At 35.5% G+C, this 208606-nt stretch overlaps 2 protein-coding genes across 3 annotated transcripts; both read right to left on the reverse strand.

Annotated features, from left to right (window-relative positions):
* Positions 1-477: 477 nt before the first annotated feature.
* On the reverse strand, positions 478-127839 carry LOC101958024 (uncharacterized). Of its 2 annotated transcripts, XM_078014883.1 has the most exons (154): positions 127735-127839; positions 127055-127141; positions 126774-126824; positions 125868-125942; positions 125425-125523; positions 123288-123386; positions 122315-122395; positions 121998-122084; positions 121182-121253; positions 120745-120843; positions 118303-118395; positions 117789-117854; positions 117171-117263; positions 116875-116952; positions 115701-115799; positions 113344-113442; positions 113078-113143; positions 112400-112486; positions 112091-112177; positions 109331-109426; positions 109074-109172; positions 108806-108871; positions 108190-108276; positions 107881-107967; positions 105125-105220; positions 104868-104966; positions 104605-104670; positions 103996-104082; positions 103682-103768; positions 100975-101070; positions 100718-100816; positions 100452-100517; positions 99867-99929; positions 99555-99641; positions 96835-96930; positions 96587-96676; positions 96324-96389; positions 95716-95802; positions 95407-95493; positions 92699-92794; positions 92442-92540; positions 92176-92241; positions 91559-91645; positions 91250-91336; positions 88522-88617; positions 88265-88363; positions 88001-88066; positions 87407-87493; positions 87092-87178; positions 84178-84273; positions 83921-84019; positions 83658-83723; positions 83023-83109; positions 80722-80814; positions 80450-80548; positions 80174-80239; positions 79519-79599; positions 78771-78845; positions 78326-78424; positions 76919-77011; positions 76647-76745; positions 76396-76461; positions 75747-75833; positions 75436-75525; positions 75104-75202; positions 74851-74895; positions 74195-74281; positions 73888-73974; positions 73126-73200; positions 72685-72783; positions 68163-68258; positions 67892-67990; positions 67621-67686; positions 66911-66997; positions 65693-65767; positions 62954-63049; positions 62687-62785; positions 62416-62481; positions 61707-61793; positions 60493-60567; positions 60075-60173; positions 57766-57861; positions 57496-57594; positions 57225-57290; positions 56377-56463; positions 55128-55202; positions 52855-52950; positions 52584-52682; positions 52319-52384; positions 51622-51684; positions 50356-50436; positions 49942-50040; positions 47574-47669; positions 47303-47401; positions 47038-47103; positions 46314-46400; positions 45098-45172; positions 44684-44782; positions 42150-42224; positions 41714-41812; positions 41413-41487; positions 39027-39122; positions 38361-38426; positions 37230-37316; positions 35150-35212; positions 31173-31409; positions 30562-30636; positions 29024-29089; positions 28862-28915; positions 27524-27556; positions 27308-27331; positions 25602-25643; positions 23808-23852; positions 23548-23601; positions 22875-22928; positions 22099-22152; positions 21902-21955; positions 21382-21435; positions 21210-21263; positions 20166-20210; positions 19699-19752; positions 19182-19235; positions 18998-19051; positions 18474-18527; positions 18325-18375; positions 17391-17435; positions 16067-16099; positions 15771-15824; positions 15593-15637; positions 15123-15176; positions 14066-14119; positions 13583-13636; positions 13395-13439; positions 13115-13168; positions 12923-12973; positions 12293-12346; positions 11771-11803; positions 11524-11577; positions 11005-11058; positions 10806-10859; positions 10530-10583; positions 10364-10411; positions 8843-8893; positions 8674-8727; positions 8369-8422; positions 8145-8192; positions 6531-6560; positions 4948-4979; positions 4703-4859; positions 4491-4528; positions 3081-3191; positions 1922-1961; positions 1274-1382; positions 478-766 (listed from the first exon to the last, which is right to left on the reverse strand). In XM_078014883.1, exons 3-154 carry the CDS (start codon positions 126811-126813, stop codon positions 571-573), a joined length of 11712 nt encoding a protein of 3903 aa, XP_077871009.1. In that variant the 5' UTR covers positions 126814-126824; positions 127055-127141; positions 127735-127839; the 3' UTR covers positions 478-570. The 2 variants fall into 2 exon arrangements, with proteins under 2 accessions (XP_077871009.1, XP_077871010.1); XM_078014884.1 differs by lacking the exon at positions 68163-68258.
* On the reverse strand, positions 126875-194074 carry LOC120888561 (mucin-19). Its single transcript, XM_078015850.1, has 50 exons — positions 194017-194074; positions 178583-178747; positions 177299-177454; positions 175576-175758; positions 175364-175483; positions 175131-175247; positions 174921-175040; positions 174202-174384; positions 174003-174113; positions 171100-171159; positions 170289-170517; positions 169412-169526; positions 168921-168981; positions 168600-168697; positions 165753-165963; positions 165021-165143; positions 164457-164580; positions 162131-162266; positions 160876-160968; positions 160142-160226; positions 159849-159986; positions 158272-158421; positions 156272-156366; positions 155726-155852; positions 154153-154399; positions 152809-152861; positions 152622-152722; positions 152227-152378; positions 151773-151911; positions 150646-150750; positions 150364-150558; positions 148937-149176; positions 148708-148864; positions 147602-147727; positions 146503-146644; positions 145810-145841; positions 144194-144235; positions 143659-143691; positions 143241-143285; positions 136612-136650; positions 135373-135465; positions 135071-135145; positions 133061-133156; positions 132526-132591; positions 131316-131390; positions 130519-130626; positions 128234-128329; positions 127735-127800; positions 126981-127141; positions 126875-126892 (listed from the first exon to the last, which is right to left on the reverse strand). The coding sequence occupies exons 1-50, from the start codon at positions 194072-194074 to the stop codon at positions 126875-126877; spliced, it is 5760 nt and encodes a 1919-aa protein (XP_077871976.1).
* Between the last annotated feature and the right edge of the window lie 14532 nt (positions 194075-208606).

Here is a 208606-nt window from a genome sequence, read left to right on the forward strand (position 1 = left end):
GTTGTTTAGTTTTGGTTTCCAGCAAGAGATGTTAAATTCAAAGTGGTATGATATGTGTACTGTTGGTGATATAGACTAGAAATCCTCAGTGTATAAACACCTGTATTTTTATTGATGCAATCTGCCAGAGCCTGAGTAAAATAAGAAGAGGAATGGAATACAATTGGAGAAGCAAAGCTATCCGCACAAGGGGATTGCTAATTTAAAATGTCATAAGAAAAGCTAGAGAAACCTTTCAAAAAAGGAAGTATAGAAATTTCAAACCATACAGAGAGAACTTTAAAGAGGTATGGTATCCTAGGGGAGGGAGCCAGGGGAGAAGAAGTGGAAAAAGACACCAAAAACTACATTTTCAGTAGAGAGGAGGCAATCAAGGAGAATGGCCTAAAGAGATAATAGAAGAATCATGGTAAGACTCAGTTTCCACTTGACTCACAGAATTCTTATTGCCACAAAACAAATACACATGCTCACTAATTGCTTGCAAAGTTATATTTATTCTTCAGACCCAGTCAATAAGAAAAAGATGAGAGTTCTTAGAAAATAAATAGCCTCTTACAACTGTCATAATTATCTGGCCATTGATTGAGCTGAAGCAGTCTTAGCCTGTTCACACATATCTAAACAAGAGCAGGTAGTGGTGTGCCTGTATCTGTAAGATAGTGTGCTTCCATCAGGACAGTCGAGAGCAACGTCTCTGAACTCATAGTTGTCTTCTCGGCAGCAGTGGCATGAATTTTCCAACTGAAAAAGGTTATAATTGTACCTAAAAGAAAATAAAATTCAATAATAAATACATTTAAAATGTCATGACAGAAATTCAACATCAATGCTTAAATTGTAATTAATTGGTTGGAAGGCTTATTAAGTCACTTAAAGTACTCTCAGACCTTGCATTCCTTATTGCTGTAACTTCTGATAATTGGTACTTAAGAACAAAAAAAAGAACTCAAAGAGAAGATTTGTAATCATAATATTAAGGTATAAAAAGCAAACAGATTTTAAATAACCTATTTAGGACCACATTAATCTATATATAAAACTTCACATAAAGGAATGCACTTTATTGCTTAAGGTACTGACTGCAATCACTGCAGGAAGATAAATATATTTGCACAAATGTGTTGAGCCTGTTTAGAAAACTTGAGAATTACTTATTACTATTTAAAAATGTTTGTTTGCTCTCGTGTGGAAAAAAAAATCTCCACGTTAATGTTTTAAAATCTCGATTTCCTCCACAAAGTCAATGCACAGTACACAAAGGAAAACTCACTTGAGAGTCCTTTTGCATTCACCCATACATTTTGCCATCTGGATTCTTTTCCTGCAACCATTGTACTTAACAGTCACGTTCACAGGAGAAGTTCTGCAATTATCCTTACCTAAAACAAAGAAGATTACAGGCAGGTGTAACATTTAATATTTTAACAATTGCTTATATCTCTATGGTTAAGAAAATGGAGGCTAATTCCATTAGTAATAGTTATTTTGAGGCCATTAACTAGCTCAGTAAAATGCAACTGGTTAGTACTAAGATAAATATTACCTCATTATTGCTCTTATCACAGATGAAAGAGAAAGGGACCAGTGGGGGAAAATAGGGAAATGGATTATTAGCAGTGAAACAATAGTTGTCAAAAATAATCCATCTGTGTGCTCTAATTCACCAATTTACAACACAGCTTGCTGATGTTAAGAGCTAATCTTCTATTTAAAATCTTTCACTGTAAACATAACTGGTGTTCACAGGGAAGAATGTTACAGCCAAGAAGAATGAGTAAATACATTAAGTATAAATAGTAATGGATAGTTTAGGTTGCATTATATGTTATTAAAATACAGGTAACTTTCTATTAATGATTTTTCATTGTATTTTGAAAATCCTATCAACAGCTTATACTTTGTGTTGATGTTAACTTACATGTATAGCAACATTTTCTTGAGTCATAGATTCTGTCTTCCTGTAGGGGTGAGAGAAAAGAAAACAGATTGGAAAACTTTTTTCTCTAAATAATATACAATTTCTAATTAAGGGGGAACAGAAAAGATGAACATGCTGATGGCAGGTCTGGAGCAGGGGCAAGGAAGGAGGTGAGCTTGGGAATAAAAATCAGGCAGTATTTAGACAGAATTCAAACTTCAAATTATTTTTAAAGATAACAGCATGTAAAAACTTATTTCTTATTTCACATGAAAAATACTTCATCCCCAGACATTAAGCTTCTCAGTCAGGATCTATACCTGATCTTTGTTGTAATTACTATCCTATCGATGTGTCTCCAAATAAACTCTCAGTTGAAAACCAGTATTGTAGTTTAATAAGTTTAAAATTTTGTAACTCCAGAAAGAAAAATGATTAAGAATCTATTCATACAATACCTTCATTTTTAGATCATAGAAATGAAGATATTATGGCACAAGGGTATAAAAATACACATATATAATTATGGAAAATATTTCTATTTAATAACTGACATATTTTCTGTTGTGGCAGAGGGAAGTGATCCTGGAAATTGAACCCAGGGGCACTCTACCACTGTGCTTCATCCTCAGTCCTATTTTTTACTTTTTGAGATAGGGTCTTGCTGAGACTGACATCCAAATCACTATCCTCCTGTCTCCGCCTCCAAGTCACTGGGATTACAGGCATGCACTACCATACCCAGTTTATGATCTACTTTTTCTAAGATACAACTAAATTAAGTTTTATAATGCCTGTAAAACATAAGGACCTTCCTTGATACATCCACCTTTTTTAAGGACTTTTTATATCAGTAATCATCTGACTCTTAATTCAGTACATTTGTTTAAAGATCTATGCAATTGGGGTTGTGGCTCAGCGGTAGAGGGCTCTCCTAGCACATGCAAGGTGCTGGGTTCAATCCTAAGTACCACATAAAAATAAATATATTGTGTCCATATTTTAAAAAATCTTTTTAAAAAAGAGCTATGCAATTGATGAGATACATGTCTATTGTCCAGATGCAAATTTTTTTCCAAATTTATGATAAACACAAACGACCTGTCTTCTTTAACATGAGAAGTCACAGTGCTGCCCACTAATTAAGAACAAGACTTACTTCTGCACACCAGCTCTGCTTGGGGCAGTCTTGGACCACCGCAACAAAGCCAGTACTGTTGCAGGAGTAGGAGACACAGGGGTTGCTGGGGTCATCAAATGAGGTACCGATCTGGAAGGAAAGGAGGGGGAGAATTATTATTTGTTTCAAGTTCTTTCTGGAGTCGACAGCTAAGCCAATAAGAACAAAAACAAAAAATTCACTATTTAGTGACTGTCTAGAGGCACTTTTAGCCATTAGGTTAATAGCGAATAAAGAATGTCTTCTACTTTTGTGAATAAATCAAAATTCTTCATTGAGAACATAAAGTGTCTCAATTTTTAAGAGAAAATTCACCGAATTTTCAAGAATTTTTCAAGAAAGCTTATTGTACAGTGAGCAAGCAGTTCACCACAATTGTTATATTCTAAGTTTGAGGGGAAATAAAATAAGATATCCAAGTAAGGGGAAAATGTCACAAAATCAATTTATTAGATTAGAACAGATGATAGATCTCTTCTCTCTTGACTATATTCCTATATGTTTAAAACCCACTAGATTGTTCTAAAGAGTTTGTTAAACATTCTAACTACAGCATGAGAAACTTTATTTTAGGGCTTCAGACCATAAGAATTTTGATAAACTGAAATTTTATTATTTTGACTGTTATGCATATACATGACTAGAAATGTTTCTTAAGTGTCATCATCTTTTGTTTAAAAACCATTATGGGTTCTAAAGTCATATCAATGCTGAAAACTAAAAGTTTGAATATGGTAAGTAGGTTGTGAAAGTAAGACTCTCACAAGCTGTTTTATGTATTTCCTACTTTTTTATTTAGGAACTTACTTGTGGCAGAGGGGAGTGATCCTGGGAATTGAACCTTTGTTTTTAGATTTTTAAAATATTTGATACCACCAGGTCTAGTATATAATTATCAATTTGAGAATCATCCAATTTTTATGTCTTTTTGACACTAATTTTCAAAAGTTAAATACTCTCCAAAGTATCAAATTAGTTGTCAAAACCAACCAGCCCTGAATATAGTGTGTCACTAAGCCCACAGGTTCTAGTCCTCTGGGTTTTCTTGTTTGATCTCTGACAGTTTGGCCATCTGATCTTTCTGGTTATAATTACAGTTTAACTCTGCTCATTGATTTGAATGTTACAAAGTGTGTCTTCTCCATCTGGCAAGACCCATGGGAAATTTTGTTCAGAAGCTCTACTGCTGAGTACTTAATGATGAAGTATATTTTCCCCCTTTGATAAGAACCATGGGGAGTGTTACATTTGATGTTCTTCTGAAAATTAATACAGGGACAAAAGAACTCATTCCACTCCATAATTACCATTTTTTCATATTATAAACTGAAAGATCATTGGTGTAGTTTAGCACTGCATTTAGTTATTTTAGAGAAGAAAAGGCCTTACCTCATAATCCGTATTGTTAAATAAACACGTTTGGGGTTCTGAAAAAGATACAAGTTATTTCATTCCACAACAAATAATAGATTCTTTATCAACCAATTAATACCAAAATATTCATATAACCAGTAGATGAATTGACAACTGTTAATTTTGGGTTTCCATAAGTTTTACCTATCACACAAATTCAATTCATTAAATGCATTATGTATACACACCACAGTGTCCAATTTCACAGCAGGTATCATTAAACGTTACAAGCTTCTCTCCGGTTCTGCATACAGGTGGAGAAGGGCACTCCTGAGGTTTACAGTCTACAGTCTTTGCATCAGTACAGGTACATTTGTGGCAATTAGAAGTCCATGTGTCTCCAGGCTGCAGGTATAAACCAAGTTTAGACGTCTATTCAAATGCAGGAATGAAAGCCAATTTGGATAAAAGTAGAGCAAAACTGTACACTTACAGATTTCTCTTCTCCCAGTGGACCATGACACACTGTTAACACAAAATGATAAATGCTAATTAAATTTGGCAAAATACAACCATCTGTTATTTATAGATAACCAGCAGGTGGCCAATACTGTAATTGGCACTAGGATTTTAGAGTCACAGGATTATGTAGTGCCTTGAGGTAGATAAATCATATCTACCTACTTTAAGCAAACATTCCTTAAAAAAGCATATATATCCTATTTTTATAATCCTCAGTAAAAAAATAATAATCTCAATTTTTATTTTTCTGGCAGTAGTCAATAAATCTCATGGCTACCATCTGGTTTCCTGTTTTATAATCTGACACCTGCCTCCACAATCCTATAAGTCAGCAAGACCTCATAAGGTCACACACAAAGACCCTTTCTCAGCTAAAGTTCCTGATAGAGTTGACCTTAACAACTTTCACATTCATAAAAATGTCCTCCTTTCCTCAAATTTAACACTTGTAAATTCCTGTCTGTCTTTACTAGAAGTTCTTATTCTTATCTCTATTCTGTCCCCTGGAACTTTGTCTCCACCAGGTCCTCTATAACATCAAGGGGATGCCTGGTCCTCCATTATCCATTTGAAGTTCAGGCTTCTCCTGACTGTGACTCCAGTTTTCATTCCACCTAACAGCATCCCAATGCACCTACAGGAACCTCAAACTTGATGTGCACACAGATCATATCATCTTGTTCCTAAAAATCAGCTTTCTGGACTGTCTTTTTCCTATTAAGGACCAAACTATTCTTTCAATCATTCAAGCTTAAAACTTATGAACAATTTTGATTCCTTCTTTTCTGTCTGTCATCCAAGCTACTGAAAGTCCTATATCTCCTACCCTGCCTTGTCATACTGGCTGCCAATCTACCCCAAGACTTTACCCCAATACCTTACTATTTTGAATATCCTCCTGATCCAATCAGTTTTCTATATCATAGTTAAAACAATTGCCTTGGGAAAATTCTCCATGTTTCTTTGAAGAGCTTTCTTCCAATTTTACCTTATGGTAAAGAATGATTCTTTTGTCTGTGTTTTGGAATTTTTCCTACTTGCCACAAAGCATACTTTATTATCTCAAGAATAGTGGGAACTTGGGCTGGGGTTGTGTAAAATTTTAGTAGAATGCTTGCCTAGCACACATGATGCATGGGGTTAATCCTCAAAACCACATTAAAAAAAATTAAACTAAAAAGAATAGTGAGAACTCAATGAAGTCCTTTAAAATTATTGAATCATTTCTTAAGATAAACCCTAAGAAAGTTAACCACTTGATACTGGGCATTTAAAATGCCCACTAAGTTCAAAATATATTTCAATCAAAATACATACAAAGTTTGCCTACTAGTTATTTCAGGTAATGATGTCATGTTTGTTTTGTTTGGCTGCACTAGTAGTGAGGATAAAACCCATTATTTGTGATTTATTTGGTGATTGGAAGCTACATTCATCCACTTCAAGTTTGCTAATAACATTTCCATGGCTAGGGACTTTTGTTGGCCCTTGTGAATCACGTTTCAAAGCTATTGCCATTACTGCAGAATGATTCTGCAATGGAGCTGTTCTTACCTGGAGCTGGTGGAAGTGTTGCTGGGCATCCTATGCAAACATAGAAAACTCATTAGTACCTGAAGTTCAGGAATAGTGTTTGGGATAGTTACTTAATTCATTATTCTATTGCTGGGGGTAAATGGCTAGGTAGCCAGACTTACAGCTGTATTCTCATCTATTCTAACATTACTTTCTGCTCCTCATGGTATTTGAGAGCCCACCATTACAAAGTGTTTCCTTTGCACTCCAAATTTTAATGGGACAGAAAGGAGAAAACATGAAGATAAAATTTGCTTCAAAATTTTCTTGGAAAACAGTTCCAATAAATAAGATGATAAAATAAGAAAAATTCATGTATAGAAAAATCTAATTACTATCTAATTTTAATTCTCTAGGAACTTTTCTCTTCTGGATCCTCTCCCCCTACCAAATGCTTTAAACTGGTCATATTTCTTTATCCTCTGGACCCTTCACATATCACTTATCTATATTAACCCAACAATCCACTCAAATCTTAAATTATATTTCAAAATCACCAAAACATAATTGGTAGGTACAATAAAAAATAAGGCTGACAGAAACAACAGAATACTTTAGAAGAACTTAAAAATGCTACATTTTTAGGTCAAGCAATTCCAACAACTAATAGCTACCAAAAATAGAGATATGAGTAAAAGATGTGGACGTTTCAGGTAGTAAATGTCTCTAGCTCCTTGACAAGGTAGACTACAGTAACTCCTAATCATAAATGCTTAGAAGAATAATAGAAACCAGTAATAGGAGAGAGATCAACAATCAGGCATAAGTACAGAAGAAAAGAACAATCTTCTAAACTGGGCATGGTGGCACAGGCCCGTAATCCCAGCAGCTTGGGAGGCTGAGGCAGAAGAATGGCGAGTTCAAAGCCATCCTCAGAAATTTAGTGATGCTCTAAGCAACTCAGTGAGACCATGTCTCTAAATAAACTATAAAAAGGGATAGGAATGGGGCTCAGTGGTTAAGGGCCCCTGGGTTCGATCTTTAGAACCCCCCACCAAAAAAAAAATCTTCTAATCTCCACATTGCTCTTAGAGTAATTTCTCTAAAACCATCTGATCATATCATTCTCTTGATAAAATTTGGAAAAGGATCTCATTACTTAAAAGGATAGAATCTTATTTAAGATTGAAAATAAAATCTTTCTACTTTCTAATCTCATTTCTTCCTTAGGCCTCCTTCCATCATTGCCAATAACTCCTTGATTTCTGAACTCACCTTTGTGGTGTTATGCCTGTTTTCATAGGCAATTGACAGGAATTCTCTCCCTGACCACTCAGTAAACAATCATCTCCTTTCTGAAGCCTTCATTCACAACTATAAGTAGACATGAACTCTCTACTCTCACCCTGCTTTTCTGAAACCATGTTTTATTTAATGGTAACCTATTTTAGGTTACCATTAAATAGACTATAAAGTCTATGCCCATAATAATCTCCCTCTTCCTTGACACACAAAAGATCATAAAACGGCAAGTACTATAATCTTCCTGATGGTTTTGCTCTTAAGTCTGCTACAGAGTCTAGCACATAGGAGGTAATGAATAAATATTAGCTGGATTAGTAGCACAGTAATTAGGTCTTCTCCCATTCTGACCTGTTTTATTTTCGATTTCTTGATTCTCTGTTGCTACTACAGTGGTTTCTGAAGCGAGATAAAAGGATGGTATTATGATTTTTTAAAATTAGAATAATAAGCATACATATCAAATCTCGGTGTGTGTGCATGCCCAAACAATGGCACAAATTCATAACACAAGGCACAGTGCTTCATATGGAATAGATAATTCCTTCTAGTTCATTCGGGTCAGTCCATTTTACCTGGCTGAGATACTTGTGGGCCTGTTGTGACTCCAGCTGTAACTGAAGTGGAACCTGCCAGAGGAAATAAATAGAAAGTTTCAGAACTAACACCCTTCGTAATCCCTTTCTCAGAAATCTCAAGCTTCATGAATGTCTTTAGGACAGGAGCCCTGAGAACAAAGGCCACCCTAGCTGGACTTCAACATTATGTTCTAATAGGAAGTTTAACTTCATCTTTCTGGCTCCTCTATCCCCACATTCACCTCCTAAAGTGTCATCAAAGCCATCCCAGTTAAGGAAGAGGTTGTGTAGCCAACATTCACCTGTTTGCACTGCAGTGCTTGAAGTTTCCTTGACTCCCGTGGAAGCAGTGGCTGCTAATAGAGGAACAAGAGTGAGTGCCGAGGATTGAAGAAATGGGTTCACTTCAGATAATCTCTCCTGTCATCAAGACGCCTCCAAGAAAAGTCCATGTGGGTGCATTTTACTTACCTGTGGTAGTAATTTCAGCAGTAGTTGTTTCAGATGATTCCTTGGGGGTACCTAAAATGAGCAAGGGAAGAACATACAGGTTTTCTGATCTCCAAAGACCAAGTCTTTTAAGACACCTCCACATGCAGGAAGAGTCTCCAAGCTGACGGACTGCACTAATGCATCTCATGCGAGTTCAAGCCTGGGCCACAGAAACAATAAGAGGTCTCCCTCTTAGTTGCTCACAGAGGTGGATCCAATGTTACTTTGATCCCAATAAGTTTTTTACTTGTAGGTCTCTCTAAGTGGCAAGAGCTTTTCTCTCACTTAACTCTTCTCTTTCCCTCACCCCAAACTACTATAAGAGAACCAGGAAACAAAGTTACATGAAATAAAAGAGTGAGAGAAAATGAAAAAAAAAAAAAGCATCTTGGTAGACCAAGATGACCTCATGTTCCTCTCGGCTTGATTAAACTTTAGGCATGTTTCTTCCTAGCAGCAGGCTCCAGACTTGGAAGAGGAGGGGACAATGCGTGGAATGTCTTTTTTCCCCACCTTCAACAGTGACTGTAGTGTAGGACAGATCCATGTGTTTTTGTGAAACAAAGTATTCCTTCTCCAGGATTCCTTGTACCAAGCAGTGAAATGATGTGTTTTCCCTGTTTAGTTCTCTGGGATCCTTCTCTGAGTTCTTCCCCTGGAAATGGGAATCTTACCCCCGTCTCCCAGCCTCACCTTTTTCAATTCCCCTTGTTGACTCCATTCACTTCTGAACCTTGGAATCATATTGGTGACACATGAAAACTAAATACTGGGAAGGACTAAGAATCTTGATATTTTAATACTTTCAAGATGGTTTCTCCCTTCTTTCAATTTTACTGCCATGAGACTAAGTACTTTAAAAAATGAATCTTATTTAAAAATGGGTCCTCAGAAAATTTTTATTGATCTTGTTTAATCAGATTCTGAAGCTCCAAATTAGAGGCAGCATGGTCTCCTAGTACAGTATGTACATGCCAGCACTCCAACACTGGCAACTGTGAAGCAGAAACATGCCTGCTCCCCTGGCACCTTTGCCATGCTTTAGGTACTAGTAAACCCAAGAAACTGTTTTAAATAATCACATAGAATGAGGAAACAAAGTCATCAGCACCCATGGTTTCAAATATCATTTGATTCTGGTCCTGCATTGAGTATTTACTTCTGGGAAGCTAAGTCCTAACAAAGATGTGGTTAATGTAATCTTTAGTTCAGGAAATTCCACAGAATTATTATGACCAATTATGTCCTATCAGATAGGACATGAGATTGAGAAAGTGAAATGGAAGGAAAGAAAGAGATCACAATAGTTACAGTAGTGATTGTTTTGCCTTGAATAGTGTGGATTTAGACTAATACAAATTGTTTCTTATAAGCAGTCTCTTAATGCAAGAGAAACAAACACCATGCTTTTTTTTAATCCTTCAAACCAATAGATGGCAAAATTCTCAGCCATTTGCTATAGTTTAATACTTTGGGAATAAGTGCTTTATCTCTGCTCACCTGTGTTACTTCCTGTGACTTGCTTCTCTGGTGCTTCTGTAGAAACTCCTTGGATTTGGGGGAGGTAAAAATTTTTTAATTAAATTTGTTAGGACCTTAGTATTGAGGACAACTCCATAGGAATGGCTTTTATACTTAAGAGAAGGCTAAATGGGTGACTACTAACCAGGACTGGAATTTTCTGGGTGCCTAGAAACTGTAGTTGAACCTGAAGTAGTACCTACAAAAGCAAGATGGATTAAGAGTAACAAGTTATATTTAGCTTCATATAATCACATTTAAAAGGCTGGTGAAAATCAGTGTAGAGAGCAAAAGAACCAAGCCTGATTCACCTGACAGATCATCTTCAAGTGAAATACAAAACCCTTCTCCAGCCCCTCTCACTCATCCATCATCTACCCTAATCTTAGAACCTAAAAGGCTGAAAGAACAAACCACTCACCAGTTTCCAATTTTACTCCAGTGGTAGGGATGACTTCTGTAGAAGTGGTAGTCCCTGAGAAGAAATAGGAGAGAGTGGTATAGAATATGGACATTTTGAGAAATCTGTAACTGTTACTTTACATAATATGCCTTTGATGAGCTATTCAGTCCTCTGAAGTTCACAGAGACAAACTTCTCCCAATTCTTTCATGACTCACGTGTGTTGGAACTCCTGGGAGCAATGGTTGTACCAGTAGTTATCCCAGTGGTAACTGAAATCACAAAAGGAGAAGATCACCTTGTTAATTCCCTTTTACCTAAAATTAGGATTTGTTTCAGAATAAATTTGTTTTAGTTCACTTGAAAAACTCAAACTTTCTTGCCTTACGTGGTATATCACATGTGGTCTCAATTATGCCACTTCAATTCAAACAGAAAGGGCAATTCACCTGGGATAATGTCTTAACATTCTGATAATTTGTACTAAAAGACATCTTGAATATAATATCTGCTGTATTCATTATAGCCAACATAATTCAAGATGAGGAAAATATTACCCATGCTAACTTTAGCTTCTGTGGTTTTGTCATGTCCTAAAGTTGTGGCCTCTAAGAATTGAAAGGAAAATCACAGAACTCAGAAAAGTTTGGTGTCTTCAACTAGGAATGTGGATGTTTTAGGGGAGGGATATCTTGTTATTGAAGCTCCTTATATTCCTTGTTAGGTTATGGATTTACCTGTGTTGGAACTTTCAGATGGAATTGTTGTGCCAGAGACCACTTCGGTGGTACCTAAAGTAGAAGAAAGGGAGAGAAGGAAAATCAATTTGGTTTACCTTACCATTCCAAGAATGTGACCAACAATGACTGACTCAAAAGCAATAGAAGGCCTTTTTTGGGCTCACAAATTCAAAGTTACAATGAACACATTAAAATGTGGTCTAGTCATAAAGTTTTACTTCCCTGGGGTCTTCCCTACCTTTACCTGTTTCACTTTCAGAGCTGCCAGTGGTAGCTCCTAATGACAAAAATATTTGTGTCAATGCATTCAGCAGTATTCAATGAATAAACGTATAACACCAAGAGTTATTCCCATCACCTCTGCTCCTCTATTAGAACTCAATGAATATGGATTGCCGCCATTTGGGACTTGGGTGATAGCTTGAATGTCAAAAGGGAAAATCTTTTTGGACTCTGAACCTCTTCAAAATTATAGTTTATGATCTGCCCCCAAAAGAAATGATATAATTTTCACAAGCTTCATCTAACAAATGTATCCATGAAAAGGCTAAGGCCAAATATAAATCGGTGGGATCTCGAGAGTTGCCAATTCCATTTTCATTGGTTATGCTTCCTTCTACAGGAGTTGTGCCTTTGTGAGAGTCAACAGGAAGAAAGTAGGGAGGGCTAATGGAAAGTGATAAAAAGCTATAGTGCAATACTTGTTCCAGAGCCAGCCCCACAAAATAAATATGGCACCTGTTCTTCATTAACATTCCTGACTAACCTGTGTTGGAATTTCCAGGTGAGGTGTTGCTGCCAGGAACCGCTCCAGTAGTATCTAAATGTAAAATGGAAGGGTATCATTATGCCAATTTCATTCCTATCAGAAGGATGTATGCTAGAATAGGAGGGAAAAATTATAGAAGCTTTTATTGTAGGGAAAGACCATTCTCAGGGAATGTTTGTTCCAAAGTTGTTTTGAGTTTCTGCCTAAAGCTTCATTATCAAAATGAACTTGGTTGGTGGAGGATGGAGTAGGGGTGGTCTCTGTGTTAGGGAAATAAAGTAATCTTTCTTTCCTCTTCTGGCTGAATACCAATTCCTTGGCTACCAAAACTACTTTCAGTAGAAGCAGCAGCAAAGCAGGAATTGATTACTTACTGAGTTTGGGTATATTTGGGTAATATACTGCTGTTATAGAAATTTTAGCATTCTAGAAAAGTTGAGACAAGAAATATTAATGAGCAAGTTAGTTAATATCTCTGAGCCATAGGTTTTCTCATCTGTAAACTCTGACAAGAATCATATTCACCTCACAGTCAAATAACAATGGTGTAGAATAGTTGCAACTTGCGAATAATTTTGTTGTGCCTCACTGTTGAAAGTGGAGAGGTTAAGAAGCTTTTATAATCACCTGTATTCTTTCCAATTCCTGTGGTTTTACTGACTCCTGAGGATGTTGTAACTTATAAGAGAGAAGAAAGGTAGAAAAATATAAGGTGACAAGGCTTTAGTATTTAGAGTAAAGAATATACTTTTCTTGAGAGCTATACTATGAGAGACACAGGTCATCCTGTGGGAGATTCTTGCTAATTTGTTGGCTCACCTGTATTTGAACTCCCTGGTGCCAGTGTGGTGCCAGAAGCTGTCTTCATGGGTTCTGCAACGAAAGAAAATGGCAAGTTTTTCTCAAGTTGGGGAGGGACAAATGTGGGAGGAAACTGGTTAATCTGGTAAGGTTTTTCAACTGGGAGTGAGTTAGTTGTTTGCTCATGCATAGCTTTTTAACAAGTCAAAGAAATATACAAATTTCTTAACACTGGGACCCACCTTTTCTGGAATTTAATGGCAGTAAAACAAGTGGCCCCTTTTCCTGCCATATTTACCTACTGTGCTTCCAGTTCCTTGGTTTACTGTCTCTTTGGTAGCTCCTGAAAAGATGAATGTGGGAAAACTTTTCAATATAATGGTAGACTTGAGTTATAACCTCCACATATCTTAGTCACTATGTGCTTAGTGAAGAATCTCCCATAATGAGATAAATTTTTTGTGTTCAACTTGGGTTTCTATTTACCTGAAATAGTACTCTTTGAGACTGTAGTTCCTTCAGGTGATACTGTGGTGACAGCTGAGAGTACAAATGGAAAAGAAAAATTTCCACATAATTATTTCCACTCACATTTTCGGAGATCTACTTATGTCAGGCTGGGCCATTTCTGCAAAGACTTCAGAAAATCTGCCCAAATTGACTCAAAATCAAGTGACAAAAGAAAGCATCGCTGATGTTAGATGAGAGTTCCTAAACATGAAATTATTTCACCAAAAAGTAAAGAATAATTCTAATTTATCACGGAAAAATCACATACACACACACATACATCATTAATTCTCATCTGTTTTCCATCCTAACAAAGTGGTTCTACTGACTCCTGTGGAAGCTGTGGCTTCTGGAAGATAGGAAACTGTATTGTTATGCTCTTACGAGAAAGCAATGCAAAAGATATTTTTGTGACCTTACTTCCAAAAAGGGAAGTTTCTTCTTGCCTTGTTAACCTACCTGTACTAGAACTTCCAGGTGCAACAGATGTGCGTAGGGTCACACCAGTAGTGCCTGAAACAAAGGCCATAAAATCAACATAAGAATCATCCACATTCAGGTAACCTTTTAATAAACGTTTCTTGGGCTGCATCATCCCGCAGTCCTGCACTGGACAGCTCTGGGAGACACCAGTGTTCTCTTAGAACACTTTGTCTATGTGGCAGTTCTAGGGGCATGTCCTTTCACTGATCTTTCTGCTCCTGGATTCAATCATGTATTTTGCCTGCATATCAATTATTCAATTTTTCCAGTAAATATTTACTGAGTCCTGTTTAGTAGTAGGCATCAGTGAACAAAATAAAAAAAATAATTTTCTCAGGAACACCATCTTAGAGTAGGCTTGCTTAACATACATAAAGTACAATCCTCAAATGGGAGACAGAAGAATTTGTTTAACAAATTTACCTCTGACTTTCAGTGACGTGGTTTCTGATGATTGAAAGAAAATGATTCAAGCATGTTTTGACCTTTAATCAGTGAACCGACCCTTAAGCAACATATTTATAGTTTAAGAAGTCAAATTGGAGGCAATCAATTTTTTATTTCACTTTAAGTATCCTGTTTATCTGAGTCTGGACCTTCTAGACTAGCATTCACTCTTGCTAATACTGCAAAATAATACTTATAATTTCCAATGGGTTAACTGTCCAGCAAATCACTTCTGCTACCCTCTTCAGAAACCTATACCAAAAGGCCAGGCACTGAAAATGACTAGTACAGAAACTCTTAGTGGTGTGTGTGTCAGCAGCATGGTTGGCCTGAGTATGGGCTGGGGCACCTGCCCTTCCTGTAAAATAATCTTTTACATCCAGAAGCAAATTCCTGAATGTTTTCGAGGATAGTGCTAACATCTGGGACCTCTAGTTCTCACTGATTTCATCACAGTAGCAATGATGGTTTCTAAGTAAGCTTTGGCCTCTGGAGGAGGAAATGATGAAGGCAGAAAGCACATTTGGGGATGCATATTTCTCCTTGAGGTTAAATAATTGTTACTAGTTTGAAAATATTTGTTTACCTGTAATGGAAGTCTCAGGTGCAACAGTTGTGTCAGAGACTACACCACTGGTACCTGGAATCACAAGGAAGAAGAGATAGTTATTTCCTTTATATTTAATATATACTTTTAAGGCCTATTCTAGGATTTCTCATACAATTTCCAAAAAGTGCATTTATTTTTCCACAAATGTAGGAGAGGTGCAAAAATCTAAGCTCTCACAAGAGATGTCTCCTTATTCTGAAGTTTGGGAAATATTTGTAATTTTTCACGCTTTCATGTTTGATTATCGGAAACTTGATCCCCACATACAGAGTTCTTGACTATTGAAGAAAAGATAATATGTTGAATGTTAATGTAAGGATTTGGGAACAGCACTGATATTCCGAAATTTGGAGACTCGAACAAAAGTTCCCTTAGGTTGAAATAAATACAGAATGATTTCTACCTTTAAAATTGTTAGAAGGAATTTTCTAACTGCTTATTTTTACCTGGGACTGTTATTGCTTCACTAATTCCTAAGATAGTTGTGGCCTCTGAAAAAGGGAGGAAATAGTAGTGAGGACAAAGATTTGAAGTATCTGAGAAAAGTATGATAGGATCAACTGGTGAGACAACTTACTGAGAAGCCCTACCCAAACAGTGGTCCTTCCCAGCTTGTTGACTTACCTGAGTTGGAGCTCTCATGAGCAACTGTTGTAGCAGAGGTTACTACAGCAGTGCCTAAACAGGGAAAAGAGAACAAGGTGACATGCTCCTAACTCTGAGGCATATTGTTGAGACATTCTTCTGTGCCTTGGAAGAGCAAAAGATACTTCCTGTACTCATAACTGACATGAGGAGACATCTTCCATGTCCACAAGCTGCTTTTTCAAGACCAAGGGTAATGTAGTGTCTAACATCCCTACTGATTATTTCTTTTTCCCAAGCTTGAGGGTTATAGCAAAGGCATTTCCCATGTTTACCTGTCTTACTTCCTGGTGCTTTGGTGGTGGCTCCTAATTTAAAAAGAAAAAAAAATGGTAAGAAAATGTATTTTGAATTTTAATTTTGTCTTTTTCTTTATAAACAATAGTATAAATGTCATTTCTGGATTTTTTTCCAGTGCTGAGGATCAAATCATTGGCTTTACATGACTGAGCTATACCCCTAGCTGAATTTTAATGATAACCGAATGATCTCTATGCTGAATAGAAGTCAGTAATGTTATATAGATAAAGCTCTTTTTAAAGGGGAAACCATTTCAGAGCCAGGACTATTGTAAATATTTTCTCCAGTGATCTAGAACCCTGATGAGGTTAGTCTCCAAGAAGGTAAAGACTTTTAGTTATCTGTGCCCAAGTAGGTCCAAATTAAAAAAGAAATCCTGGAAATATAACAGCCTTAAAAAACTCTTCTCCATGTTAAAGAAATTTTCTGTCCTGTGTCTGTACATTTTCTGTAATTTAAAATTATTAAAAAGATTTTTAAAATATTAATACCAGCTTTCTCTAACAAATCTATCAACCTGGCATCACACTACAGCAAAATTAATGAAAACCCCATGATTTAACCTGACTTTATTTCTACTCCAGTGATGTCACTTCTTCCAGAGAAAGTTGTGATCTCTTAAAAAAGTAGAGAATGCCAAATAAACTTGGTACTGAGGAAGAGGAATGAGCTAAGGTGATGTTACCAAAAGTGATGAGCACAATTGAAAATTCCTTGTCATAGGTGAAGTCAGAAAATGAAGCCCTTTTTATTGTAAAAGTGATGTCAAAAGTCAATGCACAAGTTTAATTGTCTAAAATTGAGGATTAAATATTTTTGACTTAAAAATGTCTTTCAACAAATCATAACCAAAAGCAAATTGATATTTTTTCCAACTTGAGGTATTTCTGCATAGGATTTGATAGAAGGAATACTAAATGCTTTTCTTTAATGTTTCCCCAATTGGTGCAATGATCCTTACTGTACAATAGATAAGTTTAATAAGTGAGCTGAAAACTTTGAATATCAGAGCAAGTAAATTTTTATATATACACATGCATGTGTACTGGTTCCATGGGGTGTCTCCCCCTCTCTCACACTGAATTCTACAGTTTTCAGCTAAATACTGCTGATTGAGAGTTGTAACACCTGCAGAGAAACTATCATTAGATTTGGAGCAGTCAAGCTTAATGCTTAGATTTTTCAAATTTATTTTGATTCACTTGAAGCAGCTCTAAATATAATACAAACTCTCTCAAGGATTAAATTTAGAGAGTCCTAATGCCAATGATCTCAAATCACGGGCCATTGTATTCTCACCGGTTTTGAAACTAGTTCCAGTCTCTTCTGTAGATGTTGTAGACTCTGAGGGAAGAAGTAAGAGAATGATAAATCTGGGACTGTGGAACACTAGGAGGAGCTAGTGCCATTTTATCATAGCAGCCCTAAAGGAAGTATCATGGCATCTGAGGTTCAATAAAAGGCATTTTCTTCTTGTTAACCTGTGTTAAAATTGCAGGTATAATCTTTTTGTTGTTGTTTTCAGAAAATTTTCCAGTGATACTTAAAACGCAAAAAAAAAAAAAAAAAAAAAAGTAAACCATAAGGCATCACTTCTCCAATTAATCTTGGGAGCATCTGTGTGGCCTTAAAGCACCGGATGCCCCTTCCGCAGAACAGTTTCTCTCAAAAATTAATGGAAAATAGACAACTGCCTAGTGTTCCATTCCCCAGGCCACCTGAGGGTAGATATACTGCTACTGGGTTTCCCTTTTACTATGCAGCAGGGGGAAGGATAGGACTTTAGATCACTGTTTCACATCCAGAGATATATACCCTTAAAATACCAGAGCGAGAAAATAAAGTATGATTTTAATATTTGTAAGGGGATTCTAATAGTTCCTTTATGAAGCATTCTAGTAAGAAAGAATAGAAAACAAACATAGAATAAATGAAAAATATGATAATGTGAAAAACTATGGAAGAAAAGTTAGACGAGAACTGGAAATCAAAAGAATATATACAACATGCTCTCATTTTTTTCAAAAGAAAAAGTCTCTAAGCCAGGATCCTGAGGATAGCCTGGCAGACACTCTCCAGGCCATGGAATTCCCGAGCAGAATAACTGCTCAGATTGTTAGGGCACAATGTGGCCCCAGAGAGAATGCTGGTCCCTCCGGCATACTATTCATTCACTACAACAACCCAAATATAGATATGAGGAGAGCCCTAGACCTCAACCTGGAAAGCTTACCAGACAGACCTGCTCGAGTGGTCCTGTGGTCTCCTGCGAAAGTTGTGGCCTCTGAGAGAGAAAACAATGGAAGTTATAAAGACTGCACAGAATGTAAGGGGGGTCTAATGGAATACATTGACCAAAAGGTTATGTTCAGGATTCCTGACCTGTGTTGGCACTTCCAGGTTCCAGAGTTTTGCCAGAGATTCCTTTTGTAGTGACTAAAATAAGAATAGAATTTGTGGTTATTTGGTCTATTCATGATCCTTCATAAAATGGGTAGAAATTCTTGAAACAAAACTTTGTTTCTTCAAATATAGCAATACATTTTTATATTTGAGCTTTATAGATTTAAGATGTAATTATACTTTTATACACTATTCCCTTCCAAGTTTAGAGAGAAAGTCCTCCGCTACCAGTTCCTTTTATACAGTTTAGTTATAGGGAGGTGAATTTAGACCCAAATCACATTCATACATGTCAGGAAATGAGCCCTATAATCTCCTTATGAACGGTCCTGAACAAAAGACATGAGAAGGAAATGTTAAACATTTCTGAGCTGTATTTATTGATATCAAATGTTGGGCTGATATTTTTAATATGGCAAATGGAAATTTAAGGATATCTATGTTTCAGGCAAGACTATTGGAACATCTTTAGAAAGTATAGTTTGTGCCTCAACAGAGCTCACCTGTGATTAGTTCCTCTCTTGGTGTTTCACCTTCTCCTACAGAAGTTGTAGCTTCTAAGAAGGGGTAAAACAAGAGATAGATAATTGGGAAGCCATGGTAGTTCTCCCACAGAGGGGAACATGGAAGGAAAAATCTCATTGAAGAGGGACTTGTGGAAGATTCTCTGGCACCTTAATGACTTACCTGTGTTGGAACTGCTAGGGGCTACAGTTGTAACAGGGGTTATCCCAGTGGTGGCTGTAAAACAAAGGGTCTGAAATCATCACAGTGGTTCACTGTGTTTGTCTCCTTAAGACCAGTTTCTAGAAAGAAGCTTGGTGTAGCATTTTCAAAGAGCTCTTTCCTTGCTTCCCAGTCAGATGAGAACTCTGCATCTCCTATGACCCATATCATTAAAGCAATCAAAATAGATAAATCTTCCTCCAAGGAATAGAGTATGCTTTAGCTCCCCTAATACCTTTGTGATATATATATTATGGAAGACACCCTTCATTCCAACTACACAACCAGCCAAGCTTGAGAAAGATACAGGTTTGAGGCTAGATGCTGGTAATAAGACCTTTTCCAGAATATGTTCTGTATAAGAAAATACCTAATGTAACTGAGAACCATTCTGCAGAAAAGTTTATCTCCAAACAAGTGAGCCTATAGAGAGTCATAATTTATACTAATCCCCCTATGGTAGTCTGTTCAGCTTCACCTGCTCTGGATCCATTTTCAGAAGTACTGCTGCTTTCTGTTGAAGTTATTGCCTCTAAGGGAGGAAATGATAAAATGATAAAGTTTGGGAATTTGGGATCCTGAGATAATAATTATACTAATATATCATCTGAGCAGGTCTACTAACTATGTTATAAAGTTAAATAAATATGATAGCCTCTCATTAACCAACTTGTGTGGAAACTTACAAATATAAGGATTGGCCTAGAGAACTCCCCTATATTACCCAACACACACACAAAAATAAATGGATAACCATAGCACTAAATTCTTGATGAGTAGCTACATGAGCTGATACCATGGGACAGAGAAGGTCTGCCTCTGAGAAGGGACACACAAATAACTACGATTTTATTTCCTAGTCCACACATCAATCACTGTTACTCTTCCAGGCTCTCTTTGTACAGCCCACTAAACATGGAAGAGTATCTCATCTCCCCCCCTTACCTGTTTCACTTCCAGTCCCAGGTTTCCCTGATGTGACTGAGGTGCCTTAAAATAAGAAAAAAGGTAGATGATGGATTCATCTTTCTTATTTTTACTTTCCTACTACTTGAAGTATTCTGGTATTTCAAAGAGAACTTCTGAACTCTAAAACTTTCAAATGATGATTTTATTTATTCTATCCTGGTCTAGCTTGGAACTCTGTGTACTACTGATGACTCCAGGTAAAATCACAGTGGCATCCATTAAATAGATGGAAAATCTTTAAAACTATACATTTTTAACCATATCTTCTCTGCACTATTGATGTATCATTAAGCTAAATATTCAAATATCTCTTTCCTAATGTAGTTCACATTTTGCCAACTGGAGACAGCAGAGAACAATCATGCATTAGATGTTAGTAAATTCTGTGGGGGGAAAAGGCAAGTTGCATAAAGATGAAGGTCCTGATAGCTAAGGGATGACTAGCAGGTTGCTCTCCTCCCTGCTTTCCAGCAGATAGCTCTGGTTCCTGGAAATCCAGATAGAAAAGGACACTGCTGCTAACCCCAAGTGAAACTATGACAGTACCCATTGAAGTGAACAGTGTCACACTCAAACTAAAATTTTTAAGCATTTCCTTAGTGTCTTCTTTCATGGGGAAGAACAAAGATCTGTGTTTCATGTGATTTGTATTTGCAGAGGAAGGAACACAGAAAATAAACAAGCATAATATGATAGATGGTAGCACATGATAAGTACACTATTCTGAGGAATCATAATGAGCAGAGTGGAGATAATGGGAAGTAGTGAGCAGCTTCTATAGGTTGGTGAGCCTCATCCAGGCATCCAAAAAACTAGCTCAAATAGAACACAGAGGAAATACTGACTTAGATAACCATGTTTCTCAAGTTCCTTAGAAGAACTACCTGAGGTTGTCAGATGAAGATATCATGCTTCCTGACCAGATGTAACCATCTTTTTTTAACCCACCTCCATATTTATTTAAGGACACAAAATAGGGAAATGATAAGCTTTGTTAGTATGACACCTAAGAGTTCTTACCTCTTGGTTCTTCAGATTGGCTGGTCTCACCTCCTCCTGTGGAACTTGTGGCCTCTGGAAAAAAAAAGCATTATAAAGTCTGGAATATGGGGAAGTACATGGTTATATTACCTTAGGAACACATTACCTGATAAAGCACTTGGGGAACCTCTCACAATTGCTTTTGACTCACCTGTGTTGTGATTCCCAGGTTCCAGAGTCTTTCCAGAAACTACACTAGTAGTAGCTGTTACAGAAAAGTAGACATGGGTCATTTCCTTCTCATCATAAGGTAGCAAGCAAATATATGAATAAAAATCTATGTAATTGTTTACTATTTCAATAAACTTGGCTTTAAATGACAGAAGATGATCTGTATATTCTTCATATAATATTGTTCCCACCAAAAATCTACCAAAGGAATTTTTAATTATTGTATCCACTTCTGTAGAATTCAGTAACAGAGAGAGACTCTCTCTAGATCATCTGTGTAACTGTCAAATAGTTGCATGATTTCATTCAGGGGGAGCGGGGAGGAGAATCTGCTAAAACATCAGAAATAATGAAACTTTTAGTTCATAAACTTTAGTCAATGAACAGTGGTGATTTTTTTTTATAATACGGTTGAATAGGGGAGAAGTGAGTGATCTGGATACATTTCACCAGCTTTTGAGTATTATTAGAAATGAATGCACTGGCCTACCAGTACTCACCTATGGCTGTTCCCCCGCTTGTTGCTCCGGTTCTTCCTAGAGAAGTTGTGGCTTCTAAAAGGCAGAAAACAGGGTAAACATTTGGAAAATATTCCAAGCCCATGAAAAAACATATTATTCCTATAAAGAATAACACCAGAGGAGAAATCTCATTATGGGAGGATCACTGAAGAGCTCCCTGACAACCTGAGACTCACCTGTCCTGGAACTGCCAGGGGCAACAGTTGTGCCAGGCACCACCCCAGTTGTGGCTGAAACACAAAGAGGACCATGGTTACCATGGCACTCAGTGTTTTGTTCCTAAAGCTCTGCCTCTAGAAAGAGGTTAAGCTTGTCTTCATCATGGCTAGTTGGTTTATTCCTGGGTTCTTGCCTGATATATTTTCTCATTAATCATTATAGTAAGAAAAACAATGAGAGTGACAATTTTCTCAACCTTCCAGGCATTCTGAGTCAGGGAGACAAGGAGGGCTTCTCCCACACACCCGTTTTACTCCTAGTGACTTGACACTCTGATGCCACAGTGGTACTTGCTGTGGTGGGGACACAATGGAGGGTTTCAATGTGCCGAGAACTCCGGACATTGTGAACATATCTGGCTCTTCATTTATGAAAATCAAACATTTGTACAGTGTAGTTGTGTTTCTTGGGTTCTTGTAGCTCCTCTATATTTCTCAGGAATAGGAAATTTCATCACCCTTTCCCTCTCAAAAGGTTGTGATATTTGTGATTCCACAACATAAATCACTCAGAACAATTAGTGTGACCATCATATCTGATCATAAGAATTATAACTGTTATTCTGGACTCATATTGCAAGCTTTTCAGGAAATTTTTCAAAATTGAAAAGGGAATTAGTTGACCAAAATCTTCAGTAATTAGTAAATATATCTCCAGAAACTTCTCTTTGCATGCTCTCCTAGGATTGCTGTGATTCACGATAACCACGAAGACATGAGTTTATGCCCCTCACCTGTTTTGAATCCAGCTCTGGTGGTGCCAATACTTTCTGTGGAGGTTGTGGCCTCTGGAGGAGGAAGTGGGACAACACTAAGTTCTGGGGATTTGGGATAATATGACAAGTTATTTTGTACTATTTTTATTAGAGTAGCCCTACAAAAATACATAATTTCCTGTGAATGTCTGTAGAGATGATTTTCTTGTTATTTCAACTCTGTTAGACATTTCTAATTGAACAGATGTCTCAGAGCCTACTCCAGTGATATTTAAAAACAAGACAAAATAAATACAGCAATCTGTCCCAATCCATCATGGAAGCATAATGGTCTCACATGCAAGATCCTCCATGAAGATTTAATGCTCCAAATGACAAATCAAGAATGTCACATTCTCATGTCATCTCAGCTGAAAATTCATAGCTGCCTTTAAAATGAACATCTCTAGACTCTAAAATGTTCTGTATTTTTTTACTTCTTGTTTCATGTTTCTCTGGAGTATCCAGAGTGACTATAGAAGGAGGAAAATCAGAGATGAATATTTTTTCTAAATATCACTTGTGATACTTTGAATATTTAACATGAAATATACATCTTGGGTTCTTGTAACATGCACACATAACACACGACATGCCCAAAACATTCATTTAAGAGTAAAATCCAGATTGGACTTCACTTATGTAACATTACCTGTGTTGGAAGCTTCCGAAGTACTTTTGACTTCAGGAAACACAATGGTGGTATCTGTGAAAAGAAATTTCATGAACTAGGCATAGTGAGAAATTCAACTCTGGCTACCAGGATTGGGACTCAGGAATACTGGGCTGAAGCACCTGAATGCAGGCAGATCCAGAGGGATTAACACTTGAGTTTGGCCTAGCATGGGGTGTCCTTGAGAAAACGTCATCAGTTCCAAATGATGGAACCCACAGTCTCAGAACAATGCTTACCTCCTGGCAGTTCTGTTCTAGTGGTCCCTATGCCAGTTGTGGCTCCTAAGAAATAAAGGAAGGAAAGAAGTTAAGAACTAACATAACTGAGCTACTATATCATCTAAATGACCGCCTCCTGGATTGCTCAGTATGTGGTGATTTACTTGTGATGTAATGTCCAGGTTCCCGAGTTTTACCTGAAACACTACCAGAAGTTACTAAAATAATGAAGAAATGGTACTCATGCCAAGCTTGAGCATTGCTATTTAAAATTCTATATTTCCTACCTGTATTAAGGAGTTCCTTTGAGCTTTTATAAAATTTTATGTGATAGCAGAATGCAATACAATTCATATTACACATATAGAACAATTTTTCATATCTCTGATGATATACAAAGTAGAATCACACCATTCATGTCTTTGTACATGTACTTAGGATAATGATGTCCATCTCATTCCACTGTCTTTTCTACCCCCATGCTCCCTCCATGACCCTCCCTTCGCTTTGCCCTATCAAGAGTTCATCTATCTTCCCCTCCTAATCACATTATGAATCAACATCCTTATATAAGAGAAAACATTTGGCATTTGGTTTTTGGGGATTGGCTAACTTTACTTAGCATCATATTCTGCAACTCCATCCATTTACCTGCAAATGCCATAATTTTATTCTCTTAATGCTGAATAACATTCCATTGTGTATATATGCCACATTTTCTTTATCCATTCATCTATTGAAGAGCATCTAGGTTGGTTCCACACTTTAGATATTGTGAATTGTGCTACTAAAAACATTGATGTAACTGTGTCCCTGTAGTAATGCTGTTTTTAAGACCTTTGGGTATAGACCAAGGAGTGGAATACCTGGGTCCAATGGTGGTTCCATTTCCAATTTTACAAGGAAACTCCATACTGCTTTCTATATTGGCTGCACCAGTTTTCAGAATTAATGCATATGTTTCCTATTTAGCATTTCTTTCCCATAGCAAATTTTCTGATGAAGTTCTAGACTCTTGATCTCTTTCTTTAAGCTTTAGTTTCAGGAAATAAGTTTCTCAGTGTTGTTAAATAATATTTTGTAGGAGGCCTTGGCTTCTAACTGAGCACTTTTATTGGGCCCAACAGAGTAAACCAACGAAGAGTTTAATCACAGTAACCAGTAATGAAATTCTGGTTGGTTGCAGAAGCTTGGTAGTCATAAACAGTTGACTGGTTAAAACAGTAACAAATAAAGTTATTTACTATTTCTTTCATTTTTCCATAAATCTTTCTGATTATGTTGTTAGAGTTCTTAGAGTCTGCTCTGGATCAGGGAGCTGATTGATTCACTAATCATGTCTTTTGTTTTGCTCAAATAAATTTTACTAAGTATATTTGGTCAAGGAACTTTTCCTTTCCACAGTACCCCTGTATCTATCTGCCTGCTAGAGACATCATTGCCTGGTACCTTTATGGATTCTCTGGGGTAGAACAAAATTTCAGGGTCCTAATTCTTGTTAACTATTATACAGTAGCTGTTTGTCATTTACAAAAGTACTTAAGATGGAGGAATAAGATGGTGTGGCTACATTCTAGAAAATAATATTTACTGGGGAAAAGTGCAGTTAATGACTTTACAGCCTCAGTTGGGACTATTCCATTTCCTTGGAGGGATGTGGTAGCCTCTGAGACAGGAAAAGAAAGACATGGTTGGAAAAATGTCAAGTATTCTGGATTAGTATAGGTATGATCTGGTCTAGAAATAAAACCTAAGGAAGTATCTCCTTCAGAGAAGTCCCCAAAGAAAAAAATCCACCCAGCTTTTCCTCACCTGTGATCAAACTTCCAGGGGCAAGAGTTGTGCCAGTAATACCTGAAACAAGAGCCCAGTGGTCACTTCAGTGAATCATTCTGCCAGGAGAAGAACCCCATGTACATTCCATGTATGTTTTCCTTTGTTACAACAGATAGCCTTTTGGAGGCACTTTGCAGATACATAATCCTCTGAGTTTTTCCCTCCCCCAAACATATAGAGTGACTTTGTCAGGAGATACAGAATAGGACATCTAGAAAAAAGATTAAAGATGATTCTCTCTCACATTTACCTGGTGTATTATCAGGCTTATTCTTAGTTCCTTAGCTCTCTGCTTCAAAAGGGATTTTGCATGTGCTGACTACCAGAGAAAGTGGGAAGCCATTGAGTATTACTCCTGGTTAGTGGAATCTAGGAATCTGATCAAGATCTTTACCATTGGTTGGGATTTGTCTGTTAGAAATCTAGGAAAAGTCACATCAAGGAGAAGCAAGATATGGGTAAATACAGAAAAATGTTGCATAAATATAGAATAAAAAATAGCTGTAAAGTTAGCTTGAGTTACAAGCTAAATTCGAGAAAATAAATTTCAAATGACTAGTTGGTAAAATAAATTCTTAGAAACTTTATAACACTATCAACAAATAATTCTGTGATGCCAAATATTGGTATGAATATGTGAAAGAACATAATGAGAAATAAGTTGGGGAAGTAGATTAGTACTCAAATGATGGTCTAAGGGATTTAGAATTTATTTGAAGGACAGTGGGTAGCTACTAAAATATACTGATGTCGGGAATGACATTAGCAGAGATAATAATATAGAAACACTGAACACTACTGCACCTGACAATAGAGAAAACTTGCCTCAATACTCCAGACTAAAGGTTAGTGTGGGTATGGATGCAGTAACTCCTTCAACTATGGAAACAGCAAATAGAAAGAATTCAGATCTTGAAATCAAGAAGACTTCACTGGTTTAAAGCAGGTTGAAATCTCTGAACCTCAATTTCTTCACCACAAATTAGGAAAGATAATGCCCACATGATTCACACAAGATATTGAAACAAGACACCCAAATGAAATTCAGATATAATGTGTGCTTCTGATCTACAACGTTCACTTGATTGATACATAATAGATGACGCATGGTCTTTCAACAAAGGCAGAATCCAATAGATCAAGTGGACAAGTATGACAGCTGAATACCTCATCAGATAAGGTTCATAATTGTAAAAAAAAAAAAAACTGCTTTCAAGGAGCTTATATTCTAATGTAAATGCTAAAAGAACTAGGAAGGCATAATAATTAAGAAAAAGTGAGATGTTCTGAAGAATGAACTTCTATTGCTTATCTTTTAAAACTATTACGTTTAATAAGAGACATTAGAATGCAGTAAACGTAAATAATTTTCATGATACTAAAGTGTCAAGGTCTCTAGTAGTGCTGCTCTTAAGTTAGGGGGACATTCTTGTTATTTTTGTTTGAACTTGTATACTTATGTACAATAAGTATAGAATTTAATAATTATGTAAGGGAACCAATACACATTATGTTTTAAGACAGAGGAACAGAAAAAACAAAAGCCCTATGCTACCAAAACCTAAGTTGGTATTCTTGTTTAGTTAATATGATAAATTCAGATTTCTGTTACCATGTTTTCTATTCTAGTTAATGTAACCATTTTCCCCCAAATATACATTTATAATCTCATATTATCTCACCTTCTGTAGTCTGATTCGATGGCTCTAAAATTTAAAAACAAAAATATATTTATAAATGTCCATTTTTATCTATTTAAATTCAAAATGATCAATTTATGTATGAGGGAAATACAGAAAAATTTATTATAATCTGTTAAGAATGTCATATTCCCTTACATACTTTCAACATTTCAGTTGGAAGAAACTTATTTTTATGTGACTTTCATTTCAGTTTACCTTGAATGTATATACCGGGAATATCAGGAACACCTAATTGAAAGATTAGATTCACGTTTCCATTAGAAAATATACTTAAATTTTATTTTTAAAATTCACTTCAGTGCTTTAAATGTTATGTAAATTTTATATTAAAAAACATATACATTACTTCTCTAGTAGACTATCTTTTAGAAATTTAAGTAGGAATGAGACATCTTTGGGGGAGATAAACTACAAAGTGTTTTAAAGAATCCTCTATGATTGGAAATTATCAAACTGAAAACAAATAATTGCTTTTTTGCCCAGGTAAAATGCTTGCACACATTTAAATTTTGTTTCAATTCAGCTAAAAGTGATGAAATACATACTGTTCCCCAATAGACACTCACTTGTAGCTATGGCATTGTATTAAGATGACCAATATACAATAAATATCATGCCAATTCATTTACATTGATATAAATATGGCTTGAATAAGGAATCGTTATTAATCTAGTTTGAAGTAAATGATCAAATTAACTATTTTCTAGAGATCAGTGAGCAATAAGATCAAATTACCTAAGTGGACTTAATAAGAGTAGTTATAATAAATACAGAATAACTCTTGGCTAGGAAAATGTGTGAGCAATCTATTCCTTAAACTAATAATGAAAAATTTAGTCCCTAAAGCCTACCTTCTATTTGATACAAATTGAGAAATGACTATGATACTGAGTATAGTATTATTCTACAAGTTTAGATAATTACTGAAGACTTGCAAAAATAATTTAGTCCACTTATTTAGTGTTAGGAGAAACAAACTGCCCTCTAAGTGTCTGCAATTTTTATGTGAGGTTGAAGTAATGTAAAAAGCTATTTTTGATTTATAAAACAATAGTATTACAGTTTTTTCAAATAAAATGATCCAAATCTTGTTTGAGAATAACAAATGTCAGTTTGTCAGCATATTTTAAAACTTAAATTTCTTTTTATTGCCGGCTTCTGAAGTTCTAGTAGTTAGAAATGGGAAACATTTATGCCTTGCTATTTTAAAAGCTAGATTTCTTAATGGATTATTAAAGATAATTGTGCATTTTGCTTTAGAGGATGATGGTATCACACTGAAAAGCCCAGTCTTTGGAGTTAGTACAGAAGTGAAACTATTGTTCCACCATTTTACTTGCTGTAGAACCTAAACCAAATTAGGTGATGTCTTTGGTAAGTTCCTCATGAGAAAAATTAGGTAACAATTTATATTCAAAGAATTAAATGAGGTAATGTCATCAAGGCCATAGGTTATTTAACTAATTTGAATTAGCCAATGAGCATGAAAACAAGTAAAAAAAAAATTACATCTGACATCCCCTACTGACTTACCAATAGTGGTACTTCCTAGTGCAATTGTTGAGTGAGGGAAATTTCCTGTGGAACCTGAGATTCAGAGTGGGAAGTGGTTAGCAGCACTCTTATTTTACTACAACACCACCCAGATGTTTAGAAACAGAACAACCCTGAATGGAGGTGCTGTGGTTCTAGTACCTGATGTGAAAGGAGTGCTTCTGCCCCTCACACCTGTAGAAGCTGTAGCCAACACTCCAGTTGTACCTGAAATTAAAACAAATTAAAAAGGATTTTAGTAGCACAGATAATTTTTCATTTAGACCTCTCCTTGATATCTCAAATTGAATTAATTCAAACCTGAACTTGGGACTGTCCTACCATAAACTGCTATTCCTTTAACACTCCCTGTTTCAATAATGATATTATCATCCTAAAAACTGAATGGGTCAGCTTGAAAATTACTGCTAACCAAATCCCCATTTCAAATCATTACCAAATCCTTTTGAAGGTACCCCCAAATTGTGAGGGTCTTTCCATTTCCTTGCACCAGCCACCTTAGTTTATTTGAAACTAGGGTCTCTATGGTGACTCAGCAGTACCCTCCTAACAAATCACTGCTTCCGTTCTCACCTTAAGCCATCCTTCTTCACACTGTATTCTGATTTAAAAAAAAAAAAAAAATGTGTTCCTGGAGTCACTCTTCAATCTCAGACCTTTTGATGGCTTCCCTTAGCTCTTAGGAACAAGTCTAAGATCCTTCACTAGGCCTGCAAGGATCTCATGATCAGGTTCCTTCTTTCTTCCATCATGGCCACATGAGGCACCAACCATCCTGGCTGCCTTCTGCCATCAACTCTCCAACAGCCTGTGGTTTCCACCTAGAACTTCATTTCCATTTCCCTCTCTGCTTAACCTCTTTATCAGACTGAGGCCTACTCATTCTTTGGGACACCAGGTGGAATGTCAATTTTTAACACACTCACCGTATTCTCAGCAATCTACATAATTCTAATCCTACTGCTGATGTACTTTTCTTATTGCTAATCTTAAGAGAAGGAACCTTATCAAACTCATTCACCTCAGTATCCACCCACCTATGATGGTACCTGGCACACAGCTGGCAAATAAAATAATTAAATGAAAAAATATGATAAATGGGATTATTTGATAGAATCCTATTATTATGAATAGTTCTGGTATGGTAGCCTTTTTAAATCACCAAATTTTCTTTGAGAGTTTGAATTTGGGGAACACCTTTCTCTTCTGCACTAGTTAGCATCCATTACCACAAGAGGGAGTATGGTGCAGTAGGTAAGGAAGAGGTCTGGTGCCAGACCTCATAGTTTCACTTCTTCCTAATTTGCACCTGCTAAACTACTCCTTGACTTCCTCATTTGAAATGTTAACAAAAGCACTTATCTCACTGGTTGGTGTGAAAATTAATTACATGTTGTATAACTTAGAATAGTGCCAGGCTGTCCAATAGTATGCAATATTGTTTTCCTAACTTAGTTTTAAAGTTCATTTAAGATTTGTCTCCTGATGGAATCAACACTGTGAACACAATTCCTATTCTTCTGTTATAGTCCTAAACCACATAAAAAGATAAGTCTAGGAACTAGATGATTTTGGTCTAATTTTCTGATTTCCTTACTTACAGAACACTCATTACCATAATTATCAGAAAACCTCATGTTGCACTACAGTCTAGGCCAATAGTGTCCCTTCTTGCTTGCCTGATTTTCCAGGTGTGGTTCCTGTGGTTCTGCTTTCTGCTCCAGTGGTGGATCCATATGGCTCTTTAGTTGTGCCTGGTTAAAGAAGTAATTGATTATGATTTTTACATGGTTAACTTTTATAAAAATAATAAAACTTTCTGGTATTTAATTGTAAATTTAAAAGTTGATGAATCTAGATCAATTTAAGGCAAAATGATCAAGAGATGAAGTCCTTGGTTAAAATTCTTATTATCACAGTTTGGGTCTCAGCCACGCTTCTGTTGGGCCACCACCAGAGCACCAAGCAAGCCATGTATGCTTTGTTCCTGAAGTAGTAGCCCCAGAGCTTGGTGCTCCAACTGTGCTTCTTGGGGCTGGACCTGTGGTAACACTACCCTGCCCCACAACTTCTGGTTATACCTTTTATTTTAAAGGAGCAGGATGAAAACAAACTTCAAGAAGTCTGAGAAATCCATTTAAGATCATAATGTTCTGAAAAGCTCCCATCAATATTCATCAATTTCAGTTCTCAATACCTTTTTTTAATGGTTGTCAATATTTATACAGATTCAAGTACTGGGACTCTGACCAAATACTAAGTTATCCAATCTAATCAAACAAAGCCTTACTTTCTGGTTCTCTTGTAGTTCTTCCTGCCTCATAGGTGGTACCAGCTGATGATGCAGTTGTCCCTGTTCCTTCAGATGATGCACCAGTTAGCTCTGTCACTCCAGGTGAGAGCGTGATCCTTTCTGTAACTCCAGCAGATGGTGAAATTGTCCCTGATGGACCAGATGTCTCTGTCACTCCAACAGACTGTACTGTTTGCCTAGATGCTGTGACTGATGGGCTACTTCTGACCGATCCTGTAAATGAAGGTACTATCAGTAGAATGGGTATAGTAATTCCGTTCATTCCAATGTTCTTAAGTGGGTATTTTTTTATGCAAATAGTTTCTGAATGTTTTCCTAGTGCCATTTTAGCTTCTGTTTAGATTTTTTTTTAATTTTTTTGTTTCTCTTAGATATATTAATATGAACTACATTAATGAATTTCCTAATTTTAAAAAATCTTCACTAATATTATTAGAAATTACTATTAAACATTATTTTCCTCCTGTTTGCTCATTTTTTTCTTGTTTATCTAGTTATTCATTCACTGATGTGTCAATATTATTTTTGTTCTAGCTTTAGAGCTACAGTGAAAAATAGTCAGTGCTATAATCTTTTTGTTAAATGTTTTTGAAACATCTTTTGTTTAACACACATCCTCCAGTGAATTTTTATTAGGAGGGCCTCATGGGTACACAATTCTCCAAATTCCTTCATGTTTTAAATTATGTCTCAATACAAACATAATGTTTGCACATCTTCACGAGGTGTACAATGGTAGCTTATATACAATGTGTAATAATCACATCAGGGTACTCCAAATTTCCATCTCTTCAAACATTAATCACTTTTATGTACTAGGAATTTATATCCTTTTTTCATTCATTTTATATCGTGAATTGTTCTAACCTATAGCGCTCTCAGTATGCTAAAGAACCAGAAGTGATTCCTCACTCTGTTTCAGGGACCCTTATTGAGTTTCTTTCCCACCTCTCTCCCCAATGCCCTTCCCAATCTTTAGTGGCCACTACTTCATTCAATTATTTTATAAGGTTGACCTATTAGTTTCCACAAATTGGAGAATGAATATGTAGTATTTCTTTCCATGCCTAGTTTATTCCACCTTACATAGTGAACCCCAGTTATATCCATGTTGCTGCAAATCACAGGATGTAATTCTTGCTCTGGCTGAATAGAATTCCATTTGTGTATGTGTGGTGGCACCTTTTCTTTATCCATTCATCTACTGATGGACATCTGGGTTTATTTCATATTTAACTATTGTGAATAGTGCTACAATAATCACGGGAGTGCAAATATCTTTTAGGTACAATGATTTCATCTCCTTTAAGTGTATAGCAAATAATGAAATTGATGGATCATAAAGTAATTCTATTTCTAGTTTTTGAGGACTCCCTTACTCTTTTCCATGAAGGTTGAACTAATTTACATTCCCACCAACAGTGTGAAGTAGTCACCCCATTTTTCCATATCCTTGCTAGAATTTGGTGTTTTAAGGGAATACTAACATCCTTGGCCCACATTTTCTTTCCTCCAGTATTGTAAAGATGCCATTCTTCTTTTGACAGATCTGATACTAATCTGATTTTACTTCTTTGTTAATGATGCTCCTTTTGCCTTGAGGTACAGATAGCTTATTTCTTTATCTTTTGAGTTACAGAAGTGATGAAGTGACTATTTAGGATTAACTCATCCAGAAACAGGGAAGTGACCTTCAAATATGTAGAGGTGGTTGTTTTTTATTTCTGAAACTTTTTCCTAATTTGCAAGTTTGAACATTATATTTAATTGATATTTTCTCTAGAAATGCAATAATACATATGTTGGATTTTTTTGTCTATTGTAATTTCCTTCTATAGTCCACTTTCTTTGTTTAAAGTACAGTATCTAACATTTTGGAGGTAGGTGGCCTCTTTTCAATTCTACCTTCTAAGCCTCTTGCTGCACTTCTTGCTTTATTTATTCTTTGTTGGGCAGCTTGAGAGTTGGTCTTTACTTTTGACATAGCTTTTATATTTCCTTCAATTTCTCTCCTCAGTTTTCAATTCCCATTTAACTTATTCCCGTTTTTATCTATTTTCACTCCAAATTCTCTAATTTATATTTTTGATCTCTCTTGTCTGCATTTCCTTTGTTATTTTAAATTCATGTTAATGTTATATTCTAGTATTCTTGTGTTTCATGACTAGATATTTAGAATTTTTCTAAGTTTTCAACAATAGCAAAGATATAGCTATTGATCAACAGCATAAATATCAGAATTTTTTTCTTCTTTTTCACACTGGTTTTTCCTGGTCCTGCAATAGCTAAAGTTCTATGCAGTGAGTGGCAGTGGGCCCTTAGTAGGCTCCCCATATTTCTCAGATCAGGGGCTTCCTCTTATAAAAGAAACTTCACCTCACTCTAAGAGCATAACTGGTACCTTTTCTTTGTCGTATTCATTATTATCCTATTTTATTACAACCCTTGTCTTTACAGCCTTCATTTTTTTCCTTTGACACCAAAAATTCTTCTTTCTTGCAAAACACCTCCCTCTCTATAAGTGGTTGGTGCCTTCCAAAGACCTTTAGTTCTCATTCCATGCACCCTCCAGCACTTTTTCAGCTACACATTCATGAGTGCTCTGACCTGCCAAGTTTTGGGTCTTTTCTTGGTATTTTCCACTCAAGATGGGACCTTTCCTTCTGGAACCGAATCCTAGCTGTATGTTCTATAGCCTTATGACCTCTCTACAATTCCCTCTCTTCTAAAAGATCCTTGCCTGAATCTTAACTCCACTCTGGGCTACAGTTCTACCTTTCCTAGCCTTTGGAATCCTAGTTTTCTGTCCACTCTAAACCCTCCAGGTGGGGACTCTAATGTTGATCTTTAGGGTTTTGTAGGAAGACAGTATCTGTACATTCTAAATTATGCAGCCACCATTTTCCTGCCTTTTTTAAAAACATTTTTTTTTCTAGTGCTTCTTTGTGCTTAAATGAAGTTCTATGAGTATCTGTACAAATTAAGGATCAAATTGATACCATGAGTAACTAAATTACATTGTATTTGAGGGAATTTTGGTGTATTTGAATATTTAATGAGCTTATCAAATAATTACAACAGAGATATAATATTTAAGAGCTTGGATCAAGAAAACTTCTCCACAAATACAGCTGTGAACCCTTTACCCTACTGCATCATTCCCACAGGTGAATATAGTATGTGCTTCAAGTTGTACTTCGAAGTCCTGTTACTTAAGAGCTAGTATTAGTTGCACTGAAAACATGAATGAAAGGGGCTATATCAGCTTGCCTCTCCAAGAGTGAGATTCTGTTTTTTCTATCCCTTAGCAGGCTGTGATAGCACTTCCTGGTTTATGCTTACCCAATAATAAGCCCATTTTTTATTCTCTTCTTTGTGGAGAGAGTTTCTGGGTTTGGAGATTTTTTTTAAAAAATTCTAATCCCTAACAACTAAAATATTGACAGTCTTTTATTCCACAGAAATTGACTATATCCCTAAAAATTTACCCGGCTTTCCTGGATTGTGAGTTTTACTCAAAGTTAAGGCATTTTTGGCTCATTGCACAAAGCATAATAGGTACTTTTCAAAATACAATTATTCTATTGTTTAAACCCCACCTAATCAGCTCCCTTATTAGAACTGATCTCAGTTGCTGTTTCAACACTTGTCATCGAATGATTCCTCGAGTTTGAGTATCTTCTGCTTTGCCTGGTTTCTGTCTTTGGTATATTATAAATATCAATTCCTCCTACTCAGAAATAAAGTTCTGTGAGATTTAGTGTCTTTGTCTATTCCTTTCTGGAGCACCTAGTACCTACACAACAAATATTTCTTGATGTACGTCTGATATTCTACAGTTTGACATTGTGCAAATTACAATGACTAAACTCCCCAGAAATTTGTCTTGGACAAAATATTAAGAAACCACATTTCCTCTGTCTGAATTTACGCTGATATTGCTTTTTGCCTACCTGATGTTCCAGAAGTGTTGTCACCAGCAGTAGTGGAGATTATATTTTTTCCTCCTGTTGTTACTATTAGAAAAAAAAAATGGTACTTAGAAAAGTCCACATGGGCTTCCCAGAATTAGCAAATAAAAATATAGACCACTCAGTTAAAAGCAAACCTCAGATAAACAAACCACCATGTTCCAAATATTGCATGGAACATATTTATGATGAAAAATTATTTCTTATTAGGTGAAATTCAAATTTAACTGATATCCAGTTTTGTTTTAACACTGGGAATCAAAACTAGGGCATCCAGCTTGCTAAGCACATAATTTACTACTGAACCACATGCTCACCCTATATTTTTTTCTGCCAACCCTAATCTATATAGATGTTTTTGATAAATTGCTCTTGGAAGAAACTTCTGACGTTTTCATTTTAAGGGGGACTCCAGGATTTAACTCTCTATGGTCATCTATTCTAAATTATAGACATGTTTAAATTTGCTTCAATATATGAGAAGTTGGGGTCCCAATTAAACTCACAATATACCGTGACTAAACTGACAAGAGGGCCTAGGTGTGCCCTGCTGCGTTCCAAGATGAGCTAGAGCTAGATGCTCTGCAGTGAGGCCACTGCAGGTTCCAGTGGCATTTCCAAAAGACTCATGTATGACACCTGATAATAACACTGTTGGAACAACACACACATTATTGAGATAACTCAGCACTGTAGCGTATGTGAAGGGGAGATGTGGAGGAATCAGAAAATCTTAATAACATTAGTCACTTATATACCATTCTACATCTTTTATTGGATCTCATCTGAGAATAAATATCAAGTGAAATCAGCAGGTTTCTGTTGAAAGTATCTTTTTCTGCAAAAGCTATGGCCTCTGAGTGGCATCCACTACTCCCCTGAGTGCAGGTAGCCTCTCTTCATTACTTGAGGCTCTCTGGTTGTTTTAATAACTAATGCTCCAGTGCTCTCTTTCAAAGTGAAAAATGAATGTATCATGCTCTTTGATTAAGGGGAATAAATTATACTATTTTCTGCTTTCAAAATATCTTAACATATTTGTTTAGAATTTGTCATTTCAGGTTCAGTCTTTATAAATGCTGATCTTAAGAATCCTATATGATTCTTAGAATCTCTGAGTATTTATTTACTTTTGTTCATTAATAGGATTATTTATCATCTACTTGTGTAATATTCACATATTTGAAGCTAGGCTAACCCAGCTAAGAGTAAAGCAACATTCACACCAAACTGCATGTGCAAGACCAATGGTGAGGCTTAAAAAATTATGTATGCTTAGGAGCTTCTTCCAGGGGACAGATTTGATGGATCTGTGAAGGACTCTTCAACAGTTATATTTAAAAATTCTCTCACTTCTCCTTTGCAGCTAGGATTGAAAACCAAAACCCCATGTTACACTCACACCCTCAGAAGTTAAAGGACCGAAGTTCTGGAACCAGTCTAGTTGTCCAGTAACAGATTAATAAAGAAAATGTAATCTGAATGAAGTTTTATTCAGCTATAAAGAAGAATGAAATGTCATTTTCAGGGAAATGAATGGATCTTGAGAGCATTATGTCAAGTGAAATAAGACTCAGAAATTCAAGGGTTTTGTTTCCTCTCATATGTAAAAGCTAGAAAGGAAAAAGGAGGGGGAAAGGTTGTGAAGTCAGAAAGGAGACCAGTCGAGTAGACGGGAGGCGGGAGGAGGGGATGGGAAGAAACTGAGGAGTGAAATTAACCAAATTATATTGTGTGCATGTACAAGTATGTCATAATTTATCCCACTATCATGTGTAATTACAATGAAATAACAATTGGAAAAAAAGAGGTTTAAAGGGATTGCTGAAATCATTATAGCCATAAACATACTCAGAGGGCTAGTATGAATTATACATGATTATAGATACACCTTCTAATCAAGCTTTCCCATTGCTATCTGTAAATAGTCAGGAATGGATTCTCCTATTCTAATCTTAAACTAGTCCAACATTTCTTTACCACATTCCAAATAAATGGAAAGAGGATAGACAAAATATTCCATTTGCCCTCTCACACTCATGGATTTCTCCCTTTACCTTACCTAATTTGCTGCTAGCAGTTGTTGTGACTGGTCCAACTGAGGTCCCATGGCCAGAAGTAATGGAGCCTGTAGATACTCTTGTTGTCCCTAATAACAAGAATAGGTTTGGAGGGTATATTGAATATGCCTATTACTCTTGAGATTTCCAAACAAAGAAAGTGAAGGACACTCTCCTTCCAACTTTTCTTAGGCCAACAATATAATTTCTTTTTCTTTTTGGTATCAGGATTGAAACCCAAGGGCACTCAACCACTGAGTCACATCCCTAGACCTTTTTATTTTTTATTTGGAGACAGGGTCTCACTAGGTTGCTTATAGCCTCCCTAAATAGCTAAGGCTGGCTTTGAACCTGCAATCTTCCTACCTCAGCCTCCTGAGCTGCTGGGATTACAGGTATATACCACCAGGTCTGGTTTCTAATTGCATTTGAGTCTAATATTTTAAACCAGCATGTTCTGTGATTGTAGGGCAGGCAAATATGGGAGCTGCTGAGGCATCATGTCCAGTCTGGTTTAGCTTATCAGAAGCTGGAGCTCCAGTGCCTGTTTCTCCAGGGGTACTGTCAGGGGTTGCTTCAGATGATACCCTAGCTATACCTGATATTTATCAGGGATAAAAAGCTATCAGACTAAAAAAATATAAAGCCAGAATGTTCTTTTGAAAATGTCCCAACTTCCATTTGTCATTTTCCTTAAAAAAAAAAAAAAGTGGATGTACCTATGCTTTAAACTTCACTGACATGTTAAATCCTTGGTCATGGTAAGTTAGTTAAATCAGGAAACTATGTATACTGATGCCATTTTTTTAATAAGATGCAATAATCATGTACCATACACTTATGATCCAATTCGCATATTTCCCCTACTTTATCTTGTCTTGATGATTGTTTAATTTTTTTTCAAAACGAAATTGAGGGTGAAAATGTATATTGCCTTGTTCTTGTCCTGAATTCTACAGAGCAGGAAAGAAAATAATGGGTATATTCAAATGTTTGTTTGGCATATTACTGATCCTATGAATATTTAGCATCACATAACAAGGTTTAGGTTCCCCCAGAAAACCCTGTCTCTGATTAGCAAACAGCTCTCATAACTACTGCCTGGATTTCATCTGCTTAAGTTCCATCAGTACCTGTCCTCCCAGATGTGTTTTCACCAGCAGAGACAGTGGTGGCTGTGTCAGTTCCTCCTCTTGTTGCTAAGAAGAAGAATGGTACTTCAGACATATGGATAGTTATGAAGAAAACATTCCTTCAGGACATTTTGTGGTTTAATTCATGTCATTAGGTCCTACGACATTGTATTACCATTCCTTAATCTCACTCAGTATTATGCCCTGAAGCTGCTGAAGTTGGTATTGGACCCTAGCACAACCAGTAAGGAGGCTCTGTCTTACTTGCGGGGCTTCCAGCACTGGTGGCCCCTGTGCCTGATGGTCCAGGTGTGCTGCCTCTGACTGCTTCTGAGGTTGCTCCCAGGGACAGTCCTATTGTACCTGACAAACACAGTAGCAGTGCTTGCAACATATGCTAGTTCCTCTGAAGGAGGAGATTGCTTCCAGTCAAGATAAAATTTTATATGGCAATATGTAAATCAATGGAAGTGTAACTGATTCGATTCTGCAATCTGTATATGGGGTAAAAATGGGAGTTCATAACCCACTTGAATCAAAGTGTGAAATATGATATATCAAGAACTATGTAATGTTTTGAACAACCAACAATAAAAAAAGATAAAATTTTAATCTTGTGCATTTTCTAAGCCTACTGTTTTGATATTTGTGCACATCCTGACTTACTTGAACTTCCTGGGCTCGTTGATCCAGTGCTGGGTTCTCTGGATGTGCTGCCCTCCTCTTTGCTAGGTGTTGGTGCAGTAGGGCCTCCTGTTCCAACTGATAAAAAATTAACTTTTTTTTTCAAATTGCCCTGGAAAAATCAACTTATTTAACTTTACAAAAGCCCTCTGAGATGGGTAATATTATTCTTCCCATTTATCAGACAAGGTTTAATGATTTCTCCAGCTCCATGACAGCAATCCTGGTGCCAAACTCAGTCTAGTGCCAGAAAATATTCTCTGCTTCTCAAATAACCTGTGACAAAGATGGATTTGTAAAATTTCCAGTCTGTCCTAGTGCATGCTTTGAAAAATGCCATTAAATTGAGTTATAAAATTTTCAAAAATACGACCATATAAAACACAAACCTTTATTCAACGGACGTAAGATCACTGTGCCAAATTGTTGTTTATAAATGCTTGATCTCTATTTCACTTCTTTCACAAAGGGTACCAAGGATTGAACCCAGCAGCACTTTCCCACTGAGCAACATCTTTAGTCTCTTATTTTGAGAGGAGGGCTTACAAAATTGCTGAGACTAACTTGCAATCCTCCTTCCTCAGCCTCCTGAGGCTGGGATTACAAGCATGTGCCACCATGCCTGGCTATTCTATTTCACTTTGGTGATTGAAAATCAAAAGACAGCTGATTTACTTATCTCCCAAGTACTTCTGATTTGGTAATCAATTCATACTAGATTATCACCCTAACATTTGTATCAGTTTAGTGGTCTAATTAAAATTAAGCAGTTTCTTAATTTTGCTGCTTCATGTAGATTTTCTTTCCACATGTTAATTTTAATGTAAACAATCTTATTCCAAAAAATATGTTGTAAATGTTAAATTTAGAAAATTGCTAGGTTTGAAGGTGTATCTCAATGGTAGATATGTGCTTAACATGAGCACATATTAGCACAAACATAACATGAGCATTCAATCCCCAGAATTCAAAAAAAAAAGAAAATTACTAAACAAAAATAAGTATAGGAAAAAAAATCAATCAGTCCACGTAATACTTAATAAATGTATGAAGATAAGTTGATGCTTATATTAAAGAAATGGCTTTAATGGCATATAAAGGAATCTCTACCTATATTAAGCAATCAAACTACAGAAAACTTAAGTAGAGACAGGATGACTGTTATTTGTTTGTTGTTGTTCTGGCATGGTATTAACTAAAGTATAATGGAGGGAAGTTGGGAAAGAGAAGAAATAGTACTCATTAAAGTAGAGAATCACTTCTGTACTAATTGCCTAAAAAATTTGATAGCACACTAACTGCTGGGCTTCACTCCACCAACTTCCACCACTAGGAAGGTATGGGTCTAAAAATGTGTAGTTCTAACAAGTTCCCAGGAAATGCAGATGCTGCAGGACCAGGAACCACACTTTGAGCATGACTGTATCAATATTAGTGAGCTAAGAAGAGGACTATAGAGAATGGGTAGAAAATGAAAACACTTGAACCAAAACCAAAGGAGACAAGTTTGAGAAGACAGTTCAGAGGTCATTAAAATTATTGTTTGCCGAATTGGCAGATTTGAAATAAGGTATGTTTGTTTTCAATCCAATTATCTATGCTTAAGAATGTCAATATTTTTTTCATAAACTAACTAATAATTTAGTCAATGATGGATGCATTTGGAGAATATCATGTTAAGCAAAATAATCTAGACTCAAAGATGAGTTCATATGTTTTCTCTTATATGTACAAGCTACAGCAGGGGAAAGAAAAAAAAAGGATGTCATGAAAGTACAAGTGTAGAGGAAGGAGACAAGCAGAAGAAAGGAAGGGAAACTGACCAAATTAGTTTATATGCATGTAAGACTATGCCACAATAAAATGCAACATTGTATAATATTAACCAGTATGTTTTTAAAAATAAAATAGAAAAAAATTTAGTCAATCATGTGTAAGGACAAGCATAATCACCTTGACTTTTGTTGGACATGAGTTCTTATACACCCATCACTACTACAAAAGCCAGAGATTGCCCATGAGGTTTAGGAGTTGGAGTTCTACTCCTGCTTTTTACAGTGTGGAGACTTTATGTATCATTCCCACAAGATGAGGAAATTATATTAATCGCCACAGTATTAATGTTGACTAAATTAAAACATACATATTTGAACATGATTTAGAAATGTTAGTGTGCCAGATAAATAATATTTTAATTGAAAAAAAATTTCAAGATTAATATATTAAACTCATCCAGTTGGCTTAGATAACTGACATTCTGTTCTCTCAGGTTATAGTCAGGGTAAATGTACTGCAGAGCTGAAACAGAAGATTGCTTGTGGAAATATTCTGAGGAAGAGAGAAACTCAGACTGCATGCTTTGCCTTACCATCTCGGAAGGCTGCCTCACTTGTATTCCCATTGTTAGTTGTGGCAGTCCCACCTGGTGACACTCCAGCTGTCTCTGATAAAGGTTAAAAAAAAGAAAAGAGGACCCAGTAAAAACCATGCATGTATACTAACAATTATGAAGGAAGTGGGAACATATAATTATAACAAGATTCATTAAGAAAGTAACTTGTAAGAAGGCTAAAGATTTTACATTTTAATTACATACAAGAAATAAGCAGCATTGCCTGAAAGAATATTGCTCTGCTAGAGCAGTATTCTTGGCTCTGAACTGGGCTTACCTGATGTGTCCCCAGGACTGGTGAAGCTGGGGCTTGATTGGGCTGTGGTTCCTGCACTTCCAGCTGTGGAGGTGATGGGAACTGAAGTTCCAGTAGAGCCTGAGAAAAAACAAAGGAACTTCTCACCTACAGTCTACCTGGACTTTATTATCAATGAGAAATCTAACTGTCCACTCACTCCTGCTATCGGGAATAGAATAGAGGAATTCATGACTTTCTGCCCAGACGTCACTAACATTTGTTCTAATATTATTTTCTTAAAGATCTTGGTTTAGTCATTAGATAATTGCTCTACAAATACATCTTTCTTCACCTTGTGCCACAGCAGGTCTTCATACATTTGTATCAACTACTTTGCTTTAAAATAAGTGCAGTTCTGATAAATGGCTCACCCTCTGACAGAAGCTGGGACCCTTGAACATCACCCTATCCTCACCTGAGTGCCCTTCAGGTGATGTCACTTCACTGCTGGGGGTTCTGGTTGTTTTATCCACTGAAGGTCCAGTAGTACCTGTCAAAGGAAATGGTAAATATATGTTATGATCTGTGGTAAAGTAGAATAAGTCAGCTATTCTCTTCTTTAAAAATATCTTGGGGTTGGGAATGTGGCTCAAGTGATAACGTGCTCGCCTGGCATGCGAGGGGCACTGGGTTTCATCCTCAGCACCACATAAAATAAAGATGTTATGTCCAACGAAAACTGAAAAATATTTAAAAATTCTCTTTCTTCTCTTAAACAAACAAAAAAACCCCACTATGTTCCAAGTGCTTACTCTCTTGTTTCACTTCTTATCACATCACACACAATAATAAACAATCTGGGAGCCACACATCTGGGCACCAAAATCTATTTCAAACACCTTATTTACTTTTTGATAGCAAAAAAAAGATCACTGAATGAGATGTCCTTATTACCCAAGTAATTTTGAGTCAGATTTTCTGAATATAAACAAAATGGCCAACACTTTAAATTTCAATAAGTTTACTGACCCAATGGGAATTACCAAGTTTCTTTCTGTTCCTGCTATGTGTAAACGATATGATTTAGCCTAGTAATTTCCATGTAAACAACAGCTTATTCAAAACAATGTGTCATGAATTTTAAATAAAAACAATGCTTATCAAGAATATTGTAGAAGAAACAATCATGCAGTACATTCATTAATACATTCAGAAGAAGTCCTACGCACACATGAAACAAATGTCTCAATGCTATATGAAGTTTTTATCTAAGACACTAATTTAAAAAATAACTAAGTAAACAGGAGAAAGATCAGTAGAGTAGAGCGAAGGGAACAGGGCAGGGATGGTAAGAAGGGAGAGTAAGGGGAAATACTGGAGACTGGATTAGAACAAATTATATTCCATGCTTTTATAATTATGTCAAAATAAATTATTTTTATTTGTTCTTACATATGATAGTAGAATGTATTGACATCTTATACATATATGGAGTACAACTTCCCATTCTTCTGATTGTTGTGGAATTACATTGGTTATGTATTCATACACGCATATAAGAAGTAACATCTGATTCATTCTATTAGCTTTCCTGTTTCCAATCCCCCTTCCTTCTCTTTATTCCCCTTTGTCTAATTCAAAGTACTTCTATTGTAATATATAACTAAAAAGGACCCCCCCAAATTAAAATTTTAAATTAAAAGAAAGCAATGGTCAGTATGTAATTACTTTAAATAATACAGACACAGGATGAGAGTTGAACTTTGGGAAAGTCATTCTGACTTGACATTGTTGAAATGTAAACTGAGTAGGTGATAGAAAATGAGTAGGAATTGTGGAGAAGTGCTTTTCCACCTTGAGCATCGATTCCCTAAAAAGCTTGCTAACATAGTCTACTGGGCTTCACCCCAGCACTTGCTGATGATAGTCAGGTAGACCCAGAAATGTGCCCTTCTAACAAGATCTCACAGGATTTCGATTCTGCTGGTCCAGGAACCACACTGTGAGCACCATGGTGTTAGAGGAGGAAGGTAAGCAAGGCAGAGGAATGCAGGGACTGGGGGAAAAGGTTTAACAGCTGAATGCAAGAGGACACTTCAGAGGTCTTTAAAATTTGTAACTGATGGTATGTGGGACCGTTGTAAATTTTTAGTCATGCTTATTTCCAGTGTAAATCATCAGTATTTAATATTATCAATGATATTGTATTCCTGGTCCTAACACTGACTGAATTTAATGAACAATGCACAAGCACAAGCTTATCTCTTGAGTTTTTGTTGGATATGAGCTCTTATGCAGAGGTTATAGAACTGAGGGGCTAGCCAATGCAAAATGAGGCTTTTCAGTACAGGTTCTAAACCAGAATTTCCAGCTTGGAATTTTTTATTATTTTCTTATCTCATGGGAATACTGACATATAATGGTGTAAAGGTTGACTATATTACAAACAATACACTTGAGCATAAGTCAGACAATTTAATGGGCCATAGAACAATGTCATTAATGTTTTATATAACTGCAAATACTAACTGTTAAATTTTTCCCAAAGTCATAGAATTGAGAGGAATAATTCTTAATTGGGCAATTTATCTAAGGCTCTACTCAGAGGAGCGTTATTGCTGAGGCAAAACATCAGTTGTATAAATATCAGATTTTCCTTATATCTTTGTTTCACCTGCTCAGAAGCTCTGTCACTTGTACATCCCCTACGGGGTCTTAAATTTATATCTGGTAGCACTCTGCCTGTCCTTGATGAAGGTTTATAAAATTGAAACATCTAGCTAAAAAACTGCATGGGGGTTGCCAACTATCAGAGAGTGGGAACATGTAACTGTAATATGATATCATTTAAGGAAGCAACATGTTGAAAGGCTAATATTAAATTTTAATTATACATGAAGAACAATCACCTAAGTCTGGTATTCGATTTGGAAAAATATTGTCTGAGCAGCATTGCCTGAAACCAGTTTCTTTGGCTGAGGCCAACATAATTGCTCAAAATGGGTTTACCTGAGGTGACCCCAAGACTGGTGAAACTGGAGCTCAGTCCTGGTGTGGTGCCTGTAATTCTAGCTGTGGAGGTGATGGAAACTGAAGTACCAGTAGAAGCTGAGAAAAACAACAAAGGAATTTCTCATCTACAGTCTACTTGGACTTTATTCCCAATAGGTAATTAACTGGCCATTCATACCTAAGAGTTAAAATTTCAATAAAGGCATCCAGCAACATAGTACCCAGAAGTCCTTATGATTTTGTGCTTTAATGTTTTATTAAATGTTTTAAATTAGTAATTGCATTTTTTTTTTTACAAAGACTTCTTTCTTTGTCTTGAGTTGGGTCAACTAGTTCTTTTTAGATTCATCTCAATTATTTTGTTTCAAAGTAGGACAAAAGTCAGAACCTCTGAAATCATTCTCTACTTACCTGAATGCCCTTCAGGTGATGTCGCTTCATTCTTTGAGGCTCTGGTTGTTGTGTCAACTGATGGTTCAATGGTACCTTTCAAAACAATGAAAAATATAAAGATTTTTGATTAAGTAGATTATGCTGATCTGTTTTTAAAATACCTTTCACTTTTTTTCTATATACTTCTCTATTTCTGTTCCAATAACTACAAATTTGAACATAAAACCTGTATTAGAGACTTCTTTAGGGAGATTAATAAGGTATCTTAATTGCAAGTTAATATTATTATCTTTTTTTTTGATACCCGAGATTAAGCTCAGGGTACTCAACCACATCCCCAGCCCTATTGTGTATTTTATTTAGAGAAAGGGTCTCACTGAGTTGCTTAGTGCTTCACTTTTGCTGTGGCTGGCTTTGGACTTGCAATCCTTCTGTCTCAGCTTCTGGAGATAATGGGATTACACTCATGGACAACAGCACCAGCTACCTACTTTTTTACATTCACTTGTTTGAGTAATGGTTCTCACCAAATGCTGAACATTAGAAGCAACTGAGGCTTTAAAAAAAAGGTTTTTCCAAGATTTCATGTTAAATGGGTCTATGATAAAAAATTTTCTCAACTCAAATATGATTTTTAAACACCACAGGAAACTATGTCTTCACTACAGACTCATAGCATCCGAAGCTCCAGGTCAAGTATACCACAAACACTATAGACTATAGGCACATACAGGGACAATTGTGTGATACTATAGAAAGACCATCTAATCCAGCTGACCCACTGTTACCTGAGAAATTCTTGGTGAAGTGTTTTGACCTCACATGCTTCATTCCCTACTACCTCTTTGTACTCTTTACTACACTCCATAGAAAACGACGGGCACACACACTCCATCTTACTCTGAAAAAAGCATGGACTGTACCCTCTACCTACCTGATTTGCTGCTAGCAGAAGTTGTGACTTTTCTAGCTGAGTGTCCATGGCTAGTACTAGTGGGGCCTTCAGAAACTCCTATGGATTTTAGAGCCAAGAACAGTATATGGGGTTTGGAGAATACGTATTATTCCTGCAAACCCTATGAGTAATTGAGAGTCTCTAGATTTAGAAAATGGAGAAAAGGATCCTAATAATTTTCTTGCTCCTCCAATGAAATCCAAGTTAGGGCCTGATTTTACAAAAGGAGGGCATGGATGATAAATGCATATGCATGACAACCAGAACAGTGGACCTCACCTGAACCAGTGGTTGCAGTCCCTGCCTCTCTAGGTGTGCTACCACCTTGAGCTTCAGGGGTTGCTCCAGATGATGCTCCAGGGGTGCCTGAGATTTATCAAGGGAAAAAAAATAAGTCAGCTTAAGAAACCTAAAGGAGGGACTTCTTATCAACAATGATCTGGAATATATTTTAAAATAACAGATGGATATACCCTACAAAATTCACTGGCATCGGATATTCTTTCTCAGGGTAAATAAGGTAAATCAGTTAATTCTGAGAATGTACTCTTTGAATTAAGTTATTATTGTTAAAAATAGCATAATTGTATCAATAAATCATGATTAAAGCTTGATATCCTTTTCCTTGTACACTAGAACTATCTTATGATCCAGTTTTCATCTTTTCCACTCTTGATTGTTATCTAACTTGTTGTCTTCATTGCTATCTTAACTATCCTCTTAAAGGTATTACTTATTGCACCTAGATGGTTCTTAATTTCTGTTTCCCACTTGGCACAGGGTGACATCAGTTAGATTTCCCTAATCTTTCACCATAATCCACAGTGACTCTAAGATGTATTAAGAACAAAACTCATAGATATATTCATGATTTTCTGGAGAATTGGCTACACCTCGACCATAATGGTCAGATGCCCCAGGTAACATTGTCTCTGAATAGGTTTGGGGCAAAAAGCTCTCACATCTACTGCCTGGATTTCACCTGCTTATGCTCCTTCAGTACCTGTGGTTCCAGATGTGTTCTCACCAGCAGAGACAGTGGTGGTTGCATCAGCTCCTCCTCTTGTTGCTATTGGGAAGAAGAATGGTGCTTAGTCTACACAGAGAGCTAGGAAGAAAACACTCTTTGAAGGACAATGCACACTTTCAATTTTGTCATAATTTCCTATTCTCCATTGCTACCTTAACTGTATCTATTCTCACATTTGGAGATCTTACATAACTTGTATTAGATCCCAGCACAAGCCCCTTGGAAGTGTCTCTCATACCTGTTGGGCTTCCAGGGCTGGTGGCCCCAGTGCTGGATTGTCCAGTTGGGTTGCCCCTGCCTGCTCCTGAGGTTGTTACCAGAGACTCTCCTGTTGTACCTGACAAACACAGTAACAGTGCTTGCAATGTATGCTACTTCCTCTGAAGGAGGAGATGAGAAGATCCAGCAAAAATTTTGATCTTTTTGTACATTTTCATGGTTTACCCAACAGCCTACATGCTTTGTTACTGTATGCACTTCATAGACACTAAGCACACATCCCAACTTACCTGAAGTTCCTGGGCTTGTAGCTCCAGTGCTGGGTTTGCTGGCTGTGGTGCCCTCCTCCCTAATAGGTGGTGTTGTACTAGGGCTTGTGGTTCCTCCTGATTTTTTTAAAAAAGCATTTCATATTGCCTTATGCATAAATCAAACTTTTAAATCTCATAAACATCCTCTCAAAGCAGCTACATTATTCTTCTCACTTATCAAAAATGGCTAAGTGATGTGCTCTCGTCATCCAGTTGGAAGCTACAATTTCAGACAGCCAAGCTTCAATCACCTATCCCTAATTTCATGCTGTTACCAGTGCTGCTCAAAAGATCTGACAACAGAACAAGTTTTATTATTCTAATCTCTGCCAAAAGCATGGTTTTCATGGTGTTATAAAATGAATGCTAATATAAAATCTAAGTAAATAAGATCATATAACATACAAATTTTTATTCAACAATAAAATACTATTATGTTAAAATTCTCTGTTTGCAAATGCTTGCTCTGTGTTTCACTTCTGATCACATCATGGGCTGTTAACAAACACAATAAACCACACATTCATGGACCAATGTTCAGTAGCCTTGTTCAAATATCTTACTGTCTGATAATTGTGAAATATCTCTGAATGAGACAACCTTATTAACCAAGTAAGTCTGAGTCAGACTTTTGGAATATAAACAAAATGATCAACACTTTAAATTTCAATAAATTTACTGATCCAGTGGAAATTGCTAAGTTTCTTTTTTATTATTTTTATGCATAAGCTATATCATTTAAATCAGTAATTTCAAAAACTACAGCTTATGCAAAAGTCAATTCATCATGAATTTTAAATCAAAACAATAGCTACCCAAAAATGAGTGTGTGAGAAACACAACAGGCCCATAGATTCTTAAATAAATTTATAAGACCTAATACGCATACATGAGACAAAGGCTTCCTCCTAATGCTATGTAAATTTCTGAATTATCTTAAGAAATCAGAACTATTTAAGTACTAAATAATACAGACACAGGGTGAGAGGTGAGCTTTGGAAGTCATTCGGACATGACATTTATGGAGTATAAACTGGGAGTGAAGTTGGGAAAGAGTGGGAACTGTGGAGATGTGTTCTACCTTGAGCATCAATTTCCTAAAAAAATTGAGTGGCTCCACCCACCCAGTAGACTTTCCAATTCTCTGCTAGTGAACTAGGAAATGTGCACCTTTAATAAGATCCCACAGGATTCCAATGCTGCTGGTACAGGAACCACACTGTGAGCACCATGGTGTTAGAGGAGGAACATAAACAAGGCAGAGGACTGCAGGGACTTGGGGAAGGGGCTTAACATGTGAATAAAACACAGAAAAAAATAGGCTACAAGGGAAGACACTTTAGAGGCCCTGAAAATTTGGAATGGATGGCATCAGAGAGTTTGAAATTGAGTCATGTTTGTTTTCAATCTAAATTATCTATGTCCAGTATTGTCAATTGTATTGTATTCCTGGTCCTAAACCGACCTAATTTAATCAATGCACATCCACAGCATATTCTGCTTAGCTTTTGTTGGAAATGAGCTCTATTACATTGGTCACACCATTGAGAAAGCAGCTATTGCCCATCAGGTTCAGAGTTCATGTTCTAACCAGACTTTGTAAGCTTAGAAACTTTTATTTTCTCATCTCATGACAATAAACACATATAATGTGTTAAGTCTGACTGTGTTAAAGAATATACTTGAAAGCAATAAACACATATAATGTGTTAAGTCTGACTGTTAAAGAATATACTTAAAAGCAAATCAGATATTTTAAAGGACAAAAATGTGTATCATTAATATTTCATATGCAAGTGCAAATACTTACATGTATTTGTACAAAGTCACGGAATTGACTTGTGCAAATGTTAAATTGGCCCCTTTGTTTTAGACTGTACTCAAGAGTGGTGATTGCTATGGTTAAACAGGTGTTGTTTGGAATATTGTGTTTGACTTATATCTTTGTTTCACCTGATTGACAGCTGTGTCACTTAGACATTCCTATGGGTTCTTAAAGTCACACCTGGTGACAGTCTAATTCTCCCTGATGAAGCTTGAAAATAAATGATACAACGACAAATGGCAAAAAAAGCAAACAAACCTGTATAAGGACTGCAACAATCCATGGGAGCATGTACTTGTAAAATAATATGGTAAAAGGAAGCAACATGTTGAATGTTTAATGATATTAATTTTTAATTATATATTAAAGCTAATGATATCAAAATGCTAATGATATTAAATTTTAATTATATGAGGAAAATCACCTAAGTAAGGTATTCGATTTGGAAAAATATTGTCTGAGCAGCATTGCCTGACCATTTGCTTGGCTGAGGCCAATATACTTGCTCTGAACTGGGCTTACCTGATGTACCACCAGGACTGGTAATGCTGGGGCTCAGTCCTCCTGTGGTGCCTGCACTTACAGCTGTGGAGGTGATGGGACCTGAAGTTCCAGTAGAGCCTGGGAAGAATACCAAATGAACTTCTCACCTACAGTCTACTTGGACTTTATTACCAATGGCTAATCTAACTGTCCATTCACAACAAAGAATTAAAATTCCAATAAATGCATCCAGTGACTTAGTACCCAGAGTTGCTTATGACTTAGTGCTTTAATGTTTTCTTAAATGTTTTAAATCAGCCTATTGCATTTTTTTAAACAAATATATCTTTCTTTGTCTTGAGATGAATGAACTAGTTCTCCTTAGATTCATCTCAACTACTTTGATTCAAAACAGGACAAAAATCAGGACCACTGAAATCATTCTCTACTAACCTGTGTTCCCTTGAGATTGAGATGATGTCAGTTCATTGTTTAAGGCTCTGGATGTTGTGCCAACTGATGTTCCAGTAGTACCTTTGAAATAAAAAATGAATAATATTAAGGTTTTTGATTAAGTAGATCATGCTGTTCTGTTTTTAAAATACATTTCACTCTTCTATATAATTCTCTTTTTCTGTTCCCAAAATTCCAAATTTGAACATATAATCTGTATGTCAGACTCCTTTAGTGAAATTATATTATCCTACAATTAGGATACCTTATTAGCTATGTTTTTTTTTTTCTTGATACTGGGGATTGAACTCAGGGGCACTCTGTCTCATCCCCAATCCTACTGTGAATTTTATTTAGAGACAGGGTCTCACCGAGTTGCTTAGTGCATAAATTTTGCTGAGGCTGACTTTGAACTCGTAATCTTTTTACCTCAGCCTCCCAAGCTTCTAGGATTACAGGAATGGACCACAGCACCAGCTATCTATATTATTACTATTCACTTATTTGAGTAGTGGTTCTCACCAAATGCTGAACATTAGAAGCAACTGAAGCTTTAAAATATATGATTATATGAACTTTTTGCCAAAGTTTCATGTTCAATGGGTCTATGATGGAAAATTTTCTCTATTCAATTATTATTTTTAACCACCACAGCAAACTATGTTGTTGCTACATGCTCACAGCATCTGAAGCTCCAGGTCAAGGATCCCATGAACATTAGGGACCATAGGCACACACAGGGACAATTGTGGGATACTATAGAAAGACCATCTAATCCAGCTGACACACTGCTACCTCAGAAATTCTTGGTAAAGTGTTTTGGCCCCCTCATGCTTCATTCCCTACTACCTCCTTTTACTCTTCACTACACTCCATAGAAAACAACTGGGACACACTTACACACTCCATCTGACTCTGATGAAACCATGGACTACACCGTCTATGTTACCTGATTTGCTGTTAGCAGAAGTTGTTGCTATTCTAGCCGAGTCTCCATGGGTACTAGTGGTGGGGCCTTGAGAAACTTCTATGGTTTTTAGAGCCAAGACCAGTATATAGGGAGGGTTTGGAGAATCATATTATTCCTGCAAACCCCATAAATAATTGAGAGTCTCCAGATTTAGAAAATGGAGAAAAAGATCCTCATAAATTTTCTGGGTCCAACAATGAAATCCAAGTTAGGGCCTGATTTTACAAATCAGCATCTGCTGCAGGAGGGCATGGATGATAAATGCTTATGCATCAAACCAGAACAGTGGACCTCACCTGAACCAGTGGATGCAGTCTCTGCCTCTCCAGGTGTGCTTCCACCTTGAGCTCCAGGGGTGCCTGAGATTTATCAGGGAAAAATAAAAAAGAAGTCAGCTTAAGAAACCTAAAGGAGGGACTTCTGGTCAATATGATCTGGAATATGCTTTAAGGTAACAGATGGATTTACCCTATAAAATTTACTGGCATATGACATTGTTTCTCAGGGTAAATAAGGTAAGTCAAGTAATTCTGATAATGTATTGTTTCAATTAAGTTATTATTGTTAAAAATAGCATAAGCATATCAATAAATGATTAAATTTTGATGATTTTCCTGGCATGCTAGAACCTTCTTATGATCTAGTTTGCATCTTTCTCCTCTTGATTCCTATCTTACTTATTGTCTTCATTGCTATCTTATCCTGTTAATCTTATTAAGTTGTGCACCTAGATGTTTGTTAATTTTTCTGTTTCCCACTTGGCACTAGGTAAAATCAGTTAGATTTCCCTGGTCTTTCACCATATTCCACAGTGACTCTAAAATGTGTTAACAACAAAACACAGACTTGATATATTCATGATTTTCTGGAGAATTGGCTACACCTCGACCATAATGGTCAGATGCCCCAGGTAACACTGTCTCTGAATAGGTTTGGGGCAAAAAGCCCTCACATCTACTGCCTGGATTTCACTTGCTTAAGCTCCTTCAGTACCTGTGGTTCCAGATGTGTTCTCACCAGCAGAGACAGTGGTAGTTGCATCAGCTCCTCCTCTTGTTGCTATTGAGAAGAAGAATGGTGCTTAGTCTACACAGAGAGCTAGGAAGAAAACACTCTTTGAAGGACACTGCATACTTTCAATTTTGTCATAATTTCCTATTCTCCATTGCTACTTTAACTGTATCTATTCTCACATTTGGAGATCTTATATAACTTGTATTAGATCCCAGCACAAGCCCCTTGGAAGTGTCTCTCATACCTGTTGGGCTTCCAGGGCTGGTGGCCCCAGTGCTGGATTGTCCAGTTGGGTTGCCCCTGCCTGCTTTTGAGGTTGTTACCAGAGACTCTCCTGTTGTACCTGACAAACACAGTAACAGTGCTTGCAATGTATGCTACTTCCTCTGAAGGAGGAGATGAGAAGATCCAGCAAAAATTTTGATCTTTTTGTACATTTTCATGGTTTACCCAACAGCCTACATGCTTTGTTACTGTATGCACTTCATAGACACTAAGCACACATCCCAACTTACCTGAAGTTCCTGGGCTTGTAGCTCCAGTGCTGGGTTTGCTGGCTGTGGTGCCCTCCTCCCCAATAGGTGGTGTTGTACTAGGGCTTGTGGTTCCTCCTGATTTTTTTAAAAAAGCATTTCATATTGCCTTATACATAAATCAAACTTTTAAATCTCATAAACATCCTCTCAAAGCAGCTACATTATTCTTCTCACTTATCAAAAATGGTTAAGTGATGTGCTCTCGTCATCCAGTTGGAAGCTACAATTTCAGACAGCCAAGCTTCAATCGCCAATCCCTAATTTCATGCTGTAACCAGTGCTGCTCAAAAGGTCTTTGACAACAGGACAAGTTTTATTATTCTAATCTCTGCCAAAAGCATGGTTTTCATGGTGTTATAAAATGAATGCTAATATAAAATCTAAGTAAATACGACCTTATAACATACAAATTTTTATTCAACAATAAAATATTGTTATACTAAATTTCTCTGTTTGCAAATGCTTTCACTTCTTATCACATCACGGGCTGTTAACAAACACAATAAGCCACACATTCATGGACCAATGTTGAGTAGCCTTGTTCAAATACTTTACTAGCTGATAACTGTGAAAGATCTCTGAATGAGACAACCTTATTAACCAAGTAATTCTGAGTCAGACAGACTTTTGGAATATAAACAAATGGTCACTTTAAATTTCAATAAATTTACTGATCCAGTGGGAATTGCCAAGTTTCCCTTTTTCCTATTATTCATAAACTAGATCATTTAAATCAGTAATTTCAAAAACTACAGCTTATGGAAAAGACTATTCATCATGAATTTTAAATCAAAACAATAGCTACCCAAAAAATGAGTATGTGAGAAACACAACAGGCCCATAGATTCTTGAATAAATTTATAAGACCTAATATGCATACATGAGACAAAGGCTTCCTCCTAATGGTATATAAATTTCTGAATTATCTTAAAAGAAATCAGAACTATTTAAGTACTAAATAATACAGACACAGGGTGAGAGGTGAGCTTTGGAAGTCATTCGGACATGACATTTATGGAGTGTAAACTGGGAATGAAGTTGGGAGATGTGTTTCTCTACCTTGAGCATCAATTCTCTAAAAAATTTGACTCAATAGACTTTCCAATTCTCTGCTGGTGGACTAGGAAATGTGTACTTTTAATAAGATCCCACAGGATTCCAATGCTGCTGGTACAGGAACCACACTGTAACCATGGAATTAGAGAAGGAAGGTAAACAAAGCAGAGGACTGCAGGGACATGGGAAAAGAGCTTAACATGTGAATAAAACACAGGAAAATGGGCAACAAGGGAAGACACTTTAGAGGCCCTGAAAATTGGAATGGTTGGCATCAGAGTTAGTTTAAAATTGAGTCATTTTTGTTTTCAATCTAAATTATCTATGTCCAATATTGTCAATAGTATTGTATTCCTGGTCCTAAACTGACCTAATTTAATCAATGCACATCCACAGCATATTCTGCTTGGATTTTGTTGGAAATGAGCTCTGTTACACTGGTCACACCATTGAGAAAGCAGCTATTGCCCATCAGGTTCAGAGTTCCTGTTCTAACCAGACTTTGTAAGCTGAGGAACTTTTATTTTCTCATCTCATGACAATAAACACATATAACGTGTTAAGCCTGACTATGTTAACAAAGAATATACTTGAAAGCAAATCAGATATTTTAAAGGACAAAAATGTGTATCATTAATGTTTCATATGCAAGAGCAAATACTTACATGATTTGTACAAAATCATGGAATTGACTTGTGTAACTATAAATTGGCCTCTTTGTTTTAGACTGTATTCAGAGTGGTGATTGCTATGGTTAAAGGGGTGTTGTTTGGAATATTGTGTTTGACTCATATCTTTGTTCCACCTGATTGGAAGCTGTATCACTTAGACATTCCTATGGGTTCCTAAAGTTACAACTGGTGACTTGCTAGTTGTTCCTTAGGAAGTTTGAAAAAAATTGATACAACTGTACAAATGGCAAAACACAAACAAACCTGCATGAGGCCTGCAACAATCAGTGGGAGCAGGTACTTGTAAGATGATATGATAAAAGGAAGCAATGTTGAAAGTTTAATTTTTTAGATTTTAATTATATATTAAAGCTAATTATATCAAATTAGTTATTGCAATTTTTTTAAACAAAGACATCTTTCTTTGTCTTAAGTTGAGTCAACTAGGTCTCCTTAGATTCATCTCAACTACTTTGATTCAAACGAGGACCAAAATGAGGACCACTGAAGTCATTCTCTACTAACCTGAATTCCCTTCAGGTGATGTCACTTCATTATTTGAGGCTCTGGTTGTTGTGTCAACTGATGGTTCAGTGGTACCTTTCAAAGCAAAAAAGAATAATATCAAGGTTTTTGATTAAGTAGATCATGCTCATCTTTTTTTAAAATACATTACATTCTTTTCTATAAAAATTCTGTTTTTCTGTTCCAATAATTCCAAATTAGATCATAAAAACTGTATGAGAGAATCCTTTAGTAAGATTAAATATACTGGCTTACAATTAGGATACATTTTTATCTGACTTTGTTTTTTCATACCTGGGATTGCACTCAGGGGCACTCAATCTCTGAGCCACATCCCCCACTTGATTGTGTATTTTATTTAGGAACAGGGTCTCACTGAGTTGCATGGTGCCTCACTTTTGTTAAGCCTGGCTTTGAATTCCCAATTCTTTTGCCTCAGCCTCCCAAGCTGCTAAAATTACAGGCATGGACTATAGCACCAGCTATCTACATTTTTACTGTTCTCTTATTTGAGTAGTGATTCTGACTGAATGCTGAATATTAGAAGCAACTGCGATTTTAAAATATATTTATATATGAAGGTTTTCCATGGTTTCATGTTTAGTGAGTCTCTGATGGACAATTTTCTCAACTCAAATATGATTTTTAACCACCACTGCAAACTATGTCCTTGCTACACACAGCATCAAAAAATCAAGATCAAGGATTCCACAAACATTATGGAGCATAGGCACATACAGGGACAATTGTATGATACTGTAGAAAGACCATCTAATCCAGCTGACACACTGTTACCTGAGAAATTCTTGGTGAATTATTTTGGCCTCTCATGCTTCAATTCCTACTACCTCTTTCTACTCTTCTCCACAAAGAACTGGGATACACTTACCCACTCCATCTTACTCTGATGAAACAATGGACTACACTCTCTACCTACCTGATTTGCTGCTAGGCAAAGCTGTGGCTATTCTAGCTGAGTGTCCATGGCTAGTATTGGTGGGGCCTTCACAAACTCCTATGGTTCTTAGCACCAAGACCAGTATATGGGTTTTGGAGAATACATATTATTCCTGCAAGCCCTACAAATAACAGAGTCTCCAGATTTAGAAAATGAAGAAAAATATCCACATAACTTTACTTGGTCCAAAAATGTAATCCAACTTAGGGCCTGATTTTACAAGTCTGCATCTCCTTCAGGAGGGCATGGATCATAAATGCTTATGCAACAAACAAGAATGGTGGACCTCACCTGAAGTAGCGGCTCTAGTCCCTGCCTCTCCAGGTGTGCTGCCACTTTGAGCTTCAGGGGTTGCTCGAGATGATGCTCCAGGGGTGCCTGACATTTATCAAGAACAAAAAGGAAAAAAAAATCAGGGGCTGGGATTGTGGCTCAGCAGTAGAGCTCCTGCCTAGCACATGCAGGGCCCTGGGTTTGATCCTCAGCACCACATAAAATAAATAAGGAAAATAAAGATTGTGTCCAACTACAACTAAAAAATAAATATTAAAAAAAAAGAAATCAGCTTAAGAAACCTAAAGGAGGGACATCCTATCAACATGATCTGAAACATGCATTAAAATAACAGATTTACCCTATAAAATTCACTGGCATTTGACATTCTTTCTCAGGGTAAATATGGTAAATCAGGTAATTCTAATAATGTATTGTTTCAAGTAAGTTATTGCTGTTAAAAATAGGGTAATCATGTCAAAAAACCATGATTAAACTTTGATATGTTTTTTCTTGTACACTAGAGCTGTCTTATGATCCAGTTTGCATCATTCCCCTCTTGATTGCAATCTTACCATTCTCTTAAAGTTATTACTTATTGCACCTAGATGGTTGTTAATTTCTCTGCTTCCCTGTTGGCACTAGGTAAAAATCAGATTTCCCTAATCTTTCACCATATTCCACAGAGATTCTAAAATGTATTAAGAACAAATCTTAGACTTGACATATTCACACTTTTTTGGAGCATTGGCTACACCTCGACCATAATGTTCAGATTCCCAGATAACACTGTCTCTGAATAGGTTTGGGGCAAAAAGCTCTCACATCTACTGCCTGGATTTCACCTGCTTATGCTCCTTCAGTACCTGTGGTTCCAGATGTGTTCTCACCAGCAGAGACAGTGGTGGTTGTATCAGCTCCTCCTTTTGTTGCTATTGGGAAGAAGAATGGTGCTTAGTCTACACAGAAAGCTAGGAAGAAAACACTCTTTGAAGGACATTGTATACTTTCGATTTTGTCACAATTTTCTTCAATATTCTCCATTGTTACCTTTCCTGTATCTCATTCTCACATTTGGGGATCTAATACAACTTGTATTAAATGCCACCACAAGCCTCTAAGAAGTGTCTCTCATACCTGTTGGGCTTCCAGTGCTGGTGGCCCCAGTGCTGGATTGTCCAGTTGGGTTGCCCCTGCCTGCTTTTGAGGTTGTTACCAGAGACTCTCCGGTTGTACCTGACAAACACAATAACAGTGCTTGCAATATATGCTACTTCCTCTGAAGGAGGACATGAGAAGATCCAGGCAAAATTTTCATCTTTTTTACATTTTTGCGGTTTACCCAACAACCTACATGCTTTGATATTGTATGCATTTCATAGACACCAAGCATACATCCTGACTTACCTGAAGTTCCTGTGCTTGTAGCTCCAGTGCTGGGTTTGCTAGCTGTGGTGCCCTCCTCCCCAATAGGTGTTGGTGTACTTGGGCTTCTCGTGCCTCCTGATTTTTTTTTAAAAAAAAGCATTTCATATTGTCTTATGCATAAAACAAAACTTTAAATCTCATAAACATCCTCTCAAAGCAGCTACATTATTCATCTCACTTGTCAAAAATGGTTAAATGATGTGCTCTGGTCATCCAGTTGGAAGCTAGAAAACCACACAGCCAAACTTCAATCACCTATTTCTAATTTTATGCTGTACACAGTGCTGCTCAAAAGATCTCTGACAACAGGCCAAATTTTATTATCCTCATCTCTGCTAGAGGTATGGTTTTCAAAATGTTATAAAATAAATACTAATAAAAAATCTAAGTAAATAAGACCATATAACATACTAATTTTTCTTCAACAGTAAAATACTATTATGTTAAAATTCTTTGTTTGCAAATGCTTGCTCTGTTTCACTTCTGATCACATCATAGGCTTTTAACAAACACAATGAGCCACACATTCCTGGACCAATATTGAGTTGCCCTGTTCAAATACCTTAGTGTCTGATAATTGCGGAAGATCTCTGAATGAAACAACCTTATTAACCAAGTAATTCTGTATCAGACTTTTGGAATATAAACAGAATGGTCAACACTTTAAATTTCAATAAATTTACTGATCCAATGGGAATTACCTAGTTTCATTTTTAATCCTTTAATGCATAAGCTATACTGTTTAAGTCAGTAATTTCAAAAACTAGAGCTTATTCAAAAGACTATTCATCATAAATATTAAATCAAAACAATAGATAACCAAAATTGAGTGTGTGGGAAACACAACCAGCCTATAGATTCTTAAATTCTTAAGACCTCATATGCATACATGACACAAAGGCCTCCGAATGATATATAAATTTTTGAATTATCTTAAAAGATATCAGAACTCTTTAAGTACTCTAAGTAATACAGACACAGTATGAGAGGTGAGCTTAAAAAAGCCCTCTGACATGACATTTATAGAGTGTAAACTGGGATTGAAGTTGGGAAAAAGTGGGAACTTTGGAGATATGTTTCTCAACCATGAGCATCAATTCCCTAAATAATTGGTGGACTCCACCCACCCAATAGAATTTCCAATTCTCTGCCAGTGGACTACAAAATATGCACTTTTAATAAAATCCCACAGGATTCCAATGTTGCTGTTCCAGGAACCACACTGAGCACCATGGAGTTAGAGGAGGAAGATAAGCAAGGCAGAGGAATGCAGGGACTGTGTAAAAGGGCTTACCATGTGAATAAAACACAGAAAATGGGCTACAAGGGAAGACAGTTCAGAGATCCTTAAACTTTGTAACTGATGGCATCAGAGAGTTTAAAATTGAGTCATTTTTGTTTTCAATCTAAATTATGTATGTCCAGTATTGTCAATAGTATTGTATTCCTGGTCCTACACTGGCTGAATTTAATCATGCATATCCACAAGCATATTCTGCTTGGCTTTTGTTGGAAATGAGCTCTATTACACTGGTCATACCATTGAGAAAGCAGCTATTGCCCATCAGGTTCAGAGTTTATGTTCTAACTAGGCTTTGTAAGCTGAGGAACTTTTATTTTCTATCTTATGACAATAAACATTTATAATGTGTTAAGCCTTACTATTTTTTACAAAGAATATACTTGAAAGTAAATCAGATATTTTAAAGAACAAAAATGTGTATCATTAATATTTCAAATGCAAATGCAAGTACTTACATGAATTGCACAAAGTCATGGAATTCACTTGTGTAACTATTAAATTGGCCTCTTTGTTTTAGGCTATACTCAGAGTGGTGATTGCTATAGTTAAATGTGTTGGTTGGAATGTTGTGTTTGATTCATAACTTTGTTTCACCTGACTGAAAGCTGAGTCATTCCTATGGGTTCTTAAAGTTACACCTGGTGACATTGTAGTTGTTCCCTAGGTAGCTTGAAAAAAAAATGATACAACTGTACAAATGGCAAAAAAGCAAACAAACCTGCATGAAGCCTTCAACAATCAACGGGTGCATGTACTTGTAAAGTAATATTGCATAAGGAAGCAACATGCTGAAAGTTTAATGATATTAGATTTTAATATATTTTAAATCTAATGATATCAAAAGGCTAATGATATTAAATTTTAATTATACATGAGAAAAACCACCTAAGTCAGGTACTTTATTAAGAAAAATATTGTCCAAGAAGCATTGCCTGAAACCATTTGCTTGGCTGAGGCCAATGTACTTGCTCTGAACTGGGCTTACCTGATGTACCACCAGGACTAGTAATGCTGGGGCTCAGTCCTCCTGTGGTGCCTGCACTTTTAGCTGTGGACGTGATGGGACCTGAAGTTCCAGTAGAGCCTGAGAAGTACATCAAAGGAACTTTGCACCTACAGTCTACTTGGACTTTATTACCAATGGCTAATCTAACTGTCCATTCACACCTAAGAGATGAAAATTTTAATAAATGCATCCAGTGACATAGTATCTAGAGATGCTTATGACTTTGTGCTTTCAAGTTTTCTTAAACCTTTCAAATTAGTTACTGCACTTTTTTTTTTAAACAAAGACATCTTTATTTGTCTTGAGTTAAGTCAAATAGGTCTCCTTAGATTCATCTCGACTACTTTGATTCAAACCAGGACCAAAATCAGGACCACTGAAATCATTCTCTACTAACCTGAATTCCCTTCAGGTGATGTCACTTCATTGTTTGAAGCTCTGGTTGTTGTGTCAACTGGTGGTTCAGTGGTACCTTTTAAAACAAACAGTCATATGAAGATTTTTAATTAAGTAGATGATGCTGATCAGTTTTTTAAAGTTCTTTCACTCTGTCTATATACTTCTCTTTTTCTGTTCCAATAATTCTAAATTTGAACATAAAACTTGCATGACAGACTTCTTTAGTGAGATTAGTTATATTAGCTTACAATTAGGATACATTTTTATCTACTTTTTTTTTTTATACCAGGGATTGAACTCAAGGGCACTCAGCCACATCCCCAGCCCTATTGTGTATTTTATTTAGAGACAGGGTCTCAATGAGTTCCCTAGTGCCTCACTTTTGCTGAGGCTGACTTTGAACTCCCCATGCCCCTGCCTCAAATTCCAAGCTGATGGGATTACAGGCATGGACCATAGCACCATCTATCTACATTTCTACTATTCACTTATTTGAGTAGTGGTTCTGACCTAATTTTGAACATAGAAGCAACAGTGGCTTTAAAATATATGTACATATATGGTCTTTTGTCCAAGGTTTCATGTTCAATGAGTCTGTGATGAAAAATTTTCTCTACTCAAATATGATTTTGAACCACAACAGCACACTATGTTTTGCTACAGACTCACAGCATCAGAAGCTTCAAGTCAAGGATCCCACAAACATTATGGACCATAGGCACATACAGGGACAATTGTGTGATACTTTAGAAAGATCATCTAATCCAGCTGACACACTGCTACCTCAGAAATTCTTGGTGAGGTGTTTTGGCCTTGCATGCTTTACTCTTCACCACAAAGAACTGGGACACACTTACACACTCCATCTGACTCTGGTGAAAGCATGGACTACACCCTCTAGGTTACCTGATTTGCTGTTAGCAGAATCTGTGGCTAATTCTCCATGGCTAGTATTGGTGAGGCCTTCAGAAACTCCTATGGTTTTTAGGGCCAAGAATAGAATATGGGGTTTGCAGAAGACATATTATTTCTGCAAAACCTAAACATCATTGAGAGGCTCCAGATTTAGAAAATGAAGGAAAAGATCCTCATAACTTTTCTTGGTACAACAATCTAATCCAAGTTAGGGCCTGAGTTTACAAATCTGCATCTGCTATAGAAGGGCATGGATGATAAATGCATATGCATCACAACCAGAACAGTGGACCTCACCTGAACCAGTGGTTGCAGTCCCTGCCTCTCCACGTGTGCTGACACCTTGAGCTTCAGGGGTTTCTCCAGATGATGCTCCAGGAGTGCCTGAGATTTATCAGGGGAAAAAAATAAATCAGCTTAAGAAATCTAAAGGAGGGGCTTCTTATCAATAATGATCTGGAATATGCTTTAAAATAACAGATGGATTTACCCTATAAAATTCACTGGCATCAGATACTCTTTCTCAAGGTAAATAAGGTAAATCAGTTAATTCTGAGAATGCACTCTTTCAATTAAGTTATTGTTGTTAAAAATAGGGTAATCATGTCAAAAATCACGATTAAAGGTTGATATCCTTTTCCTTGTACACTAGAACTATCTAGTTTTCATCTTTTTCCCTCTTGATTGCTATCTTACTTACTATCTTCATTGCTATCTTAACTATCCTCTTAAACATATTGCTTATTGTACCTAGATGGTAGTTAATTTAGGTTTCCCACTTGGCACCGGGTGACAGATTTTTCTAGTCTTTCACAGTAATCTACAGTGACTCTAAAATGTATTAAGAACAAAACACAGACTTGATATATTCATGCTTTTCTGGAGAATCGGCTACACCTCGACCATAATGGTCAGATGCCCCAGGTAACATTGTCTCTGATAGGTTTGGGGCAAATAGCTCTCACATCTACTGCCTGGATTTCACCTGCTTATGCTCCTTCAGTACCTGTGGTTCCAGATGTGTTCTCACCAGCAGAGACAGTGGTGGTTGCATCAGCTCCTCCTCTTGTTGCTAATGGGAAGAAGAATGGTGCTTAGTCTATACAGAGAGCTAGGAAGAAAACACTCTTTGAAGGACACTGCATACTTTCAATTTTGTCATAATTTCCTTCAATATTCTCCATGGTTACCCTTCCTATATCTCATTCTCACATTTGGGGATCTCATACAACTTGTATTTGACTCCACCATAAGCCCCTTGGAAGTGTGTCTCATACCTGTTGGGCTTCCAGGGCTGGTGGCCCCAGTGCCCGATTGTCCAGTTGTGTTGCCCCTGCCTGCTCCTGAGGTTGTACCCAGCAACTCTCCTGTTGTACCTGACAAACACAGTAACAGTGCATGCAATGTATGATAGGTCTTCTGAAGGAGGAGATGAGAAGATCTAGGCAAAATTTTGATCTTTTTGTACATTTTCATGATTTACACATCCTACATGCTTTGATATTGTATTCATTTCATAGACACTAAGCACACATCCTACCCACCTGAAGTTCCTGTGCTTGTAGCTCCAGTGCTGGGTTTGCTAGCTGTGCTGGCCTCCTCCCCAATAGGTGGTGTTGTACTAGGGCTTGTGGTTCCTCCTAAGTTTTTTTTTTTTTTTTTAAGAAAAAAGCATTTCATATTGTCTTATGCATAAATCAAACATTTAAATCTCATAAACATCCTCTCAAAGGAGCTACATTATTCCTCTCACTTATCACAAATGGTTAATTGATGTGCTATCGTCATCCAGTTGGAAGCTAGAAAACCAGAGAGCCAAACTTGAATAACATATCCCTAATTTTATGCTGTAACCAGTGCTGCTTCAAAGATCTCTGACATCAGGCCAAGTTACTATTCTCATCTCTGCTAGAGGTATGGTTTTCAAAATGTTGTAAAATAAATACTAATATAAAATTTAAGTAAATAAGACCATATTCCATACAAGATTTTTATTCAACAATAAAATACTATCACGTTAAAATTCTCTGTTTCCAAATGCTTGCTCTCTGCTTCACTTCTTATCACATCATGGGCTGTTAACAAACACAATGAGCCACACATTCAAGGACCATTGTTGAGTTGCCCTGTTCCAAATACCTTAGGTCTGATAATTGCAGAAGTTCTCTGAATGAGACAACCTTATTAATCAACTAATTCTGTAACAGACTTTTGGAATACAAACAAAATGGTCAACACTTTAAATTTCAATAAACTTATTGATCCAATGGCAATTGCCTAGTTTCATTTTTATCCTTTAATGCATAAGCTATATCATTTAAGTCAGTAATTTCAAAAACTACAGCTTATTCAAAAGACTATTTATCATGAATTTTAAATCAAAACAATAGCTTACCAAAAATGAGTGTATGAGAAACACAACAGGCCCATAGATTCTTTAATAAATTTATAAGACCTTTAATAAAGGTCTTTAATAAATTTATAATATGCATGTATGAGACAAAGGCCTCTGAATACTAAATAAATTTCTAAATTATCTTAAAAGAAATAAGAACTATTTAAGCACTCTAAGTAATATAGACACAGGATGAGAGTTGAGCTTTCAAAAAGCCATTCTGACATGATGTTTATGGAGTGTAAACTGGGAGTCAAGTTGGAAAAGAGTGGGAACTAGGGAGATATGTTTCTTTACCTTGAGCATCAATTCCCTAAAAAAATTGGTAGACTCCACCCCCCCCCAATAGCATTTCTAGTTCTCTGCTGGTGGACTCTTTAATAAGATCCCACAGGATTCCAGGAACCACACTGGGAGCACCATGGAGTTGGAGGAGGAAGGTAAGCAAGGCAGAGGAATGCAGGGACTGGGTAAAAGGGCTTATCATGTGAATAAAGCACAGAAAATGGGCTACAAGGGAAGACAGTTCAGAGGTCCTTAACATTTGTAACTGATGGCATCAGAGAGTTTGAAATTGAGTCATGTTTGTTTTCAACCTAAATTTTCTATGTCGGATATTGTCAATAGTATTGTATTCCTGGTCCTACACTGGCTGAATTTAATCATGCACATCCACAAGCATATTCTGCTTGGCTTTTGTTGGAAATGAGTTCTATTACACTGGTCACATCATTGAAAAGGGAGCTACTGCACAGTAGGATTCAGAGTTCATATTCTAACCAGATTTTGTAAGCTTAGGAACTTTTATTTTCTCATCTCATAACAATAGATACAGATAATGTTAAGCCTGACTATGTTAATAAAGAATATACTTGAAAGTAAATCAGATATTTTAAAGGACAAAAATGTGTATCATTAATGTTTCATATGCAAATGCAAATCCTTACATGAATTGCACAATGTCATGGAATTCACTTGTGTAACTATTAAATTGGCCTCTTTGTTTTAGACTGTACTCAGAGTTGTGATTGCTATAGTTAAACAGGTGTTGTTTGGAATATTGTGTTTGACTCATATCTTTGTTTCACCTGATTGGAAACTGTGTCACTTAGACATTCCTATGGGTTCTTAAAGTCACACCTGGTGACAGTCTAGTTTTCCCTGATGAAGCTTGAAAATATTTGATACAACTGTACAAATGGCAAAAAACAAACCAACCTGCATGAGGCCCGCAATAATCAGTGGAAGCATGTATTTGTAAGGTAATACAGTATAAGGAAGCAACATGTTGAAAATTTAATGATATTAGAATTAATATATAATTAGAATATAATATCAAAACGCTAATGATATTAAATTTTAATTATATATGACAAAAATCACCTAAATCGGGTATTTGTTTAGGAAACATATTGTCTGAGCAGGACTGCCTGAAACCATTTGCTTGGCTGAGGCCAATATACTTGCTCTGAACTGGGCTTACCTGATGTACCACCAGGACTGGTAATGCTGGGGCTCAGTCCTAGTGTGATGCCTGCACTTCCACCTGTGGAGGTGATGGGAACTGAAGTTCCAGTAGAGTATGGGAAGAATACCAAAGGAACTTTGCACCTACAGTCTACTTGGACTTTATTACCAATGGGTAATCTAACTGTCCATTCACAACAAAGAGTTAAAATTCCAATAAATGCATCCAGTGACATAGTACCCAGAGATGCTTATGACTTTAATGTTTTCTTAAACCTTTCAAATTAGTTACTGCACTTTTTTAACAAAGATTTGTTTCTTTGTCTTGAGTTGAGTCAACTAGGTCTCCTTAGTTTCATTTCAACTACTTTGATTCAAACCAGGACCAAAATCAGGACCACTGAAACCATTCTCTACTAACCTGAATTCCTTTCAGGTGATGTCACTTCATTGTTTGAAGCTCTGGTTGTTTTGTCAACTCTTGGTTCAGATGTACCTTTCAAAACAAACAATGAATAATATGAAGATTTTTAATTAAGTAGATGATGCTGATCAGTTTTTTAAAGTTCTTTCACTCTGTCTATATACTTCTCTTTTTCTGTTCCAATAATTCTAAATTTGAACATAAAACTTGCATGACAGACTTCTTTAGTGAGATTAGTTATATTAGCTTACAATTAGGATACATTTTTATCTACTTTTTTTTTTTATACCAGGGATTGAACTCAAGGGCACTCAGCCACATCCCCAGCCCTATTGTGTATTTTATTTAGAGACAGGGTCTCAATGAGTTCCCTAGTGCCTCACTTTTGCTGAGGCTGACTTTGAACTCCCCATGCCCCTGCCTCAAATTCCAAGCTGATGGGATTACAGGCATGGACCATAGCACCATCTATCTACATTTCTACTATTCACTTATTTGAGTAGTGGTTCTGACCTAATTTTGAACATAGAAGCAACAGTGGCTTTAAAATATATGTACATATATGGTCTTTTGTCCAAGGTTTCATGTTCAATGAGTCTGTGATGAAAAATTTTCTCTACTCAAATATGATTTTGAACCACAACAGCACACTATGTTTTGCTACAGACTCACAGCATCAGAAGCTTCAAGTCAAGGATCCCACAAACATTATGGACCATAGGCACATACAGGGACAATTGTGTGATACTTTAGAAAGATCATCTAATCCAGCTGACACACTGCTACCTCAGAAATTCTTGGTGAGGTGTTTTGGCCTTGCATGCTTTACTCTTCACCACAAAGAACTGGGACACACTTACACACTCCATCTGACTCTGGTGAAAGCATGGACTACACCCTCTAGGTTACCCGATTTGCTGTTAGCAGAATTTTGGGCTAATTCTCCATGGCTAGTATTGGTGAGGCCTTCAGAAACTCCTATGGTTTTTAGGGCCAAGAATAGAATATGGGGTTTGCAGAAGACATATTATTTCTGCAAAACTTAAACATCATTGAGAGGCTCCAGATTTAGAAAATGAAGGAAAAGATCCTCATAACTTTTCTTGGTACAACAATCTAATCCAAGTTAGGGCCTGAGTTTACAAATCTGCATCTGCTACAGAAGGGCATGGATGATAAATGCATATGCATCAAAACCAGAACAGTGGACCTCACCTGAACCAGTGGTTGCAGTCCCTGCCTCTCCACGTGTGCTATCACCTTGAGCTTCAGGGGTTTCTCCAGATGATGCTCCAGGAGTGCCTGAGATTTATCAGGGGAAAAAAATAAATCAGCTTAAGAAATCTAAAGGAGGGGCTTCTTATCAATAATGATCTGGAATATGCTTTAAAATAACAGATGGATTTACCCTATAAAATTCACTGGCATCAGATACTCTTTCTCAAGGTAAATAAGGTAAATCAGTTAATTTTGAGAATGCACTCTTTCAATTAAGTTATTGCTGTTAAAAATAGGGTAATCATGTCAAAAATCACGATTAAAGGTTGATATCCTTTTCCTTGTACACTAGAACTATCTAGTTTTCATCTTTTTCCCTCTTGATTGCTATCTTACTTACTGTCTTCATTGCTATCTTAACTATCCTCTTAAACATATTGCTTATTGTACCTAGATGGTAGTTAATTTAGGTTTCCCACTTGGCACCGGGTGACAGATTTTTCTAGTCTTTCACAATAATCTACAGTGACTTTAAAATGTATTAAGAACAAAACACAGACTTGATATATTCATGCTTTTCTGGAGAATTGGCTACACCTCGACCAGAATGGTCAGATGCCCCAGGTAACATTGTCTCTGAATAGGTTTGGGGCAAAAAGTTCTCACATCTACTGCCTGGATTTCACCTGCTTATGCTCCTTCAGTACCTGTGGTTCCAGATGTGTTCTCACCAGCAGAGACAGTGGTGGTTGCATCAGCTCCTCCTCTTGTTGCTAATGGGAAGAAGAATGGTGCTTAGTCTATACAGAGAGCTAGGAAGAAAACACTCTTTGAAGGACACTGCATACTTTCAATTTTGTCATAATTTCCTTCAATATTCTCCATGGTTACCTTTCCTATATCTCATTCTCACATTTGGGGATCTCATACAACTTGTATTTGACTCCACCATAAGCCCCTTGGAAGTGTGTCTCATACCTGTTGGGCTTCCATTGCTGGTGGCCCCAGTGCCCGATTGTCCAGTTGTGTTGCCCCTGCCTGCTCCTGAGGTTGTTCCCAGCAATTCTCCTGTTGTACCTGACAAACACAGTAACAGTGCATGCAATGTATGATAGCTCTTCTGAAGGAGGAGATGAGAAGATCCAGGCAAAATTTTGATCTTTTTGTACATTTTCATGATTTACACAACATCCTACATGCTTTGATATTGTATTCATTTCATAGACACTAAGCACACATCCTGACTTACCTGAAGTTCCTGTGCTTGTAGCTCCAGTGCTGGGTTTGCTAGCTGTGCTGGCCTCCTCCCCAATAGGTGGTGTTGTACTAGGGCTTATGGTTCCTCCTAAGTTTTTTTTTTTTTTTTTTTTTTTTTTAGAGAAAAGCACTTCATATTGTCTTATGCATAAATCAAACCCTTAAATCTCATAAACATCCTCTCAAAGCAGCTACATTATTCCTCTCACTTATCAAAAATGGTTAAATGATGTGCTCTCATCATCCAGTTGGATGCTAGAAAACCAGAGAGCCAAACTTGAGTCACCTATCCCTAATTTTATGCTGTAACCAGTGCTACTCCAAGGATCTCCGACATCAGGCCAAGTTACTATTCTCATCTGTGCTAGAGGTATGGTTTTCAAAATGTTATAAAATAAATACTAACATAAAATTTAATAAGACCATATTCCATACAAGATTTTTATTCAACAATAAAATACTATCACGTTAAAATTCTGTTTCCAAATGCTTGCTCTCTGTTTCACTTCTTATCACATCATGGGGGCTGTTAACAAACACAATGAATCACACATTCAAGGACCGTTGTTGAGTTGCCCTGTTCCAAATACCTTAGGTCTGATAATTGCAGAAGTTCTCTGAATGAGACAACCTTATTAATCAACTAATTCTGTAACAGACTTTTGGAATACAAACAAAATGGTCAACACTTTAAATTTCAATAAACTTATTGATCCAATGGCAATTGTCTAGTTTCATTTTTATCCTTTAATGCATAAGCTATATCGTTTAAGTCAGTAATTTCAAAAACTACAGCTTATTCAAAAGACTATTCATCATGAATTTTAAATCAAAACAATAGCTAACCAAAAATGAGTGTATGAGAAACACAACAGGCCCATAGATTCTTTAATAAATTTATAAGTTCTAATATGCATGTATGAGACAAAGGCCTCTGAATACTAAATAAATTTCTAAGTTATCTTAAAAGAAATAAGAACTATTTAAGCACTCTAAGTAATACAGACACAGGATGAGAGTTGAGCTTTCAAAAAGCCATTCTGACATGACATTTATGGACTCTAAACTGAGAGTCAAGTTGGGAAAGAGTGGGAACTATGGAGATATGTTTCTTTACCTTGAGCATCAATTTCCTAAAAAAAAAAAAATGGTAGACTCCACCCCCCCAATAGCATTTCTAGTTCTCTGCTGGTGGACTTTTTAATAAGATCCCACAGAATTCCAGGAACCACACTGGGAGCACCATGGAGTTGGAGGAGGAAGGTAAGCAAGGCAGAGGAATGTAGGGACTGGGTAAAAAGGCTTATCATGTGAATAAAACAAAGAAAATGGGCTACAAGGGAAGACAGTTCAGAGGTCCTTAAAATTTGTAACTGATGGCATCAGAGAGTTTGAAATTGAGTCATGTTTGTTTTCAACCTAAATTTTCTATGTCGGATATTGTCAATAGTATTGTATTCCTGGTCCTACACTGGCTGAATTTAATCAATGCACATCCACAAGCATATTCTGCTTGGCTTTTGTTGGAAATGAGTTCTATTACACTGGTCACATCATTGAAAAGGGAGCTACTGCACAACAGGATTCAGACTTGATATTCTAACCAGACTTTGTAAGCTTAGGCCTTCTGTTCCTACTGAAGGAAGACAGCATTTCAAATTGCCTTATGCATAAATCAAATCTTTAACCTCATAAACATACTCTAAAAGAGACAACATTATTCTTCTCATTCATGTAAAATGTTTAAGTGATATATTCTAGTATTCCAGGTTGCAGATAGAAAAATCAAAGAATCAACCTCCAGCCCTCAACCTCTGATTTATAGTCAAATCAGTGCTTTTATCCAATCTATGGCAATCAACCAACTTGTAATATTTCAATATATGCTAGAGACATTCTTTTTTTTAAGAGAGAGAAATTTTATATATATATATATTTATTTTAGTTTTCGGTAGTCACAACATCTTTTTATTTTTTTATTTTTATGTGATGCCAAGGATCAAACCCAGTGCCCCATGCATGCCAGGCGAGCATACTACCACTTGAGCCACATCCCCAGCCCATAGAGACATTCTTATAAAAAAAAATCCCATAGTATCAATATAGAATTAAAATTTAAATAAACAAGGTCATATATTATCCAAGCTTTTATTCTACAGTTAAATGATTTTTGTGACAAGATGCTATATTTTCAAATGTTTGCCCTCAGTTTCACTTCTCATCACATCACAAAATTTGAGCACCCACTCTGCAGCCACACATTTGTGCACCAAACTTTGAGTAGCCCTTTTGCAAATCATTGTACTTACTGTATGATGACCAGGAGATTACTCATTGAGACCTCATTATTACCCAAGTATATTTGATTCAGATTTTTGTGAATATAATCTAATTGGTTGAATGTTTTCTCTGATATAAGGAGGCTGACTCATAGTGGGGTAAGGAGGGGAAGCATGGCGGGAATAGATGAATTCTAGATAGGGAAGAGGGGAGGGAGAAAAAGGGAGGGGGCAGGGGATTAGCAAGTGTGGTGGAATGTTATGGACATCATTATCCAAAGTAGATGTATGAAGACTCGAATTGGGTGTCAACATACTTTATATATAAACAGAAATATAAAAAAATTGTGGTTTATATGTGTAATAAGAATTGTAATGCAAAAAAATAAAAAAACAAAGTACATGTGAACATACTCTATAAAAGATATGAAAAATTGTACTCTATATGTGTAATAAGAGTTGTAATCATTCCACTCTCATGTATTTAAAAAATAAAAATCAATGAAACAAAAAATCTTTTCAAATTAAAAAAAAACTAATTGTAATGGGGTGTTATTGGTGGGATTCTAGAATAAAAAAGATCTTATGTAAAAATCTAAGGAAATATGAAGAAACTGTATTTTAGTCAATATAAAAAATTTTAAAAATAAACTAACTGGTCCATTCTGAATTTCAATAATTTTACTAATTGGGATTAACCTATTTTTAAAATACCTCTGTAATATATAAATTATATATTTTAATCCAGTAAGTATAATTGAAAATGCAGTATATTTAAAACATAATTTAATTCATAAAATTTAAATCAAAACAATAGCTTGGCAAAAATAGAGGAACTATAGAACAATGGTGTGCTCAAGTTAATAATTACATAAAGGGAACACCAGTGTAATCATGAAAAAAATGCCTCTTGACACTAACAACATTTTTATTTACCTTGAAAGCAATCAGAACTATTGAAGCATTTTAAATAGATTAGAGAGAAGCTGATTCTTGAGATTTTGGAATGTCATTCTGAGATGACATTGATGGGCATAGAAACTGGAAAGGAAGTTGGAAAAGAGGGGAAAATGTGGAGAAGTGCTTCTGCAACTGAGCATCGATCCCCAGATCCCCAAAATACATGTTAACAAAGTCTGCTGGGCTCCACCCCGATACTTTCTGATTCTAGGTTGGTGAACCCAGAAATGTGTACTTTTAACATGTTTCCACAGGATTCTGATGCTGCTGGACCAGAAACCATTCTGTGAACACCATAGTATTAGAGGAAGAAGGAAAGCTAGGCAGAGGACTGCAAGGACTGGTGAAAAGGGTTTAACAGTTGAAAACACCGGAAAATGGAACGCAAGGAAATGGTACATTGAAGTCTAAATGAGTTTAACTAATGGCATGAAAGACATTTGTAAAATTTAGTTGTTTCAATTTTCAATCTGAATTATCTACTTAAATACTGTTAATAATATTGTATTCCTGGACCCAACAATGATTGAATTTAATCAAGGATGCACAGGCATATTCCTTGTTTATTGTTGGGAGTGAGCTCTTTCGTATAGGTCACAGAACTGGGGAGCCAGCTAATGCCCAATCCACATTTGAACTAGGCTTTGGAAGCTTGAGAACTTTCATTATTTTTTCCTTTCATGGAAATAACAACAAATAAAATCAATAGTGTTAAATTTGACTAAATTACAAAGAAAATATTTGAGAGTCAATCAAACAATTTTAATGGGCCACAAAACTAGATCATTGATGTTTCACGTAACTGCAAATACTAACTACTGAATATTTCCAAAATCATAGAATTGACCAATGTATCTAAGGCTGGACTTAGAGAAGAGTTATTGCTGAGGTGAAATGTAAGTGCCTACATGGAATATAGGCTCTGCCTCACATCTTTGTTTCACCTGCTTGGAAGCTGTGTCACTTCTAAGTCTCTTGTTGGTTCCCAAAGTTATACCTGGTGGCATTCTAGTTATCCCTGATGAAGTTCAAAAAAATTAAAATACTTATCTAAAAAAGCTTTACTGTGGCTTCTAGCTATCAGATAGTGGGAACATGTAACTGCAACATGATATCATTTAAGAAAACAACTTGTTAAAAAGCTAATGGTATTAAATTTTAAATAAAAAGATCACCTAAGTCTGGTAATCAATTTGGCAAAACATTATCTGAACAGCATTGTCTGAAACCAGTTTTTTAGCTGGGGTCAGTATAATTGCTCTGAACTGAGCTTACCTGATGTATCCCCAGGACTGGTAAAGCTGGTGCTCAGCTGGGGTGTGGTTTTTGTACTTCCAACTGTGGAGGTGATGGGAACTGAAGTTCCAGTAGTACCTGAGAAAAACCAAAGGAATTTCTCACCTAAAGTCTACTTGAACCTTATAATAATTGGGTAATCCAACAGTTCTTTTACTTCTAATATATAAAAACTGAATAAATGAATCCTATAACTTATTGCCCATAGTTGCATATGATTTTGTTCTATGATTATTTTCTTGAACATTTGGTTTTCTTATTGCATTTTTTAAACAAAAATATCTTCCTACATCTAGAATTAGGTCAAATAGGTTTTCATATTTTTATCTCAACTACTTTGCATTAAAATAAGCAGGATTCCCACAAATGACTCTTCATTTTGACCAAAGCCAGGACCTCTGAACACCATCCTTTGCTCACCTGAGTGTACTTCAGGTGAAGTCTCTTCATTGCTTCGGGCTCTGGTTGTTGTACCAACTGATGGTCCAGTAGTGCCTTTCAAAATAAACAATAAATAATATCATTATCTTTGATGAAGTGGTACAGAACATGCTGCTTCCTACTTTTAAAATATCTTTCACTTATTTGTACATGTTTCTCCATTTATGTTTCAATCTTTTTAAAAGTTATCGTAAACCTTTTATGACTAGAATCGTTAGGTGAGGTAAATCACTTTAGTTGCAAATGATATTCCTTATTATCTACTTCTTCAATGCTCACATATTTGAGCCCAGTTATTCTGATCTAGTCTGTATATTAGCACCAATAGAGGCTTTCCAATATATGTATGCTTGGGCCCTTTCTCTGTGATTCTACATTCAATGAGTCTGAGAAGGAAAAGTGTTAAAAATTTCTGTATTCAATTCTAATTTGTAGCCAGTAGAGTAAACCTTGGCCCCACTCAAAAATCACAGCCTCAGAGGCTCCAGATCAGAGCTCCTACAATTATTATGAAACGTAAGCACAATCAGGGATTCTTACAATTATACTTCAGTATAGAAAGATCATCTAATCCACTCTGTACACTGCAACCTGATAAACTGTTGGTCAAGAATTGCCCTCCCATTCTTCATTCCCTTCCTACCTCTTTCTACTCAATCACATTCCTTAGAAAATAACTGGGATACATAAACACATTCCATTTTATACCTGCACACTCATGGACTTCTCCCTCTAACTCACCTGATTTGCTGCTAGCAGAGGTTGAGAAAGGTCTAGCCGAGTCCTCATGACTGGCAGTGGTGGAGCCTGCAGACACTCCCGTGGTCCCTGGAAACAAGACTAGGTGCATGAGGGGGAAGTATATTATTCTTGTAAACTTGAATGATTGAGTCTCCAGAATTAAAAAAAAAATGAAGAAAATATCCTCATAACCTTTCTAGGCCAGAAACATAATTCCAATTCAAGCCTGATTTACAGACCTGCATCTGCTACAGGAGGGCATGGATCATATCTGCTGATATATCATATCCAATCTGGTGGATCTCACCTGAACCTGTGGCTCCAGTGCCTGCTTGATTAGGGGTACTGCCACCTTGAGCTTCTGGGGTTGCTCCAGATGATGCTCCAGGGGTGCCTGATATTTAATGAGAGGGAAAAGGGTGAAAAATTAAAAGAGGGTCTTACAAATATGTCTTGAAATATGCTTTCTTGTTAAGTGTATTCATCTATCCTATAATCTTCACTAATCTCAAATTCTTTATCAAGATAAATCAGGTAACTCCAATAATGTACTGTCCCATTAACATATTTGTCATTAACCAATACAATAATCATATAGAAAAATTATGGGTAAACATTGGTGTTCTTGTCTCTATTTCCTACCATTTTCTTATGATTCAGTGTGCATCTTTTCTCATTAATTGCTGTCCTACTTATTTCTTGTCTTCTATATCTGCACGGTTGTTAATTTCACCCTTCACAGATTGACTTGTGTAGGATCAGTTATAGTCTACATTTCATTAATTTCACAGTGACTCTAAAAATATATTGAACACTACAGACCTGCTTATCAATATATTTCTGAGATTTGGCATCATCTAAATGATAATTGATTCCCCTAGAAACCTTGTCTCTGACTAAATTTGAGCACAAAGCTCACATGTCTACTGTCTGTATTTCACACTGGTTATGCTCCTTCAGTACCTGTTCTTCCAGAAGTGTTCTCAACAGCAGAGGCAGTGGTCGTTGCTAATGGGAAGGAGAATGGTGCTTATTAATGTATGAAGAGTCTAGGAAGAAAACACTCTTTGAAGGACACTTTGTAGTTTTATTCTAGTCATTAGTTCCTTCAATGTTCTCCATAGTTACCTTTCCTTCATCTCAATCTGACATTAAGGAATCTAAACAAAACTTGCATTAGATCCCACCATAACACCTTAAGTAGGCCCTTTCTTACCTGCTGGACTTCCAGCTCTGGTGGCCGCAGTACCTGATGGTCCAGGTGTGCTCACACTGCCTGCTCCTGATGTCACTCCCAAGGATTCTCCTGTTGTACCTGATAAACACAGTAGCAATGCTTGCAACATATGCTAGTTCCTCTGAAGGGAAAATTGGGGATATCCTAGATAAAATTTCAATCTTTCTGAACATTTCCATCATTTATCCAGCAGTTTCATGCCCTAACATTTGTACTTTCTGTTTGTTAACCCAATCCAGAGAATAAAAATTGGGACATACTTACACTCTCCATTTTACATTTTACTTACAGACTTTGCTTTCATATCTTACCTGATTTGCTGCTAGTAGAGGTTGATAAAGGTGTAGCTGAGTCTCCAGGGCTGGCAGTAGTGGATGAAGCTGAAGACACCCCTGTGGTTCCTGAAAACAAGAACCAGTGTATTGGGAGCAGGGGTCCACATTATTTCTGCCCTTTGCATGGATATTTGGGTCTTCCCAGGAAAAAGAAAATGAATGATATGATGTTTTCATCTTTCAGCTATATAATCCCAGTTGGGACCTGATACTAGCGATCTGTATGTACTGCAGGAGAGCATGGATAGGAGCTCCTGAGGCATTACATCCAAACTGGTGGGCCTCACCTGAACCTGTGGCTCTAGTGCTTGATTCTTCAGGGGTGCTACCTCCTTGGGCTTCCGGGGTTGTTCCAGATGATGCTCCAGGTGTGCCTGGTATTTATCAGGGGGAAAAAAGTCAGATTAAGAAAATAAAAAGAAGGGTCTTTATGAATAGGGACTGAAGTATACTTATTGCTTTTAAAAGAATGGGTATGTATACCCTATTAATTTCATAGACATCTTAAATCTTTCTCCAGGTAAATAAGGTAGATCAGCTAACTGATAATGCACTAATTTGGTTAAGATACTCATTATTAATAAAATGCAACATTTATGTAGAAAATTCAAGGTTAAACATTCAAGTCCTTATCTCTCATTATTAGAATTGTCCAATAATAAGATCACATTTGCAACTTTCCCCTCTTCATTGCTGTGCTACTTATTCTTTGAACACATATGCTTCCCAATAATATCCTATTTTCCACAAACTTTCTAATACAATGGTAATTACAAAACAAATATCTAATAGCCTATTTCTGATCTTCTGGATACTTGGCATCATATAAATAATGAAGATCAGATCCCTAAGAAACCCTGTCTCTGACTAGGTTTTGATCAAATAGCTCTTATAATCTACTGCCTGGCTTTCACGATGCTCATGCTCTTTCATTACCTGTGCCTGTAGATGTGTTCTCACCAGCAGAGACGGTGGCAGATGTTTCTGTTCTTCTACTTGTTGCTAATGGAAAGAATGGTGCTTAGTATACAGAAAGTCTAAGAAGGAAACACACTTTGAAGTACACTTCATTAGTTCCTTCACCATTCTCTATTTTTAAACTTTCCTTCACCTCATTCTCTCACTCAGGGATCCTGACAAAGCACGCAACAGACCCACCATAAAACCCTAAGTAGTTTCTGTCTTACCTGCTGGGCTTCCAGCACTGGTGGCCCCAGTGCCTGGTGGTCCAGATGTGCTGGCCCTCACTACTCCCGAGGTCACTTCCAGGGCCTCTCCTGTTGTACCTGATGAACACAGTAGCATTGCTTGCAACATATGTTAGTTCCTCCAAAGAAGGAGATTGGGAGATCAGGGCAAAATTTTGATCTTTTTGTACATTTTCATGATTTAGCCAACAGTCTAGATGCTTTCAAATTTGTACCCATTTCATAGGCATTAAGAGCACATCCTGGCTTACCTGAACTTCCTGTGCTTGTAGCTCCAGTGCTGGGTTCCCTGGGTGTGCTGACCTCCTCCCTACTGGGTGTTGTTCTTGGGCCTCCTGTTTCTACTGATAAAAAAAAAAATAGCATTTCAAATTGCCTTATGCATCAATCAAATCTTTTAAATCATAAATTTTCTTATACTCTAACTGATGCTTCTCAACAGATGTGGCAAGACACCCATCTGTATTGTTTTCCATCTATGCTAGAGGCTTTCTTTTAAAAATGCCCAATATTATATATAATTACAATGTATTAATAAATACATAGAAGTACTATGAAATAAATCCAGGTGTAAAATTTTTTTAAAAATCATAAAATATAAAAGCCTTGTTGAGCTATTAAAAGACTATGATGTTTAAATGCTACATTTCTATATAACTGATCTCTATTTCACTTGGTCTTGGAATTTCAGACATTGAATAAGCTGTTCCAAATCACCAGACTTACTGTCTGATAACAAAATAGATTGTTGAGATGTCATTGTTAGCATGTAATTCTGATTCAGATTTTTGTGAATGTAAACTAAATGGTAAACATTCTAAAATTAAAATAAGTTTTTTTGATCCAATGAGAATTTATTGGAGTTTATATTCCTGCTATGACTAAACTATATCCTTTAATTCAGTATTTTTAATTTAAAATGCTTATTCAACAACTATTTCAGTCATGCATTTTAAATTAAAACAATAGCTAAGCAAATAAGTGTAGGAAAAACACAATGAGGCGATGAATTTGTTAATAATAGCATGAAGAACAAAAGTCCTGTGCATATAAAGTTTTGATTTATCTTTAAAACAATCAGAAATACTTTAGTAGTGTATAGTGCAGAAAACATTTGAAAACTTGAGTTTGGGGAAAGTCATTCTGACATGACATTGATGAAGTATAAAATGGGAAGGTTGGAAAAGAGTGGGAATTGTGAAGAAGTGCTTCTCTTCACAATTATGAGTATTGATTCCATAAAACACTGTTAACTCAATCTGCTGAGCTCCACCCCAGCACATTCTGATTATAGACAGATGGACCCAAAATGTGCCCTTCTAACAGGATCACACAGGATTTGAATGATATTGGTCATTGAAATCACACTGTGAAGACCATGGTGTTAGAGGAGGAAGGTAAGCTAGAGAGAGGACTGCAGAGACTGGGGAAAGGATTTCACACTTTTATATAAATTGTATAAAGATTATAGAAAGACCATGATGATCCAGTAATGAATAAAACACAGGCAACTTGCTAAAAGGCTAAAAATATTAAATGGTAATTGCATATGAAGAACTATCTCCTGAGTCTGATATTTGATTTGGAAAAATCCTGAGCAACATTGCTGAAATAGTTCCTTGGTCTGGCCAGTGAAATTAGCTCTGAATTGGGCCTACCTGATGTGTCCCCAGGACTGGTGAAGCTGGGGTTCAGTTGGACTGTGGTACCTGCACTTCCAGCTGTGGAGGTGAGGAGAACTGACGTTCCAGTAGCACCTTGAGAAAAAGGTCAAAGGAACCTCACCTAAAGTCTACTTGAACTTTGCTACTAATGGGTGATCTAACTATCCAATTCCTTCTAATTAGTGATTGGATAGTTAGATCACCCATTGGTAAAAATTGATTAAAAGAATTCAGCCACTTAGTATACAGAGTTGCCCATGATACTTGTTTTAATGTTAATTTCCTAAAGTTTTTTTTTTTTTTAAAGACATCTTTCTATTGGTTGAACTGGGTCTCCATACATTCATCTCAACTACTTTACTTTAAAATAAGCAGGATTCCTACAAATGACTTTTCATATTGACCAAAGCCAGTACCTCTGAACTCATCCTCCACTCACCTGAGTTGCCTTCAGGTGATGTCACTGCATTACTTCGGGCTCTGGTTGTTGTGACAACTGATGATCCAGTAATGCCTGTCAAATAAACAACAAATAATATGATCTTTGATTAAATGATACAGATAATACTGAACTCTGCTTTAAATTTATCTCAACCTTTCATACAACCTTCTCAATCTCTGATTCAATCACTAGAAAAATTTAACAAATCTTGCATGACAGATTCCATATTGATTCTTAAAACTAACACTGCTTATAATCTATTTCTTTAATATTCACAATGTTGAACCTCAGAGTTATAAATGAAGCTGCATATTGAAATGAATTGTGGCTTTAAAATATCTGAGTGCACAGGCCTTTTTTTTCCATAGTTACACCCTCCATGGGACTGGGAAGGAAAAATCCCAAAGGTTTCTGTAGTTGATTTTAATTTCTAGCCAGAATTGCAAACTATGGTCTCACTCCAGACCACAGCCTCAGAAAGTTCAAAACAGTGGTCTTGCAACTATTAAGGCCCATAAACACATGCAGGCATTCTCAAAATTGTATTAGATTATAGAAAGACCATCTAAATCCAGTGGGTACACAGCTACCTGATAAACCGTGTATTGGTCAGGGAATTGGGCTCACTTCCTCAAATCACTTACTAGATTTTCTTGTTCTTTACAACACTCCAGAAAATAGAAATTGGGATGTGCTTACACTCTACATTTGATATTTTACCCATGGACTTCTCCCTTAAACTTACCTGATGTGCTGCTAGCAGAGGTTGAGAAAGGTCTAGCTGAGTCCCCAGGGCTGGCAGTGGTGGATGCAGCTGCAGACACACCTGTTGTCCCGGGAAACAAAAATGAGTGCATTGTGGGGGACGATACACATTATCCCTTCCCTTCATATGGGTATTTGGGTTTCTCAGAATAAAGAAAATAAAGGATATTATCTTTTCATCTTTTCTTAGTTCAATAATGTAATCCCAGTCAGTGCCTGATTTTATAGACCTACATCTGCTGCAGAAGGGCATGGATGGGAGCTCCAGATGCATCACATCCAACCTGGTGGACCTCACCTGAGACTGTGGCTCAGGTTTCTGCTCTTAATTGTTGTCATTCTTTACTTCTCTTTCTACATGGTTGTTAATTTTACACTTTCTTAATTGACATTGGGTGATATCATTTATAAGCCCCCATTCTTTCACTATAGTAAAATATACTTCACTATATTTTGTGTTCCAAAAATACATTAAAAACATTACATATACTTTTTGATATATTCATGCTCTTCTGGCTATTTGGCATTACATAAATCATATGATCAGATTCTCCTAGGAAAACCTTTCTTTGACTAGGTTTTGAGCAAAAAGCTCCCACATTACTGCCTGAATGCTGCTTATGCTCTTTCAATACCTGTTCTTCCAGATGTATTTTCACCAGAAGAGACAGTGGTAGCTGCATCAGTTGCTCCTCTTGTTGCTGATGGGGAAAAAATTGTGCTTAGTGCACATAGAGCTGGTAAAAAAAAAAGCCCTCTTCCCAAGACATTCATTCCATAGTTTTATTCTAGTCATCAGTTCCTTTATTGTTCTCCATTGTTCCTTTCCTTGATCTCATTTTCACACTTGGGATTCTTGAAAAAAAAATGCATTGGACCCTATCACCATCCTCTATGGATGTCTGTCCTACCTGCTGGGCTTCCAGCGCCTGTGACCCCAGTGCCAGATGGTTGACTTGTGGTACTGCTGACCCCTCCTGAGGTCACACCCAGGGACTCTCCTGTTGTACCTGATAAACACAGTAGCAGTGCTTACAATATATGCTAGGTTTTTTTGAAGGAAGAGATTGAGAGATCAAGACAAAATTTCAATCTTTTGCACATTTTCATGATTTATCCAGCATCCTAAATGCTTTCTTCTTTGTGCCCACTTAACAAGCACTCAGTGCACATCCTGACTTACCTGAACTTCCTGTGCTTGTAGCTCCAGTGCTGGGTTCCCCAGATGGGCTACCCTCTTTCCTCCCAGGTGTTGTTGCACTAGGGCTTCGTGTTCCTGGTGAAAAAATAATCATTTTAAAAATGACTTTTAAAAAAATCAAGTCTTTTAACCTCATAAACATCCTCTTTTAACAGGTAACACTATTCTTTACAATTAACAAATATGGTTAAATGATGTGCTCTGAGTCACTCAATTTGTAGACAGAAAACGAAGACACCAAAATCTAGCCATCTAGCCCTGATTTTATACTGTAACTGCTGCTTCACAAGTGATTTGTGGTAAAAGAATCAATTTGTAATGTTTCCAATCTCTGCTAGAGGCATTCTTTTAAAAATGCCACAACATAAGTACAAATGTAAGGTTCAAATAAATAAGATCATAATAATGTAAAATACTATATTTAGCAGTTTATGAATTATGATGTTAAAATTCTGTATTTCCAAATGCTTATTTTATGTTTTACTTGTTATCACATCACTGGCCTTTAACAAATAGTCTGGTGATTCATATTCATGCACCAAGTTTTTAGTAGTCTTTTCAACAAATCATTGCACTTACTGTCTCAAAAGAGATTACTCCTTGAGATCTCATTATTACTCAAGTATTTCTACTTCAGATTTTTGTAATGATAAACTAGTTATTATTTTAAGGGTTTCATTTCAATAAATTATTCTGTAATTGGAATTAATATTTTTTTAAATTTTTCTGCAATATGTAAATCTTATCTCCTAACTCAGTAATATTAATATAAAGAATAGCACATATATAACACTATGTTATAAAATTAATCACAACAATTGCTAAGCCAAACCAAGTGTAGGAAAAACAAAAACAGGCCATGGATTCATTAATTCATCCATAAACAGAATCCAGTGCATTCATGAGCAAAAATATTCTTGATGATAACGAAGTTTTCATGTATCTTCAAAGCAATCCATAGTGTTAAAAGTATTTTAAAAGGAGCATAGACAGGATCATAGCTGAGCTTTGGAAATGTCCTACTGACATGGCATTGACTCCTGTGTAAAGAGGGAGTGAAGCTGGAAAAGACTGGAAGTTGTAAAGAAATTGTTCTCTAACTTGAGCATTGATTTGCTAAAACACTTGTTATGTTAACAAGTTAACAGTCTGCTGGCTTCCCCTTCAACACTTTCTGATTCTAGGCTGCTGGACCCCGAAGTCACCAACTGTAACAAGTTCCCACAGGGTTCAGATGCTACTGGCCAGAAGCCATACTGTGAGCACCATGGTGTTGGAGGAAGGAGGCAAGCTAAGCAAAGGACTGCAGGGACTGGGGGAAGGACTTAACACTTGAATAAAACACAGGACAATGGACCACAAGGAGAAGACCCTTCAGAGATCCTTATGATTGTAACTGATGGTTTGAAGGACAGTTGTAAACTTTGTCTTGCTTCTTTTCAGTCTAATTTATCTGTGCTTAAGTGTGTCAATAATATTTTAATCCTGAATCTAACACTGACCTGAGTAAATGATGAACAGGTCAAGCATATTCTCCTTGGCTTTTGTTGGTTGTGAGCTCTAGACACAGGTCACAGACCCTTGGGAATTAGCTACTGCCCATGAGGCTCAGCACTCTGTGCTCTATGCCTGCCTTGCCAGCTTGGAAACTGTCTTATCTCATGGGAACAATGCCACATTAACACAATAGTAGTAAGATTCATTGCCTTAAAATGAAAATATTTGAGAGTAAATCAGACATTTTTAATTATCATAAAATACATCACTAATGTTTTCTATACCACAATATTAATTGTTAAGTGTATCCCAAAGTCATTCAACAGATCTATGTAACCTATAAATTGACCTTTTTTCCTAAGGCTCTCTTCTGGAGGGTTATTACCAAGGTGAAACACAAGACTGACTGAATATAGGATTTTTCTCATTTTTTTTTTTTGTTTCACCTGACTGGAAGCTGTGCCATTTGTAATTCCGTTACTGTAATTCCCTTATTTTCAAAACTATTTCAGTATCTACATTTAGTATTATCAAAACCAGAGCTGGCAGTGGTATAGTCTGCACATAACCAATGTGGTCCCTGGAAACAAGAACCAGTGCATTGTGGAGTTATACGTTACTCCTGCACCTTGATATGAGAATGGGTGTCTCCGGAATAAAGAAAAAAAGGATATGATTCTTTGCTCTTTCCTTAGTCTGGCAATATAATCCCAGTGAAGACCTCATTTTATAGACCTGCTGCAGGAGGACACAGATGACCATCACACCCAAACTGGTGGACCTCACCTGAACCTGTGGCTCCAGTGCCTGCTTCCCCAGGGGTGCTGTCTCCTCTAGCTTCAGGGGTAGTTCCAGATGATGCTGCATTCGTGCCTGATATTTATTGGAGGAAAATTTCAGTTTAAGAAAATCAAAAAAGTGTGCTTCGAAATATTTAATGGAATAAACTTTTTTTTTTAATTTCTTTTAAAGAATGGATGGATCTACGTTGTGAAATACAGAGATCTTAATTTCTCACTCCAGGTAAATAAGGCAAATCAGATAACCCTAATAATGTGTTCACTTTATTAAAATATTCATTATGAATAAATTGTAATAATTTGTGATTTAACATCCCAGTCCTTGTCTCTTGTAATTAGAATTATCTTGTGGTGCTGTTTGCAACTTTTCCCTTGTTCATTGCTCTGTTACATATCCTTGGAAAATGTATACTTCCCAAAATTTTCCTAATTTCCACAAATTTATAACCCAATGGTAGGTACACAATAAATATCTAATAATCTATTTTCTGATCCTCTTTATACTCGGTATCATATTAACCACAAAGTTAAGATTCTCAGAAAACAAAATCTGACTAAATTTGAGCACAGGGCTCACATGTCTACTGCCTGGATTTCATGCTGCTTAAGCTCCACCAGTACCTGTCCTTCCAGATGTGTTGTCACCAGCAGAGACAGTGGTGGCTGTGTCAGTTGCTCCTCTTGTTGCTAAGGGGAGAAAAAATAGTGCTTAGTGTACAGAGAGGAAGGAAGAAAAGCTCATGCCCATTCCATGGTTTTATTCTAGTCATCAGTTCCTTCCATATTCTCCATCGTTTCCTTCCTTGTGCTCCTTTTCACACTCAGGGATCTGGACAAAACTTGCATTAGACCCCACCACAGTCCCTAAGGAGGCTCTGTCTTACCTGCTGGGCTTCCAGTGCTGGTGGCCCCAGTGCCTGAAGGTGCAGGTGTACTTGCACTGCCTGCTCCTGAGGTTGATCTCAAGGACTCTCCTGTTGTACCTGATAAACACAGTAGCAGGGCTTGCAACTTATGCTAGTTCCTCGGAAGGAGGAGATTGGGAGATTAGGACAAACTTCAATCTTCATATACATTTTCATGCCTAGATGCTTTTATATTTGTACCCAATAATATTCACCGAGTGTACATCTTAACTTACCCGAGTTCCCTGGGCTGGTAGCTCCAGTGCTGGGTCCCCTGGGTGTGCTGCCCTCCTTCCCACTGGGTGTGGTTGTACTTGGGCCTCCTGTTCCTACTGAGGAGAATCAGCATTTCAAATTGCCTTATGCATCGATCCAATCTTTTAATTTCATAAACTTCCTTACACTCTAACTGATGCAAGAAAAGTCCAATGTCTTATTTGGTAAATCAACTATTTGTACGGTTTCCCATCTATGGTAAAGGCTTTCTTTTACAATTACCCAATATTAAGTATAATAACAATGCAGTCATAAAAAAAGAAACATGAAATAAGCAAGAGGAAAAATTTAAATAGTGAAGATCATATAATCTGTACATCTTTATTTAGTCATTAAAATATGATAGTATTAAAGTGATATATTTACAAATGTTTATTTTGTTTCATTCAGTCTGGGAACACATTCGTGAGCACCAATCTTTCAGTAACCTCTTCCAAATCTATGGGACTTACTGTCTGATAAAAACAAGAGATCACCTGTTGATATATCACTGTTAGCATGTAAGTCTGAATCTGATTTTTGTGAATGTAAACTAAATGCTCACTCTAAAATTTTAGTAAGTTTACTGATCCAATGAGAATTACCCAGTTAATTTTCCTGCTATATAAAAACGACATCATTGAACTCTGTAGATTTAATGTTAAATAAAATTTATTCAAATTGTTCATTGTCATAAATTACAAACCAAAGATTCGCCTAATTAAAAAAACTGTAGAATAAAACCAAAATAGGCCCAAGTATTTATTAATAAAAATATGGAAAGACACCTATCTGTATATGAAAAAAACCTCTTACTAGCAAAAATGTGTGAAGTATTTAAAAAACAATCACAAATATTTAAGTATTATAAATACTGCACAACTGTCTTAAAAGTGATCTATGAGAAAGTCATTCAGATATGACGTTGATGGAGTGCAACCTGGGAGGGAAGTTGGGGAAAAGTGTGAATTGTTAAAAGGTACTTCTCCAACTGGATCACTGATTCCCTAAAAACCTAGTTAAGAAGTCTACTGGGCTCCATTCCAACACTTTTGATACTAGGGTGCTGAACCCAGGAACGTGGCCATCTAACAGGATCCCACAGGATTCCAGTACATTACATGCTACTTATGCACCATCAGACCCAAAAACCCTACTTCAAGCAGAGCACCATGGTGTTATAGGAAGAAGGTGATCTAGGCAGAGGACTGCAGGGACAGGGGCAAAGGGTATAACACCTGAGTAAAGCACAGGCTAAGGGAATGCAAAGAGAAGACATTTCAGAGGTCCCTGTAGTTTTTACCTGGTGACGTGAGGACCATTTGAAATTTAGTCTTGCTCGTTTTTAATCAAAATTATCTATGTTTCATATTGTCAAAAACATTTCATTCCTGTATCTAACTGTGATGATATTAAGCAAAAAAATGAACAAACACAGGCATATTATCCTTGGCTATTGTGGAATCCGAGCTCCCAATGCAGGTCCCAGAACTGGGGACAGCTAGTGCCCATGAGGCTCAGTAGTCTGTACTCTACCCCCTGCCTTGCCAGCTTGAGGCCATTCATTTTTTCTCATCTGATAGAAATAATGATATGTAACTTCAAGGGGTTTAAGTGTGACTTAATCACAAACAATATATTAAAAACTATAATATGCCATAAAAATACATCATTAACTTTTAAAAATAACTATTTATTTATTTATATGTTATGCAGAGGATCGAACCCAGGGCCTTGCACATGCGAGGCGAGCGCTCTACTGCTGAACCATAAGCTCAGCCCCAATTAACTTTTTACTTAACTACAAATATTAAATACTGATTATGTCCCAAAGTCATCCCACTGGCCTGTGTTACTCCGAGACTTGGCCCCTGTAGCTAAGGCTCTACTCAGAGTTGAGGTACTGTGGAGGGGAACTCAGGACTGCCTGTATACTATATAGGATGTGCCTCATATCTTTGATCCACCTGTTTAAAAACTGTGTCTCTTGTAATTCCATTGTTGGTTCCAGCTGTTGTATCTGCTGACTTTCTAGTTTTCAGAGATGAAGGATAAAAAAAAAATATTTCAAAACCTGGCTAGAAATAACATCTTTGGAGCTACAAACTACCAGGTATTAGGGACATACAGTTAAAACATGGTATGTTTTACAAAAGTAACTTCATAAAAGGTTATTACATTTAATTATGTAAGAAAAACTACCCTTTGAGTCTGATTATTGATTTGGAAAAATATTGTGGTGAGTAGCACTGCTTGAAATCAGATCCTTGTTTGTAGCCAGTACAATTGCTCTGAACTGTATACCAAATGTGTCCCCAAAACTGGTCAAGATGGGATATCCAACAGGTTGGTTTCAATATATCCAAAAATCAATCATAATACCATGTAAGACTTAGAATCCTTTAGTGAAGTACATTCACTGTGCTTGCAAATAAGACTGCTATTATCAACCTCTATCTTGCTGACATATTTGAACCTAGTGTATCTGACCCAGGCTGCCTATTGCAATCAACTGAGGCATTAAAATACTTGCACACATTCAATGATTCTCTCAAGAAACAATCTAAAATTTGGGATAGTTGGTTAAAATTTATAGCCAGCTTAGAAAACCATGGGCCCATTCCAGACTCACTGCTTCAGAAGTTCCAGGAAAAGAGTTCTGACACTATTGTGGCTCACAGAAAATCTGACAACTTCATGAGATTATAGAAAGAAAATCTACTTCACTCAGCACACTGCTACTTGCTAAACTATTGGTTGAAAGTTGGGCTCACTCTCTCAAGTCTCTGAGTAGTGCTTTCTGTTCTTCACCACATTCTATAGTATAGAAATTGAGACATGCAATCATTCACCATTTTATACCTGCACACTCATGGAATTCTCCCTTGTACATACCTGATTTACTGCTAGCAGAGGTGGAGGAAGGTCTAGCAGAGTCTCCAGAGCTGTCAGTGGTGGAACCTGCAGACACTCCTGTGGTCCCTGGAAACAAGAGGCAGTGCCTTAATTGGGGGGGGGGGTGCATGTCGTTCCTGCTCTCTATGTGAATATTTGGGTGTTTCCCAAAAAATGAAACATGTGATCCCTTCATCTTTCCTTAGTTCCATTATATAATCCCAGTCAGTGCCTGATATTGTAGACCTGCCTCTACTATAGGAGAACACAGATGGGAAGGTCCTGATGCATCACATCCAACCTTGAAAACCTCACCTGAAACACTGGTTCCAGTGGCTGCTCCTCCAGGGGTGCTGCCATCTCTAGCTTCAGGGGTAGCTTCTGATGATGCCTCAGGTGTGCCTGATTATTTATTGGGGGAAAATAACAGCTTAGGAAAATCAAAAAAAGTGTCCTTCTTAATATGAACTGGAATGGATGTATCTATATTGTGAATTTCATAGACATCTTAATTTCTCTAAATGAGATAACATAGGAACTTTATTAAAATATTCATTATGAATAAAATGTAACAATCACATAGACCATTTATGATTTACCATCTAAGTCTTTTGTCTTTTGTTATTACAATTATATTATTATACAGTTTGCAAATTTCCACTTCTTCATTGCTGTGCTGCTTATCCTTTGAAAATGAATGCTTCCCAAACTGTCTACATTCCACAAAGCTTATAACACCACAGTAGGTACATAACAAATATCTAGCTTCTACTTCTGAACCTCTGTATACTTGGCCTCATGTAAATAACAATTATCAGACTCCCAGGAAAGGCTATCTCTGACTAAATTTGAGCACAGGGCTCACATGTCTACTGCCTGGATTTCACGCTCCTTAAGCTCCATCAGTACCTGTCCTTCCAGGTGTGTTTTCACCAGCAGAGACAGTGGTGGCTGTGTCAGTTGATCCTCTTGTTACTAATGGGAGAAAAAAATAGTACTTAGTATACAGAGAGGAAGAAAAGCTCATGCCCGCACATTCCATGGTTTTATTCTAGTCATCAGTTCCTTCCATATTCTCCATTGTTTCGTTCCTCGTGCTCCTTTTCACACACAGGGATCTGGACAAAACTTGCATTAGACCCCACCACAGTCCCTAAGGAGGCTCTGTCTTACTTGCTGGGCTTCCAGTGCTGGTGGCCCCAGTGCCTGAAGGTGCAGGTGTACTTGCGCTGCCTGCTCCTGAGGTTGATCTCAAGGACTCTCCTGTTGTACCTGACAAACACAGTAGCAGGGCTTGCAACTTATGCTAGTTCCTCGGAAGGAGGAGATTGGGAGATTAAGACAAACTTCAATCTTCATATACATTTTCTTGCCTAGATTCTTGCATATTTGAGCCCAATAATATTCACTTAGTGTACCTCCTAACTTACCTGAGTTCTCTTGGCTGGTAGCTCCAGTGCTGGGTTCCCTGGGTGTGCTGCCCTTCTCCACACTGGGGGTTGTTCCACTTGGGCCTCCTGTTCCTACTGATGTAAAACACCATTTCATGTTGCCTTATGCATCAATCAAATCTTTTAATGTCATAAACTTCCATACACTCTAATTGATTCAGGGAAAGACCAACCTCTAACTTAATTGGCAAATCAACTGTATGGTTTCCCATCTATGGTAGAGGCTTTCTTTGACAATTACCCAATATTATGTACAACTACAATATAGTCATAAACAAAAAACACATGAAAAAAGCCACAGGTAAAATAATAGTGAAGATCATATAATCCGTACATCTTTATTTAGAAGTTAAAAGATGATAGTGTTAAAATGCTATATTTACAAATGTTTGTTTCATTCAGTCTTCGAGCACACAATTGGAAACCAAACTTTCAATAACCTTTTCCAGATCTAAGAGGCTTACTGTCTGATAACAACAAGAGATCACCTATTGAGATATCATTGTTAGCATGTCATTCTGAATCAGATTTTTGTGAATATAAACTAAATGATCACTCTAAACTTTTAATAAGTTTCCTGATCCAATAAATATTACCCAGTTTATTTTCCCCTATGTATGAACTATATCGTTGAACCCTCTTATTTTAATGTTAAATAAAATTTATTCTAATGACTCTTTGTCATATATTACAAATAAAAGCATCCCCTAATCAGAAAACTGTAGATTAAAACTTAAATAAGCCCATGCATTTGTTAATAAAAACATGGAAAGACACCTACTGTACATAAGAAAAAACCCTCTTAATAGCAAAAATGTGTGATTTAACTTTAAAAAATCAGAAGTATTTAAGTATTTTAAATACTGCAGAAACTGGCTAAAACCTGATCAAAGAGAAAGGCATTCACATATGACATTGATGGAGTGCAACCTGGGAGGAAAGTTAGGAAAAAAATGTGAATTGTGGAAAGGTAATTCTCCAACTGGATCACCGATTCCCTAAAAACCTTGTTAAGAAGTCTGCTGGGCTGTACACCAATGCTGTTGATTCCACGCTGGTAGACCTAGAAATGTGGCCATCTAATAGGAATCTACAGGATTCCTGTGCTGCTGATCCAGAAAGCCCACTTCGAGCAGAGCACCATGGTATTAGAAGAAGGAGGTGATCTAGGCAGAGGACTGCAGGGACTGGGGCAAAGGGTAGAACACCTGAATAAAGCGCAGGCTAAGGGAATGCAAGGAGAAACATTTAGAGGTCCCCATAATTTTTAACTGATAACATGAGGACCATTGCAAATTTAGTCTTGCTTGGTTTTAATCAAAATTATCTATGTTTCATATTGTCAAATCATTTCATTCCTGTATCTTACTGTGATAATACTGAACCAGCAATGAAAAACACATTCTCTTTGGCTTTGTTGGATAGGAGCTCCCAACACAAGTCCCAGAACTGGGGCCAGCTAGTGCCCATAAGACTCAGCAGTCTGTACTCTACCCCTGTCTTGCCAGCTCTAGGCCATTCATATTTTCCCATCTGATAGAAATAATGACATGTAACTTCAGGGATTTAAGTGTGACTTAATCACAAATTACATATTAAAAATATTTAATATGCCATAAAAATATATCATTAACTCTTTACTGAACTACAAATATTAAATACTGAATATTTCCCAAAGTCATCCCACTGGCCTGTGTGACTCCTAGACTTGGCCCCTGTAGCTAAGGCTCTACTCAGAGTGGAGGTATTGTGGAGGGGAACCCAGGACACCCTGTGTACAGTTTAGGACGTGCCTCATGTCTTTGATCCACCTGTTTGTAAGCTGTGTCTCTTAAAATTCCATTGTTGGTTCCCGATATTCTATCTGCTGACCTTGTTGTTCTCAGTGATGAAGGATAAAAAAAAATATTTTAAAACCTGGCTAAAAATAACTGCAAGGGAGCTACCAACTACATGCTAGTAGGGACATATAATTCTAACATGCTATGTTCTACAAAAGTGACTTGATAAAAGGCTATTACATTTTAATTACAAAAGATTGATTTGGAAAAATATTGTGATGAGCAGCATACTTTGATATCAGATCCTTGTTTGTAACCAGTGTAATCTGCTCTGAACTAAATACCCAACATGTCCCCAAAATTGGTCAAGCAGGAACTTCTAACATTTTGGTTTCAGTATTTCCAAAAAGAGATCATAATATCGTATAAGACTTAGTATCTTTATTGAAGTACATTCATTTTGCTTGCAAGTAAGAATGCTTATTACCAACTTCTTTATGGTTCACATATTTGAACCTAGTGTATCTGACCCAGGTTGGCTATTGAAATCGACTGAGGCTTGAAAATACATGCACACATTCAATGATTCTCACAACAATCTAAAACTTTTGGTAGTTGGTTAAAATTTATAGCCAGCTTAGAAAACTAAGGGCCCATTCCAGACTCACTGCTTCAGAAGTTGCAGGAAAAGAGTTCCGATACTATTGTGGCTCACAGAAAATCTGACAACTTCATAAGTTTATAGAAAGAACATCTACTTCACTCGGCACACTCCTACTTGCTAAACTGTTGGCTGAAAGTTGGGCTCACTCTCTCAAGTCTCTGAGTAGTGCTTTCTGTTCTTCACCACACTCTACAGTACACAAATTGAGACATGCACTCACCATTTTATTCTTTCAAACTCATGAATTCTCCCTTGTACATACCTGGTTTACTGCTAGCAGAGGTGGAGGAAGGTCTAGCAGAGTCTCCAGAGCTGGCAGTAGTGGAGCCTGCAGACACTCCTGTGGTCCCTGGAAACGAGCACCAGTGCTTAGGTGGGGGGTGCATGTCATTCCTGCTCTCCATATGAGTATTTGGGTTTTTCCCAAAAAATGAAACCAGTGATCCCTTCATCTTTCCTTAGTCCTACTATATAATCCCAGTCAGTGCCCAATATTGTAGACCTGTCTCTGCTACAGGAGAACACAGATAGGGAGGTCCTAATGTATCACATCCAACCTGGTAAACCTCACCTGAAACACTGGTTCCAGGGGCTGCTCCTTCAGGGGTGCTGCCATCTCTAGCTTCAGGGGTAGTTCCCGATGATGTCGCAGGTGTGCCTGATTATTTATTGGGGGACAATGTCAGCTTAGGAAAATCAAAAAAAGTGTCTTTCTTTATATGAACTAGAATGGATGTAACTACATTGTGAATTTCACAAACATTTTAATTTCTCTCTCCAGGTAAATAAGTAACTTATCTGAGATAATAATGAATATTTTAATAAAGTTTCTATATTAATAAAATGTAACAATCATATAGACCATTTATGATTTACAATCTAAGTCCTTATCTCTTGTTCTCACAATTATATTATGATCCAGTTTGCATATTTCCACTTCTTCATTGCTGTGCTGCTTATCCTTTGAAAATGAATGCTTCCCAAACTTTGCCTAGATTCAACAAAGTTTATAACACCACAGTAAGTACATAACAAATACCTAGCAATCTACTTCTGATCATCTGTATATTTGGCATCATATAAATAACAATGGTCAGACTCCTAGGAAACCCCACCTCTGACTAAATTTGAGCACAGGGCTCACATGTCTACTGCCTGGATTTCATGCTCCTTAAGCTCCATCAGTACCTGTCCTTCCAGATGTGTTGTCACCAGCAGAGACAGTGGTGGCTGTGTCAGTTGCTCCTCTTGTTGCTAATGGGAGAAAAAAATAATGCTTAGTGTACAGAGAGGAAGGAAGAAAAGCTCATGCCCGCACATTCCATGGTTTTATTCTAGTCATCATTTCCTTCCATATTCTCCATTGTTTCATTCCTCGTGCTCATTTTCACTCAGGGATCTGGACAAAACTTGCATTAGACCCCACCACAGTCCCTAAGGAGGCTCTGTCTTACCTGCTGGGCTTCCAGTGCTGGTGGCCCCAGTGCCTGAAGGTGCAGGTGTACTTGCACTGCCTGCTCCTGAGGTTGATCTCAAGGACTCTCCTGTTGTACCTGATAAACACAGTAGCAGGGCTTGCAACTTATGCTAGTTCCTCGGAAGGAGGAGATTGGGAGATTAAGACAAACTTCAATCTTCATATACATTTTCTTGCCTAGATGCTTTCATATTTGTACCCAATAATATTCACTTTGTGTACCTCCTAACTTACCTGAGTTCTCTTGGCTGGTAGCTCCAGTGCTGGGTTCCCTGGGTGTGCTGCCCTTCTCCACACTGGGGGTTGTTGCACTTGGGCCTCCTGTTCCTACTGATGGAAAACACCATTTCATGTTGCCTTATGCATCAATCAAATCTTTTAATATTATAAACTTCCTTTCAGTCTAACTAATGCTGGAAAAAACCAAACTCTACTTATTTGGCAAATCAACTGTATGGTTTCCCATCTATGGTAGAGGCTTTCTTTGACAGTTACCCAATATTATGTATAACTACAATATAGTCATAAACAATAAACATGAAAAAAGCCACAGATAAAATATAGCGAAGGTCATATAATCTGTACATCTTTACTTAGCAGTTAAACGATGATAATGTTAAAATGCTATATTTACAAATGTTTGTTTCATTCAGTCTTCGAGCACACAATTGGAAACCAAGCTTTCAATAACCTGTTCCAGATCTAAGGGGCTTACTGTCTGCTAGCAACAAGAGATCACCTATTGAGATATCATTGTTAGCATGTAATATTCTGAATCTTATTTTTGTGAATAGAAACTAAATGCTCATTCTAAATTTAAATAAGTTTACTGATCCAATAAGTATTACGCAGTTTATTTTCCCCTATGTATAAACTACTTCATTGCACCCTGTTGTTTTAATGTTAAATAAAGTTTATTCTAATGACTCTTTGTCATATATTACAAATCAAAGCATCACTCAATCAAAAACCTGTAAAATAAAACTAAAATAAGCCCATGCATTTGTTAACAAACACATTGTACATGAGAAAAACCCTCTTAATAGCAAAAATGTGTGATTTATCTTTAAAAAATCAGAAGTATTTACGTATTTTAAATACTGCAGAAACTGGCTGAAAACTTATCAATAATAAAGGCATTCACATATGACATTGATGGAGTGCAACCTGGGAGGAAAGTTGGGAAAAAGTGTGAATTGTAAAAAGGTACTTCTCCAACTGGATCACCGATTCCCTAAAAACCTTGTTAAGAAGTCTGCTGGGCTCCACACCAACGCTATTGATTCTACCCTGATAGAATCAGAAATGCAGCCATCTAATAGGATCCTACAAGATACCAGCACTGCTTATCAAGAAACCAAACTTTGAGCAGAGCACCATGTGTTAGATGAAAGAGGAGAACTAGGCAGAGGACTGCAGGGACTGGGGCAAAGGGTAGAACACCTGAATAAAGGACAGGCTAAGGTAATGCAAGGAGAAGACATTCAGAGGTCCCTATAACTTAACTGATGACATGAGGACCATTGCAAATTTAGTCTTGCTTGGTTTTAATCAAAATCATCTATGTTTCATATTGTCAAAAACATTTCATTCTTGGATCTAACTGTGATAATACTGAGCCAACAATGAAAAACACATTCTCTTTGGATTTGTTGGATAGGAGCTCCCAACCCAGGTCCCAGAAGTGGGGCCAGCTAGTGCCCATGAGGCTCAGCAGTCTGTACTCTACTCGTCTCTTGCCAGCTCGAGGCCATTCATATTTTCCCATCTGATAGAATAATGACATGTAACTTCAGGGATTTAAGTGTGACTAAATCACAAATGACATATTAAAATAGTTAATATGCCATAAAATATATCATTAACTTTTTACTGAACTACAAATATTAAATACTGATTATGTCCCAAAGTCATTTCACTGGCCTGTGTAACTCCTAGACTTGGCCCCTGTAGCTAAGGCTATACTCAGAGTGGAGGTATTGTGAATGGGAACCCAGGACTGCCTGTGTACATTTTAGGATGTGCCTCATGTCTTTGATCCACCTGTTTAAAAACTATCTCTTGTAATTCCATTGATGGTTCCTGCTGTTGTATCTGCTGACCTTCTTGTTCTCAGTGATGAAGGATAAAAAAAAAATATTTTAAAACCTGGCTAAAAATAACTGCATGGGAGCTACCAACTACATGCTAGTAGGGACATAGTTATAACATACTATGTTTTACAAAAATGACTTAATAAAAGGCTATTACAAATTAATTATAAAAGATTGATTTGGAAAAATATTGTGATGAGCAGCATACTTTGATATCAGATCCTTGTTTGTAGCCAGTGTAATCTTCTCTGAACTAAATACCCAATGTGTCCCCAAAATTGGTCAAGCAGGGACTTCTAACAATTAGGTTTCAGTATTTCCAAAAAGAGATCATAATATCGTATAAGACTTAGAATCTTTATTGAAGTACATTCATTTTGCTTGCAAATAAGAATGCTTATTACCAACTTCTTTATGGTTCACATATTTGAACCTAGTGTATCTGACCCATGCTGCCTCCTGCATCAACTGAGGCTTGAAAATACATGCACACATTCAATGATTCTCACATAAGTAATACGAATTTTTCAATAGTTGGCTAAAATTTATAGCCAGCTTAGAAAACCATGGGCCCATTCCAGACTCACTGCTTCAGAAGTTGCAGGAAAAGAGTTCTGACACTATTGTGGCCCACAGAAAACCTGACAACTTCATAAGATTTTAGAAAGATCATCTACTTCACTCAGCACACTCCTACTTGCTAAACTGTTGGTCAAAAGTTGGGCTCACTCTCTCAAGTCTCTGACTAGTTCTTTCTGTTCTTCACCACACTCTACAGTACACAAATTGAGACATGCATTCACTCACCATTTTATTCCTTCAAACTCATGAATTTTTCCGCGTACATACCTGGTTTACTGCTAGCAGAGGTGGAGGAAGGTCTGGCAGAGTCTCCAGAGCTGGTAGTAGTGGAGCCTGCAGACACTCCTGTGGTCCCTGGAAACGAGCACCAGTGCTTAGGTGGGGGGTGCATGTCATTCCTGCTCTCCATATGAGTATTTGGGTTTTTCCCAAAAAATGAAACCAGTGATCCCTTCATCTTTCCTTAGTCCTACTATATAATCCCAGTCAGTGCCCAATATTGTAGACCTTCAGCTGCTACAGGAGAACACAGATAGGGAGGTCCTAATGTATCACATCCAACCTGGTAAACCTCACCTGAAACACTGGTTCCAGTGGCTGCTCCTTCAGGGGTGCTGCCATCTCTAGCTTCAGGGGTAGTTCCCGATGATGTCACAGGCGTGCCTGATTTTTTATTGAGGGACAATGTCAGCTTAGGAAAATCAAAAAAATTGTCCTTTATATGAACTAGAATGAATGTATCTACATTGTGAATTTCATAGACATCTTAATTTCTCTCTCCAGGTAAATAAGGGAACTCATCTAACTCTGATAACATAGGAACTTTATTAAAACATTCATTATGAATAAAATGTAACAATCACATAGACCATTTATGATTTACCATCTAAGTCCTTGTCTCATTATTACAATTATATTATGATCCAGTTTGCCAATTTTTCCTTCTTAGTTGCTCCACTGCTTTCCCTTTGAAACTGGATGCTTCCCAACTTTGCTACTTTCCACTAGGTTTCTAACACCAGTAGGAACAAGTATCAAACAGTCTACTTCAGAACCTCTGTATACTTGGCCTCATATAAATAACAATGGTCAGACTCCCAGGAAACCTCATCTCTGACTCAATTTGAGCCCAGGGCTCAGATGTCTACTGCCTGGATTTCATGCTGCTTAAGCTCCATCAGTACCTGTCCTTCCAGATGTGTTGTCACCAGCAGAGACAGTGGTGGCTGTGTCAGTTGCTCCTCTTGTTGCTAATGGGAGAAACAATAGTGCTTAGTGTACAGAGAGGAAGAAAAGCTCCTACCAGAACATTCCATGGTTTTATTCTAGTCATCAGTTCCTTCCATATTCTCCATTGTTTCAATCCCTGAGCTTATTTTCACTCTCAGGAATCTTGACAAAACTTGGATTAGACCCCACCACAGTCCCTAAGGAGGCTCTGTCTTACTTGCTGGGCTTCCAGTGCTGGTGGCCCCAGTGCCTGAAGGTGCAGGTGTACTTGCTCCTGAGGTTGATCTCAAGGACTCTCCTGTTGTACCTGATAAACACAGTAGCAATGCTTGCAATTTATGCTAGATCCTCAGAAGCAGGAGATTGAGAGATTAAGACAAATTTCAATCTCCATGTACATTTCCATGCCTACATGCTTCCATATTTCTACCCAATAATATTCAGTAAGTGCACATCCTAACTTACCTGAGTTGCCTGGACTGGTATTTTCAGTGCTGGGTTCCCTGGGTGTGTTGCCCTCCTTCCCACTGGGTGTGGTTGCACTTGGGCCTTCTGTCCCTACTGATGGAAAATAGCATTTCAAATTGCCTTGTGCATCAATCAAATCTTTTAACATCTTAAATTTCCTTACACTCTGATGCAAGAAAAGTACAAAATGTAACTTATTTGGCAAACCAACTATTTGTATGCTTTCCCATCTATGATAGAGGCTTTCTTTTACAATTACCCAATATTAAGTCTAACTATAATACAGTCATAAACCAAAAAAAAACATGAAAAGCCACAGATGACATATAAATAGTGAAGATCATATAATCTCTACATCTTTATTTATCGGTTTAAAATAATAGTGTTAAAATGCTAGATTTACAAATGTTTGTTTGTTTCTTTCCACCTGCAAGCACACAATTGGCAGCCAAAATTTTAATAATCTGTTCTAGATCTATGGGGCTTACAACAAGAGATCACCTATTGAGATATCATTGTTAACATGTAATTCTGAATCAGAGTTTTGTGAATAACAACTATATGCTCACTCTAAAATTTTAATAAGTTTACTGATCCAATACCTATTACCAGTTTATTTCCCCCTAAGTATAAACTACATCATTGCACCCTGTAGTTTTAATGTTAAATAAAGTTTATTCAAATGACTGTCATGTATTACTAATCAAAGCATCATCTAATGAAAAAACTGTAGAATAAAACTAAAATAAGCCCATGCTTTTGTTAATAAAAGCCATCAAAAGACACCCATTCTACATAAAAAAACCCTCTTGATAGCAAAAATGTGTGATTTATCTTTTAAAAAAATCAGAAATATTTAAGTATTTTAAATACTGCAGAAAGTGGCTGAAAACTGATCAATGAGAAAGGCATTCACATATGACATTGATGGAGTGCAACCTGGGAGGAAAGTTGGGAGAAAGTGTGAATTGGGGAAAGGTACTTCTCCAACTGAATCACTGATTCCTTAAAATCCTTGTTAAGAAGTCTGCTGGGCTCCACACCAACACTGTTGATTCTACGCTGGTGGACCCAGATATGCAGCCATCTAATAGGATCCTACAGGATACCAGCACTGCTTATCAAGAAACCAAACTTTGAGCAGAGCACCATGTGTTAGATGAAAGAGGAGATCTAGGAAGAGGACTGCAGAGACTGGGGCAAAGGGTAGAACACCTGAATAAAGTACAGGCTAAGGTAATGCAAGGAGAAGACATTCAGAGGTTTCTATGGATTTTTAACTGATGACATGAGGACCATTGCAAATTTAATCTTGCTTGGTTTTAATAAAAATTATCTATGTTTCATATTGTCAAATCATTTCATTCCTGTATCTTACTGTGATAATACTGAGCCAACAATAAACAAACACATTCTCTTTGTCTTTGTTGTCTAGGAGCTCCCAACCCAGGTCCCAGAAGTGGGGCCAGCTAGTGCCCATGAGGCTCAGCAGTCTGAACTCTACCCCTGTCTTGCCAGCTTGAGGCCATTTGTATTTTCTCATCTGATAGAAATAATGACATGTAATTTCAAGTGGTTTAAGTGTGACTTAATCACAAATGACATTAAAAAATTAATATGCCATAAAAATATTTCATTAACTTTTTACTTAATTATAAATATTAAATACTAAATATTTCCCAAAGTCATCCCACTGGTTTGTGTTACTCCTAGACATGGCCCCTGTAGCTAAGGCTCTACTCAGAGTGGAGGTATTGTGGAGGAAACACCAGTCTGCCTGTGTACATTATAGGATCTACCTCATATCTTTGATCCACCTGTTTGCAAACTGTGTCTCTTGTAATTCCATTGATGGTTCCTGCTGTTGTATCTGCTGACCTTCTAGTTCTCAGTGATGAAGGATAAAAAAAAAAATAAATCTTGGCTAAAAATAACTGCATGGGAGCTACCAACTACCAAGTAGTTGGGGTATATAATTATAACATGGTATGTTTTATAAAAGTAGCTTGATAAAAGGCTATTACATTTTAATTACATAAGACTGATTTGGAAAAATATTGTGTTGAGCAGCATTACTTGAAATCAGATCCTTGTTTATAGCCAGTAGGATTTGCTTTGAACTAGTACCAAGGGTGTCCCCAAAATTGGTCAAGCTGGAACTTTCAACCTGTTGTTTTCAATATTTCCAAGAATTGATCATAATATCATGTAAGACTTACACTCCTTTAGTGAAGTACATACATTTTGCTTGCAAAATAAGACTGCTTATCACCAACTTCTTTATGGTTCACATATTTGAACCTAGTGTATCTGACCCAGGCTGCCTCTTGCATCTACTGAGGCTTGAAAATACATGCACACATTCAATGATTCTCACATAAGTAATACGAATTTTTCAATAGTTGGCTAAAATTTATAGCCAGCTTAGAAAACCATGGGCCCATTCCAGACTCACTGCTTCAGAAGTTGCAGGAAAAGAGTTCTGACACTCTTGTGGCCCACAGAAAACCTGACAACTTCATAAGATTTTAGAAAGATCATCTACTTCACTCAGCACGCTCCTACTTGCTAAACTGTTGGTCCAAAGTTGGGCTCATTCTCTCAAGTCTCTGACTAGTTCTTTCTGTTCTTCACCACACTCTACAGTACACAAATTGAGACATGCATTCACTCACCATTTTATTCCTTCAAACTCATGAATTTTTCCGCGTACATACCTGGTTTACTGCTAGCAGAGGTGGAGGAAGGTCTAGCAGAGTCTCCAGAGCTGGAAGTGGTGGAGCCTGCAGACACTCCTGTGGTCCCTAGAAACAAGCATCAGTGCTTAGGTGGGGGATGTGTGTCATTCCTGCTCTCCATGTGAGTATTTGGGTGTTTCCCCCCAAAAAATGAAACAAGTGATCCCTTCACCTTTCCTTAGACCTGCTATATAATCCCAGTTAGTGCCCAATATTTTAGACCTGCAGCTGCTACAGAAGAACACAGATGGGGAGCTTCTCATATATCGTATCCAATACCTCACACCTCACCTGAAACAATGGTTCCAGTGGCTGCTCCTCCAGGGGTAGCTCCCGATGATGCCGCAGGTGTGCCTGATTATTTATTGGGGGAAAATATCAGCTTGAGAAAAATCAAAAAATGTCCTTCTTTTTAGGAACCGGAATGGATGTATCTACATTGTGAATTTCACAGATAGCTTAATTTCTCTCTCCAGGTAAATAAGGGAACTAATCTAGCTCTGATAACATAGGAACTTTATTAAAATATTAATTATTAATAAAATGTAACAATCATATAGACAATTTATGATTTATGTCTAAGTCCTTGTGTCTTGTAATTATAATTATATTATTATCTGGTTTGCAAATTTCCCTCTTCTTCATTCCTGTGCTGCTTAACCTTTGCAAATGGATTCTTCCCAAACTTTTCCTAGTTGCCACAAAGTTTCTAACACCAGAGTAGTTAAATAACAAGTATCTAGCATTCCTGATCCCCTGCATACTTGGCATCATATAAATAACAATGGTCATATTCGCACGTACTATGACTAAATTTGAGCACAGGGCTCTCATGTCTACTGCCTGGATTTCATGCTGCTTAAGCTCCATCAGTACCTGTCCTTCCAGGTGTGTTTTCACCAGCAGAGACAGTGGTGGCTGTGTCAGTTGCTCCTCTTGTTGCTAATGGGAGAAAAAATAGTGTTTAGTGTACAGAGAGGAAGAAAGAAAAACACATGTCAGTGTATCCCGTGGTTTTATTCTAGTCATCAGTTCCTTCCATATTCTCCATTATTTCATTCCTCATTCGCATTTTCATACTCAGGGATCTTGACAAAATTGCATTAGACCTCACCACAGTCCCTAAGGAGGCTCTGTCTTACTTGCTGGACTTCCAGTGCTGGTGGCCCCAGTGCCTGAAGGTGCAGGTGTACTTGCACTGCCTGCTCCTGAGGTTGATCTCAAGGACTCTCCTGTTGTACCTGATAAACACAGTAGCAGGGCTTGCAACTTATGCTAGTTCCTCGGAAGGAGGAGATTGGGAGATTAAGACAAACTTCAATCTTCATATACATTTTCTTGCCTAGATGCTTTCATATTTGTACCCAATAATATTCACTTTGTGTACCTCCTAACTTACCTGAGTTCTCTTGGCTGGTAGCTCCAGTGCTGGGTTCCCTGGGTGTGCTACCCTCCTCCCCACTGGGGGTTGTTGCACTTGGGCCTCCTGTTCCTACTGATGGAAAATAGCATTCAAAATTGCCTTGCACATCAATCAAATCTTTTAACATCATAAACTACTTTACACTGTTAATTGATTCTGGTAATCAGGTAATTTGACAAATCAACTGAGTATTCAGTTTCCCATCTATAGTAGAGGCTTTCTTTTACTATTACTCAATATTAAGTATAACTACAATGCAATTATTTAAAATGAAAAAATTGAAATAAAGCCAGAGGAAAAACTTAATTAGTGAGGATTATATAATCTTCACATTTTTATTTAGCAATTAAAAGATGATAGTGTTAAAATGGTATATTTACAAGTGTTTGCTTTCTTTCATTCAGTCTTTGAGCACACACTGGGAACCAAACTTTCAATTACCTGTTCCAGATCTATGGAATTACTATATGATAATAACAAGTTATCACCTATTGAGATATCATTGTTAGTATGTAACTCTAAATCAGATTATTGTGAATGTAATATAATGCTAGTCACTCTAAGATTTTAATGAATTTACTGATCCAATGAGAATTACCCAGTTTATTTCCCCCTATCTATAAACTACATTATTAAACCTTGTACTTTTAATGTTAAATAAAGTTTATTCAAATGACTGTCATAAATTTTAAATCAAAGCATCATCTAATAAAAAAATGTAGAATAAAACCAAAATAGACCCAAGGATTTGTTAATAAAAACATGGAAACATACTTATCTGTACATGAGAAAAACCCTCTTCATAGCAAAAATGTGTAATTTAACTTTAAAAAAATCAGAAATATTTAAAGTACTTTAAATACTGCACAAAAGACTGAAAACTCATCTATGAGAAAGTCATTCACATATGACGTTCATAGAGTGCAACCTCTGAGGGATGCTGGGAAAAAGTGTGAATCGTGCAAAGGTACTTTTCCAACTGGATCACTGATTCCCTATAAACCTTGTTAAGAAGTCCACTGGGCTCCACTCCAACACTTTTGATGCTAGGCTGATGGATCCAGAAATGTGGCCATCTAACAGAATCCAACAGGATTCCTGTGCTGTTGATCCAGAAACCCCACTTTGAGTAGAGCACCATGGTGTTAGAGGAAGGAGGTAACCAAGGCAGAGGACTGAAGGGACTGGGGCAAAGGGTACAACACCTGAATAAAATACAGGCTGAGGGAATTCAGGAGAAGACACTTCAGAGGTCCCTGTAGTTTTTAACTGATGACATAAGGACCATTGCAAATTTAGTTTTGCTTATTTTTAATGAAAATTATCTACGTTTAATATCGTAAAACATTTCATTCTTGTATATAACTGTGATGATACCGAGCCAACAATGAACAAACACAGGCATGTTCTCCTTGGCTTTTGTTGGATAGGAGCTCCCAATGCAGGTCCCAGAACTAGGGCCAGCTAGTGCCCATGAGACTCAGCAGGCTGTACTCTACCCCTGCCTTGCCAGCTTGGCCATTCATATTTTCCCATCTGATAGAAATAATGACATGTAATTTCAAGGGATTTAAGCACAAACAACATTAAAAATAGTTAATATGCCATTAAAATATATCATTAACTTTTTACTTAACTACAAATATTAAATACTGAATATTTCCCAAAGTCATCCCACTGGCCTGTGTGACTCCTAGACTTGGCCCCTGTAGCTAAGGCTCTACTCAGAGTGGAGGTATTGTGGAGGGGAACCCAGGACTGCCTGTGTACAGTATAGGATGTGCCTCATATCTTTGATCCGCTTGTTTGTAAGCTGTGTCTCTTGTAATTTCATTGTTGATTCCTGCTGTTGTATCTGCTGACCTTCTAGTTCTCAGTGATGAAGGATAAATAAAAATTTAAAACCTGGCTAAAAATAACTGCATAGGAGCTACCAACTACCAGGTAGTGGGGGCATATAGTTCTAACATGGTATGTTTTACAAAAGTAACTTTATAAAAGGCTATTACATTTTAATTACGTAAGAACTACCACTTGAGTCTTATTATTAATTTGGAAAAATATTGTGTTATGCAGCATTGCTTGAAATCAGATCCTTGTTTGTAGCCAGTATAATCTGCTCTGTATTGAGTACCCAATGTGTCCCCAAAACTGCTGAAGCTGGGACTTCCAACCAGTTGGTTGTAATATTTCCAAGGGGCGATCATAATATCATGTACGATTTAGAATCCTTTAGTGAAGTAAATTCATTTTGCTTGTACAATAACATTGCTTAATATCAGCTTCTTTATGGTTCCCATATTTGAACCTAGTGTATCTGCCCCAGGCTGCCTATTGCAATAAAATGAGGCTTCAAAATACATGCACGCATTCAATGATTCTCTCAACAATCCAAATTTTTTGGTAGTTGGTTAAAATTTATAGCCAGCTTAGCAAACCATGTCTCCATAACATAGTCACAGCCTCATAAGTTCCAGGAAAAGGGTTCTAACACTATTGGGGCTCACAGAAAATCTGACAACTTCATAAGATTACAGCAAGAAGATCTAATTCAATCAGCACACTTCTACTAGATAAAATATTGATCATAAGTTGGGCTCAGTCTCTCAAGTCTCTGACTAGTTCTTTCTGTTCACTCACCATTTTATACCTGCACACTCATGGAATTCTCCCTTGTACATACCTGATTTACTGCTAGCAGAGGTGGAGGAAGGTCTAGCAGAGTCTCCAGAGCTGGCAGTGGTGGAGGCTGAAGACACTCCTGTGGTCCCTGGAAACAAGAGGCAGTGCCTTAATTGGGGGGGGTGCATGTCGTTCCTGCTCTCTATGTGAATATTTGGGTGTTTCCCAAAAAAAATGAAACAAGTGATCCCTTCACCTTTCCTTACTCCAGCTATATAATCCCAGTCAGTGCCCAACATTGTAGACCTGCCTCTGCTACAGGAGAACACAGATGGGGAGCTCCTGATGCATCACATCCAACCTGGTAAACCTCACCTGAAACAGTGGTTCCAGTGGCTGCTCCTTCAGGGGTGCTGCCATCTCTAGCTTCAGGGGTAGTTCCCGATGATGTCACAGGCGTGCCTGATTATTTATTGAGGGACAATGTCAACTTAGGAAAATCAAAAAAATTGTCCTTTATATGAACTAGAATGGATGTATCTACATTGTGAATTTCATAGACATCTTAATTTCTCTCCACAGGTAAATAAGGGAACTCATCTAACTCTGATAACATAGGAACTTTATTAAAACATTCATTATGAATAAAATGTAACAATCACATAGACCATTTATGATTTACCATCTAAGTCCTTGTCTCGTTACTACAATTATATTATGATCCAGTTTGCCAATTTTTCCTTCTTAGTTGCTCCACTGCTTTCCCTTTGAAAATGGATGCTTCCCAAACTTTGCTACTTTCCACTAGGTTTCTAACACCAGTAGGAACAAGTATCAAACAGTCAACTTCAGAACCTCTGTATAATTGGCCTCATATAAATAACAATGGTCAGACTCCCAGGAAACCTCATCTCTGACTCAATTTGAGCCCAGGGCTCTCATGTCTACTGTCTGGATTTCATGCTCCTTAAGCTCCATCAGTACCTGTCCTTCCAGGTGTGTTGTCACCAGCAGAGACAGTGGTGGCTGTGTCAGTTGATCCTCTTGTTGCTAATGGGAGAAAAAATAGTGCTTAGTGTATAGAGAGGAAGAAAAGCTCCTGCCAGCACATTCCATGGTTTTATTCTAGTCATCAGTTCCTTCCATATTCTCCATTGTTTCAATCCCTGTGCTTATTTTCACTCTCAGGAATCTTGACAAAACTTGGATTAGACCCCACCACAGTCCCTAAGGAGGCTCTGTCTTACCTGCTGGGCTTCCAGTGCTGGTGGCCCCAGTGCCTGAAGGTGCAGGTGTACTTGCACTGCCTGCTCCTGAGGTTGATCTCAAGGACTCTCCTGTTGTACCTGATAAACACAGTAGCAGTGCTTGCAACTTATGCTAGTTCCTCAGAAGGAGGAGATTGGGAGATTAGAACAAACTTCAATCTTCATATACATTTTCATGCCTAGATTCTTGCATATTTGAGCCCAATAATATTCACTTAGTGTACCTCCTAACTTACCTGAGTTCTCTTGGCTGGTAGCTCCAGTGCTGGGTTCCCTGGGTGTGCTGCCCTTCTCCACACTGGGGGTTGTTGCACTTGGGCCTCCTGTTCCTACTGATGGAAAACACCATTTCAAATTGCCTATGCATCAATCAAATCTTTTAATGTCATAAACTTCCTTATACTCTAATACAGAAAAAGACCTACCTCTAACTTATTTTGTCAAATCAACTGTATTGTTCCCATCTATGGTAGAGGCTTTCTTTTAAAATTACCCAATATTAAGTATAACTACAATGGAGTCATTAAAAAACATGAAATAAAGCCAGAGGTAAAACTTAAATACTGATGGTCATATAATCTGTACATCTTTATTTAGCAGTTAAAAGATGATAGTGTTAAAATGCTATATTTACAAATGTTTGTTTCATTCAGACTGGGAGCACACACATGGGCACCAAACTTTCAATAATGTGTTCTAGATTTATGGAACTTACTGTCTGATAACAAGAGTTCACCTATTTAGATATCATTGTTAGCATCTAATTCTGAATTAGATTTTTATGAATATAAACTAAATGCTCATCACTCTAAAATTTTAATAAGTTTACTGATCCAAAGAGAATCACCCAGGTTATTTTCCTCCTATATATAAACTGCATTGTTGAGCTCTGTAGTTTTAATGTTAAATACAGTTTATTCAAATGACTCTTTGTCACAAATTATAAATCAAATCATCAGTTAAACAAAAAACTCTAGAATAAACCCAAATAGGTCCATGGATTTGTTAATAAACACATGGAAAGACATCCTAACTTTAGATGAGAAAAAGGCTTCTTAATTGCAAAAATGTGTGATTTATCTTAAAAACATCAGAAATATGTAAGTACTTTAAATACTGCACAAAAGGTTGTAAACCAATCTATGAGAACGTCTTTCACATTTGACGTTGATGGAGTGCAACCTAGGAGGGAAGTCGGGAAAAAGTGTCACTCGTGGAAAGGAACTTCTCCAACTGAATCACTGATTCCCTAAAATCTTGTTAAGAAGTGTGTTGGGCTCCACTCCAACACTTTTGATGCTAGGCTGGTGGACCCAGAAATGTGGCCATCTAACAAGATCCCACAGCATTCCTGTGCTGTTGATCCAGAAACCTCACTTTGAGCAGAGCACCTTTGTTATAGAGGAAAGAGGTGACCTAGGCAGAGGACTGCAGGGACTGGGGCAAAGGGTGCAACACCTGAATAAAACACAGGCTAAAGGAATACAAGGAGAAGACACTGCAGACGTCCCTATAATTTTTAACTGATGACATGATGATCATTGCAAATTTAGTCTGGCTTGTTTTTAAATCAAAATTTTCTATGTTTACTATCATCAAAACTTTTCATTCCTGGATTTAACTATGATAATACTGAGCCAACAATGAACAAACAGAGGCATGTTCTCCTTGGGTTTTGTTGGATGGGAGCTGCCAATGCAGGTCACAGAACTGGAGCCAGCTAGTGCCCATGAGGCTCAGTAGTCTGTACTCTACCTCTGCCTTGCCAGCTTGAGGCCATTTGTATTTTCTATCTGACAGGAATAATGGCATGTAACTTTAAGGGGTTTAAGTTTGACTTAATCACAAATATATAAACAAATTTAATATTCCACAAAAATATATTATTAACTTTTTACTGAACTACAAACATTAAATATTGAATATCTCCCAAATCATCCCACTGGCCTGTGATATTCCTGTACTTGGCTCCTGTAGATAAGGCTCTATTCAGAGTGAAGGTATTGTGAAGGGGAACCCAGGACTGCCTGGGTAGACTATAGGATCTGCCTCATATCTTTGATATGACTGTTTGTAAGCTGTGTCTCTTGTAATTCCATATTGGTTCCTGCTGTTTTATCTGCTGACTTTCTTGTTCTCAGTGATGAAGGATTTAAAGAACAATTAAACCTGGCTAAAAATAACTGCATAGGAACTACCAACTACCAAATAGTGGGGACATATAGTTATAACATGGTATGTTTTATAAAAGTAACTTTATAAAAGGCTATTACATTTAATTATGTAAGAAAAACTACCCTTTGAGTCCGATTATTGATTTGGAAAAATATTGTGTTGTGCAGCATTGCTTGAAATCGATCCTTGTTTGTAGCCAGAATAATCTGCTCTGAATTGAGTACCCAATGTGTCCCCTAAACTGGTCAAGCTGGGACATCAAACCAGTTTTGTTTTAATATTTCCTAAAAGCAATCATAATATCATGTAAGACTTGGAATCATTTAGTGAAGTGCATTCATTTTGCTTGCAAATAAGACTGCTTATTACCAACTTCTTTATGGTTCACTTATTTGAACCTAGTGTATCTGCCCCAGGCTGCCTATGGCAATAAACTGAGGCTTTAAAATACATGCATGCATTCAATGACACTCTGAAGAAACAATCCAATTTTTTTGGAAGTTGGTTAAAATTTATAGCCACCTTAGCAAACTATGGGCCCATTCCACACTCACTGCTTTAGAAGTTCCAGGAACAGAGTTCTGACACTACTGTGGCCCACAGAAAACCTGACAACTTCATAAGATTACATAAAGAACATCTAAGTCAGTCAGCACACTCATACTTGCTGAACTGTTGGTCAAAAGTTGGCCTCACTCTCTCAGATCTCTGACTGGTTATTTCTGATCTTCACTACACTCTAGAGTATAGAAATTGAGACATGCATTCACTCACCGTTTTATACCTGCACACTCATGGAATTCTCCCTTGTACATACCTGATTTACTGCTAGCAGAGGTGGAGGAAGGTCTAGCAGAGTCTCCAGAGCTGGCAATGGTGGAGCCTGCAGACACTCCTGTGGTCCCTGGAAACAAGAACCAGTGCTTAGGTGGGGGGTGCATGTCATTCCTGCTCTCCATATGAGTATTTGGGTTTTTCCCAAAAAATGAAACAAGTGATCCCTTCATCTTTCCTTAGTCCTACTATATAATCCCAGTCACTGCCCAATATTGTAGACCTGCCTCTACTATAGGAGAACACAGATAGGGAGGTCCTGATGTATCACATCCAACCTGGTAAACCTCACCTGAAACACTGGTTCCAGTGGCTGCTCCTTCAGGGGTGCTGCCATCTCTAGCTTCAGGGGTAGCTCCTGATGATGTCGCAGGTGTGTCTGATTATTTATTGGGGGAAAATGTCAGCTTAGGAAAATTATAAAAAGTGTCCTTCTTAATATGAACTAGAATGGATGTATCTACATTGTGAATTTCATAGACATCTTAATTTCTCTCTCCAGGTAAATAAGGGAACTCATCTAACTCTGATAACATAGGAACTTTATTAAAACATTCACTATGAATAAAATGTCACAATCATATAGAACATGTATGATTTACCATTTAAGTACTTGTCTCTTGTTATTACAATTATATTTTGATCCGGTTTGCAAATTTTTCCTTCTTAATTGCTCCGCTGCTTACCCTTTGAAAATGGATGCTTCCCAAACTTGTCCTACTTTCCACAAATTTCTAACACCACAGTAGGAACAAGTATCAAACAGTCTACTTCTGATCATCTGTATACTTGGCCTCATATAAATAACAATTATCAAACTCCCCGGAAACCCTGTCTCTGACTAAATTTGAGCCCAGGGCTCATATGTCTACTGTCTGGATTTCATGCTCCTTAAGCTCCATCAGTACCTGTCCTTCCAGATGTGTTGTCACCAGCAGAGACAGTGGTGGCTGTGTCAGTTGATCCTCTTGTTGCTAAGGGGAGAAAAAAATAGTGCTTAGTGTACAGAGAGGAAAGAAGAAAAGCTCCTGCCAGCACATTCCATGGTTTTATTCTAGTCATCAGTTCCTTCCATATTCTCCATTGTTTCGTTCCTTGTGCTCCTTTTCACACTCAGGGATCTGGACAAAACTTGCATTAGACCCCACCACAGTCCCTAAGGAGGCTCTGTCTTACCTGCTGGGCTTCCAGTGCTGGTGGCCCCAGTGCCTGAAGGTGCAGGTGTACTTGCACTGCCTGCTCCTGAGGTTGATCTCAAGGACTCTCCTGTTGTACCTGATAAACACAGTAGCAGGGCTTGCAACTTATGCTAGTTCCTCAGAAGGAGGAGATTGGGAGATTAAGACAAACTTCAATCTTCATATACATTTTCATGCCTAGATGCTTTCATATTTGTACCCAATAATATTCACTTAGTGTACCTCCTAACTTACCTGAGTTCTCTTGGCTGGTAGCTCCAGTGCTGGGTTCCCTGGGTGTGCTGCCCTTCTCCACACTGGGGGTTGTTGCACTTGGGCCTTCTGTTTCTACTGATGGAAAACACCATTTCAAATTGCCTATGCATCAATCAAATCTTTTAATGTCATAAACTTCCTTATACTCTAATACAGAAAAAGACCTACCTCTAACTTATTTTGTCAAATCAACTGTATGGTTTCCCATCTATGGTAGAGGCTTTCTTTTAAAATTACCCAATATTGAGTATAACTACAATGGAGTCATAAAAAAACATGAAATAAAGCCAGAGGTAAAACTTAAATACTGATGGTCATATAATCTGTACATCTTTATTTAGCAGTTAAAACATGATAGTGTTAAAGTGCTATATTGACAAATGTTTGTTTTGTTTCATTCAGACTGGGAGCACACACTTGGGCACCAAACTTTCAATAACGTGTTCTAGATCTATGGAACTTACTGTCTGATAACAAGAGTTCACCTATTTAGATATCATTGTTAGCATCTAATTCTGAATTAGATTTTTGTGAATATAAACTAAATGCTCATCACTCTAAAATTTTAATAACTTTATTGATCCAAAGAAAATTACCCAGGTTATTTTCCTCCTACATATAAACTAATTATTGAGCTCTGTAGTTTTAATGTTAAATGAAGTTTATTCAAATGACTCTTTGTCATAAATTATAAATCAAAGCATCAGCTAATCAAAAAACTCTAGAATGAACCCAAATAGGTCCATGGATTTGTTAATAAACACATGGAAAGACATCCTAGCTTTAGATGAGAAAAAGCCTTCTTAATAGCAAAAATGTGTGATTTATCTTAAAAACATCAGAAATATGTAAGTACTTTAAATACTGCACAAAAGGTTGAAAACCAATCTATGAGAACGTCTTTCACATTTGACGTTGATGGAGTGCAACCTAGGAGGGAAGTCGGGAAAAAGTGTCACTCGTGGAAAGGAACTTCTCCAACTGAATCACTGATTCCCTAAAATCTTGTTAAGAAGTGTGTTGGGCTCCACTCCAACACTTTTGATGCTAGGCTGGTGGACCCAGAAATGTGGCCATCTAACAAGATCCCACAGCATTCCTGTGCTGTTGATCCAGAAACCTCACTTTGAGCAGAGCACCTTTGTTATAGAGGAAAGAGGTGACCTAGGCAGAGGACTGCAGGGACTGGGGCAAAGGGTGCAACACCTGAATAAAACACAGGCTAAAGGAATACAAGGAGAAGACACTGCAGACGTCCCTATAATTTCTAACTGATGACATGAAGATCATTGCAAATTTAGTCTGGCTTGTTTTTAATCAAAATTTTTTGTTTAATATCATCAAAACTTTTCATTCCTGGATTTAACTATGATAATACTGAGCCAACAATGAACAAACAGAGGCATGTTCTCCTTGGGTTTTGTTGGATGGGAGCTGCCAATGCAGGTCACAGAACTGGAGCCAGCTAGTGCCCATGAGGCTCAGTAGTCTGTACTCTACCTCTGCCTTGCCAGCTTGAGGCCATTTGTATTTTCTATCTGACAGGAATAATGGCATGTAACTTCAAGGGGTTTAAGTTTGACTTGATCACAAACAATATATAAACAAATTTAATATTCCATAAAAAATATATCATTAACTTTTTACTGAACTACAAATATTAAATATTGAATATTTTCCAAATCATCCCACTGGCCTGTGATATTCCTGTACTTGGCCCCTGTAGATAAGGCTCTACTCAGAGTGAAGGTATTGTGAAGGGGAACCCAGGACTGCCTGGGTAGACTAGGATCTGCCTCATATCTTTGATATGCCTGTTTGTAAGCTGTGTCTCTTGTAATTCCATATTGGTTCCTGCTGTTTTATCTGCTGACTTTCTTGTTCTCAGTGATGAAGGATTTAAAGAACAATTAAACCTGGCTAAAAATAACTGCATAGGAACTACCAACTACCAAATAGTGGGGACATATAGTTATAACATGGTATGTTTTATAAAAGTAACTTTATAAAAGGCTATTACATTTAATTATGTAAGAAAAACTACCCTTTGAGTCCGATTATTGATTTGGAAAAATATTGTGTTGTGCAGCATTGCTTGAAATCGATCCTTGTTTGTAGCCAGAATAATCTGCTCTGAATTGAGTACCCAATGTGTCCCCTAAACTGGTCAAGCTGGGACATCAAACCAGTTTTGTTTTAATATTTCCTAAAAGCAATCATAATATCATGTAAGACTTGGAATCATTTAGTGAAGTGCATTCATTTTGCTTGCAAATAAGACTGCTTATTACCAACTTCTTTATGGTTCACTTATTTGAACCTAGTGTATCTGCCCCAGGCTGCCTATGGCAATAAACTGAGGCTTTAAAATACATGCATGCATTCAATGACACTCTGAAGAAACAATCCAATTTTTTTGGAAGTTGGTTAAAATTTATAGCCACCTTAGCAAACTATGGGCCCATTCCACACTCACTGCTTTAGAAGTTCCAGGAACAGAGTTCTGACACTATTGTGACCCACAGAAAACCTGACAACTTCATAAGATTTTAGAAAGATCATCTACTTCACTCAGCACGCTCCTACTTGCTGAACTGTTGGTCAAAAGTTGGGCTCACTCTCTCAGATCTCTAACTAGTTCTTTCTGTTCTTCACTACACTCTAGAGTATAGAAATTGAGACATGCATTCACTCACCGTTTTATACCTGCACACTCATGGAATTCTCCCTTGTACATACCTGATTTACTGCTAGCAGAGGTGGAGGAAGGTCTAGCAGAGTCTCCAGAGCTGGCAGTGGTGGAGCCTGCAGACACCCCTGTGGTCCCTGTAAACAGGAACCAGTGCTTAGGTGGGGGGTGCATGTCATTCCTGCTCTCTATGTGAGTATTTGGGCGTTTTCCAAAAAATGAAACAAGTGATCCCTTCACCTTTCCTTAGACCCACTATATAATCCCAGTCACTGCCCAATATTGTAGACCTGCCTCTACTATAGAAGAACACAGATAGGGTGGTCCTGATGTATCACATCCAACCTGGTAAACCTCACCTGAAACAGTGGTTCCAGTGGCTGCTCCTTCAGGGGTGCTGCCATCTCTAGCTTCAGGGGTAGCTCCTGATGATGTCGCAGGTGTGTCTGATTATTTATTGGGGGGAAATATCAGCTTAGGAAAATCATAAAAGTATCCTTTATATGAATTAGAATAGATGTATCTACATTATGAATTTCATAGACAGCAGTTTCTCTCTCCAGGTAAGTAAGTGAACTCATCTAACTGAGATAACATAGGAACTTTTAAAAAATATTATGAATAAAATGTAACAATCATGTAGACCATTTATGACTTACCATCTAAGTCCTTGGCTCTTGATATTAGAATTGTGATTCTGTTTACAGATTTCTCCTTTTTCATTGCTGTGCTACTTATCCTTTGAAAAATGAATGCTTCCCAAACTTTTCCTACTTTCCCCAAATATTCCAACACTATAGTAGATACAGAACAAATATCTAATAGTCTCCCCATCTGTGTTCTCCTGTAGCTGATGCAGGTCTACCTCTCATACACCCCCCCCACACACACACACACACAGAGTCTATCTCTGTTTTTTTGGCATCATATAAATAACAATGGTGAGACTCCCAGGAAACCCCATCTCTGACTAAATTTGAGCCCAGGGCTCACATGTCTACTGCCTGAATTTCATGCTCCTTAAGCTCCATCAGTACCTGTCCTTCCAGATGTGTTGTCACCAGCAGAGACAGTGGTGGCTCTGTCAGTTGCTCCTCTTGTTGCTAAGGGGAGAAAAAATAGTGCTTAGTGTACAGAGAGGAAGGAAGAAAAGCTCATGCCAGCACATTCCATGGTCTATTCTAGTCATCAGTTCCTTCCATATTCTTCATTGTTTCGTTCCTTGTGCTCCTTTTCACACTCAGGGATCTGGACAAAACTTGCATTAGACCCCACCACAGTCACTAAGGAGGCTCTGTCTCACCTGCTGGACTTCCAGTGCTGGTGGCCCCAGTGCCTGAAGGTGCAGGTGTACTTGCGCTGCCTGCTCCTGAGGTTGATCTCAAGGACTCTCCTGTTGTACCTGATAAACACAGTAGCAGGGCTTGCAACTTATGCTAGTTCCTCGGAAGCAAGACAATGGGAGATTAAGAAAAATTTAAATCTTCATGTATATTTTCATGCCTACATGCTTCCATATTTCTACCCAATAATATTCACTAAGTGCACATCCTAACTCATCTGAGTTCTCTCCGCTGGTAGCTCCAGTGCTGGGTTCCCTGGGTGTGCTGCCCTCCTTCCCACTGGGGGTTGTTGTACTTTGGCTTCCTGTTCCTACTGATGGAAAATAGCATTTCAAATTGCCTTATGCATCAATCACATCATTTAACCGCATAAACTTCCTTTAGTCAGATGCTTCAACTGATGATGCAAAAGACTAATTTTACTGTTTCTTCTATGCTAGAAGCTTTCTTTTAAAAACAATCACTTATAAAGGACAATTACAATAAAATAACTGTAAATCTAGATCTTCTTAAACAAAGATCATGTAATATGTCCATCTCTGTTCAGCAGTTAGAAGATGATAGTACTTAAATGCTGCATTTACCAAATTTTATTCTGTTTCACTTGGTCTGAGAACATGTATTAGGGCACCAAACTTTCAGTAACCTGTTTCTGATCATGGGACTTATTGTGTGATGACAAAGAGATCACTTATTGAGGTGTCACTGATGCCATTTAATTCTGATTCAAAATTTTCTGAATATAAACTGTTATACTCCAAAAATTTGATAAGTTTAGTGATTGAATGTGAATTACCCTGTTTATTTTCCTGCTATGTGTAAACTAAATCATTTAACCCTGTATTTATAATGTAAAAAAAACCCATTTTTTTCAAATCACTATTTGTCATAAATTTTAAATCAAAGCTAACCAAAAACTGTAGGAAAAAACCAAAGTAAGCCCATGGATGTGATGATAAAATCATGGCAAACATCCTGTGAATACATGTGAAGAATGCCTCTAAATAATACGAAGTTTTGATTTATCTTAAAAAATTATAAATACTTAAGCATTTTAAATACTGCAGAAATTGGGTGACAATTGAATAATGGGAAATGGGTAGGTGACATAGGTGCAGTGAAACCCGGGAGGGAAGTTGGAAGAGTGGGACTTATGGAAAGCTACTCTCCAACTGGATCATTGATTCCATAAAATACTTGTTAAAAAGTCTGCTGGGTTCTGCCCCAACACTTTCTGATTCTATGCAGTTGGACCCAGAAATGTGCCCTTCTAACAGGATCCCACAGCATTCTGAGGCTGCCAGTCCAGATACCACACTGTTGAGCACCATGGTCTTAGAGGAAGCAGGTGAGCTCAGCAGAGGATTGCAAGGACTGGGAGAAAGAGTTTAACACCTAAATAAAACACAGAAAAATGGAATGCAAGGAGCAGACACTTTAAATTCTTTAAAATGTATAACTGACAGAAAGAGGGACAGTTGTTAATTTAGTTGTGTTTGTATTCAATCTAATCATACATGCTTTAATATTTTTCAATAATATTTTATTGCTGGACCTAATTTAGCAACTGATGTGCAAGCAGCAGCATATTTTCTTGATTTTTGTTGGGTGTGAACTCTTGCACACTGGTCAGACTACTGACCTACCAGCTAATGCCCTCGAGCCTCAGTAGTTTTTCTTTTAAACCAAACTTGCCACCACAGACATTTTAATTATATTCTCATATTATGGAAAAAATGACTCATAAGCATGACGGTGTTAAGTTTGTTTAATACAAGAAAATATCTGAGAGTAAATAAGAAATTTAAATGTGCCTTACAAATATAATATCAATGCTTTACAAAACTGCAAAGATTAATTATTGACTGTTTCCCAAAGTCATGGAATTGATCTGTATAACTCTTCAAATGCCTTTTTGTCTAAGGCTCTATTCAGAATGGAGTTACTGTTGAGGCGAAATGTAAGATCTACCTTCTGTCTTTATTTAACCTGTTTGGAAGACATGGCTCTCGTAATTCCATTGTTGCTTCCTACTGTTATACCAGGTAACATTCTAGCTGTCCTGATGAAGTTCAAAACTATTTTAGAACTATAATAAATAATTGGATGGAGGCTTACAATTATCAGACAGTAGGAATGGGTAATTGTAACATAATTTAAGAAAGCAACTTGCTAAAAGTCTAAAGATATTAAATGCTAATTGCATATGAAGAACTGTCTCCTAAGTCTGATATTTGATTTGGAAAAATCCTGAGCAACATTGTTGAAAATAGTTCCTTGACTCTGGCCAGTGAAATTAGCTATGAACTGGGCTTACCTGACGTGTCTGCAGGACTGGTGACGCTGGGGCTCAGTGGGGCTGTGGTGCCTGCACTTCCAGCTGTGGAGGTGATGAGAACTGATGTTCCAGTAGAGCCTGAGAAAAACGTCAAAGGAACCTCTCACCTAAAGTCTACTTGAACCTTGCTACCAATGTGTGATTTAATTATCCAATCTCTTCTAATGTGTAAAAATTGAGTAAAAGAATTCAGCCACTTAGTACCCAGAGTTGCCCATGATATTTTTTTAATGTTAATTATTTGAATATTTTGTTGTTTTATTTTATTTAACAAAGACATCTTTCTGAAGCTTGAAAAGGGTCAAGTGGGTCTTCAAACTTTCATCTAAAACACTTTACTTTAAAATAAGCAAGGTTTCCAAAAATGACGGTTCATTTTGACCAAAGCCAGGACTTCTGAATGCCATCCTCTATTCACCCGAGTTCCCTTTAGGTGATGTCACTTTATTGCTTTGGGATCTGGCTGTTGTGCCGACTCATGGTCCATTAGTGCATATCAAATCAAAACAATAAATAATATGATCTTTGATTAAGTGGTATAGATCATGCTCATCTCTCCTTTCAAAAGTTTTCATACATACTGCTTTATTTCTGTTTGAATCATTGGCAAAATTGATCATCATTTTTGTTCAACTTAGAATCCATACTGATTCTTGCAAATAACACTGCTTATTATTTACTTCTTTAATGTTCACCATGTTGAACACAGTAGCTCTAAACTAAGCTGCATATCGGAACCAACTGTGGCTTTAAAATATACACATGCAAAGGCCTTTTTCCAGGGTTACATATTCAATGGGACTGAGAAGGAAAAATTCCAAAGGTTTCTGTAGTTGATTCTAATTTCTAGCCAGAATTACAAACTATGGTCTCACTCTAGACTCACAGCCTCAGAAACTCCAAATCGGTGGTTTTGCAACTATTAAGGCCCATAAACACATGACATCCTCAAAATTGCATTAGATTATAGAAAGACCATCTAATCCAGAGGGGACACAGCTACCTGACAAACCATTGATCAGGAATTGGGCTCACTTCCTCAAGTCACTTACTAGATTTTCCTGTTCTTTACCACATTCCAGAAAATAGAATTTGGGATATACATACACTCTTTATTTTACAATTTACCCATGGACTTCTCCCTCACACTTACCCGATGTGCTGCTAGCAGAGGTTGAGAAAGGTCTAGCCGAGTCCCCAGGGCTGGCAGTGGTGGACACTCCTGTGGTTCCTGGAAACAAGAACCAGGGCATGGGGTGTGGGTGGGGGATGCATGTTTTCTCACCTTCTATATTAGTATCTGGGTGTCTCCAGAATAAGGAAATTGAAGGTTATGATCCTTTCACCTTTTCTTAGTTCAATAATGTAATCCCAGTTGGTGCCTGATTTTACAGACCTACATCTGCTGCAGAAGGGCATGGATGGGAGCTCCTTTCAGGTGGAACTCACCTGAAACTGTGGATCCAGGGCTTTCTCCTCCAGGGGTGCTGCTACCTCGAGCTTCAGGGGTTGTTCCAGACGATGACCCAAGTGTGTCTGTTACTTATAGGGGGGGAAATGGCAGCTTATGAAAATCAAAAAGAGTGTCTTTGTGAATATGAACTGAAATATATTTTCTTTAGCCTTTAAAAAGAATGGATGTATCTATCCTGTAATTTTCACTGATATCTTAAGATAGTGCCGAAGGTAAATTGATGTAAATCAGGTAATTCTTATAACGTGCTCATTCCATTAAGACATTCAAGGTTCAACATCAATGTCCTTTTGCCTGTTCACTAGAATTGTCTTGTAATCCAAATTATAATGTTTCCCCCTCTTGATATCAGTTATATGCTCCATTCTTTCACCATAATTGAACATAGTGAAATATATGTCACTAATATTTTTTCCAAAAATATATTAAATACTTCACATATACTTGTTGATATATTTCTGACCTTCTGTAGATTTGACAACACCTAAATCATAATGGTCAGATTTCCCAGGAAACTGTGTCTCTGACTATTTTTAAGCAATCAGCTGTCATGTTACTGTCTGGATTTCATCCTTTAAATGCTCCTTCTGTACCTGTTCTTCCAGATGTGTTTTCCGCAGAAGAGACAGTGGTAGCTGTGTCAGTTCCTCCTCTTGTTGCTAATGGTAAGAAAAATGGTTCTGAGTGTACAGAGAGCTAGGAAGAAAACCATCTTGCCAGGACATTATGTGATTTTATTCTAGTAATAGGTTCCTTCAATATTCTCCATTGTTCCTTTTCTTGACCTTATTTTACACTCAAGGTTCTTGACAAAACATGGATTAGATTATGCTACAATCACTAAGGAGGCGCTGATTTACTGCTGGGCTTCCTGCACTGGTAGTTCTAGTGCCTGACTGCTCCTGAGATCATACCCAGGGACTCTCCTGTTGTACCTGATAAACACAGTAGCAGTGCTTGAAACATATGCTAGTTCCTCTGAAGGAGGAGACTGGGAGATCAAGACAAAATTTCAGTCTTTTGCATATTTTCATGATTTATCCAGCAGCCTAGATGCTTTCATATTTGTGCCCACTTAACAAGCACTCAGTGCACATCCTGACTTACCTGAACTTCCTGTGCTTGTAGCTCCAGTGCTGGGTTCCCCAGATGTGCTACTCTCTTCCTTCCCAGATGTTGTTGCACTAGGGCTTCGTGTTCCTGGTAAAAAAAATAATCATTTAAAAAATTCCTTTAAAAATAACCAAGTATTTTAATCTCATAAACATCCTCTTTACCAGGTTACACTATTCTTGACAATTATCGAATATGGTAAAGTGATGTGCTCCGAGTCATTCAATTTGTAGACAGAAAATGAAGACACCAAAATCTAGCCATCTAGCCCTGATTTTATACCATAACTGCTGCTTCTCAAGTGATTTGTGATAAAAGGATCAATTTGTAATGTTTCCAATCTCTGCTAGAGGCATTCTTTTAAAAATGCCAAAAGTACAGATGTAAAATTTAAATAAGATCATATAATATACAAGCCATTATATAGCAGTTTATGGATTATGATGTTAAAATGCTATATTTCCAAATATTTGTGATCTGTTTCACTTTTTATCATATCACCAATCTTTAACAGTCTGGGAACTCATATTTGTGTACCAAGTTTTGAGTTCGTCACAAATCATTGTATTTACTGTCTCAAATTAAAAGAGATTACTCCTTGAGATCTTATTATTACTCAAGTATTTCTACTTCAGATTTTTGTAATGATAAACTATTAATTATTTTAAGGTTTCAATAAGTTACTCATGTAATTGGAATCAATCTTTTTTATTTTTCTTAAATATGTAAATCTTATCTCCTAATTCAGTAATATTAATACAAAGAATAGCATATATAAGCACTATTTATGCTATAAACTTAATTACAATTGCTAAGCCAAACCAAGGGTAGGAAAAACAAAAACAGGCCATAGATTCATTAATTCATCCATAAACAGAATCCAGTGCATTCATGAGCAAAAGTACTCTTAATGGTAACAAAGTTTTCACATATCTTCAAAGCAATCCATAGTGTTAAAAATATTTTAAAAGGAGCATAGATAGGATCATAGCTGAGCTTTGGAAATGATCTACTGACTTGGCATTGACTCCTGTGTAAAGAGGGAGTGAAGCTGGAAAAGACTGGAAGTTGTAAAGAAATTGTTCTCTAACTTGAGCATTGATTTGCTAAAACACTTGTTATGTTAACAAGTTAACAGTCTGCTGGCTTCCCCTTCAACACTTTCTGATTCTAGGCTGCTGGACCCCCAAGTCACCAACTGTGTAACAAGTTCCCACAGGGTTCAGATGCTACTGGCCAGGAGCCATACTGTGAGCACCATGGTGTTGGAGGAAGGAGGCAAGCTAAGCAAAGGACTGCAGGGACTGGGGGAAGGGCTTAACACTTGAATAAAACACAGGACAATGGACCACAAGGAGAAGACCCTTCAGAGATCCTTATGATTGTAACTGATGGTTTGAAGGACAGTTGTAAACTTTGTCTTGCTTGTTTCAATCTCATTCATCTATGCTTAAATGTTGTCAATGATAGTTTATTCCTGTATCTAACACTGACCTGAGTAAATAATGAACAAACCAGAGTATAATCTGCTTAGCTTTTGTTGGTTGCCAGCTCTAGACACAGTTCACAGACTCTCAGGCACCAGCTATTGCCCATGAGGCTCAGCACTCTGTGCTCTATCCCTGCCTTTCCAGCTTGGAGACTGTTTTATCTCATGGGAATAATGACACAAACACAATGATGGTAAGATTCACTGCCCTACATTGAAAGTATTTGAGTATAAGTTAGACATTTTAAATTGCCATAAAATACATCACTAATGTTTTTTGTAACCATAGCATTAATTGTGGAATATTTCCCAAAGTCATCCAATTGATGTGTAATTATTAAATTGGCCCCTTTATCTAAGGCTCTACTCAGTAAGATTAACACTGCCAGGAAATTAAAAAAAAAGACTGAATCTATATAATATAGGATATTCCTCACTACTTGGTTTCACCCAATTTAAAGCTGTGTCATTTTTAATTCCCTTATTGGTTTCTAAAGTTATACCTGGTGACTTTCTAATTATCCTGAATATAGTTTAAAAAAAATTAAAAACCTGGGTAAAAAAATTTTATGGGCAATCAGTGTGACTATGTATCATGTACAACCAGAAGAATGAGAAATTATACTCCATTATATATGATGCAAAGTGCATTCTACTGTCATGTATAACTAAAACAAATTTTTAAAAAATTAAAAAAATAAAATTTTGCAAATTTTACATTAAAAATGTCATGGGGATCTTCAAATTATCATTTAGTGATAGCATATAATTTACATGATACACTTTAAGAAGCAACATGCTGAAAAGGTAAAAATACTATATTTTAATTTTACATATATGTATAATCATCTAAGCCTGATATTTGGTTTGAAAATATATTATCTAATTAGCATTATGTGAACCAGTTAGTTGGCTGTAAGTAGTATAAATTGCAGAGCTGGACTTACCTGATGTGTCCCCAGGGCTGGTGAAGCTGGGGCTCAGTGCTGCTGTGGTGCCTGCACTTCCAGCTGAGGAGGTAATATGGACTGAAGTACCAGTAGAGCCTGAGAAGAACAAAGAAACTTCTCACCTAAAGTCTACTTTGGACATTATTATCAATGGACGATGTAACTGTCCAATCACTCCTATTATAGGAAATAGAATACATGAATCAAATAACTTATTACCCATAAGTACCTATGATATTTGTGCTAATATGAATTTCTTGAAAATTCTGATTTACTTATTGCATTTTTCTTTACAAAGACATCTTTCTTTGAATTGGTTCAACCGGGTATTGATATATTCATCTCCATTATTTTGCTTTAAATAAGCAGGGTTCCCATAAACAACTCTTCATTTTGACCAAAGCCAGGACTTCTAAATGCCATCCTCTACTCACCTGATTTCCCAGGTGATGTCACTGCATTGCTTTGGGCTCTGGTTGTTGTGCCAACTGATGATCCAGTAGTGCCTTTCAAAACAAATAGCAAATAATATCCTGACCCTTGAAGAAGTTGTACAGATGATGCAATGCTGATCTCTGCTTTTAAAATATCTCTCATTTATTTCTTTATACTTTTATTTACTCATTTATTTCTTCATACTTTTATTTATACATTTATTTCTGTTTTAATCATTCCAAAAATTGATCATAAAATCTTGTACAAATTAGCATCCTTCAAGTGAAGTAAATTAATTTTGCTTGCAAGTAAGATTGCTTTTCTTCTACTTCAATAGTGTTCTCATATTTGAACCTAGTGGTGCTGACTTAGGCTGCATATTGCGACCAACTGAGGCTTTAAAATATATACCAACAAAGGCCTTTTTCAAGGGTCATAAATTCAATGGGTCTGTGATGGAAAAATTCCAAACTTTTCTTGAAGTTAATCGTAATTTATAGCCAGGATAGCAAACTATGGTCCACTTCACATTCACAATCTCAAAAGTTCCAGGGCAGGGTGCTTAAAACCATTAAGGCACATAGGCAGCACATTTGTGGACTCTCACAATTGCATAAGATTATAGAAAGACGGTTCAATCGATTCCAATTGCTCCACAGCTACCTGCTGAAATGTTGGTCCATAATGAGGCTCACTATGCAAGTCTCTAATTAGTTCTTTCTACTCTTCACTACATTTCAGAGAACAGAAATTGGGACATGCTTACCCTCTCCATTTAATACCTGCAAACTTTTGGACTTCTCCCTCTAATTTACCTGACTTGCTGCTACCAGAGGTTGAAGAAGGTGTAGCTGAGTCCCTAGGGCTGGCAGTGGTGGAGCCTGGAGACACTCCTGAGGTCTCTGAAAATAGGAAAGCTATATTTAGCATGTGTTATTACTTATTGCCACCCCTATGAGTATTTGAGTGTCTCCAGAAGAAGAGAAAATTAAGGATATTATCTTTTTAATTTTCATAGACTAGTAATCTGTTCTAAGTGATGGCCTAATTTTGCAGACCTACATCTGCTGCAGAAGGGCATGGATGGAAGCTCCTAATGCATCACATCCAACCTGGTGGACCTCACTTGTACCTGTGGCTCCAGTGCCTGCTCCTCCAGGGGTACTGCTACCTCGAGCTTCAGGGGTTGTTCCAGCTGATGTCCCAGATGTACCTGATATTTATCATGAAAAAAACCATCACGTTAGAAAACCTAAAGGAAAATCTTATGAATATGTCCCCAAATATTATTTCTTTTTCTTAAAAAGAATGAATGTATGTTTGCTGTAAGCTTTGATGATATCTTAATTTCTACCTGAAGGTAAAGTGGGATAAATCAGGTAACTGATAATACAGTTATCTTAAGGGATCAGTGCCTTAACTAAAATAAAATAATCACATAGAAAATTTATGGTTAAACATTTAGGTACTTGTCTCTGTTTCCTAGATGTGTCTTATATTCCAATTTTCAAGTTTTCTTCTCATTTATTCTTTACTTTTACTTGCCATCTCATTTATTCTTTACTTCTTTACCTACAATGTTAATTTTCCCCTATCCCAGTATCATTGGGTGAGATGTTATATGCCCCTATTCTTTCACTACATGGCACAGTCACTCTAAAAATACTAAGTACCGCAGGTATTCTTGTTGATATATTTCTCATCTTCAAAAGTGTTGACATCAAATAAATGATAATGGTAGGATTTATAATGGTAGAAACTTTGTCTCTGACTAGGCTTTGAGCTAACAGCTCTCACATCCGCTGCCTGGATTTTATGCTCCTTATTCTCCTTCAGTACCTGCCCTTCCAGAAGTGTTTTCACCAGCAGAGACAGTGGTGGCTGTGTCAGCTCTTCCACTTGTTCCTAATTAGAGCAAACATGGTACCTAATGTACAGAGAGCTCTGAAGAACTATTTCAGGGACTTTTTTTAAGTTTTATTCTAGTCATTAGTTCTTCAATGTTCTCCATGGTTACCTTTCCTCCTTCTCATTCTCACACTCAGGGATCCTGACAAAAACTATCATTGAACCCTGTCATCACCCCTAAGGAGGCTCTGTCCTACCTGCTGGGCTTCCAGCACTGGTGGCCCCAGTGCCTGATGGTCCAGATGTACTGGCCCTGACTGCTTCTGAGGTGACTCCCAGGGACTTTCCTGTTGTACCTAATAAACACAATAGCAGTAGTTGCAATTTATGCTAGTTCCTCTAAAGGAGGAGATTGGGAAATTAAAGGCAAAATTTCAATCTTCTTGTACATTTTCATGATTTATCCAACGGCATAGGTTTTTATATTTGTACTCATTTCATAGGCACTAAGTGCACATCCTGTCTACCCAAGTCTCCTGGGCTTATAGGTCCAGTCCTGGGTTCCCCAGGTGAGCTGCCCTCTCCCCTCCTCCTCCCTATTAGGTATTTGGCCTTCTTTTCCTCCTTAAATTAAAAAAAAAACAGAATTTCAAATTGCTTTAGGAATTAACTGAATTCATTTTCCTCATAAACATCCTTTGAGGCAGTCAACATGTTCCTCCTACTTATCAGATATGGTTAAGTAATCCTACTGGGTACTCACAGGTGAAGGAGTAGAACTCAAGCACTCTGTCCCTAACTATTCACTCCCACAAGTATTCCCAAACCATCTGAGGTAACGGGCCTATTGTAGTGTTCAGTGTATGGTAGATGAATACTTTGAACAATTTAGAACAATGCTATTACATAAATTCAGATATGAAATGAAAAGACCATATATAATCATCCTTACAGTTAAACCTTGTTGTGCTAAACTACTACATTTCCAAGTACTTGTTGTGTGTTTTACTTTTTACCATATTATGGACTTTTAATAGTCTGGGAGTCACATTTCTGGACCTAACTTTAGGTAACCCTATTAAAATTACCATACTCAATGCCTGGTAACCCAAAGTGATCACAGTTTAACATGTCATTATTACCCAAGTAATTCAGATACAGATTTTTGTGATTGGAAACCAAATGGTCATCTCTCTAAAATTTCAAGAAGTTTGCTGGTCTAATTGGAATCTCCCACTTTCTTAATTTTCCTACTAGGTATAAACCATATCATTTACTGCAGTAATTTGAATGTAAGTAACAGCTTATTCAAAGCATTATTTAATAAGTTTTAAACTACAACAGTAACTAACATAAGTGAAGGGAAAACACAATGAGGCCATGGACTTCTTCATAGCATGAAGAGAAGTCCTGTGCATAGATGAAAAATACCTATTAATGCTATATAAAGATTTAATTAATCTTAAAAGCAATTAGAAATATTTAAGTATGGGGCTGGGGTTGTAGCCCTGCAGTAGAGCGCTAGCCTAGCATGTGTGAACTGCTGGGTTCGATCCTCAGCACCACATAAAGATAAATAAATTAAATGAAGGTATTATGTCCAACTACACCTAAAAAATAAATATTAAAAAAATAAATATTTAAGTACTTTATATATATAGTCAAAGGTGAACTGAGCTTTGGGAAAGTCATTCTGATATGACATTGATGGAGTGTAACCTCAAAGGAAGGTTAAAAAGAATGGGGATTGTAGAGGGACACTTCTCCAAGTTGAGCATCAATTGCCTAAACAACTTAATACAGTCTGCTGGTCTCCACCCCAGGACTTCCGATTCTAGCCATGTGGACCCAGACATAAGACCATCCAACAGGATCCCACAGGATTTCAATACTACTGGACCAAAAGGCACACTTTGAGTACCATGTTGTTAGAGGAGATAAGTAAGCTAGAGAGGACTCTATCACTTTTATACCTGGCCCCTTTAGCAAAGGTTTTACTCAGAGTACAGTTATTATTGATGTGAATCCCAGAACTGCCTATATGGAGTATATATATCTTCTTCATATCTTTGTTACACCTACTTGAAAACTATCATTTGTTATTCCATTGTTGGCTTCAGCTGTTATATCTGGTAAAATTCTAGTTCTTCCTGATGAAGGACAAAAAAATGTAAATAGTTGGTTGTAACTAGTGCACAGAGGCTACCAACTATCAGATAGTGGGATTATATAATTACAATATGAAAATTTTACAAAAGCAACATGATGAAAGGCATAATTACATATAAGAAGCAATAACTCTGATATTTAATTTAAAAAATATATTTGCTGCACAAAATTGATCAACACCGGTTGATTGGTATAAACATATAATTTACTCTGAACCAAGTTTACCTGCTGTGACCCCAGTACTAGTGAAGCCGGGGCTCAGTTTTGTTGTGGTGCCTGCACTTCCAGCTGTGGAAGAGATTGGAACTGAAGTTCCAGCAGTGTCTGCAAACAACAACAAAGGAACTTCTCACCTACAGTCTACTTGAACTGTATTACCAATGGGTAATCTAACAGTCCATTCTCTTCTAAAAGGAACAAATTGAATAGATGCATCCAGTGACTTACTACACAGAGTTGCCTGTGACATTTTTCTAATATTAATTTCTTGAAGATTTTGATTGACTTAATACACTTTTTTAAAAGACATCTTTCTACATCTTCAATTGGGTCAACTAGGTCTTCATACTTTTCATCTCAACTACTTTGCTTTAAAATAAGCAGGGTTCCCATGAATAACTCTTCATTTTGAGTAAAACCAGGACCTCTAAACACCATCCTCTGCTCACCTGAGTGCCCATTAGGTGATGTCACTTCCGTGTTTGGGGCTCTAGTTGTTTCACCAACTGATGGTCCACTAGTTCCTTTTAAAACCAACAATAATATCATGATCTTAATAAAGTGGTACAGATAATGTTACTCCCCATTTTCAAAATATCTTTCATTTATTTGTATATGCTTCTCCATTTCAATTTCAATGGTTCCAAAAATTGATCATATAATCTTATACAACTTAGCATCCTTTATTAAGTTTATTATTTTACTTATCAATAAGGTCTCTTACTATCTACTTCTTTAATGTTCACATATTAGAACCTAGTAGTTCTCACTTAGACTGCATTGTAGAACCAACTGAATCTTTAAAACACATGCATGAATGAATCCTTTTCCCAAGGTTCCACATTCAATGATTATATGAAGGAAAATTTTCAAATTTTTCTGCAGTCAATTCTAATTTGTAGTTAGAATTATAGCAAATAATGGCCCCACTACAGACTTATAGTCTCAGAAGATCCAAATCAGAGATCTTGGACGTCCTATAAACATACTCAAAGGCCCACAACATTGCATAAGATTGTTGAAAGACCATCTGATCCAGTGGGACAACTGCCACCTGTCAAAGTATTGGTTAGGAATTGGGCTCTGTCTCTCCCTAATAGTTCTTTCTATTCTTCAGCATACTTCAGAGAAAAGATATTGGGATTTACTTCTACTCTCCATTTTATACCTGAAAATACATGGAATTCTCCTTCATACTTACCTAATTTGCTAACAGCAGAGGTTGAGTGTCAGAACAGTGTCATTTACGAAATATCTTAGAAATAATTGAGGATTAAAAATTCTATGATACAGGAAACATTCTTAAATCATTGTCTGGTCACACTGTATGGATGAAATACCCAGAAGCCAAATACCTGAGTCTCTAGGGCTGGCAGTGGTAGAGGCTACAGGCATTCCTGTGGTCCCTGGAAACAAAAAAGGTGCATGTTGGAGGTGCATGTTATCCCTGCCATCCCTATGAGTATCTGTGATTCTCCAGAATAAAATAAAATAGAGCATATGATCCCTTTAATTTTCCTAGGCCAGAAATCTAACCCCAGTAAGGACCTGATTTTACAGACCTGCATCTGATGCAGGAGGGCTTGGGTATAGACAATGACTCCTGACACATCATATCCAACCTGGTGGATCTCACCTGAACTTGTGGATCCAGTGCCTGCTTCTCTAGGAGTGCTGCCACCTTGGGCTTCAGGGGTTACTCCAGATGATGTCCCAGATGTTCCTGATATTTATGGGGAAAAAAAAGTCAGCTTAAGAAAACCTAAAGGAAAATCTTCTTATGAATATGACCTCAACTATGTTTTCTTGTTCACTTAAAATGATGTATTTATCTACCCTATGGACTTCTTGGAAAATCTAAAGTTTGTTTCTTAAAATAAATGAGGCAACTGTGATAATGTACTGATTCCATTTAGGCATTATTTATTAATAAAATATAATGATCATATAGATAATTCAAGGTGAAATCAATGTCCTTGACTCTCTGTTTACTGAAATTGTCCTGGGATCCAGTTTGCATATTTTCCCCTCTTGATCTCCATCTAACTTTTGTCTTGTCTGGGTGGTTATTAATTTCACCCTTTCCCAATTGGCATTGGGTGAGACCAGTTAGTTCTTTCACCATATTGCACATTGCCTCTAAAAATATACTAAGTGCTACACATATACTTGTTGATACATTTCTGATCTTCTGGAGATTTGGCACCACTTAAATAATAATAGATTCCCCAAGAAACCTTTCCTCTGACTAAATTTGAGCACAAAGCTCACATGTCTACTGTCTGGAATTTTATACTGCTAATGCTCCTTCAGTACCTGTTCTTCCAGAAGTGTTTTCACCAACAGAGATGGTAGTAGATGTATCTGCTTCTCTACTTGTTGCTAATGAGAAAAACAGTTATTCAGTATAGATAGGTATAAAGAAAATACTATTTTAGGATTTTTTTTTTGTTTTATTCTTGGCATTACTTCCTTCAATGTTGTCCATGGTGACCTTTCCTTAACTCATTATCACAATCTAGGATCTTGCTGAAGTTTGAATTGGACCTCATCACATCCCCCAGGTTCTGTCTCTGCTGTGGCCCAGTGCCTGATGGTCCATGTGTGCTGCCCTTGCCTGCTTCTAAGGTCGCTCCCAGGGACTCTCCTGTCATACCTGATAAACACAGTAGCTGTGCTTACAACACATGCTAATTCCTCTGAAGGAGGAGACTGGGAAATTCAATACAAAATTTCAATCATCTTGTACATTTTCATCATTTATCAAACCAACTACGTGCTTTGGCATTCATAGTAAAGTGTATGCCCTGACTACCTGAATCTCCTGGATTTACAGCTGTACTGCTCAGTTCCCTTGGTGTGCTGCCTTCCACCCCACCAGATTTTTGCATTGTTGGACTTGAAGTTCCTCCTAATAAGAACAGTTTCATTTACAAAATATCTTAGAAATAATTGAGGATTAAAAATTCTATGATTCAGGAAACATTCTTAAATCATTGTCTGGTCACACTGTATGGACGAAATACCCAGAAGCCAAACACAAGCAATCTAACCCCCAAATCTATACTGTATTCCTTGCTTCTCAATGTTCTGTGCAAAACAGATTTCTAAAATGTGTTAGATGAATTCTTTGGAAAAAAGGTCACAAAAGTGACTCTAGAATTATAATTTTAAAAATTCACAACACACAATTGTTTATTCAACAGATATAAGGCATTATGTCAAAAAGATACAAGGTCATTGTTTCTAAATGTTTGCTTTCCGTTCTTATTACGTCATGGAACGGTAACAAACACCTCTGATGGCACCCATCTGAGAACCAAGGTTGAGTATCCCACTCACAACCGCAGTGTGTACTGCCTGATAGATAACAGACAGACGGCCAAATGTCATTACCCAAAGTTCTACTGGTGCAGAATTTAGAAAACATAAGCTCAGTGGCTATCACACTAAAATTTCTATCAGTTTAAATCTCATTGGAATTGACAAGTCTCTTAATGCTTGCTGAAATCAATTATCTTTCACCCCAAGTCGAGAAAACTGCTATGAGGAAATAAATATAGGAAAAATAAAATAAGGCCATCAACTAGATAATATATATGTAAAGAAAAGTCCCATTTATACACTAATAAAATGACTTTTAATATATAGTATATAAAGAAGATTTCATTTATCTTAATAACAATCAGGATAATTGGATTTTATGTAGTAGGAACACATGATAATAGTTGAACATGAAGGATGTCATTCTCGAATGGTATCCATTGGAGTGTAGAGTGGGAGGGAAGTTGGAAAAGAATAGAAATGGTAGAGAAGTGGTTCCCTTCTGAGATCAGAATAAATTGTCTAAAGCACTTGTTAGTATACTGTTTTGAGGGTTCCATTCCAACAGCTTCTGATTCTGATGTGGGCCCTGAAATGTGTTCTAGTTACAAGTTCCCCTGCGAGGCATATGCTGGAACAGGAACCATACTTTGCAAGGGAAGATTCACTAGATAAAGGACTGCAGAGACCAGGTGGAAATGTTTTACCCTGAATCAGAGAGAAGGCCAATATGAAGCAAATGAGAAGACATTTTTGAAGTCCTTAAAATTATAGGCTAATTGCTTATGTTCAGGGATAAAATAAAGCTTGGGGTTTTTTTAATTGTTTTTTTTTTTTTCAGTTGTAGTTGGACACAATATCTTTATTTTATTTTATTTTTACGTGGTGCTGAGGATTGAACCCAGGGCCTTGCACATGCTAGGTGAGCACTCTATCACTGATCCACAATCCCAGCCTATTTGTTTTTAATCAAATTACCTGTGATTAAAGAATGTCAATCTTTTACTGATGAAACTAAAAATAGTTAAAATTTAGTCAATAATGTACGAGAACAAGCATGCTTTTCTTAGCTTTTTCAGACATGAACTCTTATATGCAAGTCACAGAACTGGGGAGTCAGCAAATGCCATGAGATTTAGCAGTCTAACACTGCATTGACAGCTTAGAGGCTTTTATTATTTTCATACCCCAAAGAAATAATGATATGTAACCACCATGATGAAGGTCGGAAAATTTACATATTATGTGAGTATAATTTGAAGTTTTACTAAGCCATAATGCTTATCATTTTATTCATATCTAAATTTAATTCTTAATTTTTCACAAAGTCATCTGTAAGTAGCTCTGGTACCTGGTCCATCTTACCTAAAACTGCACTCAGGGTAATTTGTTGCTGAGTAGAAACAGATGACTGTGGACATACACTTGGAATAAAGTATTTGAGTTATTTTCTATCTCATCTTCTTTGTAGTCTGACTCCATTAAAATAATTTATTTATTATTGCAATATTTTATTCCAACAGACTAAATTAATATGGTTAAACCTGCCAGAATTCACCTAAGATTGTGACATATTATTTTCTCCAATATTTTGGTTTACTTACTGCTTTGAAGAGGGGTACGGTTCTTATAAAAACACCCTTCTCCATTTTGATAGATTCATTCTGTATCCTCATTCATTTTCTCAACTACTTTGCTTCAAAATAAGTAGAGTTCCCATAAATGACTTTCTCATTTGACAAAAACCTGGATCTCTGAACATCATTCTCTGCCCACCTGACTTATCTCCAGGTGATGTCAGTTCACTGTTTTGGGCTCTAGATGTTTCAGTAACTAGTGGTCCAGTAGTGCCTTTCAAAGTAAATGGTACACATACATCAGAACCTTTAATAAAATAGAATGGCAGAACATGGTTCTTGCTCTCTGCTTTCAAAATGTCTTTTATATATTCATTTATACTTCTCTGTTTCTGATGCACTCTTTCTAAAAATTGATCATACAATATTGTGTGATCATTAGAATTCCTATGTGTGCCTATTTATTTGTTGACTGCAGAAAAACTTGTTTACTTATACAATAGTAAGATACTGGAGCCCAGTGCTTTATAACTCAGGATGCTTATTGGAACCAACAATAAAGCTTTCATGAATACTTACATTTGGGCCCTTCTGCCAGGAAAAAATAAAAATGAGAGTCAATGAACTTGAAGAACTTGGTACCTATTTCAAACTTTTCTCTAATTGATTCTAATTTGTAATCAGGATTTCTAGACCCCATTCAAGACTCAAAGCATTAGTATTTCCATAATTGGAGCTCTAGTATCATTATGATATAATACTCAGGAATCCCATGATTTCTCAAGATATTAGAAATATCATTTAATTCAGACATTGTATGGCTACCTACAGTACATTGCATTACTACCAATACTGTTGGTAAGGGACTGGGTTCCCTATTTCAAGTCTCTTACTAGTTCCTCTATTCTTTGCCATAGTCCAGAGAAAAGAAATGGGGAGGTACTTACACTCCCCATTTTACCCCTGCAAACTCATGAACTTCTTCCACTAACTTACCTGAGGTTAAGCTTGCAGAGGTTGAAGCTCCGGTAGCTGAGGCTGAAGGACTGGTAGTGATAGAGCCTGTGGTCCCTGGAACCAAGAACAAATTTGGAGACGGGGAAGTGTGCATGCGACTCCTGCCACTACCATGAGCACTTGAGATTGGCAGGAACAAAAAGTGAAAAACACTATTCCTCCACCTCTCCTCAGCCCTATCCTAAACCCATGTAGGGGGTATCACAGAGCACACGAAGTGTAGGATGCAATGCATGGGAGGTACTAAGGCTTGTCCAACCTGGTGGATCTTACTAGAACCTGCGGTTCCAGTGCCTGTTTCTCCCAGGGTGCTGCCAACTCAAGCTTCAGGGGTTACTCCAGATGATGCCCCAGGTGTGCCTGATATTTATCAAGGGAAAAATGTCGTCTTAAATAAATCTAAAGTTTGATTCTGTTATGAATGTGACCTATTTATGATTGCTTTTTTCCTTTACCAAAGTGGATGTGTCAATCCCACAAACTTCATTTGCATCTTAATTTCCTGTTAGAGCTAAATCAAGTGAATCATATAATGCTGATAATGCAGTGATTTTAATAAAGCATTCTTTATTAAGAAATTATAGAAATCCAGCCAGGCATGGTGGCACACACCTGTAATCTCAGCAGCTTGGGAGGCTGAGGCAGAAGGATTCGAGTTCAAAGCCAGCAGCCCCAGCCACTTAGCAAAGCCCTAAGCAATTCAGTAAGACTGTCTCTAAATAAAATATTAAAAAGGTTTAGTGGTGTGCCTAATGGTTAAGTGCCCGTGGCTTCAATCCCAGGTACAAAACAAAAACAAAGAACAGAAAATGTAGAAATCAAGGAGTTGCTTCCATGTTTTAAAACAATGATTTTTGTCTATTCTTACTTGAATTCCTTGTTCTCCAGTTCATATCTTTTCCCCACTTTTTTACCCTTTGTCTTCTATGTCTGCATGTATTAATCCCTCCCTTTAGATGTGAACTGGAGTGGGAAAATGTATATTTCCCAATGTTTTTGTACTTTTCACAAAGATTCTAACACAACGGTAGGTACACAACAAATATCTAATGTCTATTTCTGACCTTCTGGATACTTGGCATCATATTAAATAACAACAGTCAGATTCCCAAGAAATCCTGTCTCTGATTAAGTTTGAGCACAAAGCTCGTGTCTACTAATTTTCATACTGCTTATTCTCCTTCAGTACCTGTTCTTCCAGATGTGATGTCACCAGCAGAAACAGTGGTGGACATATCTGTTCTTCCACTTGTTGCTAATGGGAAGAAGAATGATGCCTTAGTATATGAATAGGTATGAGGAAAATGTTCTTTTTTTAGGACATTTTTTAGTTTTATTCTTGTCACTATTTCCTTTAATGTCGTTCATGGTGACCTTTCTTTAATCTGCTTATCACATTATACGATCTTGTTAAAGTTTGAATTGGACCCCACCACATCCCCCAAGAGTCTCTGTCTTGCTTGCTGGGCTTTCAGTGCTGGTGGCCCCAGTGCCTGATGGTTCATAAGTGCTGTCCCTGTCTGCTCCTGAGGTTGTTCCCAGGGACCCTCTTATAGCAGAAGCAGTAGCAGTGCTTCAATACATGCTAATTCCTCTGAAGGAGGAGATTGGAAGATTAAAATATAAATTTTAATCTCTTTCACATTTTTATCATTCATTCAACAGTCTACACATTTTGCTATTTGTACATTTTTAATAGGCACTAATTGCACATATTTACTTACCTGAGTTTCCTGGGCTTATAGATCCAGTGCTATGTTCCCCAGGAGTGCTACCCTCCTTCCCACTAGGTGTTGATGCAGTTGGGCTTCCTGCTCCTCCTACATTAAAAAAAAAAAACAAAAAAACATTTAACAAAATGCTTTAGACATCTATCCATTCATTTAGCCCTGTAAAAAAAAAAAATCCTCTGAGGCAAGTAGCATTATACTCATTTCTGAAATGAGTGTAAGTGACTTGGTCCAGGACACCCAGTTGGCTCATATCAGATCCAGAGGGCAAACTCATGCAGTCTAGCTCCAGACTACATCTCTGTACTTCTCAATCTGTAACTCAAAACAAAATTCCCAGTCTCTCTTGTCTTGATATTTTGAAAATGGTATTAGAATAGAGAAATGAAATTATTGAAAATAGTGATGCAAAACACAGATTTACCCTGTAGTAATAAGAACATTTTGTTGACTTTCTATTTCTCTAAATGCTTGCTCTCCATTTTAGTTCCCATCACATCAAACACCAGTACCTCATTCCTGGGGATGCCACCCACTGAGCACTAAATACTATTCCAAACAATGATACATGGTGACTGAAAACAAAAATACATAGCTAACAGATTTGTCATTATTACTCAAGGGTTTCTGATTCTGATTTTAGGCGCTGTAAACTAAATGATCATCACTCTAAAATTTCAATAGTTTAATGATACCTCTAGGACAGTTAGAAACAGGCCTTTGAGTTTAGCTTTGTATTTATCTCTTTGTTGCTCAATGAGTTTGGGATAGAGAGATTCATGATTCATATTTTATTTTGGCTCACTGAACAGATTTGTAAAATGTGTAAATATTCAAATAAAATACAAAAAAATAAGTTTCTTATTTTATACTTCTCTATGTAGATTATATATTTCAACTCTATTTTTAATGTGAATTATCTTATTATAAACATATTTGTCATAAATTGAAGTCAAAATAATTCCTCCTAGAAAATAATGTAGAAAAATAAGGCCAGGGATTGTTTAATAAAAACATAAAAAGAACCCTCATGCACACACCAAATAAGTGGCATTTTAGTGGTAATATAAAGGAGTTTTAAGATTTATCTTCAAATCAACAGCACAATTAAAGAATTTTAATTAACGTGATGATAGCCGAGTTTTGTAAATTTCATTCTATTGTTCATTTACAGCAGAGTGCAAGCTGGACATGAATTTGGGAAAGAATGGAAATGACAGAGCAGTGGTCCTCTATTTCCATGAGCAACAACTGCCCAAAGGACTTATTAACACAATGCTGAGCCTCTGCCACTTGGGTACTGTTGTTAGTTTCTCAGTCCATGAGATCAATGGCGCAGAAATACCTGGGTGTTGATGTTGGCTAATTTACCTAAGCTTAACTCAGAAACTTTAGTGTACTAGAGAACTATATCATTGGTATAGTCTGGATATTCCCCATGGTGTACATGTTAGATGCTGGTCCTCAGGGTGGCAGTACTGGGAGGTGGTATGTACCCTGTTAGAGGCGGAGCCTGGGGGGTAGGTCCTTAGGTCAACAAAGGAAGATGCCATTAGGAAGGGATTAAAGTAGTTCTCCTGAAAGCTGGTTGTAGAAACCTGAACCACCATGATCTTTGTCTTTATGTTATGTTGCTCCTGGGTGGGCTCAGAACCATTGCCATTTACCATAAGTGACACAGCCAAGAGGAACCTCACCAGAACTGAGACTGTGCAGGCATGGAATATTTGAACCCCCAAAGCTGTTATGTAAATACACCTTTTTACTTCATAAGTTCTCCTGTCTCAGTATTTCAACCAAGAGTTGACTAATAAAAATCACTGTCTTATTAATATGTCAATATTATCATTGAATTTTCCCAAAGTATTCCAGTAGACTTATCAGATATTATTCACCCATTATCTAAGATTCTATGCAGGGCAGAGCTGTTGCTGAGTAGCAACAAAGGACTAGTTGTGGAAATACACTGTGTAATAGAACATTTGATCCATTTCTTGATCTCACCTGTTGTGAAGGCTGTCTCACTTGTACTTCCATTGCCAGCTGCTGTGGTTACAGCTGGAGACTCTCCAGTTGTCCCTGATAATTGTTGAATAAACAAACCCAGGTCATGGGAACACAATTATAAAAAGATACATACATATTTTAAAATAAGTAATCATAAATAAAATAAAAAGCAATATAGAAACACTAAAATATTACCTATAAGGAGTCATCATTTAAGTCTGATATTTGATTTAGAAAGATACTGAATAGGATTGCCTCAAACCATTCCTTCCTCTGGGACCAGTATCCTTTGCTCTTACCTGTGGTGACTCCAGAACTAGTGAAGCTGGGGCTCGGTCGGGCTGTGGTGCTTGTACTTGCAGCTGTGGAGGTGATAGGACCTGAAGTAGAGCCTGAGAAGAACATCAAAGTAACTTTTCACCTAAAGTCTACTTTGGACATTACCACTAATGGTCATATACCAATAAGCTCATATATCAGTAAATATAACAATGAATTCAATGACTTTCTGCCCTGAATTCCCTATGATTTTGTTTTAATATTCTAATGTCATTTTCTTGGAGATTTTGGTTTTATTAATACCTTTTACTAATTTTATTAATTTCATCTCTCTGCAACCTACATTGGATCATGCCAATTCTTAATACATTCATCTCAATAACTTTGCTTTAAAATAAGGAAAAACTTACTGCCTAACCACTGCTACTCAAGGCTGATAATCACCATGATGAAATGCTATAATGAAATAGCCGATTGCTACTTTTACACCTAAAATACTTAAATGAGTTAATGTTAAAATTTATATTTTATATATATATATATATATATACATGCACGCATATATAAATATATATAAATGTTTTCTTTCAATCTATATTCTCTTTTTTAAAAATGTGACTGATTTAGTACTCTTGTAATTGCTATATTAAAAACAAATGATAAGGAGCTGGGGTTGTGGCTCAGTGGTAGAACACTTGCCTAGCGCACATAAAGCATGGGGTTTCGCTTTCAGCATCACATAAAAATAAATTAATAAAAAAGATATTGTGTCTATCTACAACTAAAAAACAAAACACGAGTGACAGTGAAGAATAAAACTTGGAAACCAAATTATATGCAGTCTACATAAACTGATCAGAAACAACTTAAACTCAGTTTTTTTTTATTTTTTAAAAATTTTTTATTAGTTGCTCAAAACATTACAATGATCTTGATATATCATACATTTGATTCAAATGGGGTACGTAATCTTAATCTTATTTTGTTTGTTTGTTGTTGTTTTGGTGCTGGGGATTGAACCTAGGGCCTTGGGCTTGCAAGACAAGCACTCTACCAACTGAGCTATACCCCCAGCACCTAAACTCAATTTTTAAACATTATTTAATATTAGTGGGAAAAGCCTTGTAAAGTACTTGTTTGAAATACTTTTTCAGAAGCCAAACTCATATACATTATGTCTTACTAACCCAAAGTTACTAATAATTAACATTTCTAGGTTTTATAAATCCCCTGTTAAAAATGGGAATTAATATACTGACCTGTAAGAAAAGGTTCAGTGAGATGAACTAGAGTTGTTCCTGATAAGAAAAACAGAGACAATGTGAATTTTTCTAGACTCAAGGGAAAAATACTAGAATGATTATGTACCTGTTAAATAGTACTCAATACAGTTTGTGATATATTTAGACTTCTGGGTTAACTTTTATTTCATTTTAAATACAGTGATATACATTCTGATGCACTTCCCAATGCATATTGTGTGGTTTGTACAGTCGCACACACATACACTGAATCTACTAAAATGCAGAGTAAATGTAGTAAGTGCTTAATAATGATGACAAAATCGATTCTCTGTTAAGTAGAGGCCAATTTTACCATATGATTCTTCAAAATCCCTCTATTTCTGATGTCTGCAGCTTGGATTTTGTTTTTATTTAGTATTTAGTTTATAAGAGTTTGGGGGGAAATGTAGAAATAATTTTTTTTAAGATTTGTTTTTATTCTGTAACTGTTTTATGGAAATAAATTTGAAGTTACCAATAAACCCTACTTGCAAATCATCAGTAAACTCCTGAAGGAAGAGGTCATGTTTGATCTTTGTATTCTGATTGCCTGCCCAGTGCCAGGACTGTGATGGGAATTCACTATAAGTTTGTTAATCAGTCCTGTATTTAAAAACAAGCCATTATAAATAATGAAGAATCAAGTATTTTCTTTATTTCAGCCTTAATTCCCATTGAAAATCCCTGGGAATCTATTGTTTACCTAATTTAATAATGTCACTCTGCAATTTTACAGTGTTTTATAGCTTTAAAAAGAGAAGCAGCTGCTCACACCATCTATCTGATCCTCATTCCTGTCCAAGCACACTAGCCTTTCAATTTTTCATACCTACCACTTGAAGCTTCTTGGATCAGGATCATGGTTCCTTTTCCTCTTCTTCTAGTAAAACCTTCATTGATCCAATTATCAACTCAATCATCTTTTCTCCAGCCTGTCTTGACTTCCCTGACTTGATCCATTCCATGCCTAATTAGCCCTCCATTGGTCTTGTTATAAATAAAATTTTCACTTGTTTTTGAAATTACTTGATTGATACCAATCTTCCTCACTATAGACTCTGTGAAATCAGGGACCATGTCTATTTTAATTCATTTTTCTATCTCCAATGCCTATCAGAGTACCCAGCACATAATAACTGCTTGACAAATATTTGTCCACGGAAGAAATCAGTGAATGGATTCAAAGTGTGAAAAACATTTTTCATTTGAGGAATTGGACTCGGAAAACTTAAGTTATTTGTGCAAGATCACTGTTGATCAGTCACAAAGTTGGAACTAAAACCTGTCCCCCTCCTAAGACCTGTACAGCTTTCTTCATAATTGTGCTTCTATGTAGCATACATGATCTCTCATAATTTTTGTTTTCTTAATTTGCATTCACAATATTGATGGGATTATTAGATATCAACTACAAATTGGAGAATATAATATCAAATAACAAAATGTGCTGTTTCCCCTGATTAGTTTACAAAATGAATGTATAATAAGTATGTTAAGTAGCTTGAGGAGATGTTTATGTGAGATTTCTGAAAAATCAATGTCAAGGCTTAGTTAAGAAGAATTATCAAAATCAGTATCAGGCAAACTCCACCAACAGACCAATTTAGATCTTGGTATAATTTCTCACTAGTGTACACAATATTTAGATATCTGAATTAGAATCTCTTGCTGATTTGTATGCAAAGATAGCATAGAAAAATTCTTATGCCTCAGTTCACAGAGACTATCAAGATTATGATAATTAAGCAGGATAGACACAATACTCCAAAGATTTTAATGCAGATTCCATTTCCCAGTGTTGATTTAACCTGTAAGGAATTCCAATGATTCCAATTCAAGCACTTTCAAATTGAAGTCAATTACATTTCATCAAAAGCAGGATTAGCATATGGAATAAAATCACATCTGCATCATTTCCACATCTGAATATGCTCTAATCAACACAAATTTTAAGAGGATCATGGTAGCACACCATAGATGGCAGGATGGTGATCACAAACGTTCTTGCTATTTGCATGGGAGAGAACATATATAAAAGCCTTTCCTTGTAATTGATATGGATAATATGGCAACATGCGCCAAAGCCAATCTCACAGACCCATCTTTTATCAGGGTCATAAGAGTTATCTAAACTAGTCACAGATTGGAGTACATACCAGTTGGGCTACTATGATATTCCCTTTTCCCACGAATGAACTTCAGAAGATGTAAGTCTGAAATTGTTGATACAGCAATAAAAGTAGGGATAAGCCTTTACTAACAGGAATATATGAGAATCCACTTTTCTTTATGGTTTAATTACCAAAACTGATTGAGCGTTCGCATTTTATAATGTCCATTACTGTTAAAATTTCAACTAATTTTTCCATTACTCACAAATGAACATGTTTGGAAGTACTTAATATTGGAATTACTTCACTTCAACTTCTTTGTCACCAAGAAATAAATAATAGGAAAAGCAGTCTGACAAAATATCAACAGTTTCACAAATTATGTGGCTCAGTTGCAGAGCATTTGCCTAGCACATGTGAGGCACTGGGTACAATCCTTAGTACCACATAAAAATAAAAAAATAAATGTTTTTAAGATAGTATTATATTCCACCTTGAGAATTTTTCAAAATGGCTGTACCCATTTTTTTTCACTCACCTAAGATTTTTGATTACTTTTTATTCATTACTTTAATCTTAATAAGGCTAAATTATTTTGCCATTTTTATTCAGTAGATTACTTTTTACTTAAAACAAATGTTTATAAAACAAGGTTCGGGAAGAGCCACAATATTTTCCCTTACAAACAGTAAAATCAGTCCTGCAAAACATACAGCTTTTGCAAAATATTTTACTTCTGGGGAAAAATATTTATATATATAATTAATTACCAAAACGGATTATATATATAAAAAAAATAGAGTATGTGTGTGTGTGTGTGTGTGTGTGTGTGTGTGTGTGTGTGTGTGTGTAGAGAAAGGGAAAAGACTATGTGTATATATACAAACACACAGATATTTCCAGGTGTGTGGATAGATGTGTATATTCTCAGATATATGTATACTAGATATACATAATCCCAGATATAAATCATATATATTTGAATTGTTTTCCGGAGAAATATATATGACGTGTGTGTGTGTGTGTGTGTGTGTGTGTGTGTGTGTGTGTGTAATGGAAATGTCTTCCTGCGTCTACAAATCTGTCAGTTCACAGACATGCAATACGAATTCAAAATGATTATCTTCCTAGCTATATTATTTATATCTGAAAACATTAGTCTTTCATTTTTCAATCTAAATATTTTAGTTCATACATGGCTATATTTACAAAAAAATTGCTAGCAATGATAATTATATTCACTCTTTTAGAAAATGTGATCCATTTTTCTCATCATTGATCAAGTGAGACTTACAAGAAGACTTAAAAACAAAAATCATTACATAGTTAACAGATTATTCACAATCCATACAAAGCTATTCAGCTTTTAAAACTTTGAATGTCAATAAAAGAAACAGGATGTGACTTTCAAGCCTACAATTTGTCTAAGACAATTGCTCCACAAAAGGATCTACATTTCTTTAAAGGGGTTCTAAAAGCAAGAAATCCGAACTATTTTATTTTCACTTTGGCAACATTCTTATTAGGTGAATTTACAGAAAAGTTTTACCAATATGTTGGTGTGCCTGAGAAGGAAAAGTTTTATTCATATTTGAAAAATTAAGGATAATAAAACAGTAGGTTTGGCCTTTTTTCTTTTAGTGTTTCAAAAGTATCAGTAACACACATCACATACCTTCTAATTACCATCCTCCCTTTATCTTATTAGGATTTCTCAGTCAGACGTAAATTGGCATGTCATTTCTCAGATTTTAAATTTCAGAAATGTTACATATTATTCTAAATATTTTGTACTAAGACCAAGAGTCCTCAGCACAAGTTGAAGTAGACAATTTATGATAACTCATTAATTGAATCAAAAAAGATGACAAAATGGTGTGATTAAAGCCTCAAGTCACAGACTTGGGATGGAACTAATTATTATTTGAATGATTTTCAAATTCCCATCTACTGACTAACAAATGAAAAAAGTCTCAGAAAAGAGGTAGAGCAGCAGATGAGGAGCTAAGAATTAAATCAAGTCTTACCTTTAGTCATTATTTTAAAACTGAAATCTAATAAATAACCAAAATTTTAATTTTCAGTTTATTCAGAAAATAATTTATTCCAGCAATAAGATATGCTACATGCCCATTATAAATTATTGCTGGGAATGTTTGATTAATTGAAAATCATTTTTTCTATACACTTAAATTATTTGACTCAATTTGTTTAAAACATACAATTAAAAATGAACATTTTTATATTACTTTTAATCTCCTAGTTTTAGGATAATATTGACTACAATTTCTAGCTTTCATATATAGTAAAGAAAAGAAAAATATCCCTGGATTTCTCTAATATGCCAAAAACTATTCATTCTGCTCCTTTTAGACGTGGAAACATTATTTAAGCTCTTTGCATCACCTCACCTATGAAATGATGATTCGAGATGGACTGTGGAGAGTAACAATCCTTAATCAGAGGATTATTCATATTTGTGATGGACTATATAAAAAGTACTTAATACAATGACTAAAATGAAGTAAACAGAAGTTATTATTAGCTATATCTTTTACTGAGTACTAATAGAGCATTTAATTATTGATATTATAATTAGAAAATGAAATGGTCACTCAAATTCCAGTGAAATTACATAAAACATTAGGATTTAGCAAAACAATACACAAAAAGCCATAAATAATACCTAATGAATTCAGGGATGAAATTCTCTTTGGGAATCTCCCCTATAAGTCAATTGTACATTAGATCTATAATTTGTAAAATGCTATCATAACAATAGTCAATATGATTCTATTGTTTTACAGTTAGTGATGACATTTGAGATATGAAAGTTCATCAGTGGCTCACAAAGACCCTGTTCAGTAATTGATTCATGAAGTTTGTTTTACAATGGAGAGTGTTAACAAAATTAAGTATTATTTTCCAAACCAAGTGTTGTAAAAACAAAATAAATAAAAGGAACTTTATGTAAAACCTGAAAGAAAATTAAACCAGTTTTTTTTTTATCCCTGATACCCTATTGCCATATAGGATGTAGATATCATCATCATATTTTAACAATACATGCAATAGTTGTCCATATTACTCATGATTCATATGTGCCTCTGGAATTCACCAAGTAACAAGGAAAATTTTATTACTTTAATTCCTTGCAAAATTTAATACCTTTAAGAGCTGAATGAACGGTTTAACTAAATAAAGGTGAACTAAATTGAACCAACTTAATCATCTTAGGAACAACACCAAGCTTAAAATTAGAAATTCAGTCTATTGCCTGTGGCTGATGTAATAGGTAGTAGAGAAAGATTTTCTGCAATGTATACAAAACAATTCAAGTGAACTATTGGGATAAAATTTTTGTTGGCCTTGGGAAACTAATTTACAGTTATAGAATGCAGAAAACATTTTGAAATGTGTCAGCCTTTCTAAGATCTACACTGAAAGCCAACAATACTCGATTTAGTGATATCCAATATAAGAGAAAGTTTGACAGGAATAAACATTTTGTTTTGGGTATTTTTAATAAAACAATATCACACACTAGCTGATATGTCAAGATACATATCTTCCCTTTGAATTAAAAATACACTAATAAGACATTACTATGAATGACAAAGTAGTCATGATTCTGATATTTATAATCCAAAAATAATTCTGGTTTTACAATATATCTTTGTGTTCTACAAAAAAAATTGTCAACTAATAAAATGTATGGGCTGAAAGATTTATCAGTATAACTAATATCTAACCAATAATCCAACCTTCACCAGAAATTCTGAACCAATATATAAAACCTGAGTTATAATTTTTCAACATTGTAAAAAATATTTATTGAATACTATTGGATAACCTGACACCAGATGCAAATGGGAATACAAGAATGGTAAGCTATGGTCTGTGACTTCAAGGAATTTATTAATTTAAAACAAGATAAATTAATATATAAAAGAAGAGAAATAGCACCATGATGGAGACTAATTTAGGTAAGTGGCTATATTGGAAATAGATTTAGTATTTAGGAGGGTAATGTCCATTAATGATTTTCTTCAAGTTGTTTATATATTTCATATATATATATATATATATATATATATATATGTAGAAAGATCAGTGACATTTTTCATTGTAAAATTAATTAAGATTAGGTAGCTACATCACAAACAAAAATAAGATGTAGAGTCACAGTGGTAAATGTTGGTTAGCCATTTTTCTGAAGTTCTTTTTTAAAAATTTTCATTTGTTCATTTACATTAAGGACTTTAAAAACTGAAACTTCAAGTTTACATTAGAAGACAGAATATCAAGCTAAATTAGGGGAGAACTGTTTGGATTCTCAGAGGGAAAATTCCGAAATCAATATTTCAAAAGTGTAATCAAACTGATGTTGATTCTAATACATAAGATTATTAGATTTGTATATGAAAAAAATAACTTTGATATATGTAAAAAAAAAAGTATATTGGCCATTTATAAAGTTTCTGTTTTACCTACCTTTTGTTTCACTGCTTGATGTTGTAATCCCTGGAGTGGATGATGCTGAATTTGAGAAAACAATGGAAAAAATAAATAAATATTTTTGGAAGCAAAATTATGCTTCTAAGAAATCTGTGGTTATATACAAAATGCACCTACTTGGAATGTTTTAGAGAAATATGATCACACAGGTGAAGGAAAGCCAACATGTGAAATTAAGGTATTAAAATAAACCTATCTCAGGTAAAAAGTCAAAAAACATCATTTTGTATAATTTTCCCCAAAAATCTCTCTCTAAAATACTCTTATAATAAAATAAAGATTGTCTACTTCCTTTTAAAAATGTCATTGCAAAGACACAGTACCACAAAAGGAAATTTGAGACTTATAAAAAAATTTCCTAATGATTAAGTTGGGGTTGGAGGTTGTAGCTTACCTGCGCTTGAGCTACTGGTAACCAATGTAATTGCTACACAAAAGAGAAATATTTGTAAATGTATGTTAAAACAGTACAGAGAGACAAGCTTAAGAAGTAGTTATCTAGACACGTTTAGAGACCTCTAGATTAAATGATAAAAAATAAAAGTTAAGCTCATGTATCAGATGTTTACATATTTCATATACCTTTGTACTGATGGCCACTACTTTAATTATAAACCATCCAATCAAAGTCGCAATTCCTTGGTGCTACTAAGTGAATTTGTAAATTATTCTCAAAAAGTTGTCTGTCTGGCAGAGTCACTTTCTCCTAATAGCCTGCAGACTACTCTTTTCAGGACAAGTAATCTTTCAAAGAAGATGTTCTTCACTGTATTACATTTGGATGCGGACTCTGCTCCTAGACTTGAGCATTTAGGAAATGGAGAATGAACAATTTGAAAAAAGGACCAAATGCCTAAATTGCAAACTCACTTTTTAGAAAATCAAAAATTTTTTAAAAATAATAAGCATTTTTTTTGTTTTTAATTTACCTGCTTTAGTGCTTAAAATGGAGGTAGCTGTTGTCGTGGAAACTAAGTAGGGAAGACAAGATTTATGAAAATAGATAAGTTGAACAAAATTTTGGTAGGAAATTTAATTAAAGAACACAGTTGTCATAAACAAAAATTCAATCTCTACACACAATTTTAGAAATTTAATTACAAAACAATTTTTCATTTAAATAAATACAAGTAACACTATATAAGTCCACCAATAATTATTCCCTGGTATTACCAGTTAACTGAAATCCTCCCAGGAATTATATAATGTCTATTTATAGTTCTAGAAATATACTTAGCCTCTGGTAGATAACCCATAATAACTAAAATTTATAAAGCACTTTCCAGAAGGTCACCTATCTTTAAATATATTATCAAAACCTAAATCTTCCAAGCTCTGGATTGATTCCCCCTCCAAATATTAACAGCAAATAAAATCCCTTCTTAAATCATACAAGGCAGGAATCTGTAAGCATATCATAGCAACTCCCAAGAGTATTTAGACTGCCAGTAAGTACAATGTCCCAAAAGTAAAGCTGGACTGTATCTTGCCCAGACTCCTCTTGAATGGACATAATGAATTGCCTCTGTGGTTTAATGCTAATGCATGAATAAAGAAAAAGAAATTAAATTTTTATTTTTGTGTTGTCAAATCAACCCCCCAGTGTAATGATGATTTAAAAATATTAACTTCACATTACTCCTATTTTATTATTTAACTATTATCTAAAAATGTCAAGCTTTGAATGATGATATTCATTCAACTATTTAGAATAAAATACTTATTCTATGTTCTAATCATTTTTATAATTTAATTTATAGGAATAGAATAATAGTGACATTTTAATTTCAGTTTAAAATTTTCATATCAGCTGATTTACCTCACATATTTTTATTATCTCAGATTAATGTGAAACTCTACATGATTATCTTCCAAATCAGAAATACACATTTTAAATATAATGATGACTTTACCTGTGAATGTTGAATTTGTAGGAGCAGGTTCTGAAATAATCATAACTTAGTGTTATTGACAGAAATAGAAAAATTGGGGGGAAAATGCCTCTCAAGTTACTTATAAGCCATGTATCTGACTTTCTTTTTTTCATTTACATTTTTATAGTTCTTAATCCAAAAAAGTCATAGCTCGGGTACTCTTTTGAAGCTTATTGAGATTTTTAAGATATCCTTTGCTCATGAAAAATCCTTCAATTATTTCTATATCTGATCTTTTCTATATTGGTTCTCCAATATAGAACCTTTTCTCCAATACAGAATTCTTTCCACTCTGTATCTCCATTAAACTCTTTTAACTGATGCCTCACTCCCTTTATTCCTAGGACCTACAGAGACAGAAGCACACATCAGTAAAAAACACTCGTGTGTGTCAGTCAGGCCCCATCTGACAGCTATTCAAAATGTCTTTGCTGCACTGGTTTTGAAAAGTGACTGACTCACCAGGAACAATCACATGGAAATGGAACAGTGCCAATCCCCTGAGGAGCAGTCAAAAGCATTAAGTACCTGCTTCTCTGATATACATGGTATTTAAAAAATCCCTTATCTCATCTGTCCTAAATCAATTTGAGTAAAATGTAATGACTCACCATTGCACTCCAACTCCCCAGCAATACAGTTGCTGAAATGTAAATTAAAAAAAAATGAGTTTGAAATTTTGATTCCTAATGACAGATCACAGATTTAAAACAAATTTTCTAACAGTGAAAATCAAACAATCAAGTAAGAGAAGAGTAATTCTTTTCCCCTAACGGCATATTATTAATTCAAATGGCTTGTTTTTCATGTACTAATGATTTCACTGAGTTCTTGGGACTTGAAGGAAGGGTTTACAGTCAAGCTGTGATGTTTCCAACACAAATTATTTGATTGTCATGCTACCCTAGTATGATCTCATTCTTACATTTCCATGTCTGAAAGCTATAAGAATGATCTTACATTTATAGAATTACAACCTTTTTTCCTAAAACTATAAGGTGAAATTTTCTGTCCTGTCTTTTTGTATTGTTAAGCATAAGATTTAACAAACCACTTGTTGATTTGTAAATTTTCTTAAATACAAAATAACTAACATTACTGGCATAAAACTGCACCTAAAATCTTGTTTATAAATGCCAAAATTAAAATTTACATGTGTGCATGTACACACACACACACAAACACACACACACACACACACACACACACACACACACACACACTCCTTAGTTTGCTTGCTTTCCTAAATGAAAATGCAAATAATAATAAAATAAAAGAGTTTACTGAAATGAACAGTAGTTTACCATGTTCTTCCACAATTATCTTCAATGACTCCCCCTGCTGGAATGATGTCATTATAGAAGCAGCTGCACTCAGATAAACTGACACATTTCATGGTGTTCTCATCCAGATAGGGAGCACTTTCTGGGCATTTGGCATAACAACCTGTATGTAAAAATGATCCGCAGTTCCTCTTTATTTACTGATAGGCATCAGACTGCATTACATATTTGTAATATTACTTGAATGACTGCATAAGCAGTGGATGACAGAAAAACATCACACATATAATAAAAATATAAGTGAACAGGATTTAGATCCTTTTGCAGTGAAATTGCAACTGAAGAACTTATACATTCAGGTAATTTTTTTTTCCTAAAATGCTTTCTAAAATGTTTTTAAATGATTTGCTGCTTTAATGATAGACATGATGTTGAACATGCAACAGGCTTTGGTAAATATGTATCTTGAAATGGTAATGTCCCCAAATATCTACTTTTATAAGAGAAGATGAAGATACAAAATTTACAATAAAATCAGTTGCAAATATCTCAAAGCCTATAATTTAACACAGATGTGGCTTTTGGAAAGTTTTTGTATCATCTGGTTTTCTTGCCAGTTTCTTTCTTCTTCTTTTTTCTTTTTTTAACATCTTTATTTATTTATTTTTTATGCTGAGGATCAAACCCAGTGCCTCACACATGCCAGAGGAACAAGCTACCACTTGAGCCACATCCCTGTTTCTTTTGTTAAGAATAAAATGTTGCTTAAGTATCAGATACTGGTAACTGGCTTCTATTGAAGCAAAATTGTATGATGTATCACATTCTGAAACTTCCTTCTCATCAAATTATATCCTCTAGGGAAAAGCATGAAGATTGACTATAGGATCATACCCCTGTTCTCTCTTCCTGTGTTTCTCTCCTGCACCACTAAGAGATAATTTGTGTCTAGAGAAAATGTTTCTAATGGAGAAACATTGTCATAATAAAGAAAAATCATTATGCATTAAATTACAAAAATGTAAGACACTGAATTGAGGAAAACTAGTAAGATTTTTCAGTTGTAAAAAAGCAGTATAACTTTTACTACTTTGTGGATATTATTAGAATTTTGTCATACCTTCTAGAACTGCAGAAAACTTCTTGCCAATGACCCGATCCTTGCATGTCTTTGCTGTCACGGTACCACAAGGTTCATAATGCCAGCTGCATTCCCCAGGTGCGTTGTAGTAATCACAGTAGACAGCTATGATTTAATTACATCAAATTACTTTTCTTCATCATCTGACAATTTCAGTTTCTAAAGCACTTTTTAAAGGGATCTTGGATAATATTAACAATAAACAGACCTCAAATGTATCACTGTCTTACCAAGTTCCTTTGGCTTTACCCAAATTGCCATATAAACCCAAACAGCTCATTTAAAAAAGGAAGGAGCTAATAGACTCAAATGACTTCTTTCCTTCAGCATCACACCAAGATTGGTTTGAGATGCAAACATAAGCATTCACTTTTTTCCCATTTGGAGATATTTTAGATAGTAGGTTTAAATTTATGGTTTTAATATTCAACTTAAGTGTGGAAAAATAAATTTGTGGGAAAATTAAGGTTTTAAATTATGTGAGTAAAAGTTCCTAATTGAGGTAACTAAAAATGCCAATATAATATAATGCTGCTCACTGTAAACTGAATAAGATGAGGATTCTTTTTTTGATGCTTCTCTTTGGTTATATTTTCTCTCATAATGTCTTGCTTAGAGTGAAAAGAATTGACTGACTACTGTCAAGTTCCATAGATATCAAGACTCATTCTATATTCAATTTATAGTTCATCTTAGCTCTATGAAAGTCTTCAAGGAAACAAAACATGTAAAGATTTCAACAAAAATTAGCATATGAGGTAGATGTTTGGGATTACAAACATATACCAAGATAAGAAAACAGTGTATTGCTCATCTAAATATGAATATGAGGGATTTTTTAAAATCAGTATTCAACTTTTTCCTCTGTAAACACAAGAATTTTTGAAACTAATATTGAATTGAAATGCTATGCCAGTTGCTATATATTTAAAGTTAGGTATTTTTTCCACAATAAATAAAAGTATTAACATGTTTTTAAGCATTTCTTGGTTCAACATAGAAAATATGAGAAGTAGACAGACTGTTCAACAGAATGGTTTTATCTAGTTATGTTTTCCAAGAACCACCACATGGACCTGACTTACGACAGAGGTTTGGCTTTCTCCAGGAGACGCAGACTCCAGCTGCACTGCATGCCTCTGCATACATCGCCACCGCAGTACAAAAGCCCTGGTACTTCCCCTCCATGTCACATGCACAGGCTTCTTCAATGCATGCTTCATAGTAAGCATTGGGGTCAACCTAGGCAGAGCACAGAACATGAGCGTCTGGGAGAAAACCCCATATAAACTGTTGCTTTCAGAGCAGGACTACCTTGCTGTGGCAGTCAGTGAAGGTGCTGTCTCTGATGATTTCACATTTCCGTACAGCCCAGGCTTTGCAGTATGGGTTTGAGTCACATGGGAAACTCTGAGTTACTGTGTCGGAACATTCCTGACTTGTTTTCCAACTATTTCCAAATTCCAGTGCTCCAGTAGCCACTGATGAGTACCTTGTTGTGAAATCATCTTTGAGGTCCCCATTGTTATTTCCACAAAGACCACATACTTTGCCCTGTGTTTAGAAGAAAGGAAAAAATTAGAGATGATTTGTATTAGGTACATAGAGATGGAGAGAGATATACACTATATCATAAACCTGCTAAATTCCAACTTTGGGAAGACAATCAAATTTTTTTTTTTTTTTTTTTTTTTTTTTTTTTTTTTTTTTTTTATTGATTGTTCAAAACATTACAGAGCTCAAGACATATCATCTTTCATACATTCGACTCAATTGAGATTTGAACTCCCCAAATACATAATACAGACTCACTTCTGTTACATACTCACGTTTTTACATAATGGCATATTAGTGACTGTTGTATTCTGCTACCTTTCCTAACCCCTACTATCCCCCCTCCCCTCCCCTCCCCTCCCATCTTCCCTCTCTACCTCCTCTGCTGTTGTTCAGTTCTCTCCCCTTTTTTCCCCCCACCCCCTTTCCCCTCATAACCTCTTATAATTTTGTGTATCACTGAAGGTCTCCTACCATTTCCATGTTTTCCCTTCTCTCTTCCTTTCTCTCCCCCCATTCGTCTTAGTTTACTGGTAGTCTTTTCCTCATGCTCTTCCTTCCTGTTCTATTCTTAGTGGCTCTCTTTATATCAAAGAAGACATTTGACATTTGTTTTTTAGGGCTTGGCTAGCTTCACTTAGCATAATCTGCTCTAATGCCATCCATTTCCCTGCAAATTCTATGATTTTGTCGTTTCTTAGTGCTGCATAATACTCCAAGACAATCAAAATTTATGGAAAAGATTTTGCTACCATTGAATCTGAGGTAAGTCATACTACAAAATGATCTAGTATCAAAGAAGAATAAATGCATTAGGAATGAAAGCAATTGTATTTGTGAGTTTCAAGTTATTCATCCACCTACTCTCAGGTTCTTATAATATTTGCTTCAAAGAACACATTTCATTCAAAATACACACCTATCTCAAAATTATTATGTGATTCTCTCAAGCAACCAAATATGGTTACACTAGATTTCTTCAGATTTATTGCATTTACCATGTTACCAGATTTCATCATTTTTTATTGTGTTTCTTATTTTGTGTAAGATTGAAGAGGTGTGGAGGGCTTACTGCTAAACAGAGACCCCACCAATGTCCCACTCCCCACTTGTGAATACCTGCCTCTGAGTTTCATAACAGAAATGAATTTGCTTCCCCCTTGATCACTTCTTAGTAACACACGTACTTGCCACTGTGGATCCAGTAAAACAGACATTCTTGTGTTTTTGTCCCAAATCAGGCTCATTCCATTTTGAAGTTTCAGAATCAAATACAAGCCCACAGTATGTACAGAGTAGGCGTTTTCACTGAGTTCACATTCTTGACTCTCTGTAGTTTTAACTGTTGTTACTTTCCCATCTTGTAAGACAATATTCTGATCCTAGAAATGAAAAAAAATAGAGTAACAGTTTCATTTGGATGTTCATAGTCTAAGAGAAAAAGCAAATGAAGAGAAATAGTTCTGTACCTTAAAGGCAACTATGATTTTCCTTGAGCAGGTAAGCCCATCTTCACAGCAAGGGACACTCTCAGTTAAAATACGGAATGTGCCGTTTTCTTGACCACAGTAATCCTTTAAAAGTGATATTATCATATTAGTTTATGAGACAAAGAACTCAACTGCAATATTGGTATCACACAATTGTTTCTTAAAGAACAATTCCTTAACTCAATAAATCACTATATGACTCACAGATATAAAATTATACATATTAAGAGGTTAAGAAATGTGCCCAAAGTTACACATTTGTGATATGGAATTTCCAAAATACAATGATGTAACTGCATTTATGGGTAACCTTCTCTGATTCAGCCCTATTTCCATTACTTCCACAATGGTTTAGAATTGTACCATAATGTATAAGTATTTAAATCATGTGTTTGTAATAATTGATTTATTTCTAGGCTGTGTAAATAGCTAAAATGAGCTTTTCTTCCTCAGTGACTTATGTAAAACTTGATATTCAATCAAAACTAGTATATAAATACAAAGCAATCAAAATTTCAACCATTAGATGTTACTTAGGAAGCAGCTTAATTGTAAAAAGCATGAACTCTGGAATAACATTTTTTATTGTTTGAGTATATTTTCTCTTAGTAGTTACTTAATCACTTTAAACTCGATTTCTTCATCTGCATCACAAGGATATGAATAGTCTTAGGTATTATAATTATTAACTGCAACAAAATATGTAAATGTTCCTGGCAAAGAAGCACTTATAAAATAGTAGCTGTCATTGCTTCTACTGCTGTCATTAGAAAAATACCTAACTTTTGAAGCACTTCACATTTGTGGTCTCATTTAGTTTCAAAAAGGGGCTATTTCTGTGCATACTTTATAGATATACATAACTACACACATTAAGAGGCTAAGAAATGTGCCCAAGTTAAAAATCTGATTAATAGCAGAGTGGGCTGAAATCTTAGGCTGGCCTCCAGAATCAGCATTTGTATTGTTTCATATTTTACTGGCTTCTAGAAGCTTATAAGCGGCCTTTTTTCAATTTTTTCCCATTTTGAAAATAAAATTTTCCTGAACTCATCTACAAATGAACAAAGTACAGAAAAGTTGTCACAAAACACATCAATAATTACCTCAAGGAATGAATACTGGCAGAGACCATCGAAGCTGTAACTTTTCCCATCAAAAGTTCTAATATGACCTTCCCCATAGATGTGGCAGGTGGTCTGACATTCATTTTGTGTGCAGTTCCAAGATCCTTTTATACAAGTACTAAAAGGAGAAAATTTAATGTGATAATTATAATATGCCAGGATTCACTTACTTATATTGTTTTTGTAAAGAGGCACCAACTAATGTTTCATTTTTACTTAAGTTTTAGAGTTGTCTTCATATATTATCTGAATATCATTTACATAGTGCTTTATAATGTTTCTATTTTTTAAAAAGTAGCATCTTTTTCTAACTGCATTTGGACATTGCTTTTTTAAATATCACAAGGTCTGACTGATCTTTCCCAGGAAAACTAAGAACACATTGTATATTTTATAACATCCAAAATAAAAATAGTAATCCTTTATCACGCACCATTCATTGCAGCCAACCGAAGTGACACTTCCTTGGTCATATTCTCGTTCCCCAAAAGAGCATGGGCAATCATCAGGAAAGACACACTTCCCTTTAGAATTTCTAACCATCCCAACTGGACAGTAGCACCCACGTTTGCAAGGCAAGTTCTCCTACAGAAATAATTTTTTTAAAATATACCATGAGACAATGTTATGATCAGGTCAAATTATCAGTATCAGTTTAAATATATAAATATACCAAGTGTATTTTTGAGGTCAACATCTTACCATTCAAAATAACATACACATGCACAAAACTTGCCCTTCTTTATTTTTTCTTAAAAATTTTAGTTTCCTTCTGCCCTAAAACAATAAGAAGTCTAAAAGGCAAATGTGCAATGCCAAGTTACTTACATCAAAAGCAGGTATGTTCCAAGTGGAACATGTTTTATCAGTTCTTCTCTGTGCCTTGGGATCACTGCAGTCTACATACTCAGCCCCTCCAGAACAATTTTCTGCAAGATAAAGGAAGTTGTTTATTAATCAGTTTATTTTAGCCACAGTAGATATTTTAGGCTTGTACCATAGCTTCAACACTTACGTAGGGTTAAATTGATGGGAGTTTGGCAAAGAAGAACTCCCTCCTGACAGACACTGGAAAGAAAAGAAAATTATACATTTAAACATTAAACTCCAAGGACAATTATATGAATGAAACAGTCTCTTGTAAGTACTAGAGGAATCTAGAAACTTCCATGGACATCACAGAAAAGGTTGGCTGGATCTTAATGGATAAAAGTCAACAGATACTACTGACAAAAAGCAAAACTGTGACACGGAAAGAACAAGTTTCATGAGGCATGTTTGGGTTAAAAAATAGAATTCACAATGGAAAACCTGAATAGGGTAGAGGTGAAGAGAACCATAGTTTAGGGGCGCTAGCCTAAATTTCTCTAAATAGTCAATCTCTTGATTCCCCCAACAACTATAGAAGGAAAGAAAGTATTATTACAAAACTCCAACAAATGTTTATGAACTCTGATGGAAGAGATACCTATTCTTCCCTTTGGAATGGCCAAGAAAAATCTTTTGTTGTTAAATGATAGCTTCATGAAACTAAAGAGAGAAGCCATGTCCAAAATTGTTTGAAATGACTACTTCATTCTTGTAAGTTATGTTGACAAGAATTCCTAGTTCATCTATGGAATAGGAAATATGGATAAATTACTTAATTTCAAACAGCAGAGATCAGTCTCCTCAGCCATTACAATATAGTAAAAATTATTAACTCTTCAGGAACTGTCTAAATTCCCGAGTATGGTCTAATCATGTTTCTAACCCTAACCTATGCAACAACCCACATGGGCAAAACTTCTTGTTCTGTTTAATCTACAGAAAATAATTTTCCACATCTCAGGTTTTTTTCTGGAAAAAGATTTAGCCTTGGGAAGACCTCAAATAACAGTTTTTGTTTTGTTTTGTTTTTGTGGGAGGATGTCCTTCAATGCCTCAGCTAATGGCTGGCATCTTCTACTCTATCTTACAATACACAAACATCATTTTAACAATCTGCTAACTTTGAGTCCAAGACAGTGTTCACACTTTTTTTTTTTTTTTGGTAATTCAAGCACTTAGCATAAGACTAGCACTTACTATGGGTTTGCTGGATGACATATGCTAAACCCCTAGGAAGCATTGTCTGAACATGAAATCATTTTGCATTGTCTATTTATAGGAAATGCCAGGATATGTTTCTACTGGTGTTTAAAACCAAACCAGAGTAGGGTAAACTATGTATGGTCTCCAGAACAAAACAGGCAAAAGTTAACTTTGATAAGAAATGAAAAATGAACCTAGCCTAAAGACTTCATACTAGCAACCGACTCTCTGAAGACAATGCAATCTCTTGATTTCAATGACATAATAATACATGCAATCTCCATACCATTTATTGTCATCAATTTGGATGGTTTTGTCTGGTTGTACAACCTCATCATTTATGTAGCAGTCACATTGAGATTTCTGAACACAGTTTCCTTCATTATTCTGGTATGTTCCATCTGGGCAAGTACATCCATCAACTGGAATATCTTCTACATCACAGCTCCTATCTCTTTCTGTCAATGATCGGCAAGAACTATTGCAGGCTTTTACATTGTATTTGAAAACTAGGCCACTTGGACAAGATTGTTCTGTAGGTAGAGGAAAAAAAGTAACAAATATGCATCTGTCCAGGAGGGAAAAAGGGTACACATATATATGTTAATATTATAGTGAATGAAGCATAATTGTGTTTATGAATCAAAAGGAGTACTTATTCATTGGTTTTTCTCACTTTGTTTTTAGTCAATATTGAGTTCCTACTGTATATTTAAAGATTCTGCTGGGAATATCCTCCACCAGGATAGTAAACACACTGCCCTCCTATGGCTTACATTCCTGGTTAAAAAGAAAATGTGTTCATGCAATGATGAATACAGATGAGCAGCACTAAGTGTTTATAGCTGGAGATTTCCACTCAGGGGAGGGAGTGGATAGCTGAATAGCAGGAAGGCAGCCCAGAGAGAGGTAAATATATGTATGGGGAACAGCCTATGTGAGAAAAAAGGATCATTCTTTCAAAGAACCCATAGAAGGACAGAAGCTGTATAAGTCCAGGGACAGAATCAATGTTTCAAACTCACAGGGACTACATGATTAGTTTTTAGTCTTAGAACTATGATAATCCATTGACTTGATTTTCACTGGAGTGTTCTATGATAATTTACTTTTACTTGGTTTTATTTTCAAGATTATCCTGGTTTCTAAATAGAAAATGAATTAGAAGCAGCCAAGACTAGATACTGAAGGAGGCCTTTGCAATAATAATCCAAAAGAATAAATGGTGATTTCTTGAATTACATGGTGGCAATAGAGGTGAAAAGATGTGATAAGATTTTGTAGGTGACTAACCCTATTAAGCATAACCTATAAGACAGGTTTCAATGTAGTTTGTTTTTGTTTTTTCCTTTTGGTAAATCAAGTATTATAGTGAAGTCATAATCATAGAGTAACAACAAATATTTTAAAACAAAACACATGTTTATAAATATGATAGTTGAGCCCCTGGCTTACAAATATTTTCCAAAATAAATTATTATTATTATTATATCATTTCAAAATAATAGTTAATACATTATTTAAATTTTATCATACTGCTGAAAAAAGATTACTACATAGTCTATTTGATTTATATGTAAATATATTAAAGATGAATAATGATGACAAAATTCAAGAATTGCTCAACGATATTAAAAACAAAGAAACATTTTTTAAAAGAACCAAGGACAGTTTGAAAGTACATGTGCCTAAACCATACCTTCTATTTCACTTCTCTCTCTCTCTCTCTCTCTCTCTCTCTCTCTCTCTCTCTCTCTCTCTCTCACACACACACACACACACACACACACACACTCAGATACACAGAATGAAGTGAAACTGAGAAGGAAGTCATTATCTGAAGCCACCATCCCACTTACCACAGCGTCCTGTTCTCCATCCATCCAAGTATGTTTCCTTCTCAGCACAAGCTTTCACATAGTTGCCTAAAATCGTACACAGGCAGTCCTGACTCTCTTCACAAGAGCAAGTGTATTTTTTGCATTCCTTTAAAATTAAAAAAAAGTTACATTTCATTTTTAAATTATTCGAAAGAACAGGCAAACTGGATGTAAAAATTCAGCTCATAACCATTCCTTTGTCCTGGAAAAATTATGACTTTGAAATATTTTGGAAAAATTTTAAAATATTCTAAAAGCAAATTAATTAGTAATCCACTTATCAAAGAACTTAGAAAAGAAAGAAAATCTTATCCAAGATTTTTATCATTTGGGGTTATTTTCCAGAACTACATTTTTTCTAAATTGATATATCTAAAATTTGAATAAATTAATGGAATCTAAAATTTAATTATATACTTAATCTACTGACAATAGCTATTACTAGAGAAAGTTTAAGATCTACATGTTTTTCTTGGTATCAACAAAATGTTTCTCAAAAAGGGCTCTTAATGTTAACCCTCATACCTCATGATAGAATTTAGGGTTCACAACTGAATGGCAGGAAGCAAAAGGCCCACTTGAATCAAGAAGAATTTCACAGTTACTTTCAGCAAACTTTTCTGGAAAGAAAGAAATGCACACAAAATTGTCACCAATATCATCATAATTTCCTTAATTGAAAGAAAAGATAAATTTTAGGAGTTTTGACTTTATTAGAACAATTGGGTTTTTTTAATATTTATTTTTTAGATTTAGGTGGATACAATATCTTTATTTTTATGTGGCACTGAAGATCAAACCCAGGGCCTCATGCATGCTAAGTGAACGCTCTACCACTGAGCCACAACCCCAAGCCCTAATTGTGTTTTTCAAATATTTTGCTATGTTAAATCTAATATTCAAAAATACCATGATATGATTAAAGCATCTTACATAAAAAGGAAGAATCTTTATTAGCTTTGTATATTTTTATTAATTTATTTAACCTTTCTCTGAAATGCAGTTTCTACATAAAAATTGTAATAATGATTATAAGTTTAGGTGACTTTAAATTTTAAAATGTAGATTAATGACTAACTTGTGGCAAATCAAAAAATGAAAGAACCACAACACCCCTTCCCCCAACCTGTCACGCCAGAATGCCTAATCCGTTTTTCTGAAGATCACACATTAAGATGACCAGTATCAATAATTCAAATTCACTAATTGATTTTTTTTGAAATGTGCTTAATTAATATTTGTTGATTTATAATAAAGCTAATACTAAATTAACAAAAAGTCATAAAAATATCATCTGAATGACAAATACTTTGCTTAATGAATTTTCAGCAACAAAGAAACCTGAATCTATTTAAGACATTGAAACTAATTTCTCAAATTCTAACAAATTGGTATCCATTTTATTTAAATATTACTAACAGCTTATTAAAGTTCAATTTAATTTTGTGTTTATGTTGTTAAAATATAAAACACTGAAATTTAAATCAATTTATACATCTATTCAAAGTGCAGGCATGTAGTCTACTTAATATAAATCTGCTTGGTTTCTTATAAGATATGTACTTTTGTGTATTCTCATTATAATTATTTTCATTGCAATAGCCCCCCAAAACAATATAACATGACAAAACCTTGAAATATGCATTACCATGTTTACACTAATGCTCCTAAAATTAGTAGATAAAATGTTCAAAAGTGATTGTTTTATAATAATTTTAAAATATTATTATAAGCTGATTAAACTTTGTTTCAAATACATGGATTTATTTAGAAACCACTAATTAACATGTCAATATATTTTAACAGCTTCCTTTGTATTCCTTATTCATGAAAGAAGCAACATAAAGCATTAATGGAAATCAACAAGTATAGGGAGCAATGAAAGCATGACTTGGATTTAAAATACCTGGATCATAACTTCATCTGTAATCCTTATTCATTATACACTCTCAGAGCTCCATTATCAATATCTACATTACGAAGGATAACCCACCCCCACTCTGTGTCCTTCATGAGTATTTTTACAGAAATAAATTGGGTTAATATAAATGAAAATATTCTGGTAAACTGAAACGCAGGCTGAGTCATACAAGTTAAAATTTTATTACAATCTATAATTGAGGTTTGGTATTACTTATACCAATGAGAGAAGGGATAGGACACAACTCTAAATCGACTAAATCATTTTTTGTGTTTAATTCATTTTAATCAATGACTATTTCCACCACTCACTTAAAGAAAGGAAAATTAAAACTAAATTATCTCAAAATTATCTCTAACCCTATTATTCTATAATTATTTTTAAAAACTATGCAAGAAAGAAAAACATAATAAATTAACCACCCATGAAATTGAGTTTTCTAGGAGCATTTCAGTCAGAGGGCTTCTCTACTATTTCCTCCAGAACCAGATCAACATAACAAACATTAGCTAAAGCCAGGATTATCTGATAAATTCATTATCATCAGGATAAACACATAATGCTACAACCAAATATTTAATTGCTGATTAGATGTTAATAGTACCTTTTTCTATACTGATACATGAAGAAGGGTTTCCTTTAGGACAAGGCATCATTTCCCAAGAACTAGCAAATGCCTGAGAGGTCTTCTCCAATATATTCTGACTTGACATGTAATCATCCTCAGCTTTGTTGTTGTAGGAACCACAGAGTCCTGTATTATAATTATAGCAGAAACAAAGTTTAACATCTCACCTACTCAAGGTTTTGGATGCACATCCTCATTTTATTTCTTGGCTTACATCAAAATCTGAGCAAGCTACCTGAAAACACATTTGTTTAGACTTGATAAATATAAGTAAAATATTATGACAGATTTCATTCAAATTTCCTTTCAAATCCTAGAGCACTGAAACACCATTTGCCTTGTTATATTGTGTTTTTTCTGTTTGTCACTGAAGCTTTATCACTTTTGACAAAGCTTAGTAGGAAGTATGCTTACAAGTAGAAAGTTTATGATTGCACCATTTTTATGGTATTACTGCGGAGAGAGAAACTACATCAAGGCCTATGTGCCTGCCTTACCTAGATCCTTCTGACCCATTTGTTACATATTTTTCTCCGTGCAAATAAGTTAGTGGCTCATGGAATGGTATCTCTCAAAAGTTTGTATCATTTATAAGTTAATAGCTCTTTGTGGGGCATTTCATCATTGTTTTGCTTGTTCTGTTAAATATCCACGACTAAATTTAACATCTGATTATAAAAAAACCTCAGAGAAATAAATGACTATTATGTTTTGGATCTATAAAGTCCTCCAAAGGCTCATATGTTAAAGACTTGGTCCCCAATGAAGAAATGTTCAGAGGTGAGGATTTGGGGAAGGGGGACTCTGACCAACAGTTTAATCCAGTTAGATTCACAACTGAATGGCATCAGTGGGAGGTGATGGAAATTGTAGGAGGTAAGGCCTCATTGGAGGAAGTAGATCACTGCAGGGGCATGGCCTCAAAGGGTATTTCTAGTCTCCAGCCCCTTCCTCATGATCTGTTTTTTGCTCCCTCTCTGTGCTTACTAACTACCATAAGGTAAGCAGCTTTCTTCCACCACACCCTTCCACCATGATGTTCTCTCTCATCTCAGGCCCCAAACAATAGAGCCAGTGGACCATGAGCTGAAACCATGAGCCAAAGTAAATCTTTCCTTCTCTAAGTTGTTTTCCTGAGGTAGTTTGTCCCAGAGATGAAAAGATGACTAACACAATAACCATGTGATCTATCAGAAAGACAAATAACAGTGACACCTGTATTTAAAATAAAATTTTCAAAAATTTTAATATCAACAATATTTTCATTTATTCAAATACAGGTCAAAATCTTAGTAATGTATAGTACTAATAAAATAGGATGTAACATTATCAAATCTTACCTAAATAGAAGCCTTAGTTTGAAATCTTTAAAATATTTAAATCATTGAAAAACCTCTCAGGAATATATTTTATGATAAATAAAGTTGTCTTTACTATGGAAAGACAGTTGGAATGCTTTAAATTTAGAAACCTTAATTGAGAGGGAACCTCAAATTAAATAAACAACAGTCATATTAGAGCACTGTAAATAAAAATATATCCAGAGGACTTACCTACAGTATCTGTGAACTGGTTGGGTGGCATGGAAATATATAATTGCATTACAGGAACAATTTGTACTTGCATTTTTATATGAGAGTCTGTTTGTACTTGAATGTATGAAGTAGATTCTTTGAAGATCTGTATTTTATCTGTTAAAAGAATTATTGAAAAAATAGTTACCATATTAAGCAGCTTTAAATATCTTAGAATTGTTTAAGACCTCTTAAAAACACAACTATTTAATATCTTAGAAACTAAATAAATGAAACTTGCACTTATTTTAAACTGCTATTATGAAACTTACCTGAATAGTAGTAACCTCGATTTCTAACCATGTCACTTGTCACTGTTCCATCACTATTGATTGTGAATTTGTCAACTGAAACAGACTAATGTTTAAAACAATTTATTAGTTTACATTAATTTACAATATTAATTTTAATGCAATATATAGATTTGAATTTTGTGCTATAAAACATGTTTAAATCTATAGGATTAATTTACAAATACCTAAAATACAGAATATTTTCAAAGTGTCTCATACTTGGCTTCATTTCTTCTCATACCAACTCTATACATAGAGATTATAAAGGAATCTTCATTCCCCAGATGTAAATAAGGAAACCAAACCCCAAGAAGGTCACTTGGATATCCAAAGTTCCAACACTTTGCAAGTGCCAAATAAGGGCTAGTTGTCTTCCCTTCCAATTCAGGTCTCTTTCCACTTACAATGTTGGTTCTAGATACACAAAATTCTAAACATATGCCATTGTATTTTTTCTTAGATGGTCCACAGAGTCTAATGATCCAAGGAACACATAATGACACCTGAATTAGTATATAATTATGTATTTATAGTAATTTTAATATAGTTCAGGACCTTGGAACTATCCAGCTATTTCACAGACTATCAGATTTCTATGAAAACTTATTTATGATTTTAGTTTATATAGTAAAGCCTTTCTTCAAACTCAAAAATTTTAATTTGTGAAATTTTTGTCTGATTTTACTCTAAGTCTTAGGAAACTGGTTACTTACAGAATTCAAGGCAAGTGTGACACTATTTAAGCACGTTCCTGTCTGACCAGTTTTACATGGACGAAGTTCAACACTAACAGACCAATCTTTATCCTGTTAAAAAATATTAAAATGGTTATTTAAATGTTATTTATTATATGCTATTATTGTACAATTGATTCACAATGTACAATAATATACCCATTTTCTACATACAATTAATCTGCCCTGGAAATAGAAACTTAATTTAGTTCACAGTACAATCTCAAGAATAGCCAAGAATTTTGTAGATGGTCCAAGTATCTTGGGTAAGCTTTGTCTGTGTAGTCTACAAATAATGAGTTTTCATAGTCAACATTTTTTTTCTTTTACCTTTACTCTTTGTCTTCTCCTCAAAGGGAATTGTGCTGCTCTATAAGGATTATTAGAATTAGAACTAAAGTAACCTTTTATTCTTTGGACAGTGCACATTGTCTGAATTTACTGTGACAGGTATTTAACTAGTAAAACCAAAATGTAAGTCATGTCTAGGCACCTCTAATATACAAGAAACACATACTTTGACATATTTGTTTTATACTTTCTTCATCCTCAGTCCTCATGGATTAAAAGAAGACAGATATAAAAAGAAGGAAAAATAAATTATGCTGATAGGCAATCAGGAAGCTTTATTTTAGAAAACAGACTACGAGTAAGCAGCGACTACGTTTTTCAAATTACTGGATATTATTTCATTTCTTATCAGAAATATTAAATACCATTACCGAATCTCATGTCAACTAAAGGTGTAAACTGCAAAAATGGAATCACTCATTTGTTAAAATTGAGATAATGTAATCTTTTGATAAGGAAAGCCTGCTTATCATGCTGGTTCTACTGCATTATCAAAAGTAAAAATAAGTATAAAGGGATAACAATAACAGAGGAAGAATGCTTCATGGCATGTAAAGATTGTTTCATTTAAAACACTGGAGAATACATATCACAGAGAGTAAAAGAGTGAAGTAATTCTCCAGTGTGCTTAGAATATTTTAACTGAAGGAGAGGGTTTTATTTTTTTTTTCCAGCAATGAATTTTCAGAGAATACTCATTCAATATTGACAATATTACCAATATCAATAGGTGACAGAAATAGATATTGAAATATATAACCAGTAACTAGAAGATGTTTATTTCTTTTTGTAATGTAGTAATTCAATGTGAAGATTGTATTTTAACTGAGAAATAGCTCAGTGTCTACATCAGTTTTCTCAAGTATTCTATGCTGTTACATACATGGATGGCCAAGAAGTGACAGTTTCCAGGATGGTTGTATTTATTTCCATCAAAAGTGGTAACTAAACTTCCTTCCACCTTACATCTTCCAGGACACGAGGCTTCAGTGCAAGACCACTTTGCATCTTGGCACGTGCTGTTAAAATGCAAGGGTTATGTTAAAGGTCATGGATAGTTGTCTCAATGGAGAAGTATCACAACATTAAATATCACCTCTTAAGCTAAAATATTCTATTAATCTTTATTAAATCAGTATTCCCCACCCAAAATCTCAGCTGTCATAAAATGCTACATCTATAGAAGTATCTGGAAATTTTATTTATAAAATAAATAAAAACTAAATAGAAGTAAATTTATATACTTCCATTTCTTTGACTAAAATGATAACTTCTGCATGGATTAAACATAAAAACTTGCATATTAGATTTCAGGGGTTTGTCCACATGGAATACATTTCATTATTAATATCAAAACACCAGCTACAAGCTGTAGTATAGATATGCACTGTCCAATAGAGACACAGAAATAGTGAACTTTTAAAATGTAACAACTCCGAATTGAGATCCACTGTAAATATGAATTGCACACAGATTTTGAACACAATGTGAAAAACAATTATAAATTATTATTTTATTTCAATTTCATATTTAAATTATAATATTTTGGATATTTTGGTTATATAAAACACATTATTAAAATTAATTCTAACTGTTTTTACTCTCAAACTGTTATCAATTAAAGTCTATTAAATTATATATGTGCACTACATCTGTGGCTCACATTTTACTTCTCAAACAGCACTGTTTTAGTCTCAATAAGTCAAAGCTTTTGTTATTCATAATTATTATTAATATACTGTAATAAAAAAGTATGTCCTATTTATAGAGAAAATATAGTAGTATAAAGAATTGATGTTTTTCATTGATTCAGATTATTTTCATGCAAGGACACAATATATTTCTAGAAAAGCCCTTTGCAGTCTTGCAGAGAAAAATCATGAAGAGGTATGGGGAAACCTCACCAGTCATCATTTTATTGCCGAGCTCAAAAAAAGAAGATTCAAACTGAGTATTTAACAGATGAACAATCTATATTAACTTTTGACAAATTAAAATTCATATTGGACTAATTATACTATTTATCTTCACCAAGGTAGTCTATATAAAAATTATTTGAAAAGCATTCAGTTGTTTATGGTTTTATAATTTACTAAAAATGTGAAGAATATTCTTGTAAAGAAACATAAAGAAGCAAACAAAAAAGAGTCACACACACAGAGTTCAGAGGAAAGACAAAGTGGCCAATCCTCTCCACGGCCATGTTTATTAACCCCAAAAAATTACATAGCTCCCGTTACCATGACTACATTCTAACTAGTATTCCTTTAACCCCATATGCTAGCTAACTGAGATAAGGTCCAGGTTAATACAAACACACAGTCCCTTTTCTCCAAGGACATTACCATAGAAACCAGAAAGTGCACCTGCATAGTTATCCTAATACCTTCAAGGGGAAACTGCTGTGCATTCATATTGTGAAATCAGGGCTTCAGTTACCCCCAGGAGTCTGCTCACTGGGGGAACACTTCCCTGCATATTTCCACAGTATTTTTATGTAGAATACCTACATAAAAATTCTTATCAAAATGAGTGTTATTTCTTTAATTGATCTCTTATGCTTTGCTTTATATTTGCAATTATCAAGTGATTAACCATTCAAAATATTATTTCAGTTAGTGAATAACATTCATTCAAAGATATACAGAAAGTATACAGTATATGTGTGTGTATCTACATGTGTACATATATACATACATATATACATATATATATAGTAAATATATAGTAAAGTGCCCTTGAGTTCAAATCTCCTCTGTAACCCCTACTACATAGGGGTTACAGGGGAGATACACTTTTCCATTAGATTCACAGGGACAACTATCCCAAGGGCACTTTGAACTCAAGGGCACTTTATCATTGACCACTGAACCACATCCTCAGTCATCTTTCATTTTTTATTTTGAGACAGGGCCTCACTATTTTCCTGAGGCTGGCCACCAACTGGTGATCATCCTACCTCAGTCTCCCGAGTCTCAGGACTACAGGCAAGTCCCACCATGCCAGCCTTATATTTTATAATAAAAAAAATAAGCCTTTCTAAACACACTAACATATACACTCACACACACACACAAAAAAAATAATGCCATGAGAATTCTGTTTCTTTCTGAAGTTTAAGAGTCATTTTGGGACTTTTTTTCCAAATTAGATAAAATATTGGTATTACTTTACCATCAATAAAATGTAGACAGAAAGTGCATACATACCACTGAGAACCACAAGGACCTTCTCGGACTTCTCCTGGCTGATACACTTTTCCATTAGATTCACAGGGACAACTATCCTTTAGTACACATTTTCCTTTCTCTCCAATATCATCCAATAGATAACCTAGAATACATTATATAAGTTAATTAAAAATTATATAAACATCAGCAAATTGTTCAGTAGTGTGTTGTAAAGCCATCCTGAACTAGTTCTCCCAAGTGTAAACATGCAATGAAAATGGTCATTTCTTGTGTAAGCAATTCCTCCTTTTCTGAACTGGCAAGACAGATAACAAATTTCTGAGTTTGCATTACTGCTCTAGAGACAACAGTTCTGTTGAGTCCAATTTCAGACTAGAGAATATTGTGTAAAAAATACGGGAGCCCTCAGGGATGGTAAAAATGGACATACATTAGCTTTAGAAGACTCTCTAATCCTCCTTTGTACTTTGCTAGGAGGATAGATTAGGAGTAGCTGAGTTGGGAGATATCTTGTTGTAAACACTATCCTGAGCCACTTTGTTTTCAGATGTTTTAGTGAACACTCTCTCACAGGTGTATTACCTTCTGGGCAGGTGCAGCCACTCACACATTCACTGTCTTGAAAGGGAGCCACATTAGAACAAGTTGCAGGATTTGAGGGTCCACATTCTTTGTAGATATAACTTTCTGGGCATGCATGCTTTTCTGCAGATATGTAGGAAAATAGATACATGTAAATTAAAAGAAATTAATATATTAATGAGCAGATTATTAAATGGGACTGAGTCTAATTTTCAAGATAAAAAAATCAATCTTTTAAGATTATACACCTAAAATATGCCAATTCCTTACACAGTATTTGATGGTCTGGTATTTGATTTAGAGGTAATATATGTTGTACATAATTTTATTTCATCTCAAGTTGAAATTTCTATTCTACTTGTATTATAAGGACGGACCTAAACAAAAGTGTAAACTGAATTTATTTACATGAAATTGATACTTGTTTTATTAGTCTTTTGAAATAAAAATCATAGCACTAATCTGTGTATTTGCACATTTTCCCCAGGACTTTTCACCAAAGCCTATGAAATTCCTAATTAAGCTCTCAACTCAAAGCACTGTGACTTGAGGCAGGTCATATCACAATGCCGAGTTTCCTCAGAAACACACATCGGAGGCAGGACTTCGGCATCTCTGATCCCTCTTAGGGTTTAGAATCACTTGAGAAAATACTTGGAAATACAGCTTAACTTTAGAGTGCTATGGGAACTTTATATATTCATGGTCTACAATAGAGTTTAAAAAGCCTACCACAAACTACATCAGGATCCTCTCTCCACTTTTCAAAGATGCCAGGACCATCCGAGGCACAGAGACGGGACAATTCTGAGTAAGTGTCACACGTAGAATTTTTGTCTCCATTTTGGCAGTACTCATCAATGCAGACTTTCTTGTAGTCGTTGGATACAGTGGCAACTTTTTCACATTTCTCAAAGTAGGTTCCAATAACTTTGTCACAGTACTACAAAACAAAGTACAGTGTTTTATTAAAACACAAGAAAAACGGGAGATAAAATGAATTTGTAGAAAAAAGATACATACAGAAGTTTGATCTTCTTATTTTGGATAATATGTCATGGCTTTGACAGAAGGGGTTGTTGAATACCGATTAAAACTTTTACATATTTTCGTAGGTAAGATGATTCCTGCAAGAAGGCTTCACCTTTGGCATTTCAGATTACTATATAATGGCTTTAAATTCATTGTACTTAAATATATTCAAATGTCTGACAGCGAGATGGATCTTAGAACTTGAGAAAAGGGAATAGTAGAAGAGAGATTGGTCAATGCCAAAGAGTATGGAATGCTAACTGATGGAACACTACCATATTCAGAAAGGATATTGTCCCTTTACCTGTTAATCTGCTTATATTTTATGAGCAAACAGAAGACCATAAAATGTACTGACTTTCTTGGTGGGAGCCATGCGAGTTCTCTGAAAATAGTATTTGTTTCTATGTCAATAAATGGAGTAAAGATATATATTATTGAACTAAAAAAAAGTTCAGATTTCAACATATTTCAACTACCACGTAGCTTTTCTATATTTTAACAATGTTTTCAGAGACACACAAAATTTCCTGTCAAACAAATATGTAATTTGCACTAATTAGGCTCGAGGAAAGCTGATAACTTTCTCCAATTAAGGTACAAAATAAGAAAAATAAAATCAGTAAAGTTTATTTTTTAATCTATTATCCTTTGTGCATCTTTCTCACTGGAGAATAGGGTTTGTTAGGGAGAGAAATAGTAACTTTATATGCCCTGGGATTACCAAAGTTTCTGTTTATATGTTCCTTAGTAAAATCCTGTTTTGAATATAATTTATATACTCATTCAACATTATTAAGCTACCAGGAGTTAATTTTTTTACTTGTTTAACACAACCACCCCAACAACATAAAACAACATGAGAAAATTCTAGGCAGTTTTTATAGATGATTATCCAATTTTAAATACCAATGTGTGGCACAGGGTAACAGAGGAAAGAGAAAGCAATTATTCTCAAAAATATCAAGGAGGGATTCACAAGGGAGATGGTTGGTGGTCTCATATGGTTTCATGGTTTAATCTTTGCTAGAATATGACAAGATAACTACCAATGCAGTAAAACAAAAATCTATTCTTGCCACATCATCCACACATCTCTTAATGAGAGTTTTGTTCTGGATTTAAATAGGAACATATAAATATTCATTTAATCATGAAATGTCTGCAGTCTATCAAGTTAAGCATAACAGAATTATGTAAGTATGGAAAATTCACAGAAAAAATTTTAAGCATTTTACATGTTGTAGACAAAATATTACATATAATTTTTTTCAAAAAATGTGAATGATATGGAGGAAGAAGATTCAGACTAGACATTAGGATCAAAAATGTACAGGATAGGACAGAGTTTTTGGATTTCCAAACTGTAGGATGAAAGTAAAGCCAATGTCCATCAAGAGATAATAATGGAGAAGCTTATGAAAATAAAAATATCATAGTGTTTTGAAAAAAACTTAGCATATTACAACTAGCCTAAAACTTGTAAACAGACTGCAGGGACATTGAAAAGGATATAGTTGCAAAATTATAAGACTGAGATATGAGTGCTTATAAAAGGATGGTAGTCATCTAAATTGAAATTAAGGATAATAATCAAAACTGGTATATATACCAGTAGAACAACATAGCTATTCCAGAATTAAACCCAAACACTTATGGTTACTAATTTTTGAGAAGAGTACCAGGAGAACACAACAAGGAAAATATGGTCATTTCAATAAAAAATGTTTGAAAAACAGGATTTCCAATGCAAAAGAATGAAACTTAGCATTTACCTTGCACCATACACAAAAATCAAATCAAAGTGTATAAAAGAGCTATCTATAAGACCAGAAAAATTAGAACTCTTAGAGCAGAACATAAAGGAAAAATTCTTGAACATTGGCCTTGGCAGCAATATTTTGGGCACCACACCAAAAACTCAGTCCCTAAAAGTAAATATAAATGGGACTAAGTCAAATTAAAAAGCTTCTGCACAAAAATGGAAGAATCAAAAAATACAAATGGCAGCTTATCATTATGGTGTGGAGAAAAGAAATTTGTACTTCACTGGCTGGAATGTAAACTGGTACAACCATATCAAAAACAGTAAGGAAGTTTCTGAAGAAATACAAATATGCATATATCATGACTCAATGATCCAAAGAAAATGAAATCAAAGATATCTGCACTCCCATGTCCATTGCAGCAATGTCCACAAGAATCAAGATAAGGAAACAACCTAAGTAAGCATCCATGACAGAAAATGGATAAAGAAAATGATGCACATATACAAATGGAGCCCCATTCAGTCCTAAAAAAAAGAACAAAATCTTGACGTTTTCTGCAACATGGATGAACCTAGAGGACATTATGTAAAGTGAAATAATAAAAAACTATGTGATACACTGGATATGTTAATTTATCTCAGTACAGTAACCTTTTTACTCTGTGTATTGTATAACATAATTTTGTATGCCTTAAAAAACACATTACAATTCATTTTTTAAAAAATGAAATCAAGAGGGAACAATGCTAAATACATTACAATATGAAACAATTTCTTACCTGTACTCCATCTTCACAAATTTCATAGCTTTTACTAACAGCACTGGAACAATCGCCAGGAATTTTACTATTGGCAATGTGCTCACTAATATCTTCACCTTCAAATGAAAACATTGTTTAGTTTAAGATATCTACTATATTTGCATTTTATTTTAAGATATATATGGACTTAGCAACAGAAAAATAAAATTTAATTTGAACAATGTATCATTCTTGAGGCAAGTGCAAACTATTACTGGATATACCCAAGTGTGAAAAAAATTGCCTTATAATTTTCTTTTGGAAAGCAATTATTTTAGACATAGTCAAATGAAGTCTTACCTGGAGTACTGTTGAAGTTGCCACAAAGACCACAAGTTGGATATCGCTTATGAAGATTGAGCTTAAAAAAAATACATTTATATTTTTATAAAATACTGAAAATATCTCCAGACAAAATTTACTCAAAGAAGAGGGTCTCCTCAATTCTATGTAAGCTGGTTGCTTAGGGATTCACTACAGCACCTTGTTTTAAGATACTGCCTCTGGAATTTGGAGTGAGTTTTGACTCCACCATTTTCTATGTATCTGTAGGCAGATCCTTTAACTTTTCTTAGCCTGCACTTTCTGAGTTCTATCATCTGCTAAATAAGATTATTAACAGTATGTATACCTCGAACCATTTCAAATACTAAGATAATGCTTAGAATAGTGACTGCAACATATTTATCAATAATCCTTAGTTCTTACTTTTATTTCAATGTGTTATTTTTTATGACTAAAACCAGAGAACAGAAAGCACAAGGTTATAAGAAAATACTGAATAGACTTACTGAGAATGTGTTATTTTTCCATATTAAAAACAGGATTCCTCTGCGGCTCTTCAGGACATTATATTCTCCGTGTTTTTTAATGTGAATCAACTTATTGTTATATGGTATATTTACCCTGAAAAGTATAAAATCTAGGTGTATATAAAAAGTGAATAATAGTACGATGTTTTTCTGATAATTCACATTTTTATATTTAGTGACATAAATATAATAGGGTGGTAAGTATTAATTTTATTTCTTCTACATTTTATAAAAAGACACACAATAGCATCTTCTGATAGAACTTTCAAGGCACAAGTTCCTTGATCTTTGAGAGATAAACAAGGGTAAAATTTTGGTTCAGTGTTAGAAAATATCACGTCATTTGAAATATTTACAAGTAAGGTAGCATGACTTATTTTCTTATCCTAGAAGTATTTAAAGATACTATTACTTCTAAATTTGACTTTTCAAAATAATAGTCTAAGAGTTTCAATCTCTTCAATCTCTAATGGACGCTTTGTGAAGCTTCAATTTTGTACTTAATGTTAAATACGTTAATGAAAATTGAAATGTTCTGTAAAAAGTTTTGTTGAATATACATGCTGCCCCAAATCTGAATACTCAGAATAGCCAAGCAGCAGAGGCACTATTTTTTTCTACCTCGTTATAGAAATGAATATATTATCTCATAATCCCAAATATATCCAAGTCTTCCATCTAATAATCTTGTGTGTGTGTGTGTGTGTGTGTGTGTGTGTGTGTGTGTGTGTGTGTGAGAAAGTTTCAAAATAGAAACAGTACCCTCACTCTTCTTCCACTTTTGGCTTTTCTTTCTTTTTGCCTCATATTTTTCTGAATGGTTCTACTACACTTATTCAACAATTCTGTTATTTACCTTTCTTCATTAACTGATATAGTGTCACCGGAAATAGAGATGTCATTGTTGTCAATCAAAACTTTTATCTTCTCAATCTCATTCTCATTATTTCTTTTCATCTCAATATTGAAGTCTCCTCCAGACTCAACACAGTGACGGCAGAAAGTGAATGGACATGAAGACACCAAGGAAAAGATGCGGCCATTGAAAGCTTTATATGCACCTGAGCCCCAGGTAAAAGCTTCACCTAGAAATATTCAGAGGGGAATATTCATAACTATTTAGGGCAAACTTCTAGTTGTTTCTTATCACATTCATGTACTAATTTTAAAGAATCTCTGAAAGGTTCTATTCTCTTCTCTCACTACTGCAAAAATACAAAACAAGTAGGAACTGAATATATCTTAGACTACCCAAAATTGACTATTCAAACTAAAACAAAATAAGAATAAAAACACTTTGCTTTTCTTGGGAAAAGGGAAATTGTTTCTAATATAAGGAGGGATATATGCAGGGAAATTGTCATTTATTTGCTTGCTTGTTTGGCTTTTTATGGGTGAGGTGCCATTTATATTGAAATAGTGTAAAGAATTATACTATTTCTATTATATGTATTAATGTATGCATATATGTACATTATTTATATAAGTATTTATGATTGTGTATTAAGAAAAACAGTACAAATATAATATCATTCAAAGATGCAATGATCAGACAGGTGATGGGGAAATGTTAAAATCAGCTTCAAATTTTGGTTATATTGTGACCTCATTTAGTTACTGTCTTGGTCATAAAAATATAGATGGATATCAGAGCCATGCTTACTTACCAATAACTGCATTTGTTTCTGAGTATTTTGGAGTTGCTTCTGGAATATGGGATCCTTTTTCTATTCAACACAATGCACATATTATTTACATTTTAAGACACATTGATTCAAAATACATAAGATACTAGAACTTCTGCATGGGAATTTAAAAGTTGGAATAGAAGGCCATCAATGAATTTCTTTATCCTGAATATGTAATTTGATGTTAAGAGCTAGAATTTGCTGAATTCACATAAAAGGTTGCCTCTGCAGTTCATATTTCCTCTGGGAATAATTAGCCAGTGTATGTTTAAAAATTATTAAGAATTTATTCATTTGGGATCATGTCAGTTACTAACATTATGTTACATCCCTTACAGAACTTTTTTTTTACTTCAAAAATAAAACATTGCAAGTCCATTTTCATGAGAAGCAATGACTCAAGCTCAAGACACATTTTTATTCAATTTATTTTCTAATAATAATTCAATTGTATAAACATGTGGAAACTTTAAATTTTCCATATCAAAAGGTAAAATCCATACCTTGAAACTTTATGCTTCCCATAATCATTTGTTTCTCATGACCCTTTTATGTAACTAAGTAAATTTATCTGAAACCTTAAGAAGGATAGCAATAACAAAAGCAGATATGCATTTTAAAATGTTTTTCAAATGCTATTTTTTTTTCTATTTTTAAGACACTTCTCTTTACCACAGGTTATCTTCACTGAGATAATGTAGAAAGACTTCCTCAAAATTTATTTATAAAAGCATCGTTAAGATATCTTAAATGAGAAAGAAAAAGTTGTACTGTTTTGTTAAAATTCACATTCACTCAATATATAATTTATTCCCTCTCATTCATGAAATTGTTTTAAATATCTCATTTGTCACCTAAATTTATAGTCAAAGAGAAGCAGTACTCAAACGCTCAATATTAGATATGCAAAATACCAAATCCTAGTAAAACAATAACAGAATATTTCAAACTTGTGTGTGTGTGTGTGTATGTGTGTTTAAATGTCCAAAGTCAGAAGTCAAATTACCTGGAGTACTGAGTGATCCAGATGTGCTGTTTTCAGATGAGCTTGTGTCACCTATTTTAATACAAAATGATTAGGCTACTGTCTGCATATAATTTTACATGGTAAAAGTTTTTAAACAAACTTATGAAAAAATCATGGATCCACATTAACAAATGCTAATACTAACTGACTTATATCACATAAAGCTGTATAAGACCCCCAAAAAAGTGTCTTCAAACACCTGCTGGAATAACAAAATTAAATGACTTACCACTAAATTAAGTGACACCGAATTAATTTATTCCAGATCAACTGTCTTAAAACTTGTCCAGGAAAAGAAAAGGGTTGAGTAGATGGGGCTCAAGGTATCCTATGCAAGTTTCAAGTTAACTTGCTCCTATTTTGAATTGTTTTGCATTTAGATATCTAGGTACCATTTCAAGAAGATTCTCATTCATAGAAACTGGAAATATGAAATCACTAATCTACATGAACTGAAGCCTTCAAGAATGTCAAGAAATATAGAACTTCCAATTGCTAAGCCACTGGATTTACTGCCATTGGTAACACTACCAGAAAGAGCACCACTTAACTAAAAATAGACCTCATGTGGAAAATCAAAGCAATCATATTTTGACATCCAAGTAGCAGAAAAATCTCAAATTGGTAAGCACTTCACAATAGAAAGATAACAGATAATTAATTTTAAATACATTTCTCAGGAACAAATCCTAAATTTAATTTCTTGAGTTAATGCCAGTAAATCTGGGATTCAAAATGTGTTATTCCAACCACCTGTACTGACTGTAATTAAACAAAATCATTCATTCATAAATACTGAATGATTTCAGTTTTATTAGTTCCACTGAAGAGTTAACTTCAAAGATTAAGGACAACTAAAGAATAAAATATTATTTCTATATAAACAAACTTATTATTTGGGGAGGGAGGGAGCTTGGGGATTGAAACCAGAGGTGAATTACCATGAGATACATCCCCAGCCCATTTTTTAAGATAGGATCCAAGTTGCTTAGGGCCTCCCTTAATTGCTAAATCTGACCTCAAACTCACAATCCTCCTCCCTCAGTCTCTCTAGTCACTGGGGATTATAGACATGAACCACTGCGCCCAGCTAAGCAAGCCTTTTTTGAAGAGACTCATTGAGAGTCAATCCCGAGTTAGGTCAATCGTTACTAAACTCCACCATATCTCTTGTTAATTAGATTTCACTTCATAAAACAGACATTAATCCTGAAGTTTACTTCTAAAGATGGATCCTGAATGTTTTTCCGAATATCCATTTCATTTGGAAGAATCTAGGATACACAATTATTATCATCACCTTTAGTGGCCCAAGACGTTCACACACTGCTAATAGTATCAGAACCAGCCTCCTATCACTAAGAAACATTATTTTAACAAGACAATTCAACTTAATGTCTCCCTTAAGCTAAAATTAAACTTTATGATATTTTCAAAAGGGATAAAACTTGTTTATTCATCTCAGAAATGAATCTGAAAAGAAAACTTAAAACTCTCAAGTCCAGCTCCAGGATATTAACTTTGAGCCCAGAACAACGGCTGCTACTCTACCCATCTCTTCAACTGATTCCAAATCATTTCTGCCTAAAGGCAACAAAAGGAATTCTAAATTGACCGCTCACAATCAAACTCAGTTTAAATTCTGTGCTGACAAATGGCTTTTGCCCGATCATATCTAAATACATTTCAACATTTCAGGATTCTGGCTTGCTTTTTAATTTGCTCTTAATAATGTTTACAATATTTATTTTTCAAATGCATCTTATAATCCCAACTTTGTAATCATCAGAAATAAATCTTAATGTCTAAGCCAAGGAACCAGATCCAGTAACATCCTTTCCAGAATCACAAGTACCTGTACCACTAAGGCCAGTTTCACCAAGTTCGTTCACTCCAGAAGCACCAAATTCAGCTGCACCCTTCCTTCCTCTATCACTTTCAGAACCAGAATACAAAGTGTTGCTTCCTAATGGAAAATCAAAATGTGATTAAAAAAGATAAGGAAGGAAGAAATGAGTTGTTATTTCTTGGGAATAGAGCCTAGGTTAAAATACCTGAGCCACTGATATCAGATCCAGGACTCAAGTATCCAGCCCCATTAGATCCACTGCTACTCTTTCCATTCCCACTAGTTGCACTGATGCCAAATCCCTGTTGATCAGATGACCCCATATTGGCGCCTGAATCTTCAGAGAGAACACCAGAATATTCAACCCCACTTTTTTCACTTGAGCCACCTGCTGAACACAAAATGATGGTCACAAGAATTACTTTCAATCACGCAACTCAGAATTGTTCTGTGCACAGAAATTAATTGTAAGTACCTAGATTACTGGAGTATCTAGAACCTTCAGAACCACCTACTTTAGTTCCATCAAGGTCTACACCACTATGTCCATTGTCATGGAGTTGATTTGAACTAGAATCACTCCAACTCTACCCTTTTCATCTCCATTTGCAATGCCCCAAAATAAGGTCTTTCCCTCTAATGGAAAAAAATAGAATGTTCTTTTAAAAGTTTATGAAACGTTGAAATCTATTTCAATTTCTCTGAAAGAGTCCAGATTAGCACAACACCTGTACTAATGGGCATCTGACCTGAGACTTGCAGATTCAAAAATTTTCCAATATGTTCACCCCGATTTTGAACTGATATTCCTATCAGAATATTAAACTTGTTATCAGAAGACATTTAATAAATTTTATGATTTGGAAATTTTATATAGAAATCAACTATCAGCAACCACACCATTTAGAGTAGATTCTCTAGTACCTTTTGTTCCATTTTTGCTAAGTCCATTGTCAGCAACTGTGTTTGAACTAGAATCTCCAAGACCAACATCTCTACCCTTCCTTTCTCCAGATCCAAAATCAAGTAACCAGGGCTTTTTCACTGGCAGAGAAATAAAATGTTACTAAAATAATGGATTAAAGGTTGAAATCTACTTAGATTTTTATGAAGCACAGTCCAAAATTCAGCTACCTGAGCCACTGGCATCAGATCCACTGCTTTCAGGTTCCTTTGGATCAGATTTCTTAGAACCAAGGCCTAATATTCCTAATATGCCAATATTATCCCCCTTTTTTGCAGTGGTAACACCTGCAGAATGTAAAATTACTATCATCAAAACATAGTTCAATAAGTCTGATTAAACCTTCTTTTATGTACAGAAATTATCTATCAACAATTAAACCACTAGCTATGTTCTCCAGTACCTTTGATTCCATGATCCCTAAGGGCATTGTCACCAAACTGATTTGAAATAGATAATCCAAGACCAATTTGAGCTCCAACCTTATTTCCTCCAAGTTTCAAATCAAGAGAACTTTGCTTTCCTACTAATAGAAAGATCAAAATGTTATTACATACAACAATAAATATTTGAAACTCAGTCGAGTAACTTAGTAACAGAGGCTGGGAAGAATACCTGAGCTACTGGCCTCAAGTCCAGGGCCTTTGACTTGGGCCCCAATAGATGCACTGTCACTCAATTCATTCCAACCAATTTTATTGATTCCAATTCCCTTCTCAATAGAAGCCAATAAATTGGATATCATATTTCCATATCTACCACCACCATACTGATTCTCACTTCTCAAAGTAGTATCACCTGCAGAACATAAAAGGTCTGTCACAACGCATATTGAAAATATTTTATGATTCTGAAATTTTTATTCATAAATATTAGATATCAATACCTAGATTATTGGAAATACACTCTCCAGAACTACCCATTTGGTCTCCTTCAACTGTTTTGCTAGTAATACCACTATCACCAAATAAATTCAAACCAGAAACTCCAAAACCAAATGCAACATCACCCGTCCCTACTCCAAGCTCCAAACCAAAAAAAATTTGGTTCCAAATAAAAGAAAAATCAAAATGATATTAAATGTAATATTAATTAGTTGTTGGTTATTAAATGGTATTAGAATAAAAATATTTTAACCAACTAATTCATTTACAATTTTCAAAAACGAGTATTAATTGGACTACCTGAGCTACAGCCAGATTCAAAGATTAATTTTACCTTAAATAAATCTACTGCTGCTAATTTCCAATCCCTTTTGTACAGATGTGCCCAAACCAAATGCCAAATCTCTGCAGCCACTACTACTAAATCTAACCCCACTTATTGTGCCAGAGCTATCTGCTGAAATAAAACAATATTGTCACTAGGGAATATTTAAATATCATGTAATTCTTTACTTTTAATGAAAAAAAAACCCAAGTAGTATTATTTAGATAACTGGAATTTGATTTTACAGTATTTCCTATTTCGTTTTCACCAACGTCTTGTCTTTTAGTTCAGGACCACCAACATCAATTCCACATGAGCCAGAATTATCAAACCAAATCTCAATTTACCCTTCTTTTCACCACAAAGGGCAAAAATCAAAATGCAAATTGTTTTCTACATACTGGAAAATTAAAATACTCTCAGGAGCAATAATCAAATAAAAAAGTATTTTATTTTTTTAATTAAGAATATGTATCAGAATTCTTGAGCTGTTGCTATGAGTCCCAAGGCTCATGGATTTACAACCAATGAACTCCTTTCTGTTCTTGCTGTTTCTACCAATGTCTAAACCTTTCAAGGTAAATTGCTCTGACCCAAAAATGCCTAGAGTGACAGTACTTTATTAACTTTCATTTCCTTCACTGGCTTTAATTTCTGAATATGGAAAGCTACTTGTGCATACTTTTACAAATTTACTTTCTTCTGGCATTGTGTTTTCAAGAAGACTGCCCAATATGAGTAATAAAGCTCAGAAAGCAGTACTGTATAAATGTTATACAGAAACATGAGCTGAAAATTTTTCCAGATGACAAAACTAGGAAACAAGATTTTTTAAGTAGATTAGTGAGAAAGACTGGGGACCCAAGTTCCTTCAATAAGAGTCTTAAATCCTCTTGTTTCTTCACTAAATTATTGATATTGTTGATTTCTGCCAAATATAACACAAATCCTTTAAGAGCAAGACACAGTTTACAATTCTTTTCCATGAATTCCTCTAACACTAAATCTGAAATAGTCAAGAAACAAAACAATAATGAAAAACAACAATAACAACAACAAAACCACAAATCCCTGCTTTTATTTTGTTTCCTCCAGTAGAAAACAGAAACTAAAAAACAACTTCAAATACCTGTTTCCCTGGCAGCAGAACCAGAGCCAGCATTCACTTCAAGTCCAATTTGACCAGATGGACCCCTACCAATTTCATTTTTATCTGAAGTAGTACCAACAAATTCTTTACCACCAAGGACACTGTTGACAATATCACTTGCTGAACTGGGTTCATCTACCACACAAAAATATAAGCATTATCAGATTGCATTCATTCACCCAAGAAAATCATCTATTAATGTTAGTCAATTAAATAAACTACCTTACAATTTTTGATGTACTTCTTTACCTCCCTTCATCTATCTTTCAATATATAATTCTACATAATATAATCAGAGGCATGACAATCTATTTACCATGTGTATTGAGAGGCTTCAATAAGAAAAAATTAAGAAACAATGGAATCATTTAAGATAAAAATTTCACTGTGTTCTATAGAACGTGAGAAAACAATTATTTCAACATGACAAATATCTCTGTATTACAAAATGAGAGCAAATAAAGGTTCTCTATGCAATTGGTCATACTGACTTTATCAATCCAAAATAGGTAATAGGAGAGAGAAGCAACATTTATGTCCTTCCTAAAGATATTTCAACCATAACTCTATAATCAACGCTGTTTCTCCCTTTTCGATTATGACCACTTGAACTCAAATATTAGATGTTAATGTAAAATATCAAAGAGGGTTTCCTCACAAAACTCCGTTCTTTCCCATCTTTCAGGGGACACAAACTACAAAAGAAACCTTAGGCAAGTCAGAGAGAGGATAGGTTGAATAGAGAGAAATAGGTTGAACCGGATAAACTCTTTTAGGTGAGACATACTCTATTGTCAACCAAAGAAACATACAAGCCATGAACTGTTTAGAAACCCTGCTTTAGAATATTATTCAGAAAATTGAGTATGTAATTTAAAAGGAGAACCAGATATAGAAAATTAGTTGGGCCTGGATATAGAATCCCGGGTGAAGAGACCCTACATCAAATTTGGTTAGGGGAAGTATTTTAAATCAATAATTTATACAGTGAAGAAAAATGTCACAGAATGATGGATCTTTATGATAAAAATACCATGCATAAAGACAGCTTAAGAAAATGTTTAAATAAAAATAAATTATGTCAATATTGTTGCCAAAAGTCTAATGTCTGAATTCATGACTCTCATTGACATTGGAATTATTGCTACTAGTTGCTCCTATTACTAATAAGACCAGTTGCTACAAATAAAGTTTATCACAAATGGAAAAGGAAAAGGAAAAGGCACTTGTTTTCTAGGAAAGCTTTTATTTCCCTGACAGTACCTCTTGGGTTGTCTTCTGACTTGGAATTCTCAGTGTCCCTAAGTCCTCTAGGCCTGGATTCAGCTCCTTCAGGAACTTTACGTTCAAAGTTAAAGAGTGAGTCCACAAGAGATTTCTTTGGGCTGCTTGAGTCACCAGAGAATAAGCTACTGAGGAAATCACCACCTAACGGGAACAATAGGTTTTGGGTGAAAACAGTACTGCTAGCTCAAAATATGAAGGAACTCTATGACACTAAGAAAAGCCGCATTTTATTCTGTGTAAGTCCTGTTATCTCTGGTCACACATGGAACCATATATACCAATACCTGACTGAATCACTGTATCCATCTATTCTTTTCATGGTTCTAAGACCTCCAGAAAGAAGAGAATAGCTGTGAAATTTGAATAATCTGTATGTACCACAAAATTTTCTTCTCATGACCTGATGGAAACTTTCCCATCTACTTCCTACTTAGGAATAAATTCACTTGCTCAGAATTTCAGTGGATTTTCAGAGAGCAATAGAATTCCAAGTGTTCCTTTGTCTCATTATAATTTCCTGAATGGGGTCTCTAGAAGAATATTAAAGATTCATATGTTCCCATCTATTAAAGTAAAAACTGAACTTTGTATACTTGGAGGTAGAGAAACCCTGACACTTCATCATGATACAACTTCATGAGTCATCTCCACAGGTATGATGGCTAACCGTCTTTGTGAGCCAACTTTTCTGCTGCTCAATTTCAGCTTACATTTAAACTCAAAAGGAACATTTTCAAATTAAATTTTTGCATTTAAGTTGAAAAAAGAGGCAGGGAACTAAAATGACATAAGAAATTCATACCAAAGTAATCTTGGGCTATTTTGATTGCTGTAAACATTAGCCCAGAGTGAAATCAAATCGATATTGACATATTAGCAAAAATCTTACTGATGAGTTTAAGAAAAATTCTGTAAAAGCACTGCTGTTGATTTCTTGAAGCTTACTTTTCAAGATGATTGGTAAGGAAATAATAAACAACAACAACAGAAAATGGTTGATTCTATTAATGTTCAATCACTGTAAGGCCTCCAGAAACACTACTGGGATGGCATCAATGTTAATGGAAATGATCATTTATAAATTAATCTTGAAAAAAAAAAAAACAAATAAGAACCTGTTCTGCCAACAAAAATAGAGGCAAGTAAAACCTCATATCTACATGCTCATGCCTCTCATAAATTTAAGGAATTTTGGAAAAGCAAACACCCACAGCAATTTTCCATTTTTAATTTCACCCCTTTTGAAATACTAATTAAATGATAAAAGATCTAGCCCAGATTATACAGAAACACACTAAAGTATGTTTGCTTGGAACTTAATAAGGAGTATTAAGTTTTAAATATCTTAAGGATTTTTCCTGAAGAGATATACCTTCTCTCCAAAGAAAAGCATGGCCACCCTACTGGTTTTCAATGTAAACAGTTTAAGAAAATAAAACAAAGCACTTACTTGATCTTTTTACTTTATCATCTGGAGGAAAAAAAAGAGAATTATAGCTATTAGCAGTGTCCCTAAAAATCAGATTTGCCAATAGGAAGTGAACTTTGATTAGAGTCATTTCTTGTCCTTGTGTTTCCACAGAGAAATGTTGATTTGAAGTCAATACTCAGACATGAATATACTAATTAGCCATCAACCTTGGTGCATTTGTACCTCTCCAGGAAGTAAAATAAAATAAAATAAAGGAGAGAAGTACCTCCAATTCTCCGGACTATCCAACACACAGTCTATATACACAAATTAGAATGCAGCAAAATACAGTACAAAATACTTGAATAACTTAAAATATGCTTCAGAACATTAATTATTATACTGGTAAAATGAAGAAATTTTAGTTCAGACATTTTCTTATGACAAAAATACTGGGTAAACTGAATTTACTTAATCTGATTCAAAAGTCTTCAATTTCTATTTTATTACTGGATAACAAGTTCACAAATATACAACATACTAGCATTTTAAACATTATTATGAATCAAAGTGAATTTTCTCCATATTTAAATAAGTGGCACTTAAATTTACAAACTTATAAAGCTATTTTAAGTGTAAGTTAAAAATTTTACAGAATAACTACTTTACAAAAAGGTATAATTTACAGATAAACACAATTAAATTACATTTAAAGAGAAAAATATTTTTATCCAATGCATTCAAACATTGATCTCCAGAAGAACAAAGTGACTATGTGAAATAAAATATTTAATAAAATTTATCATGTTTTGTGTTGATGATGTACTCAAGAAATCTCAAAAAAAAAAATCTTAGACAACATATTTAGTTTGAGTCTCTTTTTAATACAGTTTTAATACTCTAATTTTACAAATACCCTAAATCCTAACTGACTACATTATTCAAATAAAAAATCCAGGAATATGGTCTTTTGCTAAGATATGATTTCAGAAATGGGAACTGTCTTATTAACTTTATCAGTCAAGAAAATTCCTCAGGGCCTCACTCAGAATACACATTCTTACCCCAGATATAAGGCTAATGACTGTGAGTCAATAGTGTTCTCATCAGAGTACACTAAAGGCAGTAAGAATTAGAACTGGGAACAAAAAGTAGGATGCAGAGCCAGATGTTGAACATAGTGAGGAGACAAAAAGGCCACTTAAAAGCAGATTCAGAAACCATGTATAGAGAAGGGGCAAACTTTCTTGAATTCAGTGATCCAAAGAGCATCATTGTGATATGTGATATGAAAATCGGCACTCATTTTGATGTCCTAAAAAAATTAAGCTATATTCAGAAACCTGTTATCTTCTTGGGTAAACAGATTCTGCAGATTATTTCAGAAAGCTTACCTTGAAAATTATTTGGTTACTTTCAGGCAGAAAATGTTTGCATGCAAAATTAATCATGTGTCAATGATCCCAAGTTATTTTATTTTATTATATATAAATATATATATATATTTAAAACTATATGCCGAGTACCTGCTTTGTGGCAGCCAATATTCCAGCTTTATGAAAACAGAGTGAACAACACAGATTAAAACCCCGTCCTTGAAGAGTTTGCAAACATGGGATAAATGAAGAAACAAAGTAGCTCTGTCACAAAATGAGTAGGTGTAAAACACATTCATATTCTGGGTCCAGAAGTAGGTTCAGAATATACCATGATATCTCCAAGTATAAATTTCCAAAAGATACTGACCTGATTTTGACTTACTAAATAGTGTTTCCCCATCTATAAAAAAAAATTAAAAAGAGCAATAATATATTATTTTGTAGTTCTCCATATCATATTTTAAGACTATGAGAATGATACTATTCTTGTTTCTATTAACCCCTTAAAATTCAACACAAGTAATCTCCTTTTTGTATCTGATAACTGATATTTCAGTATAAATTTATTATATTGAACTATCTTATTTAACAAAACTTACCTATATGATCCAGGTAATGCATTTATCTATCACACATTTAAAATCAAATTATAAATAGGAAGGGTAGCAGAATACAATAGACACTAATATGGCTGTATGTATAAACGTGGCTGTAAAACCAATGTGATACTGCAATCTGTACACGTGGAAAAATAAGAATTCATACCCCACTTGAATCAAATGTATGATATGTCAAGATCATTGTAATGTTTTGAGCAACTAATAAAAATATTTTTTTAAATAAATAAAGAAAAAAAATCAAATCAAATTATAAAATCTCAACTCACTCTTGGAAATATACATGGCCAAATAAATCAAACTCACCAATTTCTACTAGTTAATACATTTTTTTTTGCACAACTACAACTATTGATCTGAAGTATATCCTCTGACCTGTCGATTGTATGGATTTTACACAAGTGAAATAGAGAATGGCCTGAGAAAAAGATAAACATTTGTTGTGTGTGTATGTGTGTGTGTCTGTTGTCATATCTATATTTCTTATAACTAAAGTTTTCCCACTTAGCCAGTAAAAACTGATTTTTAATTGTTTTTCTTTCTTCCTATACAGTATGGCTATTTAAATAGTACAAATTTTTCTTTGATTGATTATAAAGATGCCGTCTAAATATCTGCCTCACTAAATTCCAGGTCCCCAGATTTTATTAATCTGTAACCCAACAAGAAAGGAAGAGACTGTATTTGAAACATTCATTCATTGACTAAGGTCAACAAATATTTATTTCAATTTGAGTTACCTAGAATTTCTTCAAAGAGCTTTTATCTAGGTATGTTCCTTAATTCTTACCAAATCCTTATAATAGTTTTGGGATTTTTTAATAAATCTATGGAAAGCCTATCAAAACACTCATAATCATTTCCCAGAACTATCATGGAGAACAGGGAATTTCTTTTAAAATATTAGTCAATTGTAGTGTGAATATACTTTAACAAATGGTTTTAAAGTACATTTATTATAATATCATTTAATAAATGCTTTGCAAATATTTAAGCAACAAAACACAGAACAAAGTAATGACACATTTATGTAAAATACAAATATTTATATTTTATGCAAAGTAGAAGCAAAGAATATAGCAAAAATAAGATTATGAAAGTCACCACTACTAGTGGTAATCATTTTGTAATGGTCCATCAGACAATTTCCCAATCAGTTACATTAAGATAGAAATGTTTTCTCTTATTCATAACAAATAATTATAATCCTCTATATTCTGGCTTCACAGAGAAAAGTAAAATGAGTGCTGTGTCTGATCCAAAAATTGAGAAACCAATGACGTTAAGATTGAAAATATATTTCCTTTACTAACTTTTCCCATAGGTTTGAAAAATGCTCTTGCTACTCTTTTCAGAAACAGGACTAAAAGGTAAGAAATAATTTTTTTCTAAAGGCTTTTTCATTTTGCTCAATTTTTAATTTTACCAAAATTAATGATGTCTTACCTTTCAGTTTCACAAATTAAATGACTATCTGAAATATCTAATAAATGTATAAGCTTACAAAATGTTTTCTCCTATGAAATTTTGTCTTGGTAATGGGTCAATCTTTTAATTAGTCATGCTTTGCTGATTTGTGAAAACCGCCATTATCAGTACGGGCTTCTAGTCTTAACCTGGAATATGTGTTAGAGCCATGAAAACAAACTGGGAGGAAAATGAGTAATGATTAACAGTAACATTGTAACACACACACATACCCCTTTAAGATAAACCTGTTAAGGCTGAAGTAATACTCAGAAACATGAAAATACGGTTTTCTTACATATTATCTTTCTCTGAAGTATAAAAAAACAATTTCCTTAGGAGAAAAAAAAAGTGAAGTAGAGAACACTTAACATTAAAGGAAATAAATATGGATCCATCAAACCGAAAAGATTCTTTAAACTGTTTCCTTACCCTTGCAGAAGACGCAAAGCGCCACAACCGAGTACAAAAAGATCAATTTCATGATGCTGATTTGGGACCTAGAAAGAGAAGCTAGTCATTGTGGGGAGATAGGCCCACCGGAGCATCTCTCACTGTAGCTTTTATATCCCCTCATTCCATTGCTAGGTGTGTCAATCTTGGTGATGAAAGGACAAAAGTAAATATCACAGTGCAACAGAGATGAATTCTCCATCAAGTCACTTTAGTGTCTTATTTCTCTAACATTTTCTATTTTGGACCAAGTTCAGCTTATACAAAACCCAGACCATGCCATCTTGCCGCCCTGTGCAAACAGGAAAGCCAGGAACTAAAACAGCTAAGGATTGAAAACCAAATATGTGCCAATGTGCTCTTTTAATCATTGCAGAAGACTTAATACCTCAAGAAACTCAAATACTGTGATTAAATATTGTAATTGTCTTTCCTTTAGCAACAAAATGTACTTTGAACATTAACATATTTTGAAACAAAGAACCCTTTTCTTATGTTGACAGCCATCTTCTTAAAGAAATATTTAACTGTCATATTTAGGTAAATGTAACACAGTTACAGTAATAGTTTTATTATTCACAAGGATTCATAATATTTTAATGATATACGTTTTTACCATGAACTTCCCAAATAGACAAATAAGCAGGAAGTAAATTAAATTGAGAATATTGAAAAATATGTCTTAGAACAAAAAAAATGGCCATTCATAAGTCATAGATAGTTTTGGTGTAAGAAGAATGAGAGTTCAAGTTAGGGTGTAAGAAGACCTTATAGGTGCAAAATAGGGTCAAGAAAGCTAATTAAAGGTGTCTCTGGTGCTAGTCAGACATGATAAAGGGAAGCCCAATCCATAGCTTTGATAAGGCCATCCTGCTTCTCATCTGTTCCTACCTGATACCAAGAAAACACTTCAGTAGCTCAAGGGAAAATAAGGCTTTAGTATATTTTCTCCAGAGAAGCAGAAAAATCCCAGGACAGGGGGAAATATACAGACCAACCCCTCTTTTCTTCCTCTTTATGTACTCAAATTTCTCAATGACTCGGAATGAAATAAATAATATCTTTCTTTAACAGAGGGCTTTACCAATATGTATGGTAATTTTCATACACATGATCTTGCCCCATCAAATATGCTTAGTCTATTCACTGAGTCCTTTAATTATGTTCAAAGAGGACAGAGTCTAACAGATTTAAGTATGTTAAATACATTTGTCTGTTTAAGGTAATATACTTATTGCAGGCCATGAAAATTGATATCTGACACCAAAATAAGTATCAGATTTTCCTACTGAGCAGGGATTTGGAGGGTGGGCATATAGACAGTTAGTGCTAGAGCAGAGAGCTTACTCCCAGATAAAAGTAAAAGAAAGGTAGGTAAAACACTGACTTCTTTTAATTCTTCTCTGATTCCTTCTCATCCCTCTAACTTAATATGAGAGACCCAAGGTTCAAATTTGGATCTTTTTTTCTATACAAATTCAGTCCATTGAGGATTGTATCTAAAGTCTTTTAATTTAAATAGTATTTTATGCACTCCAGACTTGCAAGAGTGTATACACAGCCTGATGTTCCACAACCTCCAGACTTATACTAAATATCTTCACTTATATGTCCACTGCAAAGATCAGTGTGTCCAACTCTTCACACGTGCTTCTCATATAGAGAGGTCATATAGTGTGATTACCCTGTCAATTAATAACAATCCTGACCTTCCAGTTAGCTCACTCCAAATTTGAAGCTGTGTTTCACTATTCATTCTCTCATCCACTCACTTCTCATTTGACCAGAGAATTCTATTAACTTTCCTTTCAAATACGTCAATATAGTTCTATCTTTTCTCATTATCTCCACAACCCGATTTCCCTCAGTGATGCCAGCATCACTTCAACCTGACTCCCCTCAGTGATGCCAGTATCACTTCTCGCCTAAATTACCACTGTAGACTTCCAGTTAGTCTCTACTTAAATACTGGTCTAACTCAGAGCCCTTGGCCAAGTGTTTCTGTGAAAACTCATGCATATACTGCATTCTTCTACTCAGAAAATTGCAGAAGTCTCCATTTTACTTCCAATAAAACCAACACCCTTAAATATGGCCTAAAAGACCAGCTCTACCAGCCCCAAGCTCACCTGTCTGTTTCCATGAATTTTCTCCTCTCCAAACTCAAGGGCCTCATTACAGTTGTGGGAACTTTGCAGGCAAAATTTCCACTCAGAATTCCACTCACAATTCGGCTCCCTGGAATACTCTCTGCTGAGATATCCACAGCATGTGCTCCCTAATGTCATTGAAACACAGGATTTGATGACATATTTTGTGAATAGGTGGTATCCATTCCTACATGGGATAATTTATTTATCCTTCAAAATAACTTCTTTAGAGTTATTGTTACACTATTGCTTTAATGACTCAAATCCTCCCTATATGAAAGGGAAAACTCTGGATAATTTGCATATGTTTTTAATATATGTCCACAACGATAGATCAATAGCATAAAACTTTGGCAATATTAATATTTTATAACAAACTTCAAAATAAATTGGAAGTCCTTTCACACTTCTTTCAAATAAATTATATGCTTTAATGTAATTGCTAATTCTCCCAGGTATCAGTCCTTCTTCTCATTTGTTTAGATACTGCCTTCTCAATGAGACTTTTACTAAATAACATACCTTAAATTATAAACCTCAGCCAACACCCCCTCCTTCTCTATATCCATTTTATGCTTTATTTTTCTTTGTTGCATTTGCCACCTCATTAGTATATATTTTAATTTAATACACTTAATTTATTTAATTATTCTGTCTTTGGTACTAGAATGTAAGTTCAATTAGGCAAAGACCTTTGTGTATTTAATTCACAACTGAATCTCAGTACCTAGAAAAAAACCTGGCATTTACTATATTCTCAATGAATATTGAATGAATGATTTAGTAAATAATTTTGTTGAGCTCAAATATATTTTACACTAAATAAAAATGTAAATAGTAGCCATAAATAGATTTTACTGTTGCAACTATTTATGTTGAGATGTAATTCAATATAACAAAACATGCATCGACTAAGACACACTTCTAAAACTGGGAAACACTTGGATAAGGAATACTTCCCATCATTTGGAACTGTTAACCCAGACTAATCCTCAATGAATTATTGCAAAGGGAAAATGTGCTAGCCATGTTAATAGTCTTTTATTTTATTTGGTCAAATTTGACTAGTACTGAAAAATAATAACAAAGCTTTAATAATGTTTGCTAGAACTTTTTCATGGTAATATTAATTACCATAAATAAGATCTGTCTTACATTGGAGCTAAAAGTCAAGAGTCTAACAAAATATTGATTCATTATACTTATATTTGTTGCCTTTCTATGAATTTTTCTCATTTTCATAAAAAAATAGTAATTATGTATGAAAGTTTTTTTTTCCCTTTTCAGATTTCAAAGTATCTATGATTAGTATCATTATAAGAGAAAGAGTATATATGTGTGTGGGTGTGGGAATATAAATTAATACTACCAATTATCAAATATTAAATAGAATTCTTGAAAATAACATTTTTTCTAGGAAGTAGACTCACTTTGTTCTGGAATTTTTCACTAAGGATTTTACTTTAGCTCTTTTGTAATAGTGCGTCAATGGGATAAAACTGTTGGATAATTAAAACATACTGCACAGCTACTGTACATAGGTTAAAAGCATATCCATCAAAAAGAACAATAGTCAAATGTCTCTTTCTTGCTTTAAAAGGATGTGGCTTAAGTGTCTGTACACTTAATGACCCACTGTCAGAGGAAAGGTCAATAGTGAAGGAACAATAGCATCAGTATGGGCAGAAGAGTTCGTTTTGTAATAACGTTTATACTAGAAGTAAATGCAGAAAATGTTAAACAGTATCTTTTTGAATTATGGAAAAGAAGTTCTAATTTTTTTATATATCTAAAATTTAAATTTTGATTGTCTGAAAATAAAAAATAAATTGTGTTATGAAAGTTTCTTGTAATTTTTTCTTCATATTATTTTTACTAGTGGATTATAACTGTACATAATGGTGGGGTTCATTGTTACATACTTGTGCCTGCACCCAATGTAGCAATATTGGTCATTATCATTCCCACGGCATTTCCTCTTTTCCTCCCCTCCTCCCTTCCCCAGTCCCTTTCCAGTACTCTACCGATCTCCCTTCAATTTCCGTAAAATCCCCCACCTTTCTTTTTTCTTTTTTCTTCTTCTCTACCATCCACATATGAGAGATAACATACGACTCTCAAATTTCTGAGTCTCTCTTATTTTACTTAACATAATATTCTCAATTTCCATAAATTTTATCTATTTTTCTGAAAATGACATAATTTTATTCTTCATTATAGCTGAATAAGACTGCATATTGTGTATGTGTATGTATCTACACATATACATATACATTTTCTTTATCCATTCATCCATTCATGGACACCTAGGCTAGTTCCATAGTTTGGCTTTTGTGAATTATGCTGCTAAAAATATATATATGTGAATGTATCCCTATAGTATATTGACCTTAATTCTTTAGGATGAATACTGAAAAGTGATATAGCTACGTCATTTGGTGGTTTCGCTCCTAGTCTTTTGAGGAACTTCCATAATTTCCATAGTGGTTGAACTTATTTACAATCCCATCACGCCATATAAATGTTCCTTTTCCTCCACATTCTCTCCAGCATTTATTATTGTGTTCATTCTGACTGGAGTGACAGGAAATCTCAGTGTAGTTTTGATTGGTATTGCCCTGATTGCTAAAGTGGTTCAACATTTTTTTCATATGCTTGTTGGTAATTTGTACTTCTTTTGAGAAATGTGTTTAGTTATTTTTCCTACTTATTGTTATTTGAGTTCTGTCTAATAGTCTGCATACTAACCCTGTCAGAAGAATAGATAGCAAAGATTTTTCTCCCACTTTGGAGATTGTCTCCTCACATTCTTATAAAGCTGTGAATACGCTTTATAATTGGACGTCATTGCATTTATTAATTCTTGGCATTATTTCCTGAGCTTTAGGAATCTTATGAGAAACGTTGTTGTCTGCACCTATAAGCTAGAAGTGTTAACACTATATTTAATTCAAGAAGTTACATAGTTTCTGGTCTAATTTCTAAGTTTTTTGATTCATTTTTAGTTTACTTTTGTGCAAGGTGAGAGATATGAATCTAGTTCTATTATTCTACATGGAGATAGCCTTGTAAACAAATGGTGCTAGGAAAACTGGTTAACTTTTCTCCAAGGCTCTGTTTTTGGCATCATTGTCAAAGATCAGATGGCTTTATCTGTGTGGGTTTGACTGTGTTTTCTATTCCCTAGAATCATTTATCTAAGTGTCTCTTAATGTCAGAACCAGACAGTTTTTTTTTTTTTTTTTTTTTTTTTTTTTTGCTTAGAATTGCTTTGGCTATTCTGGGTCTTTCATTCTTCCAAGTTGATTTTAGAACTGTTTGCCTCTTTCTGTGAAGAACTGGTCTTTGATGGGGATTGCATTAAATCTTCATATTGCTTATGATTGTTGACAATTTTAACAATATTGATTCGCCTATCTATGAACATGGCAAGGTGTTCCATCTTCATGTATCTTCAATTTCTTTTGTCTTCTATAGTGTTCATTGTAAAGTTTTTTCACCTCCTTGGTTAGATGCATTCCTAGGGTTTTGTTTTGTTTCATTTTGTTTTGAGGCTATTATAAATGGAATTGTTTTCCTGGTTTCTTTCTACCTAGAGTCATTGTCGATATATAGGAAAGCTATTATTCTCATATGCTGATTTTATAACCAACTACTTTGCTGAATTTATCAACTTTAGAAGTCTTCTGGGAGATTTTGGGTCTTCCAGATATAGGATCATGTCATTAGCAAACAGATAGCTCATTGATTTCTTTTCCTATTTGAAGCCCTTTAATTTATTCTCTTGTGTGGTTGCTCTGGCTACAGTTTCAAGGTTTATGTTGACTAGGAGTGACGAGACTAGATATCCTCGTCTCTTCCGTGGGTTAAAGGAAATATTTGTAGATTTTCCCTGTTTAATACGATGATACGTTTGTGTTTGTCACACATAGCCTTTATGATGTTGAGGTAGCTTCTTTCCATCCCTAGTTTCTTCAGCACTTTTATCATGAATGGGTGCCAAATTTTATAGAAAGCTTTCTATTGAGGTGACTTATTTTGGGTCTAACTTTATTTATATGGTGAATTACATTTATTGATTCATACACATTAAAACACCTTTTCAATCCTTAGATAAAACCAACTCTGTAAAAAAGGTACAGTCTTCTTAATATGATGTTGAATACAATTTGCTGACATTTTATTAAGGATTTTTACATCTAAGTTTGTCAGAGATATTAGTCTATAGTTTTCTTTCCTTAATATGTTCTTATCTGGCTGTGATATGAGGGTAATACTGGTTTCATAGAATTTGGAAATGTTCCAACTCTATTTCATGGAATAATTTGAGAAGTATTGAAATTAGTTCTTTAAAAGCCTGGTAGAATTCAACTGAGAATCTATTTGGTCGTGGGATTTTCCTTGGAAGGTTTTTTTTTTTTTTATTTCTTCTATCTCATTGCTAGCTATTGGTCTGCTTAGGTTTTCTATGTCCTCTGATTTCAATTTTGGCAGGTCATGTGTCTCTAGAAATGTATTCATTTCTTTTAGGTTTTCCAGTTTATTGGAATATATGTTTTCAAAATAGTACCTAAAGATTCTCTAGCTTTCTATGATATCTGTGGTGATTTCTCCTTTTCCATTTCTAATTTTACTGACTTGGGTTCTCTCTCTTTCTTGTGGTTAGTTTTACTAATGGTTTATCCATCTTTGTCTTTTCAAAGAACAAACTTTTCATTGATTCTTTGTATTTTTTATTCTCTATTGATATATGCTCTGATCTTAATTATTTCTTTCCTTCTATTTTTTCTTGGGGATTGGTTTGCTCTTGTTTTTCAAGCATCTTGCAAAGGAAGCATCATTAGTTTATTTAATTGGGATATTTCTGATTTTTAATGTAAACATTCATAACCATAAACTTTCTCTTAGTACTACCTTCATAGTGTTCAAAGGTTCTTCTATGTTGTTTCATTGTCTTTATTTGATTCTAACATTTTAAAAAAATTTTCACCCGATTTCTTCCATTTCCCATTTATCATTCCAAAGTGTATTGTTCAGTCTCCTTGCGTTTTTAGTTGCTATAGGGTTTTTTTGGTGTTGATTTCTAATTTCATTCCATTATGATTTGATAAGATACAATATTCAAGACTAGCCACTTTGTCTTCCAGCTAAGATTCTGTCTTCAGCATGGTGAATACTTTTAGAGAGATTTTCAACTGAACATTTTGATTCATTTTATCTTTCATTTCAATATGTTTTGTTTGGTTCTTTTCCAATATCTGTCTCCTTATTGAGTTTCTGATTCATATGCAGTATTGATTTCCTTAATTCATTCCATTGTTTTTCTGTGTTCTCTTGAAACTTATTGATTATCTTTATAATCATCATTTTGAATTTATTGTCTGATATTTCATTACTTCAATTTAGGAGGCTGCATGCTACCTTATTTTTCATAGTTCTTGTATTCCTGTGTTGGGTTTTATGCATCTATTGGGATGGATTTCTCTTCCACTTTTATGTGTGGGCCTTTTTAGGCTTGACCTTTTCTTGTCAAAGTATTCTAGTGAGCTAAATGGAGATGCCTCATAGGTATGGTGTCCACAGCCTTTGTGTTAATTGTCTTCGTTTCAGCTGTAGATGTGTATGTTTATTAGTGGAAGCTGAGGGCACCCCATCCATTCCTACTTGGTGTCTGGTGATTAGTTTGGGGGTTTTGTCTCTTATATTCTTTGTATTAAAATATTGTTGAAGTTTGAGTGTGTCTAATTTGTGTGTGGAGTAAGGCTTGCTCCCACAAGTAAGTTTAGAGTTAGTAGGAGCACCTCTACCCTGTGAGCTAGTCACTCGACAGAAAAGGGGGAACCAAACAATAGCAACAATAAAAGTAAATAATAAACAGCATTAAAATTAATACCCATTGCCTTCTATGACATTTGTAAGACTAATTACCATAAAAATAGGAATGTTACGGTCAGTAATTGCCAAAAGCTAAAATTATATATTTTATATATATATATATATATATATATATATATATATATATATATATATATATATATATATATATATATATATATATATATATAGCTGTAAACTAAAGCTGGCATCAAAGTTAAAAAAAAAAAACACAGGTGTCAACTATGCCATTTACCATACTAATATCTGCAACAACATGAGTGGTGGAGGCATGAGTTATATCAACCAAATAGTTCTAAAAGATCATTAAAAATACAATTTATTATGTAAAAAGTTTAGAATGTTGAAGATATGAACAGAGAAAGCAGAAGGTATTTAGCAAGTGATGGCTATAATTAAAGAGGAGAAAATAAATTTCAATAAAGTGATGAGAGAGAGAACAAAAAAATTTGGCTGTTAAAGGGAGAAAAGAGAAATGAGAAATAAAAAAAAGAAAAGAAATAAAACCCTAAACCTCTGAAGACAAGGAAAAATAACAATTATTTTAAAAATTAAAGAAAAAAGAAACACACGTATATATGCGTGTGTCCATGAACCTATCAGTGCAATAGTAACACCAAAAAAAATAAAAGAATTCATAATGAAAAATGAAAGAATTGTCTATATTGAGGTGTTCACAAATGTCAACAAAGATGGATGATCGATACCTGTACCCAACTGTCCTTCTTTACCTTTCTTCTTGGGCTATGTACTGAAAGAGACATAGAAATAGTGCACAAAAGGGCTGGGGATTGTTAAACGCTTCCTTTTTTGTGTGTGTTCACCGAGCTAATTACAGTGGCATAAAACTGAAGTTGGTGGAAATCTCTCTCAACTTTCTTTCTCATTAGTGTAATATGGGATGAAATGGGAAGTACTGTCCATAGGAATTTTTTCTGCACAGACCAGATCCATGTGTTCCCAGGATGAAACAGTTGCAGAGTTCTAGGAAGGGAGTTCCAGTAGCTGAGGCTCAAGTCTAATCAGGCTTTAGGGACTTTTTTGGGTGGTATCTGCTCTGAGGAAACTAAATCAACACACCCTTAGGGTTGAACAGATGCCAATTTCTTCTGGGAATCTGGATATCAAAATTCTCCCAGGAATTCTACTTGTGGGGCAGGGGAACCACCCCTCCATAGTTCTCACACACTCTACTGCCTGTGAACTCATGGCCTTATCAGGCTTAGTCCCTAAGTGTATTCACACCACCTATTTAATTTCCTGACCATCTTCACCTAGACATGGAAGTCATCAGACTCAAAGACAAAGCAAATTGCACCCCCCTCCATATTTCTGACTTGAAACAACCCATGTACAATCTTTTCTGTGCCTGTTTTACTGATGTTCTGCTAGGTGCATGCAAGGCATTAGAGTAGGCACATATCAGGACAGTATGGTAAATATTTTTATGATCTCTCAGGCTCCCAAAGTAGCAAGCTTCAACGTGGCTTTCTCAAAATGTCTCCCTGTCTCAACCCTCCACTTGCCAGTTGAGACACAGAGAGCCCTCTTCAAACACTAGTTTGCTGTGCAGCCACTGGGTCAGTGGCAACTTTTGTGTTCTACAGGTTTTTTTGATGCCAAATTTGTCTTTTATGTTTCCCTCTGTGTGTCCTTCCTTTCTGACAAACCAGCACTTCTACCACCGTCTCATCTGGCTTGGCTCCAGTGTTTTCCTTCTCATTCTTTATTCAATGCACCTTAATTTCCGAGTATCTAGAAGACTGTCCAATATTGAATTTCAGTGAATTTCTTCCTTCATCCATCTTGCTAAGAAGCAGTATTTCTGCTGCTTAAATTCTAAGCCACAGAGCATCTGCCATCTTTAATTCATCCTCTTATGCTCAATCTTGGGGCACATTTTAAAGGTCACTCTGCCATTTATTTCACACAATTACCCCAATAGTTATTTTAGCAGTTCCTTCTTAAAACTCTGATTCTTAACATTTGTTCCCTTCTTTCCATTTTTATTCTATCTTCATCAGACCTACTCGCTTACCTGCTTCAGTCACAATTTCAATCCTCTCCTCTCTATAAAATTTATCAATGGTCTCCATATATAACTTCATCACCAAAATTAATTTGCTTCACTTAATCTAGATAGCTTCTTATTGAATATCATACCATTTTTTAACCCACTGATCATCTCCTTTAAATGAACTCCTTCTCAGCCTCTGTCCCCTTCTACCTCTTTCAAATATGAATGTTTTCCAGAAATTTTTTTCTCAATGTGTCTTATACATGGATTAGATCCTATGTCTCAGTATTCAAACCATGGTAGTGCATGTTAAGTTGTACCCCCATATCAATGAGACAGAGGTAAAGGATAGGAAATCAGCATAGATATTAAATGATGGGGTCAGAAAGATGGGGGCTAAATATCAAAGGAAAAGAAATGAACTAACCTCCAGGTAGCACTTCTCCTCCACCCCACTCACTCTGTTGCTACGGAAGGATCACAGATTCCAGCACAAGCAATTACCCCTAGGACCACTTTTTCCTGCCTTTGGGCACTTTTTCAGGGAAGAAAAAAAAGCAAGACACTCCCACTCCATAGGCAACAGCTCTGGCTCCTGGCTCCTCTCCAGAGGATTCTACAATCTCTCCGTCTCAAAACTTGCTTTGTGTGCTTGTCTTGGCATTACAATGTTCCATCTTCAACATCTGGGGAAGGAGGACCTGATCCTGATTTCTAAGACTATCAGCACTGCAGCCCAGTTGTCCTAGAGTAGTGGAATTGGTTACGAAGACACCAAAGAAAATACCCAGAAATTGTGTACAAGATATAAGGTTTATTGAAAAAAATAGAAGTTCCACTGACCATAGGCTGAACAGACAGCACACCCATCCTTCATGGTATTTTACCAAACAGCCTTGCCATCCCTCCAGGCACTTTGTTCTGTGGTAGCTGGTTGGATGGGTGGCACTTATTCTCTCCACAGTGCCTTCAATTCTATGCCAGTTATCACGGGGAAAAGGTTTTTTAAATTAGGCTAAAGGAGCAGTGACATTTGCTAGTTTTCTTAGTTTTATTCTTTCTATGACCAGCATACCAAGGAGTTCCTATACTGACAATCCATGCAAGAAAGCAGTTCATACAGATAACACTAGTTGACCTATTTGCAATATATGGGAGAAATAAAGGTATCCTTCAAGATAAATACTATCTGGGGATTCTTATCCAGGCACACTCTTATTATTCTCTTACCTTGGCTAGGTTCTTGGGAATAGAAAGGTGCATTTCAAGGATATGGTATTTTACTGTCACACCCCATACAAAAAAAGTTCACATATTGAAGTTATAATCTCTATATGTATGTAATCCCATTTGGAGAAAATATTATTCAAAGGATAATTGAATACAGGTGCACCCCAATTCAATATATTGCTATATTATAAAAAGAGGATGGAACCAGGGGGAAAACAGCCATCTACAAGCCAGAGAGACAGGCTAGGAGCAGAACATTCCCTCACAGCCCTTAGAGGGACTAATGATGCCCAACACCTTGAGACCAGACGTTTGACCCACAGAAACAAAGAAAATAAATCCCTATTGGTTTAAGTCATCCTGTCTGTGGTTATGGCAGTCCTAGTACAACACAGATGGCCTCTCAAAACATGACTTACTAATCAACCTCTGATCCTACAATCTCTTTTGAGTTTTGAATTACCATCCAAAGGTGCCTATGGAATACTTCTGTCTATATGTTTTACAATAAACTTAAATTAACATGTCAACACATTAAACACTTATCTGCACCAAATCTACTACCTCCTTTTGCTTCTCTTAATAAATGCTCAACAATCTAAGCCCAAAAACTTAGAATTATCTCACATAGATATTCTTAATTGGGATTATTAAAACTGATTAAGTCATGACAGTGATGTTAACTGAAAATAAATGCCTTACTTCATTGTCTAAGATCATTTATATCAAATTATATGTCTTACTAACACTTGGTAGGCTGGGGAAAAAAAAAATCAAACACTAAAACTGAAAATAACTACAAAAATTTAGAAATATTTTACTAAATACTTTCAGGACAATTTTATATCACTACAATTAGTGTTTAATTTTAATTGAGAGATATACATAAATATATAAAATATAAATGTATAATATTAAGAATTTTTATCTTGCAAATATTCATGTTACCACAAACTAGGTCAAGACAAACATTTTGCAGCAACCCAGAATCCTCCACTTGCTTGCTTCTCTTTTTTTTTTTTTTAAAGAGAACCACCATATTAATGGTTAAAGTCATCATTACTTCATTTGTTTTAGAGTCTTAGCAACCATATATATGTATAGTGTGTATATACATGTGTATACACACACACACACACACACACACACCTTGGTAAACAATTTGTTTTGATTTTCAGTGTTATATGAATTAAAACACATTATGTAAATTCTTTGCACTTGTATCTTTCATCCAATATTATGTTTGAAAGAGGCAGCAATCCATTTCTCTTTGATGTTCTGCAATTTTTACTTTGGAGCATTAATGGGAAGATATCCTTTAATTTATCCTGATTTGTAGTCTCAGGATTTCTTTTGTAAATATAGATGAGTATCTTTCAAAGGCTGAAGCTGTATCTTTGCCATTATCTCTTCAAAAATACTTTTCTATCTTTCCTCTTCTTCTGGAACTTCACTAAAGACATGTTAGCCTTCCTTAATTCATTATAAATGACTCTTGACTACTTGGTTTATATTTTTCATTTTTTCTATCCATACTGCATTCTATAAAATTTTATTTTGACTTTTCTTTTAGTTCATTAGTTTTTCCTTCACCTGTATCTAAAATGCTTGTTTCCAAAGCAAGCAAACCTGATGGAATTCATGACCACCATACCAGCCTTACAAAATTATCTTAATGCAGTCCTACATTCAGAAATGAAAGATAACTACCATCTTGAAAGTATGTGAGAGTATTAATTCCACTAGAAGAGGAGATACACAAGTGAGAAATGAAAAGAATGAAACTATCATTACAACAAACCACACAAAACCCCAAACATGAATAAAAGTGAAAGAATAAAGGGTATTCAAAACTAAAAACCAACAAATATTGCAACTAGCAATAATAATCTTGAAAGAAAATGGGTTAAATTCTCCAATTAAAAAATAAAGACTGGCTGAATGGGCATAAAAACAAAACCCAACCATACGATGTCTGCAAGAAAATCACCTCATAGTAAAGATACACACAAATTGAGAGTGAAAGGATGGAGAATAATTAAGCAAATGGAATCCTGAAGTGATCAAGAGTTTTGGGATCAACATTCAAAACTGCCTTTGGAACATTTCCATTTTTAAGTTTTATGTGATGCTTAATTAAATACATCAAACATTACATAAATCACCCACACCAAATACTTATATCTGAAAAAATAGACTTTAAAACAAAAACTCTGAGACAAAGAAAGTCACTACAGATCAATCACAGAATAAATCAAACCATAACATATAACAATTTTAAATCTATGCGTACCTAATATCAGAGCACCCAATTTCATAAAACAAGCATTATTAGATTTAATATTATTAGACTCTATAAAGGGAAATATAGAATCTAATACAATAATAGTGGATAACTTCAACACCCTACTTTTATCAAAGGAAATCATCCAGACCCCCCCAACAAAAAAAAAAATCAAGAAACATAAGAGTTAATTTATACTATGGATCCAATGAACTTCATAGACACTTACAGACTATTCCACCCCAAAACCATAGAATATATATTCTTTTCATCAACACATGAAACTTTCTCCAGAATAGACCATGCATTAGGGCACAAAACAAGTCTTAACAAATTTTTAGAAAGTAAAATTATATCCTGTATTCCTTATAATCACAATGGAATAAAATTCGAGTTCAACAACAATGAAAATTAAGCAAATGTATGGAGAATGAACACACCTTTTTTCCAAATATTTTTAATTGTAGATGGACATCATAACTATTTTATTCATTTATTTTTATGTGGTACTGAGGATCAAATCCAGTGTCTCACACATGCTAGGCAAGTGCTCTATCACTAAGCCATAACTCCTGTCCCAGAATGAACACACTTTTGAATGAACAATGAGTCAAAGGTTTCAAAATGGAAATTGAACAATCTCTAAATAGTGAAAATTAAGCACAACTTACCAAACTTATGGGATACAATCAAGGCACTATCTAAGGGACGTTTCTTGCAATAAATGCCTGTATTAAAAAATGGAAATATTTTTTAAAAATCTAATGATGCTTCTCAAGAATTTTAAAAAAAGCTACAACAAACCAAATCCAAAACCAGTAGGAACAATAACAAACTTAAGAGCAGAAATAATAAAGCAAAACCTTAAAAAATATATACAAAAAAAAAAAATCAATGAAATAAAGAGTTGGGTTTTTAAAATATATATATTTTTAGTTGTTGATGGACCTTTATTTTATTTATTTATATGTAATGCTGAGAATCAAACCCAGTGCCTCACACATGCTAGGCAGGCTCTCTGAGCCACAACCCCAACCCCAAGAGTTGTTTTTTTGAGAAGATAAAAAAAATTGACAAGCTTTCATAGCTACACTAACCAAAAAAAATACTAAAATAAAGAAAATCAGAGATGCTAAAGGAGACATTGAAACTGAAACCACAAAAATACAAAGGTTCATTAGGGTTATGAAAATGTATATGATAACAAATCAGAGAACCTGGAAAAAAAGTCCAAGTTTTGAACACATATGACCTACCAAAATTAAACTATAAGGGCATTAAAAACATGAATAGACCAAATAACAACTAATGAAATTCAATCAGTAATAAAGTCTTCCAATAAAGAAAAATAGGATGGTTTTATTGCTGAATTTTACCAATTTTTTTTTTTTTTTTTTTTTTTTTTTGGTACTGGGGATTGAACCTAGTGGCCCTAACCACTGAGACACATCCCCAACACTTTAATATTTTTGTTTTGAGACAGGGTCACATTATGTTTCTTAGGGCCTCACTAAATTGCTGAGGCTGGCTTTGAACTTGCAAGCCTCTTACCTTAGCCTTGTAAGCTGCTGGAATTAGCAGCATGCACCACCACACCCAGCTGAATTTTACCAAACTTTAAAATAAAATAATAATTCTAATTATTTTCAAACTAATCTAAAGAATTAAAAGAAAGGAAACTGTCCAAATTCATCCTGTGGGACCAGCATTATCCTAGTACCAAAACCAGATAAGGATACACTAATTACAAAAACTATATAGTAATATCCCTAGTGGACACAGATGCAAAAACTCTCAACAAAATACTAGCATCAAATTCAACATCAAGGGTCTGGGATTGTGGCTCAGTGGTAGATTGCTTGCCTAGCATGTGTGAGGTACTAGGTTCAATCTTCAGCACCACATAAAAAATAAATTAATAAAATAAAGTTATAATATGCATCTAACTAAAAATATTTCTTTAAAAAAATTTAACATCAAATCAAAATGATCGTTCAACATGTTCAAGATGGTTTTATCCTAAGGATGCAAATCTGATTCAACATTGTGATACAGATAAAACATTTGATAAAATCTAACAAATCTTCATGATAAAAATCTCTGAACAAATTAGGTATAGAATAATAAGACATGAACATACTAAAGGCAATCTATGATTAACCCACAGCCAACATCAGACTGAATTGGGAAAAGCTGAAAATATTTTCATAAGATCAGGAGCAAGATGAGAATATTCACTCTCACAGCTCTTATTTGATACTGTACTAGAAGTTTTAGCCAAAGTAATGGGGTAAGAGAAATAAATAAAGACATACAAATAGGAAGGGTCTATTTGCAGATGATATGATTATATAGGAAAAATGATTATCAGACTATTAAAAAATGATCAAATTCAATAACTATCAAGGTACTAATGAACATATCAATAGTTTTTCCAGACAATCATGAATTTTCTGATAAAGAAATCATGAAAGCAATTTCATTTAAAACAGCTTCCAAAAATAAAATACTGATGAATAATTTTAACTAAGGAAGTGAAAAAGTTCTACAATAGAAGTCACAAAACACTGCTGAAAAAAAAAATTGAAGACACAAAAAAATGGAAACCTTCCCTACACAAGAACTGGAAAAATTAATATTGGTAAAATATATAGACCAGAAATCCTACAACTTCTAAAAGAAAACATAGGGTCAACACTCCATCATACAGATGCTGGGTCAGACTTCCTTAACAATACCCACAAAAGCACAGGAAATTAAACCAGCAATCAATAAGTGGGATGCCATGAAACTAAAAAGCTTCTTCACAGCTAAGGAATCAAGAGTGTGAAGAGAAAGCCTGTAGAATGGGAGAAAATCTTGGCCAGCTAGTCCTCCAATAGAGGATTAATACCCAGAATATACAAAGAACTCAAAAAACTTAGCACCAAAAAATACAAACAATCCAATCAATAAATGGGCAAAAGAACTAAACAGAAACTTCTCAATGGAAGAAAAACAAAAGTGCAATAAATATGTGAAAAATGTTCAACAGCTCTAGCAATGAGGAAAATGCAAATTAAAACTACACGAAGGTTCCATCTCAATCCAGTCATAATGGCAATGATCAAGAATATGAACAACAATAAATGCTGGTGAGGTTGTGGAGAGAAAGGAACACTTGTATATTGTTAATAGGACTGCAGATAAATACAACCACTCTTGGAAAGCAGATTCCTCAAAAAGCTAGGGACAGAACCACCATATGACACAGCTATCCCTCTCCTGGGTATTTTCCCAAAAGATCTAAAATCAGCATACTATAACACAGCCACATCAATGTTTATAGCAGCATGATTCATTGTAGATCAATTATGGAATCAACCCAGATGTCCTTCGATAGATGGATTAAGTTGTAATACACACATACACACACACACACACACACACACACTTTCTACTGACTTTAAAAAGAATAAAATTATGACATTTACAGGTAAATGGATGGAAATGGAAAATGTCATGCTAAGTGAAAATAGCCGAACTCCGAAATTCAAAGGTCGAATGTTGTCTCCCATACTCAAAAGCTAGAGTAAAATAAAGAAAAGGGAAAGACAAGATTACATAAAGAAACAAACACAAATTAATAGATGACTGAAAGGAAGTCTAATAGAGGAAGAAGGGAAAGAGGAGAATGGGAGGGAAAGGAGGAAGGAAAAAATGGAGATCATGAACTGAAATCAATTTCCATGAATGTGTGAATTTGTCAGGATGAACCCAACTACTGTGTATAACCATTAAGCTTAAATTAAAAAAAAATTGGTAAAAATGTCCATATTACCAAATGTAATCTACAGATTTATTGTAATACCTATCAAAATACCAATGGCATTCTTCACAAAACAAGGAAAAAAATCCTAAAATTTATATGAGAGCACAAAAAAAGTCACAAATAGCCAAAGTAGTCTTGAGCAAAAAGAGCTAAACTAGAAGCATCATGATTCCCGATTTCAAGACACACTGCCAAACTTTGGTAACCAATACTGCATAGCACTGGCATAACAACAGACACAGAGACCAAAGTAACACAATAGAGATCCCAGAAATAAAGATCTACTACTAACTCATGTTTATGTGTGTGTGTATGGGGGGGGCGTAGTGTACAGGGGATTGAACTCAGGGTAACTTGACCACTGAGCCACATACCCAACCATATTTTGTATTTTATTTAGAGACAGGGTCTCACTGCTGCTTAGTGCCTTGCTTTTGCTGGGGCTGACTTTGAACTCATGATCCTCCAGCCTCAGCCTACAAAGTTTCTGGGATTACAGGCGTGCACCCACTGCATCTGCACAACTAACTTATTCTGACAAAGGTTCCAAAAACATACATTGAAGAAATACCTTCTTCAATAAATTATGCTGTGATGAAGATATCCAGAAGATATTTTCTTCATGCAGAAGAGTAAAAATTCTCTCAGTCTATACAAAAATCAATTTGAGATGGATCCAAGATCAAAATGTAAGATCTGAAATTCTGAAACTACTAGCAGAAAGCACAGGGAAAGGCTTCAAGACATTGGTACAGGCAATGATTCTCTGGATCAGACCCCAGAAATAAAACAAAAAACAAAAGTTAACAAACAGACTATATAAAACTAAAAAGCTTCAGCAAGCAAAGGAAATAAGAGTCAAAGACAACCTAAGAATGGCACAAAACATTTGCTAATTATTCATCTGACAGAAATCTAATAACCAGAATGTACAAAGAATACCAAAAGCTTAACAGGTAATCCAATTAAGTGATTTGAATAGACTCCTCTCAAAAGAAAAAATAATGTCCAACAAATATGTGAAAAAAAACTTTACTATTGTTCATCACAACAGAAATGGAAGTCAAAATTACAGTGAGATAAGATGCACCTAAGTTATAATGGCTCTTATCAAAAAAAAAAAAAAACAAGAAATAAATGCTGGCTAGGATATGGTGAAAAGAAACTCTCATATACTGTTGATGGGAATGTAATTTAGTAAAGCAATTATGAAGAACAGAATGATATTTTCTCAAGAAATCAAAAGTATATGTACACCATACATGAGCTAACCCACTTCAGTGTGTATATCCAAAGATAAAATTAGCATATCAAATATGCCCAACTGTGTAGCATTATTCACAATAGCTGAAATTAGCCCAGGTGCCCATCATCAGATGAGTGCATAAAGGAAATATGGAATATATACATAAGAGCATATTATTCAGCCACAAAGATTGAAATCGATGACTCCGTTACCAGTTTATGGTACTAATCCGGCAAAATCCGGTACAGTAGGAAAAGGGAGGTCAGATTTGATCAGGGCATATTATATGCATGTTTGGAAATACCACCTTGAACTCTGTTAAATATGCACAATATGTTAAAAAAATAGTTTGACTGATTTTAAAAAATATATAACATAGATGTAAATTTTGTCTATAATTCCAGAGGGATGGCTTTCTCGGGGTTTTGCTGTTCTAGGTAGAAAGTGCGCAGGTTTTTTTTTCAAGATATTACTTACACTGAAAAGTATTGGTTTAGTTCCCCACGCTACTGGGAAGACCTATATCTTTGACTCCTGAGCTTGCAAGGTGCTGGGATTTGTCCTCCGTCTTCAATTTTTTCAAGGTTGTAGAAACTGAAGCTCAAATTCCCAAAGTTCAGCAAACGTTTGCAGGAGAGCAACAGCTTTGGTGTTTTTGCTTACATCTTTTTCCCACCTGTTACTCAGCTTTCTGTCTCTGTGACAAAATACTTGAGATAAATAATTTCAAAGGAGGAAAGTTTTATTTTGGCATGATGCAGATCACTCACCTCAAGGAAGGAAGGCTGGTGGAGAGGAAGCCAGAGAGAAACAAAACACAGGAGGCACACAGGAGCAAGCCAGGATCCCAGGATACTTATACCCTATCTCCCAATTAGTACCATCAGCTGGGAACGGAGCCTTCAATACATGAGCTTTGGGAACACATTTAAGATTCAAACCATAAAACCACCCTTGCTTTGATTTTGGCCTCATAATTCTGTAACATCAGATCTTTAACAGTTTCAGATGTCTGTCCTAGTTGTTTCCCTTCCTTCTGTCTAACTTCCTAGTTTTTAGCAGGAAGACTTCTCTAAATCATTATCATGTTACTATAAGTGAAATCTAAACCAGTCTCATTTCATATTGTTTTTATTAACACAAAGTCAGTTTACTCCACCTCTAAGTCAATGTAAACAAGAATTTAAAGTACTGATTTGGTGGGCTGCTAAGCTACTAGCTTTCTCTTTACAGATAACCACTGCTAAGCTACTAGCTTTCTCTTTACAGATAACCATGATCTATAACCCAGAGACCTTAGTCTGTAACTCAGCACAGTGAATAATGAGCAAAATATGAGCTTCAAACTTCAAAACTCTCTTTCCTCCTACTAAGAAATGTAAATTACCTGAAAGCTATTTTATAGTTGGGAATAAGGGGCATCTTAGGAGAATGTCGTCCTCACAACAACTTCATAGTAGTATTGTTATCCCTTTCTATCTGTGAGGATATGGATGGAAAGAAAGCTCACTGTATGGAACAATGAGGAGACAGGAGCCCAGATTCACACTTCCAGATTCCTTGATTCTGAAACACATATAAAGGAAAAAAATATTTATTCTATCCATGCAGATAAACAAGGTAGATTTTTCCCACAGGTTTTTGACATATAGGATTCAAACTAGTAATTAAAGATTTGGATTGAATATTATTTTTCACTTTCTATACTCCTTCAATGTTTCAAATCATATCACTTTCCTTTCCTCCTATTTACATTATTTTGAAAGAATAAAAATTACCTGAAAGAACAATTAAATAATTTGTAGACCAGTTTGTATGATGACATTTAGAAAATAAGTAGCACCTGAAAAGCCATTTTTCTCTCATGTAAAGTCCATAACCCCAAAGGAAGAGGGAAAAAGTAAGCTGTCAGCATTCAGTGGGTAAAGGACAGTTTATTCATCTGTAATTGACACATACTTGTTATCTTTATGAAACACCAAATTGTATAAAACAATTAAAGAGCAGTTAGTGAAAATGTGATTACATTGACTTAAAAGCTTAATGCAATAATTCACTTATGGGATTACCGTATATTGCCACCACTTGTGTTTACTCTTGAAATAAATATATATTCATGAAGATATTCTATTGTGCATGGCTAAGGCTTACATTTGTCTTTTGAAATAAAATCCTTTTTTTGCTAAACACACAGTTTATTGAATGCCAAAGATACTCCCAGCTTTGCTCAATCACAAAGATACATAAAACTTAAACGACCTCTTTATTTTATAAGTTCCTATTACAACAAGAAAAGGATTGTCCAGAAATTAGCAAAAGGTTTTCAATGTGAAATTCCCGTATTTAATTATGTTTCACAGATATTGTTCCAGTTAGAAATGTAGCTCTGACACAGTGTATGTGAAACAGATTGCAAAACCCCTTATTGTAGAAAGGGAGAAAGGGGAGCAAAGATAAAGCCAAGTTCATTATGATGTAGGTTACAAAGAAAAAAAATAATTCTGTGCTAAGACAGAAGGGTTTTCACCCAGTGATCTTAAACCTCAGTGTTGCTCTCTTCTGCTGCCCCTCACCCACCAACAACAGAGTAGATTAACTCCCTTTCTGCTGTATAAAAAAACATTATCCTGTTCAGAACATCCTAGCAGGAAATCGGCTGCTAAAGGCAATTCCTTGGAGGAGGAAAAAACACAAATGTTATCAATTGCACTAATGTTCATACTAGCCAATTAAGCATGTCTGTAGTTAATTCCACTGATTGAGTTGCACTTTCTGTGTTGGTTCAGTAATTTCAGACAAAACAAAATGGATGAATTATTGCAAACTATCACCTTCGCTTCCATGCAAGGAAATGCCCGTTTTATAGGCTGACATGAAATTTAGACTAGTGTACTGTACAAAAATAGATCAGCAAGTGGCAATTGAATTGGAAAAGAAGGCAAGGGAATGGAAATGATGATCTTTTATCTATCCATACCTGATCATGAATTTCTTTTCTTTTTTTTTTAAGAGAGAGTGAGAGAGGAGAGAGGGAGAGAGAGAGAGAGATAATTTTTTTTAATATTTATTTTTTAGTTCTCGGCGGACACAACATCTTTGTTGGTATGTGGTGCTAAGGATCGAACCCGGGCCGCACGCATGCCAGGCGAGCGCACTACCGCTTGAGCCAAATCCCCAGCCCCACTGATCATGAATTTCACTGAAAGAACAAATTAGACTTAGAATTAATACTTTGAGTATGTTAAGCTTCAAATTAATTGTTTGACAACACTTGTGCACTTGTGGATTTATTGTGATGGCATGCAGGAGCTACTACCAAAGATCCATGATAGATAGTAATGCACAAGTTATCAGAGGATTCCTTTTTAGTGAAGTTGATGACCAGATTGAAATTCCTTATGGGATGGTACTTACATGTGACTCAGCTGGGAATAAAATTAACAAACTTCATATGCATTACCTCACTTTATTCTCATCCGTCTAGAACATGAGTACCAGCTTGACATTTTATAGATGAGGAAAGCAGCTCTTCTCTAGCTATATGGGCAATATGCTCCAGTTCACGTGGCTAGTAAATGCTGAATCAGTGATATTGATCCAAGTCTTCCAATTCACAAACTTTCCCTTTTTTGTTTGTTTTGAGGTGGTAAGGATTGAACCCAGGGCCTCAGGTGTGCTAGCTAAGTACTCTACCTACAAGTTACAACCCCATCACATCTTTTCCTCTTTCTCCCCTTTGTTTTTGTAAGTAGCTTTAAAGGTGATGAAAGTAAATTACATTTCTACTTTATAAATTATTTATCATGATAGAAAATACTTTATTTGGGATTTATTTTTGAATGAGATGAGGAAAACCCCTTATTGTCGACACAGGCTCATAGATTGCTTTCATGTTTCTTAACCTATAAGATCAATTTGGTATTCAATTATTTTTCTTTCTTTCACCCTAATATTCCCCAAAAGTTCATTAGCCTTTGTAGGGCAGGGAAAAGTTGGCTATACTTAGGCTCCTACCTAAGTATATAGGTATGTTTTAGTATATGTTTTAGTATGTAGCCAAGGTCATAATCACCCTGATTCAGATTAATTGTTTATGACTCAAGGTCATAAGCATCTTTTTGTGAACATGTACATATTTATGTAAACTATTGGCACTGCAACTTCTTTATTTGGCTTGCATATATAAAAGGCCCATGGAAAGATTTGGGTGGGGAAGAGACTAGAGGCTTCTGTCACCTCTGCATAAAATATGTCTACTATTCCAACTGTGCTCTGCATCTTCATTTACCTGCCTGGATCCTGAATCTGTCTCCAGGGTCTGAGCCCCTGCAGGACACCCTTAGTTTCTCATTTCAAAAAAATACTATATCTATATATAAATATGAATTTTGCCTGCATCTGTAGTTGCTTAAGTATCTCCTAAATAGATATCATAATTAAGTTCTCAAATAATGGGAAGTTGTTACAAATTTCAGTATTTGACAGGATTTTTTAAAAAATTAGTAACTTAATTAATTATTCAGAATAATGGGTTTCTTCCTGGCATATTCATATGTGCATATAACATATTTGGTCATTTCTGTATTCCCCCACCATGCTCTCTTCCCAAATGTTTTTCCCTCCCCTGGTAAAAGGCTTTTTAGAAAAAAGATTGTGCTCCTTAAATAGTGTGCATGCAATCCTTCTGCTAGAAAGCTTATTTCACTATGAAGATTGTTGTTGCTGCCTATTTATCCTAAGTCTATGATTAAATATTAGTCGTTTTTGTTGCCTTATTTGTGTATTTTTTAATGTATGTATTTATTGATCTTCTTCCCAGATCCCCCACTTTCTGGCCAGTCTCTGTTTTTCCATAGTATTTCTAATAGAGCATTTGTCACATTGTGTGGTATTTTCATTTAAAAAAAAATGGTAGCAACACCCTTTTGGGTGTTCAAATGGACAAAATGCAGTGAGGCCAAGCCAGAATAACACATATAAGGTACACCGTACACTTTAGTTTTCTAGCTGCCAGATGCTGTAGGATACTGGATTCTCATGGAGGCCAAGTAGCAGCCCTAGGACCCAGACCCTGGTACACCTTCCTTCTCCCTACTCTTTGTCTTAGGCTAAGACTCCTTTAAACAGAAACTTTTCATGTAAAACTGGGAATCAGGGGAGGCACTCAGGGAAAACCACCTTGTCCCTGTCTCTGCTCACCCATTCAGAGGATACAGACAGCATGCTTTTGGTTCAGGTGCCTCCCTGCCTCTTGAAAGACAAGGTGGTAGGAATACTCCAAATGCCTAGAAAAATTAGAAGGAATTGAGTATGATCTTATATAATTGTAAGCAGCCAGATTCTGAATTTTGGGGGTGGGGGGGGAATGGTACTCTGAGTGGGAACTGGTAAGAATGGAGAATGAGGGCTTCAAGTTTTGCTGAGTTAGCATGGTTTAAAATTTTACTGTACTGCCTGCTTCTAAGTCTCCAAGAAAAACATCCCATTTTTAAGTCGGGCATTAAGTTATCTAAGGTGATGAATGACATAAAGAAGCTTAGTGCCGAAAGTTTGGAACTTCATCTCCCTTTAATATCTGAATATTTATATGTTCACTTTTAATTTAGTCAAGTTCAGAATATTTATTGTTATTTCTGCTGTCATACCAATATATTTTTCTGTCCTGATGAAAAATAAGTTACATTTTAGGTAAAACAGTTTACACACAATCAGTAGAGTGCTGGCCAGAATCAGATTCAGAGAAGCTTTCTTTTTCATTTCAAACTTATACAGAAAAAAAAAAATCTGTTAAAATACTTATGTTTTGATAATAATTAACAGCTTATATTAGGGTTTAATCAGGAAAGACTAAAAATGACTATTTTTTAATCTACATCAGTTGTTCTAAAGTTTTATTTTTCTTTTAATATTTAAGTGTGAACAATTTTACTAACAGAAATTTTTTTCTAAGAACTTGAAAATAGAATATATTGTGCCCTTCAGAACTTTATCCAGGGATCATGTCAACTATTTTCTTATGTAAAATTGAATTTAAATATCC

The sequence above is a fragment of the Ictidomys tridecemlineatus genome, chromosome 6, assembly GCF_052094955.1.
Source record: "Ictidomys tridecemlineatus isolate mIctTri1 chromosome 6, mIctTri1.hap1, whole genome shotgun sequence".
Lineage (NCBI taxonomy): Eukaryota > Metazoa > Chordata > Mammalia > Rodentia > Sciuridae > Ictidomys > Ictidomys tridecemlineatus.

What these genes read in the sequence shown, in the direction of transcription:
- LOC101958024 (XM_078014883.1), bottom strand. Translation starts at nt 126,813, where the DNA reads ATGCCTGTAGCCTCTACCACTGCCAGCCCTAGAGACTCAG. An exon ending in AACTGCTAGCAGCAAATTAG is followed by an intron (nt 35,213 to 37,229) that starts GTAAGGTAAAGG and finishes TTTTTCTAATAG; the next exon opens with TAACAACAGGAGGAAAAAAT. An exon ending in CTCAAAGAGTACTATTTCAG is followed by an intron (nt 13,440 to 13,582) that starts GTAAATAGAAAC and finishes TCATCTTTTCAG; the next exon opens with GAGCTACCAAAGAGACAGTA.
- LOC120888561 (XM_078015850.1), bottom strand. Translation starts at nt 194,074, where the DNA reads ATGGAGACCATTGATAAATTTTATAGAGAGGAGAGGATTGAAATTGTG. An exon ending in ACCCTAAATTCTATCATGAG is followed by an intron (nt 155,853 to 156,271) that starts GTATGAGGGTTA and finishes TTAATTTTAAAG; the next exon opens with GAATGCAAAAAATACACTTG. An exon ending in CTCTGCAAGCTTAACCTCAG is followed by an intron (nt 130,627 to 131,315) that starts GTAAGTTAGTGG and finishes ATTTTATTAAAG; the next exon opens with GTTCTGATGTATGTGTACCA.